Source organism: Lepidochelys kempii, chromosome 3 (assembly GCF_965140285.1).
Source record: "Lepidochelys kempii isolate rLepKem1 chromosome 3, rLepKem1.hap1, whole genome shotgun sequence".
Classification (NCBI taxonomy): domain Eukaryota; kingdom Metazoa; phylum Chordata; order Testudines; family Cheloniidae; genus Lepidochelys; species Lepidochelys kempii.
In genome coordinates, this window is record NC_136382.1 from 53,002,077 (window position 1) to 53,290,434 (window position 288,358).

General features: G+C 40.5%; 2 long non-coding RNA genes and 1 pseudogene across 2 annotated transcripts; 1 reads left to right on the forward strand and 2 right to left on the reverse strand.

Moving 5' to 3' along the window:
• Positions 1–5,374: 5,374 nt before the first annotated feature.
• LOC144930409 (uncharacterized) lies at positions 5,375–13,716 on the reverse strand. Its single transcript, XR_013635545.1, has 3 exons — positions 13,644–13,716; positions 10,431–10,558; positions 5,375–5,483 (listed from the first exon to the last, which is right to left on the reverse strand). It is a non-coding gene; the product is annotated as an uncharacterized LOC144930409 (long non-coding RNA).
• Positions 13,717–13,756: 40 nt separating this feature from the next.
• LOC140908686 (uncharacterized) lies at positions 13,757–121,188 on the reverse strand. Its single transcript, XR_012157955.1, has 3 exons — positions 121,128–121,188; positions 119,934–120,047; positions 13,757–13,837 (listed from the first exon to the last, which is right to left on the reverse strand). It is a non-coding gene; the product is annotated as an uncharacterized LOC140908686 (long non-coding RNA).
• A 162,433-nt stretch (positions 121,189–283,621) lies between these two features.
• On the forward strand, positions 283,622–283,686 carry LOC140909828 (U6 spliceosomal RNA; annotated as a pseudogene).
• The last annotated feature ends 4,672 nt before the right edge of the window (positions 283,687–288,358 follow it).

Consider the following 288,358-nt stretch of genomic DNA (forward strand, 5'->3'; position numbering starts at 1 on the left):
AGTGAGCCACTCTAGTTCTCAAAGTACTGTGGAAACAGACTGATTGTTGTTCCTGCTAAAATCAATCTTCATCAGTGATCTGCAAAAATCTTTGCTGAGAAGCTTTGCCCAGTTCATTCTCTCATACACTTTTCAGGGCTCAACTTATTAAATACTATTTTAGAGATGCAACAGATTTGCTGTTCCAAGGTTTATATCAAATATTTTGAGGCAGTGAATATTTCTGCACATAATCATTTGCAGTGAAATTAAAGCTCTCTTCCACCCCAAAAATAGATAATAGCTTTTATCTTACTTTTAAGGCATGTGATATAGCAGTGATTCTCAGCCTTTTCCACACACAGTGACCCTGTGTTACAATAGAAAAAAGTTTCAGGATCCCTCTTACAGTCTAGCTATAAACAAAGGTAAGCTGTTTGTGATTTTCCTGTACCGGTTTGCAACCTTCATGGATGTTGTGTCCCTCGGGCTGAGAACTCGTGCCATATATAATGTCCATTAAAAAGAAAAATATATTATGGTAAGGCTGAACACTGAACCACAGCAGGCAGGTGATAAATGAATAGACAGGGAATAAGAATCACAGATTCATAGGTTTTTTTTTTAAACCAGAAGGGATCATTATGACCATCCAGTCTGATCTTTTGCATACTATGCACATAACCTCACCCAGAAATGTCTGTATCAGACCTATACCTGCTGTTTCAGATAAAGCATATCTTCAAGAAAGATACCTAATCTTGATGTAAAGACTTCAAGTGGTGAAGAAACCATCACAATCCTAGATTAATTAGGTCCCATAGTTAATTACCCTCACATATAATCTACGCTTTATTTCTAGCCTGAGTTTGTCTTGCTTCAGTTTCCAACCACTGTATCTTATTATGCCTTTTTCTGCTAGATCAAAAAGCCATCTCACTGTGTGAAATCTCTTCCCCTTGTAGCCTGTGATCAAGTCATCTCTTAAACTTCTCTTGGATAAACTAAAAAGATAGAGCTTCTTAAGTCTCTCATTATAAGACATGTTTTCCAGACCTTGAATCACTCCTGTTTTTCTTTTCTGAATTCTTTTGAGCTTTGCATCCTTTATAACAGTAAATACCAGAACTGGATACAGTATTCCAGTAATGGTCTCACTGGTGCTGTATTTGCGGGTAATTCCACCTCCCTGCTGCTACTTGATATTCTTCTGCTTATATACCCAAGGATCATGTTTGCTCTCTAATCTACACATCACACTGGGAGCTCAAGTTCAATTGATTGTCTACCATGACCTTAAAGTCATTCTTATCATCAGTGACTAGCAAAAGATACGCTCTGACCTCGTAAGTGTGACTTATATTCTTTATTCCTAGATGTATGTCCTTGTATTTGTCTGTATTGAAATGCATGTTCAAATTAGCCCACCTTACCAAGTAGTCCAGATCTATCTGCATAACTGACATGTTGCTGTGATTATTTACCACTAAGTCCATTTTTGTGTCATCTACAAATTTTACCAGCAATGATTTTATATTTTCTTCCAGATAATTGATAAAAATATTGAATAGCACTGGGACAAAGGACAGATCCCTGAGGGACCCCACTGGAAATACCGACATAGAATGATGATTCCACATTTACAATTCCTATTTGATATCTTTTAATATGAGTTAACTAGTTTTTAATCCATATAAATACTGGCTACAATGATTTTGTACAGTGCTATTTTTTTCATGAATTTATTTGATTTTAAATTAGAACATCAAGTCAAATGCCGTACAAAAGTCAAAGCATATTAGCTCAAAACTTGAGCAGACCAGAGAAAGGTAATTCTGTTGTCTGGAGGATTTCAATATTTTGAAATTTGATTTGGTTCTGATTTGGAATGAAAAGCAAACATTTCAAAATTCCCAAAATGGAAGGGAGTTCCAGCTCTGGAGCAGCCTGCTCAGTGGGTGTCCCTGGAGATGTGTTTTCTGAAAGCCCTGGGATCCCCAAATGTGAGGCAGTCTTGCATGTGGGATGCCAAAGAGGTGCATGGTTGAGCTGGTAAGAAATCAAGCAGGTTTTGAAAACTGCACAACATGCAATTTTCTCTTGGAACATCATCAAACGTGAACCAGTTCTGTGAAATGTTTCTAGTTCAACGAATCATCAAATTCCAACTGAAAACTGTTTCAACCGGATTTTTTTTTGGCCAGCCTGCCAACACAACCAAGCTCATCCAAAAGACAACAAACAAACAAACAAAACCCCACTAAACCAACTTTGACATGCCCTATTTTTTGTAAAACTATGCTGACTGGCATTATTAAATTGCCATCCTTTAATTCTTTACTGATTGCATCCCACATCAATAAGCAGAGCCTTAGCCTACATGGCAGCCATCAGAACTGAGGTAGCCAGGAGGGGAAAGTCATTTACTCCTGGTGTAGACATGTAGCAAGTCCTGGAGAAGCATGGAGGAAATTGTGAGTTTCTTGGAGAGCCACAATTCCTTTCCTCATCTCCTCCTCAGGCAGTAGAGATAAGTACTGCCCTTTACTTAATGTAATAGAGCAGTGTAAGTAAACAAATATAATCTTCAGAGAGATTTATTTTGAGATACATATAATTTCTTTCAACTATATACTGTAGATTGCATGTGTCACAAGGCCTCCATGCTTTTAAAATATATGTAAATGAGCACACATCAAAATTATCTCTTACTATTATGAATATATTTTATAATATATTGTGTGTGGGTTACCCAATGAATAGATACCATCTGGAGAAGAAAGTGAAGCAAGGTTGAGAAAATCCCTAAACAAAAGATTGTTGGACAGCATTCATAAATGACTATGGATAACACAAAGAGAAAGCAACCCTGAAAGCTGGTATGTACAGCTGCTTACTTTTGATATAAAGATGCCACACCAGAGACTGATATTCAAAGGAAAGGACTAGGATTTTTAATCCTCAGTTGTGTGTGTTCATGTACCAATGTTTCAGCACAATGTTTCAGCACACTTAACAGAAATGCCAGTAATTTGTGCCAAATTCTTTAATCCTCTTCTTCACACTTCCCTCACTTTGTCTTACCAGCATTATCTGTCAATCCCCAAGGCATGTCATATTGTTTTCCAGGCATGAACTTCGTCATTTCTGTCAAGCATTAAAGTTTAAACAAAGAATTTCAACCTTTTGTTTTTCCAGCTCATTTAGTTGTATCTGTTTTGAAAGTTTCATTATTTTCTCTTTCCATATACCCTGTGTTGTTATATTGGTCCTGAAAGCATATTTTCTAGGACTGTCATATAAAAACATGTATCTTTGGGCACATGTTTGCTTACATATGTTTTAAAAGGAAAGCTTTCTTTTTCTTTTTTTCTTGTCTCTTGATATTTGCTTAGTATTCACTTTGATGTCTGCACTTCTACCATGAATAGTATTCACTTTGATGAATTAAGCTACTTCTATATTCTAATCCTTATATTGTAATTTATTTTATTGCCAGATGTAAACGGACACGGGAAATAAACAGTTGAAAGGAGAGAAAAGCTGTGTTCCTGCCTTCCTTCTGTATGTAGATAAATTGATCAGTAGACAAAAAACAAACAAACAAAAACCTTTAAAATCATTGAGCACTTTTTCTTCCTCTGTTTACTATAGCGGGAACAAGACTGGACCCCATATTTCTGTTTTGTTAATCTGTTATCATGATTAAGACAGATTCTCATTATAGGGAATGGAGATTTAGATATGTGATTCCCACTCACCTATTCTGTGCTTTGGGGCCATTTTAAATAGTGTGTACTCAATGAAGTTTTTTTTAAAAGCTAAGAGTGACTTAGCTTGGCTGCTGTGTTTTTTCAAGTATGTGATTCATGTGAGAGAGGTGTGAACCCTTCAGAGCCCCTACCATTATGTTAATTGTATTAACTCACAGATTTTTTTACTACTGATGTTTAATAACATTTTAACCATAGTGTTGGCAGAGACTATCATGTTTTAAAATGTGTTGGCTGGTTATGGTTAAGCTTAGCTAACATATTTTTAAACATGACTTATCCATGTGTTCATTAAGCACTAAGGCCAAGATCCTCAAAGGTATTATCCTCCTAACTTCCACTCAAATCAATGGAAGTTAGGACCTTAAATATCTGAGGATTTGGGCATCAGTATTGTTCAACATCATGTTTGTTAAAACACTCCAACACAGTGGGGCCCAACCTTATTACGCAGAAGGGCCCATAAACCTAAGCACAACCTTGTGTGGGCCAAACAGATTTTCCACCTCAGGACTGACAGCCCAAGCCCCATCGCAGGCCTCATGAAAAGCTTTGGTGGGTCATGCACAGCCCATGGGTGGTAGGTTGGGCACCCTGGCACTAAAGCAATTTTTTAACCTGGCACAATTTCCTAGCGGACACATGGCTCATGTCTTCGCAGGGACTTGGAATGGCTCCAGGATGTGCAAGCAGAGGGATTTTTTGAAGGATGGTTAGTGGGGAAAAAGGGTAGGTCTGAAACAGTTGAGATGGGGTTGGAAATGGGAGAGGAGACGAGTATTACTTGGAGTTTTAAAAATTTGCTTCCATCACCACGAACATGTGTACAAGGTGCCCAAGAAGAGACGGCCCATGCCTGCTGACTGCAGGGGGTTTGGTGCCACTACAACTGTTTTTGGTAGACTATCATAGGGCTACATCCCCTGAAGGTGATGTTGGGGAGAGGGGCATTACCACATTCCCTCCCCTGTTCCTCATATACACCTCTATAACTTACATCACTTGCCCAATTTGAAAAAAAAATATATGGTTACTCTAATCTGCTCCAAATGAGGTTTCTCAGGTCCTATGGTAAAGTGTAATGAAAAAGTGCCTTAAAGCCACCTTTCTCTCCCCTCTCCTGAGCTATGCCTAACACAAGCTTGGTAAAATTGAAAATCTCATCAGTATCAAGGCACACAGAATTGTTGCTTTAATCTAAGTTATGTACAATGTCTTCACACTACAGTTTAAGTATTACACCACAACATTTATAATGAATGCTAATAATAAAAAAGTTGTTCAACTAAGTGATTATTTCTAATTAAATGTGACTGTTATCTGTGTGGCTTTGCAACACTAGATCACAAATATCTATATATATTTTTTACAATAAAAATAATGTCCAGTCCACTTACTTGATACAGCCCAAAACATAATTCCAGTAGAAAAGTGGTAAAAGAAAATCCATATTATTAAAGTTACTCCTTCTTCAATTATTTATTTAAATAAATAACAAACACATAAATATGTGTTTCTCCTCTCTCTAGAATAATAAATGCTTTTCAAGTTCTGGTTGGCTGAAGTTTTTATATTTTGAAGTACTGAATTAGTTTACCATATATTAAATTACTTACACTGAATCCTCCAATTATATTGAGACACAATCCTTCATTCAGACAGTTGATGCTCAGCAGCCTGCAGTAGTCAATTGCTTCCTCACAGTTCTTTCCAGTGAATCCTGGCAAGCAGCTGCAAATACACCAGTGTATTTTAGAAGACTCAGATTTTCAAGTTAATTGCATTTAATTAGGTTCCAAAACTCGATTAAATATGTTCTTCCAGTAACTAAGCAGACCTTATCCGTTATTTAAAAAACAATATATAAAACATGTTTCCAAGCAACTAACAATCAGTTGTTTGATTCTGGATATTTTCACTTCTGCACAGAATAAAAAAAAAACATTCATTAAAAGAAAAGCTTTTTTTTATATCAGAGCTTAATATATTCTGGGTACTTAAATATAAAATAAACCTTGAGCTAAGCTGATATTTAACAGTAAACTATATATACAAATTTGGAAAGCTTTTAGAATGGATGAGTCTATTACTGAATAGTGGGGAAAATGATGAAAAATGAGATTTAGAACAGGGAACACAGTCATTACACACTGATGATTAGCAAACAATAGTCAATAATGAGAAATCTGAGTTTGAAGAAAATGTGGGGAGCCTCTGCAGAGGATAAAGCATGACTGCTGTTGTATTTGTTTAATTCTAATGGTACATTTTCTTTTAAAAAGGAAACTAGCATTCTGCTCTGTGTCCGTTTGTCAGCTCAATGTTCTGCCAATGAAGGAATGGTTAGCTCTGTCATGGCATAGGAAGCTCTGTGAAGTTCTTCTGGCTCACCGTCAGTGCTTGTCACTAGTAAGGTAAAGTTCTTTTCTTATCTTTTCTTTTCTGCCAGTTTTTTTTTAAAGCCCTTTCATATTGAAAAAGAATGGGAGTTAAATTCATATTAAGTTAGCATTGTTCAAGAGAGACAGCCAAATATTGCAGAACCAGTAAATATTTAAGAATTGCGAATCTGGCTCAAATGATCAGTGTACAATATATAAAAGCCAGGTTATCAAAACGTTCTTAAGTGGTGAAAGGGATATTCTTCCTTTGATGTATATGTAATTCCTGTCAAATCCACTCCTGCAAGCATTTATACACATGCTTAGCAGCAGCTCCTGGTGACAAAGTATGGCAGGGGTGGGAGGGAATATATGTGGGCAATGACAGAGTGGTTGAAATGAAGAATGCTCCTGCAATTCTGAGCTGCAAAGCAATCCATAGGAAGAAGTTAGGAAACTGCTCTGAGTTATACTGGGGGCTACTTTGCTCCCTTGTATAGCCCAGAATCTGGAAACAGTAAATATGCCATAGAGCCATCTTTGTCACCACTTCTCCTTGGCTGTGCCTCCTGACAGGTGGAGGACACAATCAAGCTCCTCCTAGTTCTCAAACTTAAAAAAAAAAAAGTGCCAGGCCTTACTTAGTAATACATTCTGTTTCTTTTAACTTATAGAATGTAACAGAGAAATATATCCTTTCTATAGAATTCTAAAACCAGCCTAGAGAATTTAATAGGAACACTCTGCTATACTGATTTCTATAAGCTGGTTTAAAAAATTCTGAAAGGCAGTTAATCTTTCTCTATTAAACTCAGTAGGATTTTCACATAAAAGAGCAGCCTGCCCAAATAAAGTCCTGTCCAAAACCTCCCCCTCACCTCAGAAAAATCTGACAATAATAAAACAAAAACATCACTATCAAAACAAACAGACCCTCCATATTACACATTACAGTATTTCAAACATCAAGATCTGGAACTCTGGCAAAGAAGTCTGTCCTTACCAGATTTCCCGTCTAATGTTTGTGTCTACAAAGAGGTTTGTAAAATGGTTGGTGCATTCACTCCATTTGTTCAATAACATACTACATAGTTACTACTTACATTCCCTTCTAACTACAAGGAAAAAAGTAAATATCACTCTGTGGTAACTATCCAAGGCTGAAGTCTAAATAACAACCAGTGAACTCTTTTCCCTTCCTTTTAATTTGTCAGCACTGAAAGGTATTCCATTTAAGGTTGAAGCAGATTGTCATGTGTACCTTTATCAGCAATTATTTTTTTGTAACAGATTTATTTTCAAAGAACAGTCCTATTATAGAACTTATTTTATTGATTTGCTTCCAATTATGATCCTAGATCAGGTGAGAGTTGCACAGCTTCCCTTGGTCAATTTAATTGGCCTAGAAGCTGCACAGCATCATTAGGTCAATATAATTGGCCTAGTTATTTTACAAAACGGCCATAGGTTAACTAATTAGACCTATTTTTAAAGCTGCCTTTTGCAATTTCTCTTTTTGCCCAATTTACCTAGTGATGCAGGCTTTCAAACAGGCAAGCCAATAAGAGACAAAGGAAGTGTAAATAAACAGACAGGAAGAAAATTGGCCATAAAGTTGGAAAGATAGCAGTAATGAAACAAATATTCTCAAAACACTCTTTTCTATATTTATGACTTTTTATTATCCTGGATAACATGGATAATAGAAGCAGATACAAAGTAAACAATCACAATCTATTGTGATGGATACCCTTGTTCACTGACTATTTGAATTCACTTTAAATTTTGACATTTAAGAAAGAATACTACTATTAGATTCTTAGTGTAAAGTTCTATGTGATATAAAGACTGAAAGGATGGAATTAGGATACAAGGTAGTCATATATCATAGCTGAAGTGAAGAAAATTAAATTGAGCCTGTTTGGTTATATGTTTAGAATAGAAAACAGCTGTTTTCCAAGAGAAGAAGGGGTAAGTTGATAGAAGCTGAGAGTGTGATGGATAAAGGCAGAAAACAACTTGAGTGTGAGTAGAGCTAAATGAAGCACTGACAGCAAAAACCAGAAAACTGAAACAAAAGGGTCAAGTCTGCTATTAATTGTAATAGTGTATTTGTGTAAGACAAGTGGGTATCACATGTATTTTACTTGTTACACAAAGTAATAGTGTAATAGGTAGTAACAATATATTGAATGGTTTCAGAGTAACAGCCGTGTTACTCTGTATTCGCAAAAAGAAAAGGAGTACTTGTGGCACCTTAGAGACTAACCAATTTATTTGAGCATAAGCTTTCGTGAGCTACAGCTCACTTCATATATCCGATGAAGTGAGCTGTAGCTCACGAAAGCTTATGCTCAAATAAATTGGTTAGTCTCTAAGGTGCCACAAGTACTCCTTTTCTTTTTGCAAATATATTGAATGAGAACACCTAGGATTCTGTAGTGTGACTAAACACAACCATAATCTAGAGTGTCTGACATTCATTACTAAGGATAGATGGAGTACTTCAGACAAAATGTAAACAAGCCCAAACCTTCACCCCAAACTTGAAGTGAACTGAATCCATATCTTCTTGCTTGAAATATGATTACTTTTCCTGTTTTAATATATTTCTTTTGCTGTGACTACACAGCACTGTACCATAGAGAACTGTACCAAGCCAGTCTTGAAGAAATGACAGTCTAAAAGCATACAGCATAGACCAAATAGAGACACACAGTAATCATAGCTAGAATCCTTCATAGAACGGATGGAGAGACAGAAGCTTTACTTGTTCCAAGAGTGGAGGGCACCATGAAAGAGGACATGAAACTGAGAGCAGGAACAAGATACAAAACATTAAGCAAAGGAAGACTTAGTGAGAGAAAGTTATTTGTCCCCCTTTGTTCTCAATCCACAAAGAATGTGAGGCTGTTATGGACTCCAGCTGCAGCTCTTTATCTCAGTCTGTGGAGATTCATGCTTCTAGATCTGGAGGTACCAGATGTAAGCTCGACTGTAATGGCCAAGATGGTGACTGTTATACCCATATAAGTGTACAAGTTCACTTGAGGGAGATTGTTTCAGCTGTTGGGCCTCTCTCATTGTTATTTTTCTTTGTCTATGTTACGCAGAATTGCTTTTTCATGTCACATGTTTTAATCTGATCATAACACACATAAGAAACCACAGAGACAATTATTTTAAACAGGCAACCTAAATTTTGGTAATAATTCAGTTTTATAGTCATTTTTTTTTAAATGTAAGCTTCCAGCATCCATTCACACAGATTTAGAAACATGGGCATACTGTGTAAGGGATTGTATATGAAATAGTGATTTCTAAACAGCATCTTGATGCTAGCTGTTGGTGAACAAATGTGCACAGTGTGTGTCCCATTCATCACAACTTGCTAGCTCTTCCAAGAACTATGTATCAATTATGTGCTCTTTTCCTCTTTTGGAAAGTTATATTCAAGCTCCACAAATATATTTTAAACTTTTCAGCTGTGAATCTTTTCTGATGGACTAAAGCATTGTGTACTATACATCTTTTATGTGCATGCCCATTCTAAGTTAATTCATAGTATATTTTCAGGCTTTTATGTACCACAGCTTTTAATTCTCAGCTTTCATGAATACCCAAAATTTGTGAGGTTGTTTACTGCACTTGAATAATGCTCAGCAGAACCTACTTTAAGGCAGCCAGATAAAAGTCAAGCAAGTGTGAAGAGTACAAATTGTAATTCTTAATGGTGTGAGAAAATAGCCATAAAGCTATTTAAAATGGCTGGAATTATAGGTCCATATATTTGGGTCACATCTGTCATTTGCAAATGGATGCTTTTTTATCATAGCCCTATTTAAATAAAGCACTATTTTTAATATGCTGCTTAAAGGATCCATTTGAGAACTACTAACGTAGATCTATGAATTAGGAATGAACATGCTCATCTTATCCTTTTGAAAGATAATATTATCATCATACACATTGAACACGAGTGGTATCTCTGAAATTGAATTGTCTCACTAGTCTCCAGTGTGTCAAGATTTATTTATTTTATCTTACTGAATTCATGATGAAACAATTTATAACTTCTTCCATGGCTTTAGATCTCTTTTAGGATTTTTTTTCAGGCATTTCATTTTTAAATTGCTAAACCTCATATCATACAGCACCAAAAAATGAGGGGAAAGTTATAAATATGAAAATTTATAGTTTTCTTTGCCCTCTGTGACTCAGGATTTATTTCTGCAATCAGCTGCATATCATGAAGTGATCCAATGAAGTACTGTAATAAATTAATTTCTTATCTTACCGGCAATAATAGCTCTGCTGCTGATCTACACAAGTAGCGTTATTTAAGCAAGGTGATAACTCACATGGTCCCAACACACTATCGCAGAACTTGCCAGTGAACATTGGCAAACAGATACATGCCACATCCTATGGAAGTGAGAGAAATTAGAAAAAAATATTTGTCACATTCAAGGCAATTCAGAAATTCTTTCCTTCTATTGCAGTTGAAGTCCCGACTAGATCTGAGCCCCACTATACAAAGGCAGCATAAAAGTCAGTCCCAGCCTCAAGTAGTTTACAGTCATAATTTAAGAAAGGGGAAGCAGGCCCGAATGCCTCCAAATACAGATTACACCAGGAATGAGTTTCCTAACTGGAATTGTACCAGCTCTGAATTTGCCTGGCATTATGATTTCACTATTGGCTCCAGCAGAAGGAGAATTTTAGTTTGTACGTTTTTTCTTCTTCTAAATTTGCTCATGTGTGAAAGTTTCTGTCTACCGGTATAAGCTATACAAACAGTTATGGTGAACAACTCCAAAAAGAGCAGTAGATATTGTGACAGGGTCAGGCTGGATGGCTACAGGAGAGATATATTAGCCCCAGGTTAAGTAGGTCCCTTTTCCCTGGGTAAGGTAACAGGGAAGGTTCCAGAACAATCAGGAACCTTCTGGAGACAATTAAGACAGACAGGCTGATTAGAACACCTGCAGCTAATCAAGAAGCTGCTAGAATCAATTAAGGTAGGCTAATCAGGGCACCTGGGTTTAAAAAGGAGCTCAGTTCAGTTCGTGGTGTGCATGTAAGGAACTGGGAGCAAGAGGCGCTAGGAGCTGAGAGTGAGAACGCATACTGTTAGAGGACTGAGGAGTACAAGCATTATCAGAAACCAGGAGGAAGGACCTATGGTGAGGATAAAGAAGATGCTGGGAGGAGGCCATGGGGAAGTAGCCCAGGGAGTTGTAGCTGTTGCACAGCTGTTCCAGGAGGCACTCTAGACAGCTGCATTCCACACGGCCCTGGGCTGGAACCCGGAGTAGAGGGCGGGCCCGGGTTCCCCCCAGATCCTCCCAACTCCTGGTCAGACACAGGAGGAGTTGACCTGGACTGTGGGTTCATGATAACGGCCAAACTGAGGGCTGCCGTGAAACTCCAAGGCGAGCATATCCGCCAATAAGCGCGAGACCCACCAAGGTAGAGGAGGAACTATGTCACAATATCTAATTCATGAAAGGAAATAGCTTATACCTTTTTTTTCTTAAAGACTAACGGATTTATTTGGGCATAAGCTTTCGTGGGTAAAAACCCCACTTTATTTTACCCACGAAAGCTTATGCCCAAATAAATCTGTTAGTCTTTAAGGTGCCACTGGACTCCTCGTTGTTTTTGTGGATACAGACTAACATGGCTGCCCCTCTGATACTTGACATTTTTTCTTTCTCTCATCATGAACCAAGTACAGTGGGTTTGAAAGACAGCTGTCAATTAATGTAATCTACTATTTACCCAGTAGGGAGAAAAAGACATTTTATAGTAAACAATGTATTGATATTGACATTCTGACCTTTATATTTCTAATAGGGTATTATTTACATTTGTTTTGATTTTGGTTTCTTCTAGGGGAGTAGGCAGTGTTTGCAAAATTGTTTCTTCACAGTCAGTTATAGGAGCATCAGCACAGAGCTTTATTCTGATCTTAATCTTTTGCGGATGATACCAAGCTGGGACGGATACTTGCAAGTGCTTTGGAGGATAGGATTAAAATTCAAAATGATCTGGACAAACTGGAGAAATGGTCTGAAGTAAATGGGATTAAATTCAAGAAGGACAAATGCAATGTACTCCATTTAGGAAGGAACAATCAGTTGCACGCATACAACATGGGAAATGACTGCCTAGGAAAGAGTATTGTGGTAAGGGATCAGATTAGGCCTCAACTGGAGTATTATGTCCAGTTCTGGGAACCACATTTCAGAAAGGATGTGGACAAAATGGAGCGAGTTCACAGAAGAGTAACAAAAAATGGTTAAAGGTCTAGAAAACATGACCTATGAGGGAAGATTGAAAAAAAAAAAGGTTTTGTTTAGTCTGGAAAAGAGAAGACTGGGGCGGAGTGGGGAGGATGATAACAGTTTTTAAGTACATAAAAGGTTGTTACAAGGAGGTTGGGAAACAAATATTATTCTTAACCTCTGAGGATAGGACAATACACAATGGCCTTAAATTTCAGCAAGGGAGGTTTAGGTTTGACATTAGGAAAATATTCCTGTCAGGTTGATTAAGTACTGGAATAAATTGCCTAGGGAGATTGTGGAATCTCCATCATTGGAGATTTTTAAAAGCAGGTTAGACAAACATCTGCCAGAAGTGTCTAGATAATACTTAGTCCTGCCATGAGTGCAGGGGACTGGACTAGATGATCTCTCGAGGTCCCTTCCAGTCCTATGATTCTATGATTCTGTGCATATGAACATATAATTGTATACACATATAAAATAAACTACTGCATTGCACCTCATAAATAATTGATTGTACAGAATGCACGAGTATGTGCTTATACATTTCATATAAGACTCAAACCCTAAAAGTACAGGATATTTAGACAAATAGGTATGAGATATTTATTCAGCTACATATGTATATGTGTGTGTGTGTGTACCACAGACATTCAATATACAATTACAATGATTAACAAGCTCTAACACTTTTCTTTGCATATCTTGACTCCTAAATTATTGTTAATCTTCACATGAGTACACTAATGAGAGAACAAGAACATAGAGATTTGAGATAATGCCAATCAAGATATGCTCCTATATCAAATATTTTCCTGCTCTTCCTAAATTTATACTACAGTTTGAAAGACAGCTTTTAAAAAAGAATTACAAACAAAACCAAAAATCAACAACACCACACTCACAAAGAAAACAATATGAAATGTAGTATGTTTTATATAGACATTTTTTGTTTTGCAGGGATTAAAATGAAATTAAACTATTTTGTTTATTCCTTAACTAAACTCTAAACAAGTGATAGGAAACATAGGAAAAGTACAAGTGATGGCGTTCTTTTTTAACTAGGAATGTTTCTGTTTTATAAGCACCATATACATAGAAAATATTTTATGAATTATTCTTATACAGTATGAAAAATGTATTTAAACAGTCATATTATTAGAGTTTAAATGTTTTGACTTTATGGACTAGTGTATTTGTATGACATTTAGACTTACATTTGGCATATCAATGCATGTAGCTCCATTCTGACATGGCCTTGAAGAACATTCATTGACATCTTTTTCACAGTCATGGCCAAGAAATCCAGCCAGACATTCACAAACATATTCATGCTCATTATTCTGGCATATCCCCCCATTCAGGCATGGTTGAGAAGTACAAGGCTCAAGGGGCTCCTCACAAAATGCACCTAAATGAAACAAAAAAGTTAGTCAGTGGGTGTACTGAGATCATTGCCCATCCAAGATTCCAAGGCCAGATCCTTGGACCATTGTAATAATCTAATCTGACTTACTCTGCAATACAGGCCATAAAACTTCCCAAAAATAATTATCAGAGCATATCTTTTGGAAAAAACAATTGTCAGTGATGGATAAATTGTTCCAATGTTTAATTACTCTCACCGTTCAAAATATACTTCTTATTTCCAGTCTGAATTTGTCTAGCTTCAACTCCCAGCTACTGGATCGTATTATATCTTTCTCTGCTAGATTTAAAACCCCCTTATTAAGTATTTGTTCCCCAAGTAGATACTTACAGATTGTAATGAAGTCACCCTTGCCCTTTTCTTTGTTAAATTAAACACATTGAGCTCCCTCAGTCTATTACTATGAGCCATGCATTCTAAAAGTAATCATTCTTCATGGTGGTTCTCTTAACCTACTCCAATTTATCAACATTCTTCTTGAATTATGGACACTGGAACTGGACAGAGTATTCAAGAAGTAGTTATACCAGTGCCAAATACATGTTAAAATAACCACTTGAACCTTACTCGAGAGTCCCCTGTTTATGCATTTCTCATCGCCTTAGCTCTTTGGGACACAGTTTCACACTGGGAGCTCCCGGTCAGCTGACTCTCCACCATGACTCCCACGTCTTCTACAGAGTCATTCCCTCCCAGGATAGAGTCTCCCATCCCATAAGTATGGCCTACATTTTTTTGTTCCTAGATGTACGCCTACTGTTTGTGCCCAGTCCACCAAGTGATCGAAATTGCTCTGAATCAGCGACCTGACCTCTTCATTATTTATCATTCCCCTGATTTTTCTGTCATCTGCAAACTTTATCAGTGATGATTTTATGTTTTCTTCCAGGTCACTGATAAAATGATAAATAGTGTAGGGCCAAGAACAAATTGCTGATGGACCTCATTGGCCTCACCTGTTCCATGATGAACCCCCATCATGTGATTCACAACCATCTGCTTGTTATCTTGTGCTCCCACTGTCTGTAGCATTCACTGAAACACTTACTAACATACACATAATAGTCATCAAATGTGTGTATGTGATGCAACGAAACCTACAAGGAGCAACCTAATATCCCAATGAGTCGAAAGAATAGTAAATATGGCAGGCGACCAGCTTGGCTTAATGGTGAAATCCTAGCGGATCTTAAACATAAAAAAGAAGCTTACAAGAAGTGGAAGGTTGGACATATGACCAGGGAAGAGTATAAAAATATTGCTCGGGCATGTAGGAATGATATCAGGAGGGCCAAATCGCACCTGGAGCTCCAGCTAGCCAGAGATGTTAAGAGTAACAAGAAGGGTTTCTTCAGGTATGTTGGCAACAAGAAGAAAGCCAAGGGAAGTGTGGGCCCCTTACTGAATGAGGGAGGCAACCTAGTGACAGAGGATGTGGAAAAAGCTAATGTACTCAATGCTTTTTTTGCCTCTGTCTTCACTAACAAGGTCAGCTCCCAGACTGCTGCGCTGGGCATCACAAAATGGGGAAGAGATGGCCAGCCCTCTGTGGAGATAGAGGTGGTTAGGGACTATTTAGAAAAGCTGGACGTGCACAAGTCCATGGGGCCGGACGAGTTGCATCCGAGAGTGCTGAAGGAATTGGCGGCTGTGATTGCAGAGCCATTGGCCATTATCTTTGAAAACTCGTGGCGAACGGGGGAAGTCTCGGATGACTGGAAAAAGGCTAATGTAGTGCCAATCTTTAAAAAAGGGAAGAAGGAGGATCCTGGGAACTACAGGCCAGTCAGCCTCACCTCAGTCCCTGGAAAAATCATGGAGCAGGTCCTCAAAGAATCAATCCTGAAGCACTTGCATGAGAGGAAAGTGATCAGGAACAGCCAGCATGGATTCACCAAGGGAAGGTCATGCCTGACTAATCTAATCACCTTCTATGATGAGATTACTGGTTCTGTGGATGAAGGGAAAGCAGTGGATGTATTGTTTCTTGACTTTAGCAAAGCTTTTGACACGGTCTCCCACAGTATTCTTGTCAGCAAGTTAAGGAAGTATGGGCTGGATGAATGCACTATAAGGTGGGTAGAAAGTTGGCTAGATTGTCGGGCTCAACGGGTAGTGATCAATGGCTCCATGTCTAGTTGGCAGCCGGTATCAAGTGGAGTGCCCCAAGGGTCGGTCCTGGGGCCAGTTTTGTTCAATATCTTCATAAATGATCTGGAGGATGGTGTGGATTGCACTCTCAGCAAATTTGCGGATGATACTAAACTGGGAGGAGTGGTAGATATGCTGGAGGGTAGGGATAGGATACAGAAGGACCTAGACAAATTGGAGGATTGGGCCAAAAGAAATCTGATGAGGTTCAATAAGGATAAGTTTAGGGTCCTGCACTTAGGACGGAAGAACCCAATGCACAGCTACAGACTAGGGACCGAATGGCTAGGCAGCAGTTCTGCGGAAAAGGACCTAGGGGTGACAGTGGACGAGAAGCTGGATATGAGTCAGCAGTGTGCCCTTGTTGCCAAGAAGGCCAATGGCATTTTGGGATGTATAAGTAGGGGTATAGCGAGCAGATCGAGGGACGTGATCGTTCCCCTCTATTCGACATTGGTGAGGCCTCATCTGGAGTACTGTGTCCAGTTTTGGGCCCCACACTACAAGAAGGATGTGGATAAATTGGAGAGAGTCCAGCGAAGGGCAACAAAAATGATTAGGGGTCTGGAACACATGACTTATGAGGAGAGGCTGAGGGAGCTGGGATTGTTTAGCCTGCAGAAGAGTAGAATGAGGGGGGATTTGATAGCTGCTTCCAACTACCTGAAAGGGGGTTCCAAAGAGGATGGCTCTAGACTGTTCTCAATGGTAGCAGATGACAGAACGAGGAGTAATGGTCTCAAGTTGCAGTGGGGGAGGTTTAGATTGGATATTAGGAAAAACTTTTTCACTAAGAGGGTGGTGAAACACTGGAATGCGTTACCTAGGGAGGTGGTGGAATCTCCTTCCTTAGAGGTTTTTAAGGTCAGGCTTGACAAAGCCCTGGCTGGGATGATTTAACTGGAAATTGGTCCTGCTTCGAGCAGGGGGTTGGACTAGATGACCTTCTGAGGTCCCTTCCAACCCTGATATTCTATGATTCTATGATCCCACTTGATTTATATTACATAGAAAACAGCTGCCAGAACAAATATTTTGCAGTAAAATGGAGGTTGCAGATATAGGGCTAAACTCTCACCTACGCTCTTTGGCTTCACTGGAACTATTTGTTTCAGTAAGGTGAAAACATTGGGCCATTTGCTTTAGGAAATACTATTTTTTCCCTCTAGCATAAGAGAATGCCCAGTGAAACCCTGGCTGAAAATGTTCTATTCCTCATCACCATAGTAACTGAGCATGTTATACTTTATTATACTGTACCCTAGAAGCACTCAAAGATGACTTACTTTTGGAAACAGATAGAGGCTACATCTCAATGCTTATCATAATGAATTTCCCTTCAGCTTTAGACAGAGCTGACAGCAGGTGCTTTTGATCAACATACATGCCATAACTGAAGTAGACAGCACAGCACTACCATGTCTTCAATCATTCCTCCCAAAGGGAACCCAAAGAGTAGAGCTCCACTACCCAGAATAACTGAACTCTTGAGCTGCTCCCACTCCTGTCCCAAACCATGCTCCCTCTCTCAGGGGCTGCGTGTGGGCCAGTGCATGTTTTTATATGCCGACCCTACTCAGCCACTGTCCCAAGAAAATTCTCCCCTTGGTCATTGCATCCCCTTAACAGATACTATGGCCAATCTCCTCAAATGTATTTAGGCTTGTAACTTCCATTGATATCAGTGATTGTTAAGAGCCCAAATACCTTTGAGCATTTGGGCCTGTATTCCTCTAGAGAGGGGAAGATTGTTTGGTCAATATTTTTTTTTTCTTGTCAACCAATTTTTTGTCACAGTGTGAGCTGGACCTGTAAGAAGGGTTGAGGTTCTAGCTCTCAACTGTAACTGGTTTCATCCCAGATCACACAAGGACTGTAGGCTGAGAGAAAAACCTGCTGAGAAAGGGTATGTAGTATGTGGAAGACAGATACTGTTCTCCAGATTAAGGAGGCACTGGGGGAGAGAAGTTGCTTATTGGGGAGACTCTCTTCTGACAAAGGTCTGTGTAAGGTGGTGCCCTGTTGAAAAGGATCCAGAGAAGTGGCTGAGCTGCAGATTCCTGGGAAAGGACCAAGAAGAAGGTCTAGGAAGAGACAGGTAAATATAGGAAGTTCCCCAGGGAGAAGTAGCATAGGGCAGTTTCCGGTAAACTGGTGCTTCAAGTTTTAGGGTCCCAGGGCTGGTAGAAGAATACAGACACCCCTAGCGCATCACCAGTGGTGGCGTGGAAATTCCTGCTACCAGGGGGGATGAATAAGGAAGGAAGATGTGGCCTGGGAATGTCAAAGGACTGGAAGAGTCCCTCTTCACTCCTTTGTGGCAAGCGGAGAAGACCACACATACAATACTTACCTGGGAAGAGGAGGCAAAGAATGGTGTCTTCTTTTTCGTTACCCTGGAAAGGAAAGTGTTTTTTATTTGGTCAGAGGGTCAGTCATCTAACCGGCTCAAGGGAGACCATCTTAAGTGAGGAAACTGAGACAGCAGCTGCACCCACAGGCTGTGAGGTGAGGCATACTTTCACACCATCATAGCTCTATCCATTCTGCTTGTTGAGTCAAATAAGAGTTGGGGACAAGTACCAGAACATTACAGGAATAACTCAGTACTGCAGCACATCAGTCATTTAATGATTTAACTTGTCACTTGGTTCAGTATTCTGCTATGTTACAATTTCCTGTATTCAACATCTTCTGTGAAAAAAGCAGGACTGGTGCTTTTTCACCTGAACACTCATATATGATGGAAAGTTTGAAAAATCAGATCAATAAAGGGAATTTTGGTGAGACGTTGGAGACAATGCCTTGAGTCCTTTATTCTATCACTTCCAGAACTTGAACTCTGAGCCATATGTTTTCTAAAGAAGATTGAGAGGTGACTAGCAGGTACTAAATTAACAGGTACTAAATCTAGTGGAGAAAAGCATAACAAAATCCAGAGACTGAAAGCTGAAGCCAAACTCTAATTCAAATTGGAAATAATGAACAAAATATGTAACAGTGAAGGTGATTAATCACTGGAACAAACTACCAAGGGAAGTGGGGATTATCCATCTTTTGGGGACTTCAGATCAAGTCTAGATGCCTTTCTGGAAGACATGCTTTAGTCAAACACAAATTATTGGGTTCAGTACGGGGTGGTTGGGTGAAATGTAATGGTCTAAGATAGAGATCGGCAACCTTTGGCACGCAGCCCATCAGGGAAATCTGCTGGCATGCTGGGACAGTTTGTTTACCTGCAGCATCTGCAGGTTCGGCTGATAGCAGCTCCCACTGGCTGCGGTTCGCCATTCCAGGCCCATGCAGGCTGCGGGAATTGGCGCGGACTGAGGGACTGCTTCCGACAGCCAGTGGAAGCTGCGATTGGTTGAACCTGTGGATGCTGCAGGTAAACAAATTGTCCTGGCCTGCCAGCGGATTTTCCTGATGGGCCGCGTGCCAAAGGTTGCCGGTCCCTGGTCCAAGAGGTCATTGTAGATGATCCAATCATCCCCTGTGACCTTAGACTATATGGATCTATTTTGACATATAGCATGTACCATATCCTTCTACAGGATGTGCACAATATAGGTGTTCTAAAGATAATCATCTTCACAAATATTCATCAACAGAGAATTATTAGCAACATTTTGGGGTCATTACAATATACCAGGTTGCACCAATTTACACATTAGTAAAAAATAAGAGACCTGGGGGAGGAAGGACATCCTCCTGAACCTCACTCATAAGTATGAACCTTTGACATTCACCATCAAAACCTTCTGGACACCTTCCCAGATGCAAACTGAACTATTGTGCATGGCACTGGTAAAGAGAACAGAAAATGTGGATGCTATTCAACTGTTGAAAGGGGGGAAATGTTGAAGAATAAATAAGCATAAACTCAATCCAAGAAAGATGAACTGAAGGGAGGAGAATTTTCTTATGCAACATGTAATTTTACTGTGAAATGAAACATTGATACAACCTGCAAGTACAGCAGGAAAATATTTTTAAAAACTCAGACAATCCAAGGCTTAAATAGAAAGGGCAATAGCTAGGTACCAATAGCTGGATAGATTTGCTTCATGATCTTTTTCTATGCATAGATATTAATGGAATGTTAAATGCCCAAACCTCAAAGGTGCTGAGCACAAGCTACTCCCAGTGAATTCAACAGAAAGTGTAGGTGGCAGAGGTGAAAGTAAGACGGTACGCCCTGGTACAGCATACCAGCAAGAGCTGGTGCACCGTACTGAGGCAGCCCGGCTTCCCCAGGGGGCAATTTAAAGGGCCTGGGGATCCCAGCAGTAAAGCTGCTGGAGTCCTGGGGTAGCGGCTGCAGGGCTCCGGCAGCTATTTAAAGGGCCTGGGGCTCCCCTGCTTCTACCAGCCGGGCCCTTTAAAGAGCCCCTGGAGCTCCCGCTAACCCAGGGCTCCGGCGGCTATTTAAAGGACTGGAGCGGTAGAAGCAGGGGAGCCGCGGGCCCTTTAAATAGCCCCCGGAGCCCTGGGTTAGCGGGAGCTCCAGGGGCTATTTAAAGGGCCGGGGCTCCAGCTGCCTCTGCCGCCCTTGTCCTTTAAATAGCCGCTGGAGCCCCGCCGCTTCCCCAGGGCTCTGGCGGCTATTTAAAGGGCCATGGCGGTAGAAGAGGGGAGCCCCGGGCCCTTTAAATAGTCCCTGGAGTCCTGGGCTACTGCTGCTACCCCGTGGGGGGGCACTTACCTTACAGGGTGGGCTGTGGCTGGCTCTGACCCCCTCAACCCCACCCCTTCTGCCCTAGGCCCCGCCCTTTCCGGGGGCCAGAGCTGGCCCCAGAGTACCAGTAAGTCACTTGACTTACTTTCACCCCTGGTAGGTGGTCTGGGCTTCTCAAGACGGGCCCCACATTTCTATTAAAGGGAGGCATTGATGATTGTAATGAAGTTTCTTTAGTGTTAGATGTTGTGTAATTAGCCACCCAAAGCAATGATCGGTCTTTCAAAAATTCTTTGGACAGCCAGTGTAACAACAAAAACCATAGTCCACTGGTAGATGATTTGAGTTAATAAACTCTAATGTGTACACAGAATACTTAACAACTAAGTGACTTTAGTGTCTAGAGAGGATAATAAAAGTAATTATAGAGAATACCAATGGCTGGGTTCAGTTAAATCTTGTTTAAATTATTTCAATCAACTAAAATCACAGTGTCTTAAAAAGAAAACATCAGTGGGGGAAAAAAAAGATCTTCCTGCAGAGCAAAGAGAAACTTCACAAACATTACTTTGAGTAACTGAAACTTATTTCCCAGCATCTTCTGGTTGTATACATGTTTGGGGAGGAAAAAATAAAAATGAACACAATTGTTTGTGTTTAACTGACTCCCTGCTAATCTCCATCAGTTTTACTACCAAACTCTAATGATATTCCACTGTCAGTGGACATACCTGATACATCCAGAAGCACATTGGGCAGCACACAGTAGGTTACGATCACACCATATAGTGTCCTATATGAATACAGTTACTAAACAAAACAAAACCATTTTTATTTTTAATAGAAATCACAGCAGGGATTCTATTTATACAACCAATTCTCCTCTCCAATTGAGATGCATATTCCTCAAAAAAAAAAAAAGAAGAGTGAAAGCTCACTCTAACCTTCTATGCTTTAATGTGATTTCAGTCCATTTATTTTGTCTATCCTCAAATAAAATGTTAAGATTTCTGAAGCATTTATGGATAAAATAATGTACTTTAGGAAACTGCATATGTTACATCTCATATGAATTTACTTAATCTATATTTTTTTTAAGAAAGAAGCAAATGTATTGCAGCATGAGCGTCCCAAAGGCACTACCAAGGAAGAGCTTGCTTTTAATTTAAATGAAATAACTGGTAGCTAGGAGCTGTGCTCAAGGACCAAAAATATACAATAGGCAGTAAACAGGATGAAGTCTGGAAATGAAGGACAGTATGTGAATTAACTGTTCAGATACTTTTAATACTTTCATAATTTCAGTTTCACTAGTCTCTCAAACTACAAAAAACATATATCACGTCATCACTAATTTTCAGCAGTTCATCTAATAATTTTACATTCATAGCTGTTTTAAAACTAATTCCAAAATGTGGTTTCTTTACTCTGAGAAAGATCAAGTTTCAGTTAATTAAGTGAAAATATTTTTGTAATTAAACTAATCCCTAATTGCATAGCTCAATTAACAATTCAGTGCTGATAGCCTAATCCAGTTCACTCCTATCTGTTTTTGTTTTCATGAGTTTAATTTGATGCTCTCCTAATTACCCAGGATAAATATTTGTTTCTGAATTAAATGAGTTAAGCTATGTTCTAGCTTCTCCAAAAAATAAACAAAAACCATCACAAATCCACTGTTGTCTGAATCCATTTTTGAACATAAATGGTTATTGGATGATCAAAACCATATATGAGCTCCATATATAAAGACTGAAAATCAGTCAGACTGGCATAATTCCAGTGTAGTTATCAATGGATAAAATTTGGTCCTATGGAAATATAACACTTAATATAACATTGAATGCATGGAAAAATCTTTGCAGTCATGATTTTGTGCTACACACATTTGAAGAAAGTACCATTTGTATTATCAAATGCAATTTAGAGATGGATAATTTTTTTGGCATTTTAAAAAAAGACTGAAAAATTGTCAGCAGTCAAAATTGTTAATATTTTGTGAAAATTTCCATATCATTATTAATATTTTTATTGAAATTTTTATTTGGATTTTTCATTTACTAAAAACCAATACTCTCATGAAATTACATTAATCATAACCAGCTCCTATTTCTCTATTTAGATATTGAAACATAAAAATCCTCCCACTGTTTCACTAAAAGCCTGACCTTGGGGGAATATGAATACATTATTAACAACTTTAAAATGTTCTACTCGGAGACTGTGAAGTATCACTTTTTTCTGATTTGGTATTTCTACAAAGTTTGAATCAAAATGAAATCTCTCTATGATGATGTGAGTCTGAGCCTTAAAAGAGAGGGAATTCAAATCTAGACTATGACACAAAAGATTACAATGTTTTGCAGTATTAGACTAAACAGGCAGTGCCAGAGCTCGGTATGATTTATACAAAGCTCCAATCAGCAGACTTGAACCTAAAATCTCCAGAACCAAATGAATGAAGAAAAAGTTACCTATTAATCAAAAGGAAGCCTCTTGATAAAAGTATAGTTATACTGGAAAGACTTGAGAATACTAGAAAACTTTTTTGTATTATTCTAATCAGGAGGTGGGCAAACTATGGCCCGTGGGACCCTTCTACCCGACCCCTGAGCTCCTGGCCTGGGAGGCTCATCCCCAGCACTTCCCCCGCTGTGCCCCCTCTCCCGCAGCCTCAGCATGCCGCGCCACCGGCGCAATCCTCTGGGCGGCCGGGCAGCACTGTTGCAGAGCCCCGGTCTGGCCGGCACGGTTGTAGCACCGCCAGACACTGGTGCTCCAGGTAGCATGGTAAGGGGGCAGAGGGGGAGTTGGATAGAGGGCAGGGGGGTTGGGGGTGATGGTCAGGGGGAGGGGGTGTGATAGGGGTCGGGGCAGTCAGAGGGCAGGGAACAGGGGGGTTGGATAGTGCAGGGGTCCCCGGATGGGGGGGCAGTCAGGAGGGAGAGTTGGGGTTGGATGGGGCAGCAGGGGGCAGTCAGGGGCAGGGGTTTCAGGGGCGGTCAGGGGACAGGGAGCAGGGGGTGGTAGATGTGGTAGGAGTCCAGGGGGGCCATCAGGGGATGGGGGGGTTGGATGGGGCAGGAGTCCCGGGGGATCTGTCAGGGGGTGAGAAGCCGGGGGGTCGGCTAGGAGATGGGGGCCGGGCCACACCTGGCTGTTTGGGGAGACACAGCCTCCCCTAACTGGCCCTCCATACAATTTTGGAAACCCGATGTGGCCCTCAGGCCAAAAAGTTTGCCTGCCTCATAAAGACTAGAATAACCAAAGTAAATAGAGTGGATCAGATGCTGACCCTGCCTTTGCCCCAGCATGTCACTATGAGAGCCTTTGTGCACAGTAAGGATTTCAAAAACCCAGGCTAGCATTTAGTTGGTGCAGGAGCAGTGCCAGGCTGGTAAAAGCTACCCAGTGCTAACTCTTCCCACTGCCCTCTGCAGAGAGGTATGTGGATGGTGGGTCTGGTGGCAGGAGAGAGCATGGCCATAATGCTATATCCAGCAATTACTGTGGACTGCGGAACTGCCTATAGGGATACTGGCATAAGATGGAGCTGCCCCAGGAGTAGCTGTAACATATTGGGGCTGTTCTAGCCACGAGTTCAGGCAAAATGTGGCTTTAAAGCAACCTTTGTCTCTCTTCTTCCTGGGCTGGACCATTTAGAAATGGACTTCATCCCTCAGGAGGCACAGCACAGAATCTACTAATTTTTACTTATTAATATGGAATATTACGAGCAACATCCACAATTAATACTACACTGAAATTATATAATTCCACTTCTAGACATCGAGTCAATTGGGAATTTTGTTACAACAGACTGTAATTAACCTTGTTGACTTTTCAATCAAGATGTCTTTTGTACCGCTATTCCTTTCTTCTAAAGGAACAACTTCTCTAGATGGTACTAGTATTGCTTACAACTATTTATCAAATGTCATCAGCTTCCCTCTCCTCAAATAATATGTGTATGTCAAATGGTCCAAATATAATTCTTGCTAGTCTTCTGAAGGATACATCTCACCACTTTTGGATGGATATATCTCTGGAGTTCAAGGGTTAGCAATGTGCCTGCTTCATTTACTGTCTTTACAATGATATAGCTGGAATAGTAAACCTCATATTAAATTCTTACATCATATTAAATTGGAAGGAATTGCAAACACTAGTATGGACAAAGCTCATTGAAACCAAGACAGGTTGGAAAGATGATCGAGAAACATCAAAATGAGATTCTTAGTGGAAAAAATGCAAGTTATTGAATTATGTCTGGGGAAAATAATCAAATCCATGTATTCAATAGATGGGAGATACTTGGAAAGCTGAATTAAAAAACAAAACCAACCAACAAACAACGACAAAAAAGAAATTCTCAAAACACCTAGGAATCAGAAGCAGCAAGATAGACAGTTTTTCATACATTCCCAAACATCATGAGCTTGAATCAGAGAGAAGACAGTCCATCTCTTTAGGACCAGTCCTAGACCAAACGGTGCCCCCTTGAAGAGAATCTTCGGCAACCCCATCACATTTGTTGAATTTTGGAATACCTTATTTTTATTGCATTTGTAGCCCATTTCATGACTTTGATGCATGATTTGCATGCAGGAATTATCCCTGTCATATATGATGATAAATTTGCATGCTTGAATCTGTAAAACTGAATTTATTAATGCCATATATAAGCAAATGAAAAAAAAATCATTTCCTCTAAGCTTATAGAAACTTTTTAATGTCAAGAATAACTGAAATGTATTAACCTCATTCTATTTTCCCTTTTGTCACTAACAACAAAAACAGCAGCCCAAGCCTAGCTCCTGGCTTCCCTGCTCCTAAATCTGACCATGCATCTCTATGCAGCACTTCTGAGATCACAGCACAAATTCTTCACACAATTACTGGCACCTCTTACTGAATATTAGGGAAGATTAAAGAAAGTGAAGTACCAGAATATGATAGCACTTCTCTGTGCAGAGCCATCCCATCCCAGGATGAGGATGGGGAGGGACTGAGCCTCAAGGAACCACAATGCTTCCCCGAGCTTCTCAGTGCATAGGAAGGAGGTGTTCATCCAGTGCAAAAGGGGAAACTGGGACATGAATATTCGGGGGGGCACTAAAAATAAGGGCTATTATAGTCATTCAAGAAAAAAAGTTTCCTGGGAGAAGCGATAGAAACTTTCTTTTGATTTATTCAAAACTCTCTTGAACAAAGCATTCAAGAATAAACCATGGGGGTCAGGAGGGGGGGCAATTTGCACTGGCAGAGAGACAGACAAGATGACCTAATAGATCTTTTCCACTCTCATTTTTATGATTGCTGACACAGAGATACTGAGGCATCATGGGAATTAACAGTATAATTAATTTGTTAATAAATAACATCTTCAGAATCACTTAAGGAGAGTAGAAATAAAGGAAGAAAAAGAGTTGGGTTTAGACTCAATCTTTTCTGCCCTATTGTTCAAAGGGTTAGGGCCAGCTAGAAGGGGAAAAATAACTAGACATAGGGTCAGATTCTGCCCAGTTAACACCCAGGGAAACTCAATATTAGAACTGAGTGAATGACTGAGATTTTGGTTCACTGGGAGTTCCAAAAAAATTAATTAAATTAAAAAAATGGTTTGGATTAAAGAAAAAAAAAACACATTTCATTCCACCCAAAATGGATTTTTAAGGGCTAGATTTATAAAAGAGCCAGAGGATTAGAAGGAGAAAGAGAAGGTAGCAGAACCACGCTCCTGAACTGTGGAAGACCCAAATTCAAATCCCTTATTATCAGGCAAAGGGGGAAATTGAAGCTGGGTCTCCCTCATCCCTGGGGAGTATCTGAATCAATAGGATAAAAATCATCCAGAGAGCACCACCATGTCACCCTTCTCCTCTTTTGAGAATGACATCTAAATCTCAATAAATCAAATAATAATAACAACATTAGTAATGACCTGAAACAATTCAGTAAATCTGACACAAATTCACAAATAGTTTTGGGTCACTGGAAACTGAAGTTTTCAAGTAGTCACTTGAATAATTTCATCCTGCTTTTCTCAGTATACCCAAAGACTAGAATGTGCATGAGGACAGAGCAAGGCCCCTAATGTCTAGGATTCTAACAGGCAAGAATGTACATAAGACCTCTGTGGATACTCAAAAATCCACAAAAATCTCAGGGTAATCTGCTCACTTAACGTGCTGAACCCTCCTGCTATTTCTTTGTGAGCTAGGCAAGCACAATTCCCCAGAAGAATGAGGTGGAGATGCCGCTGGAGCTTAGTAGCTAAGATCACCTCCTTGTTTAGGTTGCAGTAGCTCTTTTTTTGGGTGGGGACTTTTCTGTGGCTTCTACTTCTTTTTATGGCCTCACTTATTCATGTGGTTTCTTGATCTGCTGCCTTTTTACTAAAGAACAGGAAAGGTTTAGAAATTTCTTCCATATGAAAGGAAAAATTGAAAACAAGGGTAGGTTAATTGCCAGTAGGTATGTCTGGGAATAAACCATCCCTACTCTTGTTTTTTAACAACCATTTTTAGTAGAAACTGAGGCAGCATTTATTCTCTAAGAAATAGGGATACTTTGAATCTTATGACAGGTTTCAGAGTAGCAGCCGTGTTAGTCTGTATTTGCAAAAAGAAAAGGAGTACTTGTGGCACCTTAGAGACTAACCAATTTAGTTAGTCTCTAAGGTGCCACAAGTACTCCTTTTCTTTTTGAACCTTATGTAGAGCACGGATCAAATACTTTTTAACCTTTTCCTGTAATGAGAAGTTAAACCTTGCAATATGATCCTTGTAATTATTCATTTAGACTGACACATAAAAGGTAGACTGGATTTTCTTTCCTAGGGCACCAATACCCTTCATTGATCTCCCAGGGGGAGCATAGTAGGCAGCTGCATGGTCTGAAGAAAATCCTACATATTTAAATAATATTACTGAAACAGCCAAATGGACAGTGGGGAATTGTTTTTAAACTTGTTTTTAAATTACTTAAAAGCTGTAACTGACATAGTTATCAAATTTGGTGTTGATTCTAGAGCTGAGAATCTAAAACACAGTGATAAAAAGTTACAGGGTAAAATTAGTTTATTAATAGAACATAAGGTCAAAAATTTGTATTTCTGTTAAATCAAATAGTTAAAAATTAACTATTTAATTACCTCTCTCTGTATGTGTAGATTATATACACACAGATTTATATTTTGTCAGACAGGTCAATGGTATAACACTCAGTTTCATTATTCACCACATATGCCAACTACATGAGGGTCAAAAAGTAAATCTATCAGGCTCTGGGTTCTAGGTTGTCGGGCCTGGTATTTGGAGCAATAGTTGAAGGCAGATGTAGGGTCGGGGCAGATCGAGGGCAGCACTGAAACTGGGGTTTGGGGATAGGCTGTGGGTTAGATCTGGAGTCAGAATCCATAGACAAGCCAAATTGGGATCATAGTCAGGAAGCAGGCCGAAGGTTGAAGATGGGTTGGAGTCAGTCCAAAGGTTTGGGTGTCAGGAGGCTGGAACAGGTCAGGAACAGGGCCAGGAACAGGGCTGGAGCAGGGTCAGAATAGAGCATGGACAAAGCTGAGGTAGGCTGGAACAAGGCTTGGGCAAGTCTCGGCAGGAACAGGACAGGATCTGTCTAGGGGGTCTGCAACACCGTGAGGTAGCAGGTGAATTCCTAGTCAAGTGGTGCTCTTTCATAGACTAACTTACAGCTCTCGTGGTGAGGGAGAAATACGTGTGCCTTGGGATCATGTGACCTGGGCCCTGCACAGTGATAGGCTGCTGCAGCATCCATGGGAGATGGATCACTGCAGGCTCTACTGGAAGGGTGACTCATTGTAGTTGAGTGTTTTTGCTTCACAACGTCACTTGATGCATTACTAGAAGGTGCTGAGACATTACAGTGATGAAGGTGGAATAAGATATATGGAATAGAATATAACTGAACACAATAAACTTTCAAAAACCCATTACATTTGTACAAAATGTGATACTAATGTAATGACAACGTAAGTTCAGAGTTTCATTTCTATTCAAAGCTTCCTTTTGAGAAACATTTCATAAGCATTTTAGGTACCAGTTTAAATAATAGTTCCCAATACTGCAGCGATAATCCATTGGTGGGCCGCCAGACAGTTTGTTTACATTTTCACGGCCGCCTGCAGCTCTCAGTGGCCATGGATTGCCGTTCCCGGCCAATGGGAGTTGCGGGAAGTGGCAGCCAGCACATCCACTCTGCTTTCCGCAGCTCCCATTGTCTGAGAACGGCGAACTGAAGCCACTGGGAGCTGCAGGCAGCCGTGAAAATGTAAACAAACTGTCTGGCGGCCTGCCAGCAGATTACCCTGATGGGCTGCGGTTTGCCCACCACTGGCCTAGATGGTGCTACTATAAAGTGGATTCATAATTGGTTGGAAAACCATTCCCAGAGAGTAGTTATCAGTGGTTCACAGTCAAGCTGGAAGGGTATATCGAGTGGGGTCCCACAGGGATTCCTTCTGGGTCAGGTTCTGTTCAATACCCTCATCAATGATAATTTAGATAATGGCATAGAGAGTACACTGATAAAGTTTGTGGATGATAACAAACTGGGAGGGATTACAAGTGCTGTGGAGGATATGATTCAAATTCAAAATGATCTGGACATACTGGAGAAATGATCTGAAGTAAAAAGGATGAGATTCAATAAAGATAAATGCAAAGTACTCTGCTTAAGAAGGAACAATCAGTTGCACACATACAAAATGGGAAATGACTGCGTAGGAAAGAGTACTGCAGAAAGGGATCTGGGGGACATAGTGGTCAGAGGCTAAATATGAGTCAACAGTGTAACACTACTGCAAAAAAAGTGAATATCATTCTGGGATATATTAGCAAGAATGATGTAATCAAGATATGATAAGTAATTCTTCCATTCCGCTGTGTGCTGATAATGCCTCAGCTGGAGTATTGTGTCCAGTTCTGTGCACCGTATTTCAGGAAAGATGTGGACAAACTGGAGAAAGTCTGGAGGAGAGCAACAAAAATGATTAAAGGTCTAGAAAACAAGACCTATGAAGGAAGATAGAAAAAATTGGGTTTGTTTAGCCTGGAGAAGAGAAGACTGAAGGGGGACACGATAACAGTTTTCAAGTACATAATAGGTTATTACAAGGAGGAAAGTGGAAAATTGCTTTCCTTAGCCTCTGAGGATAGGACAAGAAGCAATGAACTTAAATTGCAGCAAGGGAGGTTTAGATTAGACATTAGGAAACACTTCCTAACTGTCAGAGTGGTTAAGCACTGGAACAAATTACCTAGGAAGGTTGTGGAATCTCCATTATTGGACATTTTATTTAATGAACAGGTTAGACAAACACCTGTCAGGAATGGTCTAGTTATTATATAGTCCTGCCTTGAGTGCAGGGGACTAGACTAGATGACCTATTGAGGTCCCTTCCAGTACTACACTTCTATAAAAATGGAAAATCTACACTAAAAAGACCTGTGAGAAACTCAGGAGTATATTTAAGGGGGGGGGGGGATATGTCTTTAGAAACAAAGGGGGCAAACCATGTGTTCCATTCTAAGTCCATAACAATGGGGCAGACAAAAAAAGGTGGGATTTACAATAATGATGGGGATGTCTGCTAAGAACAGAGTAAAAAGTGTAAATGAAACCTTGCTCCAAATAAATACAACTACCTACTCAGATCAAACAGCCAGTTAGTTCCACACCTAAAATGCCCTGCTGGATTATAAACATGGAAACAGACCTCTCCAAATTTCATAGGAGATGTTAACCTTTCCAATGTAATTTGCAGTCTATTATCAGCCCAGATAAACTTTGTAAAATCTTTGACATCTCTAACAAACAAATTTAGCAGCAATGTTTTACATTTGTACAAAAGAAAGGGATAGAGTGCCATTTTAACAGGATGCAGATTATACTGGGTAAAATTTCCAGCACCTGAGTGACTTAGGAGCCTACATTTCATTTTTGAAAGTGACTTAGGCTCTTTAAGAGCTTAAGTTCAATTCCCTTCCAATGACACTCAAACTCCTATGTGCCAAATTATTTTTGAAAATGGGACTTAGACCAAGTCACTTATGTGCTTTTGAAAATTTTACCCAAGGCCTTTGTGCCAAAGGGCTTACAATCTATTAGACAATAATTCATTCTGAGCGTGTTCTCTCCCCTAAAATATTCTCTATATCTCAAGTGTTTTAGGGCTTGTCTACATTTGAAATACTACAGCAGTGCAGCTGTGCTGCTATAGCACTTCAATGAAGACACTACCTATGCCAATGGGAGGTGTTCTCTCATCGGCCTAAGTAATCCTTGTCCTCAAGAGGTGGTAGGTAGGTCGATGGAAGAATTCTTCCATTGACCTAGCACTGTATCCCTCTAATTTAGGTCTATTTAACTACACCTCTCAGGAATGTGGACTTTTCATACCCCTGAGCGACGTAGTTAAACTGACTTAATTTTCTAGTTTAGACCAGGTCTTAATCAAGTGATTTCAGATCTAAGTTTAATTTAGTCTGCTCTCTGGTCCCATGTAGGATACAATTCAGTATGCATGAACACATTACAATATCTCTCTCCAAAACAGATCAACTCTGAAACATATTCAGAGTTAATAATGAAGAATAACTCCCATATCTACTCTATTCATCCTGGGTGTGCCAAAGTCAGACAATTATTAAACACAGACACACACATAGAGAGCAAGAAAGAATAGGCACAAGACAAAAGAAATTCCCCCTTCTCCCAGATGAAGAAGCCACCAAATATTAGCTAATAGAAAGTCATTACAAATATAATCAATAAATTTGCTATCCTTAGTTTTTCCCACTAGCTCAAGATTTATGGGCTATAAAGCCTCACATTAAATTAAACTCCCCATTTACCAGAAAAGTACGTATTAGAAATGGAAGTAATAACAATGAAAACCTGATTAAGACTTGGAGGTCCAAGAGTAGTTACTGTATTAGTAAGACAAGTTGAGTGAGTTAATATCTTTTATTGGACCATCTTCTGTTGGTGAGAGAGAAATTAGTGGCAGATATATCTTAAAAATATTAAATGGTAGAAATTTAGGGTAGAAAAGTGCAACCGTGGAAAGGACACGGGGAGAGAAAGGACAATGAGAAGAGGGAGAGTGGGAAGATGAAAAGGAGAAGGAAAAAAATGGTGAAGAGGGTAGGGAAATATTGAAAATGGACAGAGGAACAGGATGATGAGAGAGAGAGAGAGAGAGGAGGAGGAACCAAATGAAAATGGAAAGGCGAGAAAGGAATTTCTCATATTTAAATTATTCCAATTTAGTTTGTTTGTTTATACACACATGCACATTCCATCTTCTCCTCACGATAGGTATATTTTGTTTTGTTAATGTAACACACTGCAAAAGTCCACTCACACTAGTATAAATCATAAGTGGCTCCCTAAAAGCCAATGGAATTACACTGGTGAAAGTGAGAGGAAAATCAGGTCCAAGAAATTCAGCAGCTATCTTCCCCTGAAAGGAACCAAGCAAAGACTTAAGGTCCAGATACTGAAAATCCCATAAAGTGCCTATTAGCATCATTAGGTACCTAAATAACTCTAAAAATATGGCCCTAACTGAAATGTACCCCGTTCCAGTAATATAGACCTCAAGTGTTCAAAAATCATGAGCCAGGCCCCCAAAATGAAGAGATTGGCTTAAAAATCATAAGATTTTTTGGAGGGATTTGAGGGTTCTTTTTATTTTACTTTTTTTTTTTGGTCAGCTTTTTAGGAGTTGCATTCTCAAGCTCTTTCTGCAACCAGGAGGGCTAGACATTTATTATTTTTATCATGACAGCTGAGATTCTCCAGGAAACCACACGACTCCATGAGTTTAGGCTTTAAATAAAACAACACAAGAGTCATGATAAAAATCAGGAGAGTTGGCAAATATTACTTGCTTTCTGAGAAATACAATCCTCTAGTCACACCTGCCTTTGTATAAGCTCAAGACAAGTGATTAACCTTGCAACCTGCCATGGAGAACATCAAATTGAGACTATATCGGAGCAAAGGTGGGAGTGAATTCAAAGGTCAAAGGGGCTTCAGGAGCATGCTTTGCTGGTAGCTCTCTCTCTGTTAAATTAAACCAAGAGAGCTCAGCTTGAGCTTCTCTTCTATCTGCAATTGCAACAGTATTGTGTGAGAAGAGAGACTGCCTCTCAGTTAGGGAGGTTCCAAACCATTTACCAATTTAAGTCAAAACTAATATAATAAACTGCACCTGCAACCAAATATAGATCATGGACCTTCTAGTATAATGTACTAGTGTATTAGTGTACACACACTAATGTACACACTTGACAAGCAGGTTGCTACATTCTTCATCAGCTTCAATTTTTGAGTGGATTTAATATGTAACCCTAAAGGAAGCACTATGCAGCACTCTCATTTAATTGCCTGATTAGCCCTTTTAGTTCTAATGTACTATTATTGTACTCTGACAAGCACTGATGAAACATACAGCATCTTAGTCAGGCTCCAGACTCAGAAGAATTGCCATGTGACCCTAGTAGAAATGCTACTTACACCACAGCCTTAGTGAAGGGAGATAAGGCTGTTCAGAAGAGTCCCAAAACCAGTGAACAGTAGTCTTCACATGTGGGATTTGATAATTCAAGTGAATCAACAGAACAAAACTCTTTTTAAGGCCAGAATATAACCAGATCCGGAAGAGTGAAGACAGTGACTCATCTGACTCCTTAATTTGTTGAGAATATTAATTCTTGTTAAAGACTTTTTATATGGAAAAGGAAGGAGATTTTAGAATGTGTGTATAGTTTCTTTAAAATGGTAGCAGGAGGGGGTTAAATAAATAATAAACATTATTTATTCCGATTAAAATAAGGAATAAAGAATTAAAATAAAGTTCTTTTTTTCAGTGTTAGAAGAAAGAAAGATTATTTTATTTTTTCATGGCAGAAATCCCCAACCTAAATGGCAAAGTCCTTATACTAGAGTGAAACAAAGGATTTTACAGCGATACGAACGTCTATTAAATTATTTAGTCATGTGCCCTGACTGCTGCTTTGAGAGAGTACTGTAGATCTTTCCTGCAAAATAGATCCCTAAGAGACATCCATTTGAAATTCATCCAACAGATCCAGGGTCAAGAGAAAGACTTGAATCACAAGAAAAATGTACATTCTATGTTAAAGCATGCACATGTACCACAGTTTTCTAATATTAAAATAGCATAAATTCAAGGGGGGAGGAAACAAGTCAAAGGAGTGGATAACTAAAAGCCAATGAGCCGGAAATGGATAACTTTCCCATCCCCTTTGTTTGACTCAATTTTAGATGAGGAAAAGACTGCAATTATCTATGCAATGTAATTTCTACAAGACAAGCTTTAGCTTTTCTGTTTGATAATTTACTGAATTTTTATGCCCCAGAAAACGAGCAGCAGACAATTCTGGAGAGTGCTGGCTATCACCATGAATCTTTCCCCACACAGATTTGCCAGTTCACCTTAATCCTACCATTCAGCAGCCCCAGCCATCCTAATTGTGAGAATGTTCTAGAACAAAGATTGCTAATCATGCCATATTGTGTAATAGTTTGTGATGTGGGAAACAGTGAGTAGCACAAGACTAATAGAATCATTACATCCAGTAACCTAAATTTATTCCTGGTCTTCTGGCTTGGGAATTAAAGTTAGTGGACAACATTCATCTTTTCAAAGATGATTTAGTGTAAAAACAAGTGTTAAAATATCTAAATCAAAATTAAATTGTGTTAATTAAGATATCTCTGTCAATGAGATATCTTAATTAGAAATGCAAAAATAGAGGGCAGTTTACTGTTTATGGCAACACAAAGGATTAACACCTAGGAGCTGAGAATGACTGCACCACAACTAAGGTGGGGGAGAGTTTGTCCGGGGTCACCCAGGAGGGACAGCTCTGCTTTGTAGGGGTGGGGAAGGAGGTCAGAAACTGCTGTAAAAAAGGTGCTCTGTGGTCAGCTTTGCAGCAATGACTTAACACCCTCCCCCACCCCAGGAATGTGAGATCCGAAGGGCAAAAAGGTACAAAATCTGGGTGGGGCAAGTCTCTTTGTTCCACACAGCCAGGAAGCCAGCAAACAGGATCCTGAAGCAGCATGGCTCCAGGGGCAGGGAGAAGGGTGAGCTGGAGAAAAAGGAGGGCTGTTACCCTGCAGACCCAGACCCAGAGGCAGGAAAGGGCAGGCAGAGGCAAATTACAAGTAGGACACAAGGGGTGTGATTGAGCAAGTCCAGCTGCTGCTCAGCATCTATGGCAGTCATGGGACAGCGGGGTTCAGGCTTACTCAGGAAGGGGAGAGTGGAAAGAAGGGGAATTAGCATCCCCTGGCCCCAGGTACTCCCACCCATACGCAGGCTGGTAGCTGCAGTGGGGAAGGGTGAATTGGCAAGGGAAGCTCCTCAGCTTCTGAAACAATCAAAGTGCATTGGAGTGGGGAGACAAGGGAATTTAACTGTTTCATGTACCAGCTGTGCTGCAGGTGGATATATGGGTTACCAGGCTGACATTCTTTCTGGCTGTGAGTAGGTTGCTGCTCAGGTGTCTGTACCTTTGCTGGAAAGGGGACAAGCAGAGGCAGTCACTGCAGCACAGGACAGTCCCAATGGAGCCCAAGGGCTGGAAGGGGACCCAAGGGAGACAGTATTGCAGCAGGAGTAGGGGGTACTCACAAGTATGGGGGCTGCTAATGCCCAAGGTGGTGTGTTTAATAACCCAAGGCATAACCCAGGGCAGCCTCATGGACTAAGGGAGGCAAATGACCAAAGAAAAGCGTCCACGCATTCAAGTGGGCAAGCTATGTGGATTAATGGGGTAGTCAGCAAAGCTGTACAGCAAATGGTCAGTGACGTTGTTTCTGAGGTTTGCTCCACAGTGTTACAGTGCTTCAGAGGGTACAAGGTCACCTAGAATCAAGATGTTTCCTTCCACCTAACACAAGGGGTGGCAGTAATGCTGATCCTAAAGGTGTGAATGTAATCTAAACCACAGAGAGGTTTGGGGAATGGGTGGCAGAGGTGGTATCCGGCCTTCCAGCCTGGCAAGGGGTGACAGTTGCAGGGGCCACAGCGAGGTTCGGGGGGGGGACACCTGAGGGGGACAGGAGTGAGCCTACTGGGGTAGTAAATACTCCAGGCCCAGGACTGGGAGGTCCAGAAGCCTGGGCAGACCCACCTAGGGGTGGTACTTTCTGTGGGGGCACTGATGGTATTACACAGATTATCAATTGCCAAACTTCCAGATTGCACAAGGTTATGAAGTTGGTAAGGGCGTTTGTTCTACAATGCTTAATCTTCAACATCTGTTTATCTTCCAAGCACGTGCTGGGCATGGATAATGGCATAGCAGATGCTTTGTCTCATTTCAGGTTTGACAGATTTAGTGAGCTTGCACCAAGGGCTAGCAGTGAACCCAAGCAGATGCCACTGGCTCTCTGGAACATGATGTGGTCGGCGGAATGGAGATTTTTCGCTCCTAAATGGCCTAAATGGGGCAACAGGGAGGAATTCTTCAGGAGATCATAGTGAAGATTTCCTTCACCAGATGGAAGGGGTTTAGATTACCCCCTGCTGTTTTTCTCCATAGAAGGGGTTGATCATGGTCCATGGTAATTATGATGATTTCCAAGGTAGGAAATTATCCAGGTAATAATTGCAGATAATCAAATTAGTAATACCAATTTTTCAATGAAAAAACATCTAGGGTCCAATCCTGCATTCCCCTTCCACACAGGAATGGGATTTTTGAGTGCATGAAGAATGCAGGACTGGGACTTTAGAGAATAATAGAACCATGAGTGGTAAGCAGTGTGTTTACAAAGTACAGATGCATGTTTATGATAGCAGTGTAATTACATATCACACCACAGAAGGGTGAGGTGGTAATAGTCCCCCTCTCTACTTCTCTTTATGACCAAATGTGGAAGCCTGAAAAGATGCTGACAAATCAGAGAGAAGACACAGAAGAGCAACAAATATGATAAGAGGTCAAGGTGATTCAGGAAAAAGCCCAAACCCTTCATTTTGAAGGCACTTGTGTGGGTCAACAAGGCAACCCCATAGATAAATTTTAAATCTCAGTGACAGAGCATCCCTGAGAGAGAAGGCTGTGTTTTCCTTCACTTTATTTGGTTGGTTTGTGGATGAGCTTCTTATGACAATATGCCCCTGGATATTTACTGAATACTTGAAGGTTTGCCACAAGAATGGATGCAGGTTAATCAGAGAATATATTCTTAGCAAAGATTTATCTTCCAAGACTTCACTTTACATCTAGCTTGGAACGCTAATTGATAAAAAAATAACCTTTTTCAGTTTGTTGGTTTTATTTCCAAGGTGGTAAACCATGTTTCTGAAATGACTGATTATAGTTTGTGGAAAATTTAATCAAATGATGCCCTGATCTCAGGAGAAGACATCCTTCAAATATGATGTATACCTACTTACAGCTTTAGAGATTTCATGCACATATATGCAAGATAATAAATTGCAAGAGGCTATGGTTGCTCAGTACAACTTTTTTATTTTTCCTTATATTCTTTTTCATTTGTAGTCTCCTCATTATTCTCCAGCTCCATTTATTCAAATGATCCAAGTTCACTTTGATTGGTATTATGTCTTAACCATTTAAAATCATATAACTTTATATTTGCTAATTAAACTCAGAAACATTTATGTTTCTCAACAACATAAATCCAATGCATTATCAAAGTTTTCTAAATAGATTGAACAGAGCTAATATCTTTGTAAAATATGTTTTGCCATAATTAACAGGTTATCATTAGCCTTTCTGCAAAATAAACTTGTGTTTTGTCCAGTTCATAGCTCTATATATCACAAATATACTGAGTGGTTTCTACATTAAAAGAGGACAACTGTTGTTTTTAACAATAGCAAGTTCTAGATACTTTATTTTGCATCAAACTTGGAGCTGGTGACATCAGTAGCGATATTTTGCTTAATAGTTTAATTCACTAAAATCACTCAGCATTTATTACTGAATTTGAAAAAAAAGTCTAACCATCAACCAGTCACAATTAATATGTAAATCCACAGGATTTTTTAGAATGATTTTCAGTGTTTATATTTCTGTGATTAATTAAGCATATACTAATGGCATAGTATTGTGTACTGCTGTGCTAACACTTAATACAATGCCAATAATAACTAAGTAGTTTTCAGAGTAACAGCCGTGTTAGTCTGTGTTCGCAAAAAGAAAAGGAGTACTTGTGGCACCTTAGAGACTAACCAATTTATTTGAGCATGCATCCGATGAAGTGAGCTGTAGCTCACGAAAGCTCATGCTCAAATAAATTGGTTAGTCGCTAAGGTGCCACAAGTACTCCTTTTCTTTTTAAGTAGTTTTCAAGACACACTGTATTAAGTCAGTTTTGAGGTCTGAAAATGAATTCTATACCTATCAATGTTAAATACTTACATAGCCACCATTACTATATCAGAGTGACATACAATCTTTGAGGATTTTACCCTCACAACACCCCTATGAGGTAGGAGAGGATGGGAAACTGAGGCAAAGAAACTCACTTCTGTAGTGGATCTGGGAATTAAATCCAGATTTCCTGAATCCCGGGCTAGTACCCTAACCAGTCTTGCTCCATTCACTCCATCAGCAAGTTGAATGGGGAAAATTTCTATGAGAAATCTTCACATGGACAAAATCTCTAAAATGGGATTTACTGTGGGAGGAGGTAATCCAGCCCATCATAATTACATCTGGAGGAGATAGTCACAGTAGCTCCCCAACCATATAAAACATTCAAATTTGGAACTCAGACTAGGGGTTTCCATGGTTTTGAGTGAATTATGCTTTAGTTTTTTTTAATCTTTAATCTTTAGTTTTTAAAATCTTAAGCCAAAGTGGAACCAATAGTAGGTGTGTATATTTCTGTGATTGTTGGGGATAAACTAATAAAGATATAAACTAAAGCAAAGAGTTACATGCCACTGTGCAAAACTGCTAAATTTTGCACATCTCTAATTATGTGGTACCTAGAAATACCCATTGTTACATGTTACCCTGTAGATATCATATGTGCCATTCCTTATATACTTATACTGAAGAATAAGTAAAAAACTATTTGTGCATCAGTTCTAGTATTCTGCCTCCCCCAGCAACTAATACCTTATGTTTCCCTCAGACAGACCGGTCCAATGAATAACAAAATGTTGCCAATGATTTTATCATGAATCTCACAATATTTGGTGTTCTTTCTCAAAGCCCCAGCTTCTAGATTCATGTAATTATGTGAAAATCTCACCTTCAATTTACAAAAAAATAAATTGCTAGAGACACCCTCCCTCCTAGATACTAGCTACCAAATATGGATATTCAAGTTACCTACTTATGAAAAATCAGTAACCAATCTCTCTACTTTACTCTTGGAGTTAAAAAAGAACATTTTAAACATAATAAAAATGAAAAATCTACAAGGATGTGATACAGAGTAAAATGCTGATGACAATATAAAATTGATAACAGTTCACAAATACTTTGTAATTATAGCTGCCTATTTGATAAAACAACTGCCTGAGTTTCATAAACCAAAACAAAATGCAATTTTAATTAATTGAAGGGAAAAAGCTCTTCTGGTCTATTGAATACACAATGCCATTAGTCAAAGACCATTCCACTCGAGCTTTACATTTTTGTCTTTTTTAAGTCATTGATTTTTGGAAGTTACACTTCAAATGTAGAACAGTAGATAAACAACTGATTGAGGAAGTCAGGCACCACAGAGAAGTGCTGTGATTTTTTTATGGTTGGATGAGTGTAGTTAAATGTAGGCTTTTAACTCCCAAAAGGCAAGATTCCTGAGGGTATAGGTTTGTGGTATCCAAATGACTAGGTATCACTGTGGAAGTGCTGCCATCTAGCAATCCTGTCACATTTAGTAGTAAGTTAGAAGTTTTACCCAACTGCTGATATCAAGGATGACCAGGGTGATGATGTGCTGGGAAAGCGGAGTGGGATACATAAGAACACAAGAATGGCTATACTGGGTAAGAGCAAAGGTCCAACTAGCCCAGTATCATGTCTTCCACCAGTGGCCAATGCCAGGTGCATCAGAGGGAATGAACAGAACAGGTAATCATCAAGTGATCCATCCCCTGTCACCCATTCCCATGTTCTGGCAAACAGAGGCTAAGGACACCTAATTACCTCTTTATTAAACTCCAAATGATAATTTTTTAGCCATTCTGGCATGGACACTGGTTCTTATGGACATTACCTCATCCAGAAGACTTGTTTACAGAATAAAAGGTAATCCTGAAAATGTCCATGATATATTGGATATGTTCTCAAATCACATTTAGCCAAAACAAACTATATAATTTTCACCAAAACCTTCCTCCAGCCTCCAGTAGGATGTTTAACCTACTTCCCTCTTGCTCTTGATTTTACCTTCTTTTTTTCTTCATGTTTGTTTGTCAGTTAAAAAAACTAGCAATGCCATGCTAGAGCACTAACCTCCAACAACTGGGACAGACAGGGACATAATCCAACACAGTTTTATTCCATGCGGTTCCTTAACATCGTTTTGTATCCCTAATCTCTAGCCCCACTATAATTTTCCTTGGTAGAAAGGTTGTGCTTCCTAAAGGTGATTCAGGAATCTGTAGTTCGTAGGGCCTATATGGTAAGGGAAGCCTGACACTATATTAGGTTTAAACTTAGCTTTGATTTGTAAACATATTTGAAGGCTATAAATGCAGCTTGGTTTAAAAAAAAAAAACAACAACAACAAAAACCAACAATAAAACCCTTTAATTATTTAGTAATAAAACACACTGATTAATAACTAATAATAATAGTCTAATTTTCCAATCCTGTATGTGCTGAATGCCTCCAGCAAAGTGCTGAACATTGCCGCTTTCATACACTTCAGTGGGAATTGATGAATTCACTGTTTAAACTGTTTCATTTTTATATATCTGTCAGCTTTAACATTGAAAACAGAACAAGCTGTTTCATTGTTTTTTTGTTTTACATTTCAGAGCAACCTTACATTTGGATTCCTATGCACTAGCACAATGTTACAATGTTCAGGTTGCTGTTGCCGCAGAGAAAAACACATTTATTTTGCGTTAATGAAAGAGTTTTCATTAAATACAAATTAGTTAACACTAATTAAAACTCTTCTATTGTATCTGAAATTTTGTAAAAGTTTGATTTAGTTTTACAAAACAAATTTTGGTTCAAATTTGTCGAGACAAAATCACTTCAAAAGCCTTTTCAAAGGTGTCACAGGAAGTTAAAGACAAAACCAGAAATAATTTTCTGATTCCCAGTCTCATACTTTAATAAACCATGCAAGAATTAGGAAAAGCAAGAATAAGTGAACAGCTTTCCACATCTTTTATGAAGCATGTGTCAAGCATCTGATCAAAACACAGTGCCCCTTAAGGGTCTTGCAGGGGATGTGCACTCACTCAGATCCAATCCCTACAACAGAAGCGCTTCATAGCACTCTGGCAGTGATGGGATTGCCCTTCTGGATACTTCTTCCCCTTTCACAGTTTTGGGGAACAAGCAAACAACTCAGTAGCAGCAAGGAACTGCTGAACAAAGGAGAAAGAAACATACAGGTAGCCCCAGCCAGGCCATTGGCTTCTCCTCCTTCTGAGAGGTCCTGGTTGGGCCACAGTTCAACATCTCAAAGTCCATAGATTCTCCAGCAAAAAAAAATATAGGATACAGTCTCCCACCTTTCATTAATGGGGACCTGCCTTCCTTTTAGGAAAGGATGTGGGCTTTGCTTGCTACCAGGCTTCTTCCTGGGAGCTGGAAAACTCAGCAATCTGCTCCCCAACCCCTCACCTCGGAACTAACTTCCTTCCTTCCTTTCTTCCTTTCTTTCTTTCTTGTTTAGATTTTCCTTGTCTTTCAACTCCTGATATTTTAACTCAGACAACATATGGAGTTCTAGCACTGTGTGTTATGATTCACCTATTGAACTCCGAACCATTCACCTATATATGTTTGGTATGGCCATCATTGCAATTCCCATTAACTCTGGTCCAGAATGTTAGGACCACTAATTTCAATCATAGTGTAATTGGCATTTCATGAGCAGCTATCAGTAGCATGCATATGGGTATTGTAATGATAGCACCATGAGCAATTCATTGTGCAGTGCTTATATTAAATCTAATAAGTTCTGATTTTGATGCTGACACAAAAGTTTGACAGCCAGAGTTGATAACTCAACTGATTAAGACTCTGTATACCATCTTGCCACTTCCTGAGCTGAATTTCTCCTTCCAGATGCCTCGTCCACTTCTGGCATAACAGGAAGATGCAGCATGTGGCTACTTCCACGCAGAGCAACCCCTTAATTCTTTCCAGGCTGATGAAGGGTTTATACACCTTGTCACAACATATAACAATACATTTGTTTAAATATCTACATTCTGTTGTTTAGGGTGAATACATTTCTTTGGATGGGTAAGTAGAATATTATTTTTTTTATTAGCATCCTCCTCCTCATGGTAAAAACTGGGCAAGTAGCTTTTATGTTTGTCTAACAAATTTTATGGCAGTTTCCAAGGCTGAATTAAAATAAAAGCAGTCATATAATAATTTTATCTTGTTTTCACAAATTATAACTAGGTTATTTTGCATATATTATCTTAAGGCATAAAAATAACATTATATGTTGCGAATTCAGTCAAAATACTACATATTCATAATGGATCAGAATGATAGTTGTTGTGACAATAAGAAAATCTGAATTCCAGTTTTGTGGTTTAAGCCTTATGATGTCAAATAGAACTGATCACTTGAGTGTAGTTATTGAAGCATAAGTGTTGGAAGGTTTGGTGTGTTGTAATGATATTTAAACCTCTATATTACATGAATGTAGGATAGGGTGTTTTGCACAGAGGAGGGTAGAAATGGGGTTTTGCTATTAATTTTCTTGTAAGATCAGAAATACATAATCAGTACATTTTGATCAGAGATGTGAATTTATGAATTGTCTATAATCCATTTCCTTTTAGACTACAGCAATTTATTTTCTTTCTTGAAGTACAATTAAAGGAATAAATTACACTGGGGAGCAGGAATGGGTCTGTTGTTGATCACTTCCAATTTTATGCATGTGCTGAAAGTGGCGAAGGATGCATAGCTCCTATACAAGTGCCCAGAAGAACCCAATAGGAAGAATATTTTAGAACAGGCTCAGGAGGAGTTATTTCTGCTCCTATTGAAGTCAATGACAAAACTCCCGTTTTGGACCTAGATCACTATCCTAATTGCTTGAAGTTATCATTAAGAGTAGGGAATTATGAGAGTCTCAGACACCCATGGAAAAGAAGCTAATCAAATCACAACACAGGAGAGGAAGGTTTACGTGTAGGAGATGGCGGGTAATCCCATCCGATTCAGGCAGACGACGGAAGCCAGGAGTGCATAAATGTGATTATGGATGGGTGTGACATCTGCAGCCTTTTAGCTACATGTTAGTGTTGTACCAGCCTTTACCTCCTTAAAAAGAGCTTGTGTAAATAAACTGTAGTCCACCATGGGTGTATTTTCTGGATTTAGAGGAGGGAAAACTTTTGCAATCCTACAGAGCCTATGAATATTAAACTTTGATATTAACTCACTGATTTAATTAAACTATTTTCCCAGTTTTATGAGGAAAAAAAAGAATAAATGCAGAATTCAGTGAGACACGTGACCTGATTCAGATAGTAAGGGATTTTTGCCCTTCCTCACTGGGAACCCTCTGAAAATCCAGGGGACTGATTATTTTACACACTGGTGTAACTGTAGCTGTGTCAGCTTGACTAAAGGCAAGATTTCTGGAGAAAAGCAAATCAATCATTGACTAAGAGAACTGCTAGCCAGGAAAAAAGCCCCGAAACACAACTTAAATGGCAGGGGTTTTTGTTTTTGTTTTGTTTTTTTGCTGACAAGGTAGAAGTCTTTGGATATGAACTGAGCAACTCTGCAATTTTCAGTGCAGTTCTGCTTAAACCATTGAAGAAGTCAGGTGACAGTACATTTTTGGGCCATAGTATAAATTAGAAATTGTCTTTGAAGAAGAGCAGAGGAAGATAAGAGATCAGAGGCGGAAAATTATGAACTGTGTAAACTAACAAAAAGGAAGCTGAATGTCTTGATGAGGACCCTATGTTATAGTGCACTTTTTTAATAGGCTTTGTTCTTTGATTGTGTATTGTAGGTATAGTCAGTAATAAAAGTCTGTAAAGAAGGGATATAAGACAGAATTACTAATATACCTTCAGTTTAAAATTTATTTAATTTAAAAGTAGTTTAACCATTGTTTATATGGATTAATATACACATTAATATGTTAAGCAATTGCATAGGATACTCACTTGTAAAGTGATCGGGAGATATTAATATAAAGTTAAGATTTAAATATATTACCCCGAGTTTGATTCTGTGTAATGTATTCTGCTAAATCCTGAAAACACAATTAAGCTTTGGCCTGTATTTCAGCAAAGTTAGGATGAAGTGAACCAGACATGAACAGGCAAAATGCCTCAAGTGGCCCTCAGAATCAGTATGTACTATGCCTTTTAAAAAGGTCCAGTTTGTGCTCCCCTTACTTCCAACCTGCAGACGACATCAAGTGTATGGAGTGGATAGGCACCATTGGCGCATCTCCAGCCTATCTGGCGGAGTCCTATTTGGGTTGTACAGCACTAGCAGATCTCACCCTTTTATGAAAAGCACTGGCTTTTGTGGCATGTGTTTAGGGTGAGGGATTCTTATGCCTGAGTAAGAATGGCAGAATCAGGGTCCTAAAAATACTGCTGTCTTTGGCTATTTTCAGTCAGGCTTCAGACCCTTAACTATTATGAGATCTTTCAATGCTATTGATCACGGTAGCCTGTTAGATCATTAGAGAACGTGGCTCTGCTCTTATGAGGCTTAAAGCTTACTTCAGCTATTAATCTATTATTTTTTCCACTCACAAGAACATTATTTCCAATAAAGGCGAGTCACTTTTACTGGGATATTCCTCAGTTTTTATCCTCAGTCTAATGCTATTTAATATTAATGTATTCCTTTGCTTTTGAACCATTATAGAATATGCATCTGTTGTGTTTCCCTAGGTAATTTTTCTTCAGCAACAGAAAGCATGGTTGTTTCAGAAATCAATGCATACAGATTTAAAAATATTTTAAATTACTTTCTTAAGACACTGAAATGCTTATTTTTATCCTAAAACTTTGCTGAATCCTGTGTCCTTGGTTTTGGTTTTAATGGTATAGGTATAATGGTATAGGATGATAGTGTTTTTAAGAATAGCCCTTGATTGTGGAATGCTCTGGCCCCCACTCTGTTCCATCAAAGCCTAGGTTTTCTGACTCTATTGGCCACACTACAAGGCTCATCTTGCTTTCCACGAAAGGGAATGGAAAGGCACTTTGATAGACTAGGGTTTGAGATGAGCTGAAGGAGAGCACTTCATTTATGGGGTGGGAATTTTCTTCTGAGATTTTTTTTGTTTGTTTTGGTTGCCCTGATTCAGCAAAGCACTTGAACACAACATTTTTCATACTTAAATCCCATTGATCTCAACGAGACATAAGCACATGCTTAAGTACTTTGGTGAATCAGGTTCTTTTTGAATACTACTCTCATGAAATATTTATATTTTTATAGTGAATGACTCTATTGATGCCGGGAATCTGTGACTTATGAGATTTAAAAATCAAAATGAAATGTGAAATGATTTTCATGTGCATGAAAAAAAACCTCCGTTGCTTTTCTTTAAAGTCTTTTAGGCTAAATACATTTTGCTCCTTGCTGTGCATCATTCTTGTGCAATTCATTGCCTTTTTTTTCCCCAGTAATACTGAGTCACCAAAGGGGTTTAATTTTAGATTGAAACCCTTTCTATTCAGCCTGGCTTTTGCCTTAGTGTTTGTTCAGCCTCCTGCTTCTCTTAATTTACTTCCATATTGCATAGTACTGAGATATACCTTGTATGAATATTTCTATATAAATGTTGATGCTTTTGATGTTGAATCAATTAACCTTATATACTCTTATTATGTTCCGATCTCTGCGCATTCTGCTTATAGATACAAAAAGGATGTTTACTTTTTTTTTTTATTTTCCTAAAATAAGTAGTATTTTTAAAAAAATGTGGAAACAATTTGAGGTGTCAGAATAACCTATTAGGAAAATTCATATTCGGCTTCCCTTATTATTAATGTAGTGTTTCTTGAAATAACCAAGACGTGGAATATGACAAAGTATTTATGTTTCCTCTTCCTTCGAGACTTATTAGTCTGAACATTTAGCAATGATTCTTGTGCCTAGGTATAATATAGTATAATATATACTAGACATGAACAATGCAGTTAAGTGTGCACTGGTATCTTGTTGATGAAAAAGTAATTGATTTAAATAGGGCCAGAATTTCACCCTCAGTATTTAATTTAATTTAAGGTAATTCCATTTATATCTTTTCAAATAATGCAAATGCCAGACAGAATTTTGTCAGCATCACTCTCTATTAAAATGAAATTCTCCAGCAGGTCGTAGAACTTACTGCTCTGAACCATCACCGATAGAAAAGAAAATGAAGGCAGAAGTCACTGTCTTCTGACAATGTAAACATAATGACTGAAATATACTGTTAGTTTAAGAATACACTGTCAAGAACTAGGTTCAATGTGCAGTGGGCGACAGTTGCTCTTATTTGAGCTTTCTTCTTTTCATCCCAATCACTGTCTTCAGGTGGTGTTGGAAATTGGATGGGAAAACTCAAGTATAATGGAGATATGTCAACTTCTTTTTCTTTTCTCTTTGTAATGCCATCTTCACTTGTAACACCTTCCAGAGGGAATGCCACAAGTATGTCAATGAGACAGTGTCCAAAAGCTGTCACATCGCATATTTATACCTTCATCTCTAATTTTCACTCCATGCAGATGAAGTGGGTACTAGCTGACGAAAGCTTATGCCCGAATAAATCTGTTAGTCTTTAAGGTGCCACCGGACTCCTTGTTGTTTTTATATACTAGAGTTACTATTAAGTATCTCAGGAGCTTTGTAATTCTGCACTAAAATTTTCATTTCAACTAAACTTAGTCCACTGGTTCTCAGAGCTAAAGCAAGTTTTACAAAACCCAAAAATCTCATATGCTTCTAAGCTTGAGGAGTGGCCCCCCAAATCCAAATTTAACACATTGGAAGGCTTTTTAAACTTCACATTCCTTCTGATATTAAAAGCTAAAGTATCCATAAGCTATACAAAACGTTAAATGCAAGATACATATTTACTTTGATCTTTTCCCTGTGTATTGAAGACCTCATGTTGAATTCTCTTGTAATGTAAACTTGTAACTTAGGTATAGGAAACATGGGATAAATAGGATAAATGGCTCAGTAATCAGTGTCTGAAAATCAGCTACTACAAAGTCGAGAATGCACTTGGAGATTGTATCTGGTGCAGAGAACTCTCCATGCTGCCCTTTATCTAGGCTGTGGGAGTGGGAAGGGAAAACTGATTGTCTTCCTAGATGTGAAGCCCCCTGGCACACAGCAGCCATTCTACAGTAGTTGCTGCTCCACCATCCCACCTCTATAATGCAGGTATAGTTTGAACTGCAATTCCAAGATGAGTAATTGCCAGTTTTAGGGATCATTAAATATTGTTTTCCTCTGGGCAAGGCTGACAATGTGTCTGGTAGGTTAGCAACCATTGTCCAGTGTAGGAAAGACGCTCAAAGGCACAGGCTCCCAGAGAAAAACTTGAGATCTGGGAGCTAGCTCCTTTGAGTCTCTCACCTGGTGAATCTTATTAGCCTGGAAGAAGGGGACACCTCAAATCATCACACCCTTATTGCCTCTGATGGAGGGATTTCAAACAGATTCAAAGATAATCTAAATTCTAGGGGTTTGCCAGAAGGAGGCCAACCTTGAATCTTGGTTATTTAACAGGAAGCCATTGGATCCAAGTAAATGCCTGATACCTGTTTGGGGAGGCAAAGGGGTTAGACCTTCTTATTAAAGTTGATAATGTGGTTCACTTCCACTTAAAAATCCATCCTTGTGCCTGTGTTTCATTCTCCTGTTCAATCACCCTGCCATCTCTCTCTTAAACGGAAACAACTTTTAACTCAAGTATCTCAGCTGATCTCCAAGGTCACAGTAGCATTCAAAATAAGAGGTTGCCTCTAAGGTATCCAGAAGAGCTAAACCATTTAGAGTTTTGAAAGTTCAAAACAACAACCTGAAGTAAAACATGTAAAGAAACCAGAAGCCCAAGCAGATCATGGTTGAAATCAGTAGTGAATCTGACCTGCTGCTTTTGTATAAAATATAGTACCAGCCACCTGTGTTCAGCATAGATTTCACTGGCACTTTTCACAAGAGCATGGATTTTACTTTGGTGTATTGCCCAACTTATAATAAGTGTAACCACAATCAATAGTCTAAATTTCATCAACTTGTCAGCTGGACCCCCCAAACTCATGGATCAAGCCAGTTTGAGGAAAAGGCTGATGGCAAATGCTGATCAGCTGAGTGATCATGGTCAACATGCCAATGGATCTGTGATGTACTACAGCCACATATCCATGATTACTGATGGCCTAGCTCAATCTCCCTCTACTCCCATCACATACAAAAGTAATCAAAGATAAAACAAGAGCTGAACCTGAGAGGATATGGCAAGTGAAACTCCTGGAATCAAATTCTCTAGCAATGAGGAAAATCAAAGGATTCTCCTACAAAGAGTTTGCAAAGACTACTAGAATTATTCTCTCTAATCATTCTCAGACCCGAGCATCTCACACTGTAAGGTCACCCAGGTTCGGTGGCTGAACTTTGTGACTTTGTCCTTACCCATAACTATTTTACATTTGGGGACCATGTATACCTTCAAATCAGCGGCACTGCTATGGGTACCCGCATGGCCCCGCAGTATGCCAACGTTTTTATGGCTGACTTAGAACAACGCTTCCTCAGCTCTCGTCCCCTAACGCCCCTACTCTACTTGCACTATATTGATGACATCTTCATCATCTGGACCCATGGAAAAGAAGCCCTTGAGGAATTCCACCATGATTTCAACAATTTCCATCCCACCATCAACCTCAGCCTGGTCCAGTCCACACAAGAGATCCACTTCCTGGACACTACAGTGCTAATAAACGATGGTCACATAAACACCACCCTATACCGGAAACCTGCTGACCGCCATTCCTACCTACATGCCTCCAGCTTTCACCCTGTTCACACCACACGATCCATTGTCTACAGCCAAGCTCTGTGATACAACCGCATTTGCTTCAACCCCTCAGACAGAGACAAACACCTACAAGATCTCTATCAAGCATTCTTACAACTACAATACCCACCTGCAGAAGTGAAGAAATAGATTGACAGAGCCAGAAGAGTTCCCAGAAGTCACCTACTACAGGACAGGCCTAACAGAGAAAATAACAGAACGCCACTAGCCGTCACCTTCAGCCCCCAACTAAAACCCCTCCAACGCATTATCAAGGATCTACAACCTATCCTGAAGGATGACCCAACACTCTCACAAATCTTGGGAGACAGACCAGTCCTTGCCTACAGACAGCCCCCCAACCTGAAGCAAATACTCACCAGCAACCACATACCACACAACAGAACCACTAACCCAGAAACCTATCCTTGCAACAAATCCCGTTGCCAACTGTGCCCACATATCTATTCAGGGAACACCATCACAGCCCCTCCCCCCCCCCCCCCCCCCGTTCCTCAGACGTTCTTGTTAAACCCTGGATTTGTGCTGGAAATGGCCCACCTTGATTATCATACACATTGTAAGGAAAGTGTTCACTTTAGATAAGCTATTACCAGCAGGAGAGTGAGGTGGGGGGAGAGAAAATCTTTTGTAGTGATAAACACCCATTTTCTCATGGTTTTTGTGTATAAAAACATCTTCTGTATTTTCCACAGTATGCATCTGATGAAGTGAGCTGTAGCTCACGAAAGCTTATGCTCAAATAAATTGGTTAGTCTCTAAGGTGCCACAAGTTCTCCTTTTCTTTTTGGAAATACAGACTAACACAGCTGTTACTCTGACCCCAGAAACAGGCAGCTGTGTGCCAAGTTACAAATATACCAAAATCTCAATCTCTGAAGCATAAGATTATGAATATAAGAACCAATAATTTGTCAACTTCCCTCAGCAACATGAAAATGCAAAACTGAGACAGTACAGTGTTTCACAATACTTTCAGTAACATTTGACTATATTCACCAAAGCCTGAATCAGCTACATTTTTAAATGAAGCATTGCAACAGTCATCAACACATAACATTTCCAGAAATAATAAACTGAATTAGTTTCATTCAAATTTTGACGAATAGGAAATTACAATATTTTCAATTAGCTTTTATTAACACATTACCTCCAATCAGATTGACATAATTTTGAAATAGCTGATTGTAAACTAAAACCATTTATAAAAGTGAAAGCTTGACTGTTATGAAAAAGGAAAAAAAATTTTTGCTTTCAAATGGCACTATCCTATATTTTCATGACTTTGATTCATTACTGTGAAGACAGAGTTAAAGTCAAGATAGTGCTGAAAGGTGTACTAGCTGTTAACTTCAGAGTGATTAATGGCAAGACAAGATATCAGGTATCTGAGAGTTGAGAACCCATTAACTTAGGAGAAAGCTGAAAAAGCCAGAGGGAAAGAATAAGTCACACTAACAAAAGGAGATGGAGAAGCAATGCATTTCTCTTGATTGTAGTTTGATATGCTCCTGTAGCTATGCTTAGCTGTCAAAAGGAATTTCAAATTACAGCTCATGTACTCTATGGCTTTACATTCTAACAAACTACTACAAGCTGACCAGTAAGCAATTACAACTTAAATACGAAAAAATAAAAGATGCCTGTATCAAACTCACATTAAATGATTGCCTTCAGATATAAAAAATAAAGGCACCATTTCTTCTCTGTTTAACAAAACAAACAAATAAACAAACAAACAAAAAAAAAAACCTTTAAAAAGTTATCCAGGCTAACAAAATTACATATTTCAGAGTATACCATAAAAATAAGTCAGTATGTTGAGTGTCCAGAATACACTGTGTTTACTTTTATAAAAATCTAAAATGTTTTTCATAGATTATAAAGCCACGGACCATTGTAATCATCTAGTTTGACATCCTTTATAACAGAGGCCGTACACCTTCCATGAAATAATCCCTCTCAGTTCAGTCCCCTCAGTGCATTGCCAGTACAGAATGTTAAAATCTATTTTCTGGTATTATGTAGAGATTTTCCTACCCACAGAGGAAGAGAAAGTAGGAACCTGTTTCACATTAAAGAACACAATTACCATCTATGTAGTAAGAAAACATAATAATCTATAATAAACACACAATTTTTTCTGTTTGTGTTTCCAACTCATCTGATTTACATCCTGGAGACTATCTGGTTTAGTTACGTGACAGCAATGTACAGACCATTTAACAGAACATCTAAATTATCCTCATCTAAAAATCACACTATGCATTTTACTGTGATGAGCACACACTTTGCTGCATTGCAAACGTAACTGCAATTTTGGCTTCATTCTGCTTCCTTTGAGAGTTTCCTCACAGACACAATTATACAAATTCAGGATTCAGATTCTGATCTCCTTTATATCAGTGTAAATCTGTCACAACTCCAGTAACAGGATCTCTGTTTGAAAATTAATATGGGTTAGGGGAACTGCTTTGATACAACATTTGGTGGATTGAAGTGATGCAAGGGACAGTGCTCCCTCCTCTGAGTAAGCCTAGAGATGGTCAGCACAGATCTAAATGTGAGCATTGCTGACTGGGGAGGTAGAATAACTAGAATGGCCAAGGGTAAAGTTCAGTGGAAATCATATAACTGAATTGATTTATACAGGTAAAATGTGTGTACAAAAAAATAAAGCCAAACTTCACTATTTGACATAAAAAGAAAAGGAGTACTTGTGGCACCTTAGAGACTAACCAATTTATTTGAGCATAAGCTTTCGTGAGCTACGGTTCCGATGAAGTGAGCTGTAGCTCATGAAAGCTTATGCTCAGATAAATTGGTTAGTCTCTAAGGTGCCACAAGAATGCCTTTTCTTTTTGCGAATACAGACTAACACGGCTGTTACTCTGAAATCTGTAACTATTTGACATAATATCAGCTAAAGATGCTCCCAGTTATCAATTGTCTTCATCACTTCCTGTTACTTAGGAAAAGCCCAGGAAAACACAACTTCTAGTGTGCCCTGATTATCATCATGTTCAGTCTGAAAAGTAATTTCAATATATTACACACACATATAGGCTGTATAGGGCCAAGGATTTTAGCCACAGTGACAATTTCAACTCAGTTTCTTACTGAAAAAGCGTAAAGTGACCTATGTTATGAAATCTCCTAATTAAGGCATTTAATTAAAAATGAAAATGGCAACAGCCACTATGGTGGGAGGTTAACACTACTTACATTCAAAGCCATCAGTTATAGAAAAAAATCAAGCCCAGAGTGCCCATCTTTTGGAACTTCTTTGGAATAGGAATCTGTAACTTCAAAATATATAAAATGCAACTCCTTCTATCTTCCTCATTTTTGCTCATTCTCTCCTTTAATTCTTTTCCTTGTTCCACTCACCCCATCTTTACTCGCTTTCTCCCCCTCTCTTCTCTTTCCTGTTTTTTCTACCTTCTCCTAGATGTTCATGATCATAATACCTGTTAATTGAACATTAACAAGTTTAGCACTATGGCCATTTTCTGCATGTTTTTGATTCCTATTGTAAAAAGGCATTTTTTACAAAAGTTTCTGTGGGCATTGCTAAATGTTAGAGTGAATATTAAAAAATGACCAAGTGTGAAAATTTGCAAACTTTTTCACATTATAATGTGTAAGGAAACTCTCTTAAGAGTTTATGTATGTTTACTGTAACTGTCCATTTTCTTTTGCAGGATAAATTTGATAGCACATAAGTTACTAGGGCTTTATCCCATCTGTACATTTGTTGCTTTTTTCTGCATCTTATACACATCTCTCTGAGCAAATGCATATTACTCCTTCACTGTCATTTATTTAGGTAGCCTAACTAATCAAAATGTAAATTTCTAAATATTCAGACATCTTTTCACTCTACTTCGTTCCTAGGAAAACCTAAATAGGTATTTCCTTACCAAGTTAAAAACAAAACAAAACAAAACAAAAAAAAACCCCAAACCTGAATTCTGAATACTGATCACTTCAACTCCTTGTAAATAAATGATCAAGAATTACTGAATTTAACATAAAATAACATACATAGGAGAAAAAATTCAATTTTGGTGGACAATTTGTGAACAGAGAAAGATGTGAAATTAATTGAATAACTTACTCACTGCAGATTATTCATCCAGCTCTAGCTACCACACTAATACAAATTTAGGGAGAAATTGTGGTATTCTGACCTACCATTGCAGTGAATTTAGGCAAATGCTGACATTTTAAAGGATGCTAGTATGTCAATTCACTCATTGTTCAGAAGCCTCTGAGGTACCAATGCTGTGTTTGGACAGTTAAGGAGAAAGTATTTATCTTAAGACTTAACCTGGAAGAACAAAAAACATAGCGAAAGGGTTGAGGTTGTAAATGACATTGAGAAATTCCTTTGATAGACCTTCTTTATTTTTTATAAAAAATGGCACATTCTTTCTATTTTTAATCATAAAGATTTTAATTTAATTTAATGAACAGTCTGGCACATTTTTTAAATTATATCTAAAATCTAATGTAGATTCTATACTCTATAGCTGGCCATATCATTATAATTCTATCATTCTAATTTTAAGAGTCTACAAACTCTGAGGAGAGGGAACAAAACTTCACCTCCCTTTTTTATATTTGTGGGTTTGTGGAAGGCACATTAGGGTTGTCTTCTAGCTGTAAAGTTTAGCTTCTTAATGTGAAATTACACAGTGTTGGCTCCCTGATTCACAAATTCATTTCAGAAGAAGACATTCAGCTCTTCTAGCATTATGGATAGAATTCTGGTTATCGGTGAAGTGTACTACCATTGAGAATCTGATCCCTGCTTCTTCAATATGAGTGAAATTCATCCCTGTGAATAAGTCTTGCACAAGACCTATGCCCTGCTTAAATTTCATGTAATTTTGAGGGCTTATGTGGGAGTTAAATGGCTCATAGGCCTTTGTGGGTCCTCTATATAGGAGAATTCCATCCAGTATTAACATTATTGTACCATAAGGATGTTTCTGAGAATTTCAAAAGTTTCAATGGAATATATGAGCACACAAACTTCTGTCTTTGTGCAGCATCTTAAAAGAATGTATGAAGACTTTTTCATTTTTTGAATAAAGATACTTTCAGAACTATTCTGATATTTGCTTAATTCTTAGAAAATATGAAAGAGAATATGTAAGTGAATAACTTATTGGTTGTTAAGTGTTGATCAAATGGTACCTGCTAGGCAATCTTTGCTAAAATTAATTGAGCACAGTGTACACCACTGGTTTTAAAAACCAATGGTAGTGGTAAAGTATTGCAAATTAGTATACTTAATGAGTTCTTCACACCTGTAGTAACTAGATTCCTTTTGTGCAGATGCTTGCAAGTTGAGCTGTGTCTTTACATTCTGTTTCTACCTACAGCAAAATTACAGAACATTATGCAGATGTTCTCTATTTACTATGGGCTACATTGTGGCGAGATCTTATGTGGTCTCTCAGAGCAGTAAACAGCCCTTCAGTTCTTTAGGGGCATATTAGTCTGACCTATGGTGTGGCTCTGGGCATACAGGGCACAGGGGAAGCAAAGACTATGGGTGGGATTCACAAACATACTTTGGCATCTAATCCTATTTTTAGATTCCACTAAGATTCACAAAACTCCTGTCTGTCTGTGGCCTAACCCTGGTGCTTAAACTGACTTGGTGCCTAAGGTTTTGCAGTAAAAGGGTTCCTAGATGCCCAACTTTCTGCCTCTGGACATGTACACTGCTGCCTCACTGTAGGCACCCAGAAACCTATTTCCCACCTACATTCCAGAGCGATTCATGTACCAAGAAAAGATAGGCAGGTTCCTCTGCCTAATTTGTTTGTGGGATATGATCCAGTAGGTGTGCAGTAGGTGTGCACAGAGGCTACCTAACTCCACACAAAATGGAGGGAGGTACTTTCCTCAAAGCTATTAGCCCAGTGGATAAGGCCTAGGATGTGGTAAGCTCCCCATTCAAATCCCCATTCCAACTGATGAGAAGGAATTTTAACAAGGATCTGCCACCTCTCAGGAGAGTGCCCTAATCACTGGGCTAAGGGACATCCTGATGTGGCCTCCCTTAATGTCCTCTTTTGCACTCTGGATAAATAAACAAATATTAATTGGACCAAAGAGAAAGTGAGAATGACTCTGTAGCCTGGTGAGTAGGGAATTCACCTGGAGAGTGGGAGACCCAGAATCTGGTTCTCCTGCTTCAATGACTATTTGTATATCTATCCACAGTGGAACAGCTTCAACAGGAGAGACTGAGGAACACCAACATCAGACATATAGCCCAGGTACACTCACTTGAGAGGTGGAGGATGCCTCTTCAAATCTCTTTGTCTCATCAGTTGGAGTAGGGAGTTGAACTGGGGATCTCCCACTCCCCAGGTGAGTACCCTCACCACTGGGCTAAAAATATTATGGATGTCCTTCCCTCACAGGCCCAGGATTCTTCTAAGAAATGCACCAGGTGCCTAATTTCAAGAAAGGGGCTCACAGCTGAAAATTGAAATCAAAGATAGGTGCCTCCCTTCAGTCTGCATTTGGACATCCATCTTGGTGACATAGGTTGGGTTTAGGACACACCCATCTCATCTGGATCGCCCATTGGCTAGTTTAGGTGGTTCCCCACTACTGGATTTTGTGGATCTCAGTCTAAGGTACCTATGTCTGACAATTAATTGTATAGGGAGCCTTGGTGCCTAAATCAGGCTGTGTGGATAAATTGGTGTTCTGTGATTTTCTATGAACCTATAAGTTAAGTGTTGCAATATTCAATGTCCCAGAGCCTAAGTCCCTTTGTAAATTTAGCCTGATGTGCTCAGTCTTTCCATCAGGAGCAAGTGAGTGGCTGGGCAAGGAGGACTGGGGAGTGGGTAGAGCCATGAGGCTCCACTTCCCTCTAAATGCTGGTCAGCAGAACCAACTGGACATAAGGAAGAGTATGGGGTGCCTGGAAAAGGGAAGTAAACAAATAATTTACTCCCAAGAGCAAAAAGGAAGCATGAAAAACATTGCCTCAAGAAGGCACAAGTCCTTTCTGGGCCTCCATGAGACTCCTCGTGGTCTGGGGAACCCCCTACACAAGCTGAGCCTAAAGTCTAAATCTTGTACTATGTTCGTGAAGCAAAACAAAAAACAAAAACAAACAAACAAAAAAAAACCACAACAACAACAACATAGAATCAGCTTGGAAGGGAAATTGGGAGGTCATCAAGTCCAGCCCCCTGAGCTATGACAGGACCAAGTAAACCTAGACAATCCATAACAGGTGTTTATCCACTCTGTTTTTAAAAACTTCCAGTGATGGGGTTTCTAGAACCTCTCTTGGAAGCCTATTCCAGAGTTTAACTAGTCTAACTTCTAGTTAGAAAGTTTTCCCTAGTATCTAATCTAAATGGAGAATAATGGATCACAGCGCTCTTTAAAACAGCCCTTAATGTATTTGAAGACTGTTATCAGGTCCCCCGCTCCAGTCTTCTTTTCTCAAAATATCATTAGGTAATTATTATTAATATAACTCTACACAAATCTATATTCACAAGGTTTTCTTAAGATTATTAGTAGATAAAAGTTAGCAGGTTGGCATACATATATTTATATTCCAATAGAAGTAGGCAGGAATCTCTTTACTTTCCTGTAAACATTGTTTGATAGTACAAACGCATCATTATACTGATACCATCCAATAGTCCATTCAAGCTACGTGACATAACAGGTGATGCATTAACGCATGTAAACCCATGTTCAGAGTACTCTGGTGCTCAAAGTTAAACACATGTCTTAGTGGTTTCTCGTACCAGAGCCATAATGTCCTGTGGCTCTGATATGGCCTTTTTAAAACACAATTATTTTGACTGTAAATGTAGATGTACCTGTGGAAACTCTTTGTGACTTGAAATTAATTATTGGGGCATACATCTTTTGTACATGATCATTAAAATACGAATGAACAAAATTACCTATTATCCCCAATGAGAGAGTGAATTTGACACATGAGAATTACAAAATTAAAAATATTGTTAAAAAGAACTATACATGGCTCTTGAACACTAATGGCAGATGTATCCAATTTTTTTAGATCTTCTTCCTATGGTTTGTGTCTATTAACAAAAAGTGCATTTCTGTCATCCTTTCTCCTACTGATTTCAATGAGATTACTAACAGAATGAGCTACTATTCATCTTCTCCTTTGAAAATTACTAGATTATTGGAATTGGATCTTTTGAATAAGAAATGGAATTTTATAATCTCTTAGCATTTTGTTATTTTGAAGTTTCATATATTTCTGAATATTGTATTAGGTGGCAATTTTAAATTTGGACGGGCAGTTTTAGTTGGGTGGGATTACAGTGTTTGAAAAAGAATTAAAGGGCAGTGAAGAACTGGCTGAATGCCTTGTGGCAGTTTTCTCCTGTGGACCTACTGTTATGTTGATCATGCTGGTGAATGTTAATGGCAAAGATTACATTGGCCCCTCTGACTGAAGTTAAGTGCCTCTCATTTGTCAGTTGAGTTTGTAATTTGGGCATCTTGCTTGACTCCTAGCTGCAGTTTAACGATCATATAGCTGAAGTGACCAGGATTCTATTGTCTATCTGCATGACAATGAAGTTGTGACCCCTTTCTTTCTTAGATACGATCTCTCATAATGTCGTCACTTAACAGTTAGGCTTTTGCAGTGCACTGTACATGATTCTACACCTTAAGTCAGCTCAGAAAGTGATTGGTGAAGAAAATGGCAGCCAGCTTGTTGATGATGTATCTTCCTATAACATGACACCATTGCTCTGGAACATGCATTGACCACCTTTTTGTTTCTAGTTAGAATTTAAGGCACTGATGTTGATCTAAAAGACTTGGAACCTGCCTCTCTTCCTATATGGGACTGCCACAGTTCAGATCAGCAGACACACTCAACTAGTCCAAAATAGATCAATTTTGTTGAGCTTTAAGTCTCACTGCCCATCTACTTGATCAGACATTTGGAGTTGTTTGAGGTTTAGCGTATTTAGTTGGGAACATGGACTTTTTCTGGAGCATTAGAATGTTACAGAAGTTGCTGGGGGCAGGAATTTTGGTTGTGTGAACTAGCTTTTTGTCTGTGGATAAAGGTGTTGGTACTGCTGTTTTTGTTTTAAATGATCATATTGTTAATTAGCTATTAAAGGTGTCTAGAGCATCAGAAGGATTTTCTTTGTATACACTTGTATACATTCTTTGTATATATTTCTTTATATGCCGAAATCAAGTGAACATAATTTATATTTATTTATAATATGAGACTGGCTGACAGTTACTTACCCTGTTCCAGATCAGTTCTTTAAGCCTAGCATACTGTGTCAAGATAACCCAGGGCAGACTTTTTGTGGGGATGAAACAAAAAAAATATATCACATACTCAGGATGTTAAGGAAACATCCACTTCATTACTATTTGCACTATTTCTTTGCTCTTTGCCCAACAATATTGCAGATAGTAGATGGTTTCAGGACAAGGCCTTTGGGAAAGATACCTAAACTCATCACAGCACATGGATACAACATAGATTCTTCCTTGTCAGAAGAGCTTAATTCAGGCAAAGGTTTTCTGGGGCTCAGCCCTAGCACCTCTGCTGTTATGGCATCCTCTGTGTGCAGTGTGTGCAAGATGATGTTGATGGGGGTGAAGCACATAGCTCTGCAAAATGGCGTCCTCTGTGTAGTGCACTCTACTTGAGCCCTGGTACCTCTTTCTTTACAAATTAAGCATTGCTTATGAGTAAATGTCAATAACTATATTTGCAGGTGACTCTCCATTGTTACTACTTTTCTCTCTTTTTTTGAGTATTTTCAATTATTTTGTACTTCTTTATTGAAAGTTTACCTAGCACTTTGCTCATTCTTAGTTTTCTTTACTGCAGTTATGGAAAATGTTTGTTGTTTTCTGCCTTCAATATCTCTCTCTCTCAATCATTACGGATTCAACCTCCACATTTCCCTTTAAAAAATAGGATCTATTCTAAGCTCTTCAAATTAGGACTGTGGGTCATATTCAGCGATATATTAACAGGAGTGCATTATTAGTTACAGAATGTAACTGATACTACTTTTGTGGCACAGATATTTCAAAGTGTAACCACTGAACTACATGTATATTTGATATAGCCTTTCAAACAGCAGTACTTTTTAATAACTATACCTGAGTGTGTTCCTTGGTTGCAATGGTTATTTCTCATCTGTTTGCAATATTAACAAAAATGGGGATTAGACATTTCCTTTGTCTGAGAAGCTGCAGCAAAATTATTTTTAAAGTATATGAACAGTTTGTCTCAATGTGACATGCTCATTTTTATGAATTGTGAGGCTCTACATAATATTTGTTTACTGCAGCATAGGCCTTCAGCCAACTATTTGTTTTACATCTTTTACTGGGATTGCACTCATTCACTTTCTGTTTCTATGACTTGCATATTATAATATCAAAGTCAATTATATAGATATAATCGCACTGTAGATAAACAGTGTGGTCTAGGGGCAAGACAATAGAGTGGGATTCAGAAGACATGAACTCTATATCTGACTTGCTGTGTGACATTGGGAAAGTCACTTAACACAGGTGCCTCTGTTTCCTCTCCCATCTTTTCTCTGCCTTGTCTGTTTAAATTGTAAGCTGTTTGGGGCAGGGATTGTCTCTCATTATACGTTTTCACAATGGTTAGTACAATAAGGCCTTCCTCAACTAGAGCCTCTAGGTGCAGTGGGATTACAAGTAAATAAATACAATAAATAATCATTGATATGTTATTTTCTTTGCTTAATGACAATTATTCTCTCTCACACACCTTTATGCTGCTTGCTTAAGTCATTATTGTCACACTAGCCTCAGGCAGTTAATCTAAATATACTGCTGTTGTACTCTTGCTCTGAAAACATGTATTTGATTTCACATGAGTGCTCTTTCTAATAACTTGTTTCTGCTTTTATGTCTCTAATTTAATGTTGTCTTTTGTTCAGCATGAGAGTGCCTTTATTGTCAGTTTTAGTATACCTTACTCACAATATTTGTCCTCTTTCTAGAATGTGTATTATTCTTAGCATTTATTTTCTCAGAATTTGTTGGATTTCAGTATGTCTTCTTTACATGCATTTTTTATTCCCATGTGTTTACTTTTTTTTTTTTATTACAGAGAGTATCTGTCTTCTCTGTGACTCAATAATTGTAACTTATAATCAATCTGCCGTTGATCTAGCAGCATAGGAAGAACTAGAAAGCAGCATTATAACTGTATATTTTAATAAATGTGTGTTTTCATTCATATTCAACCAATAAACAGCTGCAATGTAGACTTTTCCTACACAAGTCCACAGCTACAGCTAAGTAGTAATAATAGTAGTCTACCACTAGTGAGCTGTATTTTGCAGTTCTTTCATCTCTATCTTTTATACTGATGCCCATCATGCTGGTGTATGAGCACCTTCCATATAACATCAGTAGCAATAGTGAAGTCCATAGAGGACTTAATGGAGTCTCTGGCATGTCTTCTTTTTCAGAGTCAAATGTCTGTTTAGAGTAAGTTTTTGTTGTTGTTTGGTGTTTACAGGCAGATGGGGATGCCAGGGGGTTTCATCTCTCTGCCTCCCTGTGCTCCCTTTACTCCATGCTCAACTGGTACTCTTCATACTACATGGATGGATTATTTAGTGTATCCTTCCGGAGTATGTCCTTGGTTTCTCATGCCTGTTTGCTCACTCACCTCCATACAATTTATCTCTCAGCGATTTGATATTTTCTCATGTCGTCAGCTACCATCTCTCAATTAATTCCCAAAAAGAAAAGGAGTACTTGTGGCACCATAGAGACTAACAAATTTATTTGAGCATAAGCTTTCGTGAGCTAGAGCTCACTTCATCGGACCTCTCCTTCCTCTGACCCACCCCCTTCAGTTCAGTATCAGTATCTCATCTGCCTCCATCTCCCATTCATGCCTTCCTGAATGTCCCCCTCCCAACAAACAGATCATGGTAAAAAGAGAATTTCTCATCTTTTTCTGCCCACCTGTATTTTCCATCAGAATGGAAAACTCCAGTATTTTTTCTGTGTTATCTTTGATAGTGTCAACTTCCCCTCTTTACCAAATCCTGACATTTCTTCTTCTATAGCATTTCTTTTAAAAAGCATAGACTGTCATTGTAGGTGGAATATTATAAACCTCTTTAGCTGCATGTACTGTTATTAACAAAGGGGACTTTATGTGCCTCTGTGATTGCCATGCTGTTGAGTGAGGAATAGTTACCCTTGTCACATTTCACATAGTCTTACTCAGACATGTATGTTTCTTGAAAACATTATTCAAGTGGTGTCCTTCTTGGTTCTCTAGGTTAGCTATAATTTTAGTATAGAAAAAATGTTTACATATACCTTTTAGAATTGTGCAGTTTACTAATTCAAATTAATATCTGGCATTCTTTGTAACAATACATATATAAGAAAACGGAGAACAAAGCTGGAAGATTCTAATGACTGCAAGTCCCAACCATCTCTCACTTCCCACTGATTGCTTGTCTACATGTCAGTACATCCGTTGCTTTTATGTCAAAAATCTACAAATAAAATATTGTAGGTAAAATTCCAGTCATTTCAAATTAAATGTAATCTATCTGGGTACTTATATGTCTACTATTATTGTAGTATTTGAGTGTTTCACAAACATTATTGACTATCCTCCGTACACTTCCATTATCTCCAATGTACAGACAGAGAACTTGAACACCAAGGCCCCATACCAGTCTGATATGGCAGAATTTTACATCTGGTTTGTAAATGACTACACAAGCTGCAGAGCAACAACAAATTGGTTCCAGAGAGATTAAATGAACTTGCCTAAGGTCACAGAGGGCTCCTTGGGCAGAGCTGAGAATTAAGCCCTATAGCCCCAGCCCAGTAGCACAAGGCCATCTTTCAATCATAATTTAAATGAAAAGTAAAATATTTTTTCTCATTGCAGCAAGAAGATTCTGAAAGGTTCCACTAGTTTATACTCAGGGAGATCAGCTTCTCACTAGGAACTAGAACTGACATGAAGTTTTTACATAAAAATGACATTTCTGTAAGCCTTGCCAAATATCAATAGTTACAGCTCTGTTTCCAATCCATGTCTGATAAAGGAGGAATTATTCTATTTAATAGTTAAATAAAATGTGTAATAATTAAACAGTACCATTTATCTGAGTGTAAATCTACTTCCACACTACAGCAAGGAAAAATGTGATTTCAGGAGGCAGACCACAGCAGAGGGAACTTTGGGTATTTGTGAGCAAGTACAAACACTTTCTACTGTACTGTTAGCTGATTAGACAGACAGACAGATAGATGTTGGGCAAAGCATACAACATTAATTGGTATTATGTACACGGTATTAATATGGCTTATATTATATTAAATATGGATGTTAGATAGTCATGTTAACTAAATTGTATCCACAATCCTGTTGATTTCTGTTCACCTATGTCAATATATATCCTTTGCAAAGCTAGCAAATACAAAACCTATCAAAGATAAGATACACCAATTGTATGTTCTGGTAAGATAGGGAGTGACCTGATGATCCAACGGATTTGGAATGTTGTGTCTGAAACAAAAGATAAGGAGGATACACCACCATACCAGAAAAGCAAGATAAAAGGCTGATTGGTGAATTTTTGTGTTGGGTAATGTATAAAGTGCTTTCTAACTTGTAAACAACTGTCTTGTAAATACAAGTGATTTGGGGGGGGCATATTTTGGAAGCACCCCTGCTATGTGCGTGAACATTCTTCAAGATAAAATTTGCTGCCTGAAAGGAGGTGTTATGTATGTTTCCTGTTTGTATTGTACTGTTTTGTTTTTTGGCAATAAATTAGCTAAGCATCATTGTTTGGTCTCTTGAACATTTTTAATATTGAATCACAAGTGTAGTCAATCAATCAGTTAACATTTTGGTCAACAGTACCTAGTAGGAGTACTCAAATGTTTGGAAGTTTATCACAGGGTTAAGTATACTGTCTGGAGTTTAAATACAACTAGTTTTAACAGTTAAAAAAGTGATTATTTGAATTGCGAAGAATATATGTGTCATTGTGTTGACATGTCATATCTTGCTGTTAGTTGTGTAAACTTATATAGAGCTAAAAATGGACACTAGGCAAGTACCTTCAAAATCCAATATAGAATGTACTGATTTTGTACCTGAAAAGGAAGCCCTGAGTTTTTAGATAAATCAAGTGCTTAATCATTTCTATCCAATGCAGTCCTTGTCACAATTATCTATTATTTGTCACTTTAAGGTACATTGCTGTAATGTTCTCTATGTGAGACTATGCCTTGGGACTGTTTGAAACTGAAGGCAGAGAAGAATGCTGCAGTCCACTTAGTAAGTGGACTTGCACATTAGGAGCACATGAGACCAATGCTCTGAGATCAGAATTAGCTTTCAGTAAGCTCCACAATGGAATTCAAGGTACTCAGTTTAATCTATAAAGATCTTAATGGTTTAGGATCTGGTTACCTGAGGGACTGTCCTCCCCCCTTTGATAAATAACCACGGCTGAGATCAGCAGTGGTGCTCAGTCTGGAGTTCCCCTCACAATGTAAATGAGACAAAAAGAAAAGGAGTACTTGTGGCACCTTAGAGACTAGCCAATTTATCTGAGCATAAGCTTTTGTGAGCTACAGCTCACTTCATTGGATGCATACTGTGGAAAATACAGAAGATGTTTTTATACACACAAACCATGAAAAAAATGGGTGTTTATCACCACAAAAGGTTTTCTCTCCCCTCTGGATGGTGTTATCAGGAAGATCACCGATGGATTGTAGTTTCCTCAGGAAGTCAGTGATGTCTCGAAGGTAGCTGGGACTGCTGGTAGCGTAGGGCCTGAGGAGGGAGTCTACATAGCCAGACAATCCTGCTGTCAGGGTGCCAATGCCTGAGATGATGGGGCACCCAGGATTTCCAGGTTTATGGATCTTGGTATTAGATAGAATATCCCAGGTCGGGGTTCCAGGGGTGTGTCTGTGCGGATTTGATCTTGTGCTTTTTCAGGGAGTTTCTTGAGCAAATGCTGTAGTTTCTTTTGGTAACTCTCAGTGGGATCAGACGGTAATGGCTTGTAAAAAGTGGTGTTGGAGAGCTGCCAAGCAGCCTCTTGTTCATATTCCGACCTATTCATGATGACAACAGCACCTCCTTTGTCAGCCTTTTTGATTATGATCTCAGGCATTGGCACCCTGACAGCAGGATTGTCTGGCTATGTAGACTTCATCCTGAGACCCTACGCTACCAGCACTCCCAGCTACCTTTGAGACACCACTGACTTCCTGAGGAAACTACAACCCATTGGTGATCTTCCTGATAACACCATCCTGGCCACTATGGATGTAGAAGCCCTCTACACCAACATTCCACACAAATATGGACTACAAGCCGTCAAGAACACTATCCCCGATAATGTCACGGCTAACCTGGTGGCTGAACTTTGTGACTTTGTCCTTACCCATAACTATTTTACATTTGGGGACCATGTATACCTTCAAATCAGCGGCACTGCTATGGGTACCCGCATGGCCTCACAGTATGCCAACATTTTTATGGATGACTTAGAACAATGTTTCCTCAGCTCTCGTCCCCTAATGCCCCTACTCTACTTGCGCTATATTGATGACATCTTCATCATCTGGACCCATGGAAAAGAAGCCCTTGAGGAATTCCACCATGATTTCAACAATTTCCATCCCACCATCAACATCAGCCTGGTCCAGTCCACACAAGAGATCCACTTCCTGGACACTACAGTGCTAATAAACGATGGTCACATAAACACCACCCTATACCGGAAACCTACTGACCACTATTCCTACCTACATGCCTCCAGCTTTCACCCTGACCACACCACATGATCCATTGTCTACAGCCAAGCTCTGAGATACATCCGCATTTGCTCCAACCCCTCAGACAGAGACAAACACCTACAAGATCTCTATCAAGCATTCTTACAACTGCAATACCCACCTGCAGAAGTGAAGAAACAGACTGATAGAGCCAGAAGAGTTCCCAGAAGTCACCTACTACAGGACAGGCCTAACAGAGAAAATAACAGAACGCCACTAGCCGTCACCTTCAGCCCCCAACTAAAACCTCTCCAACACATTATCAAGGATCTACAACCTATCCTGAAGGACGACCCAACACTCTCACAAATCTTGGGAGACAGACCAGTCCTTGCCTACAGACAGCCCCCCAACCTGAAGCAAATACTCACCAGCAACCACATACCACACAACAGAACCACTAACCCAGGAACCTATCCTTGCAACAAATCCCGTTGCCAACTGTGCCCACATATCTATTCAGGGAACACCATCACAGGGCCTAATAACATCAGCCACACTATCAGAGGCTCGTTCACCTGCACATCTACCAATGTGATATATGCCATCTTGTGCCAGCAATGTCCCTCTGCCATGTACATTGGTCAAACTGGACAGTCTCTACGTAAAAGAATAAATGGACACAAATCAGATGTCAAGAATTATAACATTCATAAACCAGTCGGAGAACACTTCAATCTCTCTGGTCACGCGATTACAGACATGAAAGTTGCGATATTACAACAGAAAAACTTCAAATCCAAACTCCAGCGAGAGACTGCTGAATTGGAATTCATTTGCAAAGTGGATACAATTAACTTAGGCTTGAACAGAGACTGGGAGTGGCTAAGTCATTATGCAAGGTAACCTATTTCCCTTTGTTTTTTGCACACCCCCCCCCCCCAGACGTTCTTGTTAAACCCTGGATTTGTGCTGGAAATGGCCCAACTTGATTATCATACACATTGTAAGGAGAGTGATCACTTTAGATAAGCTATTACCAGCAGGAGAGTGGGGTGGGGGGAGAGAAAACCTTTTGTAGTGGTAAACACCCATTTTTTCATGCTTTGTGTGTAAAAAAAGATCTTCTATACTTTCCACAGTATGCATCCGATGAAGTGAGCTGTAGCTCACGAAAGCTCATGCTCAAATAAAATGGTTAGTCTCTAAGGTGCCACAAGTCCTCCTTTTCTTTTTGCAAATACAGACTAACACGGCTGTTACTCTGAAACCTGTCATAATGTAAATGAGAGGCATCTACTGACAGGGCATGGTCTATTCTTGGACTTGCCCTCGTTGGGCCACAGGAGCTCAGATTTGTTAACCCTGGATATGATAAAAAGTATATCTATTTTCCATCTTTGATAAGATTGATGAGGAGGGTGTAGCCTGAAAGATATATTTAGAGTCATTCCTGTTTATGTGATGATTCTTAATTTCTGAGATAGGTACCCAGAGCTCTAAATTAGCACCTGTAGTTGTATTTTTTAAAACTTGAAATAAATATACTGTCTATTAAACTGGGACTAATATATGGTTCAGCAAGTAATGTAAGTGCTTTGGGACACGTCCTAACCTTATGTAAATAGGCACAGCAATATTGACTTCATAGATTTATAAATTTTAAGGCCAGAAAGGGCCATTATGATAAACTAGTCTGACCTCTTATGGAACACTTTTCCAGACTTCAAATTGTTCTTGTAACTCTCTTCTTTCCAATCCTTTCTAATTTTTGAACATCTTCTTTGAAGTTTGAACACTAGAATTGGATACAATATTCCAGTAATGCTCTCACTAATGAAGTGCGCTCAGGTAATAGCACCTCCCCACTCCTCCTTGATATTGCCCTGTGTATGCATTGAAGGATCGTATTTAGTCTCCTAGCTAGAGCATCGCAGTGGCAACTCATGACACCAACTCCTTTGCAGGAGAGATGCTACATTACAGGAAATAGTCCTCCAGCTTGAAAGTGTGACCTACATTCTTTTTCACAGATGTCTGACCTTGCATTTGACTGTATTAAAACACATGTTGCTCAAATGAGCCCACCTTAGCAAGTGATCTATATCAGTCTGTATAAATCATTATTTGCCATGCCACCTTTTATTGTGTCATCTAAAAATTTTAACAACAATGATTTTATATTTTCTTCCATCATTGATAAAATACTAAATATTACTAGGACAAAAACCTCCTGGTGGGACACCCGCAGAAACAATTCAATAGGATGACAATTTCCCATTTTCAATTATGTTTTGAGATCAATTAACCAGTTTTTAATCTATTAGTATGGTTTACATCAATTTTGTATAGTTCTGTTTTTTAATCTCACAGAAGGCTAAGTCTATTATGTCAACAAATTTACCTTTGTCATCCAAACTTGAAATCACATCCAAAATAATATCAAGTTTGCTCAACAAGCCAAATTTCAACAAAGTCATGTTGATTGCATTTAACTATGCTAACAGCCTTTAATTTTTTACTGACTGTGTCCCATATCAGCATTTCCATATTTTTGCCTGGGATTGATGTCAGGCTAATGAGCCTATAGTAACCTGGGTCATCCCATTTATACTTTTTAAACAGTGGCAGAACATTCGTTTTTTTTGTTTTTTTTTTTGCAGTCTCTAGAACTTCCCTAGTGTTCCAAGATTTGTTAAAAACCAATATTAAACACCATTTCAAACTTCCGAAGCTGAGGATCTGGCCCTTCATGTTCAAAAGTCCAGTAAATATGTTCTGTGTACTACTAGCATGGAGTGACTATTTGCTATTATAGGTCCTGATCCAAAGCCCACTGACGCCAGTTAAGAGCCGCACTGACTACAATGAACTTTGGATAAAAATGTTCAGTCATAAGAAATATTTAGTTATCAAAAGTATATCTTTACTGCTAGTTCTAAACACCCTTAGGAATGTCCGAGATAGTGTACACTTCATCAGCCTGTGTTCCTTGTAATTTAACTGAACAGAACTAGTTGCAGTTGACTAATGGGGGAAAAAACACATACAATTATGCAGCTCAATTTAAACACATCATCAGTTTCAAACAAAACAGCCCTTTCAGCATCCTGGATATGTTTTCATGAGAGAAAAGAAAAGGAAAAAAAAATATTGATAATAATGAGATGAAAAAGAAGAGACAAGAACAAAGGCTTTTTGATTATTCAAAGCACAAAATGATGAATGTGTCTGACCTTATTAAGTGTATTAAATCCTTTTAATCCCTTTTGTAAAAGAAAACAAATTGTACAGCTGACTGCATCTGATCCAGAACAATTCACAAGTCAAACACCAAGCTAAAAAAATAACAGAGAAACCACATAAAGTGATATGATTTATGGAAACAGATATATTAGGAAGAGGTTTGTTCTTTGAGAGCCCAGTACCACATCAAATGCCACCCACCACCATCAATGGGTGGGGGAACTTGATGGGGCTAGCGGTAAAAGGGGGACAGTCCCAGTGGTGGGCAGCCAGAATGGTAGCCAGATCTGAGTTGGGCTTCAGGACTGCAGCTGTTTGCATCCAAAAGAGGCATGCAATAGAAGCAGCTCATGCCACTTCCGAACTCACTGAAAGACAAGGGCTTGGAGCAGACACAGCCCATGGAGACAAGGCTAGAAAGTAAGTAAATAAGAGGGTCACCAAGATATTTCTGGAGAAAGCGGGTTCAGTGACACAGAATAGGGACATCCATTACACTCAGCCAGTTTTCAGGGATGATGGTGTACATCTGTCAGATGAAGGTGCTGACATATGGCTGCAGAATGTGCAGGAATGATTCGTACAGGTGTTGTGATATCAGGTGGCATGGTTGAGTGACCTAGTCACTGTGGCCCCATGAGGCTGGTTTCCAGTGTGGTTAAGAAAATAAAATAAACAGTTCCCAGAGGTATCAGACCTTGGATTTTGGTGTTGGACCTTGGGCTCATGTGATAGGGTGAGACCCTGTAGTCTTTGCAGGCCAAGCTCAGACCTTGTGACCCTCACAGGCTGAGGTCCCCACCCTGCTATCTTGGGAGGGTGCTAGGACTCAGAGAGTTGAGTCCATGCGGTTAGACTGAGGAAAGCCTACCCCATGTCATGGACTATATGGTAAGGAGCCCTGTAACCCCTGCACTGGAACCAATTAGATGTCTGGTATACGAGAGCATGAGTGAGTAGTGCCCCTTCTCTGTGTTAAAGTTCAATAAAAGTTTCAGCCTCTGCTTAATTCCGTGCACATGTCTTTCCTTATTTTGCTGCTGTATCCACATCACTTGGAAATCAGTGAAAACACACCCATTGACTTCAGTGGACATTAGAGCAGATCCTAAATGGTTGATTTTATACAAGACTTAAGGCATAAATGATCTGAATTCTGACATTAGTGAGATGAGACTAATTTCAACATGTTTTAAAAGCAGAGCTTTGGGTAGCGGCATAGAAGCCAGGAGCAGGGATGAAGTTTGGCTTCATGGACCAAAATTAATTTTCTCTCCTCCATACATAACCCATGCTTCTGTCACTGTTCTTTTTAAGCAGTAATAGTCAGTTTTACTTTGTTTTTGTTAGAAGAGTGAAACAGTTGTCCACTGACTCCAGCTAGTCTGGGACTCGCAGGTAATTGAAGAAAAAAAGTACACGAACCCTTGGAGCATGCTCAGTAGGGCATCTCCAAAGGCAGAGGCCAAGGCCACTCCCAAGTATAAAGAGAAAAAAGGTGCCAAACTCTTCAGTTAGTTCAGTCAGACCCAGAGGGAGAGAGTCATACCAGAGGGGAGGTGAAGGTCTCTGTTCTGAGGGCTGATGCTCACAACCCTGCTTTTACTAACTGCAGTTACATGTTGGTGCCATACTTAGTTAGGGATTCTCTGTTAGGAATTGTGTTTTGTAAGATGTTTGAGAATATTATGTGTGTTTGTGATATATATTTAATGTGGGAGTATGTGTATGGAGTGGGGGGGAAGTTCCTGCTCAAAACTCTCCAGATAATTCAGCTAGACCCAGAGGGAGACAGCTATACCAGAGGGGAGGTGAAGATCTCTGCCCTGTAGCCTGCAACTCAGAGACCTGCTTTTACTAGCTGCAACAAGAAAATAACCACAAGGAGAATGATACCAGCCTATTCAAAGAACTGGGTGCTTGCTGCTTGTTTAGCTCAGGACAGTGTGTGATAATAATGCCAAATAAGTGGTGCATATTTTACATGCATAGGATATGTGGCCTGTGTACCTTGAGGTCCTGATGAAATCTGTATGTCTTATACTGTTTTTTTGTTAAAAGAAAAGAAGTAATTGTGGCACCTTAGAGACTAACAAATTTATTAGAGCATAAGCTTTTGTGAGCTACAGCTCAGTTCATCGGATGCATACAGTGGAAAATATAGTGGGGAGATTTTATATACACAGAGAACATGAAACAATGGGTATTACCATACAGATTGTAACAAGAGTGATCAGGAAAGGTGAGCTATTACCAGCGGGGGGGGGGGGGGTGCTTTTGTAGTGATAATCAAGGTGGGCCATTTCCAGCAGTTGACAAGAACAGTAGGAGGGGAAACAAACAAGGGGAAATAGTTTTACTTCATGTAATGACACAGCCACTCCCAGTCTTTATTCAAGCCTAAGTTAATTGTAGCCAGTTTGCAAACTAATTCCAATTCAGCAGTCTCTCCTTGGAGTCTGTTTTTGAAGTTTTTTGGTTGAAGAATTGCCACTTTTAGGTCTGTAATCAAGTGACCAAAGAGACTGAAGTGTTCTCCGACTGGTTTTTGAATGTTATAATTCTTGATGTCTGATTTGTGTCCATTTATTCTTTTATGTAGAGACTGTCCAGTTTGTCCAATGTACATGGCAGAGGGGCATTGCTGGCACATGATGGCATATATCACATTGGTAGATGCTCAGGTGAACAAGCCTCTGATAGTGTGGCTGATGTGATTAGGCCCTATGATGGTGTCCCCTGAATAGATATGTGGACACAGTGGAGACAGTCTCTACATAAAAGAATAAATGGACACAAATCAGACATCAAGAATTATAACATTCAAAAATGTTACGGATACAGACTAACATGGCTGCTACTCTGAAACCTATTTTTTTGTTGTTTGCATAATATTTGCTGTGTTGATGTTATGATAAGATTGTGTTTAGATTTATAGGGCATCCTATTTAGCCCTCAAATTGTCCTCTTATAAACTGTCAAGGTTCCTCCCCCACTCTGAACTCTAGGGTACAGATGTGGGGACCTGCATGAAAAACCTCCTAAGCTTATCTTTACCAGCTTAGGTCAAAACTTCCCCAAGGTACAAAATATTACCCCCGTTATCCTTGGAATGGCCGCTACCACCACCAAACTAATACTGGTTACTGGGGAAGAGCTGTTTGGACGCGTCCTTCCCCCCAAAATACTTCCCAAAACCTTGCACCCTACTTCCTGGACAAGGTTTGGTAAAAAGCCTCACCAATTCGCCTAGGTGACTACAGACCCAGACCCTTGGATCTTAAGAACAATGAACAATCCTCCCAACACTTGCACTCCCCCTTTCCTGGGAAATGTTGGATAAAAAGCCTCACCAATTTGCATAGGTGACCACAGACCCAAACCCTTGGATCTGAGAACAATGAAAAAGCATTCAGTGTTTTACAAGAAGACTTTTAATAAAAAATAGAAGTAAATAGAAATAAAGAAATCCCCCCTGTAAAATCAGGATGGTAGATATCTTACAGGGTAATTAGATTCAAAAACATAGAGAACCCCTCTAGGCAAAACCTTAAGTTACAAAAAAGATACACAGACAGAAATAGTTATTCTATTCAGCACAATTCTTTTCTCAGCCATTTAAAGAAATCATAATCTAACACATACCTAGCTAGATTACTTACTAAAAGTTCTAAGGCTCCATTCCTGTTCTGTCCCTGGCCAAGACGACTACAGACAGACACACAAACCCTTTGTTTCTCTCCCTCCTCCCAGCTTTTGAAAGTATCTTGTCTCCTCATTGGTCATTTTGGTCAGGTGCCAGCGAGGTTACCTTTAGCTTCTTAACCCTTTACAGGTGAGAGGAGCTTTCCCCTGGCCAGGAGGGATTTCAAAGGGGTTTACCCTTCCCTTTATATTTATGACACGCCCCCCAAATCTCAGGTAGGGTGAAACACTGGCTGGGATTTCTTCCTGGAGCTCTAGGAAAACAGAGTTAATAAGACACATGCATCTCTAAATATACTACCAAGTACCTAAAGACTAACAATATTTTCCACATCTCAAGGACGATTTTAACCAGTTGATTCTGGGAAACTTTCACGGGAGAGTGCATCAGCCACTTTGTTAGAAGCTCCTGAGATGTGTTGGATGTCGAAATCAAAATCTTGGAGAGCTAAACTCCACCGAAGAAGTTTTCTGTTAGTTTCTTTGACGGTGTGAAGCCACTTTAGTGCAGCATGGTCGGTTTGCAGGTGGAAACGCCGTCCCCAAACATATGGGCGTAGCTTTTCCAGAGCGTAGACAATGGCATAACATTCTTTTTCAGTGACTGACCAGTTGCTTTCCCTCTCAGACAGTTTTTTGCTGAGAAACACTACAGGGTGGAATTCTTGATCAGGTCCTTTCTGCATTAAAACTGCTCCCACACCACGCTCGGATGCATCTGTGGTTACTAGGAACGGTTTGTCAAAGTCTGGGGCCCTTAGTACAGGGTCAGACATGAGTGTCGCTTTAAGCTTGTTAAAGGCCTTCTGACACCTTCCGGTCCACTGAACAGCATTTGGCTGTTTCTTTTTGGTTAGGTCTGTCAGTGGGGCAGCGATTTGGCTGTAGTGCGGTACAAATCGTCTGTAATAACCGGCCAAGCCTAAGAAGGATTGAACCTGTTTCTTTGACTTTGGGACAGGCCACTTTTGGATAGCATCCACTTTGGCCTGTAGGGGGCTGATAGTTCCTTGACCCACCTGGTGTCCAAGGTAAGTCACTCTGTTTAGGCCTATTTGACACTTCTTAGCCTTAACAGTTAGTCCTGCCTCCCTTATGCGCTCAAGGACTTTTTGTAGATGTTCCAGGTGGTCTGCCCAGGAATCCGAAAATATGGCCACATCGTCAAGGTAGGCGACTGCATATTCTCCTAATCCCGCTAGGAGACCATCTACAAGTCTTTGGAAAGTGGCGGGTGCATTTCGCAGCCCGAAAGGGAGTACATTAAATTCATACAGCCCGAGATGTGTGATGAAGGCTGACCTTTCCTTGGCAGATTCATCTAGCGGTACCTGCCAGTACCCCTTGGTTAAGTCCAAGGTAGAGATGAACTGGGCCCTTCCCAGTTTCTCTAATAGTTCATCTGTGCGTGGCATGGGATAGTTGTCTGGGCGAGTTACAGCATTTAGCTTACGGTAGTCCACGCAAAAACGTATTTCCCCATCTGGTTTGGGAACTAGAACCACTGGAGATGCCCATGCACTTTCAGAGGGGCGGATTACACCCATCTGTAACATATCCTGGATCTCCCGTTCTATAGCAGTTTTAGCTTGAGGAGACACCTGGTAAGGGTGGACCCTAATTGGGTGAGCATTACCTGTGTCAATGGAGTGGTATGCCCGTTCAGTCAGTCCTGGGGTGGCTGAGAACGTTGGCGCGTAGCTAGTGCACAGCTCCTGGATCTGCTGTCGCTGCATACGCCCAAGGGTCATGGAGAGGTTCACCTCTTCCACACCACCAGCACATTTCCCTTCGTAGTAAACACCTTCAGGCCACTCAGCGTCGTCTCCTCCCTGGGCTGTAAACTGACAAACCTTTAATTCTCTGGAATAAAAGGGCTTTAGAGAATTAATATGGTACACCTTAGGCTTTCGGTTGGAGGTGGGGAATGCTATGAGATAATTAACAGCTCCCAGGCGCTCCTGGACCACGAATGGCCCTTCCCACGATGCTTCCATTTTATGGGCCTGGAGCGCCTTTAAGACCATGACCTGGTCTCCTACTTTGAAGGAACGCTCTCTGGCATGTTTATCATACCAGGCTTTTTGCTCTTTTTGAGCATCCTGTAAGTTTTCTCTAGCAAGGGCTAAAGAGGTTCGGAGGGTGTTTTGTAGGTTGGTTACAAAGTCCAGAATGTTAGTTCCTGGAGAAGGTGTAAATCCCTCCCATTGCTGCTTCACCAACTGCAATGGCCCCTTAACCTCACGGCCATATACAAGTTCAAATGGGGAAAACCCTAAACTGGGATGTGGTACAGCTCTGTAGGCAAAGAGCAACTGCTGCAATACTAGGTCCCAATCATTGGAGTGCTCATTTACGAATTTACGTATCATGGCCCCCAAAGTTCCATTAAACTTCTCCACCATGCCATTTGTTTGATGATGGTAAGGAGTGGCAACCAAGTGATTTACCCCATGAGCTTCCCAAAGGTTTTTCATAGTTCCTGCCAGGAAATTAGTCCCTGCATCTGTGAGGATGTCGGAGGGCCAACCTACCCTGGCAAAAATGTCTGCTAGTGCCTGGCACACACTTTTAGCCCTGGTGTTGCTTAGAGCTACTGCTTCCGGCCATCGGGTGGCAAAATCCATGAAAGTCAGTATGTACTGCTTTCCTCTGGGTGTCTTTTTCGGAAAAGGACCCAGAATATCCACAGCTACTCGCTGAAATGGAACTTCAATGATGGGGAGTGGCTGGAGAGGAGCTTTGACCTGGTCTTGGGGTTTTCCCACTCTTTGGCACACCTCACAAGACTGGACATAGGTAGAAACATCCTTGCCCATTCCCTCCCAGTGGAATGACCCCCCCAAACGGTCTTTGGTCCTGTTCACCCCAGCATGGCCACTAGGGTGATCATGGGCTAAGCTCAAGAGCTTGGCCCGGTATTTAGTTGGAACTACCAACTGTCTCTGAGGATGCCAGTCTTCCTGGTGTCCCCCAGAAAGAGTTTCCTTGTATAAAAGTCCTCTTTCTACAACAAACCTGGATCGATTAGAAGAGCTGAGAGGCGGTGGGTTGCTCCGTGCCGCCGTCCAAGCTCTCTGGAGGCTTTCATCTGCTTCCTGTTCGGTCTGGAACTGTTCCCTTGATGCTGGAGACATCAGTTCCTCATGGGATTGTGGACCTAGGCTTGGTCCCTCTGGAAGCGATATAGGGGATGGAGCTGTTTCTGTTGACTGTGAACCGCTCTCCGCTGGTGCACTATGTTGGGATTCAGGCTCCGGCTGAGCCTCTTGTGTAGGGTTATCGGCTGCTGCCAGTTCAGGTTCGGTGGGGCCTTCTGGTGTTGAGGTTGCAAGTACTGGATTCAGTGCTGACACGGGGTCTGGTGTTGGTTGTTCGGCTGGTTCCGGTTCTGGGACTGGTTCCGTCTGGGTCTCTGGGACTGGATCCACTACTGCTGTTGCAGACATTGGCCTGGGGTCCAGGTCCATCACCTCTGACTGGGTCCTGATAGAAGTTTCCGGAACAGAGCTAGGCCTCACGGCTTGTTTAGCCTGGTTGCGGGTGACCATTCCCACCCTCTTGGCCTGCTTCACATGATTGGCCAAGTCTTCCCCCAACAGCATGGGGATGGGATAATCATCATAGACTGCAAAAGTCCACATTCCTGACCAGCCCTTGTACTGGACAGGCAACTTGGCTGTAGGCAAATTGAAAGAGTTGGACTTGAAGGGTTGAATCGTCACTTGGATCTCTGGGTTGATTAAATTGGGGTCCACTAAGGAAGCATGGATAGCTGACACTTGTGCTCCGGTGTCCCTCCACGCGGTGACCTTCTTCCCGCCCACACTCACAGTTTCCCTCCGCTCCAAGGGTATCTGGGAGGTATCTGGGCCTGTGGACCTCTGGTGTGATTCCGGTGCAATGAACTGTAATCTGTTGGGGTTCTTGGGGCAGTTGGCCTTTACATGCCCCAGCTCGTTACACTTAAAACATCGTCCAGCTGACGGGTCACTGGGACGAGGAGGGTTGCTGGAGAACGGGGTGGTGGGACGATAAGGGGTCTGGAGGGTTCTTTGGGAGGTAGGTGGGGCTTTGGGCGGCCCCCGGTAATAGGGTGTGGTCTGGGGTGGTCCCTTCTGGTCTCCGCTCCAACTGCGACCAGTTTTCTTCTTCTCTGCCACCTCCACCCATCTGGCTCCAATCTCTCCTGCCTCGATTACAGTTTTGGGTTTCCCATCTAGGATGTATCTTTCTATTTCCTCAGGAACACCCTCTAAGAATTGTTCCATTTGCATTAGGAAGGGCAAATTTACTGGAGATTCAACACTTGCTCCTGATATCCAGGCATCCCAATGTTTCACAATGTGGTAGGCATGTTGGGTAAATGACATGTCTGGTTTCCACCTTAGGGCTCTGAACCTCCGACGAGACTGCTCGGGTGTTATCCCCATTCTGACTCTCGCCTTGGATTTAAACAGTTCATACTTGTTCATGTGTTCTTTAGGCATTTCAGCTGCCACCTCAGCTAAGGGTCCACTGAGCTGCGGCCTCAGCTCTACCATGTATTGATCGGTAGAGATGCTGTACCCAAGGCAGGCCCTTTCGAAGTTTTCTAAGAAGGCCTCAGTATCATCACATGCCTTGTAGGTGGGGAACTTTCTGGGATGGGAAGTGGTACCTGGAGAAGGATTGCTAGGGTTTGTTGGTATATTCTGCTGGGCCTTTATCCTCTCCACCTCCTCCACATGCTTCCTCTCTTTTTCCTTCTCCTCCTCCACATGCTTCCTTGCCTCCATTTCCCTCTTGTGGGCAGCCTCTTGGTGTTGTTCTGCCTCCCTTTCTTGTTCCTTCTTCAGCTGCATGAGTTCTATCTGTCTTTCATGTTCCCTTTGTTTTTCCTCAGCCTGAAATTTGGCTAATTCCAGCTGTAGTCGAGCTGAGGATTTGGTCATTCTAACCTCTCTGTTTTTAACTAACTTTACACCTGAGGTTTAGAAATAAACAAACAAAACTTGGCTGTAAAATTTTGCTGTGCTGGAATAGAATACCTATTCTCTGATAGTGATTGTCAGCCTACAGAAAAAGACAATTCCCTTGTCTCTGCTCTGGGCCCAAATTAAAGCAAAAAACCTCCAACTACTTGAAAACCTGCTTACCCAGCCCAACGAAGAAAAAAAAAAATTCTTTTCAAACCTGTGCTCCTTGTAAAACAAAAACAAAAAAATCAAAATCCTAAAAAAAACACTGCCACTTTTGTCTCCAGGCAAATGGGTAGAGCACACACCCCCTATTTACTTTTAGGAAGAAAAGAAAAAAAAACAAAACCTCTGGGTTGGAAGACTGTGAATTTCCCTGCAGGAGTTAAGTACCCTGCCTCCAGGCAAATGAAACCTGCAATTCACAAGATAATCCCCTTTTGTCTCTGCTTGGCCACAAAGCAGAGAGAAACCAAGCTGCTTTCAGTTTCAAAGCTGCCTTCTGGACTTCCTAAAAATTCCTTTTTAAAATCTGTATTTCTAGTTCAAAAAATCTCAACTGGATCTCAAAATGATTTCAGGTTAATCCCACCACTGTGCCACCATGTCAAGGTTCCTCCCCCACTCTGAACTCTAGGGTACAGATGTGGGGACCTGCATGAAAAACCTCCTAAGCTTATCTTTACCAGCTTAGGTCAAAACTTCCCCAAGGTACAAAATATTACCCCCGTTATCCTTGGAATGGCCGCTACCACCACCAAACTAATACTGGTTACTGGGGAAGAGCTGTTTGGACGCGTCCTTCCCCCCAAAATACTTCCCAAAACCTTGCACCCTACTTCCTGGACAAGGTTTGGTAAAAAGCCTCACCAATTCGCCTAGGTGACTACAGACCCAGACCCTTGGATCTTAAGAACAATGAACAATCCTCCCAACACTTGCACTCCCCCTTTCCTGGGAAATGTTGGATAAAAAGCCTCACCAATTTGCATAGGTGACCACAGACCCAAACCCTTGGATCTGAGAACAATGAAAAAGCATTCAGTGTTTTACAAGAAGACTTTTAATAAAAAATAGAAGTAAATAGAAATAAAGAAATCCCCCCTGTAAAATCAGGATGGTAGATATCTTACAGGGTAATTAGATTCAAAAACATAGAGAACCCCTCTAGGCAAAACCTTAAGTTACAAAAAAGATACACAGACAGAAATAGTTATTCTATTCAGCACAATTCTTTTCTCAGCCATTTAAAGAAATCATAATCTAACACATACCTAGCTAGATTACTTACTAAAAGTTCTAAGGCTCCATTCCTGTTCTGTCCCTGGCCAAGACGACTACAGACAGACACACAAACCCTTTGTTTCTCTCCCTCCTCCCAGCTTTTGAAAGTATCTTGTCTCCTCATTGGTCATTTTGGTCAGGTGCCAGCGAGGTTACCTTTAGCTTCTTAACCCTTTACAGGTGAGAGGAGCTTTCCCCTGGCCAGGAGGGATTTCAAAGGGGTTTACCCTTCCCTTTATATTTATGACATAAACAAAGTGTTTTTAGTCTGAGTGTCTTTACTACATTGTGGTGTCTTTATTCCAGACTGGAGCAACTCTGGGTATAGGCATCCACAACTGTCCAAATCTGCATATTTAACCCATGTGTTATTATCTACAGGTGAGAATTCCAGTGTCAAAACAGACTGAACCCACTCACTATTCCTGCTGTAAAACTGAATTAGAGTGGGTACTTGTGTAATCAAAGTTTAGTGGGTTACTCATACATACAGCAAAAAGATACCCATTTCCTCCTTGTTGTCTGATCCTAATGAGAAACCCTGCTCCTGGTTCTTTATCACAAGGTCATTCCTCTCCTATTTCCTCCCACTCCTCTATCTTCTAAAACTCTTCAGTACGGCACTGGAAGCTTATATTTCCAGAGGCTTATTTCCTATTGACATGACCCAGAAATCCCAGGCCTGTCATAAAGCACTTTGTAGGCAGTGGAAATACTCCCTTTGACTACAATGGGCTTTGGATTAGGTCTTCAATCAAATGCTTACTAAGCAGACTACATAGGAATTAATGTGTGTGGGGGGGGGGAGAGGGTTTCTGCTTGTTTGTTTCAACCAAAAGCAGAGGAAGGAGAAGGCTTCTGTTTGCCATGTGGCCTGAAGCTGAGAGAAGGGAGTTCTGTGCTAGCCTCTCTTGGTGAAATGGATGAAAAATAACCTCAGAGCTGCTTAAGAACTGCAGCTGGACAGGGCTCCCACTGGCATGGAAAGTCTCTGCAGGCATCTTTTGGAGAGTAAGGAAAGTTGACTGAATGGGCTAACCCTCATTTGTATTTGTTTTATGTGATGGTTTGGGACATTCTGTTTAAAATTCAGGTAAGTATTGTCTTTGGAGGCAATCAACTGCAATTGACCTTATTGGGAAATACAAGGACAAGACATTGACATCAAACATGCCTCAGGTCACACTTACTGAGACTGCTGTTAGACACCGTTGGGTAAGGGAGTCTGGACAGAGGGAAAGGACCAAGAAAGTGAGGAGAGAAAAGCTCCTGTCTATTGCAGGGAGTGCATCTGTGGCAGTACAGTCTCTATCAGGGTCCTAGAGGCCTCTGATCCCTCCCTAAGAGCTGAGACTGCTGAGCAGTGGACAGGACAGAGTGGTAGCATCTTCAAGGCAGTGTGGCAGCTTGGCAATGGCTGGTGCAGAACAGCAGTGGTGGCAGCACCAAAGCCTTCATCAGTGCCAAGTGCCAGGAGCAGCAGCAGCTTTCCTGAGGTGATGGATGGCAAAGAGTAGCAAAAGAGTAGTTCTTTTAAGGGAATGAACATAAGAATGGCCGTACTGGGTCAGACCAAAGGTCCATCCAGCCCAGTATCCTGTGTACCGACTGTGGCCAATGCCAGGTGCCCCAGAGGGAGTGAACCTAACAGGTAATGATCTAGTAATCTCTCTCCAGCCATCCATCTCCACCCTCTGACAAACAGAGGCTGGGGACACCATTCCTTACCCATCCTGGCTAAGAGCCATTCATGGACTTAAGCTCCATGAATTTATTCAGTTCTCTTTTAAACCCTGTTATAGTCCTAGCCTTCACAACCTCTGCAGGCAAGGAGTTCCACAGGTTGACTGCGCTGCGTGAAGAAGAACTTCCTTTTCTTTGTTTTAAACTTCTGCCCATTAATTTCATTTGGTGGCCCCTAGTTCTTATATTATGGGAACAAGTACATAACTTTTCCTTATTCACTTTTTCCACACCACTCATGATTTTATATGCCTCTATCATATCCCCCTTAGTCTCCTCTTTTCCAAGCTGAAAAGTCCTAGCCTCTTTAATTTCTCCCCGTATGGGACCCGTTCCAAACCACTAATCATTTTAGTTGCCCTTCTCTGAACCTTTTCTAATGCCAGTATATCCTTTTTGAGATGAGGCCAGTGCAGAGTGAGGCAGCTTAGGCTGAAACCAGAGAGGGAGAAGCAGCCTATCTAGGGGACTCTAGTATGGACCTCCCTACACATCAATCAAAGCTGAAACCACTCCAGCTGGATTATGTAGTAGACCTTAGAGCAGCCCAGGCAGCGCTAGAATCCTTGCACTTCTCCTAGGGTAGCTGTGAGTGGGAAGGAGGGAAGCAGACAGAATATATCAGCCACTCATAACAGCCAAAGGAGGACTAAGGTGGGGACTAATGTTAAGGCACGTAGGGGAAGAGGGTGTTGGAGTCTTATCTCACAGAATTTGATAATTGCTGGTTTTCCCAAATTCATTCTGTTGTTCACCTCCTTTATACCCGCAATAAAGTTCCCTTTGTTGTAACCCCTGGAGTCAGTGCAAACAAGAGGGGATTCATTGTCCATCAAAGGCACCCAGTGTGATGTATATAGCTTACGAGATTTCTGGGTATGGGCTTGAGCTGGCGTTAGTGAAGTCTTTACAGAAACTCCTAGAAAACTGAACCTAGCCCTTTTTGCTATAGACAACACCTACTAGGTGGGTTACACTTCTATTTATACACAGATATCTAAGGGAATGAAAGTACAGAAGTACAGAAAAAGTAAATTACAGTTTGATGGGATTCTGGTACAATTAGTTTGATGTGAAATACAGTTTGATGTATTTACCAGAATCACATAGGACTGTAATTTACTTTTTCCATACATCCTTTCCCTTGTATCACCAAAACATAAACAGAAGTGTCAATATGGCATTCTTCAGTCATCCAGCTTTGCAAGAACTTTTAAATTTATGTTTGGATCCCAGTGAGGAGCTGCCTGTTTCTAGAGAGTTCATTTGGACTACTTGAAAGATATGAATATTTAGAAGAGCTTCAAACTGCCCCCAATACACTTCTTACAAGTGTACTTTGCTATTGTGCAGCAAAGACCCGAATCACTATAGCAATATACTTGTCAATGGTAGCATATTAGACCATTACTATAAAATGTAGTTTTGTTTTGTAGTTAATAAGCATGATATGCCAAGAAAACTGAGTTTTAAGCTTTCATTCAAACCAATCTTATAGAAGTTAGTAATATGATCTATTGACTGAAACGAATGGCAAAAATAATTACAGGCTTATAGTAAGTGCATGCAATAGCTTAAAAACAATCTCAAAAAGCTATTGATGATCCAGCTGAAGAAGAAGCTTTAACAGAGACTCTCTCAACCATATCATAAGGCATAAAATATTAACACTTGCATGTAAAAGGAGGCATCAAAGAAACAGCCTATGGCCCTGATCCAGCAAAGCACTTAAGCAGGTGTAACTGGGATTTGCCTGTGCTTAAAGTTATGCATATCCATTATTCACCAGATCATGACATACAGCTCCAGTCTTTTTCAAAAGTATCTGTAACCTTCAGCCAGTAATCAATGGATTCTGAGACTCACAGCCCAAACTACATTATTGTCATATTAAAATAATGAATTAAAATTTTGATATCAAGGAACAGGAAACCTCTTTTGGCATTGGTTAAAGAAAATGTGATAATTTTGCAGAAATAGAGGGAACAATTTTCACATTTTAAAGGTTACATTTTTATGCAGGAGATGGGCAAAATCTTTCATTAGAAAAAATGCTTGACAAGATTTGTCTATTCCCCCCCCAAACAAGGTTTGTTTGTTTTTTTTGTTTGTTTGGAATTTTGTATTTTGGGTTTCATTTGTTATTTTGTTTTTTTGTTTTGTTTTGTTTTGTTGTTATTTTGTTTTTTCTTCTGACAGCTTGATTGGTTCACTTAGTCAACTAGTGGGATTTTTCAAAATGATAACAATTTTGATAAATATTTGCATGGGAAAAATGTGTAAAATAAAAATAGATTAATTTAAAAAACAGGGAACAAACTTTGAAATGTTCACAGAATGTGCTTTCATTTTTTAACCAGTTCCATTATACAACCTTCAGTGAAGAAGAACATCTTCATTATTTTATAAAAGGGAAAAGCAGAAGAGAATCCACAGGACAGTTGCTAAGGCCACAGGGTGAAATTCTGACTCCATTGAAATCAATAAGGTTTTGTCATTGATTTGTGTGAGGTAAGTGGGGAAATGGGATACAGGGAGGAAGCACGAGCAGGAGAGCACAAGAGGGGAGGGCTCCTGCCTCATACTGAGAAAGCGGGACGATCAGCGAGTTATCTTAAGTGCCTATACACAAATGCAAGAAGCCTGGGAAACAAGCAGGGAGAACTGGAAGTCCTGGCACAGTCAAGGAATTTTGATGTGATTGGAATAATAGAGACTTGGTGGGACACTCTCATGACTGGAGTACTGTCATGGATGGATATAAACTGTTCAGGAAGGACAGGCATGGCAGAAAAGCTGGAGGAGTTGCATTGTATGTAAGAGAGCAGTATGACTGCTCAGAGCTCCAGAATGAAACTGCAGAAAAACCTGAGAGTCTCTGGATTAAGTTTAGAAGCGTGAGCAACAAGGGTGATGTTGTGGTGGGAGTCTGCTATAGACCACCGGACCTGGGGGATGAGGTGGACGAGGCTTTCTTCCAGCAACTAACGGAAGTTACTAGATCACAGGCCCTGGTTCTCATGGGAGACTTCAATCACCCTGATATCTGCTGGGAGAGCAACACAGCGGTGCACAGACAATCCAGGAAGTTTTTGGAAAGTATAGGGGACAATTTCCTGGTCCAAGTTTTTGGAAAGTATAGGGACAGAGCTCTTCTTGACCTGCTGCTCACAAACTGGGAAGAATTAGTAGGGGAAGCAAAAGTGGATGGGAACCTGGGAGGCAGTGACCATGAGATGGTCGAGTTCAGGATCCTGACACAGGGAAGAAAGGAGAGCAGCAGAATACAGACCCTGAACTTCAGAAAAGCAGATTTTGACAATGTCAGGGAACTGATGGGCAGGATCCCCTGGGAGAATAACATGAGGGGAAAAGGAGTCCAGGAGAGCTGGCTGTATTTTAAAGAATCCTTATTGAGGTTACAGGGACAAACCATCCCGATGTGTAGAAAGAATAGTAAATATGGCAGGCGACCAGCTTGGCTTAACAATGAAATCATTGCTGATCTTAAACACAAAAAAGAAGCTTACAAGAAGTGGAAGATTGGACAAATGACCAGGGAAGAGTATAAAAATATTGCTTGGGCATGCAGGAGTGAAATCAGGAAGGCCAAATCACACCTGGAGTTGCATCTAGCAAGAGATGTTAAGAGTAACAAGAAGAGTTTTTTCAGGTATGTTAGCAACAAGAAGAAAGTCAAGGAATGTGTGGGCCCCTTACTGAATGAGGGAGGCAACCTAGTGAGAGAGGATGTGGAAAAAGCTAATATACTGAATGCTTTTTTTGCCTCTGTCTTCACGAACAAGGTCAGCTCCCAGACTACTGCACTGGGCAGCACAGCATGGGGAGGAGGTGACCAGCCCTCTGTGGAGAAAAAAGTGGTTCGGGACTATTTAGAAAAGCTGGATGATCACAAGTCCATAGGGCCGGATGCGTTGCATCCAAGAGTGCTAAAGGAGTTGGCAGATGTGATTGCAGAGCCATTGGCCATTATCTTTGAAAACTCATGGTGATCAGGCGAGGTCCCGGACAACTGGAAAAAGGCTAATGTAGTGCCCATCTTTAAGAAAGGAAAGAAGGAGGATCCTGAGAACTACAGGTCAGTCATCCTCACCTCAGTCCCTGGAAAAATCATGGAACAGGTCCTCAAGGAATCAATTCTGAAGCACTTAGAGGAGAGGAAAGTGATCAGGAACAGTCAGCATGGGTTCACCAAGGGCAAGTCATGCCTGACTAATCTAATTGCCTTCTGTGATGAGATAACTGGCTCTGTAGATGAGGGGAAAGCAGTGGACGTGTTGTTCCTTGACTTTAGCAAAACTTTTGACACAGTCTCCCACAGTATTCTTGCCAGCAAGTTAAAGAAGTATGGGCTGGATGAATGGACTGTAAGGTGGATAAAAAGCTGGCTAGGTTGTCGGGCTCAACAGGTAGTGATCAATGGCTCTATGTCTAGTAGGCAGCCGGTATCAAGTGGAATGCTCCAAGGGTCAGTCCTTGGGCGGGTTTTGTTCAATATCTTCATTAATGATCTGGAGGATGGTGTGGATTGCACCCTCAGCAAGTTTGAAGATGACACTAAACTGGGAGGAGTGGTAGATATGCTGGAGGGTAGGGATAGGATACAGAGGGACGTAGACAAATTAGAGGATTGGGCCATGTCATAAATATAAAGGGAAGGGTAAACCCCTTTGAAATCCCTCCTGGCCAGGGGAAAGCTCCTCTCACCTGTAAAGGGTTAAGAAGCTAAAGGTAACCTCGCTGGCACCTGACCAAAATGACCAATGAGGAGACAAGATACTTTCAAAAGCTGGGAGGAGGGAGAGAAACAAAGGGTCTGTGTCTGTCTGTATGCTGCGCTTGCCAGGGACAGAACAGGAATGGAGTCTTAGAACTTTTAGTAAGTAATCTAGCTAGGTATGTGTTAGATTATGATTTCTTTAAATGGCTGAGAAAAGAATTGTGCTGAATAGAATAACTATTTCTGTCTGTGTATCTTTTTTGTAACTTAAGGTTTTGCCTAGAGGGGTTCTCTATGTTTTTGAATCTAATTACCCTGTAAGATATCTACCATCCTGATTTTACAGGGGGGATTTCTTTATTTCTATTTACTTCTATTTTTTATTAAAAGTCTTCTTGTAAAACACTGAATGCTTTTTCATTGTTCTCAGATCCAAGGGTTTGGGTCTGTGGTCACCTATGCAAATTGGTGAGGCTTTTTATCCAACATTTCCCAGGAAAGGGGGAGTGCAAGTGTTGGGAGGATTGTTCATTGCTCTTAAGATCCAAGGGTCTGGGTCTGTAGTCACCTAGGCAAATTGGTGAGGCTTTTTACCAAACCTTGTCCAGGAAGTGGGGTGCAAGGTTTTGGGAAGTATTTTGGGGGGAAGGACGCGTCCAAACAGCTCTTCCCCAGTAACCAGTATTAGTTTGGTGGTGGTAGCGGCCAGTCCAAGGATAACGGGGGTAATATTTTGTACCTTGGGGAAGTTTTGACCTAAGCTGGTAAAGATAAGCTTAGGAGGTTTTTCATGCAGGTCCCCACATCTGTACCCTGGAGTTCAGAGTGGGGGAGGAACCTTGACATGGTGGCACAGTGGTGGGATTAACCTGAAATCATTTTGAGATCCAGTTGAGATTTTTTGAACTAGAAATACAGATTTTAAAAAGGAATTTTTAGGAAGTCCAGAAAGCAGCTTTGAAACTGAAAGCAGCTTGGTTTCTCTCTGCTTTGTGGCCAAGCAGAGACAAAAGGGGATTATCTTGTGAATTGCAGGTTTTCTTTGCCTGGAGGCAGGGTACTTAACTCCTGCAGGGAAATTCACAGTCTTCCAACCCAGAGGTTTTTTTTTTCTTTTCTTCCTAAAAGTAAATAGGGGGGGTGTGCTCTACCCATTTGCCTGGAGACAAAAGTGGCAGGGTTTTTTTTAGGATTTTGATTTTTTTTTGTTTTACAAGGAGCACAGGTTTGAAAAGATTTTTTTTTTCTTCTTTGGGCTGGGTAAGCAGGTTTCCAAGTAGTTGGAGGTTTTTTGCTTTAATTTGGGCCCAGAGCAGAGACAAGGGAATTGTCTTTTTCTGTAGGCTGACAATCACTATCAGAGAATAGGTATTCTATTCCAGCACAGCAAAATTTTACAGCCAAGTTTGTTTGTTTATTTCTAAACCTCGGGTGTAAAGTTAGTTAAAAACAGAGAGGTTAGAATGGCCAAATCCTCAGCTCGACTACAGCTGGAATTAGCCAAATTTCAGGCTGAGGAAAACCAAAGGGAACATGAAAGACAGATAGAACTCATGCGGCTGAAGAAGGAGGAGAAGGAAGAAGAGAGGAAGCATGTGGAGGAGGAGAAGGAAAAAGAGAGGAAGCATGTGGAGGAGATGGCGAGGATAAAGGCCCAGCAGAATATACCAACAAACCCTAGCAATCCTTCTCCAGGTACCACTTCCCATCCCAGAAAGTTCCCCACCTACAAGGCAGGTGATGATACTGAGGCCTTATTAGAAAACTTCGAAAGGGCCTGCCTTGGGTACAACATCTCTACTGACCAATACATGGTAGAGCTGAGGCCGCAGCTCAGTGGACCCTTAGCTGAGGTGGCAGCTGAAATGCCTAAAGAACACATGAACAAGTATGAACTGTTTAAATCCAAGGTGAGAGTCAGAATGGGGATAACACCCGAGCAGTCTTGTCGGAGGTTCAGAGCCCTAAGGTGGAAACCAGACATGTCATTTACCCGACATGCCTACCACATTGTAAAACATTGGGATGCCTGGATATCAGGAGCAAGTGTTGAATCTCCAGTAAATTTGCCCTTCCTAATGCAAATGGAACAATTCTTAGAGGGTGTTCCTGAGGAAATAGAAAGATACATCCTAGATGGGAAACCCAAAACTGTAATCGAGGCAGGAGAGATTGGAGCCAGATGGGTGGAGGTGGCAGAGAAGAAGAAAACTGGTCGCAGTTGGAGCGGAGACCAGAAGGGACCACCCCAGACCACACCCTATTACCGGGGGCCACCCAAAGCCCCACCTACCTCCCAAAGAACCCTCCAGACCCCTTATCGTCCCACCACCCCGTTCTCCAGCAACCCTCCTCGCCCCAGTGACCCGTCAGCTGGACGATGTTTTAAGTGTAACGAGCTGGGGCATGTAAAGGCCAATTGCCCCAAGAACCCCAACAGATTACAGTTCATTGCACCGGAATCACACCAGAGGTCCACAGGCCCAGATACCTCCCAGATACCCTTGGAGCGGAGGGAAACTGTGAGTGTGGGCGGGAAGAAGGTCACCGCGTGGAGGGACACCGGAGCACAAGTGTCAGCTATCCATGCTTCCTTAGTGGACCCCAATTTAATCAACCCAGAGATCCAAGTGACGATTCAACCCTTCAAGTCCAACTCTTTCAATTTGCCTACAGCCAAGTTGCCTGTCCAGTACAAGGGCTGGTCAGGAATGTGGACTTTTGCAGTCTATGATGATTATCCCATCCCCATGCTGTTGGGGGAAGACTTGGCCAATCATGTGAAGCAGGCCAAGAGGGTGGGAATGGTCACCCGCAGCCAGGCTAAACAAGCCGTGAGGCCTAGCTCTGTTCCGGGAACTTCTATCAGGACCCAGTCAGAGGTGATGGACCTGGACCCTAGGCCAATGTCTGCAACAGCAGTAGTGGATCCAGTCCCAGAGACCCAGACGGAACCAGTCCCAGAACCGGAACCAGCCGAACAACCAACACCAGACCCCGTGTCAGCACTGAGTCCAGTACTTGCAACCTCAACACCAGAGGGCCCCACCGAACCTGAACTGGCAGCAGCCGATAACCCTACACAAGAGGCTCAGCCGGAGCCTGAATCCCAACATAGTGCACCAGCGGAGAGCGGTTCACAGTCAACAGAAACAGCTCCATCCCCTATATCACTTCCAGAGGGACCAAGCCTAGGTCCACAATCCCATGAGGAACTGATGTCTCCAGCATCAAGGGAACAGTTCCAGACCGAACAGGAAACAGATGAAAGCCTCCAGAGAGCTTGGACGGCGGCACGGAGCAACCCACCGCCTCTCAGCTCTTCTAATTGATCCAGGTTTGTTGTAGAAAGAGGACTTTTATACAAGGAAACTCTTTCTGGGGGACACCAGGAAGACTGGCATCCTCAGAGACAGTTGGTAGTTCCAACTAAATACCGGGCCAAGCTCTTGAGCTTAGCCCATGATCACCCTAGTGGCCATGCTGGGGTGAACAGGACCAAAGACCGTTTGGGGGGATCATTCCACTGGGAGGGAATGGACAAGGATGTTTCTACCTATGTCCAGTCTTGTGAGGTGTGCCAAAGAGTGGGAAAACCCCAAGACCAGGTCAAAGCCCCTCTCCAGCCACTCCCCATCATTGAAGTTCCATTTCAGCGAGTAGCTGTGGATATTCTGGGCCCTTTTCCGAAAAAGACACCCAGAGGAAAGCAGTACATACTGACTTTCATGGATTTTGCCACCCGATGGCCGGAAGCAGTAGCTCTAAGCAACACCAGGGCTAAAAGTGTGTGTCAGGCACTAGCAGACATTTTTGCCAGGGTAGGTTGGCCCTCCGACATCCTCACAGATGCAGGGACTAATTTCCTGGCAGGAACTATGAAAAACCTTTGGGAAGCTCATGGGGTAAATCACTTGGTTGCCACTCCTTACCACCATCAAACAAATGGCATGGTGGAGAAGTTTAATGGAACTTTGGGGGCCATGATACGTAAATTCGTAAATGAGCACTCCAATGATTGGGACCTAGTGTTGCAGCAGTTGCTCTTTGCCGACAGAGCTGTACCACATCCCAGTTTAGGGTTTTCCCCATTTGAACTTGTATATGGCCGTGAGGTTAAGGGGCCATTGCAGTTGGTGAAGCAGCAATGGGAGGGATTTACACCTTCTCCAGGAACTAACATTCTGGACTTTGTAACCAACCTACAAAACACCCTCCGAACCTCTTTAGCCCTTGCTAGAGAAAACTTACAGGATGCTCAAAAAGAGCAAAAAGCCTGGTATGATAAACATGCCAGAGAGCGTTCCTTCAAAGTAGGAGACCAGGTCATGGTCTTAAAGGCGCTCCAGGCCCATAAAATGGAAGCATCGTGGGAAGGGCCATTCACGGTCCAGGAGCGCCTGGGAGCCGTTAATTATCTCATAGCATTCCCCACCTCCAACCGAAAGCCTAAGGTGTACCATATTAATTCTCTAAAGCCCTTTTATTCCAGAGAATTAAAGGTTTGTCAGTTTACAGCCCAGGGAGGAGACGACGCTGAGTGGCCTGAAGGTGTCTACTACGAAGGGAAATGTGCTGGTGGTGTGGAAGAGGTGAACCTCTCCATGACCCTTGGGCGTATGCAGCGACAGCAGATCCAGGAGCTGTGCACTAGCTACGCGCCAACGTTCTCAGCCACCCCAGGACTGACTGAACGGGCATACCATTCCATTGACACAGGTAATGCTCACCCAATTAGGGTCCACCCTTACCGGGTGTCTCCTCAAGCTAAAACTGCTATAGAACGGGAGATCCAGGATATGTTACAGATGGGTGTAATCCGCCCCTCTGAAAGTGCATGGGCATCTCCAGTGGTTCTAGTTCCCAAACCAGATGGGGAAATACGTTTTTGCGTGGACTACCGTAAGCTAAATGCTGTAACTCGCTCAGACAACTATCCCATGCCACGCACAGATGAACTATTAGAGAAACTGGGACGGGCCCAGTTCATCTCTACCTTGGACTTAACCAAGGGGTACTGGCAGGTACCGCTAGATGAATCTGCCAAGGAAAGGTCAGCCTTCATCACACATCTCGGGCTGTATGAATTTAATGTACTCCCTTTCGGGCTGCGAAATGCACCTGCCACTTTCCAAAGACTTGTAGATGGTCTCCTAGCGGGATTAGGAGAATATGCAGTCGCCTATCTTGACGATGTGGCCATATTTTCGGATTCCTGGGCAGACCACCTGGAACATCTACAAAAAGTCCTTGAGCGCATAAGGGAGGCAGGACTAACTGTTAAGGCTAAGAAGTGTCAAATAGGCCTAAACAGAGTGACTTACCTTGGACACCAGGTGGGTCAAGGAACTATCAGCCCCCTACAGGCCAAAGTGGATGCTATCCAAAAGTGGCCTGTCCCAAAGTCAAAGAAACAGGTTCAATCCTTCTTAGGCTTGGCCGGTTATTACAGACGATTTGTACCGCACTACAGCCAAATCGCTGCCCCACTGACAGACCTAACCAAAAAGAAACAGCCAAATGCTGTTCAGTGGACCAGAAAGTGTCAGAAGGCCTTTAACAAGCTTAAAGCGACACTCATGTCTGACCCTGTACTAAGGGCCCCAGACTTTGACAAACCATTCCTAGTAACCACAGATGCATCCGAGCGTGGTGTGGGAGCAGTTTTAATGCAGAAAGGACCTGATCAAGAATTCCACCCTGTAGTGTTTCTCAGCAAAAAACTGTCTGAGAGGGAAAGCAACTGGTCAGTCACTGAAAAAGAATGTTATGCCATTGTCTACGCTCTGGAAAAGCTACGCCCATATGTTTGGGGACGGCGTTTCCACCTGCAAACTGACCATGCTGCACTAAAGTGGCTTCACACCGTCAAAGAAACTAACAAAAAACTTCTTCGGTGGAGTTTAGCTCTCCAAGATTTTGATTTCGACATCCAACACATCTCAGGAGCTTCTAACAAAGTGGCTGATGCACTCTCCCGTGAAAGTTTCCCAGAATCAACTGGTTAAAATCGTCCTTGAGATGTGGAAAATATTGTTAGTCTTTATGTACTTGGTAGTATATTTAGAGATGCATGTGTCTTATTAACTCTGTTTTCCTAGAGCTCCAGGAAGAAATCCCAGCCAGTGTTTCACCCTAGCTGAGATTTGGGGGGCGTGTCATAAATATAAAGGGAAGGGTAAACCCCTTTGAAATCCCTCCTGGCCAGGGGAAAGCTCCTCTCACCTGTAAAGGGTTAAGAAGCTAAAGGTAACCTCGCTGGCACCTGACCAAAATGACCAATGAGGAGACAAGATACTTTCAAAAGCTGGGAGGAGGGAGAGAAACAAAGGGTCTGTGTCTGTCTGTAGTCGTCTTGGCCGGGGACAGAACAGGAATGGAGTCTTAGAACTTTTAGTAAGTAATCTAGCTAGGTATGTGTTAGATTATGATTTCTTTAAATGGCTGAGAAAAGAATTGTGCTGAATAGAATAACTATTTCTGTCTGTGTATCTTTTTTGTAACTTAAGGTTTTACCTAGAGGGGTTCTCTATGTTTTTGAATCTAATTACCCTGTAAGATATCTACCATCCTGATTTTACAGGGGGGATTTCTTTATTTCTATTTACTTCTATTTTTATTAAAAGTCTTCTTGTAAAACACTGAATGCTTTTTCATTGTTCTCAGATCCAAGGGTTTGGGTCTGTGGTCACCTATGCAAATTGGTGAGGCTTTTTATCCAACATTTCCCAGGAAAGGGGGAGTGCAAGTGTTGGGAGGATTGTTCATTGCTCTTAAGATCCAAGGGTCTGGGTCTGTAGTCACCTAGGCAAATTGGTGAGGCTTTTTACCAAACCTTGTCCAGGAAGTGGGGTGCAAGGTTTTGGGAAGTATTTTGGGGGGAAGGACGCGTCCAAACAGCTCTTCCCCAGTAACCAGTATTAGTTTGGTGGTGGTAGCGGCCAGTCCAAGGATAACGGGGGTAATATTTTGTACCTTGGGGAAGTTTTGACCTAAGCTGGTAAAGATAAGCTTAGGAGGTTTTTCATGCAGGTCCCCACATCTGTACCCTAGAGTTCAGAGTGGGGGAGGAACCTTGACAGGCCAAAAGAAATCTGATGAGGTTCAACAGGGACAAGTGCAGAGTCCTGCACTTAGGATGGAAGAATCCCATGCACCGCTACAGACTAGGGACCAAATGGCTAGGCAGCAGTTCTGCAGAAATGGACCTAGGGGTTACAGTGGATGAGAAGCTGGATATGAGTCAACAGTGTGCCGTTGTTGCCAAGAAGGCCAGTGGCATTTTGGGATGTATAAATAGGGGCATTGCCAGCAGATTGAGAGATGTGATCATTCCCCTCTATTCAACATTGGTGAGGCCTCATCTTGAGTACTGTGTCCAGTTTTGGGCCCCACACTACAAGAAGGATGTGGAAAAATTGGAAGGAGTCCAGTGGAGGGCAACAAAAATGATTAGGGACTGGAACACATGACTTATGAGGGGAGGCTGAGGGAACTGGGATTGTTTAGTCTGAGGAAGAGAAGAATGAGGGGGGATTGGATACCTGCTTTCAACTACCTGAAAGGGGGTTCCAAAGAGGATGGATCTAGACTGTTCTCAGTGGTAGCAGATGACAGAACGAGGAGTAATGGTTTCAAGTTGCAGTGGGAGAGGTTTAGATTGGATATTAGGAAAAACTTTGTCACTAGGAGGGTGATGAAACACTGGAATGCGTTATCTAGGGAGGTGGTGGAATCGCCTTCCTTAGAAGTTTTTAAGGTCAGGCTTGACAAAGCCCTGGCTGGGATGATTTAGTTGGGGATTGGTCCTGTTTTGAGCAGGAGGTTGGACTAGATGACCTCCTAAGGTCCCTTCCAACCCTGATATTCTATGATTCTATTTCCTTCAGGACCAGAGTAGATATGTCCTCCAGTTTGACAGTGAACTCTTTGAGTATAGTCTTTCAATCACCCAGTTTAGGAGTATTTTCATGTAGACCACATATCCCTAATTTGTTTATGACACTTACGTGTGTCTGTCAAAAGCCTCACTAATATCAAGGTTATCATGTTTCCAGTTTACTGGGCCAGTAAACTTGTCTAAGAAGAAAATGAAGTTGATTTGGCATAATTTGTTCTTGACATGTCAGTTATTATCTATTGCCCACTAATTCCTGGTTAGTCAGGAATTCAAAACTACATTTATTTAATGTATTTTCCAAACACCATTAACCAATTTCATTTCATATTATATAGTAAAATGTATGTATGTATTAGGAAGTTTAGATAAATATTTATACAAATAAAAGAGAAAGAATAGACACTTTATTTTTATGTCAGTAGGACTACTGAGAACAGCACTGGGACTACTGAAAACAGCACTGTTGAAATTCAGTGGATTTAAAAACTGACTTATTTAATAAAACTTCTATACTTTTACTAGGGGGAATATTTGTCTTCAGATTAAAGAACAGAAAAATAGGCCTATCAGTTGTTCTTTCATCAGTCAGGGAGTCAGGATTGAGGAGTTTTGTAACACCTTATTGAAGGTCAATTTATATAGACATGGCTGTCAGGTACCATAAAGTGATATATCTCACCTTTCAAACATTTAAAGAAATATTGGGATTTGGTATACCTTCTGTGTAAGAAAACTGATTTCTGATATTTATGACTTTATAATTTTATTTATTTTTAAATAAAAATGATGTTTTCTATCCTCCATCCTAAATCAAATTACTCTTATTTTGGAAAATAATGATAAATTGTACTGAATGCATTGCAGTGAAATTCAACCAAATTAACATATGGACCCAGATGTAAATTATTTGATATTGTAAAGTAATAACTACTTTGCATTTCCATAGGTATGCAAGAATGTATACTGTGCTCATCACAACGCTATCTGGTTGCTTTCCATTGTAGAATTTGAGGATTCATCCAAGGATCACCAGTTGTTTTAGAAATACTAATTATTGCAATACTCTTGTAAGGTAATATGTCAAATTAAAGTCAAAGTTCCCCTGAGCCAATGGCTCATCAGACTGACATGGTTAAAGCACATCAATTTCATAGTCAGTGGTACACAAGGTAATGATATGGGCATCATCACATCCATCCGCCTTTGACTGCCCCGAACAGATGGATCAGGTACCCATATTGCATCTGGTTGAATAAAAGGTGGCCTTTCAATGTGAGATTGAGCAAGACTCAGACCCACAACCTTCAGGACTGTATTTAAGTGCCTTACCCACTCACACACCGTACCTTGATAAGGCAGTATGGGGTATGGATATATAGAAATCATTGCATAAACCCCTGAAATCAAGCCAACTCTGGGGTTGACAACAGCATCTGCCTACCATCACATATCATAACTAAACAAGAATTTAGGACAGGATATTGAGAATAATGTGGAACATAGGAATGACTACACTAAAACAGAGCTGTAGTCCATGTATTCCTGTCTCCAGCCTCCAATGATAGATGCTTTAGAGGAAGGTGCAAGAAACCCCACAGTAGACAGATGTGGGGCCATCTGTCTCTTATCAAAGCCTCATTCTAATCCCTAGCAGTGAGATATTGGTTTGAAGCCTAAAGCTTAAGGTTTTGTCTTCTTCCAATACTCTCTCTTGTTAACAGTAACTATTATAACTCTGAATACTCTTATTAGCCATATAAAATGACCAATCACTCATTGCAGATTGCTAAATTCTGGCCTTATTTGTAGAACTGAAAGTTTGGTGGAATTTACATATCCTCTATGGAGGTGAAATACAAACTGGAATTTTGGCAACATACCAGGGTGTCCACCGGATAACCAAAAGTGGCCAGAGACTCAATCTAATGCAATATCTGAAACCTTCAACCTCCAACACAGAAGTGTTTTCCACCACCATGTATTTGGCATCAATCTTACTTTTATTTATTTTTTTTTTAAAGTTTGTAATCCTGGTGACTTCATTGGGACTAGAGTTGGTTGACATTTTTTTTTTTATTTTTAATGGGGTCTTTTTTCAACTGGAATTGGCCTTTTTATGAAAAACATTGTTTTGCAGAAATGTCATTTTTTAAAAAATGTCTAAAACTTTTTTGTATCAAACATAAAAATTGTTTTTGTAATTTTTCAATTTAAAAAATCCGCATTTTGACAAAATTCACATATTTTCCAGTAATTGTTGTTCTTCGAGATATGGAATGAACATGTGCAACACTTTGAGTGTTAGTGCACTATTGCAATGAAGTCAGAAAACTTTTTTCCCAGAGTGGTAACCATCAGTCAGGGGATGCATGGATACTCCTCACGCTTGTGCTACTAGCCAGCAGTTTAAAGTGGAGGAGCCACCCAGTGTTCCCTCTAATTTTTCCCACATATGCGGATTGAATTTTGTTATGTGCACCAATATGGAGGTGATGTGTGACACATTACCTTCATATTGGCACACGTAACAAAATTCATGTGGTGGGGGTGGGTCCAAGGTGTTTGGAGTGTGGGAGGGGGCTCAAGGGTGGGGCAGAGGGTTGGAATGGAGGGCTGCGAGGGCTCCAGCTGAGGGTGCAGGCTCTGGGGTGGGGCTGGGGTTGAGGGGCTCAGGGTTGGGGCAGAGGGTTGGTGAGCAGGGTGTGAGGGCTCCAGCTTGGGGTGCGGGCTCTGTGGTAGGGCCGGGTCTGAGGGGCTTGGGGTGCAGGAGGATGTTCCGGGGCTACGGCAAAGAGAGAGGACTCCCCCCAGTTCTCGATCCCCGCAGCAGCACCTGGGCTGTGGAGGGGGGAGGCACCTCTCCCCACCACAGCAGCACTGGGCTGGGGCCACAGGATAGGTGCCCCTCCCCCAGCCTTGGCAAGTCCGGGTCGGGGCTGGGTTCGGGCTGCCTCTCCCCCAGCCGCAGCAGGTCTGGGCTGAGGTTGGGTTCAGGCTGGTGGAGGGAACCCTCTCCCCAGGCTACGGCAGACTGGGGGCTGGGCTAGGTTGAGGCGCCTCTCCCCAAGCCACGGCAGGTCCCAACCGGGCGGGTTTCCTGAAGGCCTGCACAGCGCTAAATAGGTTGTTGTGTGGCCATGGAGCTTACAGGGAACTTAGGAACCACCCTGACTCCGTCCTCAGTTCCTTCATCCCAGATGCCAGTTCACATTGAGACTCTGATATGGTAGGTAAGGAGGGTAGGTCATGGAATGGATATGTGCAATAAACACACCTCAAAAAGAAGAACAATTAATGAACAGGTACATAGCTAGCTTTTCTCCTTGATTGTTTGCACAGGTCTCAAAATTCAAGGCCAGAAGGGGCCATCATGATCATCTGGTCTGACCTCCTGCACATTTCAGGCCACAGAAGCTCACTTATCCATGACTATAATAGGCCTATAACCTCTAGCTCAGTTAATCAAGTCTTCAGATCTTCATTTAAAGTCTTCAAGTTACAAAAAATCCACTATTTACTCTAGTTCAAACCAGCAAGTGACCTGTGCATGAGTCTTCAGGTCTATTGCACTTTACGTGATTCATAAGCTCTTGCAGAAAGAGAATGGGGAATCAGAGATTAGCTAAAGGACTGTAGCATCACTCTCCCAAAGTTGCCATAATCTCTAGAAGCCTGAGAGATACTAAGTAATGAGCATGTGAATAAAAGATCAAGTAAGTGGCAGCTCTAAAAAGTCACTGATATAAGCATGACCTAGAAAAGCAGCTGAAGGCACCTAAGCCCTTGTAGAATGTGTTAATGTTCTTTGAGGTAAAGAAACATTAACAAAGTCATAGCACAAAAAATGCAGGAGGACATCCTCTGAGTTCTAATAGACTTCCCTTTCATCCTTTCTGCAAAGGACATGAATAAATGAGGTGACATTCTAAACTGCTTAGTCCTGTCCAAACAAAACACTAATAGTGTGCAAATGTCCAAAGTATGGAGTTTTTCCTTTATCTTTGTTATAGTGTGTTTTCAGGGAAAAAAACAAATAAACAAACCATAAGTAGTATATAGTCTGATCCTTATGAAAATCCAAAATCACTTTAGTAAGTAATTTGGAGTGAGGATGAGTCTACCTTTGTCCTTGTAAAAGACCATATAAAGGAGAATCAGCCAACAAAGCCTGACATTCTGCAACTCTCCTACCTAAACTAAGAGCTATGAAAAATGCTACTTTCATCAAGAGATGAGAAAATCAGTACTTAGACATAGGCTTAAAAGGGGTTCCCATCAGTCCAGAGAGACTCAAATTCAGATCTGAAGATGGAGTTGGATCTTTAGTAGGTGGGAAAAGTCTGTCCAAATTTTTCAAGAATCTCATAGTCTTAGGGTTGGAGAAAATAGATCTCCAATCTATAACAGAGTGGAATGCAGAGGTAGAAGCCAGATGAACCCTCAGGAAACTGTCTGCAAGAACTTTCTCTTTCAGATAAAGCAGCTAATTCAGAATAAAACTGAATGGGAACTTGTGAAGGAGAGGTATTTTTCTGCTGGGACCAAAGACAGAATCTCTTCCATTTCATGAAGAGAGTACTTGGTAGAGGACTTCCTACTATTTAAAAAAAACATTCTTAACTTCAACAGAACAGGCCGCTTCATGATGATTTAACAATTGAGCATCCAGGCAGTTAGATGCAGGCTGATAGGGTTCAGATGCATAGTTTGGCCATGGTACTGGCAACCCATGTCTCTTGAAATGAGAAGTTCAACAGGTCAGAGAACCAGTGTTATCGAGATCAGGCTGGTGCTATCAAAATTAGAACAGCATATTCTTGCCTGAGTTTGGCCATCACTCTTAGCAACAGTAGAAAGGCATCTGTTATATCTGACTCTGAAAAGGATTTTGGGGTCATGATGGATAATTAGCTGTACATGAGCTCCCAGAGAGACATTGTGACCAAAAGAGCGAATGCAATCTTGGGACTGTTGGGAATAAACGGGAATCTCAAGTAGGAGTCATTTTATCTCTGTATTTGGCACTGTCAAGGTTCCTTCCCCACTCTGAACTCTAGGGTACAGATGTAGGGACCTGCATGAAAGACCCCTAAGCTTATTCTTACCAGCTTAGGTTAAAAGCTGCCACCACCAAAGTGTTACACAAAGAAAAGGGGAAGTGCCCACTTGGAAACGTCTCCCCCACAAAATACCCTCCCAAGCACTATATCCCCTTTCCTGGGGAAGGCTTGATAAAAATCCTCACCAATTTGCATAGATGAACACAGACCCAAACCCTTGGATCTTAGGAACAATGAAAAAAAAAAGCAATCAAGTTCTTAAAAGAAGAATTTTAATTAAAGAAAAAATAAAAGAATCACCTCTGTAAAAAATCAGGATGGTAAATACCTTACAGGGTAATCAGATTCAAAACATAGAGAATCCCTCTAGGCAAAACCTTAAGTTACAAAAAGACACAAAAACAGGAATATACATCCCATTCAGCACAACTTATTTTATCAGCCATTTAAACAAAACAGAATCTAACGCATATCTAACTAGATTGCTTACTAACTCTTTACAGGAGTTCTGACCTGGATTCCTGCTCTGGTCCCGGCAAAAGCATCACACAGACAGAAAAGACCTTTGTTTCTCCCCCACCTCCAGCTTTGAAACTATCTTGTCTCCTCATTGGTCATTCTGGTCAGGTGCCAGTGAGGTTATTTTAGCTTCTTAACCCTTTACAGGTGAAAGGGTTTTTTCCTCTGGTCAGGAGGGATTTAAAGATGTTTACCCTTTCCTTTATACTTATGACAGGCACTGATGTGACTGCTGCTGGAATACTGTTCCCAGTTCCAGTGTCAATAATTCAAGCATATTGATAAACTAGAGAGGGTTCAGAGAAGAGTCATGAGAATGATTAAAGGGTGGGAAAACATATCTTATAGTAATAGACTCAAAGAGCTCATGTACAGCTCATGTACAGCTAATTATCCATCATGACCCCAAAATCCTTTTCAGAGTCAGATATAACAGATGCCTTTCAATCTGTTCATTTTAACAAAGAGAAGGTTAAGGAGAAGGTTAAGAAGTAATTTGATTACACTCTAAGTAGGAACAAATATTTAATATTGGGCTCTTCAATCTAGCAGAGACAAGTATAATGTGATCCAATGCCTGGAAGGTGAAGCTAGACAAATTCAGACTGGAAATAAGACATACATTTTTGACAGTGAGAGTAATTATCCACTGGAATAATTTACCTAGGTAGGTTTGTCTTGGATTCTGCATTACAGACAATTTTTAAATCAAGATTGGGTGTTCTTCTAAAAGATATGTTCTGGGAATTATTTTGGGGAAGTTCTATGGCTAGTGTTATACAGGAAATCAGACTAGATGATCACAATGGTGATCTATGAACCAATAATGAACACATGTATAATCAACCTTAAACTCTTGTGACTCTAGTGCATAGCCACATGGAAGCATGCATCCTGAAAGTCAAGGTTAAAAAGCCAGTTATGGTGAGATAGGGAATGGAACCAAAAAACCCTATATTTTTATGTATTTATTGAGGTTTCACAGGTCTAAAATAGGTATGAGTCCTCCTTTAGACATTGGAATGAGAAAATAGTGGGAATAGAATCCCTTCCCCCACACTGAATAGGCACGTCTTCTGTAACCCTCAGCTGCAATAGAGACTGAACTTCTTGAATCAGTACAGTCTTGTGTGAGTGGTCCCTGAAAAGGGACAAGGAAGGGGGAACAGAAGTGAATTGGCACTGTGTGTTTTGTCTGGTGAACTGAATCAGTAGTACCAGACAGTACCAACAAGGTCAGTTGCCAATAGTACCTTATGAGTGGGAGCCAATACTTCCATGACTGGAATTGGTAGAAGCCACTACCAATCTCCTTCTGCATCTGTGAGTCCAGTACCAATAAGCACAGAAGGCCTCTGGCAGCCACATACACCTCAGGCAATGTTGATACCAATAAAGCAGTATGTATCAGAGAAGAAGCTGACACTTCTGAAGGTTCAGACAATGGAGTCAGTCTCGACTGTAGTTGTGTAGTTGATGACTCAATGTTGCTAGAATGTGGAACTGGAGAGCACCGCATTGAAACTGCTTGAACTTCAGTACTCAACTTCTTGTGAGAGTCCCTAATACTCAAAAAAGAAGGTCAGGTGCTGGACTTCTTTTGGTACTCAAGCAACACTGGGGATGGAGAACTCTCTATTTTCACTGGTTCCCTTTGATGTGGGGAGCCACTAGGTCTGGCACTTTGCTCCAGGAAAGACTCAAATCTGAATCCCCCCCACACTGAATGGCTGGGTACCAAATAGGGGCACAAAGGTGTCTATATCAGAATATGTTGAAGCTGAACTTCCCTTAGTTTCTCAGTTCAAGTTTTAAACAATGTACAAATGTACAATCTGACCTTGCCTGATGTGTTCCTCTCCCAGACACTTGAAGCAGCTGGAATATGGTTTACTGACTGGCATTGATTTATTTCAAACAGAACCACTTGAAGCCTTAGGACTTCAGCTTGCCCCAGTACTAAGCCAAAAGTTCAAAGAAAAATGAACGTAAAATATGTCCAACCAAAATCTAAAGTACCACTAGAAGTATTCTAACTATTACAAAAAACATTCAGAAAAAGTTTTCTAAAAGGAAATATGAGAAGTGTGAGATGCTCACACACACTGCAACTGCTGAGTGGTCAGAAGGAACTGGGTGTTTTGTCTGGGTGGTGAGGTCAGGGCAGCTCCAACCCTTTATACTTTCATGAGTATGCAGAACACATATGAGCCACCCCAATATTTACTGCTATAGAAAAAGTTATCTGGCTCCAGTTCACTGGCACTCAAACACATCAAATGGAATGGACATGTGCAAGCACTTGAAGAACTACCAATTTCAATAATCATTTTCATAATTATTTCAATAAAAATGTCCATAAGTGTAGTTAAAATGAAAAATAGGTATGTTTCAAACCTAATAAACTGATACAACTTTGAAATTTAGAAATTTCACAACTTTTTTAAAAATAAGAGATTTAAGTATTACTTATTAACATGTGTTAAGTGAGTGCCACCTGTTCAATTACCAGCAGAGCTTCATCCAACTCATAAGCAATTTTTGCAAGTTTCCCATCCAAGTGCCGGCCTACGCTATCCTTATCTAGCTTGTGATATTCGATAGGATCATAGCCCAAGGTACAATGAGTTAGGTCATACTTGGAGTCTGTTCCTGTTCCCATTTAAGTCAATAGGATCAGAATCAGACTTAACTTGTAGGTTTGTTCTGTTTATCTTAAAAGGATCTTCCTCCAGAAGTCCCCATACCACCCTCTTCCCGACCACCACCACCATCACCCTGTAGCTTACTAGCCCTCTCCAGTAATTGATTTACTGATCTGCCAGCAGGTAACAAAATATCTCCTAGCCATAGATTCTCTTCCACTAGTGGCCTGGAAGAAATGTTCTTTCTTCCAATCTGGAATCTCCACCAAATTAACGTCTTGTAATGCCTCCACTTCCTGAAATAACGTTGAGACCATGACAGGTAAAAAGGTCTCTGGTATATAGTTCCCCCAGACCAAAAATGCATCTCCTCCTGAGCAGCCCAATGTGAAGAGATCAGATCAAGGCATACCAAGGTGATAAAAGTTGCAACTTGTGGCCTTGCTGTGTCACATAACATTAAAGGGGATAAACTTTTCTTTCTTTCTCCGGATAAAAAAGCTCTTTACATTTGCAGATCCTTCAACCTCTGATAGAGTGAGGTACCCACTTATGCCCCGTGGGGAGAGGACCCTGAATCATCTAGGGAAAAGAAAAAGAAGCGGGATCAATCTGCTACAGGACATGCAGAAGGGTTTTAGCCATAGTTCTAACCAGTACCTAGAAGTGCAGAGACTACTGATGAAGCAGGGCAGAGAGAAGAAGGCAAGAGACTGGGAGAGGGAATGAGACTGGTGTTGGAATACTTTGAGCATGACAGAGTGATGTGGAAGCAGAAGCAGAGACAGAAGCAGAGGGAACTGTTTGAGCAGTTTCTTAGTCTGATGGCTTTCAGGCAACATACCATCAACCAGAACTTGTAGCAGCACCAACTGCCAGCAACCCAGGTACAGACATCTCCACATCCTTCAGCCAATGCAGCTACAGAGAACTCTGTTGGGTTGGGCAGGAAGGGGAATGAATCTATGCATCCTTAGAATAGTTGCATTCTATTCACACTATTTCCATGAAACAGGGGAGGAGAACAGATACAGTGGCAACATACAATATCTAGATATGTTTCATTCAGTGGTGTTCTTATTGCTTTTGTTTGCACACTGTAATTATCACTTTTTAACATTCACAGCCTCTATGTCTGGAATAGGCAAAATATGTCCAGCTCATCAGATCTTTTAATCTGGCCCTTGAGCTCCCATTGGGGAGCGGGGTCAGAGGCTTGCCCTGCTCTGCACGTACCATGGCTCCGCATGATTCCCAGAAGCAGTGGCATGTCCCCCCTCTGGCTCCTACATGTAGGGGCAGCCAGGGGGCTCTGTATGCTGCCCCAAGTACTGTCCCCACAGTTCCCATTGCCTGGGAACTGCAGCCAATGGGAGTTGCAGGGCAGCACCTGCAGACAGGGCAGCACACAGAGCTGCCTCTGCATAGGAGCCGGAGGAAGGACATGCTGCTGCTTCTGGGAGCTGCAGGGGTGGCGCCTGCAGAAGGGGCAGTACGCAGAGCTGCCTGGCCATGCTTCTGTGTAGGAGCTGGAAGGGGGACATGCTGCTACAGGTAAACACCATCTGAAGCCTGCACCCCTGACCTCCTCTCATGCCCCAACCCCCTGCCCCAGCCCTGATCCCCCTCCCACCCTCCAAACCCCTTGGTCCCATCCCGCAGTACTCTCCTGCACCCTAAACTCCCTAGCCTCAAGCCAGAACCTGCACCCCCATCTGGAGTCCTCCCCCCACACAGAAACCCCCTGTTCCAGCCCGGATCCCCCTCCCGTACCCTGAATTCCTCATTTTTGGCCCCACACCATAGTCCACACCCCTAGCTGGAGTCATTACCCCCTCCCGTACCCCAGCCCCCAATTTCGTGAGCATTCATGGCCCGCCATACAATTTCCATACCCAGATGTGGCCCTCAAGCCAAAATGTTTCCCCACCCTTGCTCTGTGTAGTGGCAGCTGGGTTGCCTGTGTTTGTTTGTAATTAATTATTTGTATGCACAAGCCATCATGTAAGTGTTTAGAAAACAAAGAAGAGGCAGAAAGTTTAAAATCAAAGCTTTTAATAAAGCCTCATAATAACAAGAGATAAAGTGATATGTATATAGAGGCAAACATTACTGCACATCACATTTCCCCATTCAAATAAAGTAGGTGGGCACACAGGACAACCTATAATTCCCTTGCTCTCCTGGACCCAGCCCCAATTATCAGAGGTCCACTTTCTGGTTGTGTGCTCTGGGCCTGTAAACCAACACTCTCCTGAACCCACTCCTGGTGAAAGCTCTCCCCATTATCCTTACATATGTTGTGCAGTGCACAGCTTGCTCCAATAACACAAACTGTCATCCAAAAAAATTTGTGGGGAGCAGATTCTTGCCTTCAGTCAGCCAAATAATATTCTAAAACACTATCATCTGCAGTTACTCAACATGTAGTTAGACCTTCCTCTGCCAGGTACCCTTACAACAGGGTAGGAGTCAGGGCAGTAAAGAGTAGGATGAGCCCCCTAAAATACAAGGGGGAACAGAAAACCTAGTGATATCCCTAGTACTGGAAGGGAATAAAGTACTTTCCTGTCCAAATAGATAAGCATCACATCTCCTGAGACACCCAGCACCATACACCCTACTAGTACTTCCACTTTTCATATTAATTAACTTCTCTCTGTGGTTTGAAGAACAAGTGAGCAGCACCCATTCTGTCTGACATGTTCATGTGCACCTTGTGGGAAACAGACAAAGGGCCATTGATAGCCCTAGTACATTTCAAAAAAGCTATATTCTGAATGCCAGCTATAATCTCTGGGACATTAACAATATAAACCACAGCAATAATTGCCTCACAAGCCTCCATCTCCACAGCATCAACACTTGACTTGCTAACACTAACGTGGCTAGCCATTGATTTGTAAAGAGGAATCTGTAAAGCAGGAATCTGCTTCTGATCTGACATAGCCTCCCTCATCTGTGTATCCTGGCAAGTGCCTCACAGAGCTCTATGAAGGTGTGCTTCCTTTAGGAAGATCTGGAGCCACTGCTAGTCGTCCTGCACTTGCTGGAATGGAGGTTGTGGACAGAAGTGAGGAGTGTGCAAAGCCAGAATTGCTTTAGTTTACTGTTTTGGTGGGTTAAAACCACCTTGGGATACCACAAAAATTATAACAATACAGAAGAAGCACATGACAATAATAATTTGACCTTGCTATATGACTTCAAGAACAAATGTACCTTACAAAGTGCAAGACGGAATAAGGGGTACAATTGTGACTTGGCCTTTGTCACTTCTGAAAGTCCAGGCAACTTCAGAAGGGAGGTCATGCAAGTGATTTTAAGATCACAGCATAGACCAGAGCAACAAATGCTGAAGTTCAACCCAGGAAAAGAAAGGACTCTCGGATATTCAACTTTAGAAAAGCTGACTGGGAAGGCTTTACCTCTAAACAGCAAAAGTTTTGAGAAATAGTAAGATGGTGCAGATCATTTTCTTCATGCTCAACAATTGACTTTTTTGGCTATGGTGAATGGTCAGAAAAGTAGATAGCATACTCAGCAGAACGGATTGCCTAAAGGTTCTGTACTAACAACCTTGTTATTTCACGTATAATCGTATGACAGTTGGAATTCCCCAATGTGAAAAGATTCATTTATTCAGATAATCTTGCATTGCCACCCAGTCAAAAAGACTTGAGGACATTGAGTGCATTCCAACTGGTTCCGCAGCTGTACTTGGAAAATACTATTGCACATGGTTCCCAAATGCCAATCTGAATGCACAAGTGTGTGCCTTCCACATGAAACATTGAAATTGAAAATTCCAAATATCAAGGGATGGTACAATCCTTGAGCCCTATGAACACCCAGTATACTTTGAGTTCACATTAGACCGAATGCTGACATTGAAAGAGCACTTGTACATGCACACAATGAAAAAGAAATTGAATGCCAGAAATTGTGTACTCCAGAAACTGGCCAACAACAACAATGGCAACAAAATGGGGAGCTGATCCCTAAACACGCCAAGCAACCAATCTCACCCTGTGTTACTCAACTGTGGAGTACTGTGCCCTGGTATGGTCATTCTTGAGCCATGCACACAAAATTGATACTAATAATCAATCCTGTAGGATCACCAGAGTGACTTTGAAACCAGTTCCCACATTGCTGATATATTGCTTCGTGCTGGTTGCACCACCATCAGTGAAGCAGGATGCCTTCATTTAAATAAAGAAAAAAATGGTGCATGATCCAAGACATCCACTGCATGAGCACATTCCACCACTCAAGAGATGGAAGTCCAGGAGCTTTGCCTCTGAAAATTCTTTATTCCAAAATATCACTGTAGAAGACTACAGAGTAACAAAATGGCAGAAAATCTCATTGATCTTTGGGAACCTGGTCCCTTCAGAACTCCCTCCAGTCATTGACCTCAAACAAAAACAAAAATATACTCTAAATCAAGCAACAGCTGGGGTGCAAAGACAGGTGACAATATGGCCAAGTGGAAGCTGGGGAACAACCCCAAATGTAAATGTGGAGAGTGTAAATAAACACTTGAAAACTACCTGATTCAGTGTTCTCCGTCAACATCCTGTAATCCCAAGGAACTACTCAAGATAAGTGACGAAACAGGGTCTTGATTGCAGTTTTGGAGCAACAAGCTATGATATGGTGGGCTAAGAAATGTTACGGGTCTGGGAAGGACAAACAAGTTCTCCCACAATACACTGCAAAACAATTCATAGCGTGACACAGCTTAACACTGCACAAGGAGTCATTGGATATGCCCCCAAAATCTTACTGCCTAATCCAGGTCACTGCAGTGCAATGACACAAATATGACCCGAGTGTAACTTAGTAGTATAGAGGCTCACAGCCAGGCTTGGCTAAACAGGGGCTCCCATATTTGGGTGTCCAGACCTGGATAAATTCTGCAGTGAAGACATACCCTAAAAGTATTTACTTTGTTCATATGGACCCCATTCCTCCAGTCTTCACTTAGGCAAACCTCCAACAGACCATAAATTCATGGTGGTGGTCTATTCCTGTTCATATTATGTAAAGCTTCCAAATGTCACTCTGGTAGTGACATGAACAGAATTTTTTAAAATATTTTGGTTCATATTGAAAGAAAAATGATGATTTAATTATTTCATCTTATAAGAAACAGCTCCTGAACCATAAACAGCAAAGTAATATATGTATATCTTCATGTGTTGCCCATAGGGGTAAGACAACCTTTTATATCAGAGGTTTCTTTACAGGTTTTTTTGGTCAACATTTCATTTAAATATAGTTATATATAAGCAATATTCAAATTTATTAAAATTGCCTGCATCTTCTGAGAGTCATGACATGACTTCACAGACTAGTTAATAACATTACTTTTCATTGATACTAATATCTGACATTTTCATTAGCTAATAGTTCAAAAAGAAAATATTTTTCTAAAACACAGCAGTTTGCAGCCTCAACTGTCACTGCAATGCTATACATGCCAAGTGATGAATCTAATTTCTAAGCTGGAGAATAGCCGAGGAAATAAGCAACCTGTATTTAAGGGAAAACTATATATATAGAAATGTAGTGAAAATTATCTTGCCTAATTCTGGATAGTTTTGTTTTTGTTTTGTTTTCATATGATGTCATTTACCACTTGGAAGTCTGAAATGAGATGTTAAAATCAATAATCTTAAACTTGCTTTCAGTTAAAATGTATTTGATTCAACTTTGGATAATTTTGTACAACCATGTGTATGGCATAAGAATACTTTAAGTTAAAAAAAAATCTAATTCCTCACTATGACAGTTTGTAGAAGATAAGAACAGGTTAAAGATTATGTTTTCTTTTTCTAGGATGACAGTCCTAAAAAAAGCTATTAAATATGCATAGTTTCTATATAATTAAAAAATTCAAATAATTACTTCACCCACAGTTGCAGTAATGATATGGTATCAGAATGCTTATATTTAGAATGCTGACAGGAAAAGGCATTTGACATCAAGGTGGATGTTATAAAGACTGTTTCTCGTGACTAATGTTGCTCACAGTTTGAACGAAAGCTTTTCTTCAATTAGTGGCTTAGGTTTTTTAATGTAGCAATCATGAAAGGTGTCAGTCTGACACCAGGAGAGACTGAAGTCCTTTCGTTATCAGGAGTTGTGGTCGCACCAGTACAAGCTTTCGCACAATACTCTGCTAATGTGTCTCTCTTCTGACATGTAGGATCATGTCTGGGGTTTACTGGTTGTTCAGCATGCCCATTTAAGACTTACCCTTTCTGCTAAGCATGACAGTTAATGACAACCGAAATAGTATTCTTTGGAGCAGAGAACGTTTTTCCACTGGGAACTAACTAAGACCATATAGCAGCTGTCAGAGGTTAATGGCTTGCCGTCACACAACTTACCTTGGACTGATTCAGTTGGTGAGCTAGAAGTACATATGAAAGTTCTTTATAAATGATTAAGATGCAGCACTGTATATCAGAAAGTGATACACATTAGAGAGGATGTGTTACATAAATATAACAAATTAGATTTTCATAACTGCAGGTCCTGTTGTAGAAGGTTATCATTCATTTTCAACCAGAGAGGAATATTTTTTTAGTAAAACCAAAATTATTGGTTTTAAACAGCCCTCAGTGTACTTTCTAGAAATGTGCTTGTAAAATTCAAGGCAACTTCTTTTTTTTTTTTTTAAGCCCACTCAAAGCTCACCAAAAGAACCTTCCAAATCAGATACCTAACTTAAAATATTAATCTTTCAGTAATATACATCTATTGACTTCGTAACTAATAAATATAGCCATCTATAATCTTAATTGAACACTTCAAGCAATTAAATATTATTGTGTATCTGTTAGAGACCAACTCTAAACTGAAATAAGATGTTTTAAAGACCTGCTCTGCCACAAGATGGAGTTGGATGGTTGCACCTTTCAACATCTATGGAGTTATTAGAGATTTAAACAATCCTATTGCATGAAAATAAGTTTGACCAGGGGAAACCAGAGGTTTTATTAATTATTATTATTACTGGGAGGGAGAGGTGAATCTTGTTCCAGCATGTATATATGTAAGCAGAGTCAGGACGAGCTCCACCCTGATATCTGGTGGTGAGGGGTGGCAAGTTATGGAAAAGAACTTCAAGGGCTGATCTCATTTGCATAGGCACACCCACCCTGCCTAGAATGAGGCCATAACTGCCCAAATGGTCACTTTGGCTGCTGTGGGATCCCCAGTGTCTCTGTTATTGGGGCAGGAAGAATAAATTGTTATTACCCTGATTATGGGAGTCAAGGATAGTGGAACTGCACTTGGCCTTTTGTTATGATGGAGGGACTTGCCATCAACTAAGGAGCACTCGCTAGGCAAGAGACATGGGTTCCAAAACTCTGTGAATTGAGAGAGGTATCCAAGCTCTGCTCTGCTCTGCTCGGAAGGGATAGCTCAGTGGTTTGAGCATTGGCCTGCTAAACCCAGTGTTGCAAATTCAATCCTTGAGGGGGCCATTTAGGCATCTAGGGCAAAAATTGGGGACTAGTCCTGCTTTGAGCAGGGGTTGGACTAGATGGTCTCCTGAGGTCCCTTCCAACCCTGATGTTCTATGAATGAAGAACTACTACTTGACCTTTTGAATTTCACCCACCACTAGTTTCAATTCAAGTATATCTTACTATATTGCACACTTTAATCAGTAGCTTAAGCGTGGATATATTTTTTGCTAAATAAAGCCTGAGATAATACTAGAAGGATCCTGCCTGAGAGTAAAGTAAAAACTAAAATGTGCATAAAACACATTTAGGGTCAGATTTTGAAAAACAATGTATGTGCAAAATGTTGGGTACACTTGTATGCTAAGGCCTGACCCAACAAGGCATATAAACTCATGCTTAAATTTAAGTCTGTGAGCAGTCCCATTCACTTTAATGGGATTATTCCCAGGCTTAAAGTTAAGCATATGCTAACTTCACTAAGAATGATCTGAAGGATACTGTTTATGGGTTAGCATTGCTTCCAGAAGTTTGTTCTGCCCATTTCATTCATCCTATACTTTTTAATATGAAAACTGGGGGGGAAAATGTAAAGACTTTTCAGTAGAAATTAGTTATATTTTTAAGTAGTGTTTAGTCATTCCTAGGCAGTCAGCATATGATTTTAGAATCACCAAGGGTGACAAAGAATGGAGAAATTATGGTCGCATTTATAAAGAGCATTACAGCAATCAGTGAAACATCTGCCACTGAGTGATATCTATTTCAACCCCCTGCAGGAGGGAAATGATGTATCTAAGAATCACATGAAACCAAAATGCTGCATATATAAGAATTTTAGAACGTCTGTGCAGAAAAGTCTAAAGGCTAGCCTAACTTAAAAATACCTTGTCAAGGTTCCTCCCCAACTCTGAAATCTAGGGTACAGATGTGGGGACCTGCATGAAAAACCTCCTAAGCTTATCTTTACCAGCTTAGGTCAAAACTTCCCCAAGGTACAAAATATTCCACCCGTCGTCCTTGGATTGGCTGCTACCACCACCAAACAAATACTGGTTACTGGGGAAGAGCTGTTTGAAAACGTCTTTCACCCCAATATACTTCCCAAAACCTTGCACCCCACTTCCTGGACAAGGTTTGGTAAAAAGCCTCATCAATTTGCCTAGGTGACTACAGACCCAGACCCTTGGATCTTAAGAACAATGAACAATCCTCCCAACACTTGCACCCCCCTTTCCTGGGAAATGTTGGATAAAAAGCCTCACCAATTTGCATAGGTGACCACAGACCCAAACCCTTGGATCTGAGAACAATGAAAAAGCATTCAGTTTTCTTACAAGAAGACTTTTAATAGAAATAGAAGTCAATAGAAATCACCTCTGTAAAATCAGGATGGTAGATACCTTACAGGGCAATTAGATTCAAAACATAGAGAACCCCTCTGGGCAAAACCTTAAGTTACAAAAAAGATACACAGACAGAAATAGTTATTCTATTCAGCACAATTCTTTTCTCAGCCATTTAAAGAAATCATAATCTAACACATACCTAGCTAGACTACTTACTAAAAGTCTAAGACTCCATTCCTGGTCTATCCCCGGCAGAAAAAGCATATACACAGACAGAGACCCTTTGTTTCTCTCCCTCCTCCCAGCTTTTGAAAGTATCTTGTCTCCTCATTGGTCATTTTGGTCAGGTGCCAGCGAGGTTACCTTTAGCTTCTTAACCCTTTACAGGTGAGAGGAGCTTTCCCCTGGCCAGGAGGGATTTCAAAGGGGTTTACCCTTCCCTTTATATTTATGACATACCTGCATAAATGTAGAGTTATATACTCATTTCCAGTTTCACTAATTTCAAAATATATCAGTTTACAAAATCTATACACAGTGTATAAAGTACATTTTCAGATCCGAGTTCAACTATTTAAAACACATTTATGTTCTCTGTTACACGTGCCATTTGGATTTCTTTTTCATTTTCTTAAAATTCAGCCCTTCCAATGGAGACATATTTGAGATAATAATAGAACACAGAGCCTTTTATCTTCAGATTTCCTCGTCATACATAGCCCAGGTTGGCAAGCAACTGAAAAATAATGACCATTTGATTATTCTTTGGAAGGCTATGTAAAAACAGCTGGTGGTCCTATTCCAGAAATGAAGCAATGTTCCACATCTGGGCTGGTAAAATTATTTATTGTGAATGTTTTCAGATATATTTAGCCTTTTTATCAAAGTATTCATTGAACAATGTATGTGGATAAGTTTCTATCTCTGGGATGATCATTTTGACTATTTGTTCTTCAGTATGCAAAGACAATCATTTCCCTTTCGTATATTTCAAGTTAGTATTTTGAATAAGCCAATCTTGTAATGATGGAAATAAAGGAAAATTCAACAAAATACAGGACTGTCCTTAGTTTAAGAACAGTAATGGAAAAGTAGTTTCTCTTTGAAGTCTGGTCCTGAAGTTTTTTAGCTGCTGAGCTTCAGTTCATTTGCAAATTTGACACCATCAGCTCAGGATTAAACAAAGACTGTGAATGGCTAGCCAACTACAAAAGCAGTTTCCCCTCCCTTGGTGTTCACACCTCAACTGCTAGAAGAGGGCCTCATCCTCCCTGATTGAACTAACCTTATTATCCGTAGCCTGATTCTTGCTTGCATATTTATACCTGCCTCTGGAAATCTCCACTACCTGCATCCGACAAAGTGGGTATTCACCCACGAAAGCTTATGCTCCAATATGTCTGTTAATCTATAAGGTGTCACAGGACTCTTTGCCGCTTTTACAGATCCAGACTAACATGGCTACCCCTCTGAAGCCAGATCGCAAGAGTAAAATATCAGGACACACAGGGGGATGGGGGGTAGGGGGAAAGGAGCAACAGGTGCGCAGCCCCGACCAGAGACATGGGAGGGGGACGCACAACCCTAGGAAGCTGTGAGGCGTGTATAAGACCCCTGCTGCAGCCCCTACGAGGAGTTCATGGGCTCAGCTCCAGCCCCCAGAAGAAGCCCCAGAAGAAGCTGGGGTGCATGATCCCAGTTCCAGCCCCAGCCACATTGCTAGCTCAGCCCAGCTGACAGTCACCTCACCTCCCAGCAGAGCTAGTTAGTGCGACCAGGGAAGGGGGCTGGGCATGGGGAAGTGAGTGTCCGGGAAGTCTGTGGTGGGGTGCTGGGCTGTGAGGGGGTAGAGGGCGCTGGGCAGTAGCAGAGGTTTGTGTGTTTTGGGATGCTAGGCAGTGGGAGGCCTGTTGGGGGGCGCTGGGCAGTGGGGAAGATCTGTGGGTGTCAGGGCACTGGGCATTAGGGGTCTATGTGGGACTCTACGTAGTTGTGGTGGGGGGGCTGTGGGGAAGGGCACTAGGTAGTGGGGGATGGGTAGATCTATGTGTGTTGGGGAACTAAGGAGTGGTGGGTCCTGTGTGGGGTGCTGGACAGTTGTGGTGGGGCTGTGGGCAGGCGGGGGCACTGAGCAAGGGTGATGGTGTGCAGGGCACTGTGCATTTGTGGTGGAAGGGTTGTCGGGGGGGGGCGCTGGGCATAGCAGGTCAGGGGGGCACCAGGTCGGGGAGCTGTGTGGTGTAGCATGGGCCTGCGCCCAATAGGAACGGGCATGCTGGCAGCACAGGGCCAGGCGTACCAGTGTGCATCTGACCATGCCATACATGCCCCATTGCCCCGGCCGAACCCCCGCCCACCGCTCGCCTCCTGACCTGATGGCTGGAGCAAAGGGAGGAAGTGCGGGGGTGGGATCCCAGCGGTGCTTACCTGAGGTGGCTCCCGGGAAGTGACCATGAGGTCCCTCTGTGTTCTAGGCCAGGGGTGGCCGGAGGTGTTTCTACATGCTGCACCTGCCACTAGCACCAGCTCCACAGCTCTCATCATGCCAATGGGAACTGCGGGAGCAGGGCTGGCGGGTATGGGCAGAGCCACCTGGCCACCCCGAGCCTAGGAGCCAGAGGGACCTGCCTTGGGTAGGGGTGGGATCCTGGCAGCGCTTACCTGTGGTGGCTGTGGAGAAGCGGCTGGTAGTTCACTCTGGCTCCTAGGGTCAGGGGTGGCCAGGGGCCTCTGTGCACTTCCCACACTGACAGGCCCCACCCTACAGCTCCCATTGGTTGCAATGGAGCTGGTGCTGGTTACAGCTTGCAGAGACACCCCACCCCCTGGGCTGCCCCTATGCCTAAGGGCCTCAGGGTCCTGCCAACCGCTTCCTGGGAGCTGCGTGGAGGTGATGGCTAACTGAGAGCTGAGCCCCTCCTTGTGGTTCAAAGTGTACATAGGAGTTGTATTAATTTAGATGGAATAAATGGGCCCAAAAGTGTCAAAAGGTGTTAACATGACCCTGTCACTATCCAACATTAAAAAATGTTAAACAAGGTTTATGGTTTCATATACAGAGACCTCAGCCTGCTTGATACCAGAGTAAACACCTTATTAAACTTTTAAACCTTTTATTAAAACATACAGAAAAGAAGAGGGAAGACTAAAGCATTTGAAATGTAAAGTACTAAGTAAGGCTTTCATTTTAACATCCCGTCTTTGCTTTCCTGTTAGCTGGAGAGAGATTTTAGAAGGAAGCTTCCCCCACTCCCTTTCCCCCCCCCCCATGCATCTTATAAATTCTGATCACTGTCCTTTTTAGGGAAAGAGATGAAATTAGTTGAAAATGACTGAAGCAGTTACTGCTGCTATTAAAGTCTAATCCCTTTTCCTAGAAGACAAAGCAAGACAAACACACAAATGGGGAGAGGAAAGAATAGCAAAGATAGAAAAGGCACCTTCTGACTCTGGTGTTGACTCCCTTGCAACTTCACTTCTGGAAAAACAAAGGCATAGCACAAGCTCCTATACGCCACCTGAGACCTTGCAAATTTGTACCAGCACTGAGCTGTTTAGAGCACTTCTTTCAGCTTCCTCTTTCTGGTAACAGGCTCACAACAGTGTTGCAAATTATACAGTCTTGACTGGCTGAGCCAGACTTTTACTAGACAGAGGGCTAAAGGAAAAGGATAGGAAAGAGGAAATAAAATGGGAAAGGAAAAGGACACACTGGTGAGTGCACATGTGCACGCACGCATGCATGAGAAAGTTTCACATCCCAGGTGGTGTTCAAGATTTAGCTGGAACTGGCACTGTCATCTGGGTCACTCTCTCTGGCCTGAGCAGGACATCTCCCAAAAGTCTCAGTGTTGTCACATTAGATACCGGGGACCCAGGCAATGGTGGGGGTTCAGCCATCATGTAAAGCTTGCTCCTTCCCCCTCTTTAAGTTAAGTCAGCATTATTCCCCAAAAAATCTCTTTGAGGGCCCTAAAAGGGAGTGATAGCCTGTTCCCTCACTGTTTTGTTCACCAGTTAGGCCTAATCTCCAGCACACCAATTTTGGCCTATTAATTTACCGTTCCACATATCTCTTGTTTATCAAACATGATCTTAATACAATCCTTGAATTATATCAGTAGGTCTTTTCGTTTGGAATAATTCAGTGTGTCTCCCTTGGGCATCTTTTCCCATCACCATTTATTGTTATAGGTTATTGTGACATTTTATAAACTTTTTCACAGTTGAGCTCACCCTTATGGTAAAACTATAGGTACTGTTATCACAATAGATTGTACCGGGGAGGGACTCTGCCTCCTCTTGGCCAGGCAGGGAGTGGGAGTAGGGGAAGCTAATTAGCTCTCAACACTGCTACCAATTTTAAGCCTTCCCAGATGTCCAGGAGCCATCTTGCTACCCTGCATTCCCTCCATCTAGTTGAGGTATACTGAACTGTGTTTCCAGGATATTGTGGGTCTAACTGATTGCCTGGTTTAGGATCAGGAAAGATTTTCTTCCATTTAGCCAAACTGGCATGGATACAGAGTTTTCCATCTTCTATGCAGCATTGTGAAGGCCAGCTTAGGTTAAAAAGTGTAAGAATAGAACATTACTGATAGGAGATAATCTAGGAATGTTTGTCACAAGTTGTGGATGATTTTCAGTGTGGCTAAAGAGTGAACGGTTCAGCTCCCATAAATAAGTGAGATCCAGGATATGGCTAATAGAAATTCTGCCGGTAAAGACAAGAGGCGACCTAAAGTCTTCACAGACTGATGTTCTCCCTTCGTACCCTCTACCCCCACCCTCCCTCCCGTGGGGGAAGGTGAGGGGATTCAGAAGTGGGCCCAGCCCTGGGGGGGTCGGCTGAAGAGGGTCTACTGTGTGTTATTGGTTACAAGATAGCATCTGTAACCCTACACTGGACTCAATAAAATGTCTGGTATGTAAGGTTAGGAGGTGTATAGCGCTACTTCTTAAGTTAAAGTTGTGTCCTGTGTCCACCCAGGTTTGCCTGGTGAACTCTGTCATTCACTTGCCTCATTTGTAAAACAGAAATAGAAATATCTACCTGACAGAAGGATCATGAGTCTTAATTAAAATTTTTAAAGCACTTTGAAGTTTTTTGATAAAAGCACTATTTGGTCTAAGTACAAAATATTTTATTACTGATAATGTAATTTTTGGTGAATTTAGCTTTGTTTCCCCCATTAGAAAATCAGCTTATTAAAAACACTAATTTGAAATGAAACCAATAGAAAATGTTGTTTTTTTCTTTCTATATTGACAAACTGAAGGCTGACTACAATAACAATCTAGCAGGCGGAAAAATCATCCCTGTACAGAAATATTCCAGAAAGATTTTAACTTGAAAAATCTGAGTTATAAAAAAGTTTTTGATGCCTCAAATATAGCAGTTGCTACTGGTGAGTAGATGAGAGTGACACAGGCCCAACCATGTGCAATAAACTGTTAGGATGAAGATAGGATCTGTGTACATTACTCTGTATTCTAAGTGCCATGCAGGTGGCTGAATGTTGCTGATTTATCAATGAATAGCAAAGAATATAATAAAAATAACCTAGTTCATTCTGCTATTTGAAAAGCTATTAGCAAACTAGTTCATTTTATTTTATTTAAATAACTTAAAATGAACAGTGGTCCCAACTTCAGCCCCAATGTTTCTAGCAGCCTTTATTATTTTTCTAGTTTATTTAAATCAAAATAAAAGTTTGAAGGGCTAGAAAAAAAATATTTCTGCAATGAATTCAATGTAGATTGAAAGGTATGATGAACTTTTATTTCCGGCTCTTTATTTGGCTAGGGCAGTGCCAGCACCGGCAATATTCATGCTTTGCAGAACTTCAGGGAAGACCAGGAAAAAACATCTGCTGAATTCAGCCCTTTTGGGCATTCCTCTGGCTGGAGTTTCATCAACTAAACTGTTCACTGTATCACACCTCAAGTATACATCCCAACAGAATCATAAACAATACACTCAATCTGCACAGCAACCATAAATGTTTTTGTACAGCCACCTATTTCAGAGTTTAGTTTAGAGCTGTCATTCTTAATCCTCCTTTTATAATGGGACAATTTCAATGTTTGGATTTTGAGCTAATTATTTCATTCTTCTCTTTTTTGGTAACTTTCCCCAACTTCTCTAACAGTTTGCAGAATTCAGTTTGTTAAAGGGTTATTAGTTGACATATTGGATTTGTGAGTCAGCACAACATATAATTTACTCCTCCAAGGTCTTGATTTAAATTTGGTTATGCCGAGGTTACTGGAACTTGTCCTGATATGATAACTTAATAAGATGAAAATTAGTTCAGGTTAGCCAACTCTGATATATAGCACACTGGGTAGCTCAGTGATCCTGAATCCAAAGCTATTTTATTCAGTAATGACTGTTTTGTAAAATACAAGAAACATATCTTTCTTATATTGTTCCAGTAGTAATTATGTGTTATAAAGTACTAGAGACATACACTTTATCACTACTGAAAGCAATAGATTAATCAATGCCAATTTTCTATTAATGAAGACAGAATTAATTATATGATGCAGGAAGATCATTACAACTCTTAGGTACTTTTTAAAAGATAGGTTACTGAACACAGATGTTAAATTGCTGTGCCAAAATAAGAAATATAAGAAAAGTAAAATCTATTGAACCAGACGCTCAGCTTGAGTTACTTGGTGTAACTCCATTGATTTATGTTAGCTGAAGACTTGGCCCATAATGTTTCCTATTTTTTATGACAAATAATCATTGTTGGCATCAGATAACTCCCTCAAAGTTGTAATAAAATATATTGAAAAATTGTGTTAAGAGCAAACCTATAGGGAAATATTTTCTATTAGTTAGAGCAGATTACAGGGATCCATGATTCCCAGTATCTATTCCTGACTCTGAACCACACATGAAGGGTATGATGTTATAATCTTGTAGTAGTTAGGTAGTCTGGATATAGTATCTGGTTCATATGTGGTGGGCAGATAAATTGTTTAGTTGGGAACACAGTGTGCGTGTGTTGCTCCCTGTGGTCCAGATGGAGTAAGGGGTGGGGGGCTGATCTAGAGGAGGAGGGTGAGAAGTCATACTGGGGAGGTTGGTGTTGGAAACTTAGCTGTGAATTTCCTGCTTTTAAAAGGCAAATTATTTACAAACTTCTCTTTCAACAATTTTATAAAATACTTTGAGATAACCGAATAAAAGTATCATCATCATCTCCTCCTCCTCCCAGTGTCAAGGTTGGGTAGGGCTGAATAAAAGGCATGATAGAGGTACAAATTCTTATATTGAAAGTGCTGGTGACAACCTGCACTACTTAAAGTTTACAGTGCTTGATACAGGCATGACCAGCAAACAGACACAGACAAAGTAATATGGTTAACCAACAGCCACATCATTGATATAAACACCACCTGAAACTAACAAAAATCTATAGTCCCATGCAATATACAACCTTCCCTATGGACCAATTACTAAAGTGAATATGGCCACCTTAGCACTGCCCCTAGAGATGTCCAAAAATGTTTGGCAATGCCTTCTCCTTGTCCAAAGAAATGAGAACCTCTCACAGAAGCTCCTCTCTTCATCTTTAAAATTGAAGTACCATCCTACCTTAACATTGCCCAACTTTGTCCCCTAGTTCTGAACGTCAGTGTTGGCCCCTGCCAACTAAGCTACTATACCGATCACTGCCAACAAGCTACAACATCACCACATGATATGTCACAGTGGTTTTGGTAAGGCACACAACCAAAAAAGAAAAACAAAACAAAAAGCCTCCTAAAAAGCCTACAAGACCACTTAACTAGGCCAATCTACAGTTTGGGAAAATTCCTTCCTGATCCCAAACTGGTTATCAGCTAATTCAAAGTACAAAGGACAGAAGGTCATGCATCAAACCAATGACACCCAATAAACTAAGCAGTTGGGATGCTGCAAGCCCTGGCAAAAATGGCCTAAAGCCTTTTGATAACATGGTCTCCCACTCCACAGGAGACAGGCAGCTCCAGTCATGGCCCCATTATGGCCTTTATATAGACCAGTCAGACTATCAGGGGAGGCTGAAGAGATCCATCCCACTTCTCAATAGTACGTGGAGACTCCAGGAGACTCAAATGCTCAAGGTATAGAACTCAACTCCTTAGCTGCTACTTCTTCTCTTCTCTCCCACATCATTCTGCCCTCCTTAGAGAAAAAAGGCCCCAAGGACATCCAAATCAATGCTCAGTCCAACAGAGAAGGACCTGAAATGGATGTTTATCTTCTGACAATCCCACCAAACATCCATCCTGGTAAGCCAGATGGACGTTGCCTTTCTACAGGTATTGAAGATACAAAATATTTCCTACAACCTGAGGGTGAATCAAGCTTAAATCCTTTATATTTTCTTATCACAATATCAGATTCTCTTTATCATAAGTATTCTGTGCTACAAATACTGAGGATCCCAGTTACAGCTGAGTGATATTTTCATTGTTAACAAATTATCCATCAAAGGTAATCTTTTTAATTTTAATTGTTGTTTGTGAACCACAGGTAAGCCAATCCTGCAAATGTATTAGAAATTCATATACATTCAATTAATAGTTAGAGAACAAATTTCAGCCAATAGTTTTTTGGAGGGGGAATTACTGACTCTACTTACTATTAATTGTTTGGTGTCTGTTAATGGCCACATATCATAAATGCACCCTAAATGGCTAGCTAATATCTTGTAACTAGGAGAATATTGAATGGTTGAATAAACAACAAACAATCCATTTGTGTTTTGAGTTTTCAGATTGAAAAAACAACATTCAATATAATTCAAGAAGCTTCTGATACACACAAACATTCTCAGGAATAATCTGGCCTGGGTAATTGCCTAAATACTTGCAAACACTGAATCCTATGACCCTAAACTGGAAGCACAGTTTAGTTTAAAAGGTGTAAGAATCGGCATTAGGAGATACATATAGGAATGTTTAGTTTTCATGGCAAGTTGTGGCCAGTGAGGATAAAGGCTAAAAGAGACAGCTCCCACACATAAATGAGACCTATGATATGGCTTGTAGAGAAGGGGTGATCTGACATCTTTGCAGACTGAAGTCCCCCTTGTTATCCTCTACCCCACTTGCTTGTGGCAACAAGGTTCAGAAATAAGCTGAGCCCTATGGGTCAGATTGAAGAGAATCTACTCCAAGTTATTGATTATATGGTAAGAACCCTTGAACCTTGCACTGGACCAAAGCAAACATCTGCCGTGTTTGTGTGGGTGAGTAGATAGTGTCCCTCCCCCCTTGTTAAGTTAATAAAGTTGCAGCTTGCTGCTTAAATTCATCTCCATATCTGTCTTTTACTCACCTGAATACCTTGTTCACTTGCATATCCCAATCAAATTACTAATTGCCCTGTTCTTGCCATTTGCGGATGTCAGGGTTTCTTTTTTTTTCCTATAAAAGCTGATGCTCCACGCATAGTGACACTTTTGGAAGTGATACCATCCTTTGAAGCTAGTTCATTTTTGGTTTATGGTTATATATATGGGGTCATTCTGATAAGATTGCTCTTTTCACTATTACTGATGCTATTATTCTGGCACAAGTACAGTGTCTTCTGTAAAATATAAAATACTCACTCTGTCAAGTTGGCCGTAGACATTGTTTTGGTCAATATAACAATGACATGGTTTTAGATGTACACTTTGTACTTCTTTCATGGAAGTATCATAACTACTTGATTTCAGGTTCTAGATTCTAGGCTATAAAGCCAGCATGACCCTACCAATTGGGAGCGAGTGATTGTCTATTATCTTCAGGCTCAACACTACCGGATCATCAGACTGCTGATTTCTAGAAGTATTTTTCTTCTTATTTCACTCCCACATGCAGTTAAAATACACTGAACCTGGTAAAATAGAAGTCATGGACAGTCTAAACTAGGGGCAATGTTCCCTCTAATTTTTGACAGGCCGTGTGTGCAAAAAAATTCTTCTGTGCAAATTTTTGACAGGCTGTGTACGCAAAAAATTTCTTCTGTGCAAACTTTTCTGCTTTTGTGCAAATTTTTGTGTGTGCATTGTTTCACCATGTGTGTGTGCGCACACGCGCACAGCTTAGGGGGAACAGTGCTTAGGGGTTCTGAATATTGGGGCCATGAGCAGGTGGTAGGTAGCTGGCAACACCCTGCCATTTGCATATTACCAAAATGGAAGGGGAGACCCATATATATATAGGAAGGGGATCCGAGTATGTAAAGGATTGAGAGCCACTGCCCTTACATTTGTTTATTTTCACCTTTTGCCGTAAGTAGTCTCCTTCTGAGTTCACACGAGAAATACAGGTTTCAGTTATGATTAAAATTAACTTTTCCTCACAGATCTCAACTAGGAAACTGCACAACAACAGCTCAGTCTGTTTCGTGTAAATTTCTGCTTTACAATTATCGTTATAGCATAGAAAATAAAATGAATTTCTTACCTGTAAAGTCTTTGTCACATTCACAAAGAAAAGTATTTGGAGTAACATTGCTGCAGTTACCATTCAGACAGGTATGGGGCTGGCACTGTCCAATTATTTCTGAACAGTTTTTACCTAGTGAAATCATAGTACAATAGTTAGTTAGCTTTTTATGACGAGTCAATTATATACTCAAATTTCAACATACACACACACACACATACACCTATGTGAATAGAATATTAAGCTTGCAAATTTCAGCCCCAATAGTTTGTCTCACAAAAAGTTATAAGCAACTGAAAACAGTTTTAATGGGAAGTGTTGAGCAACTTTAATTATATGCATTTCTATCAGACCCAAAAATATTAAGATACAGACATATGACTGATTCAGAGCTATTGTTGAACCTTTAATGTAGTATACATTATTTGTTTCTTAGTTATTTGAACATAGCTTATATTTACTTCCTAGAAACTTCAAATCCTAGAAACTGCTCAAATGTGGAATCAGTTTTTGCATGAATTTTGCTTAACATGCAACTCACTGGAAATTACAGCACCAATCATAAATTCCTTGTACTTTACAGTATATGGGTCTAAATACCATATAATTATGCTTGCCATTTGAATTGTTGCTATGATATTATTCACACTTGAGCAAATATTCTGTTTTGTTAGCATTATGGGAGACATTTTCCTTCACTTACACCTGTGTAAGCACACCTGTAATATCTGATTTTTAATCTTTGTACTCCTCATTTCCATACAGGTTATTTAATATTAGAACTATACTGGCAATATAAATTGATGGCAATAGCTGAATCCTGTCCAGTACAGTCTAGAACAGTTAAGCATATTTAACAGTATGTTCAAATAATGCTTGAATGAATTCCCACTGAAGTCATTAGGACTAAGCAATTGGCAGCCTTACATTTCAGCAGAGTTCAAATCAGCACCTTCCACAAAAAAACAGGCACAATAAGTACTGCAAAATCTGGTCCTAAATTATTGCACAAATTTACCATAAGAAAGCATTAACCAAGTGTACTGTAATTGTGTCAATAGGCCATCAGAAGCACACTCACAAAAGAGATCTATTTACTGCATTTATGTTTTTACATTCGTTTCAAGAGTTTGTTTAAAGTTTACAAAATAACATTATATTATTCTACAAATATTATCTATCTATTTGCGGGGGCGGGGGAAAGGATATTACCTGCAAATTGTGTGGGACAGGTACATTCATAGGAATCCCCAATAGTTCCTTCTCTTGTGTTAATACAGGAGGCATTGTTGTGGCAGGGTTTACTGGAGCATGCATCAAACTCCTCGCAGAATCTTCCAGAATACTGTTGAGAACAGTGGCAGTTATATGCCTCATCCCATACATGGCTTAAGCATCTGCCATGCCTGGAGCAAAAGGGTTCATTTGAAGACTGTTGGCAAAATTGCTGCTTCACTGTTACATTGAGCCGAAGGCCCAGGTTGCATAACGGTGGTCCTTTGGTCTGAACTTCTGCAAAATAATGAGTTCCAACTCCGAGCCACCGAGGGTCAACTTGGTGCATCCCTCTTAACCTGCAACCAAAAATCAACTGATCTTGAAGAAAGCCTTCTGAGGGGCACCTAATAAATTCTTCCATGGAAACATTCCCCAAATTCATCCCATGTGACTGAAAAGATGCTTCTGAAGATATGAACAGACTATCCCCCAACTGAAGCTGAAAAGGACATATTTGAGGGACATTCAAAGTCTCCTGTTCCAGGATGTTCCTTTCAATATTGGTATTTATATTCCAGCAATCTGTGTAGAAGTTCGAGCAGATGTTATTCATCAGAGTCCATTTCATGATGTGCTGCTTTGGTTGTGCGCGCCATTCCACACTCATTTGCCTCTCACATATTATCTGTCCATTTGCAGTGTAGGTTTGAAGATACACCATTACAAGAATGATTGATTTTATAGTCATTGTTTAGGCTAGTGAATTTGAGTTCTGTCTCAATTGCATAGGTACTGAAGACAATTTTAGAATAAGTGTCCCTTATTCACTGGGATCTGTCTGCATTTTCTTGTTTGTTGTAAAAATTGCCTTTAGGAATACAAAATAGAGAAAGAATATAATGTCTGTTTTCAGAGAAAGTACAGTAAAATATCACTGTAGCCAGAAAGCATTTGATACATTCAATACTAGTGATAAATATATCCACAATGGGACAGAGTTTGATCTTAATTACAGACATATAAAGCTGGAATAAATCCCCTCAAGCAATCAGAATTACACTATCACAATCACAGTCTGACTCTGTCCCTTTCTCTATTACAGCTGAAGATCTGGGACCTGTTTATATATAAGTTGGGGAAAAACTTTGTTATCTCCACTTTAACATGAGAAACGGAGCACAATGAGATTAAACGACTTGCCCAAGGTAATGCACAAATTCTGTGGCAAAACTGGGATCAAGGGCCAATCTGCACTTTAACCATAAAACAGTTCTTTTCTGATAATTAATACAAAAATTTAGGATAAATTTCCTAGATTTCAAAGATTAATATTCCGAAGTTTTGTAGGTCTGGATTACGGCCTCAGTTCATCAGTGCACATGAGGAGGTACTTCACTCTTAGCATGTCTCTCCCTTTTCAGCACGGCCATTAAGCAAGTACTTAAGTCTAATTGAAGTAAAAGGAACTTAAATATGGGCTTAAGTGTTTTGCTGAACTGAGGCCTAAACCACTAGATCCACATAGCCCCAAAGCAGGATTTAAATGATGCAGTGGGTCTTGTTCCAGCCCTTCACAAACAGATCCACTTCATCCTGAGAGAATGAGAGTTGTTACAGCAAAGAAAAAAAAGTTATGGGTTTATTCTTGTTGGAGTTCTATTTAAAGCTGTGGAAACCCAGAAAAATTATGTGTAGCACCTTTAAAAATTGCCAGCAGCTTTTAGTATGTGTTAACAGTTTAATTTTCATTTTAAAAAGTAAAACATTTTTTTTCTTCTGGTGCTATCATACTTTTATATCCCTAGTAATTTTCTTTTAGACTTTGAAATAGTTGCCGTTCAGTGGAAATTTATGATAAACTAGAGGCCATGTTTTACAATAAAAGTAATTTAATAAAAAGAAACAATAACATTTCCATGTTGGTATTTGTGTTCATTGCTTTTTTATATTTTTACTGCATGTAGAATGACAAACAGATTCTCACACTTCTGTTAGAATATTTCTCAGTGTATAAAGTATTCCATCTAAAACACCATGTTAAAGGAATATTAAGGTTGCAAAGTCAAGCACTCAAAATTCAGGAAATGTCAGAAGTAAGGTTCCTGTGCCATCATAATTTAACCACCTCATGCATTGTTTCATGATACAATCTTTAATTATATGATCACTTTTTCCCCCCACACAGGACTCTTGCTTCAATACACAAGATGGACTTGCTCTGGGGATGAATCAGGGTTGTGTAATGAAGGAAAGTACTCTGTAGGACTCTTTCCTCAAAAGCTAGGTGTATAGTTGAATACACCTAATCTTTGGGATTCCTTGTCCAAATCTTAGTCTCCAGCATATCCAGTCTTCCTCCTCAGGCTCTTTATCCCAGGCTGTCTCTCAGACTCCTTGTCCATCTAGTCCCATATCTCCCAGCCACCAGGCTCTTTATCTGATGTTTCAGAGTAACGCCGTGTTAGTCTGTATTTGCAAAAAGAAAAGGAGTACTTGTGGCACCTTAGAGACTAACCAATTTATTTGAGCATAAGCTTTCGTGAGCTACAGCTCAAGCTTATGCTCAAATAAATTGGTTAGTCTCTAAGGTGCCACAAGTACTCCTTTTCTATCTGATGTTGGCATCTCGGTCACAAACCCAACTTCCCTCATTGGCTCCCAGACTCAGTCTCTTTGCTTATCCAATCTTAGTCCCCCCACATCTATCTCCCAGTCTCACCTCCCACCCCCTTGCCAACTCACAGACTCAATCTACTGCCTCAGATCTCTCTACAGTCCTGCCTCCACGTTTGCTCTTTTCTCCTCTGCATTCAAGACAAACTGCCTCTTCCACGCTAATTGGAAACTAGCAGTGGGATCACAGGAATTTTTTGTTTTTCTCTCATTTCTAGTGTCCAGCACCACAGTGTCCAGCAGCAGCCAAATCAGCAATGGTAAGGAAAGTCTGTCTAGTCCCTGCATCCTCAGGTTGGAACATGCTAAATACACACAGAATCTTCAGAAAATATAAATGCCAAACTACAGCAAGGCTGTCTTGACCATGTGTGAACTGTGATTTTCCAAATGTTTATGATTTGACCAGATTATTTTGTGTTTTCCCCTACAGAATGGCAAAAGGTACATCCCTGGTATTATGTTTTGGAACAAGGACTTCTCATTTGGCAGGTGAGCCTCCTGCCAAATGTGAAGCCCTTGTTCCAAAACATGAAGGTACTAGAGCTTCTCAGTGACATGGTTTTAAGATTTTTCTCCCCCAGAGTGGCAAAAGCAGGATATTTCCCCATCATCTCTTTCTTGGAAATGGCTGAAATTTTATTTCTGAAATTTTCAAATAAATAATTCAGCCCTGGTATACATCTAGCATAGAAAAGTTGAGCTTGAACAGTTAAAGTTTGGGAATGTTATAAGAAACTGAAAAAAACTTGGCCTTATAATTGGAATTATCAAGGCAACATTAACTACAGGTGATGCTACCAGCTACATCTATAATATTTCTCTGAGAATAATTTATTTCAAACATCAAAATGGAATTACAATCTATTAAGTTTTCTCTTCTGAAAGAAAAAAAAAAACTCTGCCACTATTTGCAACAGTGCCGTTCTCAAGGCCACATAAAAGATGAGGGTTCCTGCTGCTGGGTCTGTGACCCACTTAAGTAAAACTGTTTGTTATTGTAAGGTTAAGATAATCCAAAACTTGGAGGATAGGAGGTACAGATGGAGCTCAACACCAAAGTATGAGATCTCAGTGAAAGTCAATGGGAAACTGAGAACGTGAGACATCAGATCATGTTTAACAAATCTGTAACAAGAGTAGGCATGTGGAATATATGGACTTTGAACAGTACCAGAAAACTACATGAGAAATAAAAAAAAAAAAACCTCAAACCACTGTTAGGATATAGATATTCAGGCCTGTCTGTAAAGGCCTATACTCTAAGAATTTAGGTGTATTCCTATCACTTGGCTAGTTAGAGGTATAAAAGAAAGAATCAAAATCACTGTCTGCCAGTGTAAGGGCCTTCTCTTACTGTGACAGTCTGAGGCCCTGTTCTTAGGCTAAGGCCTTTGGCTAAGCGACAGAGGCAGCCATAAGCTGGGAAGTGAATGGTCACATCCTCACATTCCAAACTAGTCACACTGAAATAAGGTGCTATTGGGCTGTTAGGAATTTAATCCTGTCCTTATAGTGCCTATCACCTCCAGAGAAAGGGAAGTGCCTAGAATCTGTAAAAGGAAATTGAGGTTGATAGTTTTCTGTCTGGTAAGAACTCACTTATCAATAGACACAGCTGGGAAACTCTTATGTCTTTACAGATGTAGTTGTGAAATCCTCACTTCTGTATTGTTTTGTCATTATAGTTCCCACTTTGCTATTGTTTATTGGCATGGTCTCTGTCTGGTTCTGTGATTGCTTCTGTCTGCTGTATAATTAATTTTGCTGGGTGTAAACTAATTAAGGTGGTGGGATATAATTGGTTAGCTAGTCCATGTTAGGATTGGTTAGTTAAATTTTAGTAGAATGATTGGTTAAGGTATAGCTAAGAATATTACTATATAAATTAGGGGCAAACAGGAAGTAAGTTGGGATTCGAAAATAAGGAAAAAAGGAACTTGTATTTAAGCTTGCTGGAAGTTCACCCCAATAAACATTGAATTGTTTGCACCTTCGGACTTCGGGTATTGTTGCTCTCTGTTCGTGCGAGAAGGACCAGGGAAGTGGGAGAGTGAAGGAATAAGCTCTCTAACAACCACACATTTAAACATACATGGCATCAGTGAGACAAGATGGGCAGGGACTGGGAAGTGGTGCCTCTCAGAAAGAGGAACACACAAAAAAAGTATACATATTATGCTGGAAAACATCACAGTGAAGACCTTGATGGCTTGGCGGCCAGTGAACAACAACAGCCAGGCTGCAAACAAGATATGTCAAGTGTACAAGAATCCAAGTTTATGTACCAACAAATGGAGCAGGTGACAGTATAAAGGATATTCTACAAGTAGGTGCAGCAAGTATTGGATGACTTGCCTAACTTTGACATCAAGCTGATGATAGGCAGTTTCAGTGCACAAATTGGAAACCACTGTACTGCCTGGAAAGGAGATATGGGCACAGCAGCAGAAGGCATCTGAACAGATAATGGTGAATGGCTCTGGATTCTGTGACACAAACACCCTAAAAATAGGACACAGTCTCTTCCAGCATAAGAGGACCCACAACGTCACATGGAGATCACCAGACAATGTGACTGTCAACCGGATAGATCATGTTGGCATATCTAAAAGATGGACATCCTCTTTGAAGGACATCAGAGTCAGCAGAGGAGCAGATCTTGGCTCAGATCATTATCTTTTAGTGGCCATGTCACAACTTAAACTCAAAAGATGGACAAAAAGTGTTATAGAAATACAGAAGTTCAAGGACGCAGAAACAGATCAGATTCTAGACTGCACTTCACAACTGTTCCAATATTTTACAGGAGCTGATGAAAGTCTGGGAGAACAGAGAGTCAAAAGGGAAGAAGACAGTACTGAAGATAGCAGAGGAGGCAGTGGGCCATGAAAGAGGGCAGAAGATGCATAGATTACATCTGGAACATGGACAGGGACTGATGAGGAGAAAGCTCGGAAGGCAAAAAAGGAACAGTGCAAGAACGGCAGAAATTTTAGAGATGGATGCAAGATACAGAGAAAAGGATAAAGTAGTAAAGAGAAATGTGTGGGTTGTGGAGAAGGCTGCAAAAGCAGCAGCACAGAGGACTTCAGGAAATGCTACAGAATAGTGAAAGACCTCTCAGCAAGAAACAGACCATCATAGATTATGCCCATCAGGGACTCTAATGTGCAGATGTTGAAAACTCTTGAGGAACAAGCCAGATGATCGAAAGAACATGGCCATTCCATATCAATCTGCCATAAGCTGATGATTACGCACAGATTCAAGAAAAATGTCAATGACAAATTAGAAGTAGTAGAGGGACCAATAATACCTTATGAAATTAAAGAAGCCATCAAAGGCTTTACACAGGTGAAAGCTCCTGAGCTTCATAGAACTCAAGCAGAGATAGTAAGGTGGGAAGCAAAATTCTCATTGAGCAACTAATGAAACTAAAAACATGAGTGAAAGAAGAGGTGCCACAAGACTGGAAAGATGGTATCACAGTGGCATTGACAAAAAGGGTGATCTGATTGGTTTCTATTATGTTGAATGGAATGAAGAGGCAGTGGATGAAACTGTGAGAAGAACAGGCTGGGTTCCATACAGATAGCTCATGTTGTGAACAGATACTCACTCTTTAACAGATCATCAAAAAAAAGCTACTACTTGGGACAACTCAATCTTAATTAACTTTATTGACTTTAAAGTGTTTGATAATGTCCACAGACAAGTACTGTGGAATATTGCTAGAAGCTGTGGGATAGCAGACAAGCTGATTAACATGAGCAGTTTATATGATGGAAGTAGATGCCCAATAAGATCAGAGACAGAACTAGGTGAGCAGTTAGATATTGTGACTGGAGAAGAAGGGTGTGCTCACCATTCCTCTGTGCATTGCCATATCTGGGTGATGAAGTGATGCAACAAAAGGCACTGTGGAGCATGTAAAGGGGGTTAGTGAATACAAGTTGCCCAACCTTGACTTTGCCAACAACATTGCTTTACTAAACATGGCATCAAATGGAATGATCACCCAAAAGAGAGAACAGGAAACATCAAAAAACTGGATTGAAAGTTAAAGCAGAGAAAACCAGTGTTATGTAGGTAGGAAACTGGACAACAGATGTAAAGGTCTGCATGGACGGTAAAAAAATCAAACCAGTAGAGGAGTCCTGCTTTTCAGAGAGAGTGATGTCATTTGAAGTTGGCTGAAATAAAGATACTCAGCTACACATACAAAAGATACTCTGATACACACACCCCTTTTGGAGGGATGAACAACATCTGAGCAAACAGAGGTCTCCACACCAAACTACAGGTTACATTATACCATGTAATTGAATTGAGCATGCTACTATTTATAGCAGAGACTTAGACACTGTCATCTTCCAGCACAAAGAGATTGGAGACTGCCTATCACAAGTGGGTGAGGATGATATTATCAGCAATCATAATCAATGGAGAAACTTGACTGCCTCATGTGTCAGTGACACAGGAAGAACGAAGATCCAAGGATTCTGAATAAAGTATGTTTAATAAGAACTTTTACATTGACATGTGCAATATGATTGTGTTTACAACAAATAGCTAAAAGTAATGAAAGAAAATCATAGTTACCACAAGAGAACAGATTAGTGCCCTGTTTAGTCCAGCATCCTGTAACTGATAGCAGCCAAAATTGGCTGCTTCTCAGAAAGCAAAGTTTAAAAGCACCCTATTGAACCTAATTGTGCAATAAGATTCCACGGGGAGAAATTCCTTCTGGAATTCCTGTTGGTGAACAGTGTATTTCCTGGATCATATAACTGTACCCCAGCAAGTATTAATATAAACATTACTGGTAGGAAGGACTTCCTTCTAGCCATTACAAATATTCTGCCTTTCAATTTCATTGAGTATCCTATTGTGCCCGGATGTGGGAAAGATTATTCTTCCATAGGAGTGTGCCAATGGCCTTCCCTATCTTGGGTATCATTTCATGACTCTGCAGTATCTTCTCACCTTTTGTCGCTAATTGAGGAAGCACACAGTCTAGTGGGTTGGGCACAGAAACACATGCAAGCGAAAAAGAAATATGCTACAGGAATTTAAAAGTACTCCTGATACTGTGCAAATCCAAAGTGATGGCATGACAGACAATAAAGTCTTAAAAATTATATTTATAGTTTGTGGACTTTTAATCGATACAAGATAAAAATAATTGTTATATCTTTAATTAAACTAGAACATCAGAAGTTGACCTAGAGCAAGAGTTTGAGACAGGAGGCCATTCAACAGTTCTATCATTTATAAGTATTACAAGAATGGAGGCTAAGTAATATACTTGTTTTACCATTAAAAAATGTCTATTGCTTAGGCCCATTCCTTTATTTTGTCTAGTATTCTGGTAGTGGTATGTAGACCATTTTGAGGGCACTGTGATAGTCATAGATGGTAAAGTCCCATAATCCTCCCTCCCCAGGGCCTCAGTGTTCCATTTTAGGACCAAGGGGCCCCTGAGTTTTTCGTACTTGTCTCCTGCACTTAGTGGCCAAGTGAATAAGTTTATAGATAACTCCTATGAACTCTAGGGCATTGCAATAAACTATGGACCAAGAGATTTTAAGGATATCAAACATTTATCCCAGGAAAAGAGGAGGATAAATAAAGGAGGGCAAGAGCCAGGAACAAAGAGAAGGCAGGGGAATCAGGGAAAACAAAGAAATGAATGACTCACAAATCACACAGAGGTAATTAAATTTTCCCACTTGAGTACTCAGAAGCCCACAACAATGTAGTGACAGAAAGAACAGCAACAAAGCTCCACACAGACTTCAATAATTGGTGGATTTAGAGCTTGAAGAAGAGGTGTAGTGCCCTTTGCTAAGAAGCCAATCTCTCTTTTCTGGGTCCTAGCAGTCTCAAGCCCTGGCAGTCCCCTGATTCCTGGTGCGGGGGGAAGGCTGGGCGGGGCATTGTCTGGCAGTGAATCCTCACAGGCACACCAGAGCATTGTGGCTCAGGCTCTTCTTTGAAGAGTGGGTTCTGCCTCAAGTATTCTGTCAGGAAAAGACAAAATGGCACTTCCCCTTTGGCTACAGGGAGCAACTCTGGGGCTGCTACTACTCTGGCTGTTGTAACCCAACTACCTGCAACCAGTTCTCTCCTAACAAATGCTATCTGAAACCAGGCTTGCTCACATGTGCGGTGGTTTCAGCCATGTGCAGGCTCTCTGGAGCCTGTATGTGGTTGCCTGTCTTGTTCATCAGGCTCCTACTCCAGTCCCCTTAGGGTATGTCTACACCACAATTAAAAATCCACGGCTGGTCAGTGCCCGCTGACTCAGGTTCATGGGGCTTAGGCTAAGGGGCTGTTTAACTTCAGTGTAGCCATTTGGGCTCAGGCTGCAGCCCGAGCTCTGGGACCATCCCAGCTCACAGGGTCCTTTGTGCCAGGCTCTGGCAAACATGTCTACACTGCAATTAAACAGCCCTTAGTCTGAGCCAGCTGGAATGGCCCAACATCAGGGTTTTTAATTGCAGTGCAGACATACCTTTAGGCTGTGTGTGTCCTTTCAAGGACAGGGAAGGCAGGCAATCTCTCTTTCACTTCCAGTCTTTGTACTTGTGCTGGTGTCTTGGGGGACAAAGAGGTGCGAATCTACTTTGTTCAATCCTGTAGACTGGCAAGGGGCACACGTAGATCTGCAAGAAACTACAGTCACCTGCTTCAAAATTCCCATGATTTTTTCCATTTTGAAATCACTCCATAACCTTTTGAACCACAAGATACTATCAGGGGCTTGGTTCTCTTTCAGAATTGTGCCAGAGCATTCACTAATATCATTAGAAATTATTATAGCAATTTTGCTTTTTGGAGCTGATAGGACTTTCCATCCAGGATCCCCAAAACTACCACCACTGACCATTTCACTTTCATTAGCTCTATTACGAGAATTAAAATCCTTGACCAACATTCCTGTATTTTGACACATTCCACACTCACCAACCCATTTTTACAGATTTTCTTTATAATTAAACTGTCAGGTACTACCAAAAGAGTAATTTATAAAGGCTAACTTTATTGTTCCACTTTTGGAAAACAAAGTTTCCCCATCCTAACTAAAGGGCCAGTTCTTATCCTTATACATATCACTTCCTTTATTCATGTAATCTCATCTGTCACCCTGTGACGATGACTGCCTAACCACAAACACACACTATTTCTCTTTCACCTCTTGTGCACCTATTCTTCCATTACAAAGCATAACAAAATACACCATAGATAAACAGCACAAAGAGATTTCCACACAACTTTCTTGCCTCTCGCCAACACATTCTCCAAACACTCTCCCCCTTGATTTGTTACTCCAAAATATATATATTGTCTTAGTTACTGGTCCCATTTCCTCATCAACCCAGCAAATTGCCACCCAAGTGTCAGTAATCCGCTCAAGAAACTGGTTAATTGATTTCAATGAATCCTGCAGTCTTCCCAACGCTTCAGGAACCTCAGTGACCAGGGTGCTACAGGTAACATGCTGTCACATTCCCTTTTACAATATGCATAATTCTGAGGTTTCATTACCACTTACAAAGCATGTTTGTGCAGTGGTATTTACAATTTGTAAAACTGCTGAGCCATTAAGTAATCAGTAACATTTCAAAAGATGTTTCTTTCTTTATTTCCCTTTGCACAGTACAGTGATCATATTCATGCATATGCCTAAATGAAAAATTGCTGTGGGAGTATTTAAACTCTTGACATGGGGAAAGAGCTAATTTGTAAAAGCAACAGGGAAAACAGAGGAAGGTAAAGTTCAAGGAAAACATAAGCAGGAAGGGCATAAACTAGTTCATTAGTGATGCCCCCAGAGGGGAAGATGTGCTACTGGGTCCATATGCTGGACCAAGGAAAGTTTTCTGGGAAAGCCCAGCCAGCAATCTCTTCCCTGCTCTCAGAAAAGCTTTTTCCCCCCAGGGTTCCCAGTGCAGCCTCTGCTGCTGCAGCAGGGGCGGTGCAGGTCCAAACCTGGATTAGAATGTTCATGTTCAGGTATTCTGGCATGCTGCAGAAGAAAAATGGCAGTTTTCAGAGTTTATCTTTCAGCCAAATCTAAACAGAATTTCACAGGACAAAGAAAATGCATTTATCTGGCTCCAAGTTTTTCTTCCTCCCTAATTACAAAGGCCTGCTTCAAACTATGGAGGTGTTATAGGAATAATTTATAATGACAATTGGTAGGCAACTCAAACATAAGTGTCACTTTTTATTATTTTTTAGTCTTCAAAAGATCTGATAGTCAGCAACATTGCAACCATGCAAAGTAAATGTAATACGTTACTGTCAAGGTTCCTCCCCCACTCTGAACTCTAGGGTACAGATGTGGGGACCTGCATGAAAAAACCTCCTAAGCTTATCTTTACCAGCTTAGGTCAAAACTTCCCCAAGGTACAAAATATTCCCCCCATTGTCCTTGGACTGGCCGCTACCACCACCAAACTAATACTGGTTACTGGGGAAGAGCTGTTTGGACACGTCCTTCCCCCCAAAATACTTCCCAAAACCTTGCACCCCACTTCCTGGACAAGGTTTGGTAAAAAGCCTCACCAATTTGCCTAGGGGACTACAGACCCAGACCCTTGGATCTTAAGAACAATGAACAATCCTCCCAACACTTGCACCCCCCCTTTCCTGGGAAATGTTGGATAAAAAGCCTCACCAATTTGCATAGGTGACCACAGACCCAAACCCTTGGATCTGAGAACAATGAAAAAGCATTCAGTGTTTTACAAGAAGACTTTTAATAAAAAATAGAAGTAAATAGAAATAAAGAAATCCCCCCTGTAAAATCAGGATGGTAGATATCTTACAGGGTAATTAGATTCAAAAACATAGAGAACCCCTCTAGGCAAAACCTTAAGTTACAAAAAAGATACACAGACAGACATAGTTATTCTATTCAGCACAATTCTTTTCTCAGCCATTTAAAGAAATCATAATCTAACACATACCTAGCTAGATTATTTACTAAAAGTTCTAAGGCTCCATTCCTGGTCTATCCCTGGCAGAAACCAGCATACAGACAGACACAGACCCTTTGTTTCTCTCCCTCCTCCCAGCTTTTGAAAGTATCTTGTCTCCTCATTGGTCATTTTGGTCAGGTGCCAGCGAGGTTACCTTTAGCTTCTTAACCCTTTACAGGTGAGAGGAGCTTTCCCCTGGCCAGGAGGAATTTCAAAGGGGTTTACCCTTCCCTTTATATTTATGACAGTTACCTTTCTGAATTGTTAGTATTTTACAAGCCATTTGTGCTTACTTTGCACAAGGTGTAACTAACTATTCAAGGTGCAAGGCAGTGAACAATCAGTCCCAAGCTCTTGTAGAGGTTGTAGCATATTCACAAGACAATTTGATGATGAACATGGATGATGATAAAGGGCACTGCTATTCTTTGAGGCTTTAATGGAGTGGTTGCTTCTGATACATTTCTTTAAGCAGTTTGCCTTATTAATGATGTTGGAGGTGAGGTGGGGGGACAACAATATATTTAACTTGGGCAGGGATCAGAGCTCTGTTTACCACATCATACTAACTTTGCTTTCAATGTTTAAAGTCAAAAATAGATTATTTACTTATTTCAATACATCCAATACAAAATTCTTAAAGTCGATATCTAATGCTGAACATCCTTAAAAGATTTCCATGCAATGAAAAACAATATGGGCAGCTCAAAAACTACAAGAAGAGTCTAAATATAAATGAGAACACTAAGGAAGAAGAAAGCTTTACATTAATTACTTTTCACGCACTATGTTGGGATATATATGTGGGTCCCAAAACCATCCACATGTTATTCTTATAGCCAACCACTGAGTCTGCTGCTGAGTTTGCTCAGTGGAGATTACTTTTCTGACATTTCTATGATAATATATTTCCACTGTGGTCCAAAGGTTATTACTTGTGTTACTGATTTCATTATTCCATTCAGAAACACATTGTATTATTAAACAATTCTCGGCAATGCACCTTAGATTTACATTCTGTTTCTTGTTTTGCTTTTTCTGTCATGTTGAACATCCAAGTGTTGTAAACACAGTTTGCTGTACTTCGTGCAAATAAGTTGTGATTTGTGAATAAGACACTGTACCTTTCAAACTCCTAAGAAAATAATTTTGCATGTGTATTTTTCTCTCATCTCACCTACATTACAAAGGTATACGGATTATATTTCACCCTATACATTTGAATTTAGGCTAAAAATGGCACCGGGCAATAATATTCTCTCTTTTCTTTTCCTTTGGTGATGTATAAGAACTGTGTGAAGATAATTTAATGCCTGCTTATTTCTTACTGACTGTCCTGTAGTATTTTTACCTGTACAGATTTCAAGTAGTATATAAAGATTTCTCTTGTAGACAGGAGAAATGTTTTGATAGAAGTTAGAATAATCAAAAATGAGTTTTGATCATGGCAATTCTAACAAGTTAATTATATTATAAATGTTCATAGTAATGGACGATCCAGAATAGCCTACCACAAAACTAATCAGATATTCATTCAAAGTCTAAGCCTACTGGAGTCTATGGGAATATTTTCATTGACTTCAATGGGCTTTGAATCAGGTCCTCAATGAATTACAGAGAAAAATAAATCCTGAAGAAAAGAATGATGAAATGTAGCATAGCTCTTGGCACTGTATTACAGAGACAGTCAGTTATTGAGTGCTGGCAGCAAATTCTCAATTGTATATGTTGTTATAGCATAAAAATTCCAGATAAAAACCTATTTGTTTATGAATAGAGAGGTAAGAGTTTGTAATAAATCCCAACTCCTCACCTAATACCACAAAGTTTCTTTCAAAGATACCACTAAAACTCATTTTTTGTTTTTTGTTGATTAAATATTTTATCTCCTTTTTGTTAAAGGTAAAAGTATATAGTATTTTAAATGTTAGTTACAATTTGTCAGGGAAAAATACCAGTTGTACTAGGATCAATGGTTTTAATTTCTATTTTTAGAAGTTTAAATTTTTGTCTATTAACTGCATTTTCCCATACATCTCAGTAATTATTAAAACTAATAAACTCTAAAAAATATTTTAATCTGTTTCGAAAAGTCTGACCATCTCTTACAAAGAAATGATATGACAAACCACTCTTTCTCCTGAGCCTTCTTGCCTCAATAATTTCCAGATGCTAGAAAGAGAAAAACATTTTTTCTCTGGGTAAAGAGGCTTCAAATTTCACTTTTGAATTATTTTTTCCTCTAAAAGAGATGGAAGATCCTGATTTACCCTGTCGCTATATGAAAGCATGTGAGTAGTCATATGGAAATCCTTTAGATTGAAATCAGAGATTACTTACATAGCTAAATTTAGGCATGTGTTTAAGCATCTTGTTGATTCGGTGTCCAAAGACTGTGTCTTTCAGGCCCCTCCTTTAAAACTAATAGCTGGAATTTGGAGACCTGGTATTTCATTTATTGCTATCTCAAACCTTTGATGTATACTTCTTGATTACTGTATTGGAGACTCTATTTTTCAGGTCAGTTTTAATCTGACCTTGTCCTTTAAAGAGGTCTCTATGATCCCTCTCAATTTCTTCCTCAAATATTTGTAGTTGTTAAATCTGAGGTAAAATACCATCCAGTTTGTGATCTATTGTTTGAATTAACTTAGACATTATATTTAACAGGTTTCAGAGTAGCAGCCGCACCATGCCTTGGGTATAACCCCTGGTGTGAAAGCAAAGGCAGTTGAGGCAGTAGCCTGTGGGCTCCTTTCTGTGTGTTGCACCGGGTACCGCTCTGCTGAGCCCGAATTTCCTTCTTGTGTGAGTGCTGTGTGAAGTCCTCCTGGATGGGGTAATCAGAAGTCTAAGGTAGAACAGTTCCCTAAGGGAACTCCAGCTTATTTTATGTATTTTAGGAGGGGTCCGGACTCTTGTAGGTTTCTTGAAAAATGGTCCAAATTAGCTCTAGAGAACCCCAAATTACAGTGGCCACTGTTAGGTTCTTGGGACAAGGATCGAGTGGACGCTTTAAAAAGCAAACTCGTCCTCCCAAAAACCAAATTGGAGAGAGGAGAAGTAGACTGCTTCATGCAGTGGTGGGAAGAGGCAAATCGTAGATGGACTGAGTCAAAACTCACCTCTCTTAAAAATTCTATCAAAAAACTAACAGTTCAATTGGATGCAATCTCTCCCACCACTAGTCCGAGCGCTCCCCTTTGCCCAGTCCTGTGCAATGATCCGGATCAAACCCGACCCCCACCATACTTCTGCGCAAATAAGAAATCAGAAAAGGAAAAATCTTCAGTGACTACAGATAATGAAAGTGAAGAAGATACCCTCATTGGCCTCGCAGCTCTGCAAAATATTATGCAGAAGAAATCCAAAGCTGACTGCAAAGATTCTCTTGACATCTCTTCTTGGAAAAGAGAACCTGATGGAAGGTTAATGAGAGACTCTGATCAAACTGTTGTGGCACCCTTATGAGTCCTTAAGATGGGAGAAAGTGAGTCCATATGGGATTATAAGCCCTGGACTCGTATGGAACTTTTATCTATAGTTAAAAGTTTTCCCAAACCACAGGAAAACTCTGTCAAATTTGCTGAGGAGTTTCTGTTAATCTGTGAAACCTATGAACCCTCTGAGACAGATCTCCTCCAACTGTGTAAATTGTTAGCTCCTGCTAGTTATTATGAAAAATGGTTGGCTGCCGCAGACTGGCCAGCTGAGGCACACCACTCAACCATAAAAAGTACTGGCCCAGATTCGGCATACAGAGACCGGTGTATGGTTCTTTGGAAGCGCCTGCATGAAGCCATTCCCAAAGTGTGGTCTCCTAATACAAACTGGACAGCAATACGTTGCTGTAAGCAAGGGCAAGGAGAAAGCCCAGGCAACTATAGGTCCCGGCTAACTGATATTTTCCTACAACATTCAGAAATACAAGAGCCCAATGTAAATGGGCAGGGGGCCTTAGCACATGCATTTGTTGATGGTCTTCTCCCTGCCACAGGCAGCATGTTAAAACGAATAAGTGTGGGATGGGAGACTGAAACCATGGACAAATTGCTGGCAGTAGCAGAGCATTGCCACCGCACTTTAAAAGGAAAGGAGGAACAGTCCTCCCAAAAGTTAATGGCTCTGCAGATACAGCATTATTCAGGACTAAGCAGACCACACCGGGGACAGGTTGCGGAAGGGGGCGGGGGGCTGGATTAACTGGGGTTTGTAACTACTGTAAACAGCCTGGACACTGGAAAAAAGAGTGTCCAAGACAACCTAATAATTGTATGGGAAATCAAGTGAACCCCCCGCTGGTTCCTTCAGCTGATCCCCAACCCTATTTTTCACCCCAACAATGATGGGATGCTGGTGAACCTCACAAAGTTTTAGCTCCCTTATTACCCCTGTCCCCTACTGGAGAATGTGTCCTGACTGTAAATGATCTCTCTCCCTTTCCTTGTTGATACTGGAGCTTCTCTTTCTACAATCCGCACCACTGACTTGCCTGAGGTTCCCCGATCTGGAGAATCTGTGTCTGCTGGTGGCATTACAGGGATCGCTACCTCTTTTCCCCTCTCAAAACCTTTGTCTGTTCAGGTCGGTCCCCTCTCTGAGGAGCATGCATTCCTCCTCTCTGATTCCACCCCTGCAAACCTTCTGGGACGGGACTTGCTATGCAAACTTGGCTGTTCTATTTACTGCTCACCTCTCCTCTGCTCGCCTCACTAGGTATGAACTTTTGCTGCTTTCAGCCTCACATATTACTATTAAGCGCTGCTCCCGGTTAAACCCTGCTACCCTCCTTCCTTTACCTAGTGATGGTGAACCCCATGACTGCCTTGCAACTGTCTCTGCTATCACTGTCCCGCGCCCCGACCTTTCAGATGTACCTCTCCCTAACTCTGACCTGGTATTATTCACTGATGGGTCCTGTTATAGAAATGACCAAGACCACCTTCTTGCAGGGTACACTGTGGTCTCTCTCTCTGAGACCATAGAAGCTGCGCCCTTACCCTCTGTGACCTCTGCCCAGGTGGCTGAACTGATTGCTCTAACCCGTGCCTGCTTTCTAGCCGAGGGGCTCTCTGCCACTATTTTTACTGATTCTCGGTATGCCTTTGGGGTTGTGCATGACTTTGGCACCCTCTGGCAGGCTCGAGGTTTTCTTACCTCTACTGGTACCCCTAACAAGAATGGCCCCTACATTGCCGCCCTCCTGCATGCAGTTTTACTACCGTCTGCCTTGGCAATTGTTAAGTGTACTGGCCACTCAGCGGCAGACACCGAGGTGGCAAAAGGGAATGCACTTGCTGATGCTGCTGCAAAACATGCAGCCACTATAAAACCTTCACCAGAAGCGTTTCTTGGTCCCCTCTCTGTCTCTGTAATGCTACCATCCCTGTCTCATCTCGCTCAGCTCCAGGATTCTGCCCCAGAAACAGAGAAAGACTCCTGGAGTGCTTTGGGTTGCTCTTTGCATTCTGATTCCCTTTGGCGATCGTCCACCGGTACCTTTGTAGCCCCCCCTCTCACTCTACCCGTCTCTAGCCGCCCTGCTACATGGTGTTTCGCATGTCGACAAGGAGGGGATGGTCTCTGCTATGAGTAAGGCAGGGTGGTGGGCTCCCCATTTCAGCTCCTTTGCAACGCACGACTGTGCTGCTTGTGTTACTTGTGAAAGCCACAATGTAGGCAAATCTGTAAAAGTAACACAAGGGTTCTGGGGTTTGCCTCAAGCATCTTTCCTACACTGGCAACTTGATTTTGTACAAATGCCAAAGTGTCAGAAATATGAATTCGTTTTAGTTATAATATGTCTGGTTTTGGGTTGGATTGAAGCCTTTCCCTGTCGCAAAGCTGATTCATTGTCCATTGCAAAATGTCTGTTAAACCACATTATCCCTACCAAGGGAATTCCTGCCACTTTGTCTAGTGACCGGGGAACACATTTTACTGGAAAAATTGTTCAACATCTAAACCAGGTATTACATGTCACCCACCTGTTGCACTGCCCTTACCATCCACAGAGTGCAGGGGTAGTTGAAAGGCAAAATGATGTGCTTAAAAATAAGCTGGCAAAAATCTGTAGTTCCACAGGGTTAAACTGGCCAGCTGCTTTACCACTGGCCCTTATGGAAATTCGGTCATCCCCATCCCAGAGACACAAATTGAGTCCACTTGAAATCATCATGGGACGCCCTATGTGAACAATGGCTACTATTACCCCAGCCCCAGACCTAAACCTAACTCACAGCACGCTCCTCCAGTACTGCAAAGGGTTAATGCAAGCTGTGAGCTCCTTCCATTCGCAGGTGCGAGCAACTTGGCCGATGGAACCCATCTCTTCTGCCTGTCACACTCTTGAGCCTGGTGACTGGGTCTACCTGTGGCACCACCTTCGGAAGCACGCCTTGGAACCCCGGTGGAAGGGTCCATACCAGGTACTGCTCACCACCCAGACAGCAGTGAAATTATCCGGCATCACTGCATGGATCCACGCCTCACAGTGTAAGCCAGCGCCACCTCAAGGGGACCAAGCACCTCTGCAAGACCACGCAGAACCAGCTTCAACCCCAGAAGACAAAGAGGAACAGCCTGCAATACCTTACAATCTGCACTCTCGTAAGGGTTGCCAGAAGCAGAGGGTAAGCAGACAGCAGGACCCAACAAACAAGAAGCAGTAGTGAGCCTAGCACCTGCTGCCTGGTGGATGTAAAACCGTGACAGCAGTTCCCTCAAAAGGGGTTGTCGGAACCAGAAAGGGTCCTGCTTCCAACATGTGTCCTTTGAGAAGCTTAATCCTCAGCTACTGTGTCCTGAGGGTCTGGGGAATCCAGAGTGCTAATCTAATGTTGTTAAATGTCACCAGTGAAAGTAATGAAAAAGAACGATTGATGTATGGAATCCAGTAAGTCATTGGTCATGGGCGTAGCCTTGACCAAAAGGGGGGATTGTGGAAGTATAACATTGTATAAGAATAGCGTTGTATAAGGAGACATGCTGGATACATTGTATATGAGAGGGCATGCCAAAACATGTTACAAAGTATCTGAGGGAGCACATGTAGGTACAGTTAGCTTTTGAATGGAGAAGCAATTAAGATAGAGCCAGCAGGTCTAAGAAGCAGGCATCAGAATGGAAGGTGTGAAGGGCAATTAGTTAAGTTAACTGGAAGCTGTTAAAGGAGATTGTTAAGGGTGGCAGTTAATTGAAGATACGTGACTGGTCTCAGGGATCTCGAAGGGTGGTGACCAAAATCTTTTTTCTTCTTTTGTCTGTAACTTCTCTGTAACTTGTTCTCCAAAAACTGTATAAATTAAGAGACACAAGCCCCACTCGGGGGGCTCACTTCTAAATGTATTAGCAGAGCAGCTTTGCTAATAAAACAGAGTGGTCTGATAAATTGTGAGTCTGAGTCAAATTTTGACACATGGTAACTATTACAATGTAATAGTATTTAGTATAAATTATAAGACATTTCAGGCCCACATTGTGGGCAATTTTATTATATTTTCAGAAGTGCTGAGGCATAAGACCAAAGGCCCAATGACTTTAACCTCCCAGAAAATGTAATAATTGCCTGGAATATATTGTCTGGAGTGTCTTATTGCTATTTGGAAATGCAATTTATGTATAATAGTAGAGCAGTCACATCCATGCATTTATGAGAGCAAATTCCATTGGTGTTTGAATCAGAATGATATTTCATAATATATATTAAATTCACTTTATTTTAATAATCCTCTAGCTGTAATTATTAGAAAGAAATAAAACAAATAATCTAGACCAGGGGTTCCAAAACTTGGTTTGCAGCTTGTTCAGGGTAAGCCTTTGGCAGGCCACAAGATGCTTTGTTTACCTGAGCATCTGCAGGTACGGCTGCTCACAGCTCCCAGTGGCTGGGACACCATCATAGGGCCTAATCACATCAGCCACACTATCAGAGGCTTGTTCACCTGCACATCTACCAATGTGATATATGCCATCATCTGCCAGCAATGCCCCTCTGCCATGTACATTGGTCAAACTGGACAGTCTCTACGTAAAAGAATAAATGGATACAAATCAGACGTCAAGAATTGTAACATTCAAAAACCAGTCAGAGAACACTTCAATCTCTTTGGTCACTCGATTACAGACCTAAAAGTGGCAATTCTTCAATAAAAAAACTTCAAAAACAGACTCCAACGAGAGACTGCTGAATTGGAATTAATTTGCAAACTGGCTACAATTAACGTAGGTTTCAATAAAGACTGGGAGTGGATGTGTCATTACACAAAGTAAAACTATTTCTCCTTGATTATTTCCCCTCCTACTGTTCTTGTCAACTGCTGGAAATGGCCCAGTTTGATTATCACTACAAAAGGTTTCACACACACACACACACACCCTGCTCTCCTGCTGGTAATAGCTCACCTTTCCTGGTCACTCTTGTTACAGTCTATGTGGTAACACCCCTTGTTTCATGTTCTCTGTGTCTATAAAATATCCCCACTATATTTTCCACTGAATGCATCTGATGAAGTGAGCTGTAGCTCACGAAAGCTTATGCTCAAATAAATTTGTTAGTCTCTAAGATGCCACAAGTACTCCTTTTCTTTTTGTGCATACAGACTAACACTGCTACTACTCTGAAACCTGTCATTATGAAAAGATGAACAGATATGACTACATTAATCTGCTCTAAATAGAAACCTGGGGACCTTTAAACGTTGAACTGTCTAGCTAAGTAAGATCTTGACAAAATGGACAAGAAGGCAAGGAAAATATGAACTTTAATTGTCGCATCCATAGCACCCTTTGATGATATAAAAGTTTTAGAATCATAGAATCATAGAATATCAGGGTTGGAAGGGACCTCAGGAGGTCATCTAGTCCAACCCCTTGCTCAAAGCAGAACCAATCCCTAATTAAATCATCCCAGCCAAGGCTTTGTCAAGCCTGATCTTAAAAACTTCTAAGGAAGAAGATTCTACCACCTCCCTAGGTAACGCATTCCAGTGTTTCACCACCCTCTTAGTGAAAAAGTTTTTCCTAATATCCAACCTAAACCTCCCCCACTGCAACTTGAGACCATTATTCCTTGTCCTGTCCTCTTCTACCACTGAGAATAGTCTAGAACCATCCTCTCTGGAACCACCTCTCAGGTAGTTGAAAGCAGCTATCAAATCCCCTCTCATTCTTCTCTTCTGCAGACTAAACAATCCCAGTTTCCTCAGCCTCTCCTCGTAAGTCATGTGTTCCAGACCCCTAATCATTTTTGTTGCCCTTCGCTGGACTCTCTCCAATTTATCCACATCCTTCTTGTAGTGTGGGGCCCAAAACTGGACACAGTACTCCAGATGAGGCCTCACCAATGTCGAATAGAGGGGAACAATCACATCCCTTCATCTGCTCGCTATGCCCCTACTTATACATCCCAAAATGCCATTGGCCTTCTTGGCAACGAGGGCACACTGCTGACTCATATCCAGCTTCTCGTCCACTGTCACCCCTAGGTCCTTTTCCGCAGAACTGCTGCCTAGCCATTCGGTCCCTAGTCTGTAGCTGTGCATTGGGTTCTTCCGTCCTAAGTGCAGGACCCTGCACTTATCCTTATTGAACCTCATCAGATTTCTTTTGGCCCAATCCTCCAATTTGTCTAGGTCCCTCTGTATCCTATCCCTGCCCTCCAGCATATCTACCACTCCTCCCAGTTTAGTATCATCTGCAAATTTGCTGAGAGTGCAATCCACACCATCCTCCAGATCATTTATGAAGATATTGAACAAAACTGGCCCCAGGACCGACCCCTGGGGCACTCCACTTGACACCGGCTGCCAACTAGACATGGAGCCATTGATCACTACCCGTTGAGCCCAACAATCTAGCCAACTTTCTACCCACCTTATAGTGCATTCATCCAGCCCATACTTCTTTAACTTACTGACAAGAATACTGTGGGAGACTGTGTCAAAAGCTTTGCTAAAGTCAAGAAACAATATATCCACTGCTTTCCCTTCATCCACAGAACCAGTAATCTCATCATAGAAGGTGATTAGATTAGTCAGGCATGACCTTCCCTTGGTGAATCCATGCTGACTGTTCCTGATCACTTTCCTCTCATGTAAGTGCTTCAGGATTGATTCTTTGAGGACCTGCTCCATGATTTTTCCGGGGACTGAGGTGAGGTTGACTGGCCTGTAGTTCCCAGGATCCTCCTTCTTCCCTTTTTTAAAAATTGGCACTACATTAGCCTTTTTCCAGTCATCTGGGACTTCCCCGGTTCGCCACGAGTTTTCAAAGATAATGGCCAGTGGCTCTGCAATCACAGCCGCCAATTCCTTTAGCATGCTTGGATGCAACTCATCCGGCCCCTTGGACTTGTGCATGTCCAGCTTTTCTAAAGAGTCCCTAACCTCTTTCTCCACAGAGGGCTGGCCATCTACTCTCCATGTTGTGATGCCCAACACAGCAGTCTGGGAGCTGACCTTGTTAGTGAAGACAGAGGCAAAAAAAAGCATTGAGTACATTAGCTTTTTCCACATCCTCTGTCACTAGGTTGCCTCCCTCATTCATTAAGGGGCCCACACATTCCTTGGCTTTCTTCTTGTTGCCAACATGCCTGAAGAAACCCTTCTTGTTACTCTTGACATCTCTTGCTAGCTGCAGCTCCAGGTGCAATTTGGCCCTCCTGATTTCATTCCTACATGCCCGAGCAATATTTTTATACTCTTCCCTGGTCATTTGTCCAACCTTCCACTTCTTGTAAGCTTCTTTTTTATAGGAACAGCCGTGTTAGTCTGTATTCGCAAAAAGAAAAGGAGTACTTGTGGCACCTTAGAGACTAACCAATTTATTTGAGCATGAGCTTTCGTGAGCTACAGCTCACTTCATCAGATGTTTACCGTGGAAACTGCAGCAGACTTTATATACACACAGAAATCATGATTTCTGTGTGTATATAAAGTCTGCTGCAGTTTCCACGGTAAACATCTGATGAAGTGAGCTGTAGCTCACGAAAGCTCATGCTCAAATAAATTGGTTAGTCTCTAAGGTGCCACAAGTACTCCTTTTCTTCTTTTTTATGTTTAAGATCCGCTAGGATTTCACTGTTAAGCCAAGGTGGTCGCCTGCCATATTTACTATTCTTTTGACTCATCGGGATGGTTTGTCCCTGTAACCTCAACAGGGATTCCTTGAGATACAGCCGGCTCTCCTGGACTCCTTTCCCCTTCATGTTAGTCCCCCAGGGGATCCTACCCATCTGTTCCCTGAGGGAGTCGAAGTCTGCTTTCCTGAAGTCCAGGGTCCGTATCCTGCTGCTTACCTTTCTTCCCTGTGTCAGGATCCCGAACTCAACCAACTCATGGTCACTGCCTCCCAGATTCCCATCCACTTTTGCTTCCTCAACTAATTCTTCCCGGTTTTTGAGCAGCAGGTCAAGAAAAGCTGCCCCCCTAGTTGGCTCCTCTAGCACTTTCACCAGGAAATTGTCCCCTACGCTTTCCAAAAAATTCCTGGATTGTCTATGCACCGCTGTATTGCTCTCCCAGCAGATATCAGGAAAATTAAAGTCACCCATGAGAACCAGGGCATGCGATCTAGTAGCTTCTGCGAGTTGCCGGAAGAAAACCTCATCCACCTTTTGAGAGAGAGGGGCCAAAATATCCCTCACCATCACCAGAAACAGAATTGTTATGTGAAAGAAATAGTAATTCTCTGGTCCTCTATTAGTTCAATTGCTGTCATGTCTTCCATCTTTAAATTTGCAATACCACTATGTGTGTGATAGATCACATATATTAGGCTGGATAGGTTTTTAGATGCATAGCAAGATGAAGGTTTTAACCTGAAAAACTTCCATACTGAATTATGTCCTCATTTCTTGCATAATTAATGGCTGTCACGAAAGATGTGTGCAACACTGCACCTTCCTACATTTGTAGGACTATCTGATATAGATGCAGTAGGAGATGAAATGCTGTGCTTCTTAGCTGATTGATATGACACCAGATCTCATTGATGCTATCCATTTGAATCAAGGCTATATATAGGGAAGGTTGATTTCTGAAAGCACAATGTGCTAATATGAATGCCCACTTCAGTCCCCACATCCAAGCATGGACATACGATTGGATACTGCAAACGAAATAGGAGAAATGTAGGTATTGTTTTAAGAAAAAATGTCTTTATACTGCCAATTTATGTGGGAAACACTGAGAGTGTGAGACAAACTCACAGCGAAACCAGGGCTGCTCAAACCAGGGCTGGTTCGGTGAGTCCCTAGATGCCTTCAAGGAGCAGTGGGAACTGTCTGGGACTCCCTGCTCAGTGTCCCCCTTTGGATCCCTGCTTTTAACCCTGTGACCCTCAATCCCATCCCTGTTTTATCATTAGTTGTCCCCCATATTTATTCAAGACCTGGATGCAGTAGCTCCTCCTCTTAGGTTGGGGGGAGGGGCCTTTAGATATGGGCAGCGTTGTGCCCAACGACCCCGGGAACTCAATAAGTCCTGCGGACAGTCAGCACTCAACAGAGCCTGCAGTAACTCAACTCTCAGGCATGCAGCAGCAACCTATCACTTAGCACAGCCTGGGTCAGGTGACCCTCATGCTCAGGTATATCCACAGCCCAAGGAGAGCTGCAAATCAGTCTAAGCAACAGTACTACCCAGCTAGGAACCCTCCTGCTGCCCTGCAGTGCACCAAACTCAAGAGACTTCCAGCCTGCTCCCGCCCCAGCTTTGCCTGAGCCCTGTCCCAGTACTGTCCTTGCCCTGCACTATCCTCACTCAAGCCTTGTTACTGACTCACTCCAGCCTTGCTTCTGCCTCCTGATTCCTCTCCCCTTGACCCCCCAAATACTTGGACTCTGACTATCCAGTTTCTACCTTTGTTGTGTATTTGGACTGTGGCTTTAGTATCAGCTTGCCTTGTCTTTGGACTCTGACCACCTGGCTTTGACCTCTGGCCTGCACCTGGACTCTGGCTATGATTCTGATTTGTCTACAGATTCTGATCTTGGTTTTGACCCTGATCTGTCTCTGGAATTCAATTCCAGGACTGCCCTGGACCAAGTCCCAACTCTATACCTAGCTGTGACCCACACTCCAAACGCTAGCCCCAATAATTGGAGGCAGTGCCTGACAGATCTAGTTGTGAAAAATGCTGAGATGTAGTGTTATAATAAGAGAACACCATGATCTGATTCCACTGAACTGGAATGGTGTGGAGGCATTATGTGTCAAACAAACACTGCTGGGGCCAACATATCCCAATATCTGTACGATGGTTGCTGCTAATAACTGCTTTTCACCAAACCTTTCTTTTGTAGCCCATCTGACATGAATCAATGTAGATTATGAGATGTTCAAAATAATCTGTATCTACATGTAGGATTTAATGGCTTGTCTTTGCAGAATTCCAAGGAGGGCATCTAACACATTAGAGGAAGATGTTTAAGCTGAACTGTGCCCAGCATGGTTCACATGCACCTACATCTTCAAGCATAAAAGTATAACAATAGTCTTACAGAGTCCAAGGAACATTTTTGTTCAGTAACAAAACATGGCTAACTCGATAAAGAATTAAATTCTACCACAGACAAATACCATAGGAATACTAACCTATGCATAGAAACAAGGTTTCTTGATAAAATTGCCAAGTGGTCAGGTTAAAGATATATTTCCTTTAATCCTCTTGCCAGCAAAAAGTATTATGGCCTACATTAAGGTGTTTGAGATTTAATATTGACCCCTTGAAATGGCCCAAACTGTGAGATTAATTGTTGGATTTCTTTTAACAGTGCAAGAACACTGGTATATCATTTCAAAGGTGCTGATCTTGAATGAAAAAGTTGGATATGATTAATGAATTAGCTAAAATTGATCCATTCTATTTAATTAACTCCTTTTTAAAAAGTAACATACACATTGAATCTCTGAAACTAAGCTCTACATTTCTTCTCAACGGAGTTCACTGTGGAGATGAAGAGAAGAAACATTCAGGACATTTTAGAAGTTTGGGACAGGCACCATTGTTTAGTTGTTTTTGTTCAGCACCTAGCACAATAGAATCCTGGTCATTGAGTAGGGCTCATAGGTGTTATGACAATACCATTAATACATAAAAAAGTTAATAAAATAGTATGCTCTAGTGCTAGAATAGCCTAACTTTTCTAAAGCACAAAAATGTTTTTAGTTGGGCTAAAAAGAAAAATACAAACAGGTAGAAAAGCAACCTAACATTTCCTGGGACATTTTGTCCTCAACACCTTACAGAATTCAGGGCAGACTGGAAAAAAAAAACCCTTCTAATCCTGACCAATAGCTCAAGAAATCAGAAATGTGTGACTGTTTCAGTACTAGCCTTCAGAAGGGGCTCATCAATCATTAATAGTTAAATGAAACTGATGTTTTGAGTCACGAGGGGTTGATATAGGTCATATGTCAAAAAACAAGTAGGGATAATCTGTAAGGTGCACTGCTAAATACACTGGTACATTGATAGCAAACAGGTTCTTCACTCCAGACTTGCTGGGATTCTGAGCATATTAAGCTTCACACAACATTTGTGGGTAGAGAGTTTGAGACAGATGTGGGAGCCCGTGGCCATTTTACCTTATTTTCCATCATGTAAGATGAGGATCACTTTGAACATTTAGTCTAATTATTCTTCCAGCTATAATGAATCATCAGTCCCATGCTATTCCCTGCCACCCATCCCACCAGTAGCTTTAACAATATTAGATTCATTGAATGGGGTGAACATGTCTACCCAATAGGTATGTGGTTCCACATCCATGGCCACAACCTTACCAGGCTACCTGAAGTAGCCCTGTTTGTAGTGGTGCTAGTACCTCATTGGCCCCTTAGGTCGGGGGGCGGGAGGTAGCACAGCCTCTCTACACCCAAGTCCATGTTCTAAACCCTTCTGTAGTTCGCACAGGGTGGCCCAATGGCCTGAGTCCATCTGCTTCCCCTTGCCGATTGGGGTAGCACGGCCTAGCGGCCAGGGTCCATACACTGTGCCCCTAGGCCAGTGCAGCCCAATGGCCAGAGTCCACCTAATTCCCCTCCCCTAGTAGGGTAAGGCAGCCTAGTGGCTGGAGTCCATACAATGTGCCCTTAGGGCAGTGCAGCCCAATGGTAACCCCATGTGGGAAAATATCTGCAAGAGCTTGTTGGCAATGACTGGGGCCATGGCTGTCTGTAATGGCACTGCTTCATGGTACTGTGTCGCATAGTCGACCACGACCAGGGTGTATCTATGTCCCAAGCTGATTTTTTCTAGGGGTCCCACCAGGTTGAGGCCAATCCGCCAATCCCTGGTAAAGGCACCTGCGGGGTGGGGGTGGGGGAGCTTGGTATCCCCTTCGGACTGGACTTTTGGCACTCGGGACAAGAGACACAGTAATCCCGGACCTCTTGATGTGTGCCTGGCCAGAAGAATCGTTGGGCCATCCTTAGTAGGGTCTTTTATCTCCCCAAATGTCCCGCCCAGGGGACTGCATGGGACAGATGGAGTAATCCTCTTTGGAACCTCCGCGGGACCAACAATTGGCACAACTCGTCTCCGGCTCCTGGACCGATAAAGCAAGTCCTTATGGATCTCAAAATGAGGGCCTTGTGGCTGGTGTTGCAGAGGATGGACCTCTCCAACACAGCTTGTCATCTGCTCCCAGGCTCGGCTAAGTCTGGGGTCCCCTCTCTGTTCGTCCTGGAAATCTCCATCAATATCCAGCTCTCCTGGCTCTTCTCCTGTCAGACTGTTGGATGGCGCTTGTCTTTCCTCAGCTACTTTGGAGTCTCCTGATGTCTCCTCCAAGGGGTCCTGTGGCCCTATTTGGCCTAACAATCCATGTTTCTAGGGGTGAACTCTCCCCTTCTTCCCGTACTGTCCACTCCACTCCTGTATAAGGTTGACGAAACCCAGCCAGTTACACCCCAGAACCACGGGGTAGGCTAGCCTAGGGGCCACCCCAACTAGGCACCGCCCTTCCTGTTGGGCCGCCTCCAGTCACACCCAGACGGTGAGGTAAGATTTCACATCCCCATGTATACGTTGCAGCTGTATCGGTGCCCTGGATGGGCAGGAGTGCTCTACCAGTCCAGCGCTGATGACAATCTGGCTACACCCTAAATCCACCAATGCCACGGTTGGAGTTCCCTCCACTCTCACTGGGATCACGATCTCTGCAGGCCCGTCCCTCTTGGTTCGTCGGTCCACCACCAGGATCTGCCCGTAATTGCAGTCCATGTAGGGGCATTCTCTCCTGAAGTATCCCATTTGTCTGCACTGGTAGCACTGGTCCCAGCTCCCCTTCATGGGTGGGATGGTTTATAGTAGGCCCGGTCCTTCCAGCGATTCCTCCTGGGTCTGGGGCAGGCGCGCCCCTGAGGGGCCTCATGTCCTGAGGATTGTTGGGGACCCCATCTTTCCGGCATATGATCAGGGGCTTCCCCCTCCTGTCTTATGCAACCCTCCATCTGTGGGCTGGGTCCCCCTTTCTGAGCTCCTTGTTTTGGGACCCACTCGCTCCTCCTGCTTGGTTGTCTTTGGCAAGGGCCGTGGCCTCCGCAACAGTCTTCGGGTGGTGCCGCTGCACCCACTCCTTCCCCCCGGTGGGCAGGATCCAAAGGAACTGCTCCAGGGCCACAGCTTTGGCCACTTGGCAGCTGGGCTGGCATTCTGGCTCTAGCCACTTCCTACAGAGGTTACAGACCCGCTCCACACTGCTCGTGGTCTGGCCCCTGGTGGATATTTCTCTCGGCAAGTCGCTGCCGGTACGTCTCCAGGTTGATGCCAGTCTGGCCTCGGATAGCGGACTTAACCTTCTCGTAGTGCAGTGCCTCCTGTGGGTCAAGCTTGCGATAAGCGGTCTGAGCTGGCCCTGTTAAGTATGGGGCTAGAATCTTGGCCCAGAGTTTGAGGGGACACTGAGTGGCAGTAGCTACCAGCTCAAAAGTCACCAAGAAGGCCTCGGGGTCATCCCCAGGCTCCATCTTTGTAACATGCACTGGTAGTCCCCCAAGGCTATCCCCAGGCCCCCCTCCGGCTGGGGTGTGAGAAGGACTTGGTGCCAACTGTTGGGAGAGTTAGTCCTGATTTATTCGCTGCTGGGCAGCCAATTCCCAAGTCAGCTTGTTGCTGCACTTCCTGCAGTTGCTGCTGGGTAGCCAGCTGCTGTAGCAACTGCGCCTGCTGTTGCTGTCGTTGTCCAGCTTGTTGCTGCTGGTTTCCCAGTAGCCATTTCAGGAGCTTCTCCGTCTCCATCCTGTAAGTGTGGGTCCATCTATCAGGCCCTTAGATCGGGGGGCGGGAGGTAGCACAGCCTCTCTACACCCAAGTCCACGTTCTAAACCCTTCTGTAGTTCACACAGGGTGGCCCAATGGCCTGAGTCCATCTGCTTCCCTTACTGCAGAGTCTATTTGAAATCAGGTTAAGGAGGTAAGCAAAATTGCTCCTGGAAACAATCTGAGTGATCAAGTCGATCTGTGGAAGCTGACCACTTTCAGGAGGAAGTAACTGTGATCCAAAGCCCACTGAAATTAACGGGAGTCTTTCAAGCTCCAAAAGTAGTTTGAATACTCAGATTTATCTTCTCAGTCCTGTTGCTGCCGCCATACTAAAAACAGGCAACATAACCACATTCTGAAGACTCACAGCACCAGTGGCTGCTTACTTTTAAAGTATCTGAGGAATCCAGAGACATGGAGGTAGATCTTAAAACTGTGAAGTTCCATTTGTTTCAATGGAGATAACACAAATTATGCCAGCAGAATATCTGTCCCAACTGACTTTCCAGAACGGGCTGTTGTAGAAGGCTGTATGGTAAATTCAGGTCTGTCAAAGGAACTACCAAGAACCTATCTATTTCCTCTTTATAAATGGTTTATAAATGCTAAAGAGATGTTATAACAGTACAGACATTAGTATTAGGTGTTATAGATGCACATCAATAGGAAGTGATACAGATGATTATAAGCAATCTGCTAGAGTCTATTAAATTAGTTAACCATTATGAACATTTATAATAATCATTAACTGTTCACACTATGTTTATATGGAACCTTAGTTTAAAGAATACTCATTTTTCTTATGACATTTCTTTCTTCTCCATTGTAAGTCTAATAATTGCTTAGATTTGCTTTATGCCTATAATCCAAAAATGTCATGTTATATTGGTAATCAGAAATACTTTAATATAATAGTAACTGCACTAAAGGGCTTCAGTCCATGAACAAAAAGAAAAGGAGTACTTGTGGCACCTTAGAGACTAACCAATTTATTTGAGCATGAGCTTTCGTGAGCTACAGCTCACTTCATCAGATGTTTACCGTGGAAACTGCAGCAGACTTTATATACACACAGAAATCATGAAACAATACCTCCTCCCACCCCACTGTCCTGCTGGTAATAGCTTATCTAAAGTGATCAACAGGTGGGCCATTTCCAGCACAAATCCAGGTTTTCTCACCCTCCACCCCCCCACACAAATTCACTCTCCTGCTGGGGGTGGAGGGTGAGAAAACCTGGATTTTGGATGGGCTAGCACCAGCAGGAGAGTGAATTTGTGTGGGGGGGTGGAGGGTGAGAAAACCTGGATTTGTGCTGGAAATGGCCCACTGTTGATCACTTTAGATAAGCTATTACCAGCAGGACAGTGGGGTGGGAGGAGGTATTGTTTCATGATTTCTGTGTGTATATAAAGTCTGCTGCAGTTTCCACGGTAAACATCTGATGAAGTGAGCTGTAGCTCACGAAAGCTCATGCTCAAATAAATTGGTTAGTCTCTAAGGTGCCACAAGTACTCCTTTTCTTTTTGCGAATACAGACTAACACGGCTGTTCCTCTGAAACCAGTCCATGAACAGTAATTGATTGGAATTCATATTGGTTTTATTTTACACTTGCCTCTTAAGTGTACATTGTGTATTATTTTAAGTTTCGCCAAGCTGAGTAAAGCCCACCTTTAATGTAGCACAGGAACCAACTATTGATGGTGTATTGATTTTGCCATAAATATTTCACAGCATATATTGATGTAAGAATCACATTTGCTTCATTGTAGGTCTGCGTTCTACAGCCTTTGCATTCTAGTTATTTTTCTCTTTATTATACTCTATTATGAATTGCTATTTCCTTTCCTTCTTTCGTGCGTCTGTATTTTCTGCAAGTCTTTGTTGCATGGATTCCCAGGCCAAATGTTGTCATCCATTGTTCCCCTGTGACTGACTGTCACAAGTGAACCATGTTACCTAAAACACTACCACCAGTGTCAGATAGGTACGATGGTTTCTCCTAAAATTCTTTAGAAATGTATTCTAGCAAAGGCCTTGCTTTCCCCTCACCCTCTTCTATTAATAGGTAATTTTCCATTTGGCACATTTTGCTTCTAAAAAGCTGGCTTTTGTATTCTCATCACACAGCTCTTGAAAGCCTCTTTTAATTTCCTTTCTTTATTTTTCTCCTCCTCCCTCCCCATATAAAGCTTTGAATAGCCTTTGTGAATGTGGTTTCTCAGAGATATATTAGTTGTTGCACTCTCCCTATCCCTTTGTAGGCTTTGCCTTATGCGTGCATCTTTCTGACTTTGTTCTGTGGATATATTGTATCATCACAAAAGGATACATTTAAAACATGTTAAAGGTCTGACTATAAACTCACAAAACCAAGAAGTTTCAGAATTAAAGCTGAAACTATGGCCTGATATATGCCCTCATAAAGTAAATCCAATCCTACCAGTAATCCTCCTAATTCCTTTCCCCCGATCATATTGCATTTCAACTGAAGAATGATTATAATCCTTTAAGCACAAAAGAAAAGCACAATAATTGAAATTCTTTCAAATTCACATTGAAGCTATCCAGATAGCCATCCAGAAAAGATGATGGGGACTACCTAATCCTGTCCCATAGTGTCCACTCTCGTCAAGTCTCATTGCATGACTTGAAATATATAGTAATTATGATCAGCAAATAAATATCCACTGGCTTATGAATTGCGTGGAGATGAACTGACTCATGGAAGAGATAAATCAAGGTACTCCAAGACATAATTTTGGTAAGACTGTGATTAATAAACCAAGACATTCTGTGGTTTATCTGTAGGATTGGTCAAAAAAGGATTTTCTTGAGATTTTGAAAACATTTCATTTTTATATACATGGGGGCGGGGGAGAAACCAAAAAATGAAAAATGTTCATTAAAATATTTGATTTTTCAGTTTTCAGAATTTTTTTGTAATTTTTTTTTTAGTTCTGCTGGAAAAAAAAAGAACAGACTCCAGCTGGTAGGAGCAGCAGCAAAATCAGGAATTGCTGCAGTGGGAGAGGGAGTGAAATGAGCCCAGCTATGGCTACCCCTCCCTCTTCCACATCCCAGGGATACAATAGAGATCCACACACACACTTCGGGGGCATCAGGACACAGGTGCTTCCTCCCTTCCTCCCACTATGTGACCCTGGGAGAGAACTACAAAGAGGAGCCAGCCAGAGTTCCCAGCAGGAGTGGTCAGAAGCAATGAAAGCAGACTTTGGACATTAGGAGAACTTCCATTTTGGATGGGATTTTCTCTGCTCTGCATGCATAATTTTTTGTCTACTGACCAGCTAAGGTGCCACAAGGACTCCTCGTTGTTTTTACGGATACAGACTAACACAGCTACCATTCTGAAACCAGTTTCAGGACTGGAGACTTATTATGTAGTTTTACAGATTTAGGTCCTGATCATGTTGCATGTGTATAATTTTACTTAGGTGATTAGTCCCATTGTAGACAGGATTGGGCCTTCAGTTCTATCTTTGTATCTTTCCAAATTAGCATGCTACCATACCTCTCTGTCTCAATAAGGGGAGGTTTAGTTGGACCAGCTGGGGTGATGGCTAAGTCCTCTGAGAGCTCATTCCTAGACATGCTACAACTGAACCACTCCTTCTGCCTCAAAGCTCACATGGAGGAAATGTTGAAGGAGCTTGGGTTTATTGACAAACTTAAAATAATAACTTTAAAAATTGTGTTTAATATTCTCAACATGACGCTTTTGAATTCAACCATTCAAATAGCAGGGGCCACACTCTTAAAGGGGCCTTAAAGACAGTTCTGCATTAAATAATTTCAGGGCAATTGCACTATGGAGATTAAGGGTCTCCCACCTTCACTAAGATTTGACACCCCACCCCCCCACACACACACCATGAAGGAGGTGTGACTGGGATAACCTGAGCAGTGCTGCAAGACCATTGTAGCTTTGCTCCAGCATCTGCCAACTCTGTGTGGCATGAAGCGAAGCCATTCAGTAAAGCACCATTGCCCTATTCATACACTATCCACAGACCCCATCCTTGCCACATATACCCCACTAACCCTCACTTATTCTGGCAGCCCCCCCGTCCACACATCCCAGCAGCCCTGATACACATACCACTCACTGCAGTCCCCAACATATCAGCCCCCCGGTCATAGTTCCCAGCATACCTCCCCTCTGCTCACTCCCAATATCCCAGCCCCCAGCTATCCCCCACAACCTCCCAATATGTCGTATTCACCCCATAGCCCACTAACAATTTGCCCCAGTCCCTCATCCACACAGGACCTTCCAGGCCACTCACTGCATGCGCGCACACACACACACACACACACACGTGTACACACACACACACACCGCAGCTCAGTGCTCTGCTCATGTCCTAGGCAAAGGCAGATCCTCTCAATACTGCAGCCCAGTAATTCCACTCGCTCACATCACCTGCCACACACTCATGTGTTGCTTGCCAAACCTGTGTGGCATTGCAACCCTGTGTATCTGGTTGCAATGCCAATCACTCAAATTTGGCCTGTCAACCCCCTGTAATCATGTCGGGCCAACCAGGCCAAATCTGAATGAGAGACATTACAACTTGGCACGCAGGGTTGCAGCACTACTCAGGTTTGACCCATTGCAACATTACCAGTTTGGCCTGTTGTAAATTCAGTGATCAGGGGCTCCTTGGGCATGGGGGTCTATGCAAATTCATTAAGCGCACATTGGTTAATGAAGGCCTGCTTAATGCCAAGCGCATTCTCACTCACTGGAGAAATAAGAAAAGGTGGTAATTGTGTTAGGTACTAAAGAATTCGTGACTGATGTTGTAAGGCAGGGATTGGCAACCTTTGGCACGCGGGGAAATCTGCTGATGGCCCAGGACAGTTTGTTTACCTGCAGCGTCCACAGGTTCGGCCGATCGCAGTTCCCACTGGCCGCGGTTCACCATTCCAGATCAATGGGGGCTGTGGGAACTAATAAGTACTAAACATTATCAACCACTTCCCAACAGTGTTCTCTCTAATTTTTTCCCACGCATGCACAAAATTCATGTGCATGGGGGTACCGAGGGGTTCAGAGTCTGGGAGGGGGCTCAGGGCTGGGACAGAGGGTTGGAGTGCAGGGAGGTGAGGGCTCTGGCTGGGGGTGTGGGCTCTGAGGTGGGGCCAGGGATGAGCAGTTTGGGGTGCAGGCTGCCCTGGGGCTACGGCAGGGAGAGAGGACCCCCCCCAGCTTTGTCTCCCACAGCAGCACCTGGGATCTCCCCTGGGACTGGGGCCATGGGTTAGGTGCCTCTCCCCGGCCATGGCAGGACTGGGGTGGTGCTGGGTTGGGGCCAGGTGGGTGGGGCATCTGTACCCCAGCCACGGCAGGGCCAGGGCAGGGCTGGGGTCAGTGGGGAGAGGCATCTCTCCTCGCCACAGCCTAAGGGACTCCATAGCGCTTAACAGGTTGTGCATCTTAGAAGGAATTTAGTATCCCAATCCTGATAGTCCCCAGACAATTTGTATGGAGAGATTGAGTGCTGAGATGAGTGTTGCAGTGCTGTGAAGAATATAAGAACAGCCATACTGGGTCAGTTCAAAGGTCCATCAAGACCAGTATCCTGTCCTCTCACAGTGGCGAATGGCAGGTGCCCCAAAGGCAATGAACAGACAGGTTACCATAAAGTGATCCAGGCCCTGTCACTGAATCCCAGCTTCCAGCAAACAGAGGATAGGCACCATTCCTGCCCATCCTGGCTAATAGCCATGGATGGACCTATCCTTTATGAATCTATCTATCTCCCTTTTGAACCCTATTATAGTATTGGCCTTTACAACACCCTCTGGCAAGGAGTTCAGAGGTTGACAGTGCGTTGCGTGAAAAAATACTTTCTTGTGTTTGTTTTAAACCTGCTACCTATTAATTTCATTTGGTGGCCTCTTGTTCTTGTATTATGAGAAGGAGTAAATAACACTTCCTTATTTACTTTTTCTATACCACTCATGATTTTATAGACCTCTATCAGATCTCCCCTTAATTGCTTCTTTTCCAAGCTGAAAAGTCCCAGTCTTATTAATCTCTCCTCATACAGAACCTGTTCTTTACCCCTAAACAGGTTTGTTGCTCTTTTCTGAACCTTTTCCAATTCCAATATATCTTTTTTGAGATGGGGTGATCACATCTGCATGCAATATTCAAGGTGTGGGTGACCATGGATTTATATAGAGGCAATATGATATTTTCTGTCTTATTATCTATCCCTTTCTTGATGATTCCCAACATTCTGTTCACTTTTTTGACTGCTGTTGCACATTGGGTGGATGATTTCAGAGAACTACCCACAATGTCTCCAAGATCTCTTTCTTGAGTGGTAACAGCTAATTTAGACCCCATCATTGTATATGTATAGTTAGGATTATGTTTTCCAATGTGCATTACTTTGCATTTATCAACGTTAAATTTCATCTGCCATTTTGTTGCTCAGTCATCCAGTTTTGTGAGATCCTTTTATAGCTCTTCACAGTCTGCCTGGGACTTAACTATCTTGAGTAGTTTTGTATCATCTGCAAATTTTGCCATCTCACTGTTTACCCCTTTTTCCAGATTGTTTATGAATATGTTAAATGGGACTGGGCCAGTACAGATCCCTGGGGACACCACTATTTACCTCTCTCCATTCTGAAAACTGACCATTTATTCCTACCCTTTGTTTCCTATCTTTTAACCAGTTACCAATCCATGAGAGAACCTTCCCTCTTATCCCATGACTGCTTATTTTGCTTAAGAGCCTTTGGTGAGCCAGCTTAAACCAAAGGAGCCCCTTTACTGTGGCTTTGCCCCTGAGTGGGGCAGGATCTTCTCTTGGATCCTATCAGTCTCACTGACTACTTGCCCTGAAGTCCTGTGGAAGTGTCAGCTGGTTCTGGAGAGGCAGTGCTGGGTTGTATCTCTGCCACCCTAGATGCTGGTCTCCACAGGGCTGGAACTTCCTGATCCCTGCAACTTTCCTTCAGAAGTTCAAAGACTCCTTTTGTGGGGAGGAAACATTAATGAGAGACTCCATGAGCTGCTCAGTTTCTCTCTCTTGCAGGTCCCAAGCTCAAAGCTCCACGCTGAACTAAAACTAGTCTTTTTGTCTCTGAGTCAGGCTATCCTCTCCCACTGAGGGGTGGCTGAGCTTCCCTGGCTCATCATTGACCCAGGAAACTTCTTGTCTAGATCACCTCATGCAGAAGTCTCCCTGTTGGCCTCAGCAAAGGTTTCTAGACCTCACCCCTGATTCCAAGCATGGGGGAAATAGTGTCAGAGGGCTTTGGAAGCCTTTGAGTAAGGTCCCTAGAGCAGAGGTCCCCAAACTGTGGGGCACACCCCCATAGGAGGGACACGAAGGAACATTTGGGAGGATGCGGCGGGGCCCGGGCCATTTCCCATGAGGAGCAGGGAGGGAGTGCCACCCAGCCCCACTCCACTCCAAGCTCTTCTCTGGCCCCAGCCCCAGCTTCTGGTCCCATGCCTGGCTCCACCCCCATCCTCAGCCTCTGGGCATGGCTCTGTTCCTGGCTCTGGCCTCAGTCCTAGCCCGAAACCTGCCCTCAACGTCAGCCCCCTTACCACTGTCTGTGTATGTCCCCTGGAGCTGCAGCCCCACTACAGCCCTGGGTCTGGGGGATGAGGGGATGGACAGGGATAATGGGGGGGGGGGGGCAGGGATAAGTTATTAGATTTCAGCTTTAAAAACCTCATGGGTACCTCAGCAAATTTATAAAACTACACCCCCTTTCACGCTTATACGTGGTATGCAGTCTTAGATGATTCAGAAGTGAGCTGAGCCCTAGGGGTTAGGCTGAAGGAGGTATACTCTAATTTATTGGTTATATGATGCATGACTAGTAACCCCACACTAGCCCCAATTAAATGGCTGATATGTGAGAGCAGATACGTACATAGAGCTTCTCCCCCTGGTTAAATTAACAAATTGTGGCTTAACAAACCATCCCTAATCCATCCCTATGTCTTTCATTCACCTGCATGTTGTCAACAAAAAACTATTGGCTCTATTAGAGTATAGTGTTTAGTGAGTTTAATATTAGGGGTTAGTATCAATATATTGTTTAATTATTTTAAAATATATTAACACTAGGGCTGGAAGCAAAACAAGCTTTTCGTTTTATGAAAAAAAAATCAAGATTTTGACATTTGATTTCCTTCTGCATAGGAACAAAAAGAAATAGCCTTTTTCATTTTTTTCATGACCAAAAACTGAGAGAAGCTAATTTCCCCATAGTTAGGACACTCACCTTTGGGATGTAGGAGACCCACATTCAAGTCCTTGCTCTGCTTGACTCAGAGCAGTGACTTGAACCCACATCCCAGTGAGCACCCTAACCATTGGGCTACTGGCGAATCAAGGGTGGGATGGACTCACTCACTCACCAAGCAGAAAGCTCATCTGACACTTAGGAAACCCTCTGAATGAAAGTTTAATCAAATTCTCTGAAAAGTTTTAGTTTCTGCAAATCAGTATTTTTCCACAAAACAAAACAAAACTTTCATGGAAAAATTCCTGACCTGCTATAATTCATACCCTTTACCTGACAATATCCTCTAAAATAAGCAACAGATTATTCACTTTAAATTTCTCGTATATGAGTCTTAAAACTGACATTCAAATCATAACATTTTGTTTTGATCACAACTTGCTTTGATAAGCACGTAACAGTATATGACAGTGTACAGTATACTGTAGCTCACTATTCTGTAGTGATCTAATTATATTTAAATGTTACTTAGGCAGTCTTTCTTTAAAAAAGAATCAAGCTATGAGCTATTTTGCCTGTCTCCCCAATACATTGGTTTAAGAAGCTATCACATATGTTTCATCATAATATATATGTCTTTACAGTTAATGTGAGGGAAGCTGAATTCACAAGGAAGCAGAATTGCTAGTGAATTTTATCACACATTTTATTCTCAAAGATCCTGCTTTTCAGCTTTGTTCCTTCTAACAGGCATATCATTTAGACACAGATTCCTTTGGTTTCTTGTTCTATTCATGTTTAAGTATAGAAATATTTCACGTTTTCCTGCTTTCCATTTGTCAAGGTTTATTCTACATTGCATTGACAAAATATACCAAATCTCTAGTTTAGTCAGAAGTCCTTCTCTACTGGAAGCAATCCCTACTTTGAAACAAAGACATAAGGCAAATAAATATCCAAGTGACAAGAAGCAAATAGAAAAATTACCTACATTTGACAAATGCCACGATATTTTACAGTGTGAAATATTCAAGCTCATAAACTGGAGAGCTTTGTTCACCTTCCCCAAAGCATCCATAGGGCAAAGAGGGCCAACAGATATCTCAAAGGGAGCACAGTGGGGGGGTTCTTCTGGTAGTGAATTGTTCAAAGTTTTTAGGTACTGCTCAGGTATTTGTTGCAGGTTGGCAGAGTCACCTAAGGTAATGAAGCATAGTAAGATCACAGTTTATCCTAAACTCAAGTGCAGGGCTGTGAGTGAGAAGGCCACTGAATGCACTGAATAACAGAATGGGGGATGGACACAATTTCATACAGCTTGAAGTCATGCCTTGCTCTTGCTTAGTTCTGTGACAAAGGAAGGGATTGGTTGGGGTATTTTTGTCTTTAATCACATTCTCCTTGAGTTGGGCCTTCCGGGGGGGGGGGGGGATTCCTAGGGCCTGTTTTAGCCATGTTGTGAAGAGACACTTAGATATCTAAAGATACGATTGTACCTGTAAAACAGGTACTTTGACTTCCAAATAATATGTGTTCAAATGCCACAGTGTAAATAACTGGACAAATACAAATATTAAACGCATCTAGAAGTAACTGTGGGATCAGTTGTGCCCCCAAAAATTAGGACACAAAAACAAAGGACTGTTTTTGACAATCTGGCCCTAAAGGTTTATAATTTTATAAACTACTAAACCATTTTTTCTAAGCTTGTCTTATCTATCCATCCATCCATCCATCCATGCATCCATCCATCCCACCATGCCCCCTCCCTCCCACAAATACTGGTTTGCACTTGTCAAGGTTCCTCCACCACTCTGAACTCTAGGGTACAGATGTGGGGACCTGCATGAAAAACCTCCTAAGCTTATCTTTACCAGCTTAAGTCAAAACTTCCCCAAGGTACAAAATATTCCACCCGTCGTCCTTGGATTGGCCGCTACCACCACCAAACTAATACTGGTTACTGGGGAAGAGCTGTTTGGACGCGTCTTTCCCCCCAAAATACTTCCCAAAACCTTGCACCCCATTTCCTGGACAAGGTTTGGTAAAAAGCCTCACCAATTTGCCTAGGTGACTACAGACCCAGACCCTTGGATCTTAAGAACAATGAACAATCCTCCCAACACTTGCACCCCCCCTTTCCTGGGAAATGTTGGATAAAAAGCCTCACCAATTTGCATAGGTGACCACAGACCCAAACCCTTGGATCTGAGAACAATGAAAAAGTATTCAGTTTCTTACAAGAAGACTTTTAATAAAAATAGAAGTAAATAGAAATAAAGAAATCTCCCCTGTAAAATCAGGATGGTATATATCTTACAGGGTAATTAGATTCAAAAACATAGAGAACCCCTCTAGGCAAAACCTTAAGTTACAAAAAAGATACACAGACAGAAATAGTTATTCTATTCAGCACAATTCTTTTCTCAGCCATTTAAAGAAATCATAATCTAACACATACCTAGCTAGATTACTTACTAAAAGTTCTAAGACTCCATTCCTGGTCTATCCCCTGCAGAAACCAGCATATAGACAGACACACAGACCCTTTGTTTCTCTCCCTCCTCCCAGCTTTTGAAAGTATCTTGTCTCCTCATTGGTCATTTTGGTCAGGTGCCAGCGAGGTTACCTTTAGCTTCTTAACCCTTTACAGGTGAGAGGAGCTTTCCTCTGGCCAGGAGGGATTTCAAAGGGGTTTACCCTTCCCTTTATATTTATGACAGCACTCATATAGTACTTTCCATTTAAATATATTAAAGTCCTTTCAAAGACAACAGTTACCATTATAAAGTCATAATTAATGAACTGACTGCTACGATTTCATAGTTATTTCCTATTTTACCTATCGAAAACTAAGCTAGTGCAGATGTTGAATCTCCAAATTATTGGGCCAATATTCTGAAAACTAGATAATTTCCATCTGAAAACAAAACTGCCAAAACCCAAAAGATGTTCAGATTTTTTGTTTTCCATTAGTAAACCACTATATATATATATGGAAATTATCTGCTTTCTTGGGGAATATACGTTCCCCAGGAAGCAGATAACTTCCATGGAAATGTTCACTGATGTAGACATAAAAACAATGAGACACAGACACCATAGTGTGGTTACATGTAGAAGCTGTAACATTATTTAAAACAATTACTCTAAACTACCCCCAAGATTGTTCCAGTGTGGATCTCAACTGGCACTAATGGCTCTGGTATACTATAAACCTTAGAACAACTGTGAAGGCCAAGCCAACTCTACACCCACAGGCCACCCAAGGCATCCTAACTGAAAGACAGAGTCCCAGTGTTCTCCTTTCCTTGCTGGAGATAGCAAAACTAAGATGAGGGAAGTCACAAGCTGGGTGCATGCAATGTTCTGCTCAATATCTAGGCAGCCTGCTGTGTTAAAGGGACATCAGTGGAAAACTTTCTATCCCACTCCTACCATACTGGTACCTGACGATGTTGTGACAATGAAACCTAAACCCCCAAACCAAACCTCCTTGGTGTCAGAGGGAAGATGAAAAAATCCCACACAACAGTTTGCCAATTTTGCTACATGAGAAAAATCCCTTCCAATTCCCCAAACTGGAGATCAGCTCAGCTGCCGGCATCATTAGAGACCCAGGGACTAGATCAAGGGTGGTAAGAGTGAAACACAGAGCCCAAAATTGCTATCTCCTATCTAGACAGAAAATCATATCAATCCCCTTTGCCCTCCACCAAAGAGGAGCCAAATATCCGGCCCAAACACCACTTCAACTGCTCAATTGCTCAACTGCTCAACTGCTCAATTGTGGTGGGAATGGCCCTCGAGGCTGGCCCTGGATCACAGGGAATGAAGGGGAAGGGGAAGGAGAGAATAAGCAGCACCCGCATGCTGAAAGCAAAGGGAACAGAGAAAAGAAAGGAGACAGGGTATGTGGAACACCATCTCATCTGATTCCTGTTGAAATCTCCACCCCTATGTTCCAAAACGTATCTCCACTGATCCCGCTCCCATCACAGCCACACTGTAGATTGTGGGGTGAACATTTATTTGAAAATCTTGTATTCTGCTGAAAATAGTTTTGATGGAAAATGTTGGACCTGATCGACTTTTTAATAGCATTCACTGTATTAATGAATGAAACTTCTCAACGTCATTCTGAAATATTAACCTCATTTTATAGATTAGAAAATAGAGGCATATAGAATTAAAATGATGTTCTCAAGGTGATATGGAAAATACTAGCAGAGCTGGGAACAGAACCCAGGTCTCCTAGCTCCAATTCCAGGCCTGTACCGCAAGACACTCCTTCTTCCCCTTTCAAACAGTTATATCTGTCACCATAATATCAGACACATCTGACAGGAGCAATTAACTTAAATGGGACTATTTATGTGAGTGACTTGCTTGCTCCTGAAAGAAATTCCGTTTGGCTCATATGGATAAAATTTGCACAAGTGTCTTACAACTGTAAGTTCATATTGTTTTCTTTCTTCATATTAGGCTGCCATAGGCAGACTCCTGCTACAAATCTTTGATCCATATATGTATCATATGATATGTCTGATATTGTCCAGAATAATCAAACTATGACCTTTGCTGCACATCCAATTTTGGGAATGAGGGGAAGGGAGCACATCTGTACCCTGCACTCACTACTCATATCACAGGTAGCAGCATAGGAGGGTGTTGTGTCTTTGGCTCTTTATACAACAAAAACAGAAGGAAACCACAGGGCACAGCTGGGTTCCAAATAACCATGTTCAGTCACAAACATCCAAGACCTAGCTACATGCATATTGATGCTCTGACGGACAGCTTCTAAAACAGAGCACAGTGAACACCACTAGAAGGCTCACAAATTATTTAATGGGATACTTCCTGATTCCTGTACACTACACAGAGGAAAGCATCATCCACAAACCTGCTACTCTATTTTTCATACAGATAGGTAAGAAGTGGGCAGGAAAGAGCAGGAAGTCACCACAGCCTTGGCTCAGCCCACTCCCTCCACACTACAACCAGCACAGTTTTGCTGAGGCTGAGCAGGAAGTAATCCGTGTGAGGTATAGGGCTAGCTTCCTACTTCCATCAGACCAAGGGGAAGCTTGAAGTCACAGTTTGATTCCTGGTCTTCTCCTGATGCAAGGCAACTATGCTCTGTCCCTTGCTTAGGGCTTGTAATAAAGCCACAATTTAGCTTGTAAGCTACAATCCTGCTATTTAGAGACAAATATTTTCCAGATAATGCTATTCCCCTTTTAGAAGGCAGCCACAGATCTTTCAGCTAAGAATAGTAATGGTGATTCTGCTATTTCTTTTGAACCCCAAATCAGTAACCTTTAATATAAAGAAAAATGTTTTAAAATAGTCCAGATATGTTGCAAACTACTGATCAAACACTGGTTATGTTTTTTTCTGAAATGCAGGTCTTCAAATGCCTACTACAGTCTACACATAACAAGATAGGCTAACATATCTTTGTAAACATCAAAGTGGATAATTTGGTAGGAGTTCTGCATAGAACATATGAGCAATCCACCATTTTTTTGCTGTAAGTACTAATTTAATTCCCAAGTGTGGCATATGGACTTGTATAGGTAAGGCACTGTGAATACATAATACTCCTTCTCTACAAACAAAGCTTTTGAACTCATGGTGAAGTTAGATGGTATGTTGCATTTCAAAGGATTCAATACTCAAGCCAGTGAGTTTAAATTAACCTTATACACATTTCAAAACCAAGTGACCATGCCACCTGTCATCATTTGGACTTATTTTACAGATGTTATATTAATACATTTTTACACCAGGCAGACTGCTTTCTTAATTCAGCTTTTTGTTATTGACTTTTTCTTATTATCACACTCTCAGATGTGAATTGCCACACATACGCTGTAGCTTTTGTATTCCCAGGAGAAGGCTCAAATTTTGTCAAAAGTGATATAAGCAATGCAAATGTATTGAGTAAATCTAGCATATGTTTGCAGCTCTTTGCAGCAAATGCATAAAATCCTCAAGTTTGGAATATTAAATTATAATTAGTAGAAAGTTTAATAAGGCAATAGAAAAAAGGAAGGAAAACTAAATTAATGCAAATCGGTTGCTAGCTGCCCAAGTAACTAAAAAAACTGAGAATTATAACAATTTACCATTATGTATAAAACATAGCTGTCATTAGGCTGTTCACATCTGTTCGGTTAATTAACAATAGTCATTCCATCACAACAGGCCAGAATACTTTAACTCACAGAAGTCCTTTCATTATCTTTTTTGTAGTATGGATGAAATAATCAAACTTTAATTTGCAGAGTTGTTGTAGCCATGTTGGTCCCAGGATATGAGAAGAGAGAAAGTGGGTGAGGTGTTTATTTTTTATTGGACCGACGTCTGTTGGTGGAAGGCCAGGTTCCTAAAGTTGAGTCAATCCAGCTACAGTAGAACTCAGAGTTAAGAACACCTCAGAAACGGCGGTTGTTCATCACGCTCTGAAATGTTTGTAACTCTGAACAAAACATGACGGTCGTTCTTTCAAAAGTTCACAACTGAACATTGACTCAATACAACTTTGAAACTTTACTATGAAGAAGAAACATGTTGCTTTTAACCATCTTAATTTAAATGAAACATGTACAGAATAGTTTCCTGACCCTGTCAGATCTTTTTTTTAAGCTTTTCCCTTTATTTTTTTAGTAGTTTACATTTAACACAGCATTGTACTATATTTGATTTATTTTTTATTTTTATTCTTTGGTCTCTGCTGCTGCCTGATTGCATACTTATGGTTCCAGATGAGGTGTGTGGTTAACCAGCCAGTTCAGAACTCTGGTGTTCATAACTCTGAAGTTCTACTGTATACTGCTCAGGGAATGAAAAATCCACACACCTGAGTGACATGATAAAGCCAACTTAACTCCCAGTGCAGACAGTTATGATGAATTTTTAGGTATGCTAGTTTAAAGAGAGCTAGGCTTCGTGGATAGGGGAGGCCTCCATGCTGAAGCCACCTGAGAGTACTTTAGCACATTTCTAGTATCCTTTTGATTACTTACAGTTAATTGAGATCTAAAAACAACTCAGTGCATTTATTTCTGTTATAGAGTCAAAGTAAATAAAGAGGCTCTTCACCAAATGTTCTGATGCACTTGAGTCATAAATTTTTTGTCCTTCACTAATGTACAGTTGATAAAAGCCCACAGACTAAGGCTGTAGAAAATAAAAGGAATGTGGAATCTGAAGGCTGCAAATACAAGCATTCAACTTTGTTGCATACCCAAAACAAAACACAAGACTAGTCTCAAGGATAAATTTAGTTAGGAAACATGCATATTGTGTACTTCAAATGGTGCCTGATTCTAGTTTCAGCTACTCACATTTAGCTTTGGAAGTTATAGCCACAGTCTAAGTATGCTGATCTCATAGCTACAGAATGCCTCAAAATATTTTCTGCTGTATATATAAAGAAGAAATGGGTCTTCAACTGGATTAAAAAAAATCTAAACATTATTTTATGGAGGGTAAATAAACAAGATTTAAACAATAAAAGTGTATCTTTTAAGCTGATCTATATGGGGTGGGGGGATTCAAAAGTGCAAAACTTTGTTCTGCTACTGAAATGTAAGAAGAAATAAATTTCCCCAAACTGGAGGTCTGGGACAGCTTACATGCTGCTTCAAAGCTACTGTATGGACAGCACCGCAAAATCTTTTCTATATCAGGGAGGAATGGCAAGTTTCATGTTCATGCCAATACCATTCCTGCACTGTAGGATGTTGAATGCAGAGGCAACAGTATGTCAGCCAGGTTCTGCTGCATCATATGATCTGTGAAGATTTACCAACAGAACAAAAGAGTGACTATATAGCAGCTCTCTCAGCTACCACCCCAAAAGAGAAGGCTAATGAATTTCACTAGCAGATTGCTATGAAGGCAAAGCCTAATCATTAGGACAAGGCTGTCCCTAGAAATGTCTTGTCAATTCATTCTGGGATCATGGGCCAGAAGAGGGTGGTGGCAAATATGTGTGTACTGAGTGAGCCTTCAATGCCCAAGAAGAGTCTTTTAACTCCCACCCCCAAACACTCATAGAAGGGTGGACGTGCTATGCAGGGTCTCCATTCCATGGATTTATAAATGGCAAATCAGGCTGCAGAGATTATCAGACAATCCTGCCCAACCCCATCAATGATGCAAAGAAACTGCAGGGACTGGGAGAGATGTGGCACACAATCCCACTATGGTGGCCAGGATTACAGAGTTGTCTATCCCCTGACAGTCTGGCTAAATCCCTTCCCATCCCCACCCCCATGAGCTGGAGCAGCTGGGGCTAGCATTGTTCCTAAATATCTATTTCACATCTAACCTACCAAGGTTTGTTTTCCAGTCTTTCATGGAATTATAGAATTTCAGAAAATTAGGGTTGGAAGAGAACTCAGAAGGTCATCTAGTCCAACCCCCTGCTCAAAGCAGGTCCAACACCAACTAAATCATCCCCGCCAGGGCTTTGTCAAGCTGGGCCTTTAAAACCTCTAAGGATGGAGGTTCCACCACCTCCCTAGGTAACCCAATCCAGTGCTTCACCACCCTCCTAGTGAAATAGTGTTTCCTAATATCCAACCTAGATCTCCCCGACTGCAACTTGAGACCATTGCTCCTTGTGTCATCTGCCACCACTGAGAACAGCCAAGCTCCATCCTCTTTGGAACCCTCCTTCAGGTAGTTGAAGGCTGCTATCGAATCCCCCATCACTCTTCTCTTCTGCAGACTAAACACGCCCAGTTCTCTCAGCCTCTCCTCATAAGTCATGTGCCCCAGCCCCCTGATCATTTCTGTTGCCCTCCACTGGACTCTCTACAATTTGTCCACATCCTTTCTGTAGTGGGGGACCCAGAACTGGATACAATACCTCACCAGTGCCGAATAGTGGGGAATAATCACTTCCCTCTATCTGCTGGCAATGCTCCTACTAATGCAGCCCAATATGCTGTTAGCCTTCTTGGCAATAAGGGCACATATCCAGCTTCTCATCCACTGTAATGCCCAGGTCCTTTTCTGCAGAACTGCTGCTTAGCCAGTCAGTCCCCAGCCTGTAGCGGTGTATGAGATTCTTCCGTCCTAAGTGGAGGACTCTGCACATGTCCTTGTTGAACCTCATCAGATTTCTTTTGGCCCAGTCTCTTCAGTTTGTCTAGGTCACTCTGGACCATTGTTGGACCATTGCACTTTTCACCAATGTTGGGTTGGATTTCCATATTTAAAGGGGTATTTTTGTGAAAGTCACTATTTTGCAGCTTTCTGAAAAGTTGTGTGTTCTTAAAGATGTGCATATCATGCACCTTCCTTGATCAGCCCACACTGATGTTGGTAAAGCATCCCTGGTGATCTGTCAGCACTTGCATAACCATAGAAATATATTCCTGTCAGTTGGTATATTCTGTTAAAAAGTGGTTTGGTGCCAAAATAGGGATAGGTGTTCTGTCTAACGCCCCACCACAGTTCAGGAACCCCATTTCTATAAAACCATCCACTATGTCCTGTACATCAAACAGAGCCACAATCCCAAATAGCAAGAGGCAAGAGGCCTTGCACACTTGAATGACAAAACCCCCGTGGTGGATTTCTTGACTCCAAAATCATTACAGACTGACCAGTAGCAATCTGCTGTTGCAATTTTCCAGTGTAGTTGCCACTTGCTTCTCAATGGTAAGTGCAGCTCTCATTTTGTTGTCCCTGCAGTGGAGGGCTGGTGCAAGTTCAACACACAGACCTTACACATGTGCCCTTACACATCCAAAAGTTCTGTAACCACTGCTTGTCATCCCAAACCTGCATGCCAATGCAATCCCACCAGTCAGTGCTTATGTCTCAGGCCCAGATCCAGCACACCACCATCTTCAGCTGCTCCTTTAATACCACCAAGAACTTTGAATTGTTTCTTTCTATGTCCTACAACAATCTAGCCTCCAAGGAATTGTCATGTTCCCTGCAGCTCCTCCTGCAGCTCAGCTAATACTGCAGGATCATGTACCCTGCACTTGCAATGCTCATGACAGCAGTGCACAGCTGTGCAGGTTCCATGCTTCCATCACAGATGGCAGACAGCAAGGAGTGATACAAGGGCTTGTGGGATTTTGAAGTCATGACAATTGTGGGATGCAGGTAAAATGATGTGAACACTGAATTATGGGAAGCTGACTGCATGCTCCCAGTCACCCCTGAGTGACTCGTTTCTGCCCCATCAGACACTGCAAGAACTTCCCAAAAGATCCTATATGGCATGGTGGTGACTTGCACAGTGGGAAATATTCACATGGTTCACTGCAGTCTGCATAGATACAAGCGCTCCTGGTGAGGGTTCACACAGCTAACATAAGAAGCCAAAGAGTGCACATGCACAAGCAATGTAATAGACTGATGTAATTTTGTAGTGTAGGCATGGCCCTAATGTTTTCTCTGGAAAAAGGAAGTTGTGGATTCCTCAGAATGAACCTATTACCCAATTTTCAAATTACTATTTGTCATTTATGGTAGAACCCATGACATGGTAGGCACATTCTAGACATTCAGGGGATGGCTTCTGTTCTGAGGAGCTCACTTCTAAAAGACATTGAGACAGAGATTAAGGGAAAGGACAAAAAACAGGGATTTTAAAAAAAAAATACAAGTGTACTAGATTCATTTCAGACAGCACCGAAAAAGTGGGTCTTCAAGAGGGACTGAAGTGTGAACAGGCTAGGGGTCTTGCATATGGGCCCAGGGACCTAATACCATGCATGAGGAGCCACATGAATAAAGGCACAGTGCTCATTACATGATTACAGCAGAACCTGAGAATTATGAACCCCTCGGGAATGGAGGTTGTTTGTAACTCTGAAATGTCTGTATCTCTGAACAAAATGCTATGGTTGTTCTTTCAAAAGTTTACAACTGAACATTGACTTAATACAGCTTTGAAATTTTACTATGCAGAAGAAAACTGCTCCTTTCCCTTTATTTTTTAGTAGTTTATGTTTAACACAACACTATACTGTATTTGGTTGGTTGGTTGGTTGTGTTTTGTTTTTGTTGTTGTTGTCTCTGCTGCTTGATTGTGTACTTCCAGTTCCAAATGAGATGTCTTGTTGACTGGTCAGTTTGTATCTCTGATGTCCGTAACTCTGATTAATACTTTTATTAGTGCCAAATATAAGATATTATGAAGAGTATTTCCTACTTAGAAAAATAAATATTGGGAAAAGAGATTTGAAAAGTATAGGGTTTTTTCTCTTTTCCAAAAGTCTTATTTAGTATGGATGTTAGAATGAAGTCAAAAACTGCATTGCATCTCTGCTCATTTTATTATTGAAGTAGAAATGTGCAATTGCTTTACAAAGTTTTAAGCATCTGAACAAGTGAATACTGTATATCTGATCAGTTAACACTTTTCTACATTACTTTTATTTTCACTTAAAATTTGATAGGGAAAATCTCAAAACCTAAAAAGAGAGAATACTGTTTGATAAGCATTTGGCAGTAATTAAAACTTAAATTATCCATTTGAAAACAGGCCAATAGTTCAAATACACTGCGTTGAAGAATGAGGTGAAAATTTTAGTTAGCCATTTTTGAAATCTTCAAACAGTTCTGATTCACTGTGGTTGGATCTGTGTGCTAAGGCTTGGAAATTTAATCTTAAATCCTTATATTAACTTATACGCAGTTAGACAGGTAGGCATAATTAGATTCCATATGCATAGATATAGTAGATACTAAAATTCAGGGGTTGTCAAACTTCTTCATAGTGTGATCCACATTTTAATGGACATTTTTGTATGGACTACCTCTCGTTTTCACAGTTGATTGGACTGCCTCCCCCTTAAATTCATGATGTATATTTGTGTGGCAATTACTGCAATTTCTGACATGGAAAATATTATGAAGTTTTTAATATATTTTACCTGCCTTTAATTAAATTTAGCTGGAAGTTAAGGATAAGAAGCCATTACTCTGTGACCAGCCAGCTCAGTACACACCAGCAGCAAATGGTCCATGGATCCCAGGGAACTTCTGGGAAGTTCTGCAGTAATATACTGAGATAGCATCTGCCTCCTCACAGCTGCCTATTTACTTCCTAGAACTTTTCTCCTTCTTTGAGTCATGATAAAATAGATCCATTTATAATGATAGTCATTTTTTTCTCTTTGTGCTCCCTTTCTTAGCTGCACATTCCCATCTCTATGTGTAATTAATAACATTTGCTTTACAATATGCTGTTTTCTCTTTCCATCTTCTTCTCCAGCAATAGCTTCCCACCAGTGATTTCTCTAGTCACCAAAAGATTGAATGAAAATAATCCAGCCAATGCAGTGCTTCTTCTAATTCCAATAAAATACTTTATTTTACTTGACTGATTAAAAAGCTGATTACTTAGGAGCTCCCAGTGATGACATCAGAAGTGTCATTCTTCCTTACCTGACCATAATAACATATAAGAAGGAGCAAAGCAAGCTGGACATTAAACAAATGTGCACAGGAAGGAATAAACTCTAATTTAATATGTGAGCTTATACTGGCTTTATTTGCTAACATTCAGCTGTATTAATGGAGCCCCCAAAGTTAAGAGGTATTACTATTTAAGAATTGCTCAGGCATCAAGGCTGCTTAGAAAAGGTAGGACAGAGGGCGAGATTAAAAACTCAAGGTCTATTGGCAACATTTCTTCAGACAGTCTGAGGAAACTTTGAGTCTTTACAGCCTTTAACAAGAATGGTGCAGTTGAATAAATTTCCTTTATTATCTGTCTATGAATGAATGAATTAATAAATAATAATAAATTAATATCAAAGAGTAAGATATATATGATGTTATCAAGCTTCCTTCCCCACTCTGAACTCCAGGGTACAGATGTGGGGACCTGCATGAAAGACCCCCTAAGCTTATTCTTACCAACTTAAGTTAAAAACTTCCCCAAGGCACAGATTTCTCTCTTGCCTTGGGAACCAGCTTAGGTTAAAAACCTGATACGCTGCCACCACCAAGTGATTTAAACAAAGAGCAGGGAAAGAGCCCACTTGGAGACATCTTCCCCCAAAATATCCCCCCAAGCCCAACACCCCCTTTCCTGGGGAAGACTTGATAAGAATCCTCACCAATTTGTACAGGTGAACACAGACCCAACCCCTTGCATCTTAAGAACAATGAAAAATCAATCAGGTTCTTAAAAGAATAATTTTATTTATTTAAAGAAAACGTAAAAGAATCACCTCTGTAAAATCAGGATGTTAAATACTTTACAGGATAATCAGATTCAAAACACAGAGAATCCCTCTAGGCAAACTCTTAAGTTACAAAAAGACACAAAACCAGGAATACACATTCCCTCCAGCACAGCGAATTTCACAAGCCAAAAAAAAAAAAAGAAAAGAAAATCTAACGCATTTTCTAGCTAGATTACTTACTAACTTTACAGGAGTTGGAAGGCTTGCATCCTTGATCTGTTCCCGGCAAAGGTATCACACAGACAGACAGACAAAAGCCTCCCCCCCCCTCCAGATTTGAAAGTATCTTGTTCCCTCATTGGTCATTTTCGGTCAGGTGCCAGTGAGGTTACCTTAGCTTCTTAACCCTTTACAGGTGAAAGGATTTTGCCTCTGACCAGGAGGGATTTTACAGCACTGTATACAGAAAGGTGGTTAACCTTCCCTTTATATTTATGACAGATGTTGCTATATACAATAATGAAACTTGATGGAGTCTACTATTATGATTAAATGAAATTATTTGTATAAAGGGGAAGTCAACGAAAAGTGATATCGCTTTGGTCAAAATAGTGTAAACTTTAATGTCAGGGTTTACCTCCTGGGTAATTCTGTTAGGGAAAGATTTTTTTTTAAAGTCACAAAGTGAAGAATTCAGGCTAATATTTGCAATCAAGTTTGCTTAAGCTATCGAGCTAGTGACAAACAGCTGTACTGAAAGAGACAGTAAATCAAAGAAACTGAAATCAATAAGTGTGTTTATAAGAACACTTGGCCATAGAGTAGAATTATCAGAAATCTGTTTAGTTAATAATGCACAGACTCAGCTCAGTCACACATATCAAGTTCCCATGACCGTTGTTAAGACAAAGAGACTAGAAATGGTAGAGTTATACAGCTGTTCTAGCCTGCTGGAAAACAATAGTTCTTGAAGTGACTTTGTATTACATAATGAATTGTTAAAACAAGTTTAGAGAGTATTAGACAATATGGAAGGACTTTGTATAAACTTTATAAACTTTAAACTGGACATTTCAGAAGCCAGCAGAGTGTTGCTGGAAAAACTGCAACTTGAACAAGCATTACTGCAAAGTTGACCAAGAGATGCACTACTGAGTGGCCCACAGAAAGTGACTTAGGGAGGTAAGTTGTTGACTGAAGCAAGCCAGCCAGTGTTCAGGATATGCCCCCAAAAGTCCTTTGAAGTTCCTCATACTCCCCAGAGATTACATTATTCATGTCTCTTAGAGAAGTTACATACAATTCAACAATATATAAACAATTGAATTTTAATACAGTGAACCCAAAATGTATTAAACTTAATTCAATGAGGTTGGTCAATTATATTGTCCTATCTATCACACCCAGGCCCTCCTTTCCCACTGGGTTCTAGCATAGATACCCTGTGCTAAGCAGCTAAGACCCGCTTCTTGAGACTACTGCTTCCCTGAACCACTTCCTATCTCCATTTGGCTCCAATGGGTCACTTTATCTAGTGATCCAAATCCTACTATCCAGTCCCAGCTTCTAATAGTCAGAGGTTTAGGGACACCCACAGCATAGGGTTGCATCTGTGACATTGGGTAGACCTCTCCTCTATTAACTTATGTACTTCTTTTTCTAAACCAGTTATACTCTTGACCTTCTCACATCCCCTGACAATGAGTTCCACCAGCTGACTGTGAACTGTGTGAAGAAATATACTTCCTTATATTTGTTTTAAACCTACTGCCTATTAATTTCATTAGGTGACCCCTGGTTTGAATGTTATGTGAAGAGGTAAATAACATTTCCTTATTCATGTAGTGCAAAGCAAGAGTTTCAGCCTTCCCACCTCTCTGAAGAGAGCATCACTTGCCATCTTTTGCCAGATCACTCCAATTATCCAAATGCCTTGGAATGTGTTTTAATTACTCTTATCAGTATAATCTGTGTTTTGGAGATCTTTTCATTTTCCTCTTCTGAATCCTGCCTTTGGTTAAACTCTAAGCAACCCTGTTGACTTCAGTTGAATATGGCTGTTGATTTCAATGGAAGAGAGCAGTGTATGCATCTGAAGACACAATCTGGTCTTTCACTTGCTTTTTAAATTGAATCCTATTAAAAACTATAATTTTATGAGGTCAATTAATTTGAAAAAAGGTACATTTTATTCTTCCTAAGCAGAGTTTTGTTTTTAACTTCCAGCTAAAAAGCAGGGGGTTGGACTAGATGGCCTCCTGAGGTCCCTTCCAACCCTGATATTCTATGATTCTAATAAGATATTTTTCAGTGAAAAATTCAGTTTAATATGAAAAACAAGTATTTTAGTGTAAGATTTTAGACAAGCAGTCTTTGAAGGAAAGCAAAATGAGCAGAAATGAGAAAATTGGTTGAAACTAAATAGTGTATGGGAAGCTGTAACAGCACAAGACTCACCCAGCAGTGCCTCCTGCTGGCAGTTCAGGAAATAGCTCTTTTTACCAGCTCCAGCGCACCCTCTGCCAGTGTCTCACCATTGCTGGCCCCCATGTTCCTCCCAGACCCCAGTGCCCCTTTACCTTTTCTCCCAGACCCTAGCCCTCTCCCAGACGCGGCTTTAATCCTGTCAGGACTGGAGCGGCTGACCACCCCACTACAGAAGCATTAAAGGTACAGTTGTTGAAGAGATTATAATCAAAATTTGATTACAGTAAAATCAAAAGCGCTAAAGGTTAGACATTAATCATTGCAGGTAAATACAAATTTAGGAGAAAAACAGCATTTAAAGGTAATAACTCCTAGGAAAGAAGAAGGTTGGTAAAATTATAAAAAATAAAACCTAAAATTTTAAGTTAGCCACACTAAAAAACATTATAACTTCTCATATTTACAGTATTTTTTTAAGTGCACTATTGAAGTGGACCATGTGCTATCGTGGAGTTGTTTTTATCTATGTTAGGTACTTTTTGCATCTGTTACCAGAGTAACTGAGCACCTCACAATTTGTAATATATTTATCATCATAACACCCATCTGAGGTAGTTACTATTATCCCAATTTTACACTGAAACTGAGGCAGAGAGAGTTGAAGTCTCTTAAGGTCTTACAGGAAGCCTGTGGCATAGTAGGGATTTGAACACATATCCCAAGTGCTAGACCAACACATTAACAATTGGACTTTTCTTCCTCTCAGGAGGCATTGCTAGCTTTCTCTCTTTTTGAGGCCCATGTGCCAAATCCAACTAAATTTAACTTGGTTTCATAGGGTGCAAATCTGGGCAGAATTCAGAAGTATATAATGGAAAGATCTCCAAGGCTGCAGATAATACTATAATTAGAAGCCAAGCAAATAGGTACAATGAAAAGTAGTGACACTGGATTTATGGCTTATTAAAAGACACTGGATTTATGGCTTATTTATTGCTTTTGCTGTTAGAATAGAGTTGACATGCTGACAAATTGATTATCAGCTACAAATTGTATTTGCTCTAGCATGCTAGAATAAGACATATATATATTTATATATTTTTCTCTAATAATTATCATTAACCACATTCAGCAGGGGAAATGGAGGCTCAGGTCTGGCCAGTGGGAGGCATGATTGATTGATTGATTGATAGATTTGTTTACTTTAAATTGGCACAGATATGTTAATATGAGCCATCGTGTAGACACACTTATGCTAGCAAAAAATGTCTTTTGCTAGTAAAGCTTATTTCATGTGGGGAACTGGTATAAGCTCTACTGGTAAAAGAACACTTTTTCCAGTGGAAACTGTGTCTGCATTGGGCAGGCCTGCAGTTATACTTGTCTAGATATAGCTATACTGGCAAACCCTTTCTAGTGTAGAGAAGACGTAAGGAAATTTAAATGAGTCACCCAAGGTCTAGAGAAGGTAAGTCAATATCAAAATAAGGAAAAGAACCCCAGTCTCCTGACTTCCAGTCCTATTACTGATCCACTATAGCACTGTGACAGCTGAGTAATGCTCTAAAGTTAGATGTGGGAGTTCTTTTTGTATGGACATGGGGAAAACTGACTTGTTCTGTGATCCAGAACAAATCACTTACCCTCTTTAAGTCCTAGTTTCTTAAGAAAGATAATGATGTCTATATACTTTACAGGACTATGGTGCCTGAATCCATACACAAAGTGTTAACGGCAATCAGCTACCTAACTGAGTTTCTAGTCTTGTGCTCATTCTACTAGGTCACATAACCTCTGGAAAGGTTATGTGACCAAGTAGAATGCCCTGGCTGGGATGATTTAGTTGAGGATTGGTCCTGCTTTGAGCAGGGGGTTGGACTAGATGACCTCCTGAAGTTCCTTCCAACCCTGATAGTCTATGATTCTATGAAAGAGGTGCCACCTCATCCCCATCACCTCCTTGAAAATCCACAATTGCAGGTTTCCACTGAAAATGTTCCTTTTTGAGCTTTGGGGTATTTCACTATCAAAGACTATCAGGTTCATGTAACATTGTGAAAACTCAAAATTTCAGGGTCTAGAAAATCACCAAAATGTTAAGTAGCCAAAAGATTTGCATGCATTTTCATAAAAGACTGTTCACCAATTTCTCCCTGGTCTTAAATAAAATTACATAATGAGTCTTAAAGGCTGAGTCTGCCTAATTTCCCCCTTATAAGTGTGTGTGTGTGTGTTTTATATGCATAAAATAACTGGCATGTTATGTGTTGCTTTTTGTGAAAGCAAGGCTGAAGAAGAGAAATTTTCATTCTGACTATGTAGCTGGTGATAAATATTGCAGAAATGAAGTTCACAGCCTTGGGCCAGCCCCATAAGAAGGCCCTCACTTCTGCACACATGGGCTTCATCTTTGAAATGGACAATTCCATTTTTACTGAGGAGTTGACCATGTCCAGATGGCACTTTCTCAAACTTAATTTTGCATTAACAAATTTAATCAAATTTAATTTTAATGATATTAATTAAAACTTAATTTGGTGAAGAATACGTACACACACAAATAAAGTAGGAAATGCCCAGGTGTCACTACACAAATGTCTCACACATATTATACCTAGATAGTGCTAGCTGTTACTTTGCATTTGAGGTACTTTATAAATTAAAGTATTCATATAAATATGACATTAAAGCCTTTTCTTCACAACTATAACCGGATCTGTACTGGTCTCACTGTGAGAACAGTTAGTCCAATCAGTTGCCTAGGGAGGATTTTTAAAATGCAAAAGATTCTTGCTTATTACTTCATTTAAGATATGATGGAGCTTCTCTTCTCTCTGAGACAAAGGTGCTACTTTGATATAATTAACTCTGAGGACACTATATAATAGAAAGAGGTGATTTTTTTTTTTAACTACTTTAATTTTGGAGCAGTGTCAATTTCACCGGATTGCCTATAGTATTCATTGTGACAATCTGCTAACTGAAACAGTCTGTGTGTGACAGTTTCTTGGAAATTGTAAACTCATTTTTACAAACAAAAACAAATAAACAAAGTTGAAAGAATGATTTAGATCTATTTATACTTTCTTATTTTTAACTATTACATTATTTTAAAAAAAATCAGATTAGAGAATCAGTGAAAAAATAGCTTTCAGAATATCACTCAGACTATATTTTCTTGCATTTGGTTTTCTTAATGTCAGAAAATTAAAGACAAATAACTGCTCTTAGAAATGCAGTATAAAGCAGGTTCTGCTATGCTACACTGCCTCAATCCCTTCACTGGTTCAGCATGGGTGCACAACTGTAATTGAGAGCAGAATTTGGTCCTGTGGATCTTTTATCTGCACTGTGGCTCACTTGCATATTCTACACTCTGTTTCCCATTTGGTGCTTCATTCGTATGAATAGGATTTTTTCCTGGAGACAGAATACTGAATACACAATAATAAGCCAGAATCTTGATTTCAGACACACTAAGTTAAGAGCAGAAATCAAAATCTCAGACCCACAGTGAGAAATAATTAAGTGGATTTAATACTCAAAGATCAGATTATTATAAAATTAGGACTCAATTTGTTTATTTGTTATTTACCAATTACAGATCAGATTATTTATTATTATTAATATTTTATTTTATTGTATACTCTGTTAGGTCAGAAATGGGATCCACTCCAATTAAGCTTAAACAGTTTTTTTACCCTTTGTTATGTATGTTTTAGGACAATGCTATCAAAACCTATAACATACATATACACGCAAAAGAAGACAAGGCCAGAAAAGTAAATGATCAAGTTATCTTCCTTGGGGATGGAGTGTCTCTTTTCAAATCTCTGGTCTCTGCCATGTATTCTCCACTTTCATATTGTCAGTCATCTATATTTTACCCCTGTTCTGTAACTTTGCACAGATTCAGTTTACCAAGTCGCCTTATCTGTATCCTTATGTATATACATTCCATTCTAACCCCATAATTAAAATATTCTCATGCATATGTTAGCAGGCTTTCCCTTTACCCTCCCACTTCCCTGGTTCTTGTCATGCAGACAGCAAGCAACAGGTCCAGTTCCAAGGTACCACAGTAACTATTACACACTAACCTAAATTAATACATCTATACTCATCCTGCTGAAACTTACTTTTGTCTCTCTGGTTCCCAACATATCTATTCCCTGCTCTTCCTCCCATTGTCTCCATCCAGTTGTTCTTATAGTTACAACAGTTATATATTTTACTCATCTGTTTTTGGGGACTTGGGTTTTTACTTGTTAGCTTCTCATGTTTGGAGAGGTGTTTATGCACTTGGCCATTATTTACTGCAAAGCTAACAGTTCCCTCTTGACTCTGCTTTACCGAGCTACCTGCACAGAACAAGAATTTTACAGATAAAACACACAAACCAATTTTCTGATTTATAAATGGTCTCACCAAAATCTGAAGTGTGTATCAGCAAACACAAAAACAAAAATGCAAAAAGTCCTTTATAATTTAATTGTAATATTAATTTCTTTAACATTATTTCATGTACATTTGACTAACATAATTTATTACATCATTCTCCAAAACCTGTATCAGGATGTTCTAGACCAGTGTTTCCCAAACTTGGGACGCCGCTTGTTCACAGAAAGCCCCTGGCAGGTCAGGCCGGTTTATTTACCTGCCGCATTCGCAGGTTCGGCTGATCACAGCTCCCTCTGGCCACAGTTCACCACTGCAGGCTAATGGGGGCTGCAGGAAGTGGCGCAGGCCGATGGACGTACTGGCCGCCGCTTCCTGCAGCCCACATTGGCCGGGCACAGCGAAGCACAGCCAGTGGGAGCCACGATAGGCCGAACCTGCAGACGCGGCAGGTAAACAAACCGGCCCAGCCCACCAGGGGATTTCCCTGAACAAGCGGTGTCCCAAGTTTGGGAAACACTGCTCTAGACAATAATTGGTATTATAACTCTGTAGATCTTTCTGTGCCACTTCTATATTGCTATGTAGCAAATCAGGAACAATAAATAGACCACAAATTTCAGGGTTAGAAATGCATATTTACCATAATAAAAGGACCTGTGATGGAGATATAAGTAAGTTCCCTGGCAGGCATTTTAGTTTAGTACCCTGGTGTCAGCCTTTTTCTCCATGTTTATTACTTACCTTGCATGTGTTTGAAATTTCTTTGTAATATAACAGAATCAAAAATATACCATATCTGTTTCCTTCATATAGTATATATTACGGAACAATAGCTATACTTAGGCTGAAATTGAACAACAGTGTAGAGAGTGCCAATATAAGGCCCTCAACACCACTTAAGTCCCATACAATGTTTGCATTGAGGACCCAAGAAGAGAATAGCTATGCAGCCTTATAATTTATCAGAAAGGCCTCCTCATTGGTCCTGCATTGAAAGTTACAATGGTGCTTGGACAAGAGGAGCCACAGATCAGCCTTCACTTAGACTCACTGGCAACAGTATCCCATTCAACTGCCGTGGAGGGGTTAGAATAATCATTTTGGAAGGGTAGGGGTTGCAGCCCAACTGGCCCTGTGTTGGTGCTATACATTTAACCTCTTCAAATTCTCTGTATTCCTCTGACATAGATCCTGAATGCTCAAGCTTCATGAGAATAGAGTGGGTTTGACTATTAAAGATTAGGGGGTCAGTTTTTTTATCCGATCGGAATTCATGTAAAATTTGAATATTGGTGTGGGAGAGGAACAATCTGATATAGGCATCTTTACATTATTCAAAATTATTTTGAATTTCTGCTGAAGGTGACACAAAAGGGACTCATCACATTAAGATCTGTTGAAAATATCTGTGTAAATACATGTGACAAAATCATAGAGGAGAGTTGGTAAATATCAAATCATGAACATGTTGTTATAGTAACCAAACTACCTGTACGCCCAAATCTGTGTTGTTGTTGTTGTTGTTGTTTTGATTTGTTTTTAAATTGGTGAGAATGCTTTGAGGAAATGAAGCTGTTACCAAAGTTTCACCAGTTTTAAACTTTGTATACCATAGTCTTCTCATTGAGATCCTGCTGTCTGTTAGCCTTCAGTTCAGCTCAAGGTTTAAATGTGCAAGTCCCAGTGTTCTCAATGTGCTTTCAATCACATCCATTCACAAACCAAAAATCACAAGCTGTCAAAAGTCCTGGGTATCTTTAAAATGACATAAATGGAATATAAGACTCCCATGACAACTGAAAGTCCAGTCTTAATCATGATTGCATTAAAAGTATACTATGACTGCTCAGTCCATGCTATTTAAAGTTTAGTATGTCAGCTGTTTATAAAGACATTTAATTAAAACAAGAAACCACATACAAAATGATTTCATAGTTAGACTGTATGTTCTTCAAAGCAGAGGTATCAGAGTAACAGCCGTGTTAGTCTGTATTCGCAAAAAGAAAAGGAGTACTTGTGGCACCTTAGAGACTAACCGATTTATTAGAGCATAAGCTTTCGTGAGCTACAGCTCACTTCCTAGCTGTAGCTCACGAAAGCTTATGCTCTAGTAAATTGGTTAGTCTCTAAAGCAGAGGTAGTCACTCCAATTATCACCTTCTCTGGCCTCTTTATACTAACTGGACTAGTGAAATACGCTTACAAAGTTAGCAGATCTCCCCAGAAAGTACAGAAGAGGCTTCAGCTGGCACAGAGTAAGTATAGCTGACTCCTTGGTTTAAAGACAATCCCATGCTCTCTCCGTTCTATGAATGAATACAGAACTGAACTTTATACTTGAAGGCTGCCTATCCTGAGATCTTTTACCAATACTAAAAGCCTCTGACTTTATTTTAAAAAAAAAATGTTCTAAAAAGCACCTTGATCTTGTAAAGGCAAACAAACAAAATATAATCTTAAATCTGCAATAATGCAATGTGAAAGAACTACTTTGTACAGCTGATAGAAAAATGTCTGCTTCCCTTGCTAAATGTTTTATTCAATACTATTTATTTCTGTTTGCTCCTACATGCACAGAAGACAATATTCAGGACATGCAATTTGGCTGAGATGCTGTTATTTTATAGTGTGTAAATTTTGCATTTACTGCCTCGTATTTTTAACTGTGTAGCCTTAAATTTACATTCACACCTTTTTAAAAGAAAGTAATAGCCTTAAATCAAATGCAACAAACTGCACATGCTGAATAATGTTAACATTGAAATGGCCCCAGTTATGCTTTATGGTTCAGACTTTATTGAGGAGATTGGGCATGGGAAAGGGTGAGTTCACGTTACTTCTACTAATGTTTGACTGAAGGCAGCTTTAATTTTTTTCTATATACAGAGTTAAGTGGGAAGGTGTACATCTGTTTACATTGAGTCAGTTGTGTACTGGCAGCTGAAAGAAATGTAATATTTTTAAACTACATCTTAGCATAGGTAGAATACCACAGAATGCAGCAAAGACTATGGTAATATCATAAAACAGTAAGTTTTACATTTTTCATGCCAGCAACCTTTCCTTGTTCCTCACAAGGCAATCATTTTTTATGTTTGTTTGTTTGTTTCTTTTTGATAGGGAGGATACTATTTCTTTTCACGACACAGTTTCTCCTAGGAAAACTGTCTTAGCTGCAACCACTGTGCCAGTCAGGCAAGAGCGGGAAATAACCAGATTGAAGTATCAAAGGGGGCAGTGTCTTTAGGCTCTGCTGAAGAAATGAGATGCCTAATAATCTTACATATTGTTCCAATCTGTTGTCACATTATTATGCAAGCAATACCTTTTTTAAAATGTGCTTACGGACATACACCCAAATGAACATTATTAACATTCGAAGTGACCAGCTGTTTGAGCTATCTGTATAGAAAAGGGTGTGACAATTTTTCACAGTGAGGAAAGGATTTTTTGTTTTCTTTTTGTCTTTTATTCTCATAAACTCAAAAATGTAGTTAAAAAAAAAGCATTACTGGGTAAGACTAATGAAGGAAAAATTCATGCTAAACTGAAAATAAAAGTGTTTGGAAAGTTAGCTGTGAGTACAAACAGAGTGTTATAGTTGAAACTCTTACAGTTCAAATATAGGCTGTTCTATAAACAAACATGATTAGGGATCTGGAACACATGACTTACGAGGAGAGGCTGAGGGAACTGGGATTGTTTAGTCTGCAGAAGAGAAGAATGAGGGGGGATTTGATAGCTGCTTTCAACTACCTGAGGGGTGGTTCCAAAGAGGATGGTTCTAGACTATTCTCAGTGGTAGAAGATGACAGGACAAGGAGTAATGGTCTCAAGTTGCAGTGGGGGAGGTTTAGGTTGGATATTAGGAAAAACTTTTTCACTAGGAGGGTGGTGAAACACTGGAATGCGTTACCTAGGGAGGTGGTAGAATTTCCTTCCTTAGAAGTTTTTAAGGTCACGCTTGACAAAGCCCTGGCTGGGATGATTTAATTGGGGATTGGTCCTGCCTTGAGCAGGGGGTTGGACGAGATGACCTCCTGAGGTCCCTTCCAACCCTGATACTCTATGATTCTATGATTCTTAGAAAACACTAACCTTATAAAATGTTACTAATACTTGTTACTAGATTAGTTTAACTGTACTGTTTTTGGCATAGTATGCTTTAAAGGTTGTATTTACAGCTCTGCAGGAACCAGAGTTTCCATTTTAAGGGAAATTCAACAATTTTAAAATTTGTTTTATTGTGAATTGGAAAAAAATGAAAATTTCAGTTTAAAAGTAATTTGGGGTTAATTAGAATGTTTTGTTTCATTCTTGGCATTTTTATTTTTTAAATTATAATATAAAATAAAATCAATTTCTAAATGAAAAATAATCTTGAAATAAAAAACTGAAATGTTGCATTCTGAAAATGTTAAAACACAATGTTTTAATCTTATCACAAGTTTGGACTTTTGAAAAAAAATGTTAGTATCAACAGATTTCTACATGAAGTTTCAGTTTCCACAAAACATTTTTTTCCAGTGGAATTTTTGTTCCATAAGGAATTTTGTTACCAACTCTAGTTGTAGAATTTTATAATCTTCTGATATAGCCCCATTTAGTGCACAAATTAAAACTAGGTTCATAGTCTCAGCTTAGTTTTATGGCAACAGGAATTTATATTACCAAATCATCATGCTGTCTGGTTATAACTGTTATTTTTCACACAAGAAGCCCAGGATTTGAATCACAAGTGTTTTATGGGTTAGGACTTTTATGCAGTGTCAGAGTAGTGTGGATGTATCCTCACAGGTTTTTCCTGAACTTTCAGTACACTTGCAATTGCATAGTTCATGCCAGTACTATTAAGACCTTATTTTTATGAGCACTAAATTCACTCACACATACAAAGAAGGAAACAGCCTGGAGCAAATGTTTATGTCCATGTTATAAACTCCTGCAACTAGGAGAGTGTAATGAAAATGCTGATATATTCTTTCACATCCCATTTAGCACTTAGACTGTTGCTTTGGTGCAGTATATACTGCCCAGGACTTCTGAGGTAGTCTAATCTAATATGTATGTGTATATATTAAAATAAATACTGTGCCATTGTGATCTGATAAAAAGGCAACTTAGCAAAAGGAACCACAAAGAAACAAAGTTCAGAGGGCTTAACTACATGGAACATTTTTAATTCAAATATGTATTGAAAATTACCAAAAAAAAAAAAAAAGGGGGGGGGAAAACAAAACCAAGAGAACCTTATGTAACTAACAAGACGTTCCAATTACCACCTCCATCATTTAGGTTGCATCTCTTTCTCTCAACCTTTATCTCCATATTTTTTTTTAATGTTTTGAGATTATTAACTCTTCAGGGCTATGCCCTTCTACATGTTTGTACAGCTCCTAGAGAAATGGGATCCTAAAACTGAGGAAAGTGTTTGTTGGTACCAGAACATTAATGATTAATAATAACTAATAAAAAGCTTTCTCTGTGATTGTGTTGGGGTGTTCTGACCGGTGTCCCGGGGGGCCACACCAAGACTGCTCAATCAGCGCAAACTGCAAAGAACGGGGCAGACGATCCCCCAAACTGGTGGTTATTCTAATACTTAGGTTCACCAAGCCAATAACAAAACCACTTCCACAATACCTTACTGGTTACCCAGAAGCCAAAACTCAGTTCCCTTAAAGCAACCTTGGGCACCCACCCAGACAGCCAAGTCAAATATGATGAGGAGTACTGAAAATCTTGTTTATCATAAATAAAATTCTACCAATCCCACCAGGTCAATAAATATTTCAGAGAGAGAGATGGAATGAGAGAAAGCTTCCCCTACATACCTGAGTACAAACCCACCTGGACCCACTGGCTATGTACTCAGGTGCTAACCCCAGTTATGTTACTATTTTAGCATGCTAGCTGAAGCAGAGCTAACATGACTGTCTACCCTAGCTGGGACGCATGCTCCCAACTGCTATGTAGACATAGCCATAGGGATTAGGCCAGAAAGTAGCTACCTCCTTAGCCGCTTTTTGGTGGATTATCAACAGCTGGGATAAGGGCTCGCATACTAGCCAGAAGGAGGTAGACAGGGAGTCTGAGGAAGACTCTTCATCAGCTGAAAACTTGAATATAACAGTTCAAGGACCTGAGCACTTCAGAGACAAAGCCAAAAAAAAAAAAAAGGACGAAAGAAGCCTGCCAAACAATGAGTGAGGACACTGGACAATCAAGGTGCACAGGAGCACTCGAGGAAGACATGTCTGTTGCGGAGAACATAAATGAATTATTTGCATTGAGCTTCACTGCAGAGAATATGATGGAGGTTCATGCACCTGAGCTATTCTTTATAGGTGAAAAATCTGAGGAACTGTCCCAGATAGAGGCGTCCACAGAGGAAGTTTTGAAACAAATTCATAAATTAAACAGCAATAAGTCACCAGTAAAAATACCAGCTGGTATTCACCCAAGGGTTCTGAAGGAATTCAAAAGTGAAATTACAGAACTACGAACTCTGGCATATAACCTCTGTTAAATTGGCCTCTGTACCAGATGACTTGCAGATTGCTAATGTGATATCAATTTTGAAAAAAGGCTCCAGAAGCAATCCTGGTAACTATACATCAATAAGGCTAATTTCAGTACGAGGCAAATTGGTTAAAACTATAGTAAATGACAGAATTATCAAACACATGGATGAACGTGATATGTTGAGAAACAGCCAACACATCTTTTGTAAGGGGAAATCACATCTCACCAATCTATTAGAATTCTTTGAGGGGGTCAATAAACATGTGGAAAAGAGTGATCCAATGGATATTGTATACTTGGACTTTCAGAAAGACTTGACAAGGTCCCTCACCAATTGCTCTAAAGCAAACTAAGAAGTCCTGGGATAAGAGGGAAGGTCATCTTATGGATCAATAACCAGTTAAATGATAGAAAACAAAGGATAGAAATAAATGGTCAGTTTTCACATTGGAAACAGATAAATAGCAGGGTCCCCAAGGATCTGTACTGGGACCAGTGCTGTTCAATATATTCATAAGTGATTTGGAGAAAAGGACAAGGAGTCCAGGGTCTCCTTGTTGTTTTTGTGGATACAGACTAACATGGCTATCCCCCGATAGTCGGAGAAAAGGGTAAACAGTGATATGGCAAAGTGTGCAGATGATATAAAATTACTCAAGATACTCAAGTACAAAGCAGACTGTGAAGAGTTACAAAGGGATCTCACTAAAGTGGGTGACTGGGCAACAAAGTGGCAGATGAAATTCAGTGTTGATAAATAAAACATACTGCACATGACAGGTTTCAGAGTAGCAGCCGTGTTAGTCTGTATTCGCAAAAAGCAAAGGAGTACTTGTGGCACCTTAGAGACTAACAAATTTATTTGAGCATAAGTTTTTGTGAGCTACAGCTCACTTCATCGAATGCATTCAGTGGATCTCCCCACTGTATTTTCCACTGAATGCATCCGATGAAGTGAGCTGTAGCTCACGAAAGCTTATGCTCAAATAAATTTGTTAGTCTCTAAAATGCCACAAGTACTCCTTTTCATACTGCACATGGGAAAACATAATCCCAACTATACATACAAAATGGTGGGCTCTAAATTAGCTGTCACCATTTAAGAAAGAAATCGTGAAGACATCATGGATCATTCTCTGACTTTTTTTTCCAGTTTTCCGTGGCAGCCAAAAAACCTAACAGAATGCTAGGAACTCTCAGAAAGGGATAGATAATAAGACAGAAAATATCATAAGGTCATTATATAATGCCATGGTACACCCACAGATGGAACTGCATGCAGTTCTGGTCATCCCATCTGATAGATAGATAGATTAGATAGAAAGAAAGAATTGGAAAAAGTACAGAAAAGGGCAACAAAAGTGATTAGATGTATGGAACAGCTTCCATATGCGGAGAGATTAAAAAGACTGGGATGTGCTGCTTGGAAAAGAAACGACTGAGGAGGGATATGATAGAGGGCTATATAATCATGAAATGTGTGGTGAAAGTGAAATGTGTGGTGAAAGTGGTAAAGGTGCAGACAGCCTTTTTTCCTGGCCCACCCAGTAAACCAACCATGGTGTGGGGCAGGGTCTCCTTCTACTATTCTCGTAAGTGTTAGAAGGGAAAGAGACTGGCTCATGCACCACAATATAGTATTTAGTAGGGGGTTCTCAGGGCATAATGGCTGCTGCTTTGTAATGAACCCTAAAGAGAACTTTTCAGAGTAGCAGCCATTTCATTGGATGCATGCAGTAGAAAATCTTCATGTCTGGTAGGGTGACCAGATGTCCCGATATTGAACAGTTTGTCCCGCATCCTGACTGAAGTACGGTTAGGAAGCCATTTGTCCTGATATTTTGTTTTGGGTGCATTTTTTTCCCCCCTTAGGCAGAGGTGACAGGCAGGGGGAGCACTTTTTCAATTGTTACACTCCCCCGGCACGTCCGGGTCTTCAGTGGCATTTTGGCGGCGGGTACTTCTTTCTTCGACAAGATTTATTTCCCGCCGCCGAACATGCCAGATGAGTGTAACAATTGAAAAGGCGCTCCCCCTGCGGCGGTCCTGATATTTTGTATTTAGCATATGGTCACCCTATCTTCTGGCGACCTCTATGTGGGAGTGAGCCCATTGCCATGCCTTAGGAGCTAAACCCCAGTTATCTGACTGAACATTCTGACAGAAAATTTCTGTTAAGAGAAAGCAGAACTTGGTGCAAGCAAGCATGCACAAAGTAGTCTCCATATTGCTGATGAAACATCTTCTGTATAGTACCACCAAAGACAGAAAGCATAGTTGAAGCGTACAACTGATGGTGATATGATGCCAGAATAAAATGACATAAAATGACAATAATAGTGGCAAAAAAGGCCCAAATTCTTCTGGACTTACTCATGTGTGTAATTCCACTGCTTTCATTGAGCAGCATTGGCCTCTAACAAAGTAAATAACTCAAACAAAGGCTTTAATAATAATAATGCAGTTATGGTTCCCAGTTCACTAAAGTCATCATCTTTCCCCTTATGAAAAAAAAAATACTTTAATTTAAAAACAAAAAATGTGAAGTTTCACAGCAGTTAATAAGTTACTGGCTGCCATGAGTAGTCTGCCTTGCTGCTGCTGAACTAATACATCACCACAGTAACTGAGTGACAACTTCCAGATGAAGCATCATGATATAAAGCATCAGCTGAACATTTGAAAGAGGCATTAAGATAAAAGCACAGAGCCCCTACAATAGTTTAGATGAATTGTAAAGTTTTCAGCTAGCTATTTTTTCTTCATACTGTTTAATTGTGCTCATTAATAGCCATGGGTATAATATTCTCTTGGCATCCTCTATGATATGATTGGTAATTCTCACTCTTAAAATGTACAGTGTATTTTGGTTTTCCAAACATGCTAGCTAGTAAATGCAGATAAGAGATAAATAAATAATTCACATTGATGTTATATGATTAATTAGCTTAATGGAATGAAGAGAAGAAGAACATTGTAACAGAAGAAATATGTAAATTTGTTTATTCTCCTAATCTTTGAAATTTTCAAAATTTCCCTTTGGTAACACTAAAATATAAATTGTGATGTGGACATAACTGCATGAAGTACAGTCAGAAGACTTTAATTTTGCAGGGACTTTATGTTAATTGGCTTAGTAAGATGGCCAAAGTAATTAAACAGCAGTGGGTGGTTTGAAGATGATGCAGATCATTGATGCCCCATCAAGTTTAATAAAATGACAACCATATTTTGCCTGAATGAATCCTGAATGAATCACCTACACAGGAGAACTATTTTAGAGTGTCCACCATCAAATATGCTTCGTGATAATTGTATCACTAAGTGTTAAATATTGCATCCATCCTTTGCTCTAGTACTAGTTCATAAATTCATGTTCAGAACTTTCACTTAGAAACAAATTTTTAAGGAGATTTCTAAAACCATTAGGCCAAAATCCGAAGGCGGCCCAGAAAAAAAAAAAGGGAAAAAAATGGGTGTTCCATTCACTAAACCAGAAATAAAACTGAAATGTAAATTACAATTCACTGTAATTATCAGAAACGTTATTTAAAATTGGGTTGCACCGTCAATATAGATCAATTATCGAAAAAATCTCATTTTACCACAATTGTTCAATATCTCTGACTACATTCAGATAATCAAAGTTGAAGAGAAGATATAATAATAATAATACAATGCAATAAAACACCTAAACTATTTTCAAAATATTTAACAAGTTTCTTTACTGACATCCACTTTTTATATCACAAAAAATAGATGAACTAATGCTTGCTTCTAAACCCCAATCTTAAAATATCTGTAGAACAATAATTATTAGTCATTCATCAAATAACGATGGCTACTAATATGCAAATTAGTACACAAAGTGTATTTTCATGGTTAAATACCCTTGGAGTAAGCATCAGTTGAAAGGCATTCATATTATTATACCAAGACAATATAAATGCAACTGCAAAACCAAAAGAAACAATGGCCATCACATATAAAGATTTATATGCTCAAATAGACAAATAAAAATGTGATATACTAAATAGTCAGTAATTAATTAATTGATTAGGTTAGGAAGAAGCTGCCCTGTGAACAGATTATTCCTAAATTGTCAACTATGTGGTTTATTGAATCTTCCTTTGAAGCGTCTGACACTAACTATCATCAGAAATAAGATACCAAACTAGATGGACTACTGCCTTCTCAGATTCTGGATGGTTGTTACATAGTAATAAGAAGCCCTTGCTATCTTCATTCCATAATGCAGCTGCACAGACCCGCTATCTGCTGCTGCGAGTAGTTTTATTTTTAACCTCTGACATAATAAGGCTTTACTACTATATGGTAGTAGACTCAACCATTCAGAAAAAAAATAGAACAAATATCAGAGGGCTTCTGTGGTCAGTTGCAACAAACCAAACTTGTTCATAAGAAAAACAAAACAAAACATATGTTTGTCAGGGAAACATTTTCAGGCATTCCAATACCACCTTTTTTTTTTTTTTTTCTGGAGAAAGTTTTGCTGAACACGTTTTCCAAATTTCATAAAATGATTCCCACTTTGGGAATGTTTCACAAACTTGAAAGTAGTCATTACAATGCAAAACCTTATAGTTGCAAATATTTCACCAAACTGCATTTTACCTATGACTAAGCAATAAAATTTGCAGTCAAGGAAATGCCTTTAAAGTTTCTTGGAAGAAAGAAAGTAGGATTAGAAAAAAAGGAGGAGAAAAATAGATTAAATCCAACATCTGAAGCTATGATTAATGTTCCAGATAACTCATAAAACAAAAAACATTACTTTACCGACAGAAACCCTGAGAAAATATAAGACATGTATCTCCCATTACCTTCAATGGAAAGCATACTGCTTAAAATCCACATGTAATACTTTGAAAATTTACTCAAAAGAATTAAATAAGATATCAAAGCAAATTTATTAACACCTCTGAATGAAACCACGCTACCTCTAGCTATATCAGATGACAGAACCTTCTTAAAACACTGAGAGAACTTGTCAGCAATTTCTGTCTCTACAGTTTATATCAAATAAACATGTGTAAAGAAATTCAAACAAAAGCTCTGTACGAAGACTTCAAACAACTAAGCAAAGCAAAGATTTTCTGTTCAATGTTTGAGAAATGAAAGATCAGCTTCTAGTATCTGACATTTTATAGTATGATTTAGTATTTTTCTAAAGTCTAGATTTATGACCATTATCATGCAAAGAAAGATCTGAAAATAAAGATGGCTTTAAATAAAAATCTTTCACCAAAAAAAGTTCAAGACCAAAAAATTGTATTTTTTTTTTTTTCAGTAGCCTGGAGTGATTTTGCTATTGGGCATTTTTTCACTTCCCCAATTCAGCCCTGAATCAAACTCAAGGACCAGATACTGTACATTAAATCCACTAATTTTGTGTAAGGTAGAAAATTAATGGTGCCACGCCAATTTGTATTTGACACTCAATGTCTAAAAACAAACTAACAATCCGAGTAACTGAGAAAATGTAGATGAAAGTAGAGCCCTAGTGAAATTAGTGGCAAAACTCCAACTGACTTCAATAGGGTCAGGATTTGTATTGTTTTTCTTTATCTAAACAGAGTAAAGAGACAGTGGGTGTAGTGAGATATACCTACCCCAAGGCTATTAAGTGTGAAAACTGCCCATGCCCTGCAGACCTAAAGTGGGTTACCCTCTTTTTTTAACCTTTGTCTATTCTGCCCAAGAATTAAAAATACATTGAACACTTATTTGTCAAAAAATATGCACAGACACTATATACATTATGTCCTTTGTGCGTGCCGCCATGCCATGACATTGCATACCTACCCAGTTCATAGATGAGCACCCTATCCTGTATGAGTACGGCCATGGGAACTGCCAGCTTGCTAAAAATGACAACAAAATCCCAGAACACAGTCAGAGTTGAAAGGTAAGAGGAATATTGATATCCTGGAGACATAGTGGAAGTGGTGGAATTTGTAAGGTGCTGATCAGATTGGAATATATAGGTAAGCTTTCTTTAAATCTACAGAAAGCTTCTGAAATGAATACATTTCCTGATACACTTCTGGCTGAAAAATCTCTACTGCTCCTATTTGCTTCAGATGTTTGATAGTTGCTTTTGTGTTCACTCTCTTCTATGGGTATCATCATTCCTGCCCCCACCCCCAAATATACTTCAATTCCCTTTTGCCCATGTAGAAACTCTACTTGACTTTATTGAAGGTGCAGGTGCAGCAATTTTGAAAGTATATGTCACTAACCCAGGAGTTTTTGAGAAGGGTTGCATAGTTCAGTTATGTCGACCATTAGCAAAGCTTTTAATGTATCCATGTCAACGGATTCTCTGCTCCTTTGAACTCAAAGCATTTTAGCTAGCTTTCTCTTTTATAAGGGCCAGGACTCCCAAAGCAATCTTTTACTTGCAGCAATAAATAAAGTAGCAGAAAAGCTGACCCAACCTGTTTACTGTCAAAGCAGTGTTTTTGACCTAATGAAAAAGGAAAGACTTTGAAGTTCTGTCTGAACTGGGTAATATCATAGGTATTGTAAATGTGTATAACCTGGATTGAACAGAACCTGTTTTGTCATAGAGAAAATGTGTCGATATTTTTTGTTCTTAAATATAAACACAAATAGCAAATTGTCATATAGACATGAGAAATGAGTAGATACGATTTCATAATCGGCTCAAACCACTAATTAAGTTCATTTCTGAGAAGAAAAATATACGTAAATTGAAAAGGAAAATTCTAATTTAATAGCAACAAATTAATTAATAGGCCTTAAAATTGGAGATAATTTAAAATGCATTTTCAATACAACAGTGCAAGACTTTTAAAGGTTCTTTTATTAAAATGTGTCATATGGAAGCAACCATAAGTCAGTCAGGATTGTGACTCTATCATTCTAGGCACTGTCCAAACACGTATTAAGAGATTGTCTGTTTTTCAGGCAAGTGACTAAGACCCCAATTCTGCAATCTGATCCACGAGGGCAGAATCATATTACTTCATGGAATCCCACTGAAATGACTGGGGTTTCACCTGGATGCTGAGCCCTGAGTTAACAAGTCAGGTTACAGGATCAGGTTCTCATTTAAGATGTGATGAAAAAGGTGGGTGTAGTAAACTATTGCCGGAGGTGGGGAAGGAGGACAAGGGTAACAGTGATAGGGACACACAAACGTGAAGGAAAATTAATAATTTGTGCATAGACTAAATGAGATCCAGTTACAAGATTTCAAGTCATTTTACATTCAAAATACATAAATAAAATAGTGAGCAGCAGTGTTGTCAACCCCAAGCAATCAAAAAATCATGATTCATGACCCCAAAAGCATGAGATTTAAGAAAAACAAATGCTGAGATTTTTATTTTTCTTCTAGCGTTAAAACATTTAGGGTTCACATTTTCAAGCTTTCCTCTGTAAATACGTGTACTAAAACTGTAAATTAAATATGAAAGTTGAAATTCTCTTGAAATAGCCTCTTTCCAGAAGCTGAGGGTTTTTAAGGAAAAAAATCATGAGATTGCAATACAATTTCAATAGCTAGCAATGCTGGATCAGCATTGCCTCGTTTTACAGTTTAACACATTTTCTTCACCCTTATTTTAGAAGCTGCACACATGCTACTTAACATTTAGAAGGATGCTATAATATGCACATTTTCTGTGTATAAGCCTATGCCATCTGAACATTTTCATGCATAAATGTACACTTGCTCGTTTTCTGAAATGTAATCCCATAATGTAGCACAATAAATATTTCAGACTGGTCTGTTGATGATGTATGCTACCACCATGCAGGAAAGTCTAGCATGCTGCTTCTTTCTGATGAGTCCATCCTGAGTAGGCAAGAGCTTGGCGTGACTTACACACTCTGACATTAGACAGAGCTATATCTCATGGAGTGAAAGTTGCATGTGGTGTTACATCACATCCAGGCACTCACAGCTTCTGGATAGAAATATATAATGAAAAAAGTTTTCTCCCAATTCAAGCAGGTGTTCAATACCACCTCTTTAGCTGATTAAGAAGCAACATTTATGAGCTATGGAGGGATTTCCCCCCACCTCCCAGGCCTTGATAACAGAATGGAGGCTGAGACTTGGAGGGAGAGAGAGAGAGAGAGAGAGAAAGAATGGGGGATGTAGAAAGGCTATTTGGGCAAAGAAAAGATGGACCTGCAGAGAGCCAACAGGAAGAAGACAGATACACAAGATTTATTTTTCTGGTACGATATGGAGGATGTAATATACATTAGTTACTATTGTAGCTATCTATAAATACACATTTTATTTAGAATATTTAAAAATATATATTAATGCTACCTGGTGACAGTGTTTATATATAGCATTTTTAGTAGTGTCTGTAGTTCATCAATAGCTATATTAGGATGGAGATTATGGAATTTCAAACTGGTTATCAGAACATACAAATGTTCACATTTCTAAAATGAATAATTTAGCTGCAGCTATTCAGTGATTTGAATGATCTCACATTTTAGAGAGACTGTTCAGCCAAGCAAATATGAGCAAGTCATTAAAACTACCCAATTAGAAAAGTCTTACCAATTTTAATTCCCAAATTAAGCCAGGCCACTATGGATATCATGGAAAATAAAGGCACCTTCATTAGTATTGTATTTTTTTAAAATTTGGTTTTTTTAGATAAATACAGTTATGTTATGATCTGGAAGTGAAACAAAAACACAGTTGGATTAGAATTGCAATGTTTTAAAAAAAATTAAGGCAAAGATACAATAAAACATTAACATACTACATTGTGTATTACTTATTCAGGATCAGGTTAATATTCAAAGAACCTGGCTAAAGATTCTAGCTTGCTAGCTGGGGAGCCCTTCTCCTCTGAGTATGCTAGAAAAGGTGACCACATTTCTAAATACCTGTTGTGTTTTTGGTACTTCTCTTGTGTACATACTTGGCATGAAAGCTTTTCCGTTACAAGGACAGGCCACAATTTACTATACCACAATTCCATAGGAGGAGGGATGGCACATTTCCAATAATATGAAATACAAAGTCTAGCTGCTAACAATAAAAAAGGAATTAATTTGCCATTTGGTTTAAAATGCAGATTCTTTATAGAAGCATTAATTAAGCATGTCAGGGGATATCTGGAAAGCTGGCATTTTGTCATAAAATGAATCTCTTTAATAATTCCCTCCCAATGTGCAAATATGTTACCCTTTCCCCACAACCTCTCCAACATAGTTCCTCCCTAGTGGCAAAAACATGATGGATCTTAACTAGAGTCAAATGACATCTGTACAGTAATTTGGAATTGCAATTGTCAGTTGAATGGTTTGTTTGGAAAATCTACTTCTGGATTTAAGCTTCCTAATAGCAAATAAATGCTATCACAGTTTTGCTTCTCTAAATCAGCAGTAATATTTGAGCAAGTTAATGATTTTGGCGGTATATTTAAAGTACTCATACTAATGGTTTTATTTTCAAAACCCTATTTTGTACACAAAGGTAGTCATGCATGTTTAAAGTCATATGCCAGAAAACTGGAAGCTTTCTTTTGCAGGAAAAGAAGGATTGAAAAACAGATGAGAAAAAGAAGGAGAAAGTGTGTGAAAAGTTTAAAAGAGGGGAAGCGAGACGGAAAAGACCAAATAATATCACAATGAGATTCAAGACAGAAGGGGCTAAACTTGAGTACATATTTTTATGTGCAGTATATTTTCTTGCAGAAAAAAAATTGTTACTGGAAACTGAAAAATTTTGCCCACAGTCTTGCAATTGTGAATCATGATTCACACTGTGGGATTTCCAAAGACTTTAAAAAAGGTTTCTTTTTGTTCTCAGCCAATAGAAACTGGATTTTTCTTAGTCATTTAAATATATTTTCAAAAGATTGTTTCATTTTTTTATGAAAGCTGAAATTCTTATGTAATCACTTGACTCCAGGAACTTGGACTTTAAGAAAAACTCCAAATATCACCAGATGGAGTAGGCAATACTAATTTGGCAGTTAAATAGGATAACATCAGCAATGTGAATTCCATATTGTAAAATAGTTTTCAGAAAAAAAATCATTCACTTGATTTACTACTGTTGCAGTTTAAATTCTGAACTTTCTTGTGGAGATCAGAATGATGCCTTCTGCTATGATCTTATCAGATTTCATGAACTAAATAAGGGTTGGTTTGGAGCAACAGTTGGATGAGGGACAAGCAAAATTTGAATGAGAATGATTCCACTGGGAGGTGTGGAAAGTGGTATCAATTCAATAAGTGGCATTCTGCTTTCTGGGTCACTACTAAAACAATATTATACAATGTTACATGTTGGCATTAAAGTGCATTGCTGCTGAGTGGGTAATCTTTTGGGTAAGAAATAAAACAGATCCTGACAATTTGTAGCACTTTTTGTATATGCAACCTCAGATACTATGGCCAAATTCTAACTCAGGCCATCTAAGAGCTAAGTCTTTGATGAAGGTGACAAAATCTGGAATCTGGCAAAGGTGATTTAGGACTTGCTAAAGATTTTGTCTAAGAAGATCTTGTTAGGATATAGATATTCAGGGCTGTCTGTAAAGGCCTCTACTCTAAGAATTTAGGTGTATTCTTATCACTTGGCTAGTTATAGAGGTATAAAAGAAAGAAAGGTTTCAGAGTAACAGCCGTGTTAGTCTGTATTCGCAAAAAGAAAAGGAGTACTTGTGGCACCTTAGAGACTAACCAATTTATTTGAGCATGAGCTTTCGTGAGCTACAGCTCACTTCATCAGATGCATGCCATGGAAACTGCAGCAGACTTTATATATACACAGAGAATATGAAAAAATACCTCCTCCCACCCCATTGTCCAGCTGGTAATAGCTTATCTAAAGTGATCATCAGGTGGACCATTTCTAGCACAAATCCAGGTTTTCTCACCCTCCACCCCCCCCACACAAATTCACTCTCCTGCTGGTGATATTGTTGAAATCATGGTGGAATTCCTCAAGGGCTTCTTTTCCATGGGTCCAGATGATGGAAAAGAAGCCCTTGAGGAATTCCACCATAAGGAATAATCTGGGCCCTGATGTTTAAGTTTATTTAATCTCCTTCATGTCCGATCCATCGTCTACAGCCAAGCTCTGCGATACAACCGCATTTGCTCCAACCCCTCAGACAGAGACAAACACCTACAAGATCTCTGTCAAGCTTTCTTACAACTACAATACCCACCTGCAGAAGTAAAGAAACAGATTGATAGAGCCAGAAGAGTTCCCAGAACTTACCTACTACAGGACAGGCCTAACAAAGAAAATAAAAGAACGCCACTAGCCATCACCTTCAGCCCCCAACTAAAACCCCTCCAACGCATTATTAAGGATCTACAACCTATCCTAAAGGATGACCCAACACTCTCACAAATCTTGGGAGACAGGCCAGTCCTTGCCTACAGACAGCCCCGCAACCTGAAGCAAATACTCACCAACAACCACATACCACACAACAGAACCACTAACCCAGGAACTTATCCTTGCAACAAAGCCCGTTGCCAATTGTGCCCACATATCTATTCAGGGAACACCATCACAGGGCCTAATAACATCAGCCACACTATCAGAGGCTCGTATACCTGCACATCCACCAATGTGATATATGCCATCATGTGCCAGCAATGCCCCTCTGCCATGTACATTGGTCAAACTGGACAGTCTCTACGTAAAAGAATAAATGGACACAAATCAGATGTCAAGAATTATAACATTCATAAACCAGTCGGAGAACACTTCAATCTCTCTGGTCACGCAATCACAGACATGAAGGTCGCTATCTTAAAACAAAAAAAAACTTCAAATCCAGACTCCAGCGAGAAACTGCTGAATTGGAATTCATTTGCAAATTGGATACTATTAATTTAGGCTTAAATAGAGACTGGGAGTGGCTAAGTCATTATGCAAGGTAGCCTATTTCCTCTTGTTTTTTCCTACCCCCCCCCCGATGTTCTGGTTTAACTTGAATTTAAACTTGGAGAGTGGTCAGTTTGGATGAGCTATTACCAGCAGGAGAGTGAGTTTGTGTGTGTATGGGGGTGGGGGGGATGTGAGAAAACCTGGATTTGTGTTGGAAATGGCCCACCTTAATTATGCACATTGTAGGGAGAATGGTCACTTTGGATGAGCTATTACCAGCAGGAGAGTGAGTTTGTGTGTGTATGGGGTAGGGGGGATGTGAGAAAACCTGGATTTGTGCAGGAAATAGCCCAACTTGATTGTCATGCACATTGTGTAAAGAGTTGTCACTTTGGATGGGCTATCACCAGCAGGAGAGTGAATTTGTGTGGGGGGGTGGAGGGTGAGAAAACCTGGATTTTTGCTGGAAATGGCCCACCTGATGATCACTTTAGATAAGCTATTACCAGCTGGACAATGGGGTGGGAGGAGGTATTTTTTCATATTCTCTGTGTATATATAAAGTCTGCTGCAGTTTCCACGGCATGCATCTGATGAAGTGAGCTGTAGCTCACGAAAGCTCATGCTCAAATAAATTGGTTAGTCTCTAAGGTGCCAAAAGAAAGAAAGAATCAAAATCACTGTCTGCCAGTGTCAGAGCCTTCTCTTACTGTGACAGTCTGAGGCCCTGCTCTTACGCTAAGGCCTTTGGCTAAGCAGCAGAGGCAGCCATAAGCTGGGAAGCGACCGGTCACATCCTCACATTCCGAACTAGTCACATTGAAATAAGGTGCTATTGGGCTGTTAGGAATACAATTCTGTCCTGATAATGCCTCCAGAGAAAGGGAAGTGCCTAGAAGATATAAAAGGAAACTTAGTTTGATAGCATCCTGTCTGGCAAGAACTCACCTATCAAAAGTTGGGATGTGAAATCCTCATTTCTGTGTTTGTTCTATCACTGTAGTCCCCATTTCCCTATTGTTTGTCAGCGTAATCTCTGTCTGGTTCTGTGATTATTTCTGTCTGCTGTATAATTAATTTTGCTGGGTGTAAACTAATTAAGGTGGTGGGATATAATTGGTTGCATAATCATGTTACAATATGTTAGCATTGGTTAGTTAAATTTCAGGAAAATGATTGGTTAAGGTATAGCTAAGCAGAACTCAAGTTTTACTATATAGTCTGCAGTCAATCAGGAAATGTGTGTGTGTGTGTGTGGGGGGGAAATGGGAACAGGGAATGGGGGTGGGGAAATTGGAATCATGTTTTGCTAAGGGGGGGGAATGGGAACAGGGACACAGGTAAGGCTCTGTGGTATCAGAGCTGGGAAGGGGGACACTAAGGAAGGAAACTGGAATCATGCTTGCTGGAAGTTCACCCCAATAAACATCTAATTGTTTGCACATTTGGACTTCGGATGGTGTTGCTCTTTGTTCATGCGAGAAGGACCAGGGAAGTAAGTGGGTGAAGGAATAAGCCCCCTAATAAGGAATAAGCCCCTGTAATTTTCTCTGTGAAGGATTTTTTATCCTCCTTCCCCCATCTCAAAAGTTAGTCCATATTGGTGGCATTTAGAACTTGAGGACTGCTGGCAGAAATGAACCCAGAGGAATGCAGAGAAAAATCTAGCCCTGGATAACTGGATTTGTATCAGTGAGCATTCCTCTTAATTTGTTGAAAAAGGGGAAATCACAAGGCCCTCATGGCTCCAGGGTTGAACAGGAGGGAAAAGGTTTTCTTCATCGAGTTTGGGGATCCATCTCTAAGAGAGGGCACATCATCTTACTCTGCAGTACTTCAAACGTTTGTGACTTCTGAGTCAAAACTAATTTTTATGTACAGAAAGTCGACTAATGGAAATGAAGAATCATACGGTCTCCCCTTGAGGTAGGAGTTTCTGTGAATGATGCCATTGGAAGGTGGTTCTTGCACATTAATCTCATAGAGCCTCCCTGCGCACACTGCTTTTAATCCCTCAGGTATCCGCCCTATGTCTTTTCTGGAGTTGGGTACCAGAGTTAAAGTTCTCATTCTATGGCCCAGCATAGAGAATGTTGGCGAATTCATATTTTTTACACATCAAGGGCCCAATCCTTCATAGGTGCTCTGATGCATCTATACAGAACCCCAATAAAGCCAATAGCACTCCACATAGGTGCTGCAGTCCCCCTTTGTACTACCCATTGCAGGATCAGGTTCTAATGTGGTTTTTCCAAGTCTTTCTACTCCAGAGTGCAACAGTGTGCCCTTGTTGCCAAGAAGGCTAACTGCATTTTGGGCTGTATAAGTAGGAGCATTGCCAGCAGATCGTTCCCCTCTATTCGGCATTGGTGAGGCCTTATCTGGAGTATTGTATCCAGTTTTGGGCTCCACACTAAAAGAAGGATGTGAAAGAGTCCACCAGAGGGAAACAAAAATAATTAGGGGATGGAGCACATGACTTATGAGGAGAGGCTGAGGGAACTATGATTATTTAGTCTGTATAAGAGAAGAATGAGGGGGGATTTGATAACTGCTTTCAACTACCTGAAAGAGGGTTCCAAAGAGGATGGATCTAGACTGTTCTCCGTGGTAGCAGATGACAGAACAAGGAGTAATGGCCTCATGTTTGCAGAGAAAAAAATGACAATGTGACCCAAATGCACCTTAAAGGCTCAAAAAGCAGAAGGAAAATGAAAAGAACCCAGTGTGTATTATTACCTTTTTCAAAATGTCATTTTTAAATTGACTGATTTTGAAGCAAATGTCATGATTTTCCAGGTCCTGACTCATGATTTTTGAACTCTTCTGGTTCGTAATACTGCTCACATTTAGTAGTACTTTTATCATATAAATAGTCCCATTGAAACTAATGGGAATACTCCCAGAATAAACTACTATGCAACATGAGTAAGGGTGGCAAAACCTGACCCAAACAGAGCAGCATTAGCCAGTCACTCTCCTTCATATTTTTGCCTGACTACATGCACTGGTTGGAGGATTCATCTCTCCTCTCTGGGCTTTTACAGAGGCTCTTGGAGAAGCCTAATTGGCAGGCAAAATTACCCTTTTAAAATTGTATTCCAATTGTCAATCTCTCATTCATGCAAAAGTGTTTGTTCTGTTGCAATCTAGCTCTTTTTAATGAAGATTATTGCAGCAGAATTTTGAAAGGTGAGAGAGATAAACATGCCTGCTACAATATTGACTTGTGTTTTTTACTTTAAATAATAATAATAATAAAAAGAATTAGACACCCTCTGGACCACCGTAGTACTTTATATTCTAATAATTGTCTACACCACAAAAGTCAATATTGAGAAGATCAAAGGAAAGGAGTGACAGTCTAATTTTCACTCACACTAGTAGGTCACAACATTCACCTCATCCTGATTTTAGAAAAGATGCACAGAAAATATGTTTGTCTCCATAACAGAATTGAATGTGATTAATTTCACCACCTACTGTGCTAAAAATCTCTACTATCTTTCCTTTGTTTTGCACAGTGCCTGCTTTAGGTGAGTTGTCTTGAATTACTGATTCTACAAAAACTATTTCTAGATCAAAATAAATATTTCCTATGGCCATCTGACTGACCTAGCTTTTGCCTTTTATTATTTTAGGATGTCTTTTATTCCTTACCTCCCTATTTTTTTGAATCGGGCATAATAGTTATCTTCTTTGCATACCTCTTCATGTGGTTCAATTTTTGTTTCCAGTTTGGAAGAATACCTTATAATGTGACTGTATTTTAAATATCATTGGTATAATCTCCATATGCATGTTGTGTGTAGATAATTATGGGAGAGAATTTAAATGATCAGAATATTTTATACAATTTTCTCAATGTTTATTCAGAATCAGTTCAGCCCTTTTGAGACCATTTGTCCTCTCAAGAGGGTTTTAACTTCCCATGATATAAAAATCTTGGTACAAAGAGGTTGCCATTGTGAGATTATCAATATAAATTACAATTTATAGAGATAAAAAAAATCAAAGGCAAAATAGTTTTAATCAATCAGATTCTGGGAAGTTTTTGGTTAATTCAATGACTATGCTGTCTCCCAGTGCCTGAAGGCACTAAGCCAGAGGAGCACTTGGCATCCTGAGGCTGCTCTGTGCCAAGCGACTCCAGGTGCAAGTTAGAGCAGCTTAAAACTGCCAGTAGCTCAGGGCCGGCTCTAGGCACCAGCAAAGCAAGCACGTGCTTGGGGCAGCACATTTCCAGGGGCGGCCATCTTTTTTTTTTCTTTTTCTTTTTTTTCCCTGGCCCCGCTCAGTCAACCAGTGAGCCCCTGCATGGGGTGAGGCAGCAGGCTCAGCATGGGGGTCCCGGCCTGTGGGTGGTCCCTGCCCTGGGCCCCTGCCACCGGGAGAGCAGGGCAATGCAGCTCCTCCCCCCCACCTGCCCCTGCCACATGTGTCACAAGCGGCAGAGGAGCCAGAGCCGAGCAGAGTGGAGCCAGGGATCTGGGCAGGACCTGCAGCCAGTAAGGGATCCGCTGCTCCGGGCGGCTTGGTGCTGGGTGGGCGCCCTGGTTCGCCCCCTTCCCCGTGGCTGACCCACCCCCCAGCCATTCTGTTGGTTACTGTCACCTCTGCGGGGGTGGGGCTGGGTCTGAAGTCGGGCTGGGGGCCCACAGGCGGGATGTACAGCCCCGAGCACCTCACTCCAAACACTACTATAGCATTATGCATTCTTTTAACATTACCAGGATCAGTGGCTTCTGGTGAGCGCAGTTTCTCAAAACTGAAATGACTAAATTATTTGAGGTCCACCATGTCTCAAAATCGTTTTTCAGGACTCACATTAATTTCAATTGAAAGTACCATTGCAAAAAATTTAGATTTCACTGAATTATTAAAAGACTATGCAAGTATAAAAACTAGAAAAATTCAGTTCATATAAATTCTTTTAGTTTATAAGAAACTGGGTGCACCGGAAGACCCGAACATTTTTCATTTCAGTGTATAGTTGAACCCAAATTGTTTGTAATTATGATTTTGTTAAAATTAAATTGTTTTATTTCACTAACTACAAATTCTGTTCATTTTTTTTAAATGTTAAACAGTCAAAAAAACCAAACAAAAGAAATTGCGAAGTGCAAACGTGTAAAAGCCAATAAAAAACGGGGGGGCAGCCAAAAATTTTTTTTGCTTGGGGCACCAAAAAACCTAGAGCCGGCCCTGCAATAGCTTCAAAGGATCGTTACACTTCCTGGCGATTTCTGAGAAACAGCCAACCCCTATCCACACAACCTTCCCTCTGGAGTACCCCTGTGCCTGCTTCAGGAGTGGGGGCTGACATGCAACTGCTACATTGTCTCTAATTTCAAAATGATTCCTTTGTGGAGGGAAGATTCTGATGGGGTGCCAGATCCATTAGGTTTATGGGATACTTTTCACCTGTTGAGTAGCACCAAGAAGGAGGAGCACAACCTGGGATGGGATCAATATTTTAAACATGTACCACTGAGTTTTTGCAATTTAAATAATTCTTCTATTTCAGTAAAATCAGATCTTTTTCTCTTGAGCATAAATAGTGAGCTGATAACTGAGACAAGGATGCTTTATTGTGCTGACCATTATTATGTATTTATTTATTATTCTCTCCTCTAGGAATAGGATATGATCCGTAAACATGATACATTGACACAAAGAGACTTGCATAGTGGTTGGTAGCATGCACCTTGGACTAGAATCTCATCACACCCTAGATTAAGACGATCTGGGATTCGCTACTATTTGGATGGTGCAGAATTGGCATGAATGTCTCATTCAATGGCACCATTCATTCTGACTTACTGTTAAATGAATACCCCAGTATAGTGCTAGAGAGCACAAGAGATACCTGGGGTACTCTCTTCTGGGTGAGATGTAGGATCCCTGTTTTCGATTATTAGACTGTACACCTCTTGGGGAAAGGACTGCCTTTTTGTTCTGTTTGTACTGCACATACCACAAGTCTGGCTCCACGACTATGTCTACTAGACACTATGGTAATACAAATAAAATAAATAAATTAGAGCTGTGCAAAAACCTACATAACCAATGTTGTGCTTCATGGATTGTGCTTGTTTTCTTGGGTTTGAACTCATAAAACTTGCATGAAAACGGAAAACTATTTTTCAAAATGGTTCAATGAAATATTTTTAATTATCTGGATGTTTGTGAAAATTCAAATGCTACTTTCTGGCAACTCACATTTGTCATGTTTGAAAAATCCACCCAAAAAGGAAATGACAGAGAAAGTACTGGATCACAAAAGTCATGGAGGGAATATATTTAAGGAAATATGGAGGTTCTATATTCTATTTCTTCTGACTGGACTTTGTACTCAAATTATGTAGTAGACAAATGTCTCTATTTTATTGATGGGGAAATCAAGGCTAAGACTTACTTTCCCAAGGTCAGACAAAAAGTGTGTTCCAAAATCACGTTTAAAAACTATGGGCTGTCTCCTGCCCTATACTAAGTGTTCTTTATGCCATTCTGATGGTGATGGTGATGGCAAAGCAGACAATGCTGCTATTTCCCAAAAATAGGGAATCTCCAGTTGGATCCAACGTCTAACATAGAACTATTCACTTCCCTTAGATCACACTGGTGCATTTCTAGCTACTCATTCTTACATAAGTCTTAAAGGGACAAGGTCTCTTCTTATAGCATTAGGGGTGATTTTTTGATTCATTTACATGATGGTCTAGATAATGTGGTTTTATACCCTCATCAGCAGTGTAGTGCATATATCACACCAGCACATCTCTAAAGCTCATTTCTCTAAATGTTTCAGAGGTGTCCAAGACTTCTCAAAAGGCTTGAATTATACAAAATTAATGTACCAGAAAACTTCTGAATTCAGTAGGGTCTTTTACACTATTTTTGTGTAGCAAAAAAATTATATCATGTTTCCAAATATCAATTTTACTAACCAATATTTTGCACAATTTTGTTTAAAAGACAGATAATTTATACTCTCCCATCATCCTGTAGGTCAGCAGTTCTCAGACTGGGGGTTCGGACCCCTCAGGGGATCGCAAGGTTATTACATGGGGGGGTCATGAGCTGTCAATCTTCACCCCAAACCCTGCTTTGCCTCCAGCATTTATAATGGTGTTAAATATATTAAAAAGTGTTTTAATTTATAAGGGGGGTCACACTCAGAGGCTTGCTGTGTGAAAGGGGTCACCAGTACAAAAGTTTGAGAGCCACTGCTGTAGGTGGAGTAGGCATTTCATTACTTGAGTTTATAATTGAACACTAAGGCCTGAATGCTCATTTACACTAAGACCAGTTGTGTCAATTGGGCTACACATTTACCCTAATTATGAGTTCAATTATAAGAAGGGTGTGTAAGTTCACAATGACCTATAGCAACAAATGTTGATGAGAAACAGTATGAAAGGCAGACAGAGTGAATTAGTCCAATGAAAAGCCTATTGATAAACATCAAGGATTGTGTTAAGATCATGCTTGGTAAACAAGAAAAGTGTGGAACCAGAAATTAGTGACCCAAAATCTGTGTGTCAGAAACTAGGCCCAATTGGTGGACAAAATAATGAGGGGATGGGGTATTTTGCCCACCACTCCCCATTTGAGTCCTTAAAGAAAGAGTATGTGCGGTGAAAAATTGGCTACTGGAGTGAGCATCATCATCATGACTGCCACCCCACAATCTTGTGACCCAGGCCTTTGTCTTCCTGATCCTGAGAGATGTCCTGACCAGACCAGGCCAGAGAGAGGTACCCAGATAACACTGCTGGCTCTGGCTAAATCCTATTCACCACCTGGGATGAAAAAGGATTTGACTTTAACAACAGCTCCATCCCATCTCAACTAACTTCTCTTTTCCTCGGAAGGACAGTTATTACCATCTGAAAAACTGCCCAAATACCATTTTTTCCCCTTCTCCTTCTAAAAGCTCTGTCCAACTAACAGGAAGAGGAAAAGGATATTGTTAAAATGAAAGCCTTACATAACACTTTACTTGTCAAATGTTTTAACTTTTTTCTTCTTTTCTTTCTTTAATAAAAGGTTAACATGATTTTAATGGTGTGTTTGGCATGGTATTAAGCAGGCTGAGGCCTCTGCATACCGAACCGCAAAGGTTGTTTAACACCGTTTAATGATGGACTGGTTTATGTTAATTCCATTGGGCCATATTATCCATTTACATTAATATAACAGACATATTTATAATTATACCCAATTTAAGGCCTTTTTACAGAACCAGAGTGATATAAAGGGGCCTTACTGTAAATGAATCGAGCCCTCAAATGATACAAACTATCAGGCACATCGTTTTTTGTGGAGAATATAGTAGGAAATTTTATTCTAAGTTTAGATTGTTTTGTTATTTTTAAAATGTCATAGGTAATTTTTCATGTGACCAAGGTATGGTATGTAAAATTCTGTTAGATTATGACAGCGATTTGAATTCTACCTTTATGAAAATAATATTAAATATTGATATTTTAGTATTTTATATTGGAATAGTTCTCTATGTTTTGTAACCACCTCAGTAATATATTTGTGAGTTCCCATGATAAAAAATAAAATAAGACAGTAAAAGAAGAACAATATATATGACTCCTGTCCATAAGAATGGCTATACTGGGTCAGACCAATGGTCCATCTAGCTAAGTGTCCTGTCTCTGACTTTGGCAAGTGCCAGATGCTTCTGGCTGTTGGATGTTTAGGGACATCCAGAGCATGGGGTTGTGTCCCTGACAGTCGTGGCCAATAACCATTGATGGGCCTAGCCTCCATGAATTTATCTAATTCTTTTTTGAAGCCAGTTATACTTTTGGCCTTTACAATATTCCCTCCCAAATTCCCACAAGTTCTACAAGGTGACTGAATTGTGTGAGGAAATACTTCCTTCTGTTGGTTTCAAATCTGCTACGTACCAATTTCATTGAAAGACCCACAGTTTTTGTGTTATGTGAAAGGGTAAATAAAACTTCCCTACTCACTTTCTACATTCATGATTTAATGACCTCTATCATATCCCCCGTCAGTCATCTCTTTTCTAAATTGAACAGTCCCAGTCTTTTTAATCTCTCCTTGTATGGAAGCTATTCTATCTCCCTGTAATAATTTTCTCTGCACTTCTTTTCCAATTCTAATATATTGTTTTTAAGAGGGGGGTGACCAGAACTGCACACACTAGTGTAGGTGTGGGTGTACCATGGATTTAGATTGCAGCATTATGATATGTTCTGTTTTATTAACTATCCCTTTCCTAATGCTTCCTAGTATTCTGTTAGCCTTTTTGACTGCTGCTGCAGATTGAGCAGATGTTTAAGAGAACCATCCAGGATGACTCCAAGATCTCTTTTTGGAATAGTAACAGCTAATTTAGACAGCATCATTTTGTCTGTATAGTTGGAATTATTTTTTTCAATGTGTATTTCTTGGTGCTTATCAGCATTAACTTTCATCACAGTCATCTTTGGACCAAACTATCTTGAGTAATCTTGTATCATCTGCAATTTTTGCCATCTCACTTTGACTAACCTATGGATGTTGTGTTTTCCCCACACAAAAAAGCAATGTGAACTTTCAGTCTAGATTACTTATTTTAAACTAAGAGATGACAAAAGAAAGAAAAAATATAAAACCTCTGCTGTAGAAAAAGTATCCCTCTCTCCCTGTAATGTCCTCCAATGGGAAATTCCTGACAGTGCTGCCCTTTTAAAGATGCAGTGCAAGGAAAACGGATTTAAAGCCACATATACTTTACAATGTGGCTCTTATTTTGATACTGATGAGTTACAGCCTCAGGATAAGAAACTTTTGTAGTGTTGTGTTGGAGCCAGAACATTTTAATGCAAATCACTTTAGTTAAACTCTTCAGATCACAAAATCTATCAGCAGCAACTCCTGACTGATGATGTGGCTCCAAAAGGTACCATATTATAGATAGATGCTGCAGACAACCAATACAATAAATACATAAATCACAGACACACCCAATGAAGCTGAAACTAGATATCTGATCTCTTAGCTCCGAAATCCACAGGTTTTTAGCCCTTGGGCTTAATAAGATTTCCCTTAGCTGTCAGTGAAAGTAGAGCTGTGTGAATAACTGATTTTTCAGTTCACTGGCAGTTGCAAAACAAATCGATCTTTCCTGTTGAAGTTATTCCACTTTTTGTATAATACGTACATAATTTTTGGAGTAGGGACTGGAAACCAGGTGTCCTCCTTCCCAGGTGAGTGCCCTAAACAATAGGCAATTGATTACAAGGAGGGGCATCGACCATTTTGTGAATGGCACCTATCACCCCATGTGAATCTAGTCGCCAAAATCAAAATGTTTTGTTTCAGAAATATCAAAATGGTTCATTTTGAACTATTTTGACATGTCTGTGTTTTTTCTTCAGTTGAAACAATTTGGCAAAATTGACACAAATTTGCAAAATGTTTTGATTGATTCAAAGCTGCATTTTCCAATTAAAAAGTTTTCCGCTTCAGAATTTTACCCAGCTCTAAGTGGTAGTGATCCCTTTTTCTCTGTAAGTCAGCCACTATGGAGCAACATTATACACGTGCACAAACTTAAAACACTCTATATTATTTCTCTGTTCTTTTATTTAGACAGTTACAGCAAGTGTTTTACTACCTTTTACTTAAAATGGGGATGGTAGTGGAATTAAGAAGAGATGACCGGTGAAGGGAGTAGAGACCAGGAAAAGAAGCTGTCAGAACACATTTGTAAGATAAGACATCACTATTAGTGATTGCAGTACTAAAGCTAAGGTTAATAAAAGACCAATTAAGTTCTGCAGTAATGTCATCAGGTCAGTTAATAAAATACTCTGGAAGAGTTAAACCCGAGCATGAACCTGGTCAAGTAGATTCTGATCCTTGAATAAAATAGTTCACTATGTCATGCATGTTCTTCGATTACAGTAAAGACCAAATCCCAGTGTGTCAGTCCTATGCTAATTGCACTTCTGGTGATTCTCAGGTTTAAAAAAAAAAAAGATTCTTCTCAGCCTATAGTTTGGCTTAACCCTTAACGTGACCAGCTCAATAAATTCCATACTAACCCACAGGTAATGAGCACAAGTATTCTAACAAGAATATCTTTAGAATATCTTTATTCTAACAAGTAAGATAATTCATTATCCAAAATATCTGTTGAAAAACTCACAGTACTTGAGACTCCTAATAAGAGTAACATATCAGTGAATGCTTAATGCATTGTAGTGTGGACCTAAAGCAAACTGATCTCAATTTCAGTTTGTTTGTATGGGTGTTTATGCTTTTAAACAATTGTTTCTGTCTTGCCTCAAAAAGCTCAAGAACTAGAGCTTTAGGAACTAGAACATATCTGGATTCTCTGCCCTTTCCTATTTTATTTAGACTAACTTAATTTAGTCTATAATAGGCATCACTTTATAGCAAATTACATGTTAATGGTCCAGATCTTTGCCAGAAGGGATCACAGTAGTTATACTGTAGAAGACACTGACCATACTCCTTGAAACTCTGTTAGTTCATCTAGTCCAGGGATCGGCAACCTTTGGCCCATGGCTCGCCAAGGAAATCCGCTGGCGGTCGGGGATGATTTGTTTACCTGCAGCGTCCGCAGGTTTGGCCAATTGCAGCTCCCACTGGACACAGTTCACCGTGCCAGGCCACTCAGGGCTGTGGGAAGTGGCAGCCAGCACGTCCCTCTGCCCACGCTGCTTCCCACAGCTGCCATTGGCCTAGCATGGCGAACAGTGGGAGCTGTGATCAGCCAAACCTGCGAACGCTGCAGGTAAACAAACCATGCCAGCCTGCCAGCAGATTTCTCTGCATGCCAAACATTGCAGATCCCTGATCTAGTCATACTTTCTGACCAGAAGGAATTTCCTTTTTTGAGAAGTTAGGAGTGGTGAGAGCAGAAAAACTCAGGATGGCAGAGAGGAATCTTCATCTGATGCTGCCCTAAATCTGTACTATAGGTGTCTATTGCCAGATCTTCAATAGGTATATTGTAGGACTTTTGATAAACGACTTTGGGACAGATTCTAATGCTCTTATTTATGGTTTATTTTACCCCACAAATAGCTGCACAGAAGTCAAGGGTAGAACTTGTGGTGCAGGATGCTATTCAGTGTGAGTAGAAGTACCCAAATCTGGCTTGTAGGGTCAATTTTTCAAAAGTGGCTGCTAATTTTAGATACTTGATGTTTTAGAGTTCAACTTGTCATAGCTACACTACTCTAAGGCTATGTCTACACTGCACATCACTGGTGGTGAGGCCTATAGGGTACAAGTGGTTACATATTGCAGTGAAAAGCAAGCTGAATCCACACTGGTATATAGCTACACACATCAGTGAAAGGCTCTGGCAGGGGAAAGGCTCTGTCAGCTCCCTGTTGCCAGAACCTTTCCCCACTGTGTCCCATCTGCCAGAGCCTTTCCCCACTGCCTGAGTCTTTCTCTGTGGTAGGGAAAGACTCCAGCAGCACCCTGTAGCAGGGAAAAGCTCTGGCAGTGGAAGGCAGTGGGACACTACACAACTAAAAATAGCAATGTAGATGGAGGAGTGTAGAGAGCCATATAGTATACCTAAGGATACAGGTATGTCTTTGGGTGCCTAAGCAGTGCCTCACCGTCTACATCACTAATTTTACCTATACTATGGGTGCATGCAATGTATATATTCTATATGCCACTGTAAGGGTTATTCAGTGTAGACCAGAGGTTCCCAAACTTGGTTTGTGGCTTGTTCAGGGTAAGCCCCTGGCGCGCCGCAAGATGCTTTGTTTACCTGAGCATCCACAGGTACAGCTTCCCACAGCTGGCTGGGAACGGCGAAATGTGGGCCCTGGGAGCTGCGAGCAGCTGTACCTGTGGATGCTCAGGTAAACAAAGCATCTTGCGGCCCACCAGGGGCTTACCCTGAACAAGCCACGAATCAAGTTTGGGAACCCCTAATGTAGATATACCAAGATACAATGGGGACTTTGACCTTGCCACACAGTGTCCCCAGCACATATTGTGTGCAGCAAAAAGCAAACCAAAACAAGTCCTATATTTCTATGCTGAAAACGCAAAATTACATATTTTATCATTATTGTGTTAACATAACAAGGGAATGAAATACCTGGAATATCAAATCAGAACACAATGACTTCAGAAGAGAAAGTACATAAGTTTGCATTTCAAATATGAAATCATACTTTTTTCTTTAAGACTGATGTGCAGTAGGTCAAACTGTACTTAGAAAATACATTTTATACAGACACATATATATACACACACATACAAAGTGGTTTCACTAGAATTCTGTGTAGTACTAAAGAATTTTAGAACCCCACAATCATATTTTAAAAACTGGCCATAAAGGAGCATATGCATATTCTATAGTATGTAAGCAAGCAATGCAGCAAGAACAGGAGTAAAAGCAAAACTGTTTTACCATGAAAAACCTTAAAATAATCAAGTCATAAGTAAAAGTTATTATATTTAAAAGAAATATATTAACAGCTTCTGGTACTGAAATACCAGGCACAAAGTGATGTCATCCAGTGCCATAGGCTGGTAACTGTCAATTTACCTATAAAATAGGCACCTTTGTTTTAATATGAGGTTGCCTACATTATTCTTATGATGTAATAGAACTAATGAGATAACCAGAGCTGTGCAGGTGCTCATGTAATACCGACAGCCCCCGGTCGTCGGCGGGCAGGATCAAACCTGGGGCCTCTGGAGCTTAGTGCATGAGCCTCTACCACGTGAACTAAAAGCCAATTGTCTGTTAGCTAAGGCTGTAGAGCAGACTCAATCTCTCTGTCTAAGTGGTCTTGGTGCCACTAGATGGGACAGAACACCACACGCAGGAGGTATGTGGGTTACACTCGCTAAACCCATTAACTTACTAAATTACAGAGAAAAGTTTGTTCTTTATATATGTATAGTGAGTTTCCTGATTTTGGAGTAGGAAGAGGGGGCTCTCTGGGCCAAGTACCCTGGTGGCTTTGCTGTTGGGTTCTTGGTCTGGGGAGGACACAATCTAGCTTACTCCCTTCAGCTGCTGCTGCATCCCTGACAACAGCCAAACCTTCCTTCCTTGTGGCTCAAACTCTCTCTCTGGAAAGGCGGTGGAGGAGCTATTTGCCTTACTGTGCTGGGAGCCTCTGTTGATAGACCTAGGTGCTTGAAGGCCCATTAACCATAGCTGCATCAGCTTGGATAGCAACCAGTCTCTGTCCTTCCCAGGGCTCAAGCTATGGCAGACCCTCCTTTTCTTCCCTTTCCAGATAGCTTTCTGTTGCTGTAAGCATATAAATTATATACTTTTCAAAAGGCTTTTATTTTTCATAATACTTTAGATACTATTGGACAGGTTAAAAGTTGTGATGGGCCATATTAAATACAGCAGATGGATACAATGTATTTTGCTCTGTAACATTTACATTTATTTCACAAATGAGGAAATTTTGCTACTGTCCACCAAGTGTACAGGTGAGGTTTGGCTGTGCTATTTACTGTAGAGTTCCTGTTCTGTAAGTAGATGGCTTCAACCTCCAGGATATAAATCCAGAGCACAAAGGACCCAATTCTGTAGTCTTTACTCAGGCTGAAAAAGAACTTGTTCATACAAATTATCCCAATGAATTCAGTAAGCACTGAATTCAGGCTTTTTAATGTAAGGAAAAATAAGACACTTCTGTATACACTCAAAACAACAGCTCATGCCTATTAACTTTGGAATCTGACTAAGGACCTGATTCAGCTGCTATTGCAATCCATAGAAATCTTTCCTTTGACTTTAATGAGAATTCACTATGGCCCTAAAAAGACTTCAAGCTTTTGGTACTGTCCCTTCTACAGAACACTTACAGGAATATGGCTTATTTATTCCTTTTAGAGAATGCACATAAAATATAGGGGGAACTGAAAAATAGAGAGCACCTGAGAAGCCTTTGGTCAAAGTTATTGTACTTGTGGGGCACTCTTTTGTATGTGATATGTTGCTTCTTCTTAAAAAGTTGGCAAAGTGTATGCAGAAATATGAAAAGGAGAGAAGTAGGTGTTTTGGGAAATTCCTTACACATCAGTAGATGAGGAATAGCAGTCTATTCATCATGAACCCCTTTTATGCATCTGATATAGATCTAACAAAGGGAAATTGTAACAGATTCATTTTCATTGTTGGAGATCACACAATAATTCTGTTGCAGTTTCAAAAGTTAAGTATCAGTATGCCTGGGAGAAAGACAGAAATGAGAGTCAAAAGTTCTGAGTTGTATTCACAGCTCTGATGACGACTGTGTGATATTGGACAAGTCACTTAACTTGCTTATGCCTCAGTTTATCAATCTGCAAAATGGGGATAATATTTTTTCTTATATCACAGGCCTACTGTGAAGCTTAATTAATGTTTGTGTGAAAGTTGGAAAATACTAAATTATTCATAAAAAATCATATTTTACTGCTAGAAGTTTATACAATGCTTCTTGTGTCAAAGGATTTACAATCTAAGGGCCTGATTCTGCAAACCCTTACTCATGGAAGTAATCTTTAGGTGTGTAGTCACATTGGCTATTCACACAGGTAAAGGACATTTATATTAAGGGTTTACAGCTCTGTCTCTATGGGCTTATCTATGCACAAAAATTGTACTGCTTTAAGTAAACCCATGTAGTTAAATTGGTACAAGCCAGCTCCCACATGTGGGAGTTATAAAGGTTCATATCGTGGTACAGCTTACTTGCACAACTTTACACCAAAATAACGGCACTCACACTGGGGTTGTACTGGTATAACTATTTCGGTAGCAAATCACTTCTTTTAAAAAAATAGTTCAGTTAATACAGAAGCTGTATTTAGACGAGGCCTAAGTAGACAAGAATGATCTGGAAGTAAATATAAATTACGACTGATAAAAGCTTCAGAGGACAGAGTGGCAGAATGGCAAATAATAATACAGACAGGGCAGTCCTAGAGAGAGATCTGGATCACTTGGTAAGATGGACTTGTTGAGACAAAATGCGCTTGATTACAATCCGTTTCAGAATTATAGGTCTAGGAACAAGGAATACAGACCATACCAACAGGAAGGGAGACAATATCATGGAAACAAGTTATTCCAAAAAGGATTTTGGGTTCACACTGGACAAACAACTCAATATGGATTCCCACGGGAATGTTTTTGCAAAAAAAGGCTAATGTGATCTTTGGGTGTATAAGCAGGAGAGTAGCAGTAGGGAGATGGTTTTATCTAGGTATATGGCATTTGTGAGACTGATACTGGAATACGGTGTACATTTAGAAAAGACTGTTGAAAAATTGAAGAGGGAGCAGAAAAGAGCCATAAAAATGGTTAGAGGGGTATAGAAAATACAAATAATTGTGTTTGGTATAGTGATAGCTGGGTGAAATTCAATGGCCTGTGATACACAGAAAGACAGAGTAAATAATCTAATGGTCACTTCTTCCCTTAAATTCTATCTAGAAAAAGAACAGAACATAGCAGAGAATTTTGGAAAAACTTTTGTAGTTAGCTAATTGATGGGGAATGTATGGTAGGGATAATTCCAGGTTTTAAGGAAGAAACTGAAGAGTTAGAGAACAAAATATACCAGATTTTCCTTAAATTAGTCTTAATGGCCATTCGTCACTCAACATGAATGTATTCTAGTATAAAAGATCTCATACACGCTCCATTTTAGGTAATGTATAAGGGACATAAAAGAAGAGGAATGGGAAATGGATAAAAGAGACCCATTAATTATAGTACTGAAAAAGTTAGCGATTTTAATGTAGCTTTAAAGGGTACCTAGAAAAAATAGGGCTGAGTGTAACAAGGGGGTGGGGCATCCCTCTGAGACTGATGGGGAGGAACCCCCAACTGCCCCGGGGGGGCGGAACCAGGACACCCACGCCCACTTCACCAGAAGCACGGGGGACAGGAAGTATAAAAGGCAGGCCTTGCAGTTCAGGTGGGCTGGAACTGCCGGAAGAGTCATATGCCTCCTGCCCTGGTGCTGGGGCCTGAAGAGAATCCCTGCCAGAGATGCCATCCCACCAGGGTGTGGAGGAGCTCCTGGAACTGCCACTGACTATCTACCCTGGGGAGACAGAGGCCATCAACGGAACTGAGGTACAGAATAAAGAGGTCATAGGAAGTAGCCCAGGGACACTAGAGTATAGTCTGTTTGGGTTGTTGCCTCACTCCAGGTCAGCATGTTTCAGGTGGATCCCCGCTGATCCAGTGGTGGAACTCTCCACCACTGTTTGGGACTGGTGCAGTAGGGTGGGTTTGGGTCCCCGTGCCCGCTGCTGCCAACCCCACCCCTGGGGTTGCAGCCTCTCCTCCTTAGGCCAAGAGGCCTGCATTTGTCTGCCATCTGACAAACCTAGGACATCAGACAGTTGTACTCCGCTCTAAGAGCCTGAGCTTCTAGACTGTTTGGGGCTCTGCCCTGCCCGAGGGCCTGAACTTCTAGACTGTTTATTGCACCACCCTGCCTAAGAGCCCGAGCCCCTAGACTCTTTGTTGCTTTGCCCTGCCTGTGGTCAGGGCCCTGGACTGTCTGCCACTTGGGTCTGCTTAAAGGGTCAGGGCCTTAAAGACTGCTAATACCCCAGCAATCTTTTCCTAGAGAGGGACCTGAGAGCAAGGGGATATGGCCTCCATCTGAGATCGACGGGGAGGGATGGCCACACACTCCTACACTGGGCAACATACAAAATCTTAAATGACATAAATAAAATTATTATGACTGCTGAAACTGCCAAGAACATTTGGGTGCCAATAACATTTTTGAAAAATCAAAGTATTTGATGACTTTAAGAAATAGATAATTTGGATTGACCCACTGAGTCAGATGAAAGGTACTTCACAACACAATTAAATGGTGGTGGTAGAAACAACTGAGGTATTGAAATTACCTGGCATTCTTAGTAGTCTGCATGTTCTATTATTCTTAGCAAATAATAACTCTTTCTTAGAAAGAGAACTGAATAGAATATGCAAAGAGTTGTAGAGGTTTTTGGTATTTGATCAAAGTAAAATATAACACCAAATATACAAAGGAGAAATTTGTTTCACTGTATCAAAAGAGGAAAGAATATGATTAAACTGAAAAGGCAATGGGAAGGGTAAAATACGACTCAAAAAAAAAAAAAAGATCAAGTCCCTCCCCTCAATGAAATATTCGACCCTATTTGTCAGACAAGTTACTTTGAACTATATATAATATATTAAGGTATTAATATTTCAACAAATGTCCATTAAAATGTCTCCTAATGAGCATTGTGGCTGTAAGATAATGTGACACTGTAGAATCATGTCAGTTTCTATATGAATTATTGCTTTGCATTGCCACAATATCTTCAAAAGAAGAGTGTTAAATGATTTAAAAATGTAACTCCAGGAAATTGTGTTAACTACAGTTCATGTAAATAGGAATTGGATAGGCTATCAGCAGGAAAAAAAAAAAAAAATGTGTAAAGCATTATCACTAAGTCACATTGTAGGGTGCTATATTGCTTTTCTTTCCAGGGAAACAAAGCTCTTAAAGATTGTGAGGGTCCTCAAGTACTATGACAGGTTTCAGAGTAGCAGCCGTGTTAGTCTGTATTCGCAAAAAGAAAAGGAGTACTTGTGGCACCTTAGAGACTAACCAATTTATTTGAGCATAAACTTTCGTGAGCTACAGCTCACTTCATCGGATGCATTACTATGCAAATACTATGGTGATGTAGGGCATATAAGTGTGCTTAATAGATATATACTTTTTAATGTATTTATCCTCACAATACCACTGTGAGGTAGGAAAGTGCTATTAATCTCTATTTTACAGATTGGGAAACAAGGCATAGAGGGGATAGATGACTTATTGAAGTCTGTGGTAAAGCAGGGAGTTGAACCCAATCTCCCAAGTCCCAGGCTTATGCTTCTACTGAACCATTTCCCCTCTGTTTACAATGTAGAATTGAGCTCATGTATTCCACTAGATTATAGCCGCCTTTGGAGTGGAACGTAGTAGCCAGTTTGCTGCAATGCACATATGATATTAGTCACCTTCAAGTACTGTAATCTAATGTGACATAATTAGAGACCTACTAAGAACTAGAACTATTTGCAACTTGTTTCTGTTCAAAGAAAGTGATATTCAATAACTTTTCTGTTTATCATCATTTTACTTTCAGGTAATGAACACCAGACAAACTCATAAATTGTAGAGGGCTTAATTACTAATATTGGAAGGTCCAAGTTTGTTTCATTTTTACAGGTAACTCTCTGAACAACCAACGAAAATGTCTGAAAACCCTGTTGATGATTAATTGAGTAGAATAGGCCAATATGTTATTTAATTAAGTGCACAAGTAACTGTTTGCTGAGCTGAAATAAGAGGAAGTACAAAAGTACTTAGTATGCTCCTAAAGCAACTTTAAATCAGCTGCGCTGTAAATATGCTGTCATAAAGTCATTTCAGTATGTGGTTTAGTGTATTTCTGTTTGATATTTATACAGCATACAAAAATATAAACATTTTCAGCATAACAAAGTTAACTTCTCTTTTGGAACATTAACTCTATATTGTAATCATACAGACATGCTTATAATTTAAAAAAAAATAAAATTAAAGAGAAATTTTCATGGCAAAAAGAGAGATTTCCAGGTACAGTGTTTTTTATTAAAACCTGCAGAATATATGAAATAATACATGTTTTAGGGAACATCAACATTTATTGTCTCTTTAGTTAGAAGTAACTGACATAGTCCCTCCACCAATACTTATCTGTTGGGTCAGTATTCTATGAAGTCAATGTGAAAAGAAATCAATGACTATTATCTACTAGTTAACCAATAATTTTATGGGGAGGAACCCCCAACTGCCCTGGGAGGGCGGAACCAGGACACCCACGCCCACCTCACCAGAAGCCCAGGGGTGGGAGGATAGGAAGTATATAAGGCTAAATACAGTACTAAACAATCCATTGCACCTTGTATTTAGTTGTGACTTTCCCAGACTTGAAGAAGAGTTCTGTGTAGCGTGAAAACTCATCTTTTTCACCAACAGAAATTGGTGCAATAAAAGATTCTACCTCACCAAACTTGTCCCTCTAACTTCCTGTAACCAACCCGGCTATAACAACACTGCAAATCACATCTCCCCAACCATTTGAAAGAATAAATGATCTTGCACTATGCAATACCCATACCCTTTTAGGGCCCATTCTTTCCCTGTTGCCCTGTAGCCCACTATCACAAAGACTGGAGCATCCAAGCCATCCAAAGCAGATTCTAGCCCCAGTACTCTGTCTACAGAACGAAGTAGCATTGTTCATTCTTTTCAGCAACCTGGTAGGGCAGACTGCAAAGACGATCTGAACCCATATATCCATTATTGAAACAACATACATAATCCCCCTCCTGACTCCATAATATTTTCTTCCCTGCAAGATATCAGTTGCTCATCAAAATCACTCCAAACTGAGAAACCTACTATCTCTCTCCCTCTCCCTTTCTTGAGGAGAATACTGCAATCTAATCTCAGTCCCCTGTCCTCCAGCTAAGAATGAGACTATGTTAGTTCAACACCATGGCAAAGCTTGCACCACTGATCTCTGTGGTATGTATTTATATTCACTGAGTATTAATAGAGATTTTAATTCCCATTATATTAATCCAGCATATTTTATGAGCACTCCTTTGATTTAAAATGTATTTTACATAGCCATATGCTTACAGTTATTTAGTTTTGGTATTTAGTTTAATAAACCACACACTGTGAATTTAAAGGAGAACAGCATTTAAAACAAAAACACAGCTAATAAGAAGGGTGCTGAAAATGAAGCTTCTGTTAAATTGGATAACAATATACTACAGTTAAGATATTTATTTTTAGAAACATCTAATTAAACTGCATGTTATTCAATGTTATGCTACAGGTCTGTGTGGTGGAGGATACTGTAGCATAATATTGAATAACATACAGTTTAATGAGATGTTTCTAAAAATCAATATCTTAATTGTAGTATATTGTGCTACTTTGAAACCTTTTTAAGAGAGACAGTCCTAATGAGAATAGTCTCTCAAGTCTGTTGAATAGGAGTTTACACCTTGCAGGCCCGATAAGCCAAGGATGTGGTTTGAGTGGTGGAGGACGCTGTAGCATAACATTGAATAACATGCAGTTTAATGAGATGTTTCTAAAAATCAATATCTTAATTGTAGCATATTGTTATCCAATTTAACAGAAGCTTCATTTTCAACACCTTTCTTATTTCTTGTCCAATATATTTGAACATAATGATACGCTAATATTCTCCAACTACACTAACAAGCTAACTACACTAAGAAGCTTCTATTATCTGCTGCATGATTTAACTTTCTTCTGCTCACTAATAAGTAGCGATTGTGATATGCATTCTATCACTATAGTAACCAGGAACTACTGGCACTTTAAATTGTAGTATTCCTTTCACATTTCACTGCAATACAACATTCCTTTCATAGAACTCATGAGCTTCTGATGTTCACTGGTACTACTGGGGTGAATAGAAATTTGTAGAAGAATTGTAGGCTCAGTATGTGGTAGGATCAACAGTGTATACATTAATATTTAGAGGAAATAAAAGAATGGCTTATAGTAGTGAGGAATAGAGAACAACACAGAACAAAAGGTGCTCGTTGAATGGCAAGCAAAAGGTGCTCGTTGAATGGCAAGCAACTCAGCACAGAATTTGGATGTGAGTGTTCTAGTGTATTTATTTTTTCAAATATTTTAAAGCCCCTCACCAGGTGATATCTAGGCTTTCTTTACATCCCTTAAGAAAACCAAGGCTTTCAAGAATGGGAAGCAGATATTCCACAATCATCTGCAGTGACCATTTCAGTTTCCTTGATGAGATGTGAGCTGTATGATAGTATTCAGAAGTTTAATTTTATGGGGAATCCAGCAGTTGCCATTACTGGAAAGTCTCAAATACGAAACATCTCTTTGATGTTACATGGAAATTAGCCAGGAGGTAACAGACTATTTTCAGAGGTGCAATCTTCATGAAGATTAATCTTCCTGAGACACTTCAGACTACACTTTAGGGGTATGTAGCTAATTCTATTTTTAGAGTAAAGGAAATTAGCTAGATACCCCTAAGTCAGGGTGAAATTTAGAGTAGGAGATAGCACCTCAGATAGATGCTATGCATATGGTTTAGGACTTTGTAGATAGATACCAGCACTTGGAATCAAAGCAGCAGTTAGCAGAGAACATGGAGTTCAGACATTATATATTGTCATTATTCTATCCTATCTAAACATTGAGCAGTTACATTCTGCACTACCTGGATGTTAAAAACAGCCTTCAAAGTTTGTCACAGAAGAGCATGTTGCAGTACTCCAGTCTTAAAGGCATTGAAAGTGCTTCATCAAGCACGAGGCAACTATTTTGGACCTCTAAAGCCACAATTGTACAACCAAGAAACAGGACAACTTTGGCTAAAAGTCAGTCAAATGGAAGGTCAAACATCTAAGGGAAAATAATGCAGCTCATACCAACAGAATGGGTGATTATATCAGTGACTCTGAAAAGGATCTAGGGGTCACAGTGGACAAATAATTCAAAATGAGATTCCAGTATGGTGTTGTGAAAAGAGGGTTAATACAATGTTTGGATTTGTAAACAGGGGAGTAGTTAGAGTAGGGAGATATTATCTTTGTTTCTGGCACTGATGAGACCAATACTAAAATACTGTGTACATTTCTGGTATTCACATTTTTAAAATGAAGTTGAGAAATTGGAGAGTGTAGGATCCCCACTTCCCCCAAATGGCTTGAAGGCTGGAGAAAACTTCTTACCATGAGAGACAAGTGCAATCTGTTTACCTTATCAAAAAGAAGACTGAGAGGTGATTTGATTACAGTGAATAGGTATCTTCAAGGGGAGAAAATATGAGGTATTAAAAGGCTCTTTAATCTACAAGAGAAAGGCATAACAAAAATGAATGTCTGGAAGGTGAAGCCAGATGAATTCAAATTAACCACTGGAAAAAAAAATATCAAAAGAAGTGATGGATTCTCCATCTCTTGATGTCTTCAAATCTAGACTGAATGACTTTCTGGGAGGTATGTTTTAGTCAAACAAGTTATTGTGCTCAATACAGAGGTAACTGGGTGAAATTTAATGGCCTGTGATATTTAGGAGGTCAGACGAGGTGATCTAATGATTCATTCTTCCCTTAGAATCCATGATTATCCCAATGAGGTCTGCAGCTAAGAAAAATGGTTATAATCTTCTGGTCAGAAGGAGAAGCTAGGAGTTTGTGGTTATTCCTGCCCTCTGGTGACCAAGAGCAGTGAAGTGTGCTGGCATATACCATCCATTGCAAAGGAATACTTGTTTGTTTGTTTTTTAGTAAATGAGTTTCTAAATATATTGGGCATACATCTACACAATAATACTTATTTCTCAACACAATATTTCTAAACTGTCATGCTATAGAGTCAGAATTTATTATTTGCTAAGTTGAGCCCAGTTATCTAAATATACAACATTGAGACAGTAGACCTTTACAATTTTTGTAATGCATAGTTGACATTAGAAAAAATATTACATTCTCAAATTCCCTAAATAATGTTTGACACATACAAGAAACAGTAAAAACGGATGGCCAGGATCCCCTGGAGGACTAACATGCAGGGGAAAGGAGTCCAGGAGAGCTGGCTGTATTTCAAGGAATCCCTGTTGAGGTTACAGGGACAAACCATCCCGATGAGTCAAAAGAATAGTAAATATGGCAGGCGACCAGCTTGGCTTAATGGTGAAATCCTAGCGGATCTTAAACATAAAAAAGAAGCTTACAAGAAGTGGAAGGTTGGACATATGACCAGGGAAGAGTATAAAAATATTGCTCGGGCATGTAGGAATGATATCAGGAGGGCCAAATCGCACCTGGAGCTGCAGTGAGCAAGAGATGTCAAGAGTAACAAGAAGGGTTTCTTCAGGTATGTTGGCAACAAGAAGAAAGCCAAGGAAAGTGTGGGCCCTTTACTGAATGAGGGAGGCAACCTAGTGACAGAGGATGTGGAAAAAGCTAATGTATTCAATGCTTTTTTTGCCTCTGTCTTCACTAACAAGGTCAGCTCCCAGACTGCTGCGCTGGGCATCACAAAATGGGGAAGAGATGGCCAGCCCTCTGTGGAGAAAGAGGTGGTTAGGGACTATTTAGAAAAGCTGGACGTACACAAGTCCCTGGGGCCGGACGAGTTGCATCCGAGAGTGCTGAAGGAATTGGCGGCTGTGACTGCAGAGCCATTGGCCATTATCTTTGAAAACTCGTGGCGAACCGGGGAAGTCCCGGATGACTGGAAAAAGGCTAATGTAGTGCCAATCTTTAAAAAAGGGAAGAAGGAGGATTCTGGTGACTACAGGCCAGTCAGCCTCACCTCAGTCCCTGGAAAAATCATGGAGCAGGTCCTCAAAGAATCAATCCTGAAGCACTTGCATGAGAGGAAAGTGATCAGGAACAGCCAGCATGGATTCACCAAGGGAAGGTCATGCCTGACTAATCTAATCGCCTTTTATGATGAGATTACTGGTTCTGTGGATGAAGGGAAAGCAGTGGATGTATTGTTTCTTGACTTTAGCAAAGCTTTTGACACGGTCTCCCACAGTATTCTTGTCAGCAAGTTAAGGAAGTATGGGCTGGATGAATGCACTATAAGGTGGGTAGAAAGCTGGCTAGATTGTCAGGCTCAACGGGTAGTGATCAATGGCTCCATGTCTAGTTGGCAGCCAGTGTCAAGTGGAGTGCCCCAGGGGTCGGTCCTGGGGCCGGTTTTGTTCAATATCTTCATAAATGATCTGGAGGATGGTGTAGATTGCACTCTCAGCAAATTTGCGGATGATACTAAACTGGGAGGAGAGGTAGATACGCTGGAGGGGAGGGATAGGATACAGAAGGACCTAGACAAATTGGAGGATTGGGCCAAAAGAAATCTGATGAGGTTCAATAAGGATAAGTGCAGGGTCCTGCACTTAGGACGGAAGAATCCAATGCACCGCTACAGACTAGGGACCGAATGGCTAGGCAGCAGTTCTGCGGAAAAGGACCTAGGGGTGACAGTGGATGAGAAGCTGGATATGAGTCAGCAGTGTGCCCTTGTTGCCAAGAAGGCCAATGGCATTTTGGGATGTATAAGTAGGGGCATAGCGAGCAGATCGAGGGACGTGATCGTTCCCCTCTATTCGACATTGGTGAGGCCTCATCTGGAGTACTGTGTCCAGTTTTGGGCCCCACACTACAAGAAGGATGTGGATAAATTGGAGAGAGTCCAGCGATGGGCAACAAAAATGATTAGGGGTCTAGAACACATGACTTATGAGGAGAGGCTGAGGGAGCTGGGATTGTTTAGTCTGCAGAAGAGAAGAATGAGGGGGGATTTGATAGCTGCTTTCAACTACCTGAAAGGGGGTTCCAAGGAGGATGGATCTAGACTGTTCTCAATGGTAGCAGATGACAGAACGAGGAGTAATGGTCTCAAGTTGCATTGGGGGAGGTTTAGATTGGATATTAGGAAAACCTTTTTCACTATGAGGGTGGTGAAACACTGGAATGCGTTACCTAGGGAGGTGGTAGAATCTCCTTCCTCAGAGGTTTTTAAGGTCAGGCTTGACAAAGCCCTGGCTGGGATGATTTAACTGGGAATTGGTCCTGCTTCGAGCAGGGGGTTGGACTAGATGACCTTCTGGGGTCCCTTCCAACCCTGATATTCTATGATTCTATGATTCTATGATTAAAGTACTTATGAAAATGACATTTACTGTTTTAATTCAATTTTCCAACATTTCACGTGTGTGTACCTCTCTCTGTGTCAAGATAAAATGTGGAACACAACAAAAAAGAAATGACACAAAAAAGTGGAGGAAAACATACAATAATACAGTGAAATATTAAACGCTGTCACAGCATTTTATATTACTGTTTTCTTCAGACAAAGATCTGAAGCTAAGTTTCATTGTCAAGCAGTTTAGACACAAGTTAAAAATAACAATTAATAGATGGCTTAAGTGATAATATCGTATATTTATATATTCCCAAAGGGCTCAAAAGCATTTTATAAATTATGGGACTCTCCTACCTACATTTAGAAGAATCACTTCAGTCACCTCTGAGATGAAATTGCAGCTGTTTGTTAGCAGCTGACTACTACCCCATGCTACTCATCCATGTGGACACTAATGACACTGCGAGGTATGACCCTCAGGAGATCAGAAGTGACTACAGGGCTCTGGGAGTAAGAGTGAGGGAGTTGGGAGCACAGGTGGTGTTCTCTTCGGTCCTTCCAGTCTGGGGTATGGGCCTTGGCAGAGCCAGATGCATCGTGGAGGTGAATGCCTGGCTGCGAGGATGGTGTCGCCAGGAGGGCTTTGGCTTCCTTGACCACGGGATGCTGTTCCAGGAAGAAGGACTGCTAAACAGAGATGGGGTCCACCTATCAAGGAAGGGGAAGCGCGTATTTAGCTACAGACTGGCTAACCTAGTGAGGAGGGCTTTAAACTAGGTTCAACTGGGGCAGGTGACCAAAGCCCACAGGTAAGTCAAAAACATGGAAACCTGGGAGAAGGCTCCGAATCTGGTGAGAGCATGGGCTGTTATAGCAGAAATAAGGGAGAGACAAGACAGAACTGGGGGTGGGGAATCAAATCAGTACCTTAGATATCTGTATACTAATGCGAGAAGTATGGGGAATAAGCAGGAAGAACTCGAAATGCTAGTAAATAAATACAACTATGACATAGTTGGCATCGCGGAGACTTGTTGGGATAATACGCATGACTGGAATATCAGTATAGAAGGATACAGCTTGCTCAGGAAGGACAGGCAGGGAAAAAAGGGAGGAGATGTTGCCTTATATAGTAAAAATGTATATACTTGAACTAAGGTTGAGATAGAAATAAGAGACAGACAATCTCTGGGTCAGGATACAAGGGATAAAAACAACGGTGATGCCATGGTAGGGGTCTACTACAGACCACCAAACCAGGAAGAAGAGGTGGATGAGGCTTTTTTTAAACAACTAACAAAATCATCCAAATCACAGGACTTGGTGGTGATGGGCGACTTCAACTACCCAGACATCTGTTGGAAAAATAACACAGCAGGGCACAGATTATCCAACAAGTCCTTGGAATGTACTGGAGACAATGTTTTTATTTCAGAAGGTGGAGAAAGGTACTAGGGGGAGGCTATTCTAGATTTGATTTTGACAAATAGGGAGGAACTGGTTGAGAATTTGAAAGTGGAAGGCATCTTGGGTGAAAGTGATCATGAAATGGTAGAGTTCATGATTTTAAGGAATGGTAGGCGGGAGAACAGCACAATAAAGACAATGGATTTCAAGAAGGCAGACTTTAGTAAACTCGGGGAGTTGGTAGGTAAAATCCCATGGGAAGCAAGTCTAAGGGGAAAGACAATTGAAGACAGTTGGCAGTTTTTCAAAGAGACATTTTTAAGGGCACAAGAGCAAACTATCCCACTACGTAGGAAAGATAGGAAGTATGGCAAGAGACCACCCTGGCTTACGCAGGAGATCTTCAATGATATAAAACTAAAAAATGTTCTACAAAAAGTGGAAACTCAGTCAAATTACAAAGGATGAATATAAACAAATAACACAAGTATGCAGGGACAAAATTAGAAAAGCCAAGGCACAAAATGAGGTCAAACTAGCTAGGGACATAAAAGGAAACAAGAACACATTCTACAAGTACATTAGAAGTAAGAGGAAGACCAAGACAGAGTAGGTTGGTTACTTAATGAGGGGGGAAAGACAATAACAGAAAATGTGGAAATGTCAGAGGTCTTTAATCACTTCTTTGTTTCGGTTTTCACCAAGAAGGTTGGTGGCGATTGGACATCTAACATAGTGAATGCCAGTGAAAATGAGGTAGGATCTCAGTTTAAAATAGGGAAAGAGCAAGTCAAAAATTACTTAGACAAGTTAGATGTCTTCAAATCACCAAGGCCTGATGAAATGCATCCTAGAATACTCAAGGAGCTGACTGACTGGATATCTGAGCCATTAGCAATTATCTTTGAAAAGTCATGGAAGACGGGAGACATTCCAGAAGACTGGAAAAGGGCAAATATAGTGCCCATCTATAAAAAGGGAAATAAGGACAACCTGGAGAATTACAGACCAGTCAGCTTAACTTCTGTACCCGGAAAGATAATGCAGCACATAATTAAGCAATCAATTTGCAAACACCTAGAAGATAATAAGGTGATAAATAACAGTCAGCATAGATTTGTCAAGAAAAAAATGTGTCAAACCAACCTGAGCTTTCCTTGACAGGGTAACAAGCCTTGTAAATAAGGGGGAAGTGGTATAGACTGATTTTAGTAAGGCTTTTGATACTGTTTTGCATGACCTCACAAACAAAATAGGGAAATACAACCTAGATGGAGCTACTATAAGGAGGGTGCATAACTGGTTGGAAAATCTATGATTATACAATAGTCAAGGAAGAGAAATGAAGAATACTGAATCTGTTTGAAAATGTTGGTGTGTCAGAAAATGTCAATTTTAAATAAGGAACATGTCTCCTGATTTTGAGTCATTTTATATCATCAGAATGGTTTACTGGCTTAAAATCAATCCACTAAAAAGATTTCAAAGTCTTCCTACTACACCTGTGTGTAGGTTCTGTCAATAGACAATAAAGTCAGAATAAATGGTATTGGATTATAGAAGGCACACACCTATGATTAGTGGATAGCCATATAATACAGTGTCTGCTGCTTCTTATGACACACAACTCCCAACGCTGTTTCTCCAGATGCTGCCCTACTGAGATTTTAAGTCAGGTATAAGACAAATGGGGACACCCGCACATGAAAAGTGTCTGACGATATACTATATTATGATTTTGTATTGCATAAAACCTCATGCTTCCTAGATCAGAAAATGGAAGGAGGCCACTTGAACTTATTTTCTGTGTAAAGAAAAAAGCTATAGGAGGAGACCTGTCAGATCATGTCATTCAACAATACGATACAATGGTGATTGTTTCTATTTTGGCAGTATTGTTTCCTACATAGAATCATAGAATCATAGAATATCAGGGTTGGAAGGGACCCCAGAAGGTCATCTAGTCCAACCCCCTGCTCGAAGCAGGACCAATTCCCAGTTAAATCATCCCAGCCAGGGCTTTGTCAAGCCTGACCTTAAAAACCTCTGAGGAAGGAGATTCTACCACCTCCCTAGGTAACGCATTCCAGTGTTTCACCACCCTCCTAGTGAAAAAGTTTTTCCTAATATCCAATCTAAACCTCCCCCACTGCAACTTGAGACCATTACTCCTCATTCTGTCATCTGCTACCATTGAGAACAGTCTAGAGCCATCCTCTTTGGAACCCCCTTTCAGGTAGTTGAAAGCAGCTATCAAATCCCCCCTCATTCTTCTCTTCTGCAGGCTAAACAATCCCAGCTCCCTCAGCCTCTCCTCATAACTCATGTGTTCCAGACCCCTAATCATTTTTGTTGCCCTTCGCTGGACTCTCTCCAATTTATCCACATCCTTCTTGAAGTGTGGGGCCCAAAACTGGACACAGTACTCCAGATGAGGCCTCACCAATGTCGAATAGAGGGGAACGATCACGTCCCTCGATCTGCTCGCTATGCCCCTACTTATACATCCCAAAATGCCATTGGCCTTCTTGGCAACAAGGGCACACTGCTGACTCATATCCAGCTTCTCGTCCACTGTCACCCCTAGGTCCTTTTCCGCAGAACTGCTGCCTAGCCATTCGGTCCCTAGTCTGTAGCTGTGCATTGGGTTCTTCCGTCCTAAGTGCAGGACCCTGCACTTATCCTTATTGAACCTCATCAGATTTCTTTTGGCCCAATCCTCCAATTTGTCTAGGTCCTTCTGTATCCTATCCCTCCCCTCCAGCATATCTACCACTCCTCCCAGTTTAGTATCATCCGCAAATTTGCTGAGAGTGCAATCCACACCATCCTCCAGATCATTTATGAAGATATTGAACAAAACCGGCCCCAGGACCGACCCTTGGGGCACTCCACTTGATACCGGCTGCCAACTAGACATGGAGGCATTGATCACTACCCGTTGAGCCCGACAATCTAGCCAGCTTTCTACCCACCTTATAGTGCATTCATCCAGCCCATACTTCCTTAACTTGCTGACAAGAATACTGTGGGAGACCGTGTCAAAAGCTTTGCTAAAGTCTAGAAACAATACATCCACTGCTTTCCCTTCATCCACAGAACCAGTAATCTCATCATAAAAGGCGATTAGATTAGTCAGGCATGACCTTCCCTTGGTGAATCCATGCTGGCTATTCCTGATCACTTTCCTCTCATGCAAGTGCTTCAGGATTGATTCTTTGAGGACCTGCTCCATGATTTTTCCAGGGACTGAGGTGAGGCTGACTGGCCTGTAGTTCCCAGGATCCTCCTTCTTCCCTTTTTTAAAGATTGGTACTACATTAGCCTTTTTCCAGTCATCCGGGACTTCCCCGGTTCGCCACGAGTTTTCAAAGATAATGGCCAATGGCTCTGCAATCACAGCCACCAATTCCTTCAGCACTCTCGGATGCAACTCGTCCGGCCCCAGGGACTTGTGCACGTCCAGCTTTTCTAAATAGTCCCTAACCACCTCTATCTCCACAGAGGGCTGGCCATCTCTTCCCCATTTTGTGATGCCCAGCGCAGCAGTCTGGGAGCTGACCTTGTTAGTGAAAACAGAGGCAAAAAAAGCATTGAATACATTAGCTTTTTCCACATCCTCTGTCACTAGGTTGCCTCCCTCATTCAGTAAGGGGCCCACACATTCCTTGGCTTTCTTCTTGTTGCCAACATACCTGAAGAAACCCTTCTTGTTACTTGTTACATCAAATCATTCATACATGTGGGCTACATATTATTCTGTTAGGGTCACGGTCAAGAGGGTTCGTGGAAGAATCAGTACTGAATTAATTAATTAATAGGTGTGCTGGTGGTGGTAAAGGTGGTGATCACACTAGCCTCAAAATGTCTCTTTGATCTGTAGTGTCACTTAGATTTTTATCATGATCAAATCCAGTTGGTAAGTGGAAATAAACTGTGGAAGGATGAATTCTGTTCTTTGCAATTTTTAAAAAAAGATATAGTGCACCACAACTATTACAGGGATAGACAAAACATGCACCACCTAATTATATAGCCTTTTGTTTTGTGTTATGGGAATACCTTTATGCAACATATTAATTATTACAGGGTGCCGGTGCCTTTGACTTTTGTGTGTCTCTGGAGACCCAAGTACAAATCCTCATTAGCTCACAAATGAAAGTATATTTGTTGATTTTGTTCTATTCCCTATGTGTCCATATCATTAACACACTGTGTCTCACTGCATAATTGGTTTGGAGAATGAGATCTGAAATAACGAACACGACAGCATATACGTGCCTAGCTATCTATCCAAAATAAAGTAAAGAAGCACTAGAACCACATTGTTTGTACAGGTCATGATTAAAATTTTTGGCAGAGGTATGAACCTTAAACTGCACCTTTTTATCTATTGACATAGTACAAATCACTATGGTATTTGACTGTCTTACAAAATTTATTGTACAGGTGTCACTTCCTTTGTACTAATGCTTTCCCTTCTCTATGTGAAAAGGAAAGAGCATTATTCTTTTTATGGTATTTTATTTATTCTTCTATGGAAAGTGAATTTACATTTTGTCTGAGGGTGGTATGGCATATGGTCATCCTACTAGAATGAGTTTTCACTGGTGATTGAAAGTCAGAGTTGTGGAACTGTGAGCCAGGAATTTGAGTTTGAATTCCATCTCTGACAATATTTGACTTGTAGTAGGACCTTGGGAAAGCCACTTAACCTGTTTCAGATTCTCCAGCTAGGAGTCCCTGGTTTTAAAGTCCCTTTTATACTGCAGGAATAGCGGCGAGTTATATGGGTCCATGGTGCCTGTACTCCAGAACTATTCAGGAACGTGGGCTCGGCTCAATGTTTGGGCTTATATTTTCAGAGCCATCCTGTCCATAGGACGGACCAGGGCAACCGTCCTGGGAATCACGCTTTGGGATCACTTTCAGGTCGCTTGCTGCTGCTGGCGCCAGGCCCTCCGCTAACCTCCCAGGCCTCCATGGACCCCATGTCTTCCTGAAGCCCAGGGCGGTTGCCCTGGTCCATCCTATGGACAGGATGGCTCTGCTTGGACCCTTTCTGAGCACCACCAAAAATTATACAAACTTGGCACTCATGGGACCAGCAGAAAAGGAAATTAACTAGGGCTGAGGATCTGGCTCAGTCTTTCTAAACAGGAAAGTTCAAGAAGTTATCAAACCAAAGAGATCTCTTTCAAAAACTGGAAATCCAACATTAGTACATCCAATAGGAAGGTACAGAAGCTATGGGCAGGTAAAAAGTTAAATGCAAATTAGGAGCACTCAGAAGGAATTTTAAAAGTAAATAGCCAAGGTCATAAGAACAAATAAGACTTTTTAAACATATCAGGAACATGAAACCTATAACAGAAATAGGTCTGCTGTATTATCTGGGAGTAAAGGAATCAATTAAGGAACATAGAGGCACTGTAGCAAAAGTAGGTGATTTTCTGGATGAGCCTTCACCACAGAGAATGTTGGGGAGGTGCCTTCCATGGAGCTACCCTTTAAGAGGAGATGCTGTCTGAGAAAATACGAAGTGCTAGAAGAGATTGTTAAACTGAAGAGCAAGAGGTGACTAGGATGGTATATATCCATGAGTTCTGAAGGAATTTAAGAAGAAACAGGAGTGCTAGCACAAAAATAAAATTGTTCACTAAAATCAGCTACTAAAACAGACAACGAACTAATAACAATTGTTCCACAATAAGGACGGCTATAGAAAACACACTCTAATGGTCCTTACTTCAGCACCAGAAAACTGGTTAAAACAATTGCAATCAGAATTATAAAATGACCATGATATGATAGGGACAAATTAACACAGTTCTGTAAAGTAATATTGTGACTCTCTAATCTTCTAAAATTCTTTGAGCATATAAGAATTTGAGGGGGAAAAAGAGAAGCAACAGCTAATAATTAATTTGAACCTTAAAAAGCATTTGACAAACTACCTCATAAGAAGCTATTATGAAAATATGTTTCCCAGTCCTGCACTTGATTCTACAAGAACAAAATCCTGGGTCTGAACAGAGCTGGAAGACAACATCCTCTGAAGTCAATGGAGGTCTGCATGGGAGCAGGGGTTTGCCCAAATACAGTGAATTGCAGGATCAATTGTACTCTCAGTATAATGGAGTGAAAGATCAAGTACTGTCCTGGAACTGAAATTTGTTCACAGAAAGAAAAAGTATAGGAATACATAATTAAATACTCTTTATGGCAAAGGGTTAATGGTGAGGTCCTCTGAGAGCTTAAAGCCATTTGGGCTTTGGATCTCTTCTTGTACATTCAAGAATTTATATGATGGATGCAGTCAGACTCTGGGTTTATTTAGTTGCTTCTACCTAGAGTATGTATATGGACCCAATCACATGGGCCTCTTATATGTATGTAAGTGTCTCACAATCTTTAATATATTTATCCTCACAACACTCCTGTGAGGTAGGGCAGTCCATAGGAACATAGGATGTAGGACTGGAAGGGAACTACTGGGAAAACAACTCCAGTTCCTTACTATCACAGACAACCCTGTCATATAATCTGTTCATAAATTAATCAAACACCATTTTAAACCCAGTTAGGCTGTTTGACCCTATTAATCATATTGGAAGGCTATTGCAGAATTTCACTCTGATGGTCAGAAACCTTCTTCCAATTTCCAATGTATTCAAATTAAATTTATATCCATGTTTTCCTTTTGCTAACATTCTTCACCCACTCTGGTGTTCCCCCCAACCCCAATGTGCTTAGAGAGCAATCATATCCCCTCTCAGCCTAACAAACCCAAGCTCTTTTACTGTGCTTTCATACAATAGGCTCTCCTTTTCACTGAACATCTTAGTAGCACTTCTCTGCACCTTTTCCAGTTTGAATTAATCTTTCTTGAACATGAGTGACCAGAATTGCACATCACATGAGGTTTTCCTAGTGCCTTGTAGAATGACATTAATACTTCCCTATCTCTACTGGAAATAGTTCACCTCATATATCCTAGGGTCACATTTGACTTTTATTATTATTTATTTTATTGTAAACAGCCAGACTGTATTGGTGGCTCACAGTCATCCTCTGATTGACTAATATACCCAAGTGTTTCCCCTTTGTCATTGCAAAGTGATAAGCACCTAGCTTCTTGCAGACATTCTTGTTATTACTCCCTAAGTGAATGACCTTGCACGTTGTACTATTAAATGTCATCCAATATATATTTCTCCAGTCCATTGGTCATCCAATTCTTCCTGTATAATATTCTGATCCTCCTCTGTATTGACAATGCCTCCCAGCTTTGTGTCACTGGGAAATTTCATTTGTGTACTCTTACTTTTTGTTCAAAGCTCAATAACAAAAATATTAAATAAGATCAGTCCCAAGACTGATGTTTTAAGAATTCTACCAGTGACGGGCCACCAGCCCAATAGTCCCCCTTTCTGCATAACCCATTGTCTCCCCTTTAGCTAGGTTCTTACAATTCCTGTCATTAATCCCCATCTTCTCCAGTTTAATAATTTCCCAGGTGGTACCATGTCAAAAGCTTTACTGAACTCCAGATAGACTGCATTTCCATTGTCTTAAAAAAGCAGTTATCAAAAAATATCAGATTAGTGTGGCACAATCTACCTTTAATAAAACCATTTGCATTTTATCCCATTTTCCATTTACCTCCCTTCTTCAGTTATTCTTTCCTTCAAAATGTCCTCACAATCCTTGCATACTATTGAGGTCAGACTAACCTCTGGTCTGTGACTGGCTGGTCTGTCACATTTTTACCCTTTCTTAAATATAGGTATTACTTTTACTATTCTCCAGTCCTGTGGTAAACTATTATTACCCACAGTTGACAGATGGGCTACCAAGGCCCAGGCCCAAGTTTTTAAGGATATTTAGGAGAATAATTCCCACTGATTGTAATGAGAGTTAGGTGCCTAAACACCTTTAACAATCTGGACCAAAGAGACTAGATGACTTGCCAAAGTTTGCACAGGAAGTCTGTGGCAGAACAGGAAATTGAACCTGTCTCTTTCAAGTATTAGGCTAGTGCCCTAACCACTGGGGGACATCCTTTTATACATTACTTTCTTGCTTCTGTGTCAGAGAGGCTATAGGTTTGGGGAATACCAGGGAAGATTTTTCAGAGACACAAGTTCCCATTTTCCCTTCATGTCTTGCTAATAATCAGTATACTGTATAAAATACAGCAGTTCCAGTGCAAATACTTGAGCATATGATCTTAGCATTTGCTTTCCATGTTCATTCATGTGAATACAATTATCACTCAACTGTTTGTATGGCTGACTCAAATATATTTTAAAATCTGAAGGAAGACTTATGGAAAGTTGTTTGCAATATTCATGCAGTTCAACTGATTAGTGAGAAATGTAATTTTACCCTGATTAGTCTACTAAATAAACAAAATGAAAGCAAAACTTTGAAATAATGATTTAGGACTATCACATAGCTTTAGAATCAAGAAATAATTATAGCTTCCCAACAAAAAACAAAATCAAAATCTAAATTTCCATTTCTTTAATTCAAGTGTGCCCCGATTTCTAACTAAAGTACCAGGAAATCTCATAAAAGTACCAAAGTGACTGGATGACTGGAAAAGAGGAAATATTTAAATGCATACCTGAGTACCTAACTGTGCATGCAATTGCACCATGGGCCATTAAAACTTGAGGAATTACATATGCAAATTAATATAAGATTTAAAAAAAAAAAGAAAAATGTATTTCTTGTTAATCTGCATACTGATAAAACTCTCTTGCCTAACATATAATTCTATGCTCATTTAGGCATTAAGCCATCAATATAACCATAGCATATGTCTAACTTTAAGCATATAAATAATCCCATTGAAATCATTGGTATGATTTACAAGCTTAAAGTAAGACAGGGGCTTGATGAAGGCAGTACCATACTGTATCAGGGCATCTCTTACTATTTGCAAAGATTCCTAATTTACAGCTATACTAGTTTAAATTGTTCATATGACGTTATTGTAATGCAATTACTTCACCATTTTGTGTACTCATATTTTATTTTCAATATTGTTTCACATGCAAGTGATTGCTGAATTATATCAGAACCAGTCTTTTATACTCCAAACCAACACAGATGCAAAACAATGGGACCAGAAAATATTGCCCACTACAGAAAGGACAGGTAATAGTTAATGTGTCACACAAAATAAGGTATCCAAAATAAGTCCGGAGTGATTTAGAAAGTCATTTATATGTTACAAAGGGAAAGAGAGGAACAAAGTTTTACAAGTAAAAGCATATCCACCTGGGACTGTGCATATAGTCTTTAGAGCTGGTTGAAACTTCATCCCCCTCCTCCCCCATTTTTATTTCTCAACATTCAAAAATCTTGTAAAAAAAATGAAATTCTGAACATTTTGACAGCTTTCAGAGTATCAGTCGTGTTAGTCTGTATCCACAAAAAGAAAAGGAGTACTTGTGGCACCTTAGAGACAAGTACTCCTTTTCTTTTTGAACATTTTGACTGGTCTATACACCAGTGTAAATGGTGGATTCTCTGTCACCTGAAGTCTTTAAATCATGATTTGAAGACTTCTGTAGCTCAGCCAGAGGTTATGGGCCAATTACAGGAGTGGGTGAGTGAGGTTCTGTGGCCTTCAATGTGCAGGAGGTCAGACTAGATTATTGTGATGGTTCCTTCTGACCTTAAAGTCTATGACTCTATCTGCGTAGAAAGGATAGCTTGAAATATTTTATAGAAAGCGGCTGGTGCTCAAAGTATCTTTTATCTTGTAAAGAGGCAGAACACACAAGTACAACAGAGAAATTAGGGTGTTCAGCTTCTCCACAATGGGGAAAGCAGCACACTGGAGTAGAGGAGATCAGAAGTATTAGCTTCTGAGGCTGCCCCTGTAAGAATAACAGAGGGGTTAGCAGGCTGACAATCCTCCCCATCTGAGATGTTCAGAGAGAAAACAATGAGAGAGCAGAGGGACTATAATACTCAGACCAACTGAGAGGGAGATTTCATTACTGAGTTATTATTACTTCAGTAGCTCTATGCCTTGCCTATTTAAATTGTTTTCTCTTTGAGACAGGGATGCTCTTACTCTGTATCTGAACAGCGCTTAACAGTGAGGCCTTGTTTGGGAACTGTAGGTGTTACTGTGTTTCAAATAATTGTAATGGTAGTAATAAAAGCCCAGCTTTCTTTCTCTAATTTTGATCAGATTCAGGTGAAATATCTGAAATTCATTCCCACTCCCACCCCCAAACCAGAAAATGTGTTTGTTTATGGCTTGCTCCCTGACAATTTATGTATTTAACTTACCATGGTTATAAGTGTGATTTAGAAACCCAGCTACATAGGTAAATTCCGCACAGGTAAGTGGCATGAACACATAGGCACAAACCTATTTGAAAATTTGGTCCTAATTATGAATCCAATTTTGCAACTGATAATGTGCATATGTGGATATTGTGTCTCCTGTGGTTTCAATACTCTCTCCACATACACCTAGGCAGTGTGGAGGAGAATAATGAAGTAATCTGAAGAGTAAAGAGAAGAGGGGAATAGGGTCAAAAGGGGGCAGACTGGGGAAAAATGTGCCAAATCCATGTGCGTTGCTACGCTGTTTGTAACTACTTGTACACACTCCTTCAGAATTTGGAATAGAACCCAAGATTCCTAATCCCCAACTTGCTTCCACTGTCTATCAAATATTTTTGAAACCCTCTAGCAAAGTGTGTGTCTCATTAGCCTTTAATATTGGTCCAAGAGAGGATAGCATGTTATTAATTACTGCATTAGCTCAATAAGTATAGGTCTGTGTTCTGGATCGAAAGGGTCTAACCCTGCTGATGGTTCATCCAGGGGTGTCATATAATGTAGTCTTAAATTGCGGGGGACTGGAGTTGATAACCCAGAGGGTCTTTTTTGGTCCTATGTCAGGTATCACATGATGAAATTTCTGCTTTTTCAGTTTGCTTGCTTTAAAAAAAAAACCCAAGGCAATTCCATAAAAAAAAAAAAAAAAAAAAAAAAAAGATAATAGAAGAATGTCAAAGCTGCAAACTCAAGCATTCAAAAGCTAGGAAATGTCAAAAATAAGGTTGCCTGTGAAACCTTAATTCACCTCCTTTCTGCATATGCACTGATAGTCTTTCATTACATGATCACATATTATGTTTCTTTAAACATTTATTTTATGTTATACACATACACACACATTTTGTTCCCATTATTTGCTTGTCACAATAATATAACTAGTATAATGCAAGTGTACCAAAACCTTTCTTCAATAACTGACTCAGAGCAAGAAATTTATAGACATTAATATCAACAAATTCCATCCCTTTATGTTAGATATGGTCCAAAGCTACAGCTCTTTGGATCAATCATGATTACTGCATTCATCACTGATAAATACAATTATTTATTTAAATATGTGAACAAGGAAATAAACAGCCTCACTAATTTGCATGCATGAGTCAGTAAAAGAGCTTAGGAATTAAGGGACTCCTCCATTGATTCGCAATGCATATCACTGTTTTGTATGAAAACAAGTTGATTATTTAACATAAGCAAAGAAACAACAACAAAAAAGACAAGATGCTCTAACATATTTGCAGAATGAGAATAATTGAATTAACTTGAGAATTTAAAGAAAAAATAAATACTAATTCAAATGGAAAACAAAACAAAACTATGTACACAGCTTCTAGCAAACATCTGTATTATTATCCTCATTTTTTTTATCTGAGGCACATCTGCATAGCAGATATTTTATGGTTGTTCCACATTGGGTAAGCCACTCAAAATGTGATAGGTGCTGTACAAACATGTAGGAAGAAACATCCTTGCCCCCAAAAGCTTACAGTATAAAAGTGAAATTAAAAAAAGAGTTGAAGAATGGGGGAAGGGGGTGTGATTTACAAATAAATATCCAAACCACAGTGAAATCCATCAGAATCTTTCCATTAACTAAAATGGGGGGCTAATCAGCTGTAGAGTTCCCAATGTAATGATAAACACGTGTCTTGTTTGTTCCATGTTTTGTTTTGTGATTTTGTTGTTATCTCAACTTTTTTATTTTAATTCAGTTGTGAAGAAATGAGTGTTCAAGAGTGAGCTGAATAAGGTGAGTGCAAAAAACATGACAAGATAAAGCTATTATAGTGCATAGAAATTGGATAGTATCCCTTTAAATAGTGTGTGAGTCCTCTAGTGACCCTCACTGCCTTCTATATTTCGGAGCCCCCCCCCCCCCACCAGAACACTGCCATATATATGTTTACTAAACACCCGCACCCTTCTGTATTTCTGTGATTCCTTCATAGTATGTATGTTGTGGCAAGAGCAAAAGATGAAACATATCTCTGTAGACAGATCTAGATCCACCCTGTAAAATATATAGTTGCTTAAAAACAAAGTTTTTATATATAAGTTTTTATAAGGGTGCGTGTGTATATATATATATATATATATATATATATATATATATAGTGACAAAGTTCCTCGTCTGCCTTGGTGGGTCCTGCGCTTATTGGCGGATTTGCTCACCTCAGAGATTCATGGCAGCCCTCAGTTTGGCCACTTTTGCTAGTGGCTCAAACCTGCCATTCACTCAGCTAACCTCATCACTGACCAGCATGGACAAAAAGGAAAGAGAACAATCCCCGCAGTCTCTGCTGATCCACTTAGTGGGTTGGGGGACAGGCCAGGGACCTTCCTCTCTGGTGGAACCCACAGTCCAGATCAACTCCTCTTATACCCAATAGGGGGAAGAAGGATGGGGGGAACCCGGGCCCGCCCTCTATTCCGGGTTCCAGCCCAGGGCCCTGTGGATCACAGCTGTCTACAGTGTTTCATGTAACACCTGTGTGACAGCTACAACTCCCTGGGCTATTTCCCCATGGCCTCCTCCCAACATCTTCTTTATCTTCACCAGAGGACCTTCCTCCTGATGCCAGATAGCATTTGTACTCCTCAGACCTCCAGCAGCATGCCCTCTCAGTCTCAGCTGCTTGCACGCCCCTCACTGACTGAAGTGAGGTCCTTTTTAAACCAGGTGCCCTGATTAGTCTGCCTGTCTTAATTGATTCTAGCAAGTTCCTGATTGTCCTGTTACCTTACCCAGGGAAAAGGGACCTGCTTAGTCTGGGGCTAATATATCTGCCCTCTATCATTCTCCTGTAGCCATCTGGCCCGACCCTGTCACACTATATAGTTATAGGTATAGATAGATAGATAGATTTGTTTCAGTCTGCAAAATCCAGGAGAAAATTAATCACCACTGTTAATAGCTGGATCCAGTTTATGAGGAGCTGGAGAAAATTTCATGACAATGGCAATCAAACTTTTCTGAGGACAGATGAGAAAGTTACAGCTTGTTGGCAAAGCAGCCAGTAACTAATTCATTTATTACAAGAACATTGTAGCCTCAGTGAGCTGTAAGGAAATGATAGAATAATGGGTTGGTGTCAGGCCTAAGGAAATTTGGGATTTTTAATATACACAGATGCTTAGTAATTTGTTACAAGATGGTTCGGGTGAGTCACCTCTTGAAACTTTTCCCTCCTCTCTCAAGAGTACAAAACAATATTTTAGCACTAGATTCTACACAGTTTAAGGTAAAAAGAATACAACTTGCCTAAAGATTTTAAGTACTTTGGCTGCCTGTATTTGCACATTGGGCTAGATCCCTGGGGATAATATGATTGCTTAGCACTATACTACTGGCATATTTTGGCTGAAGGGGGAATCACACTACTGTAAGGAAAAGCCTGCAGTGGCTTTCATTTCAATTCAGTAACACCTGATAATCATTACAAGCTGTACAAATGTTGTCAAAATGTTAAAAAAAAATGCCTGCCCACTTCCCTAGGCTTCTATCAGAAGTAGGTACACTCTGACCAGCCTGGGGATTGATCCCCTGTGTCCATATATGTGACACTGGAGCTCCTGGCTGCCAGAGTAGCTTGGAAAAGTTTGGGGCATAGTTAGTGAAAAAGGGATTTGGTCAGGATGCCCCTATGCTTGCTGATCCAGGGTTACGTTTTTGGCCCCTTGTGGCTATTGCAGACTGGTATAAGTTAGAGCTGCCTTTAAACTGATTCAACTCAGAACAGGGTAGAAGTGCAGAGAGCAAGACCAGGATAATGGTAGTGCAAGTGAAATCTATTATCTTTGCATATTGCCCCATGACACATGCTGTGAGCATTGTGCAAGTACGCAAGGATCTGGCCTTTATTCTTAAACATAAGAGAAAGTATATGGCTAATACAACAAGTAGTTGGTTGCCTAATATATAGGGCCCAATTTCAGTAGAGTTCAAAGGGGCAACAGCACAATGCATGTGTTGAAAACGTCCAGTGAAGATCGATTCTTGAGGGAAAGAAATATTATCATATAGTTATAAATTAATTGTGACATATAGTAAGTCAGACATACAGTAAGTAGGGAATATTTACCCACAATAACTACACCACAGTATCTGAAATACTAAAGGGTCCCCTATATTTTAAACACTTGGTAACAGTCGTAGATCACTGCAGGTACAGAACATTATTCAAAGACTCTGGAAATACCATGCCTCCCCTATCCATTAATTAAACATAACTTTAGGGAAAAAACCCAAATAAATAAGCACATGTACATGTCCAAATCATTGCAATTTATTTATGTAGGGTGTTTTTTTTTTCCAAACTCAATAATAAAAATAATGTACAGTTGCCTCTATTCTTTTTTGAACCTAAACACAAAAGAAACAGAAATAAGGTGCTTTGCATGTTCTTGTATTTTGTTGTTGTTTCCTTTACTTTTTGGTTGCTTTTCTTTAGACTTGCTAGCTAGTAAGTCTGGTGCTGTGAAAAGTGATATCTGTAAATTTGTTAATACTACTTTTCAAAGAAGCAGACTTGTTAACTAGCTGGGAGACAGTGAAAAATGAGATTAACAAATATACAAATACTGTATCACTTTTCACAGCAGATTTACTCATCCCAAGCAAGCTCAGGGACTAATTAAGCCCTCGATGGGGAGTTGGTTAGAGAGGCAGTGGGAGTCAGGGGTAGTGGAGGTGGGCGGTTGAGGGTCTGGAGAAGGCAGTGGGCATCAGCGGTATGGGAGAATGGTGAGCCTGGGATCGGAGTCCAAACCCCTGCAGCCCGGAACTGGAGCCTGCCACCGTGCAGCTGAATCCCAGTGCGAGAGGATGCAGCAGGGATTAGGAGTGATGGGAGGCAGGGGCGATCCCAGGGCCAGAGCCCAAAGCCCCACGGCTGGATCTTGGGGTCCTGTTGCCAGATCCTGGGACCCCAAGGCATGGGTCCAGGGACCGATCCCATCGCCACGTGGCCAGAACCTGGGGATGGAGGAGGCAGTGAGGGCCAGGGGTGATGTGGCTCGGGCTGTGGGCCGGAGCCCACTGCAGTGCAGGGGGAGCGAAAAGCCCCACAGCCAAAGCCTGCCGCCCACCACCCTGAGGCTGAAGCCGGAAGCCAGAGCCCCACAACCCCTGGGAAGGTGGGAAATTCACACTGGCTGCCTGCTCCTCTGGCGTTTGTGTCTTCAGAGGGGTTAAGGGCCCAACGCCTTTTGGTGGCCCTGGTGCAAGGGCCGCCGCTTCACCCACCCCCTGCCAATCATTGCCCAGGAGGCTGTGGCTGAAAAAAAGGTCCCTGGTTGCTGCATGTGGCCATGGAGGCCACATTTGAGAAACACTAACCTGGGGTCTGATCCAAAGATTATTGAAATCCACAGAGAACACTTTCTGTTGACTTTGATAGGCTTTAGATCAGGACCTTGTATGATGGAAGAGGAAAAAATACCAAATGACCTCATTGACCAATCATACCCTGAAAACAATTAATAGAGATTATTCAAAATAGGCTCAAATTGTATTTGCACAAACAGTTCAAACTATTATGAACAAATACATTAACAACAATCAATATTAGTTCATGAAAAATTGCATTCAGAAAGAAGGAGATCAGAATTTGGCCCTTAAAGAATAATCTGATGAATTCCTTTTTTAAAAATAGCCAGCATTTAATAGGTACCAATCCTTCAGGATGGCAGCGGTGACATAAATAGCTATCAGAAAGTGGTAATTACAAGGAACTAGCCTTGTATTCAAGATGGAAATTTACAGTGATCCTTATTTATTAATATATATAAGCAGTAACAATTATTTGATGCAATCTTATAATAGCAAGCATGGGCGAAATCCTAGCCCCATTGAAGTCAATGGAATTTTGCTATTGTTTTCAGTGAGGGCAGGATTTCACTGTATCTGAGAAAATCAAGCAAATATGCCCAACTTTATTCTGTTTCTGTAAACCCAGTTTTATTCTGGGAGAGCTTAAAAAAGTAGAGGCAATGTATTATAAAAATGAGTATTAGAATTTTGAAGTTCATTCAGGCAGCCTACAGGATATGTAAGTAAATAATTCAGAATCATTTTGGAAACATACTACACTAAAAAGGGCAGACTATTCACATGTTTGCCAGTGTAATATAAACTACCTCATTAAGAATATGGTTTCCAGAATACTTTATATTCTGTGTGATAAATGTCTACAATAGTTGTGGTAAGCACATTAATATTAATTAAATAGTATAATAAGTACATAATCATAAACTGACTAAAAAGAGCTATGACAAATTTGTAATTACCCTCAATGAAGTCTAACATACACACTAAGTCTGGAAAATATTTTTAAAAATATTGTAAATGTATGCAGATTATGCCTCAGATGGGAATCACCAAGAGCACTATGAGAGAATCCAATTGAAAAGAATGTCTGGGATCTGCAGTTGGGCCTATGGGAGTTGGGCACCCCACTTACAGCAAAATAATTGGGAATGAGATGCCTAGCTCTCTGAGGCGCCTTTAAAAATTCCAGTATAAATATTCACACAGGGCTTGTCTACCTGCAGAAGTTCATGTGCAGCTAGGTAGTGTGAGAATTTATATTCTTCACGAACTCCCCATGGGAAGACTTTTAGTGTGCACTAAAAGTGCCTTAACTGAATACACTTTAAAGTGTACTAAGCTAAACTGCTCAAGGACATTTAGGCCTAGTCTACACTACACAGTTAGGTCAATGTCAAGCAGCTTACGTGAACTTAATTATGTCAATGTCTACACTACAAGCCTTGTCCCGCCGATGTAAGTGCCCTACTACACCGACATAACAACTACACCTCCACATTGGCTGTTGGCTGTCAGATTGGCTGTATTATTATCAGATAATGGAGCTGTGAACTTGACAAGAAAGCCGGACAACTAAAGCCCAGCCCCCCCTGGCTCTCTGCTACCAGCTGGGGTGTGCCTGCCCGGCTCTCCGCTCTGTGCCTGGCTGCACATGCCCTGCTCTCAGCTACCTGCTCAGATAGCTGAGAAGCCAGGCAGCTGGCTCCTGCTCCCAGCTGGGCTCCTGGAGGGCTCCCAGACCCCCACACTGCCCCTCTTCAGTTGGTGGTAGTGCTCCTGATGAGGATGCATACTACTGACAGAAGGAGGGAAGGTGCACATCAGCCACTACAGTAATTACCTACCTAATATAGGTCTTAAGACTGAATTCTGTAGTGTAGATGTGCCCTGTCTGTGGAGTAAGAGTGCCCACATGGGAATTTAGTACAGAATAGCTAGTGTGCATGAATTTACACCCTAAATTACTGCACATTAACTTATCTGTAGATAAGCCCGCAATAACTTACTTCAATACATTCCACAATGTATACTTAAAATGGGTAATATTTATTGTGTATTATAAATTCATATAATTTTTCCCTTTTGTATTGACCAGTTTTAAATCCATCAGGATTTTTTTTTTCATTTAGAATAGAGGAATGGTTAAAATGTATTGTCTGTACATACTGACTCAATTTGTTTAAGCAAACACTTTTGGGACAATTGTTAAACCTATGCAATTGGAGAAAGCATACATAAAACATAGAAGAGTAAACCATAAAACATTTTATTTTAGAATTGTCTTCTTATTTCTCATTTCAAATTGCTTAATATGCTGGAGGAAAATAACTGAAATCTAAATAGGTTATTATGGTTACTTCCAAATAATATATCTTGTAAAACAAATTGTCAGTATAAAGCATATTGACAATACATTTCTTGAGTATGTATTGTCAATATGCTTTATACTGCACATTGTTTTTTTCTATCTTGTTTGAGCCTGTAAGTTAGGTAGAGTGGCTGTCTTATCCAGAGAAAGTGCCATTCCTTAAGAGAAAGTGATAGTTAATTAGGCAGCTACATCTCCTGGATAAGTCCCAAGAAAGGTGAACCACATGTCTCTGGCTCCTGTTTTAGCCTTAGCAACACAAATGTAGACTTCCTTAGCTGGCAGCTTCTGATACTAATAAGATGTTAGCTCTACAGATGCCATAGCATTATCCATAATGCTATTTGCACTGACATTTTGCTTTGCAAATTTTATTCTCTGGAGGAAACTAACTTGGCTTCTATATAAAGAATAAACTGTATGGGTAAAATATATAATGCCACATAATTATCACTATTTTATTTATTAAGAGGAAAATCCTTTTAGCCAAGATGGTCACAGATGCCTTGCCATTCTTTGGGTGTTCCTAAGCCACTGACTGCCAGATGTTGGGACTGGACCCTGGACTTCGGAAAAACAGACTTTGACTCCCTCAGGGCACTGATGGGCAGGATTCCCTTGGAGGCTGATATGAGGGGGCAAGGACTCCAGGAGAGCTGGCTGTATTTTAAAGAATCCTTATTGAGGTTACAGGGACAAACCATACCAATGTGTAGAAAGAATAATAAATATGGCAGGCGACCAGATTGGCTTAACAAATAAATCTTCGGTGAGCTTAAACACAAAAAGGAAGCTTACAAAAAGTGAAAACTTGGACAGATGACTAGGGAGGAGTATAAAAATATTGCTCAAAAATGCAGGGGTATATTCACAAGTGGAGTTGCAGATAGAAAGGGATGTGAAGGAAGAAGGGTTTCTACAGGTATGTCAGCAACAAGAAGAAGGTCAGGGAAAGTGTGGGACCTTTACTGAATGGGAGAGGCAACATAGTGACAGACGCTGTGGAAAAAAATGAAGTACGCAATGCATTTTTTGCCTCAGTCTTCACAGACAAGATCAGCTCCCAGACTGCTGCACTGGGCAGCACAGTATGAGGAGAAGGTGAGCAGTCTTCAGTGGTGAAAGAACAGGTTAAAGCCTATTTAGAATATTTGGACATGCACAAGTCCCTGGGTCCAGATCTAATGTATCTGAGAGTGCTGAGGGAGTTGTCTGATGTGATTGTAGAGCTATTGGCTATTATCTTTGAAAAACTATGGTGATCAGGGGAGGTCCAAGAAAATTGGAAAAAGGCAAATATAGTGCCCATCTTTTAAAAAGGTAAGAAGGAGAACCAAGGGAACTACAGACCAGCTAGCCTCACCTCAGTTTCTGGAAAAATGATGGAGCAGGTCCTCAAAGAATCCATTTTGAAGCACTTGGACGGGAGGAAAATGATGAGGAACAGTCAACATGATTCCCAAGGGCTTGACCAACCTGATTGCCTTCTATGATGAGATAACTGGCTCTGTGGATATGGGGAAAGCGGTGGACATGATATATCTTGAATTTAGCAAAGCTTTTGATATGGTCTCCCACAGTATTCTTGCCAGCAAGTTAAAAAAGTATGGATTGGATGAATGGACTATAAGGTGGTTAGAAATTTAGCTAGATCATCGGGCTCAATGGGTAGTGACCAATGGCTCGATGTCTAGTTGGCATCCAGTATCAAGCGGAGTGCCCCCGAGCTCTGTCCTGGGGCTGATTTTGTTCAACATCTTCATTAATGATCTGGATGATGGGATGGATTGCATCCTCAGCAAGTTCGCAGATGGCACTTAACTTTGGGGAGAAGTAGATAAACTGGAATGTAGGGATAGGGTCCAGAGTGACCTAGACAAATTGGAGGATTGGACCAAGATAAATCTGATGACATTTAAAAAAGACAAGCGCAAAGTCCTGCACTTAGGGAGGAAGAATCTCATTTACAGCTACAGGCTGGGGACCGACTGGCTAAGCGGCAGTTCTGCAGAAAAGGACCTGGGGAATTACTGTGAACGAGAAGCTGGATATAAGTCATCAGTGTGCCTTGTTGCCAAAAAAGGCTAACGGCATTTTAGGCTGCATTAGTAGGAGTGTTGCCAGCAGATGGAGGGAAGTGATTATTCTCCTCTATTTGGCACTGGTGAAGCCACATCTAGAGTATTGTGTCCATTTTTGGGCCCCCCACTACAGAAAAGATGTAGACAAATTGGTGAGAGTTCAGCGGAGGACAACGAAAAAGATTAGGGGGCTGGGGTACATGACTTACGAGGAATGTCTGAGGGAACTGAGCTTATTTAGTCTGCTGGAGGGAAGGATGAGGGGGTATTTGATAGCAGCCTTCAACTACCTGAAGGGGGGGTCCACAGAGAATGGAGTTTGGCTGTTCTCAGTGGTGGCAGATGACAGAACAAGAAGCAATGGTCTCAAGTTGCAGTGTGGGAGGTCTAGGTTGGATACTAGGAAAAACTATTTCAGTAGGAGGGTGGTGAAGCACTGGAATGGGTTACCTAGAGAGGTGGTGGAATCTCCATCCTTAGAGGTTTTTAGGGCCCAGTTTGACAAAGTCCTGGCTGGGATGATTTAGTTGGGGTTGGTCCTGCTTTGAGCAGGGGGTTGATGACCTCCTGTGGTCTCTTCCAACCCTAATCTTTTATGATTCTATGACAACAGGGAATGGATCACTCATTAATTGCCCTTCTCTGTTCATTCCCTCTGAAGCTGCTTGCATTGACCACTGTCAGAAGATGGACCATTGGTCTCACTCAGTATGGCCATTATTATGTTCTTATCCTGTCTCCTGTTTTGCAGGTGGAAAGACTGATGTGAGCCGTGACATCTAAAAACAATTGAAAATCTGCTGTGTGATGGATGCTGCTGGCTACAATAAACATAACTGTTTCACTGTTACCTTGAACCCCATACTGTTTCTTGGTACATACTGGATGGTAAACTTTTTGGCACAATGATCATCTTTCTGTTGTTTGTGTATACAGGGTCTAGCACAATTGGGCCTTGATCTTGTCCATGAACTGCTACAACAGTGCAAATACATAAATAACTCTGTTATTCCTAAGGGATCTTAACCAAGAGGCCTACTTCAGTGGCGGCTCCCTATGCATCAGAGTGCAGAAGGAATTTGGGGATAGGCATCAGGATGGAAAAGCCTGGGAGGTTCTGTGATGATTACGAATGGCCAAAACTTGGGTGGAGAGTTCGTTGTGCAAGACATTTTTTTTTTTCATTTTGCTCCACCTGGAGCTCCAGGGGCTGGCAGGCTCCTTGCTGGAGCTGCAGACCTTGCCATTTTTTCTGCAAAACTCTTGTTGTATCTGTAATACATTTCACTAAACATTTTGCTTCAGCAAATTGGCATTTTCCAACAATACTGTGTTTCATCAGAAAATTCCAACAAACTCTGGTGAGGGTTCACCTCATCTAGGACTCCTCTGACTCAGGAGAAGGAAGTCCAAGTCCATGAAGCTAATCAACCCATTACTCTAGGCTGAGTGGCAGTCAAAAATGGCTCCACTGCAGGACCATGTTTGGAAGAAGGAATCATCCCTCATTCCTCCCATGAAACTTTCCAGTAGCAACTGAGTTACTGGTATCAGGGACAGGAATAGTTAATACTTTGGGTCTAGAAGTAAAGTAATTGTATTTGTGATCTGACTGCATTCAAGGATATTTTTTACACATATAAAAAGTGATTCTGCATTAAGCTGGATTTTAACACTCAAAATCCTTTAATAAGGCTTTGACAAAAATGTGCAGTGATATATATATAAGCTGTCTTGTAAAGGACCAGTCCTGCAAGATTATGATTGCCATTAACTTCCATTCACTTCAGTGCTTGAAATTTAACCCTCTGTAAAATCCTTATACAAAATTTCAATCCTGCAGTCACAGAACACAAAAAATGCTCATTGACTTTGTTGGAAGCCTCACACACACAATGGCTGCAGGATGTTTTGTGCATTTTTTATCTGAAAGGGTAAAGGTGCAATCAAAGTGTTAGAAAGCACTGAAATCATTATATTGTTCATAAAAGAGAATAATATCCCATGCCAATGAAAAATGACTGGACATTTCAGAATCTTTATTATTCTCCTTAAAAATAAACCATCACCTGCAATACTTACAATAATTAGACATATAATAAATGGTGTAGTAAAAATGAATAAATCTAACTGTGATATATGGCTAATACTACTGTTTTCTGCTGTATAGGAGTTTGAGAATTTTACCTCTTCTTTTTAACTAGTATGTACTTCTGATAGATAGATAGATAGATAGATAGATAGATAGATAGATAGATAGATAGATTACATTCTTTTTATAATTATTACATTGACAAAGTATTAGTAAAACCTTCTCATATTTATATGTTTCCTTTTAAAATACTTGCATCTTTCTCATTTTTCTAGTGGAGGCATCAAGCAGAACTGCATAGGTGGTTATTTGGATTAATTACATCCCACTAGTAATGATTTGGGGCTCTGCTTTTGCACTAATTTCAGTGCAAATGGACCTGTCTTCTCCTACAGCACTCACTGCAGGTAAAAGTGCTGAATGGGTTAAGTGAGATTCTGGAAACCAGTTATCTGGAAGTGGGCGTCCTTCGGTTTACAATGTCATGCTACTGACTAACGCAATGAGGAAAGGTAGTCTTTGGATTCTTGCTGTCTGAAGCCAATGCAAAGCAATGTTTTAAATGAAATGGAATCATGGATTGCATTTATTATTGATTGAAATGATAAATAAGATTTTATTTTTCTGAAAATAGGATTGCCACTAATATATTTCATATGGCAAAAATATGCATTAAGGAATCTTGCGTGATTATAACATTGTGCCATTCAAGTGTGTCAAAATTGTTGAACAGTTTGCTGCAAACTTTCTGAACAGTTTTATTGTGTCTCTCCTCTAATTGGATTTTCTTACTTATCAAACTCCCATTTCCACAAGGAAACATTTATCGCATTAACAGTGCACTAAAAGGCAAAGGTAAGACCCATTATTGTGCTGCAGCCTAGCATTTCCCCATATTCTTTTTTAGCAAACATTACTAATGATTTTTATATTATTGCTCCTGCTGTGTTGTAATCAGTGTGAATGACTTGCTTCTCTCCCTTATCCCAAAATATAGATAAAATAAAATAAGATGGCAGGCTGTGGATGCTTGAATATCTTAAGGTAAAGGTAGAGCAATATATAAGGAAGGTCTATTCTAGAGGCATTACATCAGCACAGCTGCGCTGCTGCAGTGCATCTGGTGAAGACGCTCTATGCTGATGGGAGAGTGCTCTCCCATTGGCACGGTTACTCCACCTCCAAGGAAGGAAGAACCTATGCCAGAGGTGGGCAAACTATGGCCAGCGAGCCACATCCGGCCCGCGGGACTGTCCTGCCCAGCCCTTCAGCTCCTGGCCAGGGAGGCTAGCCCCCGGCCCTTCCCCTGCTGTCCCCCCTTTCCCGCAGCTACGCTGCCGGGTGGGCAGCATGGTTTGCACCCGCCCAGCTCCCAGGCTTTCCAATAAGCCAGTCCTGCTGCTCTGAGTGGCATGGTAAGGGGGCGGGCAGCAGGGCAGGGGCAGGGTTATATAAGGGGTCCCGGGGGGCAGTCAGGAGGCAGGGAGCAGTTGGATGGGGTGGAGGTTCTGGGAGGGAGGCGGTCAGGGGACAGGGAGCAGTGGGGCTTGGATAGGTGTGGGAGTCCCAGGGGGCCTGTCAGGGGGCGGGGGTATGGAAAGGGGTGGGGCAGTCAGGGAACAGGGAGCGGGGGGGGGGTTGGGTAGGGGGTGGGGTCCCTGGGGGACCTGTCAGGGGCGGGGGTGCGGATAGGGGTCAGGGCAGTCTGGGGACAGGGAGCAGGGGGAGGTTGGATAAGGGGCAAAGAATCCCAGGGGAAGTCCTGGGACAGGGAGCCAGAGGGGCTGGATAGGCATGGGAGTCCCAGGGGCCTGTCAGGGGGCGGGGGTGTGGACAGAGGTCGGGGCAGTCTGGGGACAGGGAGTAGGAGGTTGGATAGGGGGTGGGATTCCAGGGGCAGTTAGGGGTGGAGGGAGCGGTCAGGGGACCAGGTTGGATGGGTCAGGGATTCTGAGGGGAATATTCAGGGGGTGGGAATTGGGAGGGGGAGGATAGGAGCTGAGCCAGCCTTCCCTACCCGGCCCTCCATACAATTTTGCAACCCGGATGTGGCCCTTGGGCCAAAAAGTTTGCCACCCTGACCTATGCCATCTGAAGAATGTCTCCTGCTGACATAGTGCCAGTGTGGACAGTGCTTAGATCGCTGTAACTTATGTCACTTAGGGTGGTGTCTTTTTCATACCCCTGAAAGACGTAAATTAGATCGACTTAAATGGTAGTGTAGACCTGCCTATAGAGATCCTTTCACTTTTAGGTTCACAACTCTAACTTATGGTGAGATGGGGGTGAGCAAAAGTTGTTTAGCCCTGATGGCTGTTCATTAGTCTGTGAACTGGCTTTGGTAAGTTTGAATTGGGCTGAAAATATAACATTTTGAATTGGGCTGACATTTTCCATGCTGGGTGTCTGCCTCAGGTTGAATTATTCTGGAAAATCTCAGCCCAAATGGGACACTTGCTTCCGAGAATAAGATTAGGGAAATTATGTCAGTAAAGACAAGTGCAAAGTACTACATGTAAGAAGGAAAAATCAAATGCATAAATACGAAGTGGGGAGTAACTGGCAATGCAGTAAGTAGTACTCTGAAAATTATCTGGGGGCTATAATGGATCACAGACTGAATATGAGCCAACAATGTGATGCAGTTGCAAAGAAGGTTAATATAATTCTGGGGTGTATTAACAGAAGTGTCATATGTAAGAGATGGGAGATAATTGTTCTCCTCAGTACTGGTGAGGTCTCAGCTGGAGTATTGTGTCTAGTTTTGGGTGCCACACTTTATGAAAGATGTAGACAAATTAGAAAATGTCTAGAGGAGAGCAGCTAAAACAGTGGTGGGCAACCTGCAGCCCGTCAGGGTAATCCGCTGGTGGGCCATGAGACAGTTTGTTTACATTGACCATCCACAGGCACGGCCACCCACAGCTCCCAGTGGCTGTAGTTTGGCGTTTCTGCCCAATGGGAGGAAGATTTAGGTTAGATATTAGGAAAAATCTTTCCAACTGTAAGGATAGATAAACACTGGACTAGGTTACCAAGGGAGATTGTGAAATTTCTGTCACTGGAAGTTTTTAAGAACAAGTTAGGTAAATACCCACTTTAGGTAACTTGGTCCTGCCTCAGTACAGTGGGATAGATTAGATCAATGATACTCAGACCTCAGTTGTTCAGGAACCAAATTAGCAATCAACATTACCCAAAAGAGCTACAGTAATGTGAATTCATTGCTTCATTTACTATCATACTACATATTCGTATTTAATCAGCATGTCAACGGAAATATGTAGTTTACATATATTATTCTCACAGCAAAATGACTGACCAAGTATTATTATTTTATCAACTACAATTGGTTAAGAACATAGTACAATCACCCTGATTGATTAATAATTTAGAGTGGTTAATAATTAAATCACATAGTGTTTTAATATCATGTGCTGCAAAGAGCCTCAGGAGACATATAAAAGAGTCACTTGCGGCTCATGAAACTCCATCTGAGTATCACTGGATTAAACAATTTCATGAGCCCTATATTTTTATGATTCTATGATCTTTTGCCCATGTTAAAAAAATTCTGTCAACCTTTTGTTTGAAAAGTTCTAGCATCACCATGTTTTTGAGTAAGAACCTCAATTTATAAATTAGCGATATGCCCTTTGCTGTCTTCATAAAAATCCACCTAAATGTAATGATGAAAATAAACCTTGCAAGTTCCACTGCTGTGAGTTTATTTCTTGTTCATCTAACTCTGTCCCCCCCTTCTTCCCCTCCCCCATAATCTTACACCAGAAAGGAGAGGACAGGATTAAAATTCAAAACAATCTTGACAAATTGAAGCATTGGTCTCAATTCAATATTTAAAAGCCTTTGAAAAATTGCAGTTCCCATATGCTTATTAGAGACTTCTAAGATTATAACAGCAAAAATTTCCCAAATATTCAGTTCACCCTAGGCATGATACAGCTATTTATGGGTTTCTGTGTGTTTCAAGCTTGGTCTGAGCACCTGAACTGAGAGCAGGGAGACTTCCCTGTGCTCTCAAGGATCACCCTGCTGAGGCCAAGAAATGTGGAGGAAGAAGCTTCCAGATTCAAATGCAGAGGGGATAACATCTGGATAAGAAGGGAGGGGGGAAGGGAGAAGAAGGAGAAGTAATTTGGGCCAAGGAGCAAGGGACTGAGCACCCTGTGATCTGATGAGGAGCTTAGGGAGGGAGATTGGGTTGGGAGACAGGATGAATAGGGAACATGGGCTGGGGAGGGCAGGAGAAAGTGAGAGGAACTGAAGGCTGGGGAGGGGAGAGAGATAGGTCAGATGAATAACCAGGAGTGGGAGAATTGGGACTGGCTGGGTAAGGAGTGTGTGGCTGGGATTGTGTGGGCCACTCTTGGATGCAAATTCCAGAGGAGTGAAATAGAACTTACTGGGTAAAGAGACTAGCACTGAGGTGACAAACTGAGGAGTGGAGATTGGGACTGGCTGGGTGAGAAGAATCAGACTGGGATGAGGAGCCAACAATGGGAAAGAGACAGGATTGAGGGAAGTACAAGGGGATGGGGCAGAAGGGGTCAGACTTGGGTGATATAATGGTGTTAAGCTAAGTTCCAGCCCTGGCCAAGGTCTAGACATCAGTAGAGAACTGACAAACCCACAGCTGGAAGCCAGGCCAATTAGTATAGATCAAAGTGATTGCTAAATGTATAAGAGTGGACCTGGTGTTTAAATTCATGAAAACAAATGGGATGTTACATGCATGGTTTTCATATTCATCTGTATCCTGTTATAATATAATAGAAAACATTCATATGATATATACTCAAGAGGCCTTGTGTAATGCAAATGAAGAACTTTAGCAGAAAAGTGCTAATTCTTGCACATTTGAAGGCAAGTGATCATTTGATCGTGGATCAAAGACTCTAAATGCATTCCTCTCTCTTTGCCATCAAAGAAAGAGCCCATATTGGTAATGACCCTGTCAGATTGTTTTCTGCGAGAAAGAAAAGGAGTACTTGTGGCACCTTAAAGACTAACCAATTTATTTGAGCATAAGCTTTTGTGAGCTACAGCTCACTTCGTTGGATGCATACTGTGGAAAGTGTAGAAGATCTTTTTATACACACAAAACATGAAAAAATACCTCCCCCCACCCCACTCTCCCATTGTGGCTACACTTTCCACAGTATAAAAAGATCTTCTACACTTTCCACAGTATGCATCCAATGAAGTGAGCTGTAGCTCACGAATGCTTATGCTCAGATAAATTGGTTAGTCTCTAAGGTGCCACAAGTACTCCTTTTCTTTTTGCGAATACAGACTAACACTGCTGTTACTCTGAAATCTGTCATTCTGCGAGAAGAAGCTATAAGAATGGACACAAGGAAAAATTCCTCATCTCTGGACTGTTTGGATTCTAACAGGGCAGAATAACCGAACAAGAGGACAAAGATCCACAGAGTTACTCACTAGGATAGTCTGGGGCCTTATTCTTAGGCTAAGGCCTTTCGCTAAGCAGCAGGGGCAGCCATAAGCTGGGAAGGGTACGGTCACATCCTCACATTCCAAACCAGTCACATTGAAATAAGGTGGTATTGGGCTGTTAGGAAGACAATCCTGTCCTGATAGTGCCTATCACCACCAGATAAAGAAACAGATCTTAAGGTGGTTAAAGGTTAGTTTTATAGCACCCTGTCTGGCAAGAAATCACTTATCAATGGTTGTGGTTGTGAAACCCTCATTTCTGTATTGTTTTATCTTTATGGCTCCCACTTTTCTATTGTTAATCGTCTGGTTCTCCAATTATTTCTGTCTGCCGTATAATTACTTTTGCTAGGTGTAAGTTAATTAGGGTAGGGGGATATAATTGGTTAGAGAATTATGTTGCAATATGTTAGGATCGGTTAGTTAAATTTCAGTAAAATGATTGGTTATGATATAGCTGAGAATATTCCTATATAAACTCGGGTCAAATAGGAAGTAGGGGGAAGGGACATTTGAATCATGTTTGCTCAGGGGCAGGAAATGGGAACGGGGAATGGGGAACAGGGACAAAGGAAAGGCTCTGCGGCATCAGAGCTGGAAGGGGAGGCGGGGTAAACGCTCTGCAGCATCAGAGCTGGGAATGGAACACTGGGGAACAGACTCCATCGGCAGACAGAGATAAGTCTGACTGGTATGAAGGGCTTCAAAATATGTTTGCTTGGAAACTAACCCCAATAAACATTGCATTGTTTGCACTTCAGACTTCTGGTCTTCTGCTTTCTGTCTACATGACAAGAACCAGGTGAGAGGGTGAAGGGAAAGCCCTCTAAGACCAGAATTAAGGTTGCCTGTACAACCTTAATTGATCCACTTGCACATTGCATTATGACACAATCTTTATTTACCTGGTCACATACTATTTTTTTTCCACTGGAACCCCCCTCGCTCAGTGCAGAGTGGATGGTACTCACTTAATGATTGGCTATTCAATACATTGTTTTATCCTTATTTTTTGTTGGGTGGCTCCAGGCCTTTTTAACTAAACACTATTCAAACCCTGTTCTGAACACAGAACTGTTACATTACTCATGGACTTTTCTGTGGCACTCCAAGAAACACAAAATGTCAGGGTTCCCTGCTAGTGAATATGGGCCCTATTCATTCACGATTGGGACAGTGACATATGTGTCCCAACTGGAATAGGTCCACTGGGAATAGAGGTGAGCAGTCACTGGTGTTCAAATGTGTACAAGGTATACGGGAAGCCCCCAACTGAGAATCGGAGTCCAATGATGTGAATGTACCAAATTTGCTGTTTATCTAATTTTAAGGGGCAAGGGGTCAGGAGAGTCTGTGTTTGGATCTGTGGGCACTGTATTGAACATTGGCACACAGGTGGGCAGCCAGTTCCCTTAGAAGTTCACAGGCAAGGCAATTCTGAGTTGGCAAGGCAGGAGGGTGCTTACTCTGGGACAAGCTGATGACACTCTTACTACTCTATTTGGCAGCCAGGAAGCAACTACTTGAAATGATTATTGTACACCTTGGTGAAAAAGATTTGGGATTTTGTAAAGGGGTTGTCTTAATCATCAGGCCAAACCAGGGGGTGACTTTAAATTGGTTTGAAATTCTGCAGAAGAGGGTATGGTGGAGAGCCACTAGGCTTCCACATGTTGACAAGGCCAGAAGATATGTGAATCAGGAAGTGGTTAAATTTGTACATGAACAAAAAGGATTGGTGATTATCCATCAAAATATATATTTGGTACCCAAGTTATGCAGGGAGCAGATATACTTGACCATGGAGCAGGTACAGTTTTGGCTGATATTCGGGCAGGAATTGTCAACTGTCTGGGAACCCACCTAGCAGTGAGGAGGAGGTGGCCAAGCTAATTGATGGTGCCTTCTTGTGGCAAGTGTCCAACACAGGAGATCGTTCAGCAGAAAGTCCAGATCCCTCATCAACTAGAACTGGAAGTGGACTTAGGGGGAAGGCATCCCCTAACAAACCTGGAAAATGGGATTGAAGCATCTAATGTCTGGTACAGCAAAAAGGCAACTCCCTTTCCCCAGGACCTCACCCTCATAATGAGGAGAGGGTGGTGCTGTCCCAGCAACAGTTTAGGGCCAGCTGTGGAGAGGTGAAGGGCTGATGGCAGTCCTCCACCAGATGTAAACTTAGGAAGGAATCATAATTTGCCCTGTACAAATTGTTGCCAGATAGTTTCCAGATGAGTTAAATTAATAAAGTTGGGCCTAATTAAACCCCATCCCTTCATTCATATGTTTCTTACTGCATGTCCAGGACAATGTGGTATTCTTTCTATCACTTTGGTTATTAATTGTGACAATCATTTGGAGAATGAGCACTGATGTGTGTTACACAAATATATAAAGTTTTATGAAGGAGAACAGCTTTTTGAATACTTCATTTTACAATAGAATATATCTGTGTTTTGTCAAGCTGTGTGGTCATTCTTGTAGTGTAACTACGAAATCCATCCATTCATCTTTCAAGATATAAAATATCATGCAATAGGTAGGGCCAAACTTTCAATGAGTTTGATGGATGATGAACTATGAGAATAGTGATAAGTAGACAGTCTCTACTTTGGTAGAACAGATGTATATGATCAATGACTAGCTATCATAAAACAATGTTAAAAGCTAACCAGCTCTATTTTGATCTAAGGCAGTGTCCACCAGCCACTTTTCAGTACTGAAACTGTCAAGAATTGTTGAAAGGAATATTAAAGTATCAGAAATATGTGCCTATTTCCACTAATACTGTAGTCACATTCCAGTGTGCAATCCAGACCAGTGACAGTGAGGGATTATATCAGTGCCTGCCCCACAATATGAATGACTCACAATGCTTTGCTCTTGTAGCTCCCTAGCGGCCCATTCACAAACAGTTTACCTCTATTCAGGTTACACCCTTTATTTCTGTATATAGCTACAGCCCTGGTCCAGCAACTCTGACCCCAGCAGCAACACACCAGACACACTTTGGCTTTCAGCAGCCCTGGTTACTATCTGCAGGTTGATCCCAACACACTCCCAGTCCTGAATTTTCCCAAAAATGTGTATTCTGCACTGCCCAGCCCACTCCTGTACAGTTCACATTTTAGAGGTCTGTTTCCCCTATAAGGGCAATATACAATAGTTTGCTACTTTAATGGGAGTTATTAAAAAGTTCAGTTTAAACATAACACTGGATTCATTTTGATTAAAAAATAAAACAAGTTTATTTAACTACAAAAAGATAGATTTTAAGTGAATATAAGAATCAGGTATTAAAATAAAAAATGGTTACAAGAGAAATGAAGATAAAACACTTTCTAGTAACTAAAACTTAACAAACTAGAATTGATTTCAGGTAAAACCCGCACCACATGTTCCCATAGTCACAATTGCATAGATACCCATTTAAGTCCATGGTTTATTAACATTCACTGATACTGTACTGCTGAATAAAGACCTAAATTCATCTGTTTAATTACATATTCAACTTTCAGCTCTTCATTAACTTTTTTCTTTCGCACTGTAGCTATCACTCATTTTCTACTACATGGTCATCAGCTAACCTGGACTGTCTCCTCTTTTTTTACCTTAAACTTCTTGGCAAATCTCCATAAATTAACTTTGGTAATTTCTTCCACCCTCTTGATGAAATAACTGATTTAGTGAATGTTGAGATAAGTTTTTATCTTTTAATGTACTGGGCAAAAGTACCAGGATCTTCTCAAATTGTGTAAGTGTGAGAATAATAAAATCTTATTCTAGAGAGAAAAGCCCAATATTTGGTTACTGCTAGAAAAAAGATGAATATACAAAGACATACTACATTATAATAAAGCACCAATAGATTTCAGAAACCTTGATTATCTTTGCTAAATTGACATAATGACAAAAGTTATCTAACAGTCATTTCAAGTCTGTCTAGATAATTGCCCTGTTTGTCAGATCACATTAGCAAAAATCACCAAGCTAGTGATTGGTAAGGGCTCACACCCAGTGTCAACCTCTGGCTTTATTAGTTTTCTGTTCTGGAATGAAAGTGAGACATGCTGGAAAGCATAAGCTGACTGTGAGGGAAAACAAGAACCTGTGGTATTCCATAGCTTTCCAAATGGCACCACTGTCCCATAGACAGCATTTAACTTTCTCTCAGGCTTAGTTTGGTCTTCATTTTCATAGCAAAAACTATTATTTTTCTCAGATTCTGTCAGAGTCTTTGATCTTGTCTACACTGAGAGTAGTGCAGAAGCATAGCTGCATTTAAAAGAAATAGCTGTATTTTAAAGAAGCCTCATTGAGGGCGCAGGAACAAACCATCCCAAAGAGCAGAAAGAATAGCAAATATGGCAGGTGACCAGCTTGGCTTAACAGCGAAATCTTCGGTGAGCTTAAACTCAAAAAAGAAGCTTACAAGAAGCAGAAATTTGGACAGATGACTAGGGAGGAGTATAAAAATATTTCTAGAGCATGCAGGGGTAATCAGGAAGGCCAAAGCACAATTGGAGTTGCAGCTAGCAAGGGATATGAAGGGTAACAAGAAGGGTTTCTACTGGTATGTTAACAACAAGAAGACGGTCAGGGAAAGCGTGGGACCCTTACTGAATGGGGGAGGCAACATAGTGATGGATGATGTGGGAAAAGTACATTGACGTACTCAGGGCTTTTTTTGCCTCACGCTTCACAGACAAGGTCAGCTCCCAGACTGCTGCACTGGGCAACACAGTATGGGGAGGAGGTGAGCTCTCAGGGGTGAAAGAACAGGTTAAGGACTATTTAGAAAAGCTGGACGTGCACAAGTCCATGGGTCCAGATCTAATGTATCCAAGGGTGCTGAGGGACTTGACTGATATGATTGCAGAGCTATTGGCCATTATCTTTGAAAATTTGTGGTGATCGAGGAAGGTCTCGGACAATTGGGAAAAGGCAAATATTGTGCCTATATTTTTAAAAGGGAAGAAAAAGAACCCGGGGAATTACAGACAGGTCAGCCTCACTTCAGTCCTTGGCAAAATCATGGAGCAGGTCCTCAAAGAATCCATTTTGAAGCACTTGGAGGAGAGGAAGGTGATCAGGAACAGTCAACATGGATTCACCAAGGGCAAGTCATGCCTGACTAACCTGATTTCCTCTATGATGAGATAACTAGCTCTGTGGATATGGGGAAAGCAGTGGATGTGATATATCTAGACTTTGATATGGTCTCCCACAGTATTCTTGCCAGCAAGTTAAAAAAGTATGGATTGGATGAATGGACTATAAGACAGATAGAAGGATAGAAAGCTGGCTAGATTGTTGGGCTTAATGGGTAGTGATCAATGGCTCGATGTCTAGCTGGTAGCCGGTATCAAGTGCAGTGCCCCAGGGGTCGGTCCTGCAGCCGGTTTAGGTCAACATCTTTATCAATGCTCTCAATGATGGGATTAATTGCACCCTCAGCAAGTTATCAGATGACACTAAGCTGGGAGGAGAGGTAGGTATTCTGGAGGGTAGGAATAGGGTCCAGAGTGACCTAGACAAATTGGAGGGTTGGGCCAAAAGAAATCTGGTGAGGTACAGCAAGGACAAGTGCAGAGTCCTGTATTTAGGAAGGAAGAATCCCATGCACCACTAGAGGCTGGGGACTAACTGGCTGAGCAGCAGTCCTGCAGAAAAGGACCTGGGGATTACAGTGGATGAGAAGCTGGATATGAGTCTGCAGTGTGCCCTTGTTGCCAAGAAGACCAACTGCATATTGGGCTGTATTCATAAGAGCATTGCCAGCAGATCGAGGGAAGTGATTATTGCCCTCTATTCGGCACTGGTGAGGCCACACCTGGAGTACTGCATCCAGTTTTGGTCCCCCCACTTCAGAAGGGATGTGGACAAATTGGAGCGAGTCCAGTGGAGGGCAACAAAAATGATTAGGGGGCTGGAGCACATGACTTATGATGAGAGGCTGAGGGAACTGGGCTTGTGTTGTCTGAAGAAGAGAAGAGTGAGGGGGGATTTGATAGCAGCCTTCAATTATCTGAAGGGGGGTTCCAAAGAGGATGGTCTCAGTGGTGGCAGATGACAGAAGAAGAAACAATGGTCTCAAGTTGTAGTGGGGGAGATCTAGGTTGGATATTAGGAAACACTATTTGACTAGGAGGGTGGTTAAGTACTGGAATGGGTTACCTAGTGGAATCTCCATCCTTAGAGGTTTTTAAGGCTCGGCTTGACAAAGCTTTGGCTGGGATGATTTAATTGGCATTGGTCCTGCTTTGAGCAGGGGGTTGGACTAGATGACCTCCTGAAGTCCCTTCCAACTCTAATATTCTATGATTCTATGTTTCTACTGCTGTAGTTGTTAGTGAAGACACTGCCTACACAGATGGGAGAGCTCCTCCCATCAGCATAGGTACTCCACCTTTCCGAAAGGTGTTAGCTGTGTTTCCGGGAGAAGCCCTCCTGTCAACATAATGCTGTCTATACCAGGGGTCGGGTTGATTAACTATTTCTCCCAGGTGTATAGATTTTCCATACTCCTGAGTGATGTATTTATACCGACATAAGTTTGTAGTGCAGTCCAGGCCATGCTGTAAGTTTTCTTGTTTAGTCGGCTCTTATTTTGGATCTTCATAGAAGCTACTATAAGTGAATGTTTTTTTACCCCTTCATTTTGTCACTCTCAAAGTAGGAAAGGATTTTGGTTCTAGGCTTCCAAGCTACAGTCAGGAGGCCAACCCATGGCCTTGCCCCTTTTCTTGTAGGCCATTTGAGCTGGTCCTATCCAGGGGAGCTTATGCTGCATCCATAAAGAAGGTAAGGCAGATTCTACCTCAGCGGGTGCTCTGTCAGACATGCCAAAGGAAATTCAGCTGACACACTTCCTCTCTGCTCCTATCCATCCTTGTATGTCAGCACATCTGAATGAATACACATTAAAACATTACACCCCATATCTACAACCATTCATGATATGTTGTGTGATCATATAACTACATGTTTCATAATGCATATGCACAAAGGAGTAGAGCTAAGATTGTATGCGCAATGACCAGATTGCCATTTCTTGACCTTTGAGTAATGAAAATGATAATATTTTATATTCTCTTAATTGCAATTCTATTCTATTCTATTATTTTCCTTGTTTAACAAGTTCAGCTTACTGCTGATGAGCAATTCATTCAGTTTGGAAGAATCACTGATTGTATATGGGACTGAATACTTATGTAGTAGTCTAGTTTGGATGTAGACAAGATATACAAGATTTAAAAATTAACCTTGTTGCCATAAGCTTTGGTCACTGAAGGTTGCGGGAATCTATTATATCATCATTAATCTGTGTCTTCTCTGTTAAACTCAATATCGATTCCTGAAATCATAGAGCTTTCTGAACCACCATGGGAATGGCTAATGGATTCTTGAAGTGAAAGAGTAGCTTGTTTTAATAACAAAAGTGAAGCGGGTTAAACCTCTTGCTACAAATAAAGTTCTCCAATTTACAAACTGCTTTTGAGACTATTATTTACAAAATCAATCATTACACAGTTAAGACTTAAGTCTCTGACACTGATTTAGCTGGGCATTTTTATGTATAAAACATCTATGGAGGTAGACATATATAGAATGTATATGTGTATATTAATACCAACAATAATGGAGTGAACTTAATATAAAAGTCATTAAATTACAAATTGCTTCTAGCTTGTTTTTCATGAAACAGATTCAGTCTGGAGGTGTAAATAGAGGGGAAAAAAAGATGTCTAGGTAAGAGAATACAGTGGAGAGCTATTTAGATGCTCATAATTCTTAGACTTCATTAGGGATCAATCTTCAAAAACAAAGAAAAACTTTGTTAGATAAATCATAATGCTACTATTCTTATATTCTATGAATACATTTCATGTTAACTTTCTCAGTGAAAGTGACCCTTCTCCAGTCAACTGGTGAAGAGTTGTTAGAGCATTATGTCTGGCTCTCACACCTTTCTACCATAAAGTGTATATCTGAATCTCGCTAATGGAGATATTTGTGGAATAACAGCTTTTACAGCAACATTAGTTGTAATGAAGTTGGCAAAAAGTGAGCATTTGCTTTCATGCAAAAGTAGGAAAGAGGTTCTTTCCGAGAGATCTTGTGGAAGTGTTCATCATACTGATATAGAATACCTATTTTAATCTGCATAAAATATCTGAAACTATATTGGGTTCTCAGGTAGATGAGGACATTAAGAAAAACTTCAGAAAACTATCACATTATCTCCTAGCCTGTATCTTTTATCCACTGGAGAGTTTTAGAGAAAATATCCATGCAAATACATACTATACAATAATACACGTATTTCTGGTGAAAGATTTGCAGAACTACAGATATTTTAGACTAAACTAAATTTATAACTAAGGGCATGTCTATACTGTAATAAAACACCTGTGGCTGGCCCAAGTCAGCTGACTCAGGTTTGTGGGGCTCAGGCTGAGAGGCTATAACATTGCATTGTAGATATTCAGGCTTGGGTTGGAGCCCAGTCTCTCAGACCTCACACCTCGCAGGGTCTTAGGCTGGACTCTAGTCTGAGCTTGAAGTTCTACATGGCAATTTAATAGCCCTGAAGTACAAGCCCCTGTGAGCCCAAGTCAGCTGAACCAGACCCGCCATGGGTGTTTCACTGCAGTGTAGACATACTGTAAGTGTCAAGTTTGAGAAGATTTTGTTTACTATTCAGAACAAAGAGTTAGTTTCAGCTTTGAAACCTCATAAAATGAGTGTCAAACCTACAGTTAGGTGAATTTGGTTAATTAAAAGTAAATACAATGTATCTTTTAGAAGATAAGAATAGCCATGCTGCATCAGACCCAATGATCCATATAGTCCAGTAGCCTGTATTCCTTCAGTGACCAATGCCAGGTGCTTCAGAGGAAATGAAGAGAAAAAGCAATCATTGATTGACTCATCCCGTCTTCCACTCCCAGCTTCTGGCAGTCACAGGATAGCGACATTGTAGTGCACAGGATTATTTTGCTAGCTATTATATCCTACTAACCCAGCCAGCAGTATCAATTAATATGTTTCTTTTTCTGAAATTAATCCATTTTATTCTTATATTTTATCTGTATTAATTCCTTGGAATTTAGGATGTGTTGAGGCATGTGTTTCCTAATAATAACTTTTGCTGAAATGCTGGAATGCAAGAAGCTTACCGGCCTGTAAGACCTGCTATATAGCAAAAAGTATAATCAGTTATAAATATGTCAGTATAAAAGTTGGCAACCTTTGGCACAGATAAGAATGGTCCCTGAACTTTGGGGAACCAAAGGGAGGAACTATCGACATAACATCATATGTTTATCCGGCTTCTACAACCAGTTGGTAACCGCAGGGTACACCATAACTTGGAGGTCATCAAGAGAGGTTGGCAGTTTTGGAATGAGATAATCCTTATTAATATATTTAGAAAGTAAGTGTCATAATCCACTAACCTATAGGAGAAGGGTACCCATAAATTTCTTAGGGTACAGAAATAAGATTTGGGTATAGTAGGTTGGGCCTGAATTACATAGGTCAGGATCCTATGAAATACCTTGTAAGTTCAGTTTGGTTAGTTCAGTTAGTGGAGTTCGGTTCTGCTAAGTTCAGCTTTTCTAAGTTCTAAGCTCTATCTATCTATCACGCTATCAGCTCAGCTTGTGCAGTGTAGTATAACTGTTCAACATTCCTAACCATTGGGGAAGCCAGCACCATCACGTAATCGGGCATGCCAGGAGTGAGGCTGGTCCTTCACCTCCTATTACTGGATCCTCAAGGAAGGGTGTGAGTATATTAGGTTAAGGTATTTATAATAAAAATGGCACCACCAGGAGTTTTGGAATCTTTTACTGTTTTGCAGTTATAAGTTTCACTGCAGTTCTTATTTTTTTGTTAATTTCAATAAAGATTTTATCAACTTGGTATTGTCCTCAATGTACTTGTTCTTGCCAAGCACCCCAAGAATCCTCTTAAACTCTGTAGTCTGAATTGGGTAAGAACCTATAAATCTTCTGTCCGGATGTGATCAGTGACGAGCCATAATAACTAACCCATCAAATTCAGGTCAACAACACCCAGAGCATGGAGTTGTGTCTCTGACCACCTTGCTAATAGTTGTTGAAGGACCTATCCTCCATGAACTTTTCCAATTCTTTTTTGAACTCTGCTGTAGTTTTGGAGTTCACAATGTCCCCTGGCAACAAGTTCCAAAGGTTGACTATGTATTGTGTGAAAAAAGTACTTCCTTTTGTTTGTTTTAAAGTTGACTATTAATTTCATTGCATGACCCCTGGTCTTGTGTTATGTGAAGAAGTAAATAACACTTCCTTATTCATTTTCTCCACACCATTAATGATTTTATAGCCTTCTGTCATTTCTCCCTTAGTCGTATCTTTTCCAAGCTGAAAAGTCCCAGTCTTTTTAATCTCTCTTCACACAGAAGCTGTTGTATACCCCTAATCCTATTTGTTGCCCTTCTCTGTACCTTTTCCAATTCCAATATATCTTTCTAGAGATGGGATAACAAGAACTGCATTCAGTATTCAAGACGTGGGCATACCATGGATTTAAATTATGACATTATGATACTTTCTGTCTTATTATCTATCAGTTTCCTGATGGTTCCTAATGTTCTGTTAGCTTTTTTGACTGCTGCTACACACTGAATGGATGTTTTCAGAGGACTATACACAATGACTCCAAGATCTTTTTTTGAGTGTTAACAGCTAATTTAGATCCTATCATTTTGTACATGTAGTTAGAATTATATTTTCCAGTGTGCATTACTTTGCATTTATCAACACTGAATTTCATCTGCCATTTTGTTGCCTAGTCACCCAGTTTGGTGAGAGCCCTCTGTAACTCTTCACAGTCAGCTTTGGACTTAACTATCCTGAGTAAATGCAATTCTATTGTATTCTTATTGTAATGTTGTATTGTGGGCAAATATTGCCACCTCACAGTTTATCTGTTTCCAGATCATTTATGAGTACATAAAACAGCACTTGTCCCACTACTGATCTCTGGAGGACACCATCTTTTACCTCTCTACATTCTGGAAAACTGAGCATTTATCCTTATGCTTTGTTTCCTGACTTTTAACCAGTGACTGATCCGTGAAAGGATCTTCTCTCTTAACCCATGACTGTCAATTTCACTTAAGAGCCTTTGATCAGGGACATTGCAAAGGTATTCTGAAAATCCAACTACACTATAGCACTGGATCAATCACGATGCATAATTTCTCTTTATAACAGCTGTATTGACTCTTTCCCAAATTGCATTTTCTATTTCAATTAATTATCTCACTATATGTATTTAGTTAGTTATTGCACAGTGCTGCCATGAAAAAAAAAAAGAATAATTGACTTGCAATAGCCTTCAAGAAAGTAAAACATCACACATTTATTTGGGCTTCTACTGGTCTTATCCTTGAGTAGTGTCGGTGTACCATGGAAGCATCCATTATATTCAGTATCCAGGCAGAAAAATATAGTTATATTGCTCTAGAGAATTTTGCCTTGAAGATGCTCAGAAGGGAACATATTCTTTATAGGCAATCAGTGAGATAATGGAAGAGGTATAAATATGCAGATAAAATGTACTCTGAATTGCTGTTGTGTGTGTGCAGTCCAATTCCCAATGATGTGTCCTTAAGTAACCATCAAAATAGGTGCCAAATGGAATTAAATTGTCAGTCTTCACAGAGAAGCAAAAAGTTGAATGGGCATGGATACTAAACAACTCTTGTAACTGCTAGAAGTGGTTCTTTTATCTCAGAGTTGAGTGAAATTATAGACAAAATGTGAGGGATGCATTCATGCCTGTTCATGCTGTACTTGATTTGTGGATAAATAAAGAACTACAGCATCTTTAATCTGGCACTTTCCATAAACTCTTATCTCACTTTAGAGGATTTTTAGTAATAGTTTAATGTTCAGCTGTAGTTAACAAGCAGTTAAGTATATTGTGAAAAGTCATCAAGTGGTTTGGCAGAAAAAATGATGGATTTTTTTTTAAAAAAGAGCACACTTCCCTAGTGTCTAGCCACTGGCAAGTTACTCATTTCCTCTGCATGTGGTAATGTACCCTTCTGAAAGTTCTTATTAATTACTCCAAAAGATTCAGATATTTCATGTATTTTCTATGGTTTTTTTTTAAAGTGTTACCATTTAATTATAGGCTTGTCAGTCTGACACTGATTCTGGGCAAGATAATGAAGCAGCTAATATGAGATTTGATTAATAAAGAATTAAAGGGGCATAATATAATTAACGTGAATCAATGTGTGTTTACAAAAAAATAGATCCTGTCTAATCAAATGGATATGTTTTTTCTGGTGAGATTACAAGTATGGTTGATAAAGATAATATTGTTGATGTGATATACTTAGATTTCTTTAGGGCATTTGACTTTGTACTACATGATATTTTCACAAAAAAAAACTTAGAAAGATATAAAATTAACATGGCACACATTAAATTGATTCAAAGCTGGCTAACTGATAGGTCTCAGAATATAACTGTAAACAGGGAAACATCATCAAGCTGGTGTGTTTCTAGTGGGATTCCTCAGGGATCAGTCCTTCTCTCTACATTAATTTAACATTTTTTGTTAATGACATGGAAGAAAAAGTACAATTACAATTAAAATTAATGTTAATTAAACATTTTAAAAAATTAAATGACAAAAATTGGAAGAGTGATAAATAACGAAGAAGACAGGTTACTGATACAAAGCAATCTGGATTGCTTGGTAAACTGAGCAGAAGGAAACAATGTGTATTTTAATATGGCTGAATATAAATGTATACATCTAGGAAAAAAGAATTTAGGCCATCTTTACAGGATGGGAGACTACCCTGGGAAGCAGTGACTCTGAAAATGATTTGAGGATCATGGTGGATAATCAGCTGAACATATATTCCCAGTCTGAAGCTGTAGCAAAAAGGCTAATGTGATCCTTGGATGCATAAACAGGGGTATCTAGAGCAGTAGAAAAGTTATTTTACTTCTGTATTTGGACTGATGTGATTGCTGCTGTGTCCAGTTCTGACAATTGCAATTGAAGAAGAATATTGATAAACTGCAGAGGGTTCAGAGAAGAGCCACAAAAATGATTAAAGGACTAGAAAACCTGCCTTATAGTGAGACTCAAGGAGCTCAATATATTTATCTTAACAAATAGAAGGTTAAGGGATGACTTGATTAGTGTATAAGTACAAGGGAACAAATATTTAATAGTGGGCTCTTCAGTCTAGCAGATAAAGATAAAACATGGTCCAGTAGCTGGAAGTAGATGAATTCAGACTGGAAATAAGGTGTATTTTTTTATAGTAATTAACCATTGGAACAACTTATCAAGGGTTGAGGTGGATTCTCTATCATAGAAAAATTTTAAATTATGATTGGATTTTTTTTTCTAAAAGATCTGCTCTGGGAATTATTTTGGGGAAGTTCTATGGCCTATGTCATACAGGGCTTATAGGAGGTCAGACTATATTATCACAATGGTTCTTTCTGGCCTTGGAGCCTATGACTACGAATGTATGAATTTAAACTGTCCTCAACAAAAACTGACAAACTCCTTAAAAATGGTCTTAACTCTAGCTTCTCATTTTCTATTAGTGCAGTAGTACTTCCCAGGTGATTCTGCACCTGGGTTTCAAAATCAAGAGAGGGGGTGGAATCTTCACTCCAGGAGGTGGAATCTCCACTCTTTCTCCAAAAAAATCTGTCAAATCTTATTGCATTATATACCACTCTGGGACACTCTGTTCACACTTAGCATTTTTTTTTCAAACACCAACACTTTGCCTTTTAAATTCCAAGTGAAGGAAGAAAATCTGACTTCTGAAAAAGTAAAATTTTGAGAAGGTAAAGTTCACAAATTGCTGTCTGTTTTACCATTGGGTATTTTCCCACAAGGAACACAGATGGAACAGTCATGCTAGATTATTGTCAATACTACACCAGTTTAAGTTTGCTCCATAGTGGGAATAGGGTCAAAGCATTATTCTGGTCTAAATGCAAGAAAAGTCATTGGGAGTAGTAGCACTGTTTGCCATTAGAAACCCAAACTACACAACAATTTTACTTGGAGTGAAGTACTTACTCCCCTAGGGCCTTTCAAAACTGTCCCTCCTTTAGTACATCTCTCAAAGGGAAAGAGAGGACCTGGAGTATAGATCAAGCTGAGCGTACCCACCACCATTGACATGTCCAGACAGGCCCCCAAAATGTTACAGTTTATGGATTAATTAGCTATGATTACATCATGCCTTCAACAACTAATGCTAAAACTTTAGGGTTGAACCTCATTTTAAGGTTCTCCAGATTAAGGTTTTGGTACTATGGATGAATCCATAACAAACCTCTGATCTTGATCTGAAAGAGAACTAAAACTATTTCAGGTCTTTGGTCAACCTGTACACCATTCTATTTTTTAAAGCTTTAATTCCTTAACCACTCCATATAACATTAAAAGGGCATCTGCTCTCATTTTGGTAACTAATTGGAGTGACCAGGTTTTCAAAAATGATCAGCATGCAGAAGGTCCTACTGAAAACAATGCATTTAGAAACAAATGGGAGAGATTCTGTGTCAAGAATTTTTGAAAATCTAGCCCTCAATCTTGATTTAAGTTCACAAGCCTTCAACCTGTTAGCCTCCTTTTCGAGGTCAGAACTAATAGTTCCATTGTCAAATAAGTATCCTTTTTCTGAATCTCAAGTCTTTCTTTCCTCTTACTAGCACTGTCATGTTGAAATGTGTGCACTTCTTTTTGATGGTGCTTTGCCACTAAATTTGCTAAAACAACCTCTATAGGCTGGTCGTTGTTCTATTTCCCTTGCAAATACAGCCTGGGAGAATTCTCCTGTATCTGACTCAGTTTCTCATGAAATTCTGCAGGTTTTGCAGACATCTAGCACAAGGATTAATTGGCTTTTCTCTTTTCCTTGCTACAATGTCAATTCTTCTTTGACAAAGGCAGGCCTGATTTCTTACTCAAGTTTTCCCTTCTTGACTGCCTTCCTTATTGCTTTTCCTTTTACTATTTGTTCGTGCTATTGCTATTTCTTCTACAGATTTTCCTCTTATCAATTGCAGGAGCATCTATGAGACAGCTGACGTAGTCATCATTTTCTCCTAATTTCTTTGACTTTTGAGGTATAGTTTTATATTTGCAATGAGGTTTGTTTGTTTTTTTTCAAACATTCATGACCAAGACAAACTGCTCTGCTTTTTATCCAATGGCTCTATATTTATTCTCTCATATATCTCCCCCCACAAACACACACCGAGACATAATGTGTATCTTTCACATATACATTCACAAAACATGCAAACATTCCACACCCAAAAACAAACCTTCTGTATATACTGCACTAACATGTAAGGACCTGTTGTGCAATTTTTCAGAATATTTCAGACTTCAGCGAGAGCTGTGTGGCTTTGAAGGACTAGTCTTGTCTGTCAGATGCTCAGACTTGTGATATAACTTTAATTTGGATCTGAATCCTAATGAGATCAAGTCCTTATGGCAATTAGTATACATATGACAAAGCAGGCTTTGAGAACCCAGCTATCAAAAGAAGTTTATGCTTGACACTTATTAAAGATAGATCTAAAGTGTAAATCCAGTGTGAAGCAGTGTGAATGTGCTTGCCCCAGGGGAACCAAAAACATCAGGTGTCCTGATGTATCATGAACATATGTTACACACTATTTAAATCCAGTAGATTTTTTGTTTTTTGTTAAATCTGGGACTGCCATGAGAATAATTGGTAACGAAGTGGCAAGAACTCATCTGGGACTGTAGTAGATGGAAAAGATGCCTGCAAGTTTTATTATTGATGTTCAGGCTTCCAAAAATGGGGCTCTCCAGGGGGTAGATTCTCTTAAATGTATGGGAGTCTTTGGCAGCCCTTTTTTCTGATATCATTATTAATTATATTATTAATTAATTATTAATTATTATTATTATTATTAATTATTATTATTATTATTATTATTTGGAAGTCCCTAATTGGTAGAACAGGTATCCTGCTAAAGAAGTCAGATAAAACTGCATTCTAAAATTAAATACATTTGCATTTTTACAGTGTTTTCCATTTGAAGTTTTAAAAGTCAATATGGATCCAGATAACTCATAGCACTTAGATAGCATGATAATAAATACCCTTAGAAAAATTTTAGATAGACAAGCAAGCTGACAAAAATATTGAACTATCTCTCTATGTATCTAGTGCATTTCTTGTTTAATCAACTTTAAAATGTGTTCAAAATGTTCCAGTTATTTAAGTAAGGCTAATAAATACAAAAAAAGAAAAAGAAAAAGAAAAAAGATGTTAATTTAACCTGCTTTAAACCTTTTGCATCTAATGGTTGCTAATGTTTTGATTGCAGATTGACCTAATTATACAAATGTTCAAAGATATCTCAAATTAGTCTCTCAATTTACATCTAAACTATTTACATGTATAGTTTTGTTCACACAAACAGTTGTACTTGCAAAATATAGAAGGCATGTACCTGATTTGTGGTTCATATGTTGTTTGTACACAGAAAACAAGGTGGCCAATATAAGATTTTAAAACATAGCAACTAAAGTAGAAGATACTGAATTTCCATTGGATAAAATTCAAGAATTTAAAGTATGATATACTGTAACAACAGGATGTGTAGTTCCCTTGGATATCTATTGTTTTAGGGTATCTGTGGCTAATTTAATTACTCATATAGGGTCTAATTCAGCAAAGTACTGAGCATTTTCTGAGAGGTTATGAGTAAGGCGATGTTTTAGTCATGGATATTTTTAGTAAAAGTCACGGACAGGTCACGGGCAGTAAACAAAAATTCATAGCCAGTGACCTGTCCATGACTTTTATTAAAAATACCAGTAAATAAAACTTGGAAGCGAGGGGTGGGGGCTGTGCAGGAGCCCCATGGGTGCTAGGGGAGGGCAGCCCGGCTGCTTGGGGAGGAGGGGGGGTTGCAGCATGCAGCCCAGGACCCCTGTCGGTGCTGGGGAAGGGGTTGGCAGGGCTGGCAGGCTCCCTACCCGGCTCTGCACCTCTCCCCCCCAGCAGCAGAGTTTGCGTGTGGGAGAGGGCAGGGGGTTGGGGCATGGGATGGGGTGAGGTGGGCTCTGGGCGGTGCTTACCTGTGGGGGCTCCCCAGAAGTGGCGACATCTGCTAGGTGGAGGCATGGCCTCACTCAGATGCTAGGTGGAAGCGTGGCCAGGCAGCTCTGCACACTGCCTCCGCCTGCAGGCACCGTCCCCACAGCTCCCATTGGTCGCAATTCCCGGCCAATGAGAGCTGCAAAGCCACCGCTATGGGTGGAGTCTAGCAGCTGAGCAAGGGTGATGTCGCTGCTTCCGGGGAGTCTCCCAGGTAAGTGCCACCCAGATCCCACCTCACCCCATCCCATGCCCCAACCTCCTGTCTTCTCCCACATCCAAACTCTGCAGCTGGGGGGCGTGGTGGCCTGCAACTGCCCCATCAGCAGCCGGTATTTGCAGGGGCTGCCTGAGCTACCCCTGAGCCAGGTGCATCGGTCACTGAAGAAGTCACGGAGGTCACAGAAAGTCATGGCATCCGTGACTTCCATGACCTCCATGACAAACTCACAGCCTTAGTTATGAGCACCCTCAACAGGAGTTGAAAGCTTTCACTATCTTTGCATTATTGGACTCATACGGTAAATACAAGGCAGGAAAAAATAAGCTTTAATCTGCAGGATTAATCGATTTTATGACACTCTTTTTTACTGGTTTGTTTTGCTGATTTCAGGTAAAAAGTCAGAGGGTCACATTTTCCTTAGCCATGACCTGATGCTTTGCAAAAAAAGGCAAATACCACTTTCAGCAGATGTATTAACAAGAATGTTGTACATAAGGCACAGGAGGTCATTGTTATTCTCTATTTTGCGCTGGTGAGGCCTTAGTTGGAGAATTGTGTCCAGTTCTGGGCAGCACAACAAGAAGGATCTGAACAAATTAGCTAAAGTCCAGAGGAGAGCAACAAAAATGATAAGAGGTTTGGAAAAGAGAGGAAAGGTTGAAAGAAATGGGCACATTTAGTCCAGAGAAGTGTGAAAAAGCAGGGACATAACAGTTTTCATACATGTAAAAGGATGTTATAAAGGGGATGGTGAACAATTGTTCTCCATGTCCATAGTCCACCAAAGACAGGACAAGAAGTAACAGGCTTCATTGGCAGCAAGGGAAATTTAGGCTGAATGTTAGGACAGCATTCTAGCTATAAGGATAGTTAAGCACTGGAACTGGTTAATAAGGCAGGTTGTGGAAGCCCTGTCATTGGAGGTTTCTAAGGACGGATTATACGAAACATCAGTCAGGAATGGTCTAGGTCAGTGGTTCTCAACCTATTTACCATTGTGGGATGCATCCAATACTACCTGTACAGCCCTGAGGATGTTTGTGGCTCTGTGCTGATTGGGCCACAAGTGGCAGTGGGCCGCAGGTTGAGAACCGCTAGTCTGGGTATACTTGGTCCTGCCTGAGTACAGGGGGATGGACTAGATGATCTCTGGAAGTCTTGCCAGGAGTACATTTATATGATTCTATGTAGGTTTTAAATTGCCTAACCCAGCCCTTGTATGGCCCACAGAATTCCAGTCTCTGTGCTCTGGGGACCACAAGGACTGCTCCCTTTGGAGCATGCACTTTCTCAAAAAGGATAGAAAGAAGCAGAGCCATACCACTTTCTGCTCTATGCAGGTGACTGAACACTTGCAGTTAGAAGAAGCTGTATTTAACAAAGGTATGCACCAACAGTCACCCAGCCTGTATGTGTCCCAGACCTCCAAAAGCCATTCTGATCTGATGAGGCAGGATGCCTCTCTGTGTTCCCACTGGAGCTGAGTAACTCAGCCATGTTCCTGAAGCAGAACTGCACATAATGTGCACAACATAACTCAAAGTGATGAATGAGGAATTAATAGAACACTAATTTCTTCAGGTACATGAGTAACTAGGTAAAAGCAATCAGGCAGCACCCCCAGCCTACCTAATTTGAGTATATAAAGAGTGTCAAAGAACATGGTGATTTTTTTTTTCCTTTTTAAACATTTCCTGCATTAGCCTATTGGAACAGAAGAGGATGTATCAAGGAAGATAAAGATATAAATCTATTTTTTCCTTTAGGGAGTGTTTTCTAGTGAGATCACAATAAAGATCCTTTTGGAGAAATGAGCCAGGTATTATACTTCAATTTATTCTATTAAGGAAGTATTACTTAGGTTGCTTAGTCGAACACTTGAAAGTTAGGAAACATATCAATTAAGGTTGTCTGTACAGATGCCAAAATTTTGCTGACAATGGAAGCAAAATGGAAGGGGAATGACAATTTTCAAAAGTTTACAAGTCAGCTAACCCTGAACTGAATTTCATGGGAGAAAGAAAATTCACTTTTCCAACCTAACGGCTTTTTCCCCAACAAATTTCAAAGGCCTGTTGCTAAAAATGGAGGTGTCAGATCTCAAAAAGTTGGAAAAAATATTTTACAATGGAAAGCATAATAAAATCTACCTATTGTGATCTCTACCAGCTCTCACCATATTTTGTTTTCAGAAGGAAAGGGAGAAAGAATGTTGTTGAGTAAAAAAAAATCCCCTTCTTGACTCTTTGTATGGAAAAGCAAGGTGATAATGACTGAGCACTGAGGTTGAGACAAACAGCATCTGATCAGCATTGCTGATCTATCAGCAATAGTAGTCTCAAGTTAAAAGGAACAACATTCTTCATGAAAGCTAGTATGTGGCAGATGTTGCTTCACTCAATCATTTGAGAAATATGTACACATTCTAATAATTTTTTGTCATATTTTACTGAAACAAAACCTACAAGCCATCACACATTTTTCATGAGTCTATTTTCAAATTTGCTTTTTAGTGTATTACATAAATGCATAATTTCTTTTTTATTATCTTGTAACTCAGTCCTATGCCTTTCATTTTTCTATTTTGATGATCTCTTAGTATTTCTATTTGCATAAATCCACTGTGTTGTCCTAATTCATATCCAGTTATTCAGTTAAATATGTTTTTTTAGCAAAGAATAAATGTATAACATCAAGTTCTGATATTTAGAGTAGTGAATAACCCTTGATTCACCTGAAGTAAATGGGAAGGCAGGTATTCAGTCCCTCTGAAATTCAGACTCTATATATTATTTTGTAAGCATTTTCATATATTCTTTTTCTAGTTCATGGGAACTACTCTTCTAGGGAGCCAGTAGTGAGGTTTGTGTGACATCTGTACAAGGACTTTGTTCTTGAACACTTCCATGAGGAAATCCTGGAAAAAAATTACTCCCAATATCCAGTCAGGAAGGTTTGCCCCTCTTCCCCCTGTGGAAAAATGGAAGACCCCAGAGCAATCTATAAACAGGGTCTGCAAACTTCTGCAGGACGGGCTCCTTTCCCCCAACTTCCTGCCAGCATGGCTCTATTGGAATAGATCTAGTAAGGATTGCCTGAATGCCTGGTGGGATGCTGAGGGAAAGGGGAAACATGGAAGCCTGGGAGGCAGGTATCGTAGGCCAGGGAAGACTAAGTCTCCTCTAACCCAGATCGTGGCCCCACCAGTGCTCTGCCCAAGGCCCCAATCATACACTGCCTCTCCCCCTCCCCTGAAGCTGGGAGGGGGAGGGGGCTCAGCGCCAGCCGACAGCCTGGAGCTCAGGACTCAGGCCGGCTGGTGGCCTGGGAGTCGGGAGGGGAACTAGGCCAACTGGCTTCCTGGGGGTCAGGATGGCCTGGGGTTGGGATGGCCAGCATGACTGGGTAGGGATGGCCAGTGTCTTCGGGTGCCTGGGGCGGGTGGGCAAGGCTCATCTGGCTGCAGGGGGCTCAGGGCTGCAGATGTAGGGGGCTAGTCTTGGGGCTCTGGTGTGCAGGGGGCCTTGCTTCGGGTGGAAGCGGGGAGGCTGGGGGCTAGCCTCCCCAAAGTGGGGGTTTACCTGCTACGCATGCATGCAAGAGTTAATATTATCTGGGGTAATAACTGTTTTAAATATTTTATCTCTGGCTGATCTAGTAATGCATGAAAACATCAACCCCAACCTTTGCTCCACCTGCATTCCCAAAGTTTTGCCATCCACCAGTCAGCCTCTTCCTTAAACACCTCCACGTGCTATTCTCCAATGTTGCCCCTTACGTATAGAGGAAAAGCTGGTAAAAATCTGATTGGCCTTCTTAGCCAGCGTGGATGTGTGGAATGGTGCTGAGAGGGTGAACAACACCCTTGGGCTACACTGTAAAACAGTCAGTCAATGAGCCTGCTCAGCTGGGAGGGCACATCATACTGGATAATCCAGGTGTTTACAACAGACTTCTGGGCTGGCTGACTGAGGCATAGGTCAGTTAGTGAAAGAGCCATGCCAGGTAGAAGGGACCTCTTTTTTTCCACCTTGAGTATCTTTGCTTCTAGCGGCAAGAGGTAGATAGAATCTATGTGAACAGCAGGCTCCCATTACTGTTTGGATTACAGCACAGCATTGTCCTCTGGGCTCATGAACAGGCAGGAGTGTATCTCCATGGGGCACTGATGGGCTTCTCTCAGAGCAATCATTCAGTCAGTTGGACATCCTGTGGGACGAGCAGATGTCCTGGATTCAAGAGCTGTGGGGATAGCACCCTGCCCTGAATTTCCTTCTCATCCATCATGGAAGCAGCAATGTCAGTTGTAGACAAGGACATGGGAAATGTGACTGGATAGCCCTGAAGGTCCTGTCTCCTTTTAGCTTGGAGATGTAGTCAGAGTTGCTGTCACTATGCAGATTTTGGAGAGGTGCTCATGAACCAGTGGCAGTTGATTGGGCTCGGAAGCAGATCAACAGGATAATGAGATTGTTTGCTAGTGTGGCTGCAGAACAAATGCTGATGCAAGAGAGAATGTCATAAAACTCCCTTAAACTTTTTTTGTCAAGGTTGCATGCCCCTATTCGATGCTAGAGTGGATGATTTCACTGGTATATTATGACTTTGATTCAGAAATAACTATGGGCTCTCCAGAGAGGAAATGTCAATTAAGTTTTAGTCTAGAGACATCTCTGGCAGCAGTGTGTCAGAACCTTTATTCTTCAGGGTCGTTATTGGAAGTGGTTGTCTTAAACCTTCAAATGAGAGGTTTGGGAAGAATACCTTCTCCCTGTGAATCAGGAATCAACACACTTTTCTTAGAAAACAATTGGATTCACACAGAAGTTCTGAGCCATCTTGTGAGGCTTGGCACTTTCCCAGGCAGTAGACTATTTAGGGTTCTAGGACAGTATAGTCCTTTGGCAATGCTGACTCTTATAAGGCCTTGGTTCTAAGTGGGCAAGTTGAGCCATGGGAGTGTGATGCTCTTAATTTCAGGAGCACTGATGACATGTGAGCATCCATGCTCTTCCCCCTTTTCCTTTGCTGGAAAATAATCCTGCCATGGATTTAATGAGGTTGAAGCTTGTTGGTCAAAATCCCTGATGTCTGTGTTCATCCTCTTTGCTCCTGCCATTCACAATCCTAACAGTCATTACCTTATCCTCCTTCAGATCCCTCCTTAAAACTCATCTCTACTGTGATGTTTGCAAAGCCTAGCTTGCTGATCATGGTTAGACTGGTGATAAGCTGTGACTATTCTTCTTTCCTTTTCCAGATTCTACCCTCATTAAAAAAGCCTTCAGTACATCAGTACATTCAACTTACAAAGTTGCAACAATTTTTCTTCACATTTATTTGATTGTATGTTGTATCCCCATCCTCTGCCCTTTGTCTTGTTGTGTTGTTAGACTATAGTCCTTTCAGGGAAGGGACTGTTCCTTTTCTGTGCCTGAAGACTGTTCAGAACAATGGGGCCCTAATCTTGATTGAAACTTTTGGTTCCTACCATAATATAAATATTTAATAATAATAATCATAGATTGGGCTGGGTTGGGGGGGAGACGTGGTCAGCCTTTAACCCATCCTGATACCGCCTTCCCCCTGCATGGACACTGAGTGCACAGAAACCTCTCCGCAAAATCTAGGGAGAGAGGGTATGGTGTGTAGATGCTCCTGAGCCTCACCATTCCCTGAGGATGAAAGGAGGGAAGGGCAGAATCTAGGCTGTTCTCAGGAATATGACTATCTGAATGTTTAAACCTTGTAGGTATAGATATTTGTAACTTAGGTAGTTCTCCTAACTCAAAAGAAATCTTTCTGCATTCATGTGTTAGTTGCAAACAAGAACACACATGATTTCATATTTTACATATAGAGTAATCGTAACATACTCATATTAAAGAAGGTACAAGACCTTTGTGACCAACGTCTTTGCAACATATGTTCATATAAAATTTGAACTGAAGAGTGAATATCTATAAAAGTTAACAACTTAAATAATTTAGCTTATTTTCCTTTCACTTACATACAAGGATTAACTATGTGTGAAATACAATGTGGCAAAATACATGGTCCAAAAATGTAGAGATAATATTTGAAAAAGCTATACGTGGATTTCTTTAACTATCATAAGATTAAAGATATTAGTGTTAAATTCTATATTGCCACATATTAAAAGGAGAATATCATGCAATAAATGAAGTATGAAACATTTTCTGGGATATTAATATATTAGCCATCAAGCAGGTACAAAACAGTACCCTTTAGGTCAAATAGGATACTTAAGCATTTAGCAAAAAATTGAGTACGTTGCTTGCAAGAAAATTGTAAAGCTATAAAATGATTCAGTTCAGTGATTCCAGTATGGTTTAATGATAATGAATCTTTTGTATCACCCACCTTGGGAATATCTAACATTACTGAGTCCTACTACTTATAATGACTTTTTGGTAAGGAAGAAGGATATGAAAACACACATGTGCATATTAGTTAATGCAAGACAAGAATTATTCATATTTAATTTAATCAGCTCAGTAAAAAATAAAATTGCAGGAACATTTAATGTTTCAAACACAATTTTGTATATAGTCAGGCTAAGAATGAATGTTTCCCAGTTTAATAGATTCCTTCTATTTATATATGTAATATATATTTAGTTATTAAGAGTGTTAACAATGTTGTAAAAATAGGAGTAAATAATATCACTGAATCTTAATGTGCTTTTTCTTTTCTTTTATTTTCTTTTCTCAATTTTTTGTGAGGTGAGTAGTTTCAGTGTACCTGGCCTATTATTTCACATACTTTTAACACTAAAGTTGTTCTTTTTTTTTTAAATGACTGATAAAACATGCTAGAAAAAAAAAGTAGCAGAGGTCTGCAAAAGGACTCCAGGCTCTCAGGAGAAGATGGAGGAAAAACTGAAGGATAGTGAGTGCAGAACAGATGCCCACATCCAAACCCCACTATTATCACTGACAACTAGCATAAGTCCCTAGCCTCTGTTTGTCAGAAGCTGGGAATGGGCAACAGGGGATAGATAACTTGATGATTACCTGAAAGGCACCTTAGAGACTAACAAATTTATCTGAGCATAAGCTTTCATGGGCTAAAACCCACTTCATCAGATGCATGCAGTGTAAAATACAGTAGGAAGATAGATAGATAGATAGATAGATAGATAGATAGATAGATAGATAGATAGATAGATAGATAGATAGATAGATAGATAGATAGATACACAGAGAACATGAAAAAATGGGAGTTGCCATACCCACTATAAAGAGAGTGATCAGTTAAGGTGGGCTATTATCAGCAGGAGAAAAAAAAAACTTTTTTAGTGATTCACAGGATGGCCCATTTCCAACAGTTGACAAGGTGTGAGTAACAGTAGGGGGGGGAAATAAACATGGGGAAATAGTTTTACTTTGTGTAATGACCAATCCACTCCCAGTCTTACCTATTCTGTTAATTCCATCTGAAGCACCTGGCATTGGCCACTGTCTGAAGATAGGATCCTGGCCTAGATGGACCTTTGGTCTGACCCAGTATGGCAGTTCTTATGTAAATGTGTAATGTTGTGGCTGTGTCGGTCCCATGATGTTAGAAGCACGAGGTGGGTGAGATAATATCTTTTATTGGACCAACTTCTGTTGGTGAGAGAGACAAGTTTTGAGATTACACAGAGCTCTTTTTCAGGTCACCTTTTAACTTGAGTTCAAGCTCTGTGTAAACTCAAAAGATTGTCTCTCTCATCAACAGAAGTTGGTCCAATAAAAGACATTACTTCGCTCGCATTCTCTAAAGCAGTGTAATTTTTTTTTAATATATAACCATGTTGTATATAAATCTTGTATGGGGCTGAAGCTAACAGTAGAGTCATCATAAGATTTTTATTTTTTATTTTTATATAGAGCAAATTACTTCCAATCCTTCCTCCACCCAAATAAAAATGCAAATTTGGAACATTTGGCTAATAATGGTATTTCTTTGCATACACAGCTACAAATTAACTTCTTGTGTTCTTCACAGTGTAAAGATTTTTGTAAAACAGATTTTTTAAAAACAAATAAACTTGGTTCAATAGATGTGAGGTTTACCGTGGGCAAATCACTTTCACTCCTATGTTTTCCCCATCAATAAAATGGATATAATGATACTTCCTTCCTTTGTAAAGTACTTTGAGATAGATGAATGAAAATACTCTACAAGAAATTAGAAATTATTATCATTAGAGACATATTTCAAAATATTCAGAGGTTTGCTCCAGATCTGGTTACTTATCCATATCCTTCCCTCCTCCCCCAAATATTCTGCTTGAATTGTCACTCAATAGTGCTCTTTCATGATTTTTTAAAATATATTTTGTGCTCTTGCGCGTGCTTGAAATACTGCAGCAAGAGCATCTCTAGTGATAGTTTGATACTTCTTCTATTGTTTGCAGCTCCAACCAAGAAACATACAACTGCATACTATAAAAATGAATGACTCACTTGTTCTAGACCTCAGAAAATACTCTGACTCATTCTGAGGTTTGGGGAAAAGGTTTGAATCAATTCCTAATTTAGCTCAAGTGACTAGTACACATATCCTAAATTAGGCTTCAAGCCTGCAAACATGTATGCTTGTGAGACACTTTACATATGTTAATTGAATGAAACTATTCACATGTGTAAAGCTACTTATTAGCATAAATGCCTGCAATATTGGATTTAGTGTCATTTATATGATGATGCATATTTTATAGTATTAGGAAAAGTGATACTATGCAGAAAGTGACAGACTTTTATACCTTTAGAATCTGTTAAGAAAAACACTGTCAAACTGAAAAGCACTGTCAAACTGTTTCCAAGTTTATGACAAGACCTCCAGTTTATTGAGCTCCTTATTAGGCAGGTAAATCATAGAATCATAGAATCATAGAATATCAGGGTTGGAAGGGACCTCAGGAGGTCATCTAATCCAACCTCCTGCTCAAAGCAGGACCAATCCCCAACTAAATCATCCCAGCCAGGGCTTTGTCAAGCCTGACCTTAAAAACTTCTAGGGAAGGAGATTCCACCACCTCCCTAGGTAACACATTCCAGTGTTTCACCACCCTCCTAGTGAAAAAGTTTTTCCTAATATCCAACCTAAACCACCCCCACTGAAACCTGAGACCATTACTCCTTGTTCTGTCATCAGCTACCACTGAGAACAGTCTAGATCCGTCCTCTTTGGAACCCCCTTTCAGGTAGTTGAAAGCAGCTATCAAATCCCCCCTCATTCTTCTCTTCTGCAGACTAAACAATCCCAGTTCCCTCGGCCTCTCCTCATAACTCATGTGTTCCAGTCAGCTAATCATTTTTGTTGCCCTCCGCTGGACTCTTTCCAATTTTTCCACATCCTTCTTGTAGTGTGGGGCCCAAAACTGGACACAGTACTCCAGATGAGGCCTCACCAATGTCGAATAGAGGGGAACGATCACATCCCTCGAGCTGCTGGCAATGCCCCTATGTATACATCCCAAAATGCCATTGGCCTTCTTGGGAACAAGGGCACACTGTTGACTCATATCCAGCTTCTCCTCCACTGTAACCCCTAGGTCCTTTTCTGCGGAACTGCTGCCGAGCCATTCGGTCCCTAGTCTGTAGCGGTACATGGGATTCTTCCGTCCTAAGTGCAGGACTCTGCACTTGTCTCTGTTGAAGCTCATCAGATTTCTTTTGGCCCAATCCTCAAATTTGTCTAGGGCCCTCTGTATCCTATCCCTACCCTCCAGTGTATCTACCTCTCCTCCCAGTTTAATGTCATCTGCAAACTTGCTGAGGGTGCAATCCACACCATCCTCCAGATCATTTATGAAGATATTGAACAAAACTGGCCCCAGGACCGACCCTTGGGGCACTCCACTTGATACCGGCTGCCAACTAGACATGGAGCCATTGATCACTACCCTTTGAGCCTGACAATCTAGCCAACTTTCTATCCACCTTATAGTCCATTCATCCAGCCCATACTTCTTTAACTTGATGGCAAGAATACTGTGGGAGACCGTGTCAAAAGCTTCGCTAAAGTCAAGGAACAACACAGCCACCGCTTTCCCCTCATTCACAGAGCCAGTTATCTTGTCATAGAAGGCAATTAGATTAGTCAGGCATGACTTGCCCTTGGTGAATCCATGCTGACTGTTTCTGATCACTTTCCTCTCCTCTAAGTGCTTCAGAATTGATTCCTTGAGGACCTGGTCCATGGTTTTTCCAGGGACTGAGGTGAGGCTGACTGGCCTGTAGTTCCCCGGATCCTCCTTCTTCCCTTTTTTAAAGATGGGCACTACATAGCCTTTTTCCACTCGTCCGGGACTTCCCCGGATCGCCATGAGTTTTCAAAGATAATGACCAATGGCTCTGCAATCACATCCACCATCTCCTTTAGCACTCTCGGATGCAGCGCATCCGGCCCCATGGACTTGTGCTCGTCCAGCTTTTCTAAATAGTCCCGAACCACTTCTTTCTCCACAGAGGGCTGGTCACCTCCTCCCCATGCTGTGCTGCCCAGTGCAGTAGTCTGGGAGCTGACCTTCCAGACTCCTTCCAGAGCTGACAAGATTGTAGGCTCGTTTATTGGTTAGCAAGGATAGCTATTACATAAAATGCACACACATGCTTTATGAGTGAGATTCTGCATCTAAGTTTCTCAAACATGAAAATGTCAACTGCCTTGCATTTATATGATGATTTTGTATAAACTGAAATAAATTCAACAATTGCCACTAAAATTCAGCATTTAGCTTTAGTTACCACAAATTCATATGTAGATACTGATAAACAAGAGTTTGATCCTGAAAAGCGCTAAGCACACGTCACTACTCAGCAGTTTACAGGAATTTCATCCATATGCTTTATTTTTAGAATAGAATTTAACCAATATTTCAGATAACTGGTACTGTAGAACAGGGCTGACTTTTCAGTGGCAACTGCTTTCCCAACTATTCTGTGACCATTTTATTGAACTAGAGTACTAATTAATCAATGATTCATCACTTGATTTTTACCATGATTCAATAAGAAAAGTGTGTACTTGATACACTGTCAACAAAAACACAAAGCAGACTGCTATCATTTGCAAATAGAAATACATCTTCTTACTAAATGTTGCATCCGAAGTGGGCTGTAGCCCACAAAAGCTTATGCTCAGATAAATTTGTTAGTCTTTAAGGTGCCACAAGTACTCCTGTTCTAAAGTCTCTGACCATTAAAGATGACTGGGAATTTCACATAAAACATTCTCCATTGTGCTACATCAAGATGGTAGAATCTTTGTGAAACGTCTAATGTTTAGATTATTTATCTACTCATTTCTTCAGAGTGCTTTTGCTAGAATTAATAAAATGCAAATATCATTGGCAATATACAGTAATTCCATTTACAAACTAAACTGGACAATGTGGAATACCTAATTTAAATTGTAAATTTCCAATTTGCATATTCCACTTGTGTTATTGTGTGTTGCGCCTTTCTGACTGCTCCTTTGATTCTTGATTGTTAATGTCTATTTGTTTCTGTCACTTCTCACTCAGATGTATTTTCTGTAACCATTTTATTTAATCTCTTTTTTGTCCTCTTTCATCTTGTTTTTTTCCCTACTATTAACTCCTTGAATACTATTACTGTGCAGTTGCAAAGATGTACAGTTAGCAGAAATTATTTTTTTTTCACAAGAGGCCAATAATTTGGAATATTTCAAACAATAATTTGGTAACCCATTGATTGGGTAGGTCCTTAAGAAAAGAAGCTCATTTTGTCTCTTTCAGAGAATAGGTAAAATGGCAATTCATCAACAACAGATATTCAACACATATGAAAATGCACCCACCCTTGCAGCCTCAGAAGTGGGGAGATTTTGTCAAAGCAAAGAAAACAGAACAAATGTTCCTCCCTTCTTTGTTTATCTTCCCTCCTCATGGAACTAAAGAGAGAAGCTCTGTGTTTGACTGGTTGGACAGACAGGTGCAGCATAAGACTATGGGCTCCCATGCACTCAAATGGAGGAGTTTATAAACCCTTCCCCTTGCCCAGGACACTATTCTGCATTGGGAAGAAAAGTTCTCTCCTTGGGGTTAGAGTGGGACAAGGTTTTGGGGCCTTGCTATGGAAAACATGCAAACAAGGTTAATGGTGCAGAGGGTTTGTGCGGGAAGCTGACAGCAGTCATCCTCCAGGTGATGTAGATTTCAGTAGGAAGGATGATCTACACTGGACCAGTTATTGCCAGATAGTTCCCAGATGTGTCATTTCATAAAGATGTGGCCTACTTCAATCACTTTCCCGCTGTCTTGACATTCTTCCTGTTGTGTCTGGGACAATACAGCCATTTTTTGGGTGCCTAACTTTATGTACCCAAGTTTGAATATTTTGGCTAGTGTTATAAATTATGCTCAAAGGGTATAGTCAGTCCTTATACATCTCAAAATCTGACTAGACAGTTACGTTTGTCATGCTAAAGGCCTTATTCTGCAAATATCCTACAGATTTCAAGCAGAGTATGGTTAAGTAAGGAAGTGGACTGAGCCATTTAAAAATTCTAGCAGCGGACAGTTTCTTACAACAGGCTACATTTTGTCAGATCTTAAGAAATTGTAATCTGGGTTTTACAATGATTATTTTTAGTTCACTGAACCTCTAAAACAACTCTGGCTGATTTCAAAGCAAATGGTGAAAATCTGCATATTGAAGGATTTTATTATTTTTCAGTGATCACAAATTGTTCCATGTAAACTATCAAAGTACTTTTAATTTGTTTTGAAGTTAAATCCATATGAACATGACAGTTGTTCTACTGTTAATGGATCCAGTCCAAACCTTTGGAAGTATGTCTGAATCTATAAATATTAATAAAGGACAAGATTAAATTGATTTTTTTGAATTATGCTTATTATTAATCGAGTGACCTGCCTGAAACCTTAAGTGTTTGTGCCCTGAACCTATTAATTGCTTTAGATTAAGAGAACCAGGAGGTAAAAAAAGAAAAAAATCTGTAGCTGGCTAAAGACAACAGCACTGCAGCATGCATGGGGCAGGGAAGACATTGTCTGAAGCTAGCTCCTTTCACTAAATTAGATGTCAGTAGATTTTTTACATTTCTTTTTTTCATGTGTAAGAAAAACTTTTCAATTAACATTATAAATATAGTATATTTAACAAACGGAGTTAACACAGATCAGCACTGTCTCATTTTAAAAGAAAAGGAGTACTAGTGGCACCTTAGAGACTAACCAATTTATTTGAGCATAAATACATAATAAATAAATTGGTTAGTCTCTAAGGTGCCACTAGTAACCCTTTTCTTTTTGCGAATACAGACTAACACGGCTGCTACTCTGAACCCTGTCATTTTAAAAGGTAGTTCATGGGGTAGAAATGGAACCGCTCTGTTACACAAGGCAATTCAGCTGTTAGGGGTGACAATCCCGTTTCCCCACCTTAGAGTGCAGAGGGTTTCTGAAGGCAGCAAGCCAGTTCCACTGAGCAGCCTGAGCCCACAGTGGGTTGTGAACCCAGTCAGGTACAGCGCAATTGTGCAAAAGCCACAGACAGGGCCACTGTAGGGCCACAGATCCAACAGTCCACTGTCTTGGGGGATGGCAGTGTTAAAGATTCTCTTTCCTCCTACTACATTCCTTCATGAGAAGCACTGCACCACCCCTTGGCCACTGGATCCTGACCAGCACCTGTGCTATCTGATACGGGGGAGGAGGGGCACAATGCACGGATACATTATTTGTATTGCAATAGGCCCATAAGCCTCAGTCATTGTGCTATGGTCTGTTCTAGCACACAACAGAAACTATCCCTGCTACAGGGAGCTTACAATCTAAATAGAAGATTGAGACAATAGGTGGATATAGACAGACAGATGGGGAAGCCCAAGGAAACAAAGCAATATTCAGTATGATAAAGAGTAGTCACAGCTGACTAACTGTTGTCAATTTTTGTTTGTATTCAACACAGGAAAGGAGAGTTTGAACGGTGCATTTGAACAAAGACAATGGTGTGGCTTTGCAGACGTTTATGGGGAGCTATTCTCAAGCCTAACGGCCATCTTGAAAGAAACCAAAAAGGTACTTGTTTGAAAGTTTAACAAGTGGCCTTGAAGGTTGGTATCATTGCTAATCAGAGGCAGGAATAGATAGCTGGACAGTATATGAAAGATGAGAGATTGGGTGGGGATATCATGAAGAACTTTGAAAGTGAAAATTAGTATCTTATGTTTGACGTAATAAAGAATGTGGATTCCCCATGAGTTAGCAGGGTTGTGTCATGTCTCTGCCAAGACAGAGACAACAGTGAGTGATGAATATGCAACCGTTGTCTGTTCAAAGTAAAATATCTTGTTCAGTACAATGGATTTGCTCTAGACAGGAGAAGACACTTCCTCCTCTTGTCTGAAGTGAGAGGGTGTTTGGAAGTAACGGAAAGTTACCAGGAAGAGAACAAAAGAAGCAGGTGACCCCAGCAGGAGTCTATAAAGAAACTCACAGAAGGATATATAGGTATGTGTGAGAGACATTTTGCATCAGATTAAGATAAGGGAAACTATTGAAAGGGCAGGGTAAGCCAAAGGGTGGAGAAGATTAGCATGGCCCCCGCGCAAGGATGACATGCAAATTCGTGAAGCATTCCAAATACCAATAATCCCCCAAAGACTCTCAAGGGAAAGGTGAGCTAATGATGGACTTTGCATTCAGAATGTTTTGTATGATCCATAGTCTCCTGTGCTTTTGTCTGTTAAGTAAAACATATAAAGCTGATAGATTGAACAAAATGTGTGTGTGTGTATTGACTCTTTCACAAGTACTGTTTGCCCTTGAGGGAGTTAAACTGTAACCAAAAGCTTCACACCTTTGGGGTGGAGCTCTGGGAGAGGGGTGTGTTCAAGTGCTGGGGATTCTTAAGGGTGAGTACTGTGTCCAGAGGGGCAAGGTGGCTGGACAACAGGTTCTAACATTCAGAAGAGGGATTCCAGATTGAAGGTTGTGCCCTGTGTGCCTAGGGTCCCTGAGTTAGGGGCAGTGGCTGGACTCTGTTCAGATTCCTGGAGCTTAAACTCCTCCTGGAAATCCAGAGCACAGAGCTACACTTGTAGCACAGTAAGTCAGACTGGTCACATGATTTTTGACTGAGATGCTCCACAGTGTGAGAGCAGGAGTGGGGAAGTGGGGCTGAACCAGGGCTGACTCCTACAGGGGCATGCACATGAATAAAAACGTGAGGCTTTTGGAGGGGCATAGTCTGTGACCCTGCCACAGCCCCAATGCCAGGGGATTCGCTTTGCCCACTGTAGCCCCAGGGTCGGAGGAGCTTCCTCTCCCTGCCCTGTGCCCCCACAGGTTATTGAAGGAGGCTGTGTCCCTGCTTGCCCCCATTTGTGCACTCCCTTGTACCCCTTCAATGGGAGAGTGGACAAAAGGGTGAAAGGTGGGGGAGGAGATTGAAACTTGGAGAGAATCAAAACTATATCAATGCAAGAAAGGGAAGAGAAGGCAGGGAGGAAAGGGTTGAGAGCATTCTACTTCTTACTCAAGATTGTGTCTGTTTTAGGCTAGGATAGTAATATCTGAAATAGGTGGGCTTCATTGTATCTGGACTTGCAGGGAGGCATTTAACTCCTATAAGGATCTAATTAGTTGGGTCGAACAGGGTAACTCAGTGCTTGGTGAGGAAGGGGAATATGAATCCATAGCCATCTATTGACAGGAATAATTAACTGGAAAAGTTGTTTGTCCGTTTTGCATTTTACAGTTCAGCATTTCAGTAGATACAGCTGGTGTGTGTTTGGCCTTTAATGACACCACTGGTATCAAAGTGATGATCATCACATCTGGTTGCTTTTCCCACTAAAGTTATTTAATGGTTTTACTTTTAAAAATACTAATTTCCAAAAATTAGCACCAAGGACTTTTGTTTACTTCCAGAAATTTGGGATCCTAGTTTTCCTATAAATAGGAACTCAGTCTTATTCAATGGAATTCTCCTGCAGGACAAACTGAATTAAGCAAGTGTTAATACAAGTGCAAAATCTACAAATTATATTTGTCCTTTCAAGTGATGACTAAAACCCACTGCAGTTATTTTAGTCATCCAAACGTTTAACTATCCACACCTGTCCACAACTGAACTCTTCTGGTTCAACCGGTTAGTCAAACAAGTCTGTTTACATTTGCAGGAGATAATGCTGCCTGCTTCTTGTTTACAATGTCACCTGAAAGTGAGAACAGGCGTTTGCATGGCACTGTTGTAGCCAGCGTCACATGATATTTACGTGCCAGATGCGCTAAAGATTCATATGTCCCTTCATGCTTCAACCACCATTCCAGAGGACATGTGTCCGTGCTGATGACGGGTTCTGCTCGATAATGATCCAAAAAAGTGCAGACGGACACATGTTCATTTTAATCATCTGAGTCAGATGCTATCAGCAGAAGACTGATTTTATTTTTTGGTGATTCAAATTCTGTAGTTTACGCATCAGAGTGTTGCTTTTTAAGATTTCTGAAAGCATGCTCTGCACCTCATCCCTCTCAGATTCTAAAACCTTGGGTCAAGTGCTGTAGCTATCTTTTGAAATCTCACATTGTACCTTCTTTGCGTTTTGTCAAATTTGCAGTGAAAGTATTCTTAAAATGAACAACATGTGCTAGATCGTCATCCGATACTGATATAATATGAAAAACATGGCAGAATACTGGTAAAACAGAGTAGAAGACATACTATTCTCCCCCAAGGAGTTCAGTTAAAAATAATTAATGCATTAATTTTTTAATGTGTGTCATCATCATGGAAGCACGTCCTCTGAAATGGTGGCCAGAGCCATGAAGGGGCATACGAATCTTTAGCATATCTGGAACGTAAATACCTTGCAATGGCAGCTACAAAAGTGCCATGTGAATGCCTGTTCTCAATTTCAGGGGACATTGTAAATAAGAAGCAGGCAGCATTATCTTCCATATATTTAAACAAACTTGTTTGTATTAACAATTGGCTGAATAAGAAGTAGGATTGAGTGGACTTGTAGGCTCTAAAATTTTACATTGTTTTGTTTCTGAGTGCAGTTATGTAACAAAAATCTACATTTGTAAGTTGCACTTTCATGATAAAGGGATTGCATTACAGTTCTCGTATGAGGTGAATTTAAAAATTACTATTTATTTTGTTTATCACTTTTACAGTGCAAATATTTTTAATAAAGTAATAATATAAAGTCAGCACTGTACACTTTGTATTCTGTGTTGTAATTGAAATCACTATATTTGAAAAATGTAGAAAAACATCCAAAATATTTAATAAATTTCAATTGGTATTCTTTTAACAGTGCTATTAAAACTGTGAGTAATCGTGATTAATTTTTTGAGTTAATTGCATGAATTAACTGTAATTGACAGCCCTAGTTATTATACAACATGACCGTATTTCCTGCATTTCAAATCCCATTTTAAAAGAAGCAATAACACAAGTCTGAACACAAAGAAAGATTTTTCATGTTAGATCAAGGACAACTGTGGGAATGTTACTTCTCACATATATGGGTCCAGTATATTTACAAAACCAAGTTGTCCTTGGTAGATGCCACCATATTTTCCATCACCAATCCTTTTAAGTAATGATACCATTATGCAACTGACTATTAAAAATTCTTGACGCTGAGGTGGGTTTCACTTTGGTAACCAGTCACCACTAGAAGGCCACGTATAATTTTATCATAGCACTATAGTACTTAAAAAGATACTGCAGTATGAGGAACAGTAATGTAACTTGATTAAGTTGTCTGTTACCATTCATGAGGTCACACTTTTTTTTCCTAATAGATTAGATTTTTAAACATTTTTGTTTTTTGTTTTTTTTTCTCATTGTTATGAATGGCACACTTTGCTGTATACAGTGTTTTGTGTTCCCTTGTGGCAGAATTTGTTTTGAATCAATGGTGTGTGTAGGTTATTACTAAAAATAGAAGTTAACCCTTGTATGCATATGCTTGACTTCAATGGGTCCAAAAGGTGTGCAGAATCAGATGCAGAACTCCTATACTGTGTAGTACCTGTATTCCCTGTTTCTAATACTGGGGAAAGACTATGGGCTAGCCTCAGATTGCAAAGTAATGACAAATCATTTGTCAAGTAACTGACAGCCTGATTTACAGGCTGATTTGAAAAGGCAGGATTAAAAAAAAAAGCCTGGTAGCAAAGATTTTGGAATTTCAAGAGAACAGTAATGAGAAGGTCCTAAAACAAGGAAGGTCCAGGAAGATGGAGAAGGGCAACAGGGAAAGTGGTTTGTTAATCAAACTATGGGATATTTTAAGTAAAGAAACAAGAAGAAAAGGGTGAACAATGGTAGCAATGCAGTCAAGCTGCAACACATTTTATGTTGAATATGAAAGTGCACTTCTTGTTTAGTACTCAGATTGCTGAATCTAGTACTTATACACTAGAGTAAGGAGGAGACAGTGTGGTCTTTATAGAGTAAATTCAGCTAATCTGAGGACTAGATTTTGCTTGACCCTGTAAGAGTGCATCAAGAATTCTCTCTGCTTTGTGCTATAGCACAGGGTCCTTCCACTCCAAGAATACAAGCATTAGGAGATGATACTGGAAGCTTCCGCTGTGTATGCTTCCTGCAGTCCCACTTGGAGACACTGTGCCTCCCTTAAACACAGTGTTTCTATGAGAAGCTGCTTTTTCACAAGCCGGGGCATTTGACTGTGGCTGCTACAGTCTAATCATATTAAGGAACAGCATGACAGGCTCCATACCGATGATAGGTAGGAAAAAATGCTGTGTGATCATGGTGGATGTCAATTTGGGTGAAATATGCTGAGACCTCATGCTGCCAGTACTAAAAGCATCCTTGGAACGTCTAAATATTATAGATGACAATTTCCTAACTCAAACAATGTTGTATCCAGCACAGGGGAATTCTATGTTAGTCCTTGTCTTGACAGATAAATAGGAACTGATCACAGAACTAAAATTTAATGGCAGTTTAGGTTCAAGTGATCATGTCCTGATCACATTTATAATGCGCAAAAAGTCCCAATCACTGTATGTATATACACATATATACATATATATATATACACACACACACACACAGCACTTTAAAAGGTCCATTATCACTAAACTGAAAATAATTCAGATAAATCAGCTGGAAGGAAGAATATAATTAGAAAAAAATTGGATTATAATTGCAATTGTTTAAGAAAATATTATTGGATGTCTAAAAAGCTGCAATCCCACTATTGAGATTGAGACCCACTATTTTTAAATAGACCTAGGTTAGAGAAGAAGTGAAGACAATGCTTTATCT